Source organism: Lemur catta, chromosome 14 (assembly GCF_020740605.2).
Source record: "Lemur catta isolate mLemCat1 chromosome 14, mLemCat1.pri, whole genome shotgun sequence".
Taxonomy (NCBI): Eukaryota; Metazoa; Chordata; class Mammalia; order Primates; family Lemuridae; genus Lemur; species Lemur catta.
The window spans coordinates 29600524-29857438 of NC_059141.1; the positions used below are offsets into that span (position 1 = coordinate 29600524).

General features: G+C 38.3%; 2 protein-coding genes and 2 pseudogenes across 3 annotated transcripts; 2 read left to right on the forward strand and 2 right to left on the reverse strand.

Moving 5' to 3' along the window:
- Nucleotides 1–13463: 13463 nt before the first annotated feature.
- On the reverse strand, nucleotides 13464–57268 carry MARCHF5 (membrane associated ring-CH-type finger 5). The gene is made up of 6 exons (XM_045567811.1): nucleotides 56941–57268; nucleotides 43825–44027; nucleotides 19123–19253; nucleotides 15309–15492; nucleotides 15003–15169; nucleotides 13464–14228 (listed from the first exon to the last, which is right to left on the reverse strand). Exons 1-6 carry the CDS (start codon nucleotides 56973–56975, stop codon nucleotides 14112–14114), a joined length of 837 nt encoding a protein of 278 aa, XP_045423767.1. The 5' UTR covers nucleotides 56976–57268; the 3' UTR covers nucleotides 13464–14111.
- Nucleotides 39255–39870, forward strand: LOC123649651 (annotated as a pseudogene). Its single transcript, XR_006739095.1, has one exon. The product of XR_006739095.1 is annotated as a 60S ribosomal protein L17-like (transcript).
- A 57-nt stretch (nucleotides 57269–57325) lies between the features above and the next one.
- On the forward strand, nucleotides 57326–243093 carry CPEB3 (cytoplasmic polyadenylation element binding protein 3). Its single transcript, XM_045567810.1, has 10 exons — nucleotides 57326–57546; nucleotides 95707–96731; nucleotides 126751–126841; nucleotides 137458–137514; nucleotides 167895–168062; nucleotides 170058–170147; nucleotides 189762–189880; nucleotides 205137–205251; nucleotides 215154–215335; nucleotides 237380–243093. The coding sequence occupies exons 2-10, from the start codon at nucleotides 95718–95720 to the stop codon at nucleotides 237605–237607; spliced, it is 2064 nt and encodes a 687-aa protein (XP_045423766.1). The 5' UTR covers nucleotides 57326–57546; nucleotides 95707–95717; the 3' UTR covers nucleotides 237608–243093.
- Nucleotides 68270–70185, reverse strand: LOC123649733 (annotated as a pseudogene).
- Nucleotides 243094–256915: the final 13822 nt, after the last annotated feature.

The window sequence follows — 256915 nt, forward strand, 5'->3', positions numbered from 1 at the left end:
CCAAACTGTGACATGTACAGATCTGGTAAAATCCAGCTCCTGATTCAGAATGTCCAAGGTGGGACCTGAGACTCTGCATTTCTAATAAGCTCCCAGGTGATGCCAATGCTGCTGGCCTGTGTGTCCTCTCTTGGCAGTTGGATGCCTCCTGCCTAGAGTTGGAATCTAAGTAGAGTGTTGAAAAACCTGGCAGAGCCCAGGCCAGATGTTCCTGCCCTTAGACAGGGTTCCTGCCCTTGCCCCCCGTGCACCTGCGGGATCCTGCCCGTTTGGGGCCCAAGCTCTCCAGCTGCCCCTCCCACCCTGGGAGCTCCCTGCCCACCCCCACTCCCCAAGCTTCTCTTCATTCAGCCTGTCTTGCTTTCTGAGGATGCAAGCCAGAAACCCTAAATGACATGGTCTCTGAGCTTCAGTTTTCCAAGCTGGAAAAGAGAGACAGTAATCCCTAGTGGGGATTTATGATATTAAATGATATTCATGATGTTAAAGTGACCAACACAGGCCCTGCCCTGAGGTGCCACCAGTTGTCACAGGGTCCTACGTGGGCCTGCCAGGAACCCTCCCGACCCTTCCCTTCCTCCAGCCTCTGCTTAGGACCAGATAAAATGTTGGAATATAAGAGCAAGCGAAGCTATTAAAACTTTCTGCTAAGAGATTGATTCTTCTAATTACCAGTTAATGTCTCCCCTTCTGGGCCTCAGAAGGCCTATTCCCTGTTATTTAAAATGCAAATTGTTTGGACTTTCTCATGTAACTAGCTTAATGTGAAATTCTTCACTTACTAAAATAAATTTTCATTAACCTGTCTGATGGAGTAATTGGCTTTAAGTGGTAATAATATCATTTCTCTTAACTGATTACTACACTCTTAATTTATCCCGTTTTTACTTTCTTGAGAAATGATCATTATTATAATAAGGACTATTTATTAATCTTATTGATACTAATAAATATTAAGAGCCAATACTTAATGAGTACTTAGGTGTTCCAGGCAATGAGCTAAGCATTTTATGTAGTCTATATCATTTAATTCTTATAATACATCGTGTAATGTAAGACCTGCTTGGCCTGGCACGGTGGCTCACACCTATAATCCTAGCACTCTGGGAAGCCAGGGCAGGAGGATTGCTTGAGGTCAGGAGTTCAAGACCAGCCTGAGCAAGAGCGAGACCCTGGTCTCTACAAAAAATAGACAAATTAGCCAAGTGTGCTGGTGCATGCCTGTAGTCTCAGCTACTCGGGAGACTGAGGCAGGAGGATCGCTTGAACCCAGGAGTTTGAGGTTGCTGTGAGCTAGGCTGATGCCACCACACTTTAGCCCGGGCAACAGAGGGAGACTCTGTCACTCCCTCCCCCCCACAAAAAGTAAGGCCTGCTTATGATTCCCATTTTATTGAAGGGGAAGGTGAGGCACAAAGGAGTTTGGTAACTTGCCCAAGATTAAAAAGTGGTGAAGTTGGAGCTGGTCCAGAGTCCATTCTGATGACCACTAGACATGAGGAATGCTTGCACAAGTGCATAAGGCACTATAGGAGAGTGATCATTATAATGTTATTTGTAAGATCAAAAACCAAAAAGGAAACAACCAGAATGAATTGGTTAATAGGACCTGGTATATCCTGTGGAATACTAAGCAGCTATAAAATAGCCAAGACAGAGCTACATGAACAGATATGGAAAGAAGCCCAAGATAGATTGCTGGTGAAAACAGTATATTTACAGGATAAAGTATAGACCCATTTGCATTTTACCGCCCCCCCCAACAACCAAAAAGCCATATAGATGTCATTGTTTCCATGTAGAAAAAGGTCTGGAAAGCAAGGTACATACCAAATTAACTGTGAGAATAGAATGTGGAAAAGGAAGATTTTCACTTTAAATTTTGATATGCTTCTGTGATATTATGAAATATATATTCAATCACAACTCCTAAAATCCTTGGAATCTTCAAAATGATAAGTATCTTTTTGTATGCTAATGCATTGACTGATGGCTGGCGGCCCTTAGGTAGCCTCAGGAGGGGCCTGGTCCCCAGAAAGACCGTGTGATTAGCGGGTTGGAACTTACAGTCTCACCTCCCCAATCTCCAGGCATGGGAGAAAGGCTGAAGGTCAAGTTAATCACCAATGGCCAATGATTTAATCAGCGTAGCTGTGTAATGAAGCCTCCATAAAAACCCAAAAGGACAGGATTTGGAGAGCTTCGGGATAGTGCAACGTGGAGGTTCCTGGAGGGTACCATGCCCGGAGATCACAGGGAAGGTCCTTGCCCCTTTACCATCCTTCACCCTATGCATCTGTTCATCTATGTCCTTTGTAATATCCTTTATAATAAACCAGTAAATGTAAGTAAGTGTTTCCCTGTGTTCTGTGAGCTGCTCAAGCAAATTAATGGAACACAAAGAGGGGGCTGGTGGGTCAGAAGCACAGGGCTTGCAATCGGCATCAGAAGTGAGGCTCAGTCTCGAGGGACTCAGTCTCGTGGGACTGAGTCCTTGACGTATGATAATGTTCTGTGATCCTAAATGTTTTGAAATGGAGTCATGACAAGTGACTCAGCTTACAGTGAAATTGCTGACTCCTCAGAGTGAGAAGCACATGTATGGTGCACGGAGGTGATAAGATGACACCTGCTGTGGCCAGGCGTCCCTAGATCTGGCAAGAAAGTGAAGCCAAAAGGCAACTGAGATAATCGCTATGGACACTCCTGTGGAGGGTGTGGCAGCTGCCTGAAGCCCTGCTGGGAAAAGAGCAGGGATCTCTGCCCAGTTGGAGTTAGCAAAACTAGGCTGATTGGAACCTGTGTGATCGGATGCTACCTCCAGGCAGATAACGTCAGAATTGACTTGAATTAGAGGACACCCAGCTGTTTTCATTGAGAGTTGATGGCTTGGTTGCTGGTGGGGAGCAATGCCCACACATCTGGTCACAGAAGTCTTCTGTGTTGATCGTTGAGTGAGAGAATAGAAAAAAATACTTTGATTTTTTTTCCCTTATATTTTCAAAACCTCCAAATCAGTTGAAGTTTTTGCAATAAGTACATAATATTTAGGAAATTAATAAAAACAAAACAATTGGTTTTCCTCTATAGAAAAAAATGCAAGAATATTATTCAAGCTATTAACTGTTGTCATTTCTGGAGGTCTAGGGAGTAGGTGGAATAAGAATATTAATTGCATCAGGAGAGAAGCACAATAAATATACATTTTTACAAAAGTTATTTTGCCTTGGTAAGGAGAGTTGATGAGAAATCCATAGAATCTTGTCTTGAGACTCCCAATGGCACTTCCCCTGCAACATTGCTCCTTATTCCCAGTCCCACTGTTATTCAAATGAGTGTGATATTTCACTGCTAAAAACCCCCCTACAGATGGGGTGAATTGTGTTGGGGTTGCAGGGACTGCTCATTTCTTCCACTGGAATCCTTTACTGAGACCTCGACTCCAGAGCACAACAGTCAAACCACAACAAAACAAAATCCCCCGAGGCTGAAGGGAAGCATAGCCTTTCGGGGCTCACACGCAGCTAGTAGTACCCGCAGAACGCTCAACAAAAACCTAGTTATTAATCCTGGCAAAAGACAAAATTATAACAAATTAGTTATAGATCTAATTGGCTTTTATTTGTGATTCATGACTCAGGGCAGCCTCCATTCTACAACAAAAAACAGGAGCTCCCACTGAGCAATAGCAGAACAATGGGTTTTGTAAGGTGGGAACAAGGAAATGGAAAAATAGAAAAAAAAGAAACCTGGTTGGTTAATGTCAGGTTTTTTTAGGTTACTTTTTTGTAAGGGTTAAAGCAGAGGGGGCTTCCTTATTATGCTGACTCAGGTAGACTGCAATTTCCTGTTTTTAGAAAAACTGGTCTGTTTGGGTTTCTGCTTCCTTAAAGTTTCAGTTTGGTTATGTGGCATTTAGCATGAGTGACTCCATTTTGGTTTGGTCGGGTCTGCTGGGGCCTAGTGCAGAAGCTAAGTCTAAAACAATGGCCTCCCATCATTTTTGTTTAACAATCCCAAAGACTTCTGTGAGTCATTTTTTTTTTTAAAAGATGGGGTCTTGCTATGATGCCCAGGCTGGAGTGCAGTAGCTAGTCATAGGTGCGATCCTAGTGCACACTACAACCTTGAACTCCTTGGCTCAAGAGATCCTTTTGCCTAAGCCTCTCGAGTAGCTGGAATTATAGACGCATGCCACAGTGCCCATCTGTGAGTCATTTTTATATGAGATGAGGAAATATCAAAAACTAATAGAGGCTAGTTACGTGTGGGAAATGGTATGGAGGATATGCTTCTATATCAATTGAACTTTTTACAGCAAGCCCATAATATTTAAGAAATTAAGGAGAGAATGGGTCAGGGCAGACTTTAACTTTTTATTTTGTGCTGTTCTGTTTGAATTTTTGAAATCATAGCATATAATGCAGTTATAATTATTTTTATAAAAAAGGGATGATATATTGTACGTGTGGTGTTTTTTGAATCCATGGTATATTTTTTTTTCTTTTGAGACAAGAGTCTCACTCTGTTCCAGGGCTAGAGTGCTGTGGTGTCAGCCTAGCTCACAGCAACCTCAAACTCCTGGGCTCAAGTGATCCTCCTGCCTCAGCCTCCCGAGTTGCTGGGACTACAGGCATGCACCACCATGCCCGGCTAACATTTTCTATATATTTTTAGTTGTCCCACTAATTTTTCTTTTTTTTTTTTTTTTAGTAGAGATGGGGGTCTCGCTCTTGCTCAGGGTGGTCTCAAACTCCTGAGCTCAAGCGATCCTCTCACTTCAGCTTCCCAGAGTGCTAGGATTACAGGCGTGAGCCACCAAGCCCGGCCTGAATCCATGGTATTCTGGGGATTTTCTTAGACTGTGTCTAAGTTGGCAAAGTGAAAAACTACATGGAATTTGGCCATTTCTACAATCTTCCACATTTTTAGACAAGATTATTGTAAGGTTTAAGACTGGAGTCCAGGGGAGGGGCGGTGCAGCCGAAAGTCAAATCACCCTCCCGGGTTTCGGCACCAAATGTAAGGTTTTTTGGATTGGCTGGCGCCAGAGAAAGAAAGACGAGCAGAGTTGAAAGGGATAAGTAAAGAGGCTTTATTGGGGTGCTCCCAGGTGAGGGTAACGGGTCCCAAGAGAGGGGCCCGGGCAAGATTCTCAGGTCCCGGGAGAGAGAGAGAGAGACTCAGACCCGAGAAGTCGCATCGCCCAGAAATCTGAGTGGGCTTATATATGATTTTAGGGCTGGGGGTAGGGGTTTCTTTGGCAGGAAGATTTACGGAGGGGAGAGCAAGGAATTTTCCCTTGCAGTTTTAGGACGAGTATTGAGAAATAGGAGGGGCCGGTGGTATGTGTGGACTCTAGGAACTAAGACCCTTATCAGGGTAACCATCCAGGTGTGGTCATCCTTTAACTTAGCTGGGCCTTGCAGGCGTTGTCCTTGGCAGGTCTCGTGGGCTTCTTCTTTTTCCATTAGGGAGGGGAGGGGTGCCTGCCACCAGCCTTACAATTATGTTCTGCAGTTAGGGTTGGGTTTGTCAATGTCCAAAGAAAGTCAAATACTAGGAGGAAAGAGTAGGATACAGAAGTCTTATCCTCTCAGTACCAATATGTTCAGAACATAGAAAATCAATAATGAGGCCTGGTAAACATGGCATGTTAAGGAGTCCATTCTCCAAATGACACTTCTGCTAGGATCTGTAACAACCTAAAGAAAAAGAGAACTACTTTTAGCTGGAACCCAAAAAACAGTCAGCTCTCTGGGAGCAGGGGACACCTATATTCCTCTGTGCATCCCCAGCCACCAAGCACAGAGCCTGGCCCAGAGCTGGAAGAAGGATGAAGGAGGATTGAGCAGCAGGTATAAAACCTAACCATGGTATAGACTCCCCGACACACGTGGGCGCTGATCTTGATGCCACCGTTTACTAGTTTGTTGGCCTTGGCTGAGTTGTTTCACTTCACATAACCCATAATTCCACATTCATAAAATGGACATAATTATACCTAGTTTTCAGGGCTTTGGTGAGATTTAATGGGGTGATACATATAAATTGTTTTCTGTTTTTTTTTTTTTTTGAGACAGTGTCTCACTCTGTTACCCAGGCTAGAGTGCCGTGGCGTCAGCCTAGCTCACAGCAACCTCAAACTCCTGGGCTTAAGCGATCCTCCTGCCTCAGCCTCCCAGGTAGCTGGGACTACAGGCATGCGTCACCATGCCTGGCTAATTTTTTCTATGTATATATTTTTAGCTGTTCATATAATTTCTTTCTATTTTTAGTAGAGATGGGGTCTCGCTGTTGCTCAGGCTGGTCTCGAACTCCTGCGCTCAAACAAACAATCCGCCCACCTCAGCCTCCCAGAGTGCTAGGATTACAGGTGTGAGCCACCACGCCTGGCCGATACATGTAAATTGTTTAGTGAAGTGCCTGGGTACATGGTTAGCAATTAACAAATGATAGCTCTAAAAATTTTATTTCTCCATTGAATTCCAAGTTTTGAGATGGAGAACAAAAGATTCTTATATCCCCTCCACTTCTTGGAAATCACTCCAAAACAAAACAAAAGCAATGAGGAATAGGGAGGGGTGGCTTGTCTCTGTAATCCCAGCAGTTTGGGAGGTGGAGGCGACAGAATTGCTTGGGCCCAGGAGTTCAAGACCAGCCTGGGCAGTATGGCAAAGCCTTGTCTCTACAAAAAATAAAATAACATTTAAAAGGGAAAAAAATAAATAAAACCAGAAAAGAGTCAGCTGTGCAGGCCTGGTGTGAGGACGTGAGTCTGTAGGGTTCCACAACATGCCTGGGTTTGTTCTTTTCCAGTGTCATTTACAATGCCATTTCCAATGGCTTTTTCATTTTAAAATGTGTACTTTCTTTAAAATGATAACTTTTTTAATCCTCTCCTAAAAAATTAAATAAATATAAACAATGAGAAATAAAGCCACAGACTCCATCTTTGATGAAATTATAAACCCAAACTTCTCCACGTGAGGACAGAAAGCAGATGCTGGAGTGGTGCCCAATTTAGCAGAGTAGAAGACAGGTAAAAATGCAAACATCTAGGGAGGATAAAACTAATGGGAAGGTCTAGAAGACATGGACACCTCAGAAGGCAGGGGTGAAACGAGGTTAGTTGGAGTCTTTACAGAGAGGATTTAGACGAATCCTCCAGCAATCAGACAAGACTCCCTCCCCTACCCCAGCAGGATGCCAGAGCTGTGTTTTTGGAAAAACTGAACCTGAGAAGTTCAGGATTTAAGAACACTAAGCTCATGGAGGACAGCAGTGAGGGCATTTGTGACAGCCAGACTGAAAATAGGAGGAGGAGAGGGAAGACTACTGTCATCAGTCCAGGAGAGCCCTAATCCCCTCCCCTATGTCGTTCAAGGACACCTGTGGCTTGGTGTGTCCACCCCTGACAGTAGACTGGAGGATTGTTTTAGAGAAACACTGGGTGACTTGAGATAAAAGACTTAGAATGTTATATTGGATTATTGGTCCCAATTCTTAACTCCTCTGTAATAGAAATTCACATCCTCACTCCTGCCACAGCCTCATGGCAGGTAGAGTTACTGCTTGACTTTAGGTTCAGCCTTGCTAGCAGACATGAAATAGCAGAGACTTGAAATGAGCTTGTGTGGTTGGTTTGGTCTCTTTCTCTCCCGATTTCCACCAGAAGAAGAATATACCATGAGTAGACACTGGTCTAAGGAGGAGAGATATGTGGAGCAGAACTGTACCCAACCTGAGGCCTAGAATGAAGCCCAAAGCTCAGCCCACAGATGGGGGAAGTGAGAAATAAATGCTTGCATTATATGCCATTGAAATGTGGTGGTGGTTTGAAAAAAGCTGACTTAATACAGATACTGACTTATGGAGGTCTTCTTCAAAAGTTGGCTCCCTACCCTTTTATCATACAGAGAAGCCCACCAATTGACAAACAGCTCACACCCCCACAGAGCTGACAGTCAGGTTTTTAGTGCATTACTTTTTTTGTCTTTCTTAAGAGACGAGGTCTTGCTATGTTGCCCAAGCTGGAGTGCAGTGGTGCAATGGCTATTCACAGGTGTAATCACAGCACACTGCAACCTTGAACTCTTGGCCTTAAGCGATCCTCCCGCCTCAGCCTCCTAAGTAGCTGGGATTACAGATGCATACCACCATGCCCAGCCTTTTTAGTGCATTACTCTTAAATATGAAAGGACAGCCAAGGATCATCAGGCACTCAAGGGTAGAATGGTAAGCCAAGGATGAGGACAGGAGGCTATTGCTATATGAAAAAAAAAAAAAAAAAAAAAAAGATGGAAAATTTGGAGAATAATGAAGAAAAAGCTCTTAGAAATTTATAATGAACGGCCAAGATGAAAACTGCAATAGAAGGGTGGGAAGTAAAAGCCAAATAGTTCTTGATAAAAGAGTTGGATCATAGGAAGGAGAAGATAAGAAGATCAGAGTATCAGTTCAGGAAATTCAACATCTGACTAAGGAATTGCAGAAAAAGAGAAGAGGTAAAACAAAGGGAAGGAATTATCAGGGCATATAATTCAGGAAAGTTTCCTAGAAACAAAAGGCATGAGTTGGCACGGTGGCTCACGCCTGTAATCCTAGCACTCTGGGAGACTGAAGTGAGAGGATCGCTTGAGCTCAGGAGTTCCAGACCAGCCTGAGCAAGAGCGAGACCCCGTCTCTACTAAAAATAAAGAAATTAGCTGGACAATGAAAAATATATGTAGAAAAAATTAGCTGGGCATGGTGGCGCATGCCTGTAGTCCCAGCTACTCGGGAGGCTGAGGCAGAAGGATTGCTTGAGCCTAGGAGTTTGAGGTTGCTGTGAGCGAGGCTGACGCCATGGCACTCTAGCCCAGGCAACAGAGTGAGACTCTGTCTCAAAAAAAAAAAAAAAAAAAAATCATCTTAGAGATTCTATAGAGGAACAAGTTGTTAAATTGTATTTGGTAAAAATGATAGATGTAGCTCTATTAAGTAATGAATGAAAATTACTTAGTAATGTGTATTTAAAAAGATAAGTCATTTTAGGACATTAAGAACTCATGCTTAAGTTAAGATGGTATATTTTATGTTATGTGTGTGTGAATGTGTGTTTTAAAAAAGAATCCATTTTGGATTTTTTTTTTTTTCCTGAGAAAGAGCCTTACTCTGTCCCGACTATAGTGCAGTGGTGTCATCACAGCTCATTGCAACCTCCAACTCTTGGGCTCAAGTGATGCTCCTGTCTTAGCCTCCTTAGGTATCTGGAACTACAGGCATGGACCACCACGCCTGGCTAATTTTTTGTATTTTTTGTAGAGAATGGGGTGGAGGTGGGGGGGGGTCTCATGCTTGCTCAGGCTGGTCTCGAACTCCTGGGCTCAAGTGATCCTCCTATCTCGGCTGCCCAGAGTGGTAGGATTACAGGCGTGAGCCACTGTGCCCAGCCAAGATAAATATCTTGATCTTTTTTTTTTTTTTTTTTTGAGACAGAGTCTCACTTTGTTGCCCGGGCTAGAGTGAGTGCCGTGGCATCAGCCTAGCTCACAGCAACCTCAGACTCCTGGGCTTAAGCGATCCTACTGCCTCAGCCTCCCGAGTAGCTGGGACTACAGGCATGAGCCACCATGCCCGGCTAATTTTTTTTTGTATATATATTTTTAGTTGGCCAGATAATTTCTTTCTATTTTTTTTTAGTAGAGACGGGGTCTCACTCTTGCTCAGGCTGGTCTCGAACTCCTGACCTCGAGCGATCCACCCGCCTCGGCCTCCCAGAGCTAGGATTACAGGCGTGAGCCACCGCGCCCGGCCAAATATCTTGATCTTAAAAGGAATGCTTTTTTACCTACGTCATAAAATGTTTATCATACCTCTAGCATATGCTGGTGCTGTTCTTGTGTGGGGATAAAGTAGTAAACAAAAGTAAAAAATTGCCACCCCTATGGATCTTACATTCTTGTGCTGACAATAACATCATATGGTGAAGTAAGATCAGTTGTGCACTTTTAAGACTCTAAACATCTCAAAGTGGGTTTTGTCACTTTATCCCAGGGCTTAACACAGCACGTGGTGCATATTTAGGTCAATAAACACTAGAGTTGTGTATGTTGTTGACGTACAGTGAACTGTTTTCAGTAAAATGTTTAAATCCACACAGACTTGGCCAGAATGATGGTCTGCCTCTGTTGTTTGCCCACAAGGCTTCTACAGGTATTCAGCTGCAACCCTTTTCCCTGCCCCTTGCTTAGGATCGTTGCTCCAGGAAGGCAATTAAGACATTCCACCATTCTTACCATTTCTAATGGGCATGTAGGGTGACAGGTAGCAAAGAAGAAGCAACTTCAAGATTCTAGTGGACAGAAGAAAGGTTATGGGCAAATAAACCCCTACTATGCATTTAAATTGATACAGATTTACTTAGTTTCCCTGTATATCCCACTCTGTCCTAGAATGTTACCGAACTTAATCCTCACAATAAACCAGGAAATACGTTTTATAATCTTCATTTCACTGATGAGGAAACTGAGGGTCTGAGGTAATATTTACTTGTCCTACAAGTAAGTGTCAGCTAGAATATGTATCCAGGACTGTTCGACTCTGTGCCGTTTCTCCTCTCTGTCTCTCAACTGGGGTAAAGAAATGATCTAGAACAAACACAATCCCCATGGATGGAAGGGCTTTTGATTTACTCATTCTAGTTTTTTGCTTTTTTTGTTTTTTTTTGAGACAGAGTCTTGCTCTGTCACCCAGGCTAGAGTGCAGTGGCATCATCATAGCTCACTGCAACCTCAAACTCCTGGGCTCAAGCATTCTCCTGCCTCAGCCTTCTGAGTAGTTGGGACTACAGGAGTGCACCACTATGCCCAGCTAATTTTCTATTTTTTGTAGAGACGGGTCTCACTCTTTCTCAGGCTGGTCTCGAACTCCTGAGTGCAAGCAAACCTCTTACCTCTGCCTTCCAGAGTGCTAGGATTTATAGGCGTGAGCCACTGGGCATGGCCCATTCTAGAAGATTCTAATCTTCTGAGAGTTGTTAGTATCTCAGAAGCAGCAATTTGTGTTCTTAACCCGCTGGAATGTACTTTATTCAAGTTGTATAAGATCACTCACAGATCTTGTCTAATTGGTTGTCTAACCATACTCAGTCCAAGAGACTCTGAGCATGGGGAAGGGGGAATACATTTTAAAATTATTTTTTAAAGTCTTATCAATATCTTGTTAACTTTGATTTAAAAAGAATCATGTCCCATTCCAAGAGGACATGAGGCTAAAAAAATTAAAAATTATGTAGGTACAGAATTAATGAATTATGTTTTAGGATTTTTTCAACAGACAAAGTACACCTAGAGAACATAAAAATTATTTATTCAACCTAATCCAGCCAGTATTGAGATAGTCTGCTATATTAAAAACAAGACGTTTAAAAAAAAAAAAAATCACAGCAGAGTTAGCAAGGCAGTGACTAATTAAGTCACTAGTTTAATTTTATATTCTTCACAGTCATTTGATAATCATGTAATGATAAACAATATTTTCAGCCACTTTGAATGGAGATAAGTTAACTTCTGCAAAGAACAGAATTCTACTAGTCATCATTGAATTTTATAAAAGAGGCTTAAAACATTAACGTTTCTAGAAATAAACAGTAGAGCAATATGAAAATAAACTGGAAAACAAAATATACCCACCCACCCCAAAAGTCTACATCATCTCATTAATTTGTCCCCTAATTCCTTTCTTTTACCTCTTCATTCACTTTTCCCAGAGTGCAAACAGACTATTTAGTGATTAAGAAACAACTACTGCTCTGTAGAGGCCATTTTGGGCCTAAAGTGCCTCTGTTCCTTTAATTTCTCAGTTAATCCTAGAAATAGTCTTCTATGTTAAGTATTATTTGCATTTCAGAGATGAAGAAAATTGTAGCTGAGAGAAAGTTAAGTCACTTGGCCAAGGTCATATGTAGTTATTATTAAAAGCTGAATTACAATTTGAACCCAGGTCCATCCAAATTTAAGTCTGCCTGTGCTCTTTTGTTGCTTCACTGTTAGGCAGGCCGCCTTCCTGGAAAGACTGGCACGTGGTGTGTCTTGAGCTAAGGCTCTTTAGATTTAAAAGTGTTCAATTCCAGGGCTAGAGGCCACTCTGGTCCCCAGGCACTTGCAGTTCCCTCCCCCACAGCCCTAGAAATCCCTCCCTCTCCCCAGCCCTCATGAGACCTGATGCCAGTAAACCCAAGCAGCTACTCCCCACCTTGGGCATTTAAAGTAGTAAATAGGGAACTGTGTGCTTGCATAACTTTAGGAACGGCTGCCTAAAAGCTGTTCTATATGACAAAATGATGCAGGAAATGTCTATTTAATAGATCTTTTCACATTAAACATTAAAGAAAAGCCAATATATTTTATAATTATAGCTATATAATCTAAGTTATTTTTATATATAATCATACTTTATATTTCCCCTTCAGAACTGTAGCCGTGTTCTTAAAAAGGCTGTCAGTTAAATCTTCCCTTTCTCCCCGAATAACACAACTTTGAATGTTCAACAGCCATTCACATAAACATGTTATAACTCAAAATGAAGACATTCATAATATAGTAATAGAAAGGTACCAGTCTTTAATTACTGAAGTTAACATACATTATTGCAATCTAACATTAGCTCAATCTGTATTTGCTACAATCCTAAAGTGGCCTCTTATCAGTAGGGGGAAACATTTACTATTGTCATGCATTAGATAGTGTGAACAAGAAAATAAATAGGGTTTTTGGAAATACCTTTTTAAAATTTTAACTTTAAATAACTGCAAGACCATTTGGATTGCTCAATATTAAAATGGCCACTCTATTGATAATGGCTTAAAATAAATAATTGCTTTTGAAAAATGTATACAAAACTAGTTAAACAGTGATTATTAAGGTGCTAGCCTCATCAATATGACAAGCAATTAAAATCTAAAAATATTAGTATTGGTTTTCTATAATAAACTGACTTAAGCTAAAAACAATGACTTCAATATTTACTCAAAACTTCTTGTATTCGTAATTTTCTCCTCATTGACTGATATAAAAACAAAGAGCTCAAGGCCTCACCTTGGTTTATTCACTGCTGGTTTTCTACCTGCTGAAACTAGACTGTAAACTCTGTAAGAGCTGGGACCAAGTCTGTCTTGCTCACCACTGTCTCCCCCAGCACTCTGCTTGGTGCCTGGGCAGATAGGAAGTGATCAACAAATATCTGAACAACTGAATCAGTGTAAGAAGAGAGTAAAATTATTATTTTTTTTTTTGCAAATTGTTCTCTGCTCAAACTACTATAAACTGGCAGCTCTAATTTCTAGAAATATGGATTTAAAAACCCTACTCCAGAGATGGACGGACCTGATGAGACTGAGACACACACACCACCCACACACGCACCACAGTAATCAAGACTGCATGGGCCAAAACTATGTTATGAACTATGAGATGTCAACATTATATAAATAAAATTTAATAGTGAAAAAGTGATCTGGAAGCCCTGTGAATTTTCACCCTACACATTTTGGAGGACATCACACGGTTTGGTTTAAGGAAAACACAACAAAATCTCATTTGTTCAGGTATTCACTTGAATGTTTACACACATTTTTGGTTTGTTATTCATTTATAACCAATTAGCTTACATTTCCTCATTAACACATGCTCCTGTTTAGTATGTAATCAAATTATGCCAGTGAGAAAAATCCTCATAGTACCTTGAGTTGCTGATGCTAAGAAAACACTGAACATGAACAAAAGAGGCATTTGAATAAAACAGCATGTGCATTTTTTAATATTTGCACAGTTTGACCTTTACATTTCTGTCTGGAGGAAATATGAACAAAACCCAGGTTTACCATGCTAAGATAATGGTTCAGATGGCTGCCATAAAAGAAGTACATACAAAACAATGAAAACAAATCACATCCTTAGGTTCCGTGATTACTGAAACAATTTCCCCTGCCCTAAGTGCTTTATTACATTTCTTAAAAAATATAGGAGCAGCAGCTTATCACAAGTCTCCACAAGTGCATTAATGATGGAATCAAAACAAGACAAGAGATTCATAAGGATGAGAAGACTGAAGAACTAGAAGTCACAGTTTTATGCTTCTTCTTGCTCTGGATAATTTAGAATTTTGCGGTGTGCCTGACGTAAATATTGCTGCTGTTTGAAGTAAACTTTAAATGCTCCTTTTATGGCAACAAAAGCAATTCCACCCTAAAATAAAAAGGAAAATTAGCTTTTTTATAATGCAGGTTAGAGAAACATAATAATAAAAAGAATTTTACTTAGATCACAAAAGACAGGCTTTGGTAGTAAACTAATTCAGATGACGGCAAATGAAACAGTTTTCTTTTCCTACTAAGAGGTGAGATAGGGACAGAGGTAGATACAACAGGTAACAGAGGACAGAGATGGCTTCCCTGTTAGTCTATCTGAGTAATCTTCCTTCTACTTAGCTCTACATCCATTCTGATACAGAAAGGAGAATGTTAGGGCACTATGTGCAGACTGCCACCACAGGAGAAAAGTGGGAATAATCACAGCAAACAACTTGAGTACTTACTAGATGCTACTATGTATTTCATTTAATCCTCACAATAATCCTGAGGTAGCTACCATTACCATCTCCATACTAGAGGCACAGAAAAGTCCAGAAATGTTATTTAACTGGTTGAATTTGAACCAGCCAGTCCGACCCTAGAGCAGAAGCTCTTCATCAAAATCCCACTGGCAAGACAGATGGTGTGACAATTCATGCATGTTCCAGAAGAGAAATCACCCACAGCTTTGTTCTAGAAGACCAGAACTGTTGTGCTGGTCCCTCCTCTTTTTATTTTCACTCAAGCTATGACAGTGGGGATCAAATACAGGCTTAAGGCACAGACCTCACAGACTGAATAGTTATACAGTCCTCCACCTTTTTAAAACAAATGCAGTTCATTCTCTTTTGCATGTCACTTGAAAAAAATAATATTAAAACCATCTTACCAAGATTGTCCTTTGTAAATTAGAGTTAACACTACTGAACATCAATTTACCAACTATTGTTGCAATAGTAGGAAAGACAAGGGCTCCACACAAAATTCGGGTAGCAGAGACATGATCTGCTAAAGGATTAGCCTCAGCTGGAATTCGAGGAACAGGACAACCAATCCCTAAAGAAAAAATGAAGTGCATTAGTGCTAATAAATAAGAAGAGCTAGAATATCTTCAAACATTTCTTAAAAAGCATGTTATGGTTTTTCTACAAGATCAATTTGGCATGCACTTTACAACCACAATTCAGGGCCTTACCTGGAAATATACTATTCAAAATTTGTAGTTTATTTGAGTATTTGCGCCATAGTCTAAGCACATAGTCCTCCCAGCGAATCATCTTGCCTAATATCAGCATGACAGGAATAGTAGGAAGTCCAATTAAAAGAAATAAAGGATCAGCTCTCTCCATAACATCCAGACCTTCTTTATGGCCTACAACCTGTGAAACAGATAGCATTTGCTAGAATCATTTCCTTAGCTAATGAAATGTTGCATGTTTGAGCTCAGTTCATTTTTAAAAAATGCTTTCAAAAGAATATAGAAATTAAAAGTTTTAAAAATAAGCTGGAAAGCTATCAGTCCTGATTTATTCTTAAGAAATGTCACTCATTCAAGGAAAAAGCAAAGTTCCCAAGCTATTTCTTTTCTTTTTTTTTTTTTTTGAGACAGAGTCTTGCTCTGTTGCCTGGGCTAGACTGCCGTGGCATCAGCCTATCCCACAGCAACCTCAAACTCCTGGGCTCAAGCAATCCTCCTGCCTCAGCCTCCTGAGTAGCTGGGACTACAAGCCTGTGTCATCATCCCTGGCTCGTTTTCTATTTTTTGTAGAGATGGAGTCATACTCTTGCTCAGGCTGGTCTTGAACTCCTGGTCTCAAGTGACCATCCCTCCTCATCCTCCCGAAGTGCTAGGGTTACAGATGTGAGCCACTGCACCCGGATCTAATACTCTAAAATCACAGGCTGGGTGCGGTGGCTCACGCCTGTAATCCTAGCACTCTGGGAGGCCGAGGCGGGTGGATCGCTTGAGGTCAGGAGTTCGAGACCAGCCTGAGCAAGAGTGAGACCCCGTCTCTACTAAAAATAGAAAGAAATTATCTGGCCAACTAAAAATATATATACAAAAAATTAGCCGGGCATGGTGGCGCATGCCTGTAGTCCCAGCTACTGGGGAGGCTGAGGCAGTAGGATCGCTTAAGCCCAGGAGTCTGAGGTTGCTGTGAGCTAGGCTGATGCCACGGCACTCACTCTAGCCCGGGCAACAGAGCAAGACTCTGTCTCAAAAAAAATAAAATAAAATAAAATAAAAAAAATAAAATCACAAACACTACGCACCTACTATCACAGTTAGTCTCTCTCATTTCTTGACTAAAAAAAGAAACCTTCAAGTGAGACAGTACATGTGAAGGTGATTTCTAAATGGTAACAATTATATATGTATTATAATTTTTGTTTCGTTGCTATATTATTTATTCCACTCTACCAATCCAAACTATTTCTTTCAAGGGTCAGGTCAAGACTTAGTTTTCTCAATTTCAAATGATCTTTCATTTTTACTGAATTAAAATACTATGTAGTCTTCTGCACTCTCTTCATATTTATTTATATAACCTTGTAACTGTTCTCCAGTTGTTTCAATAAATCCCTTGAAGCTGGGGATCAGGGTTTTCAATTTATTTGTGTTTTACAAGACCACAGCTCAGTGTTAACTTTTTAAACAAATCACACCCATATGTTTCAAAAAGCCAAAATATAGCTGGTAGCCTTTTTTAGAGGATACAATCTATATTTCTTAATGGGCTCCTGTTTTTAAAATGCCCATTATTAAAAAAAAAAATTTTTTTTTAAACATTGTGGCCAGCCTTAAAACTTTTCCTCCAAAAGAGTCACCCCACTTCTTATGATCAATAAGGTCTTAAAAGAAAAAGAAATCACTCAATCTTGGGGGGGCTTAAATTTCTTCATTTGCAAAAAATATGTATCTGTATAATATCTTTGTATATTAAATAATGTATAATCTGCTCTAAGTTTCTATGTCTTTGTCAGTCCTGGTAAATTGTCCTGAAGCTCTCTGATCTGATGATGTACTGATAACTCATTATTAGTTCACATAAAAAAAGTCAATTTATGAAAGCCTTTTAGGTGTTCATTTCTGTGTAGATGCTATAACAGGGAATATAGAAGTATAAAACAGACTTTACTTTCAAGGAAATTACCTTCTAATAGGAAAAGTAAGGCCTTTATAGGAAATATAGGAAAAGTTAAATACGTAATCTATATACAATAAGAAGTGTCACTTGGTCAGCATAAGATTGGCTGCCATTTGAGGAGTAAAAATGCCACCAATATAGAGGAAGAAGAAATCAGAGCAGGTAGGCAGTTGCCTTTTGAGTTTTATGGAGAAAAACTAGCTAAGCCTGGAAGAGGGTTTAGATCTGGATAAGTAAATAGAAGACTGGAAGAGCAGTTATTAGGCAGGGAAGATGACATAAGCCAAAGGACAAGGAAAAAACTAAACAACATAAGGATGAGTTGAGGGAGACAGTCCAATAGGCCTTAAAGTAGAATGAAGTATGATTGCGGAATACCTTGCAAATCAAATCAGGCTAAGGAAATGGAATCTTTTCTAAGTCAGTGGTTCTCAACCTTTATTCACTATACTCATAACAAATGATGTTTTACTATCTGGGACTCATTCCAGCAACTATATCCAGGTTTTTGGGTGTCATTAACATTTTATAAAGTTGTCTCACAATACTTTGTCTCATCGTGACTATTAATAAAGCAAACCATTAAGGTACCCACTATGGAGTCTGGCATTGATAGATTATATATAATTTCTAGAATATTAGATGTAACTCCCTCCAAGCCCTTCTCTTCCAGGCATACTCTAATTTACATTAAAGAAAAGTAAATGATTTACAAACCTAAGTGTGTTAATTACTACTGAGTTATTTAGGAAACACTTAGCCAATCTAGATGCTGTTCTTGGTAATGGAGATGTTAAGTTTGGGAGTAAGATGTTGAAGGTATTATTTAGGAGGATTCATTTGGAAGGACAGATTGAAAGAAGAAAATAAAGTCAGAGAAACCAATCAAGAGCTTCCTCTAGCCATCCAGGTATGAAGAAGTGACAAGAAGTCAGGTAGTAAAGATTATGTAAAGGAAGCCAGAGATGCAAGACATACCAAAATGGAAAAATTGCCTGGACTTGGTCAGTGGACTGGACATAGGGCTATAAAATAGAAAGAGTCAGTGTAGTTCTAAAAATGTAGAATATAAATTCAGTAGATGGGAAAATAGTAGGAATCAAAGATACAGAGAAATTATGATGGGGAATAAATTTAGGTTTCAAATGGAAGAAAAGCCAAGTTTGATTTCAATAATGTTGAGTATAAAGTCACAAGAGGTCATTCAAGGAGAAGGGTCAAGCTGCAATTAATTACAGGACTGGATTTGAGAAAAGAGCAGGGTGACAGACAGGTCTGAGCACAAAAAGAACAGAGATGATAGCTGGAAATCTTTAAGAGGTACAAAAAGAGAAGAGTCAAGGGGTGGGACTAAATCTTGAAATTTAAGTCTTTCTAATCTTCATCAACAGTTACTGATTGTAACACTGTCCATCTAACAAAAGACTGGTTAGTAAACTGCTGTAATTTTATACATAGAATGCTATGCAGATTTCTACATACTTATATGAAACAATCTAAGATTCTCTATGAAAAAAGAGCTATGCAGCTATAATATGCTTCTTTTTGGGTAAATTAAAAACGTCAGGTAGGGGAGAACATATTTATTCTTTCTAGCATATATATAGAGTAAGTCTGGAAGAATATACTATATAAAACTAACAATAGTGTCTATCTGGGAAGGTGAGGGGGAACTTGGACCAATGAAGGAGAGGAGTAGGGAGAACTTTCAAGAGATAACTTTTTATATAATTTCTTATTTTTAAGCCATGAGAATGTTGTTTCCTATTCAAAATAATACATTTTAAAACTCTTAACAAAAATTTATTTAATACATCTTTACACCAAAAGTAATATCATTGAATAAGTAAAATAGTGAACCTGCATCACTGTCACTGCTCCATAAGTCACAGCTGTCCAATAGATAGAGCCAACCATTATTCCCGCTGCAGCAAATGGACAGGCTTTTGAGATCAGTCTATCTGCAAGATCCAAGACGTAAACAACTGGACCTATAATACAAAAGAAAACAAGTAGAAGTTCAACACAAGGTGGATTTTTAAAATGACTTGTCCAATATCTTCTATAGATCTAAAATATTTTTATGAAGTTGAATGTTCTGATGCTTTAGAAAAATAATTGTTATAAATTTGACGGGAACTCAGATTTATATAAATAGAATTTCTCAGTCATTTACATGAAGCGGTAAATATTATTATACTTCCTAAATTCTAGAAAACAGCCTCCTCAATTTTTTATCTTTATTACTGAACCTAAAATTAGAGTCTCAAATACAGCTGCTGCTTATAAAAGAAATAGTCTTCTCACTTCCATCTCTTAATCTCAATGGCTATTGCAGAGTGAAATGACCATTTCAGCTTGCTCTTTTCAAACAGTTCCTGGCAACAATTTGATTCTCTAATAGTTGGTAAGAATATCACTTCTCTGACTTCACTCATTTGTACCTTGGTACACTGTGCAAAGGTAACCAAGGACATTTTCTTATAGTTATAGCATATTGAAAATCAAAGTAAGATAAATTGACTTTGTATATTTACCCCACATGGTCTAGCGGTTAAAAATAATGAAAATATAAATTCTAAGATTAAATTACAAAAATTAAAAATTAAAACATATGCTATATTTAATTGAATATTATTTTCTAACAAATTCCTTTTTATGATTATGATGCCGGTTTTTATGGCATTCCAACAGCTGTTTCTCCCAATTTGTGCTTACTGTGAAATGTGGCTACTACTTGTGTCTGGAAGTTATTTGTAATAGCTACATTTGGAGGTATTCTACTGACTGCCACTAAGTCCAACATAATTTAGCTCCAGAATTTTCCACAAGTGTGGAGGGGTTTTAAGCCTGATTTAAAGCAAGGCTGAAGAACTGAACATTTAAGTTTAACCAAAGGAATAAGAAGACTCTGATTTAGTAATCATCATATTTTTTGAATGCTCTCCACACACAAACTATTACATGAGGTATTTTCTTAGAAATGTGTAAGAGTTTTTACCTACCTTTTGAGGGCTTACAATCTAAAGGAGGATGCTGTACACAAAAACAGTCTATTTTCATTGTACAAAGAAATTAACACAGCAATCTGATAAAATAATTAAACATAAAAGAACAAAGCATCCATCTATGCAGCCCCTGATCAAGATGCCCTGCTGATCACTAGTTACTGTATAAAGAGAGACTACGTTGTGAAGTAGAGAGAACATCAGGGGAGATGTCAAAGGACCTGAGATTTAATTGTGGCCTATTTACTTATTATCATCAAGCTCTAACTTACATGACATTTAATACTCTGATAAGGTATTTTTTGGGGTCAGAGATAAAGTAGCCTAATTGAGTACACACTGACTCTACATCCTCTAATAATAGTTAGCATTTCTTAAGTATCTACACGATAGCAAGTGCTATGCCACAGGCACTACATGCATCATTATTTAATCTCAGAATATGGGGTTTAATTCTCAAAACACATAAATTTGCTGGATTAAGTTTATAACTCCCTCAGAAAGCACAATAAAAGTCATCTTAGTGAGTCACCAAAGATCCCTCAAATGCTGGTACTACAAGGTAAAGACCACAGGTATATATAACCGCAGTACTTCAACTTTCATATTCTCTATTGATAATTCTTTAATCAGAAAATTGATGCCATAAGAGAACATCTATAGATTCTCTCCAGCACATGTACCCATCCACGACTATTCCACCTATCTGAAGTCAATCCCTTCAGCTATACACTAGATCCTATCTCCTTACCAACTCAGGACCACAGCTCTAATAATTCTCTCCCCTTCTCCTGCCTCATTTTTTCCCTACTCTTTTTACATCCAACCAACAAACATGCTATTATTTCTTCTATCTTAAAACAAACTCTTTTCCTGATCCTTCTTGGCCCACTACATTTATTTATTTATTTTGAGTCAGGTCTCATTCTGTAACAGTGGTATGATCATAGCTTACTGTAACCTTGAACTCCTGGGCTCAAGTGATCCTCCTGCCTCAGCCTCCCGAGTAGCTGAAAGTACAGACACATGCTACCATGTCTGGCTAATTTTAAAAATTAAGACTCTCTAAAAACAGAGTCTTGCTATGTTGCCCAGGCTGATCTTGAACTCCCGGGGTACATGATCACTCCTGGGAGTGATCCTCCCGCCTTGGCTTCCCAAAGTGCTAGGATTACAGGCATGAGCCATTGTGCCCAGCCCCACTACTTCACTTCTTTGTTCCCTTTGCAACAAAATTCCTCAGAAGAATTGGTTTTTCTCTCTCTCCTTTAATTCTCTCTTGAACTCACTCCACCAAAACTGCTTATCAAGGTCACTACCAACTTCCATATATCTAAGTCCTATGGTCTAATCTCAGTCTTCCTCTTATTTGGCCTGTCAGCAACAACTGACACAGATGATCCCATTTTCTTCCCAATATACAGTTCTCCATTGCATCTCCAGAATATCTCTTGGTTTTCTATCTTACGACTCATTTTTCAGTCTCCTTTGCTGGTTCTTCCTCTTCTTCTCGACCTCAATGAGGCCCACACTGCCAGCCTCTACCTCTATCATGTTCCCTATTTGATTACTTTGTGCTATTTTTCTTTTCCCAAAGCACTTATCACCTAATATACTCTAATTTACTTATTAGTTCTGTTTCCACTTACTAGAATATGGGTTGGGAAACTATTGCCTGTAGTCCAAATTCAGCCAGCCCCCTATTTTTGTAAATAAAGTTTTATTGGAACATGGCCACATGCAAAGTCTAAGACATTTACTACCTGGTTCTGTACAGAAAAGGTTTGCTGATTCCTGTATTAGAACACAAGGTCTAAAGGGACAATGATCTTTTTGTTTTGATCACTGATGTATCCCAAGTTCCTATGACTCTCAAGCAAGTATTTGCTGAACTGAATTCTCTAGTACTTGGAACTATCTACCAAAGGAGTGATGTGATACAATTCCTAACAACAACAAAAAAAAACAACAAATATTTGGATGAAAACATAATTCCTAAAATGTAACCCATTACTACTATTTTTATTTATCATGAATATTGATAATTTACAGATGTTTGAATTATTTTTCCTTGGAAGATCTCAGAAGGTTCTAACATAATGAGCTCTCAATTTTCTTCCTGAATTATTGGGTGTGAATTCTTTTGTATAAGAAAAAAAACTTCATACCTCCTCTTTTGGAAATTTTCTACTCATCCCTTGTGTTATATCTAAAAGATGTGCCAGATAAAATGAAGACACATGCTGCATTTTCTAGCACCTAATCCCAGTTTTTCTGACAAAATGCTATCTTGGTTTTTGTCTTAAGTTTACTTTGCCTAAATCTCTCAAGGCTCTTCCAGATAGACTAGTCCAACATTAGCTTAATATTCAAAAGGAAAGATAAATGCCTAGTTTTAAGCATATGATTAGAATAATAAACTGCCATCCAGGTGAGGTATTTCTGACAGCTAATGGATTATCTAGGCAGGCTATTTGGTAAGTAAGACCAATCCCCGAAATCTTCTGGATGACAGTCCCTAATCATACTCTTCCTATTAGAAAGCTTAAGTGCTACTATCTTATGACTTGGGGTCATAATCTTAGGAAAACAGTCACTAGATTCTTCTTAATGTCAGATTACAGCAGAAAGAGTTACGGGAAGTGGGAAAAGGTAAAACCTTAGCCTTTGAAAACTTCAATTCTGATGGAGAAGTAGAAGTATGAATAAATGTAATTCATAAGTTAAATATGTAAGGGCATAAAAAAGTTTTGATTTTTAAAAACGTATTACTAAATTTTTAAGGCCTCAGTGGACCTAACCACTTATGTTTTCAACAGTAGTGTATTTCTACAATGGATGGCAATTGAAGAACCTTTGTATAAATTTAAGTTTTAAAAACCTATTAACTTAAAGGGCACTAGGGAAACTTACAATTAACAGGAAGTCTATTGTGAATTCTTTTGTATAATAAAGAGGCTTTTAAAAAGAGAACAACTATACCCTAATATTTTGGGTAAAGTTTTCACATTTCCAATTTGGGTGACATCAAAAAGTGAGTTGAGAAGTACTAGGGAAACACATAAGTCTGTGTCTACCGAAAAAGAAGTAATCAGTTTTATCAGGCAGGCTCTGCAAAAGTAGATTTTTGCTGCTGCTGTGATTCAAATTCAAGTCTATGTGTGCATGGTTGTTAAAGGTACACCTTGGAAGTAAAGAAATCAATGACTGAAAAGCAGATAGGTTATACTTAATGTTCAACATCTGCTGGCACTGTTTATAATAATAATACCCAGAACTCCCAGGACCTTTCTCTGGGATAGAATGGTATCCTCAAAACACCTATGACCAATTCTTAAGAAACATAATTTCTTTTTTCTTTCTTTTTCTTTTATAGGGACGGGGTCTCACTGTGCTCAGACTGGTGTCTAAACCCTGAGCTGCAGCTATCCGCCCACCTCGGCCTTCCAGAAAGCTAGGATTACAGGCGTGAGCCACTGCACCCAGCCCGAGAAACCTAATTTCTATATTTTGCCAGAATGCTAAAGTTTCTAACATGATTTAATGAGCATATATAGGTGCTTCACAAGACAACCTGGAATAAGTTCCTGAGAAGATAATAATTCCCCTGAACTCCAAGGTTTTTGTTATGTGGCCAGTGGTTTATAAAGGAGATTTAACAAGCAAAATAGATTGCTTGCAGAAGCCACTCAAGTTTCAGGATTTTTTTGTTTGTTTTTTGCTTTGCATCAAACTGGTTTTGATCTAGACCCAACTCAAATGCCAACTTCCTAAAGTTAAAACACCAATTTCACTTTCAGAGCCATCAAGAAGTGCAGATTTTTGAGGCCACTGAGAGTCCAACAATATAGTTTCAAACTTCTCTCCTTGCTCCAAGTCTTTTTGTTGTACTCTATGTCCCTACTTTGATTAAGTCTGTATACAAAACCGACTTTCCAGCATAAACTAGCCTAACTTGATAGAGGTTGACTAATTTTTCTACCCCACCCTGTCCATGTCCCATGAGGCTTCCTTTACATACTACCCCACAAAATGCACTTACCCCTTTGCTTGTGCATAATGTTAGTACTTTATGTTCTTGTTCAATGTTTGTTCAGTTGTCTCAATATCCTTTATGTCTGTCCATGTCAGCATCATCTTAGACTGAAAACTCCCAGGGGGCAGGGACCATGTCTGTTTAACTCGTTTTGTACAGTGCCTAGGATAGAACCATGTACAGATAGGTGCTTTAAAAAAATGCTTTTTAATGATGATTGGCATCACTCTCAAGGACCCTCTAGGCCACAGCTATCTCAGCACATGGTACTTGGCAGAATTGGGGCACTTTGGCTTGTTCTACAGGGCACTGGAATATAATAGTATAGGACCTAGCCCGCAGCACTCTGTGGCAAGTATTTGACTCAATCTCTGGTTAAAATGGACTTTTTAAAAAAGAAGAAAATATTAATTATATGGTCCCAAGTCAATAAATGTGAATTTTATTGAAGATGTGAAATAATACCATGACAACCAAATCAATTAAAAGTTAAAAGCATGTGGGAATTCCAATGGGATAGTAAAGAGTTTTTTTAACTCTTTCTCTAGCATTCGTCACTGTTTTAAACACTACACTTTGGAGGCTAGGTCTAAGAGCCTCAGACAAGCTTATGTAAGTTTCATTTTTGACTACTCTGCTTATAGGTTGGGATTTTACTATTGTTATGTAAAAACAAACATCCTGCAAACTCAGGCTGTAAGCTACTTTGTTTAATAACAAAAAGATAATCATTAGATTATAAAGAGAAAGCAAGAGATAAGTTCCAATTTTTAGATAACTAAACTAATAATATATGGGGGGGGGAAGCCCACAAAAAACACAAAAAACCCCCAAACAACCCTGAAGAATAAAAGATCCAGGGTCAAAGCAGATGAGTGTCATATCTATTTACCTATATACCACATTACCATGATTAATAATTAAAGCTTACCATAGTAGTTCTTTATGATTACACAGTTTGTGTGAAGGGAAAGATTTCATTTATCCTCAGAAGAATAGCCTATAGCATACTTGTGAGCTATAAAGGTCAACTACTAAGTATGTACCAAGTACCTATTGTACACATGGCATTTTACTATGTATTAAAATAAATGTAAATAATATTTAACATACTAGCTGCTGCCTCCAAGGAGTCTATAATCTAGTTAGTGACACATATATTAAACAACTGAAAAACTTTAAGGCAAAATTAACAGATATATGATAATATGGTATAAACCATACAGATAAATAGTACGAAAGTTTTAGGTAAAGATTATAGAGGGGTTGGCCGGGCGCGGTGGCTCACGCCTGTAATCCTAGCTCTGGGAGGCCGAGGCGGGTGGTTTGCTCAAGGTCAGGAGTTCGAGACCAGCCTGAGCAAGAGTGAGACCCCGTCTCTACTAAAAATAGAAAGAAATTATCTGGCCAACTAAAAATATATATACAAAAAAAATTAGCCGGGCATGGTGGCTCATGCCTGTAGTCCCAGCTACCCGGGAGGCTGAGGCAGTAGGATCGCTTAAGCCCAGGAGTCTGAGGTTGCTGTGAGCCAGGCTGATGCCACGGCACTCACTCTAGCCCGGGCAACAGAGCGAGACTCTGTCTCAAAAAAAAAAAAAAAAAAAGATTATAGAGGGGTTAAGGATACAAAGCATTTTTTAAAATTGCTATTTGTTTTGGTTTTTTGTTTTTTTAAATAAATGAATCTTGACCTAAACTTGAAGTATCCGATGTGAAAAGGAAGGCCAATTCTAAGTGGAGAGCAAAAAGTACCAGTGAATCAAGGCAAAACCAAACAAGGAATGTCTTCTAACTGGAAGTGAAAGACTGTTTGAAAAAAAAAAAAAAAAAAAAATTCTTGGTGTGATAAAATAACCAGGATTAATCATCATTAATTTGTAATTAAAAACAGCTAACAGCATAGTGCACATACTACATATATGCCAGGTAACTATGACATGTTGTCTTTTTCCCTCTTTAAACATACCTGTATTTTTCAAATTTTCTATGATCAGAATTATTTTTATTAAGAAAAACTATATTTTAAATAATAACAAAAGAGTTATAAATTCAGGTAACTCTAACCCTGAGGAAGTCAACCTGATATTACTATTTAATTTTCTTTTTCCCCTTATATGAGAAGCTTGTATATTAGGCTCCTTAGTAGGAAACATTAATAGGTAGGTAAGGATTAAGTAGGGTCTGCTGTGTGAATTTGGACAAAGTACCATCTCTAGGCCTCAATTTCTGCATCTGTACAATGAGGGTATTATCTATATCAGACTTTCTGTGAAAATAAGATAATGCTTATGAAGCTCTTAGTCCAATAGTTATGTAGTAACAATCTATGTCAGCTATTCTTTCTTCTCTGGGGTAGAAGGTATAATCAAAGGCAGGAGATGTCTGAGGAAAAAACTTATGGCATATGGTGGCTCTGAAATAAAAACAAGACTATTTCAGGAAATCTTCAGTAAGAAATAAAGATGCTCTTTTCCTTAAAGATCTGAGACAAGGAACAGAGGGAAGAGTTCATGGAGGCAAGAAATTTGGGAATGAAGAGGGAGAATGAAGACACCAGACTTAGAGAATGGAGATTCTGTAAATAGAAATTATATCCTCTCACCCTTTAAAAAAGAAAAGATTCTGTAGTTATGTTTTGAACCTACAATTTAGCTACTTGTATTCATATATAGTGTACACCCAGAAAGCCTCACACTGCTGAAAGATACTTCTTAAAACTAATCTACTTTTAAATCTTAGAGAGCAAGACCAAGATATGATTCAGCAGTAAACATGAGAAACTCTTATTTTGAAGGTATCCTAGTCATTTGCCTCATAAGAAGGTATACAAATGAGGGCTAAAGAAGATCTAATGAGTCCTCTAGTTACAAACTTTGACAACAAAGAGTATTCAAAGACTAAATCACTACAGAACAGGATTTAAATTTTCAGATTTTCTTCTTTATTTTGCTCACATATAGGAACTTAGATACAAAGTGAACTATAAAGAAACATTTTTCTAAAGGCTAAGTGTAAGTATTACTAGAAACTCTTAATATGAAGAGAGTACTTGAATTCTTAAGTCTATATTTGGTTTTTAGGTAGTGAAATAAGCCAACAATATATTTTATGAGAGCAGGCAGAAAAGAAACAAACTGAATTCCTGTGAGTAACAAAAGGCCATGTGGGTAGAGGGCAAACAACACAGAATATTTTTATGGCGTAACTGATAGCTTAGAATGTATCAGTCAAAAATGTAAAATCCCCATGAAATTGAAGGCTTGAAAAAATTTCTTTTAACTTTGGGGAAAATGTATTTAATACTTACTTTATAGTACCCCTTTTCAATCTACAGTATTCTTCCTTTAAAATGGTTTAACCACCTCATTCATAAAGAAATGTATATTAAAGCTACAATGAGGTATCTTTTCTTACCTAACAGACTGGCTAAAATCTTAGTTTGTGAACACATTCTATTGACAAAGCATGAGGAAATAGGCATGCTCATACAGTGCAGGTGGATACACAAATTTTACAGCACCTGTAGAGGGAAATTTGGCAATATTTAGCAAAATCCTATGTGTAATGCCCCCTTTGACTCAGCAATCTCTTCTGGATTCATCTTTACACAAATATTCTAAGCCAAAAATGCAGAAAGAGTTAGAATATCATTGTTTTCTATTACCCAATGAAATAATGGCTCTATAGGCAATGAATGATAAATTATCAATCTCTGCTAAAACCATTAGGTGGAAGCAGATATGAAACTTTATGGCCAGGTGCGGTGGTTCACACCTGTAATCCTAGCACTCTGGGAGGCCAAGGTGGGAGGATCATTTGAGCTTAGGAGTTCGAGACCAGCCTGAGTAAAAATGAGACCCTGTCTCTACTAAAAATGGAAAAATTAGCCAGGTATGGTGGTACATGCTGGTAGTCCCAGCTACTCGGGGAGGCTGAGGCAGGAGGATGGCTTGAGCCCAGGAGTTTGAGGTTGCTGTGAGCGATGATGACACCACTGCATTCTACTCAGGGCAACAAGCGACTCTGTCTCAAAAAACAAAACAAAAACAAAAACAACAAAAAAACAAAGAAACTGCTTCCCCCCGGTGGGGTGGGGTCTGGTGGGGTGGGCTGGGGGGCGGTGAGGCTTTCTGCGTTAAAAAAAAAAAAAACAAAAAACTTTATTGGATGTACCAGGCTGATAACACCTGTACTCACTGATCAGTCTTATCATGATTAAAAAGACAACTGCACATTAAGTACCTCACGTTATGACACAATAAGAAGCACACAGAACCATTTATGAAATAGTCTTGCAAAAAAATATCATACAGTAACCTCACTGACAAGGTCTAAACATGAGTTTACAGGAAATGCAGGGGACAGAGCAACATATTAAACAGGCAAGTACTCATGGGGTCTGAGCAATAACAAAACCCAGAAAATGGGAAATTCTATAATGAAAAAAAACAGTCTAATATAACTCTAGTCAGAGTTCTAGAAGATGAGAATGAAAAGAATGGGGCAGAAGCAATATTTGAAGAGATAGAAAAGCTAAGGCTTTTCAAGGATAACCACTTAGGTAAAGAAACAGCATAAAACTTAAAAACTAGTATAAGGGAAAATATAGTATCAGAGGAGAAAACACTTCAATACAAAAGATGGTAATGAAAAGGAAAAAAAAAGGGAAAAAGTAGGATAAATAGAATGTACAAAATTTTGTGGTAAAAACTGAACTATATCAGCATCACAATAAACGTAAGAAACAACTCAAAAGAATTAAAAATAAAAAGAAGAGATAAATAGGACACATGCAATATCATCAAAAAAGCTGGTATAAAATGGCAAAATAAAGTAACATTACAGTGGAGAAACCTGGCAAATACTAAGTCAGCTAAATGATCAAGATCAACATCAGCAGTGATGAGTCATGTAGATAGTATGTACCTCTGATATGATGTGATGAAAATGGCACTTTACCTCTGTGGTCTTCCTCATCAAAACTCATAACCCCAACAGATAATGAGAAAAACATCAGACTAATCCCAATTGAGAGACATTCTACAAAACACCTGACCAATACTCCTCAAAATTGTCAAGGTCAGCAAAAGCAAGGAAAGTCTGAGAAACAAGAGGAATGTAAGCAGATATGACTAAATGTAATGTGGTATCTTGGATGGTATCCTGGAACAGAAAAAAGACATTAGGTAAAAACTAAGAAAATTTGAACGAAGTATGGACTTTAGTTAATAATGTATTGATACTGGTTCATTAATTTTAACAAATGCACCATACTAATATAAGATGTTAATAACAGAGGAAATTGGATGTAGGATATAGGGGCACTCTCTGTACTAATTTTTCTATAAATCAAAAATTGTTCTAAAATAAACAGTTGATTAAAAAAAAAAAGCTGGAGGTGGTACATGGCACGTGCCTGTAGTCCCAGCTACTCAGGAGGCTGAGGTGGGAGGATTGTTTGAGCCCAGGAGTTTGAGGCCAACATAGGCAACATAGTGAGAACCCACCTCAAAATAAAATAAAATAATAAAAAAATAAAATAAAGCTGGTGTTGCCACATTATCATGTCTATTCTTTATTATCATGTCTATATTAGTACACATGAGTTTCAGACAAAAACACATTAATATGGATAAAATAGTCACTACTTAATGATAAAGGGTTCAACTCACCAGGATATTTTATTTCTAAATGTGAGTAGAAGGTAAATGAGTGATGGCTTATTAGTCTTTATTCCTTATATGTAGTTATGATATATGCCTTTTCCACAAATGAAATATTTCATAATAAAAGAGAAAAAAAATACCTGAGTGAGCATTCTGCTGTGCTTTGATCAATGCTAAGGCAGCAGATATAATTAGTTCTGTATATTGATAGCAGCATGTTGGCAAAGGCAATGGGAAAGCAGGCACTCCAATACGCTGTTGGGAGATTAAATAGGTATAATCTCTACAGAAGCCAATTTTATGATATCTATTATGTTATAAATGCATATACCTTTAACCCAGCAATTCCATTTCTAGTCATTTATCTTGCAGATATATTTGTATATGTGCATAAAAATATTTCACACAAAGTTGTTTATGAGAGCACTGTTTGTAATAGTTAAAAATTGGAAAGAGTCTATATGCCCATCAACAGGGGACCGGTTATTTAAATAACCATGCATCTATGTAATGGAATACTACATAGCTGTTCAAAAAAGCTCTTTATATAATAGGAAATGGTATCTACAATATATTGCTAAGAAAAAAAAATATAGAATAGGGTCTATGGTATGCTAGTCTAGAATATATCAACATATAACCTAATTGCACCATGCATTCTGTTTGCTTCTCCAGGTCTACTCCGTATCCTTCCCCATCCTGCTTTGTGCACTGGGTGGCTAACCAAACAAATTGCATCTTCTAGGCAGCCTTGCCCTCTAGTTTCTGATGTGTGTTCAAATGAGAGGACAGGCCAGAAAATCAGAGGGTAGTAAAAATGTTAAGGGAGATTTTTCCCTGTTTCCCTCACTGCAGGAAGTTTGCATTTCTCTGTGTAAGACCACTGGTTCTGTTAAGCAGCCCCTCTCCCTCTGCTACGGTTCTTGTTAACAGCTCTCTTCCCTTGTACTTCAGGCCTAGGAGTGGTAATGGTTTTCCAGGTTGCCAATCCCTAGGTATTTTGCTATCCCTTGTTTGTTCCCTTAGCTCTGTTTGTAGATTTTGTGTATGTGCAGGGAAGGAGGGAGGGGAGAAGAGAGAAAGAGACATAGAGATAGAGAGATAGAGAGAGAGAGAGAGAGAGAGAGAGGGAGGGAGAGAGAGAGAAAAGAAAAAGAGGAATATCCTGGAATGAAATATTAGAAATTTATAACAGTGGTTATAATTTATAACCAAGTAAGGAAATAAATAAAGCTCATGTAGCTACATTATGTCTATTCTTTATTATCATGTTTATATTATTATACATGATTTTACTTGGCACTGTGGCTGGTGGACATGGTAGAAAGAATTTTCACTGAATAGGCCGGGCGTGGTGGCTCATGCCTGTAATCCTAGCACTCTGGGAGGCCGAGGCTGGCAGATCGTTTGAGCTCAGGAGTTCGACACCAGCCTGAGCAAGAGCAAGACCCCGTCTCTACTAAAAAATAGAAAGAAATTAGCTGGACAACTAAAAATATATAGAAAAAATTAGCCAGGCATGGTGGTGCGTGCCTGTAGTCCCAGCTACTTGGGAGGCTGAGGCAGAAGGATTGCTTGAGCCCAGGAGTTAGAGGTTGCTGTGAGCTAGGCTGATGCCACGGCACTGTAGCCAGGGTGACAGAATGGGACTCTGGCTCAAAAAAAAAAAAAAAAAAAAAAAAAAAAATTTCATTGAATAGCCTACTGAATCCAGTGTCTTTGAATTTTTGAACATGTGAATGTATTACTACCGGGGGGGGGGGGGGGGGGAAATATATAAAGTAAACTTAAACATTACAAGAGTTGGAAAAAAAATTGCTTATGAGATATTGTAGTTGTATCTTTTCTTTCACATATTTGCTTTTCTTTTCCATTTCTAGCAGAGCAAATATCAAGAGAAAGGAAAGAGAATAAGCCATTTGTTAATATAAGCACCTAGTAATCATTTTGCTTCTTGGCTATACTTCTCTTTTAATTCTAGTAGCACCAACTCATAGAAAAATCTTTGTCACTTATTCATCATATTGTGTAATTTACTGACACTATTTCAAATTATTAATAGTTCAAATTCACATTATCCCTATTAGTTCTTAAAGTACTTGAAACTAGTTTTTATTCATATGTGGCCTGATAGCTGACTCACTGAGTGATAGTAACAAATTCAGCAATTTAAAATTCTGGCTCCTTCACTTACTTGCTGGAAGCCCATGGACTTCCATTAAATAAATTTGCTAAGTCTGTTTCCTATCTGTAAAATGAGGACAATATCTACTATGTAGAGTTTTGAGAGGTTTAAATAAAACATAGGCAAAGTGACCAACATAGTGTTTGGCATATAGTAGGGACCTATTAGCAAATGCTAGCTATTGATATCACTGTTAATATTATTAATAATATTGTAAAACAAAATAAAATAAAATTATAACTATTAATTTCCTAGATTCTCTAGAAAGGTTTCTCCTAGGAATTGGTCCAATTATTCATCCCTATGAGTATCTTTCCCTTCTAAGCTTTACAGTCTACTTAACATTGGACAACCACTTTTTGAGGATCGTTATTAGTAAACTCCTACACAAGAAGTTTTAATTAATGTTTAGTTATGAGAACAACAATACAATAAAGAAATAAGAACAAAACTGTAGTAAAATTTTAACTTAGGCCAGCTGTGGTGGCTCACGCCTGTAATTCCAGCACTTTGGGAGGCCAAGGCGAGAGGATCACTTGAGACCAGGAGTTCAAGAGCAGCCTGGTCAATACAATGAGACCCCATCTCTACAAAAAATAAAAATAATAAATGATAAATAAACAAACAAACAAGCCAGGTGTGGTGGCACATGCCCATAACTACTCGGGAGGCTAACATGGGAAGATCACTTGAGCCCTGGCGTCTGAGGCTGCAGTGAGCTGCCACTGCACTCCAGCCTGGGTAACACAGTGAGACCCTGTCTCTGGAAAAAAAATATATTAAGTTGAAAGCAATCTAAGAATTTACTACAAATCTATTAAGATATAAAAGAGCTGAAGTGGCTCTACTGACATCAGTCAAAATAGACTTTAAGATAAAAATTACTACTAGAAACAAATGATATTTTATCACGGTAAAAGGAATAATCATTAGGAAGACTTAACAATTATAAACATATATGCACCTAGCAGCCCTCAGAATAAATGAAGCAAAAAAACAAACAAACAAACAAAATACAAAAAGAACTAGAGAAATAAGCAATTCAACAATAGTTGGAGACTTCCATATCTCACCTTCAGTAATGGATAGGTAAAAGATCAACAAAGAAATAGCACCCTTGAAAATACTAGAGCAAACTAGATATTTATAGAATGTTCCACTCAACAACAGCAGAATACATATTCTTCACAGGATAAACCATATGTTAAGGCTATAAAACAAATCTTAATATATTTAAAAAATCAGACAAACTATGTTCTCTGGTCACGATGACATGAAATTAGAAATCATCAACAGAAGGACATTTGAGAAATTCACAAATATGTGAAAATTAACACCATACTCCTAAATAATCAATAGGTCAAAGAAGTCACAAGAGAAATTAGAAAAATATTTTAAGATAAATGAAAACACACTGAAACTTATTAGACGCAGCTAAAGCAATGCTTAGAGGAAAAATTTATAGTTGTAAATGACTACATTAAAAAAGAAGAAAGACCCAGAGAATGAGAAGACAAGCTATAGATTAGAAGAAAAAATTTGCAAAAGACATATCTGATAATGGATTGTTACCTAAAATATCCAAAGAACTATTAAAAGTCAAAAATAAGAAAACAAGCAAGTTGATTTAAAAAATGAGCAAAACACTTGGACACTTCACCAAAGAAGATATATAGATGGGAAATAAAAAGATACTCAACATCATATGTCATTAGGAAATCATAAAACAACAATGATGTGCTACTACACATCTATGAGAATGGCCAAAATCCAAAACACTGGCAACACCAAAACTGCCAAAGATGTGAAGCAATAGTAACTCTCATTCATTGTTGGTGGGAATGCAAAATGGTACATGGCACAGCCACTTTGGAAGATAGTTTTGAGGTTTCTTACAAAACTGAACATACTCTTAGCATATAATCCAGCAATCATGCTCCTTGGTATGTACCCAATGAGGTGAAAACTTATGCTCACACAAAACCCTACATGTGGATGTTTACAGCAGCTTTATTCATAATAGCCAAAACTTGGAAGCAACTAATCAGTAGGTAAATGGATAAACTGTGGTACACCTAGACAATGGAGTATTATTTATTCACAGTGCTAAAATGAGCTATGAAACCATGAAAAAACATGGATAACTTAAATGCATATTACTAAGTGAAAGAAGCCAAACTGAAAACACTACATACTGTGTGATTCCAACCATATGACATTCTGGAAAAGGAAAAACTATGGTGACAGAAAAAGAAGAGTAGAAGGGCTGGGGGAGGGAGGAATAAACAGATGGAGAACAGAGAATTTTTAGGGCAGTGAAACTATTCTGCATTACACAATAATGGTGGACACATGTCATTATACATTTGTCAAAATTCATAGAATGTACCACACCAAGATTAAATCCTAATGTAAGCTATGGACATGATGGGTGGTGATATTGTGTCAATGTAAGTTCACTAATTGTAACAAATGTATCACTCTGGTGCAAGATGTTGACAGTAGCGAAAGCTGTGCCTGTGTGTAGACAGGGTGGTATGTGAAAACTGTGCTTTTTATTCAATTTTGTTAAGAACCCAAAAATTCTCTAAAAAGTAAAGTCTATTTAAAAATAACAAAAAAGGAAAGATCTCAAATTGATAACCTAAGCTTCTACCTTAAGAAATTAGAAAAAGAAGAGCAAACTAAACTCAAACCAAGCAGAAGGAAGGAAATAATAAAGACTAGAGTGGAAAAAAATGAGATAAAGAATGGAAAAATAGAAAAAAAACAAAAACAAAAATCAGTGAAACCAAAAGTTCACTGATTCATTCTTGGGGTTGGGAGGAGCAGAAAGTCAACAGAAGTGATATTTAACTAAAGTGACCAAGAAAAAAAAGAGAGAAGATTTAAATGACTAAAATCACAAAAGAAAGAAGGGATATGACTATCAGTCTTACAGAAATAAAAATGATTATAAAAAATACTATGAATGTATGCCAATAGATTAGATAATACAGACGAAAGGGACAAATTCCTAGAAAGACACAAATTCCCAAAACCAACTCAAGAAGAAATAGACAATATGAATAGACCTATATCAAGTAATGAGATAGAATTAGTTATCACAAAACTTCCCATATAGAAAAGCCCAGGACCAAATGGTTTCACTGCTCCCAAACATCTAAAGAATTAACACTATCCTGTTGTATACTGGTTTTGGGGGGGGAAAAAAAAAAAAGAAGAGGAAAAAAAGAAAAAAAATTAAGAATTAACACTAATTCTTCACAAACTCTTTAAAAAACATGAGATCACTTCCCAATTTATCCTATGAGCCAGTATTACTCCAGTACCAAAACCAAAGATATCACAAAAAACTACAAACATCCATGGATATAGACATAAAAGTCTAATCTTTTTTAGATGCTGCCAGACACAAATGTCCTCAACGTGCAAAGAAAATCTAAAAGAGATTATATATCATGAGCAAGTGGAATTTATCCCAGGAATGCAAGGTTGGTCTAACATATGAAAATCAAACAATGTAATATTCCACATTAATAGCATAAAGAACAAAAACCCCGTGATCATATCAACAGACACAGAAAAAGCATTTGACAAAATCCAACACCTTTTCATGATAAAAGTATTTAACAAACCAGGACTAGATGGGAACATGCTCAACTTGATAAAGGCTGTTTCTGAAAAACTCAGGTAACATACACTCATGTGGATTGCTTGAGGCCAGGAGTTCAAGACCAGACTGGGTGGATATAGAGAACCCCATCTCAAAACAAACAAACAAAAAAACCCATATATTCATGCATTGCTCAATGATGGGGATCCATTCTGAGAAATGCATCATTAGGTGATTTTGTAGTTGTAGAATCATCATAGAGTATACTTACACAAACCTAGACAGCCTACTACATTAGGCTATATGGTATAGCCTATTGCTCCTAGCCAACAAACCTATACAGTATACTGTACTAAATACTGTAGGTAATGATAACATCATGGTAAGTATTAATATTTGTATATCTAAACTTAGGAAAGTTACAGTAAAAATATAGTATAAAAGATAAAAAATGGTATACTTGTATAGGGCACTTACCATGGAGCTTGCAGGACTGGAAGTTGCTCTGGGTAAGTCAGTGAGTGAATGTGAAGGACCGGGACGTTACTGTACACTACTGTAGACTTTAAAAACACTGTGTACTTAGGTTACACTAAATTTGTATTTTTTCCTTTTTTCAATAATAAATTAAACTTAGCTTGCTGTAACTTTTTTACTTTATAAACTTTTACATTTAACTTTGACTCTTTTGTAATAACATTTAGTTTTAAACACAAAGACATTATACAGCTGTCCAAAAATATTTTTCTTTATATCATTACTCTATAAACTTTTTTCTATTAAAAAAAATTTTTTTTTTCATTTCTTAAACTTTTTGGTTAAAAACTAAGACACACACACATTAGCCTAGGCCTACACAGGGTCAGTATCATCAATATCACTGTCCTTCACCTCCTCATCTTGTACCACTGGAAGGCCTTCAGGGGCATTAACACACATGGAGCTGTCATCTCCTATGGTAAAAATGTCTTCTGCTGGAACACCTCCTGAAGGACCTACCTGAGGGGGTTTTATAGTAAAAAAAAATTTTTATATAAGTATACTCTAAGATAATGATAAAATGTATAGTATAGTAAATATATAAACAAGTTAACAGTCTTTTATTATCAAGTGTTATGTACTGTACATAATTGTTTGTGCTACACTTTTATATGACTGGCAGCACAGTAAGTCTGTTTACACTAGCATCACCACAAATGTGAATAATGCATTACAGTACGATGTTATCACAGCTACAATATCACTAGGCAATAGGAAATTTTCAGCTCTATTATAATCTTAGGGGGCCACCATCTTATATGCAGTCCATCATTGACTAAAACATGATTATATAGTGCATGTACTTAGTGGTGAAAAGACTGGATGATTTTCCCCTAAAATCAAGTCATGGATGTCTGTTTTCATCACTTCTATTTAACACTGTACTAGAGGTTATAGCCAGGGCAATTAGGCAAGAAAATGAAATAAAAGCATTCAGATTGGAAACTACCTCTATTCAAACATGACATGATCTTGTATACAGAAAATTCTAAGGAAGCCAGTAAAAAACTATCAGAATTATTAAACAAGTTCAGCAAGGTCTCAGGATACAAGGTGAAGATACAAAAATCACCAGGCACAGTGGCTCATGCCTGTAATCCTAGCACTCTGGGAGGCTGAGGTGGGAGGACTGCTTGAGCTCAGGACTTAGAGACCAGCCTGAGCAAGAATGAGACCCTGGCTCTACTAAAAACAGAAAAATTAGCCAGCTGTGGTGGCCCATGCCTGTAGTCCCAGCTACACAAGAGGCTGAGGCAGGACGATAGCCTGAGCCAGGAGGATAGCCCCAGCCCAGGAATTTGAGGTTGCAGTGAACTACGATGACACCACTACAGTCTACCCAGGCCGACAGAGTGACACTCTGTCTCCACAAACAAACAAACAAATAACCCCCCCAAAAAACCCCACCTGAATTCAATATACTTACAATAAATAATTTGAAAATAAAATTAAGAAAACAATGCCACTTATAATAGCATCAAAATAATGGAATATTTAGGAATAAATTTAACAAAAGTATAAGGTCTATACTCTGAAAACTACAAAACATTACTGAAATTAAAGAAAGAAATGTAATGTGAATTAGTCTCTTCTATCCTTGTGAGCCAAGATCTCTACTTTGAGATACTCTTCTCTGAATTCTATTGCTTAGCTGAACACAGTTACTATCAGGTCTCAAACTTTACGGATGTGATTTATTTTTAATGGAAGACAAAATCTTTTCAGGTGGTATTCCCTTCATTTTTTTTTTTTTGAAACAGAGTCTTATTTTGTTGCCCATTCTGGAGTGCAGTGGTGTCATCATAGCTCACTGCAACCTCAAACTCCTGGGCTCAAGGGATCTCCTGCCTCAGCCTCCCTAGTAGCTGGGACAAGCTCACGCCACTATGCCTGGCTAATTTTTCTATTTTTAGTAGAGATGGGATCTCCCTCTTGCTCAGGCTTGTCTCGAACTCTTGCCCTCAATTGATCCTCCAGCCTTGGCTTCCCACAATGCTAGGATTACAGGCACCAGCCACTGTACCTATCTCCTTCATGTTTTAAAGCAATGCTTCTTAAATTTAATGTGCATAGAAATTATCTGATGATCTTGTTAAAAAGGAAGATTTCAATTCAGTAAAAGGGGGAGTGAGGGGTGAGGGCATGGTGTTCTTCATTCCTAATAGCTCCCAGATGATGCCAATGTTGCTGCTCCTCAAATCACACTTTGAGCAGCATGACTTTTAAGTAGGTGCATACCTACAACTGGCCTAACTCACTAGAAAAAAAAAAGAAAAAGCAAATCCTAAGATGGGTGGCAATAAGCAGGATGAATGTCTGATGAATCCTCTAAGTTTTTCATAATGGAGTACAATAAGTTCCTTATTAACAATGAAGAACATACACTTAACACCATCTCTCCATTCCTGCCATGACCAAGTACCAGAAAAGATGCAGAATTGGCCAGCAGGCCAGACAAACTGAGGGTAAATCCACATGGAAACTTAAAAACAAAACACAAACCTTGCTGCACAAAGATCACTCCACAGAATATTAACCATCATCTTTTCCTTTCTGCATCTTGTGTCTTTTATGTCTTCTAGCCAGTGTTTATCAAGTGTCACATGGGGACCAATGGTGGTTCCTGGCAATCTATTAATTGGTCTACAGAGTTTGAGGAAAATGTGACAAAAGTTTTGATCACAAACATTTCACAAATTTGATAATATTATGATTTCAATAGAAATTATTTTAGGTTCTTAGTTGCTGTAACATTCCAAGGGTCACCCAAGCTCTACAAGGACAGTTAAGAGAAGATGGTTTCAGCTTACATACTTTCACATCATGAGCTGTTTACATTGGGTAAATACATACTTTGTCACCATCATATTGTGTTACATCCCAAATTTAGAAACTGGATCAATGGCTCAAAAGTGTTCAGTGAAGAGTAAATGTGGCTCTTCCCCTCAAGCGGCCTGAGATGATCTGTGAAAATGGTTTGCTATTCACTTGACCCAGAAAACCCCACAAAATCATGCAAGTCAAGAGGTTCAAATCTTTGTGTTCACTTCAAGAACACTCGTGAAACTGCCCAGGCCATTAAGGGTATGCATATACGAAAAGCCACCAAGTATCTGAAGGATGTCACTTTAAAGAAACAATGTGTACCATTCCGACGTTACAATGGTGGAGTTGGTAGGTGTGCCCAGGCCAAACAGTGGGGCTGGACACAGGGTCGGTGGCCCAAAAAGAGTGCTGAATTTTTGCTGCACATGCTTAAAAATGCAGAGAGTAATGCTGAACTTAAGGGTTTGGATGTAGATTCTCTGGTCATTGAGCATATCCAGGTGAACAAAGCACCCAAGATGTGTCGCTGAACTTACAGATCTCATGGTCGGATTAATCCATACATGAGCTCCCCCTGCCACATCGAGATGATCCTCACTGAAAAGGAACAAATTGTTCCAAAACCAGAAGAGCAGGTTGCACAGAAGAAGAAGATATCCCAGAAGAAACTGAAGAAACAAAAACTTATGGCACGGGAATAGATGCAACATAAAATAAATGCAAATAATAGTAAAAAAAAAATAAAAAAAAAGAGTAAATGTGAAAAATACATTTAACTCAGAATGCAGTAAATAATAATAGTCTGATCTTATAGTAAGATCGTCTCATCTTAGAATGGGCTGTGACCAGTGAATTAGGAGTAGTCTGTACTAGGAGACACCCTTATTAGGGACAAGAAGCCACTGAAGTTTGTATCATTTTCAACCACTACAGTAAATCAATCAAAGCCTTCATTATGAATTCTGTCATTAAAAGATCAAAACTGGAGTCAAAGGTATTTCAACCTCTTTAACAAAACAGGTGTAACTACTGTCACTGCAAAATTAATGACAAATATGCTCAGACAGAAAACAATCTACTGGCAAAATTATATCAGATGACAATACTGGACATTATATGTGATGCGTGCTACCCAGCGTTCCTCAACCTTTTTGGCACTGGCAATGGGCTTCATGGAAGACGATCCTTCCACAGACCACGGACTGGAGGTGGGGAGGGGAGGATGGTCCCGGGATGACCCAACTGCACCACATTCATTGTGCAGTCAGACCTCTCTGCCATTAACAACCTGAACTTGCAGCCGCTCCCCAGCACCAGCACCACCGCCCCAGCTCCACCCTAGATCACCAGGCACCAGATTCTGCCAAGGAGCATACAACCTAGATCCCTCACATAGGCAACCTACATCCCCTGCATATGCACGCACAGTCCACAGTAAGGTTCCTGCTCCTATGAGAATCCAATGCCACCACTGATCTGACAGGAGGCAGATCCCATACGGTGATGCAAGCAATAGGGAGCAGCTGCAAACACAGATGAAACCTCACTCGCTTCCTGCCTACCGCCTAGTGGCCTGGTCCCCAATAGGCCACAGACCAGTCTGCCTCCTGGGGGTTGGGGATCGCAGTGTTACAGTGAGGAAGAACAATTACTGTCACAGATGTACACCCTTCAGTATTAGTTTTATGGCTGCATGAAACCACTAGTATACACAGCATGAACCAACTCTCAGCATACACATGTGTAATATACAAATCAAGAAATACAGGCAACTTTTAATTCTGATCATCAATGGAAACATGCTAAGGAGAAGGGATTCTCTTTTAAGCAATAATTATTTTTGAACCATGACTTGAAAAGGTGTACTATGATCAGTATGGCCAGAGCACTAGCTATGTGTGCGGCAAGGGAGAGTCCACCACCTGAAAGCCAATTAACACGTCTTTATTTACAGACAACAGTTGGCATTTGACGACACACCCTTAATTCTTGAGTCACTGTTAAAGAGTGCAAGGAACATTGTGAATATAATGCAAACTGTGGCCCTTGAGCAGGTATCTTCAGTATGTTATGTCAAGAAAAAAAGCTACAAATACAGATTTACCTTCTTCTCTATCTTGTCAAGAGGAAAGATTGCAACAAAGACTACTTCAAATGAAGGATGTAAATTTTTTTCATGACTGATAATATCAGGAAACAACTTCTATGATTTTAAGTGTCTAATTCAATGACATATCTCTATGACATACAGTATAGTGAATAGCCTGAAACTATCATTTGAGGATGAAATAAAATCATGATACAAATGGCTTAACCAAATAATATGACTTTTCCCCAACAATTAGGCATTTTCTTTGTTATGGAAAGAAATCAATGTCCTACTATTAGATATACTCAAAACGACATTCAATTACTGCACTAAACCTGAAAACGTATCTCCTGCAACTGAATTCAATCAAAAGGACAGATCTAAAAATTGCGATCTCCCAAACTGAAATATTCAACTTTCCTGTTGAGTGCCATACATTTGTCAACTTGCATGTAGTTTTCAGTGATAATTCTTGCAATAAATCTGTTTTCTATCCATCTGAATATCTAAAATGTCTACCAGAATCACCATATACTTGCTGCTCGTACCAATAATCTATAATTGAAAGGTGGGATTATCTAATTTAGTAAAACTAAATTAGATAAGATTAGAAAAGAAACCAGTTAAATAAGAAACCATGGAGGGGAGTGGGAAGGAGGGGGGGGAGGAAAAAAGGAAACCTTAACTTTGACTCTAGTGAGCCACATGTCAAGGTATCGAAAGACTGCAGCAGTAATGGCTTTTCCTGATGGTTAAAGTTATTTAAAAATACTGCTTTGATCTCACTATAAAAACATTTTGGGCCGGGTATGGTGGCTCATGCCTATAATCCTAGCACTCTGGGAGGCCAAGGCACATGAATTGTTTGAGCTCAGAGAGTTCGAGACCAGCCTGAGCAAGAGCAAGACCCTGTCTCTACTAAAAATAGAAGGAAATTAGCTGGACAACTAAAAATATATAGAAAAAATTAGCCGGGCATGGTGGCGGCATGCCTGTAGTCCCAGCTACTCAGGTGGCTGAGGCAGGAGGATTCCTTAAGCCCAGGAGTTTGAGATTGCTGTGAGCTAGGCTGACGCCATGGCACTCTAGCCCAGGCAACAGAGCCAGACTCTGTCTCAAAAAAAAAAAAAAAAAAAAAAAAAGATTATTCCATGTTTACTTTATCTAAAATCAGTGGTGTGCATGAAGACCCATCCTGTGGTCCACAAATTTCAAATATTTGAGAAAAAACTACTTCCTCTACTATACTACTTTCCTTTCATAGGAAGTTATCATTTCTTCCTATGCATCATGATAGAGAAAAACGGACAACCATGGAAATTGTCTTTATTATCAATCTTCTTCCATTAGAAAAACACTTTATTATCTGCATTTATGTTGCCTCATTTGAAAAAATGTGGGTCTGATTTCAGTATGTATAGCACCTATAAAAATATATATATAATAATTATTCCAATTTATTTTCAATTTTCCCCTGAATCCCACTCCACCCAAAGTTATTCTTTCCTCTGAACTTCCCAGAACCCAAACTGCTTTCCTCTTGGTTACAGCCATGGGTGATATTAAAAATGTTTAACAACTGGCATGGCACAAACACCAAAGAGAATGACACTGGTTCATAAATGTGTGGCTATGAACCAGATTATCAATGTGATGAAAGACATAATGGGGCCGGGCGCGGTGGCTCACGCCTGTAATCCTAGCTCTGGGAGGCCGAGGCGGGTGGATCGCTCGAGGTCAGGAGTTCGAGACCAGCCTGAGCAAGAGTGAGACCCCGTCTCTACTAAAAATAGAAAGAAATTATCTGGCCAACTAAAAATATATATATAAAAAAAAATTAGCCGGGCATGGTGGCTCATGCCTGTAGTCCCAGCTACTCGGGAGGCTGAGGCAGTAGGATCGCTTAAGCCCAGGAGTCTGAGGTTGCTGTGAGCTAGGCTGACGCCACGGCACTCACTCTAGCCCGGGCAACAAAGTGAGACTCTGTCTCAAAAAAAAAAAAAAAAAAAAAAAAAGACATAATGGAATAGCCTTAGTTATAGCTTCTTTTAAGTAATCTGCTATACCCCATTTTCAAAGACCTTTGGTTATACTTTGCTTGCCAATTCCCAGAAAAGAAATGGCGGTTTTCATGAAAGACAACCAGATAAATTGGATTCCAAAGACAAATTTAACTGTGTATCTTATTAAATCTTTAATTTCCCTTTTATTCTTTAACAGAAGAATTAAGAAATATTAGAAAGAACACACTACTGCTTTCTTTCTCGTACATTAACTGTCTCTAGAGAATTAAGCTCAAGTCAGCTTTTCATTATAGCTTTGTTATTTGATTATATACAGTTAGATATGCAAGTTCTTTCTTCTCTCAAATGGAAAATTAATACACAGACAAATGGATAAATTTGGAGATATATTAAGGATATCATAAACTGTTAGCAAAACAAATACGTCTCTGACATTTAGAAAGGAAACAGAAAGGGAATATAGAAATTCACAAAAAAGCAAAGAGATGGATCATCTAAAATAAACTTGAGATCACAGAGTTATGTGTAGTAACATCAAATATATCTGTTGTTTTTAAAGATATTCTTACCCAACTTTGGAAAAACTATTAAGTATTCAGCATTGCATTGAGGACATGCCACTCTGGCTGTACTGTTTCCTCTTTGTTTTTCATCCACCCAGCGTTGTAGACAAGCCTGGTGAACCCATTTTGTAGATCCTCTGCATCTGCATGGTCTCACCCATTCAGCTGTTCTATCATCTTCATCAGTGGCAAAACACACCCAGCAACTTCTGTAAATTAAACAAGAAAATGATGACATTTATCTTTAGGACCCCAGCCGCCTCTACATTGCAACTGTCACTGCATGGGATGAGCCTACTATGTTACATTGCAGAACTTCTGTCCTACATTAAAAAACTAAGAGAAAACAACCAGTATGTTCCCAGCAGAGGAGTTTCTTCTTTTTTTGTTTGTCCTTGTCTTTCTCTATATAATCTTGTGTTTTCTGAGTTTTGTTTGTATGCAATTTCCTCCATCTTTCTAGTAATTCTTCACCTTCTGTAATGAAACCAGAATGCAAAGACACAATCCTCAAGCTGTTTTTGGTTTACAAAATCTAATAATTCTTTGAGAAGTAGTAAGCACGGGAATATGTGAAATTCAGTGTTCTCCCCATTTCAATACTGCGAATTTTTTTTTTTTTGAAACAGAGTCTATGTCGCTCAGGGTAGAGTGCAGTGGTGTCATCACAGCTCACCACAATCTCTTGGGCTCAAGCGATCCTCCTGCCTCAGCCTCCGTAGTATCTGGGACAGGCACACGCCACCACATCCAGCTAATTTTTTCTCTTTTTTTGGTGGAGATGGGGTCTTGTTCTTGCTCAGGCTGGTCTCAAACTCCTGGCCCCAAGCAATCCTCCTACCTAAGCCTCCAAGAGTGCTAAGATTATAGGCATGAGCCACCATGCCCAGGCAATACTACCAATCTCTTAAACTTGGAAAAATAGTATATTACACAAGTGATTTTGCATATAATCTCATTCAATTTTCAACTGAGAAAAAAACCCCACCCATTTCTCTTACTGGTAAAGTATGACTGTAAAATGACAGAATATTAAAATTTTTTAAAAAAGGAAAAAGGAGATGAAGATATTAGGACAAACTGTTTTAGGATAGTAATGTTTCCATTATAGGTATGACTGGTTTTCCTTATTTTAGAATTAAATTATATTTATTATATTTGAAATCTAGAAGTCTCAAGTCTGGGATGTTTACATTAATAAAAATAAAATTTGACTGATATGGTTAATTTTAAAACATTTTTCTACTTTTTTTTTTTTTTTTGAATAATTGTATGGTGGCACCCACGTTGCTTTTAAGGGTACTTCGTGAAGTCTAATCTTTTCTTATGGAATTAGGTTGCAATTCCTTATTTTTTCTCCCAATTAACACAAGTTTTGACACAGATTTCCAGTAGGGCAAATACAGTTTAATTCAATGAGACTATTCTTCTTCCCCCCCATTAAAGTTTATACAAATGGAAACAACTGCTAATTAATGCTTGTTACCTACTGTGCACTTTTCACTTAATTGGATAAGTGGCCTCTGTCACAACAAGAAGCTTAACTATGCTCAGTGGGAAAGACTATATAGTCACGCACTATAGATGGGTGAGATCTCTAGTCCTTGTGGATCAACAGGAATTTCAATTGTGTTCCAATTAAAACATTTCAATTAGAACAGGAAAAAAAATTGAACTGAATCCATGGCAATAATGTCCAAAATTGTGATTTTTATTCAGCTTTCAAATCGGTCAGGTTTCATAGGATCTAGGTAGAATCAGGAGCATTTGTTTAGCATTCTGACTCTCTGACTCACTTCAGCTAAGCTGTCTGGGCCCTTATTGCTGTCTCATGGTTTCTCAAGATCTTGGGGGGGGGCAGCAGAAATTTGGGGTTTAAGGTACAACACGATTCCTCCTCTTTTCCAGGAACAAACAGTATCCCATATTTCCTATGAAAAATTACTCTTCCCTCCAACATCAGCCATATATGAGGTTTAGGCAGTTAGTACTGGCCCCATTCCCAGCTCCTGGGAAGAGTGACCCTTAGATTGGCCATTGTATCTCATCCCCCAGATCACAGTGATTGGAAGGCTGGGCCCATAAAGCTGGTCTTCCAGAGTCAACCTCAGAATGTTTGCTGGGAAGGTCAGTAAACAGACTTTTTCTCTTTTGCTGGGCTTAGAGGCAGAAGAATGTGAAACTATTGCTGCTAAGAAAGCCACCAAGCAGAGCCTTAAGAATCAAGAGGAAGCAAAGGTGAAAGATGGAAACTGATGGCATTGCTTGAGACATGGATCAAGTTGTGCTGTGCCTAAAGCTAAATATACTCTTATACTGTTCACTTACATAAACCAATAGATTATTCTTCTTTTTGGGAGGTTTAACCAACTTGGGTTGCATCATGTGCAACCAAAACAATCTGGACACAGAATGGCGGGTACTAAGAGATGGCCCCAACACAATCATATAATGTAAACTCAAATAGTTTTTATAAGTAAACTCAGTATTTTTTGTCAATAGCTTTATTTCCTACTGACCAGAACCTGAATAGAAGACTTAACCTAATTCCCAATGCAAGTACTTTGAGTCTTGCAAGCTTTCCTATTTCTTACACTGGGTAAAACATGCTCTTGATTTTGCTATTGGGTCAGGCTATTTCTTAGATAAAAAGTGCTAACAAAGATAAAACCAAACATTTTGAAATTTAAACTTTCTACTCATAATGCCATAACATTTATATTCCAGGGTTACTAAAACACAATTTAATTCAAGTTATTAAATATTTTCATTTTATAATTTATGGAATGGCAATTTGAATACTCTACAAAGGTACAAATAATTAATTGGCTATTTTCCATTTCAAAAGACAAAACCAAAAGCCTTTTGAAGTCCATACCCAAGGAAGGAGGAGGTTATAATTTCTGACCAAACTCTGAGAGTTTACGTCTATTTCCCCTGTACTCTCCAAACCTCTGACTCTCTCAGAATTCAGAGCTCAGTGTGATGCATAAGCATCACTTGGGAACTTGTCAGAAATGCAAATTCTCAGGCCACACCCCAGACCTATAGAATGAGAAACTCTGGGGGTGCCCAGGTTGTTTTAATAAGCCCTTCAGGTCATCAGGATATCAAAAGTTAGAAAACGTCTGCTCTAGCCATTCTTTCCTTTTTCCTTATTTCCTCTCTTTGTAAGTCTCCTTAACTCATCATAAAATAGAAATGAAATTCTGTTTTGCACTCACTGTAAACATTTTAAAAAATTATTTGGTTTTAAAGTTTAAACAGTAGGCTCCCTCCCTCTCCCCACCCCTTAATAAAAAAAAAAAAAATTAAACAGTAGGTAAAATGCTTAGGATTTTTCCTAAGGAGAAAAAGTTAAAATAATTTGGGAAAAATATTCTTTGAGTTCAGGATATTCCAGCTGGTTAAAGAACCTGGGGCTTTGGAACCAGACTGTGTGGGTTCAAATCTCTGCTAACCTTATAGGTTTAATGACAGAATCTCTTTCACAGAGTTGTTGTAAATCAGGTGTTCTTACTGGGGTCTATGAAAAATTTAGGGGCTGAGAGTTGGTAAATTTGGATGGGGAAAAAACATTACATGTTTATTTTTGCTAAGCTCTAAAAAAAATTTAGCTTTTTCTTCAATGATGAATGCAAACAAACCATAGCAATATCAGCAGTATAGCAAATTAGAAATTAGTACAGAAACCAAAAATTTTCATATTACTTTACAGCTGTCCAGATCCCAAAATAACATTTAGCTCATCATAATTTGAAATTAAGCTAACTGATAAATCTTGTATTTTAATGTGTTAAAGCTCATATGAGTATATTAGATAGCTGTATTTAATATAATTGGTTTTGTTTCTAATCTTATTTTGTTTTATTCTTTCCAAAAAATTCTGAGAAGGAATCCATAGGCTTAATCAGACTGCCAAAAGTATTTTTTAGCACAAATAAGATTTTATTTTAAGGTTATCTATTGCACAGGATTAAACACGTGATCCATAAACTTCTCAAGAACCGCCTGGCACACATATAACCTCCAAATGAACTAGCAATAACACTGATAATGATGGTGTCAACTTTACATCTATGCCTAGAATTTATGGATGCACTTTTCTTACCATTAGCATATAAAGCAATTCTGCTTGGCACCCTGGTATTCAGTGGAAAATGTTCTGGATTCCTAGTCATCCCCATATTTTTCAATAGGCCACACTACTACTTAAGATTCATTTAAACCCTCTCAATTCATTTTCTCCCACCCTTCTTTTTCCTTCTACTAGCTTTTCTAAATACCTCTTGCTTGCTGATGTATATACTCCTTATTTACTCCCACATCATCCCATTGATCAACTTAGGACACCTTAGTTCAGAGATCAAAGAACAAATTATTATCATATGAAGACAAGAAAGGAGGACTAAACTAGACAAATCTAAAGAATATTATTTATTCTTCAAAATAAATAGTCTTACTGGTATTAGTACTATCATTAATCTGTATAATAATGTGCCACACTTTATAAAAGGTCATTTAATTAATTCCATGGGATTTTAAAATATGATGGTTTTTGCTGGTTATAAAGGCTTGATAGTAAAATTTATAAACAGTTTAAGGAATATACATGACTAGGCTGCCTTAAATCTAAGATTATTCAAGATCTCCTCCTAAATCAACCAGAGTATCTATTAAGTACATTCATTATCTGATGCCAAAAGGAACTACATTTAAGGAACTTACAGTCTAGTTAAGGAACAAACATGCATACAAAGGTCACATAAAAACCACCACACCAAACATTAAGTGCCAATAAAAGGTGTTAGAAACCATAAGTAATACAGAAGAAATGTGATGAGAGTAAGAAACAGGATGAAACAGCTGAGGTTTCAAGAAAAGAACTACAGATGAGGATTCAAGTTAGATGCAAAGAATAGGGGTATGTGAAGAAAAACAGCATAAGCAAGTTTAGAGATGGAAATGAGCATGTATGTTCATGGATCAATGTGGTTGGAGCAGAAAGGTTTTACCAAGATAAAGCTGGGTATTACAAACCAGTTGGGAATGGATAAACAACAAAGACAACCTCACTTTATAAGGTTCATTTGTGACTCACTTATAGTTTATGTAGAAAAAAGTGAGGGGGGACTTTATCAATAAAATGGTTTTTCACTGCTACATAAATTAACTAAGATAGAGACGGTTATCTTAAAAAAACAGCTGGTAGTAAAGTCTATCTTTGCAGACTCAAAGTGCAGGTGTTCATTTTGGATTATTAGGAAGATCTTGGAAGTCATAGGTTCCTGCCCTAGAAATCACTGTGATGAAAATCGGAGTGCGGTGGAACAGAATTCTAGAATACGGAGAGTGAGTATGGAATAAGCTTTGTATTATATATGGTGCCATAATAGTGTTATTTACATGACTTTTAAGGAAAGAAAACAAGCACTCCTTAATTCAGAACAAGCTTAGAGATCCACACTTCAGTTATTGCAAGTAAGCCCTCATTCAACAATGGAAAAAAACTGCACATTGCTTGTTTTGTCTCAGGATTAAAAGTGTCACACCCAATGTATCTGGAACATGAAATACACCATCAAGGAGACTAAAAGTCCCTCTATATATCTGCTTACTCAAGTGGAACGGAAGTATCTGGATCTATCAAAGACATATAACCACAATCATGACACATTACTAAAGGACAATGCTGAAGAGAAATACAGCCAGCCTTCTGTATCTGAGGGTTCCTCATCTGCTGATGCAAACCACCTTGGGTCAAAAATATTCAGGAAAAAAATCATGTTCTGTATTGAACCTGTATGGACTTTTTCTTGTAATTATTTCCCAAACAAACAACTATTTATATAGTATTTACACTCTATTAGGTATTATAAATAATCTAGAGAGAAGTATACAGGGGGATGTGCATAGGTTATATGCAAATAACACAGCATTTTATATCAGGGACTTGAGCATCAGTGGGATTTTGGTATCTGAGGAAAGTCCCAGAACCAAACTGCCACAGATACCGAGGGCCAACTGTACATCACATTTATTGGGTGCATATTCATGTTATGCCCTTTGTCTCTGATCTTCATAAACCCCAAAAGCACAATTATTTCCACTTAAATAAGGAACCAAAAGCTCAGAAAGGTTAAGTGATCTGTCCAAGGCCACACAGTAAGCAGAGAGGCATGGATGCAACCTAGGCCTTGACTCTAAAATATCAGCTTTTTTCACTGTATCATGCTGCCATATGTATAGCATACTCTGAGACAAACTTATATTTCCCATTTCATAGGAAATTATAGCCAGTACAAGAAATGTGTTTCATTTTTGTTATGGTACATTTAAGCAGCCATAAGGAGCTTCCTCTGGAGATCCAAATCCTGTCCAGTGTACTCCAATGTACCATATAAATACTATCATCATCTATGTGAACTATCATCACAAAGAATTAGGAGATACTGGAGATGAACTGCTGTATGAATTTGGAGAAGAGGGGAAAAGTATTTCTGGCTGACATAATCGGAAGAACTCTAAACAAGGCAGAACCTAAGTTAGGTCTTAAAGAATGAGTAGAACTTTGAAAGACAAGATGCCAAAAAAATAAATAAATAAAAAATCCACCTTGTGTTTGGAGGAAAGTGAGCAAACCAGCTTGGCTTGGGCAAAAAAATTATGTACTTATTTATAAAAAGAAAAAAGGCTTTAAAAAAGCCGTTGGTGCCAACTATGTACTCAATATCTCAAACATAACAGGGAGCACGATAAAGATCTATCTGAATAATGATGAGACTATGGAGGGTCCTGAAGGCCAGAATTTGAATTTAATCTTAATAATAAGAAAAGGCCGGGCGCGGTGGCTCACGCCTGTAATCCTAGCACTCTGGGAGGCCGAGGCGGGTGGATTGCTCAAGGTCAGGAGTTCGAGACCAGCCTGAGCGAGACCCTGTCTCTACTAAAAATAGAAAGAAATTATCTGGCCAACTAAAAATATATATACAAAAAATTAGCCGGGCATGGTGGCACATGCCTGTAGTCCCAGCTACTCGGGAGGCTGAGGCAGTAGGATTGCTTACGCCCAGGAGTTTGAGGTTGCTGTGAGCTAGGCTAACGCCACGGCACTCACTCTAGCCCGGGCAACAAAGTGAGACTCTGACTCAAAAAAAAAAAAATAAATAAATAAAATAAAATAAAAAATAATAGAAAATACAGATCTTAAGCAAATGAGGCAATTTAAAAAACAGTGCGCCTGCAAGATTATTCTAAGCACTCATATATCATAAAGAATGAAAAGATAGACACTGTGATTCAACAGAGGGTCTCCTATGGAGTAGGCTCTTGGTGGGAAATAGGATAGGGAATACAGGTAGTTTCTATTCTCAATGAACTTCCAATTGAATATTAAGTGTGGTAGTAAGGGTATGTGTCTGTGTAAAGCTCTGAGATATAGGATAAGTGCATTAAAAATTTACAGTACAATGTGATTATACTATAATTAATTCATAAGGTTCTGTGGAAACATAGGAAGGAGTCACTAACTCTGCATGGGGGAGCTATGCAAGGCTTCAATGTGATATTTGAGCTGAATTCAATCAAATATTCAGATGGATAAAGGCTGGCCAGGTACCTAGAAGGGAGTAAGGCATATAAAGCAAAAATAAGGAGATGAAAGAGCAGGGCCAGTGCTATGGCTCACGCCTGTAACCCTAACACTCTCGAAGGCCGAGGTGGGAGCATCGCTTGAGGTCAGGAGTTGGAGACCAGCCTGAGCAAAAATAAAAAAAATTAGCCTGGTGTGGCGGTGTGTGACTGTAGTCCCAGCTACTCAAGAGGATGAGAAAGGAAGATCACTTGAGCCTAGGAGTTTGAGGTTCTAGTGAGCTATGATATAACATACTCTAGCCAGGTGACAGAGTGAGACTCTGTCTCAACAAAACAAAAGAGCAGGACATATTCAGGGGACAATGAAGTGAAGTGTAGGAGAGGATGGTTAAGGTAGGCTGGGGCTGGATTACAGTAATAGATCAAAGCATATTAAGCTCTTGAAAGTTTAGATTTTTAACCTTATAAATGATATAGAGGCTAGCAGGTTTCCAAGTATGGGAATGGCATGATTATAATTGTGCCTTGGCCAATTTCAGTGCCACTCTAAGGGCCAAAATGGACCAGGAGAAAAACCGGAGCCAAAATGAGAAAAAAGAATCTACAGTATTTGATGAACAAGTAGATTTGGAAGGAAAGAAGCAAGCAAAAAAACCAAAACAACAACAAAGAAGACTTAGGTTTTATAGCTGATGGACTAGAAGACCAAATATCATATCAAAGACCAAATATTGAGAGGTCAAGACAAGTAAAAGTTAGGGAAGTATCAGTAGCTTAGTTTTAGGTAAGTTGGTAATACTGTATACATACAAATGGAAATGTCCACTGGGCAGCTAGAAATGAGCTGCTGAAGGAAATGAGGGAAAGAGGTCAGGAATAAAAACACAGATCTGGGAGTTGCTCAAATAGAGGTGAAAATGCAATAGTAAATGAGTATACTTTTTCAGAATAATAAATGCTGAGAAGTGGACCATACTTAAGGATTGAAGGAAGAAAAGGTAAGGTGATACATAAGGAAGGAGGAAGAAAAGCTAACAGTGGAAAAAGAAATATAATGGTATAATATCATTTCAAGAAGTTAGGGAGTGGTACTAACAGTTTTATCTCTAGTACACATGTCAGAAACGTGAAGACCAAGAAAATGTCATTACATTTGCTGATTAAGAAATTATTGGTGACCTTTAATATACTTGTAGTAGAGCTAAGGACAAGAAAGGGGAATGAAAGTCAAATTATAAGGAGTGATAATAAAGAGAAAATAAGAAGCTAAATGTTTTAAACAGGAACTAGATTAAGAAAAGAGAGTGGTATGTTAATATGCTTTTGTATATAAAAACATTAAACAAAGCTGGAAGAATATAAACCCATTTAGGGCAGTATTGTGGGGATGAGAAGATGTGGGACTGGAGATAGTGGTTAAAGGGGATTTTTATCTATAATGTTTCCACTTTTCACACATACATATAAAAGCAAATATAACTAATTGTTAATGGTTTTTAATTCCAGATATTCATATGTAATTGTGAAAATGGGATAGTGATGTGACTGAGAAAAAGATGTCAACTGACAGAGAATATGAAATTGCTTTAATGGGAACTAAGAGATGGTAATATAAATCAGAAGATAATGCAGCATGCTCCTATTAGAGTATAGGTTCCCTGGTCTTCAAAGGGGATATACATCTGTGAAAATTCTAATTCAATTTGCCATTGCAAGAAAGAGTAAGGAGACAAGATCACTCTCTCTGCTCTTTCTCCCATCTGACTGTTCTGGGGAAACTGGCTACATTTCTTGCCTTCTCATTAGATACAAGTGATGCAAAACAACCTCAACAAATTCCTGAGTTTTTACTGTGAGATGGGAGAAGCAAAAGTTTCCAGAAACATCTCTCAAAGGACCAGGCTTCAAATCTGAGGTTCATTCCTTCAGTTTGTTACAATATTCTTTGTATTGTTCTCTGTACATTTAATCCTAACTTTGAGGAGTTTAAGAGAAAATGAAAAAGTAGGTGGTGACAGAGAAAGTAATATTTAACAAACTTATTAAAGAGTTTGATATATAAAGGGTTTGGGGTTTATCACTCGTTAGAATTTCAGGAAATGGTATTTGTGATCCCAAATCATTTGTAACACTAGAAAAATCACCCCTCTTCCCACTATTCTTAATTGTTTACCCACAGTAACTTAAAAGGTTCAAATAATAAATTTACATAAAATAGTTGATTAGCTGATGAAAATGAAAGGCAATCAAAATATATATATACCCACATATATACACTCTTCCCAACTACAATTACCGCAATAATCAAATTTAACAAGATAAACAAATGATAGCTAAAGTGAGTTATTTGCAAAGGATAAGGTAACTCAACTTCAGCTGGTACTAAGTTGCCACTAGTTTAAAAATCCTGAAAGATTAAGTGGTATAAATTGAGCATACCATTCATGTTATGATTAAAATAGTTCGACAGATAATGGAACACAAACATCACTGGAATTTAAGCTCCATAAAGGCATTTTCATTATGTTCACTACAATATACTAAGGGCCCTGAATGGCACTGGGCATATATAGGCACTCGGTATTTGTTAAATAAATTCAAAAATGCAAATGTTTAATAACTGATTCACTATAAAATACATAACTTTTAACCTAAAAGCAGTAGAGTATGTTATACACATATCCTTAGTCTTCACAATGATAAAACCCGAACTGAAGAAATAAACATATGGGCTGTTTTCTGAGCTAAATTCTGTCCCTCAAAAATTGCCACCAAAGATCAGGCTGGGTAGAAGCCAAATTCATGAAAAGAATTTTGGGACCTAATAGGTTGACATATTTTAGTCTTGTTGGGCCTGTATTTCCCAAACGAACCATGTTGAGTATCTTAGTGTTCAACTTGCATGTAAGGCCAGTTCAAATTAAGATGATAGTAAATATGAAGGAGATAGAGGGGAAAATTGCCACTCTCGTAATACTGGTACCTTCTGTTTGCCCAACATAGTGTTTTATCGTTTTATAAAGATGCATGTGAAGTACGATATTTCCATTTTATAAATAAGAATATATAGCCTCAGAATCCAAAGTCACAGAGCTAGTAAGTGGCAAATTAAAACTTCCAAGATTTCCACCTCTGAAGCCCAAGCTTTTCTCGCTAAACGATACTACCTCTTATCACGAAATAAACCCCTAGGGTTTAGGGCAGTGGTTTTCAGCCATATCAGAAACATCTAGAAGGACTTTGAAAACATAAATGCCCAGGCTCTACCCTCCAGCAATTTGCGATCTAACTGGCCTTTGGCAAGGTCCAAGCATCCATCCACAGTTTAATATGCTCCCCAGGGCCAGGTGTGGTGGCTCACACCTGTAATCCTAGCACTCCGGGAGGCCGAGGCGGGTGGAAGCGGGTGGATGGTTTGAGCTCAGGAGTTCCAGACCAACCTGAGCAAGAGCGAGACCCTGTCTCTACTAAAAATAGAAAGAAATTAGCTGAACAACTAAAAATATACAGAAAAAATTAGCCGGGCATGGTGGCGCATGCCTGTAGTCCCAGCTACTCGGGGAGGCTGAGGCAGGAGGATCGCTTGAGCCCAGGAGTTTGAGGTTGCTGTGAGCTAGGCTGATGCCACGGCACTCTAGCCTGGGCAACAGAGTGAGACTCTGTCTCAAAAAAAAAAAAAAAAAAAAAAAAAAAAATGCTCCCTAGGTGATTCTAACATGAAGCCAGGTTGCAAACTATACTGACCTAGACAATAAAAGTCTTTGAAAGTCATGTTAAGAATCTACCTTGAAGTATGCCCAAAAGGTACGAAGACGAGCACCGCCAGTGTTGTAGTCACCTGCTTCAGTAAATGGCAGCCAGAATCTCCAAGTTTCTGTTGAGTTTTAAGTTTTAAATGGCTCACTAGCACTACTTGGCTTCTTACTGTTATGGAAATCTCCAAAGAGCATATGAAAAGCCAGGTCAGCCTTTAGACATAAGAACTTTTATAAGTCACTAAGTAAAAGTGAAAGCAGGAGGCCTTAATTAAGAGGAAGGAACAATTAAGTACAAAATACCCCGCACCAGAACAAGGTTTCATCTTATTGGAATTGGCAGTGGCAGGAGTTGGTCCCCTCTGGGCATATTCCCATATGCCACAATTTGCCAGTATGCTAAATTATAGTGAATGGAAAACCTGGTAAAGTATCAGACCCCCTAGACAACTAAGGAAACTGACAAGCAAGTTCATGCATTAGTTCACACAACAAATATTTACTGATTACCTCCTGAGTACCAAACTCTGTTCTAGGATTCAAGATAAACAATGATTAGCTTCTGCCCTAAAGGAGCTAGAAAACTAAATATATTAAAAAAGGGTTAGTCAATACAAGTGTCAGGACACTGACCTGAAACAAGGACCAGATTAATCACCAGTCATCCCAACTGAAAAAAGTCAGTGACATATTTCTATCAATTTAGATGTCTCAAAATTCTAAGCTCCAAAGGAAATGCCTGCCAATCTGGGAGGAGGTGTATGCCTAGGTGATTTGTGTTCTGGGTATGGCAGACCCAAACAGCATTTAACTGGGTATAATCCTAATTAAAGAAAGCCCTTCACTTAACACCTTACAGTTGGACCTGTATTTAGTACAAAGAGCTGTACCACCTGCTGAACAGGGTGGCAGGTGATGTCTGTTGAGAGTTGTAAGCCACCACAAACATTATGAATTAGCTTGTACAACTGGATATGTCAGGAAGTTAAGACCCGGCTAGGGGGAAAAGTGGTTTCAGAGTTTCCAAAAACTCCTGGTAGAACTCATGGACTATAATTTGAACAGCAGAGGGCGGTGCAGCTGACTACACAAATAGCTTTAACGACTGGAGCCCCCCAGGAATGGACAACTGACCCAATATAAGCTGAAACTTTCTCAATGAACTCAACGATCATAAAGTATGCTGAGTGTTCAGTTTTGGACTTGTGTGGCTGTTTTCCATAACCTCTACTCTGGTCTGACCGTTAAAGCTCCCTTGCGGATACTCTGACCTTACAATTTGGGGTTGGGGAGGGGACGGGGTGAGGGAGGGCGCAGGAACGAAATCAGCCAATCAGGTTTTCCAAAAGAATGTTTATCCTTGTTTCTCGTAAAGAGACGTAAAACTGTAATTCACCTGAAAGATAATGTGGTTCTTTTTGCCAGTGACATCGATGACACACGCGTTACCACATGGTTCGGGGGGGGAGGGGAAGAGAGTAAGAAAAAGAAACTAAATCTATAGGTTAACACAAGCCCCTCTCACTTCAAAACGGTGTTCAAGCAAAACAAGACACAGCTCCTTAACTAAGTTGCGCTCTCAGTTTACGACCCAGGCCGCCCGTTCTGTCCTCCCCCAAGTAGACTCCAAACTTTCTGTCCCTCTCACGGCCCCCCTGGCCGTGGAACTCCTCCCGGCACGCCGGGCTCGGCTCGGGAAGAGCCTCGAAGGCTGGCGCGGGCAGGGCCAGAGCGAGGGTCGGCGGCTCCCGTCCTCCCCCAAAGCTGCCCGTACCTGTCCAGCATCTGCTGTAGGGCTTGGTCCGGCATCTTCCTTGAAGCCGGCGCACTCGGCCCTCCCCAGCGGACCCAGTCGGGGCCAGGCCAGGGACAATAGCACTGAGAGGCGGCGGAGTAGGCCTCAGTCCGGCGGTAGCCGCGAACCCGCCACCCAGCTTCCCGGGGCAGCTCCGCGAGCCCGGCGGCTGGGGTGCGGGGCCTGCGGGCGTCCGGAGGAGGCGGTGGGGAGCGAGGAGGAGGAGCCTGGGGCGGGGAGGCGGCGATCGCGGCCGGGGTTCCTGCCCGTCGGCCCGAGGTTCCGGTCCATGGACCGCGGGCGCCGAGTTGCTGCCGGCGGAGGAGCTACCTCTGTGAGGTAAGAGTCGCCGCCTCCGTGCGCGCCGGGGTCACGACGCAGGACGGCCCAGAGCAGCCTGGGAGATGTAGTCCTCGGACCATCCCCGCCAGAGGCTGCACAGCCCGCCCCGACCACCGCCGCCGCCGAGCCCGCTGCCGCCCGGCCGGCGCCCTCCCTTTTCCTTCCTCCAGGGGGAAAAAATGTCCTTCGGGCCGCTTTCCAGGAAGCAGCAGGATGTGCCGCTCTACTGTCAGTAGCAACAAGGTCAGCCCTCCTTGCCCGTTTCTTTCCTCCTCAGTTCTTGCCCTCAGGTAGAACCGAGCCAGGTGAGGGGAGGGGGCTGAAGGGCCATTTTTCGTGAAGGTCCCCAGCCCCGGCCGTGGCCGTGGCGTCGCGTCGGGGCTGTTCGTGGCGGCGGTGGGGGTGGCAGAAACTCCTTCTGGAGCCCCTGGCGCTGGGGCCAGCCTCCCCCGCGTCAGAGCCCATTTCAGGGGAATTACACAACCCCCGCAAGGGGTCGGGTGCTTTTGGTGCCTGAGGCTATACTTGAGGTGGCGCGTGGGTAGGGGCTGTCTTGACCTGACGGTTGCCACCCGAGTCTCTTAGTATGTGTTTGGGGGTGGCGGAAGAAAAGGTGATTCCTTCCCTAGGAACCTTCCGAAATGTGCCTGGGCTATCAAGGGCTCGCCGACAGTCTCCAAATGGAACGTGTTCGTGAATAAACAGCCCCTGCTTACTCAGCTGTGGGTTGTCAGGGATGTTTGTTTCTCTCTCTGCTGTTGGTCACTGTTAACCATTTCTGGTCGCCTTGACACCTCCAAGCAGGTGGATTGCGGGTGGGGGAATGAAAAAAAGAGAAATAAATCACTCGAATTATCCTCTGACGCCTTATGGGTAGCTTTGGCGGGAGGGAGCTGTTGGCTTAAACGCGTATTTTGGACGACCTGTGGCACTCTCTAGTGCTGTAATTGGTAGGACGTCTGGTATTTTTCCCTTCATTATGTCTAATTTCTGGGAAAAGGTGTTTGATTTTTCTTTAAATGAAAATGTGGTTTTTTGAGCTCTTTTTTTAAATGTAGAATTTTACAATCAGCTTTTAAATTTCTGTTCAAAGTTTGCTCTCTGAATGTGTTTAAACAAGCATGTACATTGCCAGGAAAAAAAAATAACATGTGACCAGATGTTTATGTGGCCGCCAATTTCTGAAATTTGCTTTTATGAAAGGCTTTGAGGAATTAATACTTAACCTTTTTCTCATGAAATGAGAAACGCCCCCACCACAAGGAAAATGAGTGTTTAGTTTAATCAAGGTGTCTAATATTTTAAATTCTCACTTCTTGCTCCTTGTACTATGTAATTCTTCCCTTAGTGTGTATTTATCTCTTAAGCAATTGTCAGCCATAGGAGTTGGATATGTGATTCCTGCTTAAAAACAGAATTTCACCCTAGCATATTGATTAAATAGATGAGTGCAAAGTCCATTAAGCTTTATGATTTATGCTACTAAAAGAAGTTCTTATCTCATCTTAGAATTTCTATTTGAACCTAAATTGGAAAATATGACATAATTTTGCTGATAGCAAAGCCTTGTGGAGATTGACCTTATTATACCAAAATATGGCTTTTATATTTGTAGTTTTATGAGAAGTCAGTTTCCTGGCTGTACCAAAACCCTTTGAAGTAGAAAAAAATATTCCGTTGTTCATTTTAAGAATGAATGGCACCTGACCCAGTAATTCTACTTCCAGGTATCTCCCAAAGAAATGAAACATTTGTCTACACAAAGTCTTGTTTGTGAATATTCATAGCAGCATTATTCTTAATAGCCAAAAAGGAGAAACAGGCTGGGTGCAGTGGCTCACACCTGTAATCCCAGTGTTTTGGGAGGCCGAGGCAGGAGGATCTCTTGAGGCCAGAAGTTCGAGACTAGCCTGGGCAATATAGTGAGACCCCATCTCTACAAAAAATGAAAATATTAGCCTGAGCGTGGCGGCATGCACCTGTAGTCCTAGCTATTGGGGAGGCTGAGGTGGGTGGATTGTTCAAGTCCTGGAGGAGTTTGAGGTTACAGTGAGCTATGATCATGCCACTGCACTGTGGCCTGGGCAACAGAGTGAGAATCTGTCTCTTAAATAAAGAAAAGAAAAGAAAAGTGGAAACAACCCAAATATTCACCTACTGATGAATGGATAAACCACATGTGGTATACCCACACAGTAGAATAGTATTAAGTAATAATAAGGAATGAAGTTCTGATACATGCTATAACATGGAAGATACCCTGAAAACATCATGCTAAGTGAAAGGAACCAGTCACAAATACAGAGATCACATATTGTATGATTCCATTTATATGAATGGTCCAGAATGGGCAAATCCACAGAGACAGAAAGTAGATTAGTGATTGCATAGTGCTGGATGGGTTAGGGAAGAATAGGAAATAACTGCTAATGAGTATGAGCTTCCTTTTTAGGGTGATGAAAATGTTCTAGAATTAGATAGTGGTGATGGTTACACAAATTTGTGAGTTATATCAATATTAAAAATATGATAAAACAAAATTAGATTATGGTGATGGTGGCACAGCTCTGTAAATATACTCAAAAAACCCATTCAATTGTGCATTTAAAATGGGTGAATTTTATGTTATGTAAATTACATCTCACTAAAGCTGTTAAAAGAGTAATTAGCTCCATATAAAACGTTCATAAGGACTTCTAAAGAGAAATATATAAACAGATAACTGAGGCCGGGTGCAGTGGCTCACGCCTGTAATCCTAGCACTCTGGGAGGCTGAAGTGGGTGGATCATTCGAGGTCAGGAGTTCGAGACCAGCCTGAGCAAGAGCGAGACCTCGTCTCTACTAAAAATAGAAAGAAATGATCTGGCCAACTAAAAATATATATAGAAAAAATTAGGTGGGCATGGTGGCACATGCCTGTAGTCCCAGCTACTCGGGAGGCTGAGGCAGTAGGATTGCTTAAGCACAGGAATTTGAGGTTGCTGTGAGCTAGGCTGACGCCATGGCACTCTAGCCCAGGCAACAAAGCGAGACTCTGTCAAAAAAAAAAAGAAAAAAAAAGCAGATAACTGATAATTCTTTATTATCAACTTTGGTTTTTTTATTACTATGGGCAAAAATCATGATTGATAATAACTCATGAAATAATCCTTACATTTGAAATGGGTGACACATACAGTTTGAATATCGTCTGTCACCTTTGTTTTCTATGTCTCTTGTACTTTCCAATAATACTCAGAATAGCTGGAATTATAATTTTTTCTCTGATTTTGAAGGAAAAAAGTCTTAATTACTTAGAGTTTTGTCTGAGCAAAAAGAAAAAAAAAGTTGAAATACATGCCATTAATATAGGGTTAAAATTTCTGGTAAATGATATTCAGCCAAGGGAATAACCAACGTGACTATAGCCAAAAGGAATTTTTTTACTTAGAGATATTTTGAAAAAGAAATTAAGCTACTGAAAATATTAAAGATTCTTCCAGCTTCAGAGGACAAGAACAAAGATTGACAAGGTAGAGTTATCCAAAAGAGTTATGGAATATTTTATTCATTCTATAATGGATTTAGAGATATCTGAGTATGAATTGCTCTAAATATGTCAGGAAATTTAAAATATTATAGTATATCACTTTAATGTTTCTCCATCACACTTGTTTTGAACTGTCTACCAAAAGTGGCCTTGGAGGTGTTCCTTAGAAAAATGGTATAAAATATTCAGGTGTCCACCAAGGAGAACTGTCAATTGCCAAATTTGGCAATAAACTGCAGGCTGAGTCCTCGCTGCAGGCTACGTAAAGTTCTTCATTAATTCTTTCAGCATACGTTTTCAGAGAACATATGATGTGCGTGGGTACTCTAGCAGCAATTAAACTATAACTACCCTTTAAGAGCATGTAAACTATGTACCTAACAATGTTGTATTTAGAAAAATAAATAAAACAAGGTATAATAATGAAATATTATATAATGATAACACATGAGGAAGCGCCAAATAAATGGCATGGAAATATAAAGTGATATAGAAGTTCATAGGAGATTGTTTTGGGCTGTTAAAGCTTTGTGAAACAGTGATTTAGGATCTACCTTGTAGCAAGAGGAGTAATTATGTAGGTGAAGGGGTAGAGAGGATCTTAGGTCTGGATAAGGGTGAAAAGATGTAAAGAGAGGAGTTATCCTTTATAACTCAAACTGTAGGTCTCTGTTGTATAATTGGAAAATACGGCTAGCTGGTACTATGGTTTGAACCTGTCCCCTAATGTTCATCTGTTGGAAACTTAATCCCCAATGCAACAGTCTTGAGAGTTGGGATCTTTAAGAGGTGATTAGGTCATGAGGGCTCTGCCCTCATTAATGGATTTATATAGTTATTGAGGGAGTGGGTTCATTATTTTGAGAGTGGTTTTGTCATAAAGGTGAGTTTGGCCTTTTTTTGCTATCTCACACTCTCTCACCATGTGATGCCTTCTGCCATGTTATGATGCAGCAAGAAGGCCTTCACCAGTTGCAGCCCCTTGATCTTGGACTTCTCAGCCTCCAGAACTGTGAGCCAAATAAATTTATTTTCTTTTTAAATTACCCATTCTCAGGTATTCTGTTTTAGCAACACAAAACAGACTAAGACAGCTGGTGAAGTAGGGAATAATTAAAAGGCCTTGAATCCATTAATTCGTTAAAGATTTCTTAAATATATGTGACAGTCACTAAACTAGGCATTGAGGATACAATGATGAATGAAAACAAGCATAATCTTTGCCTTTGTGGAGTTTATAGTGGGAGAAATAATCACACAAATAAAGTTTTTAAATTGCAAATGTGGTACATAATGTTATAAGAGATTATAACTAGGGAAAGTTTCTCTGAGGAAGTGTCTGTTATGTTGAGGGCTGAAGAAGAGCAGGTGTTAACTATTCATAGATAAAGGGAGGAGGGAAAAACATTCCAGGCCAAAGAACAGCATGTGCAAATGCCCTGGGAAGGAAAGCCCTGTAATGACTAGGAGAAAATGAAACAAAGAGGGGATCTTGGAGCAAGACGAAATAAAAAGTATTAAAGAGTGAAAGACTATGAAGAAAAGAGATTTAAAGGCCAACTTAAGGAATTTTGCCCTTATACTAGGAGAGAAGGAAGCTGCTTGGGAGGAAGGTTTAGGCATAAGAAATAGACCCCATTTTTTAGGAAATGGGAAGTTAACTTGTAGTAGTTCCTAAACCTACTGTGACTGAGAGCATTTTCCTGGATATTCTAATCTGTGTGCCCTGTAGTGGTGCCTAATTAGCTGTCTTTTTAACAAGTTCTCTAAGTGATAATTAGACTGTTAGAGAATCTCTGCAAAGATAACTGCAATGGTTAAGAGCTTCAACTCAAACACAGGTTTGTGTCTTAGCATTGCCACTCAGAAGCCCACAACTTTGGGCAAGTTACAGAATCTGTTTAAGTCAGATTCCTCACCTCCAGGGAAGAATTATAGAACCTACCTTTTTGGGTTCCTGGGAGGATTAAATGAGAAAATTCATTTAAATTGTTCAGTACAAGGCTGCACATATGGTTAAGAGCTCAATTGGTGTTAGCTCTTAATTATTACTACTGAAAGTTCTTCAGTAAAGGTGAGAGTGATTTAGGGGATTAATCTTGCAGTGGTATGTAGGGTGGGGTTGGAACAGAGATGAGTTAGGCCTGGGCTAGGTCTCAGTAACTTGGCTGTAGTCTGTAAACATTTTCTTTTTTTTTTTTTTTGTCTTCTTTTTAAATGTATTTTTCCATGCCCCATTGATCTTGGAGTGTAAGCATTTTCATAAGTTTGCTTTAACATGGCTATTAGTTCTTGAAGATCCTTAGATAGACTTAAAAGTTCTCAAGTAGATAATGTCCCTGGTACTCTTTAAAGGACATTCATGGGAAGACTTTGGTCCCCAGAATATATTTTACTGGTTAAGCATCTACAGGATTTCTTTGAATTGACTTTGTTCATTTGCTACTTATAGAGAGGAGTCTAACATCTGTCTATTTATATTCCTTTGCTATCCAGAGAGTGTGTTGGCATATACACACTGTAATGGGGTAGATATTTACAAAAGATAAATAATTTTATAAATAATCATCATCTACCTATTTGCCTTCTCAAAAATATGGTAGAAGACCCATTACTTTACTTTACTTTTTTTTTTTTTTTTTGACAGAGTCTCACTCTGTTGCCCAGGCTACAGTGCCGTGGCATCAGCTTAGCTCACAGCAACCTCAAACTCCTGGGCTCAAGCAATCCTCCTGCCTCAGCCTCCCCAATAGCTGGGACTACAGGGTGTGCCATCACGTGTGGCTAATTTTTTCTATTTTTAGTCTATTTTTAGTTGAGATGGGATCTCACTCTTGCTAAGGCTGGTCTTGAGCCTTAAGCAATCTTCCCACCTCAGCCTCCCAGAGTACTAGGATTATAGGTGTGAGTCACCACACCCAGCCTCCCATTACTTTTCATTATCCTTGCTTAAATTCTTTTTTTCTTGGTTATGTGTCCCTGGGCCATGCAGTGCTGTGTCAATGGTAGGAAAAAAAAAAATCACAGGATAATATGTCACATCTTCCTTTCTGTAGCTTGTTCCTGGAGTATCCATTTTATGAGAAAATGTATATATAAATAATTGTTTTCCTTTTTAAACAAAAATAGATTTCATAGAGCAGCAATTCTCAAAGTGTTGTCTTGCAGACCCCAGACCTCCTTGATACCCTTTCCAGAGAGCATATAAGGTCAAGACTATTTCCATAATAATAGTAAAACATTATTTGGGTTTTTCACTGCATTAGCATTTACACTGATGGTGCCAGCAATAAAAAATCACTGTCACTTAATGTCCAGGATTAAGCAGTAGAAGATATTCATTTTATTAAGTCTTGACTCTTGGATACACATATTTTTAATATTCTGTATGATGAAATGGGAAGTATGTACACTTCTGCATCCAAAGTATGATAGTTGCCTCAGAAAAGTACTTATGCGATTAAGTTGTAAGCTGACCTGGCTGGCTGCTTTTTCATGGCACATTGTTTTTAACTGAAAGACTGACAGTTAAAATTTAAAACATTTGTACTGCAAAGGATACTGTCAAAGTGAAACAACAACCCACAGAATGGGAGAAAATTTTTAGAAATCCTATATCTGAAAAGGGACTTGTATTTAGAATATGTAAAGATTTATTACAACTCAATAATAAAAAATACCCCAATTTAAAAATGTACAAAGGATTTAAATAGACATTTCTCCAAAAATATATAAATAGTAAGCACATGAAAAGATGCTCACTATTATTAGCCTACATATCTATAGATGAGGGATTCTTTTTAACCTAAAATTCTTGGACCCCTTAGGGATCTAATATTTGTTTTTATGTGTACATTTCCTTGTTGGTTTTCTTTTTTCTTTTTTTTTTTCTTCCCTCCTGAGGATGTTATTAATCCCAAATTGATTAATACCTGTTGCTTTTAAAACTTGACTTTCAAAGTTTGCTATTACCCCAAAGCTCTGTTGCTCTCAAGCCTTCACAGAAATTAACAGTGGCCCCTGCTCATAATGGCAGATAGAACTTCTCTTGGAAAGAATAAAGACAGCAATGAACCTAAAATGTGAAGTACTGTAAATAGACATGCACTATAGTACTGTGAAAGAAAAATGAAGGTGGGTTATCAAAAGGGGAAGATAGAACTTCGGAAAAACACAGACTGCAGCCATCGTGAGTTACCCAGAACTCAAACAAATGGGAAAATAATTTGGCCTGGGTATGGTGGCATATGCCTGTAGTCCCAGCTACTGGGGAGACTGAGGTAGGAGGATTGCTTGAGCCCAGGAGTTTGAGGTTACTGTGAGCTAAGTTGATGCCACAGCACTCTAGCCTGGGCAACAGAGCAAGACTCTGTCAAAAAAAAAAAAAGAAAAGAAAAGAAAAGAAAAGAATTTGCTGAAAAATAAGAAAAATCAACATTTTGGGAATATTTCAGAAAACAGTGTTAAACATTTTGGGCTCTGTGGATCAAAAGCCAGATGTTCACTGATCTGTTATTTCCAATTTCAGCTTGCCTATAAGAGGAAGAAAAAAGATTCAACTAGGAATAGAAGGGAACTTCCTCAACCTGATAAAGTACATCTACAAAAAATTCATAGCCAAAATCATGCCTAATGGTGAAAGACTGAATGCTTTCCCTCTAGAGTCAGGAATAAGACATGGATGTGTGCTCTTGAAACCTCTATTCAACATTATACTGGAGGTTCTAGCCAGGGAAATTAGGCAAGAAAAAGAAATAAAAGGCATCCAGATTGGAAAGGAAGAAGTAAAACTATCTATTTTTCCAGATGAAATGCTCTCATATTTAGAAAATTCCAAGGAATCAGAAACCAAAACAACTATTAGAACTAATAAATGAGTTCAGCAAGGTTGCAGGATACAAGATCCATGTGCAAAAATCTGTTGTATTTCTGTAAATTAGCAATGAGCAATCCAGAAATGAAAGAAAATAATTTCACCTATAAAGGCATCAAAAGGAATAAAATATAGGAGTAAATTTAATAAAAAGTGTATAATATATCTGAAAGCTAAAAAACATTGTTATAAGAAATTAAAGATATAAATAATTGGAAAGAATGTCATGTTCATCAGAAGATTTAAAATTTTTAAGAAGGTAGTACTCCCCTAACTGATCTATAGATTCAATGCAGTTCCTATCAAAATTCCATCTGGCATCTTTGTAGAAAATGACAAGCTGATCCTAAAATTTGTATGGAAATTCTGGTGGTCCAGAATAACCAAAAGAACTTGAAAAAGAAGAACAAAGTTTGAGGATTCACACTTCCTGGTTTTAAAACTTACCACAAAGTTACAGTAATCTAGACAGTGTGGTAGTGGCAGAAAGACATATAGGTCAATGCAACAGGACTGAGTGCCCAAAAATAAGCCCTTACATTAACAGTCTAATGGAGGAAAGAATACAACTGGCACAGCTGGATATCTGCATGCAAAAGAATGATTTGGATCCCTATTTTGAAAATTAATTTAAATAGATTAGGCCAGGTGCAGTGGATAATCCCAGCACTTTGGGAGGCTGAGGCAGGAGGATTGCTTGATGTCAATAGTTAGAGGCTGCAGTGAGCTATGATTGTGTCACTGCACTCCAGCCCGGGCAACAGAGCAAGACTCTGGGGGGAAAAGAAAATCAAAGACTAAAATGTAAGAGCTGAAACTATAAAACTCTTAGAAGAAAACATAGGTGTAAATCTACATGACATGGGATTAGACTGTGTTTTCTTAAATATGATAACAAAAGCACAACCAACAAAAGAAAGAATAGATAAATCAGACTTCATCAAAATTAATAACTTTTGTGTTGGAAAGGATTCTATCAAGAAAGTGAAAAGACCTCTTACAGAATGAGAGAAAATTTTTGGAAATCATATATCTGAAAAGGGAATCTATAAAGAATCTCTACAACTCAATAATAAAAAGATAACTCAATTAAAAAACAAAGGATCTGAATATCTGAATACACATTTCTCCAAAGAAGATATACAAATGGCCAATAACTATATGAAAAGATGTTCACTGTTATTAGTTATCAGGGAAATGCAAATCAAAACCACAATGAGGGCCGGGCACGGTGGCTCACGCCTGTAATCCTAGCCCTCTGGGAGGCCGAAGCGGGTAGATTGTTTGAGCACAGGAGTTCGAGACCAGCCTGAGCAAGAGCGAGACCCCGTCTCTACTAAAAATAGAAAGAAATTATATGGACAGCTAAAAATATATATAGAAAAAATTAGCCGGGCATGGTGGCGCATGCCTGTAGTCCCAGCTACTCGGGATGCTGAGGCAGTAAGATCGCTTAAGCCCAGGAATTTGAGGTTGCTGTGAGCTAGGCTGAGGCCACGGCACTCACTCTAGCCCGGGCAACAGAGCGAGACTCTGTCTCAAAAAAAAAAAAAAAAAAACCACAATGAGATACCACTTTACCCTCACTAGCATTGCTAGCCATCCTAGGTGGATGATAATAAATATTGGCAAGGATGTGAAGAAATTGGAAACCCTCATGCACTACTGGTGGGAAGGTAAAATGGTGTAGCTGTTTTGGAAAAGAGACTGGCAGTTTCTCAAAAGGTTAAACATAGAGTTAACCATATAGCCCAGTAGTTCCATCTCCAGGTATAAACACAAAAGAAATGAAAACACAGGCCTACATAAACACTTGTATATGAATGTTCATAACAGCATTATTGGTAATAGCCAAAAAGTGGAAAGAACCCATGTCCATCAACTGATGAATGGATAAATAAAATGTGGTATGTCCATACAATCGACTGTCATTTGACAATAAAAAGGAATGAAGACTGATACATGCTATAACATGTATGAACCTGGAAAACATTTTGCTGTGTGACAGGAGCCAGTCCCAAAAGAACACATATTCTATAATTTCTAGGCAAATCTACAGAGACAGAAAGTAGATTAGTGGTTGACTAGGGCTGGAGGAGATGGAGGTTTGGGGGTGACAATTAAGGTGTGTGGAGTTTCTTTATGGGGTGATGAAAATGTTCTAAAATTGATTGTAGTGATAATTGCATAACTCTGAATAATATACTAAAAACCATTGAATTGTATACTTTAAACGGGTGAATTATATGGTTTGTGAATCATATCTCGATAAATCTGTTATTTAAAAATAACACCAGATGCAACCTAAAAATCCACTATTAGTAGAGTGACCCAATAACTTATGACATATCCATATAACATTATATAGCTGAGCTATTAAAACAAATGAGGTATTTCTATATTGGCCAGTAATGAAATGTTGCCTAAGATGTAGAATCTATCAGTTAGGATTTTTTCTTTCCCAGAAATCAACTGTAGCTAATTGAGTCCCCTAGGGGACATTTGGTAATGGCTGGAAACATTTTTTTTTTTTTTACTGTGAATATACTTTAGTCATTTTTGTTTACAACTGAAACTCTGGGAATTCAAAGTTAACATTCTTATTAGCTTCTTACAGACAACAGAAAAAGTTTCAACCTTGTGTTTTACATTGTTCTGCTGTGCTTTGTCCAAATGAACCTTTATGAGCCAGCCAGTTTTATATAGATTCTCTTGCCCACAATTTCTTTTTTTTTAATTTTTTAAATTTAGTTTTTGTTTTTTATTTCAGCATATTACAGAGGTTCAAATGTTTAGGTTGTATATATTGCCTTTGCCCTACCCGAGTCAGAGCTTCAAGCGAGTACATTCCCCAGATGGTGCACACCGTACCCATTAGGTGTGAATATGCCCATACCCTCCTCCCCACTCATCTGCCCGACACCCGATGAATGTTGCTACTATGTATGCACATAAGTGTTGATCAATTAATACCAATTTGATGGTGAGTACATGTGGTGCTTGTTTTTCCATTCTTGGGATACTTCACTTAGTAGAATGGGCTCCAGCTCTATCCAGGATAATATAAGAGGTGCTAGATTACCATTGTTTTTTGTGACTAAGTAGAACTCCATGGTATACATATACCACATTTTATTAATCCACTCATGTATTGATGGGCACTTGGGTTGTTTCCACATCTTTGCAATTGTGAATTGTGCTGCTATAAACATTCTAGTGCAGATGTCTTTTTTATAGAATGTCTTTTTTTCCTTTGGGTAGATGCCCAGTAATGGGATTGCTGGATCAAATGGTAGTTCTACTTTTAGCTCTTTGAGGTATCTCCATATTACTTTCCATAGAGATTGCACTAGTTTGCAGTCCCACCAGCAGTGTATCCTATCACTCTGCACCCACGCCAACGTTTATTATTTTGGGACTTTTTGATAAAAGCCATTCTCACTGGAGTTAAGTGATATCTGATTATGGTTTTGATTTGCATTTCCCTGACGATTAATGATGTTGAGCATTTTCTCATATGTTTGTTGGCCATTAGTCTGTCTTCTTTTGAAAAGTTCCTGTTCATGTCCTTTGCCAACTTTTTAATGGGGTTGTTTGATTTTTTCTTGCAGATTTTCCTTGGTTTTACATAGATTCTAATTATCAGCTCTTTATCAGATATGTAGCATGCGAATATTTTCTCCGATTCTGTAGGTTGTCTGTTCTCATGATGGTTTCCTTTGCTGTGCAGAAGCCTTTTAATTTGATCAGGTCCCATTTATTTTTGTTGTTGGCTGTGATTGCCTTTGGGGTCTTCTTCATAAATTCTTTGCCTAGGCCAATATCTATAAGAGTTTTTCCAACGTTTTCTTCTAGAATTCTTATAGTTTCATGCCTTAGGTTTAAATCTGTAATCCACCGTGAGTTGATTTTTGTGAGAGGTGAGAGGTATGGATCCTGTTTTAGTCTTCTACATTTGGCTATCCAATTTTCCCAGCACCATTTATTGAATAAGGATTCTTTTCCCCAGTTCTTGCCCACAATTTCACTTGGGAACACGCTACATCCTCAAGGATTGCATCATGCACAGTTGTCAGGGTGTGGTTCCTGGGATGCTTTCACTCATTTTTTGTATGGCATTTTTGAGTTGGCTTAGGCAGAACTCTCTGAATAAAGACCGCATACTTCCCACTGAACGTTTTCTCCACTTTACGTACTAGCTGGACTTGGATTTTCTGGAAAGATTTCAGTTGAGTAACGGGAACAAAGATTAGGATAGCTTTCTGGGCACCACCAACTTCAATTTCCTTGGTTGCTATTATATTCAGCCCTCTGAGCTGAGCCTTTAGGTCCGAGTTCATCTGCAGCTCCAGAAGAGCTTGGGAAATGAATGCCAAACTTAAACTTATCCAGCTTCTCACTACTGGGCCTCATGATTTTGGTGCTCAAACTGAATATAGCCTTCTTGCTGCATACCAGCTTAGGAAGAGCTGAAGACATTTTTGATTGTTGCACTAAGGGATGCTACTAGCATCTGCTGGGTAGGGACCAGTGATACTGCTAAACATACTATAGTATGTTTAGCACAGGATAGCCCCTCACAACAAAGAATCATATAGCCCAAATTATCAATAGTGCTGAGGTTGAGAAACCCGGAGCTAAATTAAACAAAAAGGAAGTTCATTAGGAGGACATGGGTGAGCTCACAGGATTGAATGTAAGGCAGGAGATCCATGCTGTAAACAGTCAAGAAGCAGCCACCCCTGAGAATCTTGGTAGCAGGAACATTCCATGCTCTCATGGGTTCAGCACTGTAATGAACAAACTCCAACTGTTTATATTCTGCCCACAGTTCTAAGGAGGGAGCATCTAATCAATCTTCCTTGCCATTTGGCTAAGGGAGGGCAGTATACCTTAAATGAAGGCAATTCCTTAAAAGTACATTTATTAGCAAATACTTATCGAGCATAGACTTATGTTCTAGGTACTATTTAGGTGGTAAGGATAGCATAGAGCAAAAGACAAAAATACCCTTATAGCACTTATATTCATATGATGCTAACTTGGGGCAAATCTTTAATATCCTGAAGAAGGTAGGATAGTTGCCAAGCACCAAAATCAATAAATGCTACCTACAGGTTGTTTAATGGAAAAAGCATGGAGTGGATAGAAATATGTATAGTATTATCCCATTTACTTTTTTTTTTTAAGCTTAGCATGTATATGTAAGGAAGAGTTCTAGAAGGATACATAGGATGTTAAAATTATTGCCTCTGGATAGTGAGTATGAATATGGAGAGAGGAGCCTACTTTTCTTTTCTTTTTTTTTTTTTTCTACTTTTCATTTTAGTCCCTTATGTTTTCATTTTTCACCATGAGCATGTATTTCATAGTTTAAATTTTTTCTTTTTTTTCTTTTTTTTTTTTTTGAGACAGAGTCTCACTCTGTTGCCCGGGCTAGAGTGCCGTGGCGTCAGCCTAGCTCACAGCAACCTCAAACTCCTGGGCTTAAGTGATCCTACTGCCTTAGCCTCCCAAGTAGCTGGGACTACAGGCATGCACCACCATGCCCGGCTAATTTTTTCTATATATATTTTTAGTTGGCCAGATCATTTCTTGCTATTTTTAGTAGAGATGGGGGTCTCACTCTTGCTCAGGCTGGTCTCGAACTCCTGACCTCGAGCGATCCACCCGCCTCGGCCTCCCAGAGTGCTAGGATTACAGGCGTGAGCCACCGCGCCCGGCCTCATAGTTTAAAATTTTTTTAATTAAACTTTAAAAAGAAAACAATCCAAGTGAAGGATGATTTAAAAACTTTTAAAAAGTCAGAATATCATGGTGTTTTACTTACAGAAAAGCAGAAAGAAAGGATGTCTGACTGGAAAGTGTGTCGTATGATCATTAAGTAAATATTTGTTGAACACTTAGGCTTAGATCCTTTTTGGAAAGCTGAAGTATAAATAAATAAAATATCAAGAGCAGCCATGCATGAGGCACTTTGTGAGATGCTTTAACTGGGAGGAGATTGAAATTTGAAAAAGATGACAACTGCTCTCAGTGGGTACTTGTTGGCATCTACTTATTGAACATCTACTATGGGTATGTTCTGGGCCCTTTATATGCATAATCTCAAATCTTAACAACAACCCTATCAGGTTGGTGGATGTGTCTCCCATTTCATGGATAAGAAAATTGAAAATTAGAAAAATGAAATCATAGTAAGTGGCATAGCTGACATTTAAATCCAAGTATGTCTGACTTCATGGGAGAAAGTGTATGAGTATTTGAATAGTTAAATAACAGTAAAAAAAAAAAGGTGATTTATTATGAGAACAGTCACAGAACTCCCAATGATTAATTTCCAAAGAATTTTACAGATAGGTATCCCAGGAGCTCAGAGAAAGGAAAAGAAGTTGCTGCATGTTGGAATTGTTTGGGTAGACTTCTTAGTGGAGGAATAGTTTGAATTAGACCTTGAAGGAGGAGTTTATGGATATGTAAAGAGAAAGGCAGAATTTTAACCTTTCCTGAATGCCTGCTTGGGACTAGAAACATCTCACCTAAGCCCCATAGCTCCATTTGAAAGGTAAGGAAACAGAGGCCTCCCCTTACCCTCATCCCCTGCCAGGGATAAGCAATTAATTAGTATTAATTTTTGGCAATTTAATAAGTGTGAAGTGAAATTTCATTGTTATGATCAAATGTTTACCTCTATTTTATAACATCTGAGTTTAAGTCTTGGGCAACATGAATGAATTGATAATTGATAGAAGAGAAAGGACACGTAATAAACTGACAGATCAGGATACATCTTTTTGGGAGAGTAGGTATTCAGCACAAGTAGTTTTCCTTTACTTAGGGAGTTTTAGGCTTTTGTGAGGGTATCATATCTAATTGGGGACTCTACAACTGAAATCTTGGTAAGTCTGAAGACCATCACCCATTCAATTAGTCATTTAATCAAGATCATTTCTTGAGCTCCAACTATGTGCCAGGTAATGTAGGAGATATTGGGGAAACAAAGATGTGAATAATATACTGTTCTTATTATGAGGTTGTTTACAATTTAATGGTAAAGACAATTATGTAGTCACATGTTTATATAATATGTGGAAATCTAAGCCAGTATATTTACACACTCTCAGAATCCTAGGAGTCCTCCTTAAGTCATCCTCCCGTGTCTCACACCTCTACCCACCAGTCACTCTCTCAAATCTGTTCTCATTCCCTCCTGCCTTCACGTAGCCCAGGTGACTGTCATCTCTTGCTTTGGACTACTTACCAGTCTCATAAATGGTCTCCCCACATTCATTTTCACCCCACCTTCAGTTGATTTGGTAATCGGCTTCTCCAGTCCACTTCTTTTCCATTGACCTCCCAGTAGAATGACCTTCTAAGAAATTAGACCTAATCACGTTGCTCACCTGCTTAAAATCCTTCTGTGACGTATTTAAATCCTGGTGAGCCAGTAGAAAGCATAAACTTAACAATTTTGGACAAAAGAGAAATAATCGATAAATTGACATCTTCTAGAATCTAAGCTTCACAAAGGCAGGGAGGAGACCATACCTGTTTTGTTTGCTACTGTATCCCCAGTGCCTAGCAAAGAGCCTGGCTCATGGAGGGTATTCACTAAATATTTGGAGACATTGCTAAGGTTAGAATGAACCCTGTGGTGTTGGATTTGAATTGAATTTTTCAATACACACTCTTGAGTTTATAGATATATAGATACCCACACAGAGACGAGTGCATACATATACTTTCTAGCTTTGTCTGATGAGAGGACATTAGGCAATGACACTCCAGAACCAATGCTATCTCCAATAAAGGGAAACAAGGCTCTCCGGAGAAATTGTTGATTCTAGACAACAGCAGGAAAAGTACATGAGCCTGGAACATGTGTGGTGGCAGAAAGGCAAGTGCTCAAAAAATGATGGGAGGCTGATCTGAAGGTAGCGAGTTATCTCAATTGATAGTCCACAGTCAGTTGTAGATCAAACTCCTTATTTTCCTCTTCTCCCCCCCTTCTCACTGCTACACTTGTCTTTAAAAAAAAATGGGGCCATGTCAGAAGGACCCAGGAGTCAATTTTAAGGGACTCCAATGGCCAAATCAGGGACATTTTGAGCAACAAAATAAATAATAATAGTAAAGAACTATAACCCATAGAATAAACATGAATCTATGAATCTATACAGATAAAAATAAATGAATAAATCAGAGAAGGAAAAACTCTTTATAGTAGAATAGTTAATGAAAATAGAAAATCACCATTTGCAAACACCACAAGAATAATTAATGCAAGTAAGAATCTTTAATTGATGCTAAAATTAGTAAGTGAATGTTAAGAAAAAGGATATTCACATAGTCAGAAACTATCTCCCCAAAGATATTTAAGTAAAAAGGAAAAAATAGCAGCTGTTTTGCAGGCACTACCTTAACCAAGTAATCAAAGTTAACTTACCACAATGAGACAAATCCACCTCATGTTCCTTCTAATATGATGCACTGAGAAGGACACATCATCACTTCTGTGGTATTATTGCCAAAAATGTATGACCTGAATTTGATCATTAGGAAACATCAGATAAACCAAAATTAAGGGACATTCTACCAAATAACTGGCCAGTGCTCTTCAAAAGTGTCAAGGTTATGAAAGACTAGGACTGAGGAACTGGCCCAGATTCAAAGAGACTACAGAGACTTGACAAGTAAATGCAATGTGTGATCCTGGATTGGATTCTTGGGTGGGACATTAGTGGGTCAATTGGTAAAATAAGGTCTGTAAATTAGATATTAGTATTTAATCAGTGTTAATTTCCTGATTTTTATAATTATACTGTGATCATGTAAGGTGTTAACATTTAGGGAATATGGATGAAAAGTGTAGGAGAATTTCTTTTTCTAACATTTTTGTAATTCTGAAATTATTTTGAAATGAAAAGTTTTTTTCAAAAGCAGAATTCCCATTTCTAATAGCCTTGCATTGCCTTTGTTTACTAGCTTGCCTTCCTCTTTAAACTCCCCCCTCCCCCACCCCCCTTTCCCAGCTGAACTCTGGCACCTGGCTACTTTCTTCTTTAGTTCCATGAATGTACCACCTCCTCCTCCTCCAGAGCCTAAAGGGAGGAAGAAGCATAGTATTCCCTTTGCATGGAACATACTTCCTTTGCACTTTATCCTTTTGTTCTTTAAGGCTCATTGTACTCCAGAAAACCCCTCCCTGACTCCCTAAACCAGGTCCCACCATCATATGATTCATATGTCTGGTACTTTTTCATAGTATCTTTATCACGACTGCCATGAAATTATTCATCATGGAATTGATTATTTAAAGTCTTTCTCATTCACTCAAAATTAATGTTCACAAGAGATAAAGGGGTTGTATCTTCTTGCGTAGTGTTATTTTCCTAGTACCTTGCATAGGCTCTCAATGACTTTGAGAAATTCATGCAAGGCATGCTATGAGCATCCTCCTACCCCTCCATAACAATTTGGATAAAACTGGGGACAGGAGACATTTTAAGTTTGAGGAGATGAAGGTGGGGACTGGAATTGGTGGCAGTGACAGAAAAGGATAGATGGATCCTTTCCTATCACAGAAGGAGCCATAAGATTTGATAAGGGAGAAGGAAGAGTGAAAAATGACCCAGGTTTAATCATTAGCTGGTTAAAGGGTACACAGTTGAAATAGCACTTGAGTCACTTTTCTAGCAGTATTTTTAAAAAAGTTCTCAAATACTTGAACATGAAGAGTCTATTTACTTTTAATAAAATATATTCTATACCCTTAGTAAAATATTACATTCTATGGTAAAAATTAGTATTTTAATGAAAATACTAATTAGCATGCTAATTAGTATATTTGGTATGCTAAAACTTACTATAGTATTTTAATTAAAATACCATATGCTCATGGTAAAACACTATGTGTCATGATTAACATTGTTATAAAAATGACTCTATGAGAACACCTGAGTGTGGTGGATACTATGGTGCTTCATGCATGATGTACTCATCCTTCAACTGCTGGGAATTTTAGCTGTTGGTATCTTGAAGCTTTTTTTTTTTTTCCATGGGCATGGCCTTAGCATATAGAGAACTGTCTTACCCAAGGTATGCTCCCAGGAGCCCACAGCCAGGAACTGGCTGATGCAAGGTACAAAGACCCAGCTTCCTTGCATCATTTGAGGATTTGACTGAGAGACCATTCCAGCTCCAGAGCTCATCACAGGATCAACTGAGGACTCAACTGTAACCACATTAGGGGTCAGTGTCTCCCTCTGACTGATCTTGACATCCTTATTTCATTGCAGGTGTATTTGTCAATTGTGCCCTTCCCCAATAAATCATTTGCATGTAAATCTTGGTCTCAGAGTGTTTTCAAGGAACCCAACCTATGAAACTCCCCATCTAAGCTCCCCACTCCTAACAGTTGCCATTATTGAAACCTCTTTGTGTATTATTTCCCCCCCAATCTTAAAAAGTCTTAACAAATATACAAAACTGTGCCCAAATTAAATGTATACTCAATTTTTCCAAAACTTTCAGCAGTATTTTTATCAAAGAAAGAACAAGAAAATGAGTTTGGATAGTGTGAGACCCACCTATGTTTACAACAACTTCCTCATGCTGAAAACTTTGAGAGAGAAGGGTGTGTTGCCAAGGCAAGTTGGAAGTTTCTTAGATTTTCAAAGAGCAAGCAGTTATCTTTTGGTTGACTGTAATGTGCTCTGAAATTAGAGGAACATTTTGAGTACCCTTCATCAAGTATTTAGGTGAAAGAGGGAAAATAATATTAGGAACCATTAAAAATACTGTGAATCATTTCATGAGGAAGACAGGAAAAAGTGATCATCCTGAAATTCAAATGTCTATGAATCAAACGTCAAAATATTGCTAAAAATTAGACTAACCAAGATTTTCCTATGCATCAAATTTAATACTATTTATAGCTCAACCCAAGTTCTTTATACTATTCATTTGATTTTAAAGTAAAATTTCAGGAATCTTTCCATAATTTTGTTCATCAATGATAAATAGCTTTCACGAAGATGTTCAGTTCACTTTCTTTTCTTTTCTTTTCTTTTCTTTTCTTTTCTTTTCTTTTCTTTTCTTTTCTTTTCTTTTCTTTTCTTTTCTTTTTTGAGACAGAGTCTCACGCTGTTGCCTGGGTTACAGTGCCGTGGCGTCAGCCTAGCTCACAGCAACCTCAAACTCCTGGGCTCATGCAATCCTCCGGCCTCAGACTCCCAAGTAGGTGGGACTACAGGCATGCGCCACCATGCCCAGCTAATTTTTTATATATATATTTTTAGTTGTCCAGCTAATTTCTTTCTATTTTTAGTAGAAACAGGGTCTCGCTCTTGCTCAGGCTGGTCTCGAACTCCTGAGCTCAAACGATCTGCCTGCCTCGGCCTCCCAGAGTGCTAGGATTACAGGCGTGAGCCACTGGGCCCGGCGCCAGACCTTATCTTGTATTGCTTTCCCCCTTGTTTTCTTGCTCTCTAGCTGCAATAGATTGTATGTTCTTCTACAGCAGGGGTCAGAAAACTAAGGCAGGGAACAAATTTTGCTGGAGGACTATTTTTATACTGCCAGGAAACTAAGAATGGTTTTTACATTTTTAAAAGGTTGTAAAAGAACAAGAACAAAAAGGAAGAATATGCAACAAGATACTGTCTATGACTTACAAAGCCTAAAGTGTTTACTGTATGGCCCTGCAGAAAGAGTTTGCCAATAGGCAGCTCTAATGCCTTATTCCTGCATTAGGATTTTCACATTAGCTGTTCCCTCTGCATCCTCCACCACCAGTCTTCCCATGGTTCCTTTTTTTTTTTTTTTTTTTTTTGAGATAAGGTGTCATTCTGTTGTCCAGGCTAGAGTATAGTGGTGCAATCATAGCTCCCTACAGACTCAAACTCCTAAGTTCAAGTGAGTCTCCCACCTCAGCCTCCCGACCAGCTGGGATTACAGACATGCATCATCATTCCTGGCTAATTTTTCTTATTTTTATTTTTTGTAAAGATGGGGGTCTGGCTGTATTGCCCAGGCTGGTATTGAACTCCTAGCCCCAAGTGATCCTCCTGCCTCAGCCTCCCAAAACACTGGGATTATAGGCATGAGCCACTGACTATACCTGACCCATCTGATATTTTCTTATTTTTATGCTTTTAACAACCATCCATTTCCTTTCTCCTCTACTGCCAATACCCCTTGTAGGAAGATCTTGTCTTTTTTGTTTACTGCTTTTGAATATTCTTGATCATGCATATAAACGGGAGGCAGGAAGAATAGTGAGTCTTGGGAGCCTTCCATATAATAGGTGCTCAGTAAATATGTTGAATGAATGAATTTGTGGATTATTTCTGCATATGAAGTTTAGAGCTTGTGCTTTCCTTTTTTATTCTCTGGGAGGGGACAAACATCCAGCAGTGCAAATTGCAATGATTTTTAGAGAGGATCCACTTTAACAAAGAGCAGCAAAACAATACCTTTCCCTTAAGAGAACAGATAAACTTCTCTTTTCCTCCTCCTCCCTCTTCCTAGGAGAGGCCAGGGTTGTTTAGCATGAGCTATTTTAAAGGGATGCCTTAAGGCTGCCAGTACCAGTGCCAGTGAAGAAGCTTTTTAAGTTATGGAGGCTGAGAAGTCCAAGGTCAAGGGGCTGTGTCTGGTTTGACCTTCCTGTTAGTGGGGACTCTGCAGAGTCCTGAGGCAGTGCAGGCATCACATGTTGAGGGAGCTGAGTATGCTAGCTCAGGTCTCTTACTCTTCTTGTAAAGCCACCAGTCCCACTCCTGTGATAACCCATTAATCCATTAACCCATTAATCCATTAATGGATTCATCCATTCCTGAAGGCAGAGCCCTCATGATCCAATCACCTCTTACAGTTGCCACCTCTCAATACTGCCACATTAGGGATTAAATTTCTTTTTCTTTTTCTTTTTGTTTGAGACAGAGTCTCACTCCATTGCCCTGAGTAGGGTGCCATGCCATCAGCCTAGCTCACAGCAACCTCAAACTCCTGGGCTTAAGCAATCCTTCTGCCTCAGCCTCCCAAGTAGCTGGGACTACAGGCATGCACTACCATGCCCAGCTAATTTTTTTCTATATATTTTTAGTTGTCCAGCTAATTTCTTTCTATTTTTCAGTAGAGATGGTGTCTTGCTTTTGTTCAGGCTGGTTTCGAACTCCTTAGGTCAAACGATCCGCCTGCCTCAGCCTCTCAGAGTGTTAGGATTACAGGTGTGCGACACCGCGCCTGGCCAACAGTTAAGCTTTGGAGCTTGAGTTTTGGAGACAAAAATAAACCTGAGCTTATTCATCCACTAGTTATGTTACCTTAGGGCAAATTATTTATCATTTCTAAGTTTCCTTATCTGAAAAATGAGAAGAATGATAGCTTCTATCTCTTAGGATTATTATAAGGATTAACTGATAAGGCCTGTAAAATTCTTATCTAGATGACTACATAGATTAAGTGATCACAGAATGCTAGTTAGTATAAACATCATTATCACCAGATGATGAAGAAATTCTTTCAATAGAGATTTTTAAAACTAATTTAAAAACTGCATCCTGTGATAGTTTAATGATATGTTCCACTGTATATTTTGCTTCCACAAGTAGGAAATAGGATATAAAAAGAGGTAGGATAAGAAATCTCTGGATAGCAAGATCATTGTTCTTCTAGAAGAATTATGGGCTTAACACAACTCATTTGACTCTTCATATTAAGTGAAAAAGAGACAAGGAAAGAGACCAGCCCATCTGCGTGTCAATATTAGCTTTGGATTTCATACACTGATATTTACTGCTTTACAGTTTATTGTAAATGCTTTCATACACACTAATATGGTTCTGCTTATTTAGGTAAGGCAGCTGTTACCTATTGTATTCATTTTCTTCTGGAGGAAACAAGACTAAGAAATTGAGAACATGGGTTTTAGAGCCAGATTGCCTGAGTTTGAATTCTGGCTCCTCCACTTCCCAACTTTATAAACTAGGCAAGTTACTTTAGCCTCAGTGTCTTCATCTGTTAAATGGGGATAATGAAGGTACTTAACTGTTAGAGTTGCATGAAAGTATTCATCATGTAAATAAAGTACATATTATTGCAAGTAGTATGAGTTCAATAATTCTTTGTTATTGTTATCACCCAGGGCCAGGCAGCTAATAAGTGGTAGTGATAGTATCTACGTTTAGTTAATTGGATATCCCATGTTCTTTCTACACATCACCTCCGATAATATAAATAATGTTGACCCCCTGCTACTGTGATGATGTCATGACCCATTAACATTAGGGCAGCTGGTCTAATTTATTTTTCAAAAGTGGTAGGAGATCCATGTAAAGTATCTCTCTTGGGACAGTTGACACACATATCTATTTCTCAGCTTCCTCAAGAAGAGAACAGCTATGACTTCAGAACAGAGCTGTGCTGAAAATCTCTGGGTTTTGTTTCAGCTGATTAGAGCAAGGGACTGAGGATGTGAGTCTGCAACATGAGAAGACAGAGCACATTGAACCATTGGGAGACTTGTAGTATAGTTGAAAAAATGTGATAACCAATGAGCTGGAAGAAATTGAATTCTAATCATGGATCCACCACTTATTAACTATGTCTTGTAATATGTCTGAACTTGAGTTTCCTCATCTTAAGGTGGGAATCCCAACAGGCATCCTAAGTGTTGTCACCTGTTCATTTAGTCCCTTTGTGGAAACTTGGAAAAGGTGCCTTTGCTTCCAGGCAGATGCAACTCTATACTAAGTTTTATGAGCTTGGTGAGAAGAGCACGGGCTAGATTTCAGTCTCCATTAGTCTCTTTGCCTAGTCTTCTGTTGCATTGCACAATCTACAAAAGGGAATGTAAGGGCCCTGTCTATACCGTCATTCACTGAAGAAGGCTGTTAACATCAAGTGAGATAATAAAGGTGCAGGGGGTTGGTAAAGTCTAATCCCCTTTGTGAATTAGGCACTGATATTACACAAACACTACTTGGTTTCAAATACTAGGATCCAAGAGCTACCTGGGTAGACACACTGACCATTGCCCTTTCCTTTCTTCTGATGATCCTTATGACTCATCAGCCTGTACAAAACTTATTAACTACTGGCTGTTAAAGCAGGGATTGTGGCAAAGAGAGGTTTTCCCCGTTACCTGAGGCCTGGACCAGCCTTGTTCTCTGGATCCCTGAAGACTAAAATTAGTTCTTTTGATGAGTCATCCTCTTGAAGATAGTCAAGAAGTCAACTTGAAGACAGACGATTTAGGACACTCTGGAATGAGACTGGGTCTTGCCCATATGCAGAATTTGGAATTCTTTGGTTAGAGCTTATCTCTGGTTTTCAGGCAAAGGTCATTACATAAAAGCTTTGTGTCAATGGAAGAAAGAAAAGTTGCTGAACCACAATTTGCCCTCTTCTCACACCTTTTAAGCCCAAGTTGTCTCCTGGGCTGTATGGATCAAGTAGGACAAGAGAACCTGCTTGTATGAATAACCAAAAAACAGCTTCAGAGTCAAACAAACCTGAAATTATTAATAGATCCAAGTTCTGCCACTAGTTTTGTGACCATTTACTTAGGTAAATCCCCCAAGTTTACATTTTGTCATCTGCAATTAGGAACAATAACAGTATTTACCCCATAAATTTATTGCATGGATTAAATGAATTAATATGTGGAAAGCGCCTAGTATTTTACCTAGTATACAGTATATGCTGCATAAGTGTTAGCTGCTATTATTACTAAGCTTTATGCAGATATTCTACCTGACTCTAAGAAAGATAAAAAGATGAGTTGCAGTGACGGCCCTCAAGAAGTTCAGAGTTCTAGTTGGGGAGTTAACATGTAAGAGAAAAGGTAGATAGAAATGCAAAGCAATAAATGTATGGTATAAATAGATGCTATTTTTAGGAGCCAGAGTTTAAACTGGGTTCTGAAGAAAGGAGAGATTAGGATAGACAAAGAGGATTTGGAGGGTATTCCATTTAGGGTCGGTAACATCAGCAAGGTTCAGGACCATGAGTAGACCAATTTGCCTGGAGAAATGAAGATAATGCTATCTGGAAACACAGGTTGGGATTAGATCAGGAGAGCACTAAATACTAGGATAAATATTTGAATCTTGTCCCATAGATAATGATGAATGATACAATGAAACTTGTACATGGAAATTTCCAGCAGACAGTTAGACAGCTCTTAGAAAAATGCTCAAAGCCACAGCTAAAACTTTGGGGATGAGAGTTGAAACTGTAAAAGCTGATGATACTTCTAAGGCCTGCTCCTTGAGAGGCGCCTCTTAGTTCCAATTTTGTGAAGGGAACTTTTGAACAGCATTTAAAGTGAAATGGTGAAACTTTTAGGAGATTTAAAGAATAACTTAAAGTATTAACTGGGTAGGATTTGCTTCTCTGAAGTCTTGCAAAAGAACACATGGTCTCTTGGAATAATTTTTTAAAATTATAATAACTTAAAATATAAAGTGACATTTATTATAGGGGGAGAAGAAATAACCTATGTAAAGTTTAACTATATTTTCTAAAATCATTCTGCAGTTTTTGCAGTCTCCAGAGGGTTCTTATAACTGAGTTACCCTAACAAGAGAAGGAACATGAACAAGCCATAGTTGACTAAAGGGAGATATGCTGTTTTAAAGGCAATCTGTAAAGGAGAGGACATTGTGGTAAGGGGGACTCAACTTGCATTGGATAAAATTTAAAAATAGCAAAGGGCACTTTTTTTAAGAGTACAAATTTAGATTCTGGTATAAATTCACAAAGTTTTGATGCCTAAAAACTTTTTGTATAAAAATATCTGCTCTACTGAGCATTTTTCAGATCCAAGATGAACAGAAATACATGAAATATATAAATATTAGTTTTTAAAATAAAAGTTACAATTGAAGTCTGTAGAGAGAACATAGATGAAAGCTTTTCATCTTTTTCTTCTATTCGTATGGAATACATACACATATACACATATATGTGGTAATTTGAAAAGGAATCTCCAGCTAATAAACATAAGCTGTAAGTATATGAATTTATCTTCATTGTTTCATTATCACATGAAGTATGATGAAATAAATGACAAAGTATTAAATATATTAGGGTGCTGAAATCGTATTTGGCATATCAAAAGAGTAAAGACTCTTTTTTATGTTATCACATCATCAGAACAGGAACTTTTTTATGCTATTCATACATTGTTTTCATATTAGAAGCTCATTTCTGGTGTAAGTATAAACTGCAACCTTTCTAAAGCAATTTGTTAATGTGTATCAAAAACCTTAATGTTATACCTTTCAGTTGAGCAATTTCTTTAGAAATATGGCTCAAGGAAACAATCAGTTTGGAAAATAGTGAAAACAAATATTTTGCAACAGAAGAAAGGATAAATTATATGGAATTTTAGTATGGAATATCTTCATTAAACTTTAATGGTATCATTAAGCATAAGATTTTTGAAATAACTTAATGGCAATAGAATTTCTCTTCATCTCAACTTAAAAAAGTGCTCTCAGCTTCTATAAACTGGGTAAAAGATACCTTGTTTTTTGATTTGGTCAACAAACTTTTATTCAGCATCTCTATGTTTTGGGCCCAGTGCCTGGGTCATAAAAATGAATATAGTCCCAACCCTGGAGCTATTCTAGAAAAGGCAGACAGTAAACAAGTCATTACACTAAAGTATGAAGAATACTGTAATAGAGATATGTGTATATTACAGAGGAAAGAATCAGTAATTCTACTCACATGGTCAGGGAAACCTTCAAATAGCTGACATTTGAACTAGTTCTAATGGATGAGTAGAAATAGGTTATCAAGAGGTAGAAAGGTATTTCAAGCAGAAGGAACTATAGGTACAGAGGCATGATGGTAGAATAGCATGGTCCTTCCAGGGACCTGTAGGAGTTAGGTATGGGTGGGAAGAAGAGAAGGATTAGAAGAATTAAGTTTGTATTCCCTCTCTGCAAACAAAATGTCATTAAAGAGTTTTAGGAAGGAGCATAACATGGTAAAACTATGTTTGAATGATTACTCAGGATTTAGTATGGAGACCATGTTTGGAAGGATACTAGAAGAGAACCATTAGATTATTGCCATAATTTGGGTGCAGTATATACTGGCTGTGGAAGAAGAGGTGGGGATGTCAACCAGAAATTTAGGAAGGCAGAATTAACAAGTTTTAGTGACCTATTAGACTTGTCCTTCAGTGAGTGGGAAGGGGAAAGACAGAATCATGTCCAGATTCTTAACTGAGTGATTGGAACACTAGATCAATGGTGGTGCCATTAAATAGGTAAGTCAACCAAGAATAAAGGCACAAACGCATTTGTGGGAGAAGAGGTGCTATAGGATCCTCAGATATAGAAGTTGTTAAATAGTGGTTTGTAGCTTAGCAAAAAGATGTGGAAACCTAGATAGTGGTGAACTTTAGGAACATAACATTGCCTAGGAAGAGTGTATAGAATTAGGAGAGCCCTGGGAGAAACCATATTTAGGGTACACGAGTCTGAGAAAAAACATGAGATAAGTGAAGACCCAGAAGAGTAATATCTTAAAAGAAAATGGGATAGTTTTGTATTAGTTTTCTATTGCTTTACCACAAGCTTTAACAACACTCATTTATTAACTCACAGTTTTGTAGGTCAGAATTCTGGTGCAGCATGGCTGGATTCTTTATTCAAGGTGTTATAGGCTGAAATCAAGGTGGTGGCCAGACTGAGTTCTCATCTGGGAGCTCTTGGGGAAAAATTCACCTTTAAGCTCATCGTTGGAAGAATTGAAGTTGTAGGACTGCAGTTCCTGTTTAGCTTCTCGCTGGAAATATTGGGATGGGGGACATCTTATAATTCCTCTCACAAATGTTTTATGAAGACTGGATGAATAAGAATTGAAAGGTGTGAGTTGGTCATTGGTGATCTTATTAAGATCAGTAGCAAGAGCAATTTTAGTGGAATGGTAGAGACAGAAGCTGGACTGCAGTAAGTTGGGAAGTGAACTGAAGTGAGGAAGTAGAGCTAGGATTTAGAGGTATCTTTCATACAGCCTATCTGGAATGAGAATGAGAGAGTTGGAAATAATTAAACTAATGAAGTAGGTAAAAAGGAAACTTAGAAGGAATGGGTTTTAGACCATTGGTGGAGGGATTAATTGTAGGCCTGTAGGGAGACTCAGCTTCCTCTGAAACAGGAGGAAAGGAAGTATGGAAGGGGGAATATGGAGAAATTTGTAAGGGAGGGCTTGTTGGTAGGCAATAGGGAAGTTGAAAATACTAATATTACTGCCTAGTAGCCTCAGTTTTCTCTTAGATGTTACAGACAAGGTCAGTAAAAAGGGAGGTAAAATTGGAATTGCTACTTTATAAAATTATTGAATGAATGAAGGAACCCAAGACTAATAAAGAGATGAGAAACATAAAGAACCTCAGGTGCTCTGCAGATTGCCCACCAAACCACATCTGTCTCACTTTGCTTGCTTTCTTGCTCCCTTTTCTCTTTGCTCTGTTCTCAAATCTAGTCTAATCTAGAATTGCTTAACAGGTCCTCACTCAGAGGATGTGGACTTCCTGCTTATAAATTGCCTTAGGTTTTAACAATCTTAAAAGCTTTCTAAGTTACCTAAGGGATATCTAATAATTGACCAAAGTTATTTGAGTTTTTCCCTTGTTAGACTGTAGCTCTCTGAAGTCAAGGAATTTTGAGTTTTTTCAAATATCTTTACATTTAGTGCCTGGAATACAGGCCTGGTATGTAGGGAGTCCCCAGTTTATTTCTCTAGCTTAGGTGACCCAGACTTGAGGCTCCCCTTCCTATTTGGCCAGATTGTGCTGTTTTTTTTTTTTTCTCTTTACTTTACAGAAGATAATCTTCACAGGTAGGAGGGAGGAGGGAGGGAAAAAAAATCTTTGCAAACACATTATGTGTTTTTGTAAACTTTATGGAAGTACTATATACCTTATGTACAGAAAAGTGCACAAATAATAAGTGTCCAGTTTTCTGAATTTTCAAAGTGAGCACATCTGTGTAATGGCATCCAGTTCAAGAAACAATATTACCAGCATCCCTAAAGTCCCCTTTTTCCCTGCAAAGTTAATCACCATGCTGACTTTTAATACCATAAAATTAGTTTTATTAGAAGTTTATATAAATGGAATCGCATAGTATATACTCTCATTTATTTATCTATCACCTGTCTATTTATTTACTTACTTATTTTAGAGACAAGGGTCTCACTCTGTTGCCCAGGCTGGAGTGCAGTGGTGTATTGATAGCTCACTGCAGCCTTGAACTCCTGGGCTCAAGCTATCCTCCTGCCTCAGCCTCCTGAGTAGCTGGGATTATAGGCGCTAGCCACCTGTAGTTACTCTTTTTATGTGAGGCTTCTTTCACTCAGCATTGTATTCATGCAATTTATGTATGTTTTATAAGAGTTGGAGTCTATTCATTATCTTTGCCTTTTGATGTTCCATTATCTGAATCTATCACAAATTTGCTTATGCATTCAATTGTAGATGGATATTTGGATTGTTGCCAGGTTTTGTCTATTATGAATAATACTACTTTCAACATATCTTTTGGTGAACATATGTTTGCATTTCTTTTGGGTGTATAGCTTAGAGGCTGAATTGCTGGGTCATAATGTTTGTGAATGTTTAGCTTTAATAGATACTGCTAAATGATTTTGCAACATGGTTGTATAATTATACTAAATTATGCTCCCATCAGCAGTGTTTGAAGGGTGAATTCTTCCACATCCTTGTTAATGCTTGGTATTGTCTACCTTTTCCAATTTTAGCCATTCTGGTTTTACTTTGCCTTTTTTTTGTGGATTAGTGAGGTAGAGAACCTTTCCGTATGTTTTGTTGAAGTCTTATGCTTGTTTTTCTTTGAGATGTCTACCCTTTACTTATTGATTTTTAAGAGTCCTTTATATATTCTGATTACAAGTCTTTTTTTTTTTTTGAAAAAAACAACCAAACCCATATATTGCATAAGTTTTCTCTCATTCTGTAAATTTTTAATCTTGTCTTTTGGTAAACAGATTCTTAATTTAATGAGTCCAGTTCATTACATTTTTCCTTATGGTTATTGTTTTTGTGACTTGTCTAAGAAATTGTTACTTACCCTAATGTTATGAAGATATTTCCTACGTTTTCTTTTCTGGGCTTTATTATTTACCTTTTACATTTAGATCTACAATCCGTCTGGAATTGATTTTTGTGTATGATATTGTAAGGGTAAAGATCTCTTTTTTGCCATATGGATATTTAGTTGACTCCAATACCCTTTATTGAAAAGACCATCTTCTCACTACCGTAGTGTTACTGTTTTCATAATTCTGGTGATCATACACATATGGATCTATTTCTAGACTTTTTATTTTGTTCCATTTGTCTATTTGCTTAACCTTGTGCCAATAACCATGCAGGCTACTATAGCTTCATAATAGGTCTTGATATCTGGTAGTATAAATCCTCTAGGTTTGTTGGTTTGTTTGTTGCCATGTAGATTACCTTAGCACTTTTAGTGCTTTGCATATAAATGTAATTTGAATTCAGTAAATACTTACTAATTCCTATTTATTGTGTGCTAGGCACAGAGATAGTTATTGGGAATATAGCTATCAATAAGATAGGCTTGGTCCTTTCCTTACATCATGGTTGTATAATTATACTAAATTGTGCTCCCATCAGCAGTGTTTGAAAGGTGAATTCTTCCACATACTTGTTAATGCTTGGTATTGTCTACCTTTTCCAATTTTAGCCATTCTGGTTTTACTTTGCCTTTTTTTTGTGGATTAGTGAGGTAGAGAAGCTTTTCGTATGTTTTGTTGAAGTCTTATGCTTCAACATAAGAAAGTCACTGACCTCACATAGGGTGAGGTGAGAAGAGGGCCTAAGATGAAGCTCTGAGGTACTCAGTATTTAAAGTCAGTTAGCAAAGAAGACTGAGAGAGACAGCACAACCCTAAATGTAAAAAGCCAAGAAAAGACATGAAGGAAGGAAGAAATAGGAAGAAGATACAGTGATGTGTTGCTTAATGACAACAGGGATATGCTGTGAAAAATACATCATTAGGTGATCTCATTGTTATGCAACCATCACAGAGTACTTATACAAACCTAGATGGTATAGCCTACTATACACCTAGGCTGTATAGTATAGCATATTGCTCCTGGGCCACAAACCTGTACAGAATATTACTATACTGAATACTGTAGGCAATTGTAACACAGTGGTAAGTGTTTGTGTATCTAAACATAGGAAAGGTACAGTAAGAATACAGAATAAAAGATAAAAAACTGTATACCTGTATAGGGTACTTAACCATGAATAGAGCTTGCAGGACTGGAAGTTGGTTTGAGTGAGTCAGTGAGTGAGTGGTGAGTGAATGTGAAGGCCTAGGATATTACTGTATATTACTGTAGACTTTATAAACACTGTACACTCAGGCTACACCAAATTTATCTTAAAATATTTTCATCCTTCAATAATATGTTAGCCTTAGTTTGCTGTAACATTTTTAATTTATAAACTTTTTAATTTTTTAAAACTTTTTGACTCTTTTGTAATAGCTGAAAACCCAAATATATTGTATAGCTATACAAAAATATCCTTATTCTATAAGCTTTCCTCTATTTTTAAAATCTTTAATATTTAAAAAAAATTTAAACCTTTTTTGTTAAAAACTAAGACACAAATACACACATTAGCCTAGGCCTACACAAGGTGAGTATCATATCACTATCTTCCACTGCCACATCTTGTCCCACTGGAAGTTCTCCTGGGGCAATAAGATGTGTAGAGCTGTTACCTCTTATGATAACAATGACTTCTGGAATATGTCCTGAAGAACCTGCCTGAGCCTGTTTTACAGTTAACATTTTTATTTAGTAAATAGAGTACATTTTAAAATAATGATAAAAATATCGCATAGTAAAACTAGTATAGCATAGTAAATAAACCAGGAACAAACATGTTGTTTATTATCATTATCAAGTATTAGTACTGTACATAATTGTATGTGCTATAATTTTATATAACTGGCAGTACAGTAGGTTTGTTTACACAAGCATCACCACAACCACGTGAGTAATGTCTTACACTATGACATTAGGAAAGCTGTGACCTCACCACAGCTACTATGTCAGGAAGTGATAGGAATTTTTCAGCTCCATTATAATCTTCTGGGACCACTATCATGTATGTGGTCCATTGTTGACTGAAACGTTCTTATGCGATGCATGACTGTAAATCCTGAAAGTGTGGTCAGTTAAGTCAATGCTGCTGCAAGGTCAAGCAAGATGAAGACTGACAAAACATCCACTGGACTTAACTCAGAGTGGTTACTGTGACCTTGGAGAATCAATTTCTGTGGAGGGGTGAGGTGTGTGTCTATTATTTCATGATGATAATCAAGTCATCTGTATACTACTGAACATCATAAGGGCCAAACTGGTTTTCTATTTTATACCATGCCCTTTCCTATCCATTCTTCCAGCTGACAGAAAAGTAATTGCTCTTTTTTTTTTTTTTTTTTTTTTTTGAGACAGAGTCTCACTCTGTTGCCCAGGCTAGAGTGCCGTGGCATCAACCTAGCTCACAGCAACCTCAAACTCCTGGGCTCAAGTGATCCTCCTGCCTCAGCCTCCCGAGTAGCTAGGACTACAGGCATGTGCCACCATGCCTGGCTAATTTTTTATATATATTTTTAATTGTCCATATAATTTCTTTCTATTTTTTTTAGTAGAGACGGGGTCTCACTCTTGCTCAGGCTGGTCTCGAACTCCTGACTTTGAGTGATCCACCCACCTCAGCCTCCCAGAGTGCTTAAGATTACAGGCTTGAGCCACCACGCTCGGCTATAATTGCTCTTCCAAATGAATTTAATATTTACTGACACCTAAGCTGTTTCAGATAATCAAAAACTGCTCTATCCATCCATACATTTATCCATTTATTCTGCAAGCATATATGAAGCAACTACCTGAGCCACTGCTCCCAGCCCAGAATTTTCTATAGTTAGAAGATGTATAAGCACTGTGCTAGAGAGGTAAGTAGGGAAGGAAGCTCAGAATGATGTATTTGACCCATGTACAGTCAGTCCTCCTTATCTGTGGGTTCCACATTCATTGATTCAACCAACTGCAGATCAAAAATATTTTTAAAAATTGGATGCATCTGTATTGAACATGTACAGACTTTTTTCTTGTTGTTATTCCCTAAACAATACAATATAACAACTATTTGGGCTGGGCGTGGTGGCTCATGCCTGTAATCCTAACACTCTGGAAGGACTGCTTTAGCTCAGGAGTTCGAGACCAGCCTGAGCAAGAGTGAGACCCCGTCTCTGCTGAAAAATAGAAAGAAATTTGGCCAGGCAACTAAAAAATATATATATAAAAAAATTAGGGTGTAGTGGTGCACGCCTGTAGTCCTAGCTACTTGGGAGGCTGAGGCAGGAGGATTGCTTGAGCTCAGGAGTTGGAGGTTGCTGTGAGCTAAGCTTATGCCATGGCACTCTACCGGGCAACAGAGCAAGACTCTGTCTCAAAAAAAAAAAAACAACAAACAAAAAAACCCCACAAAAAACCCACAACTATTTGCATAACATTTACATGCCATTAGGTATTACAAGTAATCTAGAGATGATTTAAAGTATACTGGAGGATGTGCATAGGTTATATGCAAATACTATGTCATTTTATATAAGGGACTTGAGCATTGGTAGATTTTGGTGTCTGTGGAGGATCCTGGAACCAATCCCCCAAGGTACCAAAAGATGACTGTATATCTCAGTCAGTAAACTCTGCAAACTCTCTTTTTACAGCCTTTAATGACTGCTCAAAAGGGTTTATGGTTAAGCTCTGTGACCTGAAGACAAAATTTCAGAAAAGTGCTTCCTTTATGGTTAAATGAAAAACAGGATTTCAGTAGAGGAGGGCTTTGTCCTTATTAAGGGTTCTCTTATAATTCCTTTGGCTGGTATGTATTTATACCTTGGTATTTATGTTTGAGTCATTTTCCTTTCCTTTTTCTTTTATTATTAATTTTTTGAGATGGGGCCTTGCTCTGTTGCCCAGGTTGGAGTGCAGTGGCATGATCATAGCACATTGCAGCCTCAAACCCCCAGGCTCAAGTGATCCTCCTCCCTCAGACTCCTGAGTAGCTGGGACTTACAAGTACGCACCACAACGCCTGGCTAACTTTTGTATTTTTTGTAGAGACAGGGTCTCACTTGGGCTAATCTTGAAATCCTGGCCTCAAGCAATCCTCTCACTCCTGCCTCCCAAACTATTAGGATTACAGGCATGAGCTACTGCAGTCAGCCCTAGTTTATTTTCAAATATAATACAATTCCATGAAATATGGGCAGTGCTAATAATTTATTATGATTTATCAAGGGTTAGGGCCAAAGTTTATCTTTCTCCATTGTGCCAGTTCTTAGTAGACCTGCACTTGAAGTCAAGTGGATTAATAAATGCCCCAGTAAACAATTTCAAGCACACCTGAATAACTTAAAGATTTCTATTTTAGTGATAAAATCTTGCTAATATCAAATAATTTAAAAAAATATGTTTCTTAAAGCTGTAAGAAGTTTATGTTTTTTTGTTTGTTTGTTTTTTTAAACTTAGAGTACTTGAAAATGTATAAGATTAACCTTGAGTTGATCCTTGCAAACTCTGGAATGCAAATGATGAGGATAGCACCTTGGCATAAGTGAAGCTTTCTTTAGGAGGATAGAGGAAGAGAAAAAATGGAGAATATAAGCTAAGGTCACAGTAGGAATAAGTATTTAGTTATTTTACACAGAATTTTTGGCAGATTCATTAAAAATGATTCTTAAATTGTTAGTTTTGTTTTTTTCCTTAGAAATAAATAGGAACAAAGACAAAAAAAAACAAAAACAAAACAAAGACTACTAAATGCTGCAAGTTAGTGGCCTCTGGTAATACTTTAGTTGTAATTGGTAAAGAAGAGAAATAGGAAATTAAGACAGTTTTAAATGAAGCTTAACATTTTCAGTTCCAAGTTCAATCAGCATAGTCATCAACTGACATTTACTCTGAACCCCTTGGGTGAATGATACTGAACCAAATCCCACAAGAAATATTATCTTCTGCCTATGTGAACAAACCGGTTCTTGAACTATGGCTCTCAGAAACTATAGATAATAACAGGTGATGTTAATATGTTGTGAGATTCCAGCCTTGGAATCATGAGGTTAAATAGGAAAAACCATACAAAAAAAATTTTTTTAATAGAAATCACATCCACCTTTTGTCTTGAATAAAGAAATCACTGTCCTATGTAGTGAAACACTAAACATATCAAAATATTTTTAAATGTTTCACCAAATAGTATTTTAGCATAAGAGAGCTTAATTTTATTTGATTAATCATTATATGAATAATGGAAGGTACATTTTCATTTTGACAGGAAAAAATAAGGAGGTGAGTTGATTCAGAACATACCAAGTACAATCTTAAAATAAGTGATCTGTGCCTCTGTTGAAAACTCAAATACAATGAAATCTGGGTGGGTAACATGTCAGAAATTTATGACTAAAACCTATTTTTACCTGACCTCCAGGATTAATATTACATTTAATATTAAGGTATTTTTCATTCTATATTAAAAGTGTTTCTTTTAACTATGGTCAGATTTTAAGTATCTTACATTCTTCAGTAGTTCCCCCTCCCTTGCCTATTCTTTTCTGTCTCAATCTCTTTTTCTCTAGTTGGGTTCCTCTTGCTGGCTACCCAGTCATTATCATTCTAATACCATTTAAGGTAGCTCTGCTGGGTTTATCTATTCTGAGTTCTACAATCCAGTTTCTCTTTTAACTTGGCTTCCTAAATCAAGTTGACAAACCAGTTTATTTCCCCCTCCCCCTTCGTTCCAACAACTGGTGGTTTACATTGGTTAGGAGGATATAATGCAATCTGGCACAACCTCTTCCTCTCGGAATCTGTATTTTCGAGCCTTCCTGCTTTCCTGGCTGAATGTGCTGAAGTCAGACAGAGTACCTTGCGAAGGACTTCAGCCCCCACAGTTCCGTGTGTGCGCATGCCCTCTCTTCTTACAGTTGTCAAAGTGCTTTTGCCAGAGCGGTCACATAATCAACCTGAAAGAAGAAAATAAATACTGTACACTTTTAAATTTTATCGATCCTTAAAAACTGGACACTCAAAGGTAACTGTTACTAAGAATTTGTTACTTGAAATCGGGTTATTGCATGTAAAAGAATATCTATTGTGTGTGTGGTGGGGGAGGGGAAGAAGATATCTATTTCTCAGACTTTGCTGTAAATAAGCAAAAAAACGCAACAAAAACCAAACTATACAGGCAGCTACTGAGAGACATTGCATATTGCCTTTGTAAATTTTATCTTAATCTACCGCTTACCTTTTGTTTAAAAGGGTCTTATTTATTAAAGGTGGGTCTTGACCTTGACAGAGTGAATTTATGCAGAAAGTGAAATTTATATTTTTAAGGAGTGTTGAGAAGAGAAATGGATGTTCCTGGTATAACATTTTAAAAATTTAATGAATGTGTTAATATTAATTACAGCAATTTAAAGTGTTCTGAGCCCAGCTTACTTTTTGGCTTTTTTTCCTGTAGTACAGCATTAATTTTTCCATGTAGTTTAAACTGAAGGCATTAACCAAAAACACTGATACAAGCAACCACAAAAGTAGAGTGCTATTAAAATTATAACCAAACAGCTATTCCAGCCATGATGATATGGCTATTGTAAAGATAATTCTAGCTCACTGAAAGTTACTCAAATTCCAGATTATAATGGTTTACTGCAGCACTGTTTAAACCAAGTATGAAAATGTCTCTTTCTATGACCATCTTCTTTGGCAGCAATAGAACCTTGTGCTGTCTGAATCCAAGCTTTGCTTGCCTCTTTGTGTTGTATTTTGTAATACTGATCAAAGCCATTGTTTTACACCAGGGGAACTGAGGAACATAAAAGCAATCTTAAGTAGCTTTTATTAGTAGTAGCTGGCAATCTGTGATTTATATATATTATATTGGGTTGGGTTTTTTCCCTGGGGTGGGGGACAAGGCAGGGCAGTGAGGAATAGAAAGGAGAGTAAGGTGTCTGTGAAGCATTTCCTTGATCCCACTATTTTGTTTGTGTATGAAACTCTGAAATGAAAGATATCAATGAACCATTTTAATGATAGTCTTTAATAAAATAGAACTACTTTAAATTGCATTTCTTGATCTAACATCTTTTGCTTAATACTTAAGAGCAGTAGTATCTCCATTTTCCAATACATTTATTTTATAATAGTTATTATCATAAGAATAATAGGTAGAGCTTCTGTATTTGAATGCCCTTTTACCAGTGTCCTGAGAAAGATGCTTCTCCAAGTATCTGAGTTAATTAACTGCATTAAATATCTTAATAACTTTGTTGCAATTATACTGAATCATCACCTAAAAATAATTATATGTTCAGTCATATGCTCCTTTAGCATTTCAAAATATTTGTTTTCAGCTTCTCAGCACTGTGATATTCATATTTAAAGCAATTAACATATTCTAAGGACAAGCTAACTCAATAACTACATGTATGGAAATCTCCAGGTTCTGAGTGACTACTAATTTTCATCCTTGAATAAGAAAACAGGCTGTATGGCAGAGGTGAATATAGCCCTTCTATGCGAAATGGAAAATACCATACGCTCCTTATATGGTTAAATGAAGCAGTGATGGCAATGCACTATAATTACAATGTATGAGAATTTGGGACTTTGTACTCCTCTATTTTTAACACTTTTGCTAGCATATGGTAATTCAGGGTCTTCAAACCATAGTCTTTCACTGCTAATACTAGTGATAAGAGAATGGATTCTAAATTTGCTAGTCTTGTGACCCAGGCAGCAGCAGGAGGATTCAAAAAACGAAAACCTGGCAACCCCAGAATTACCTTTACTGTCTACTTAAGTCTCCAAGGGATTTTTTAAAAGCCCCACCCCCACCCCATCTCACAGTAAGTCTCTCTCTCTCTCTCTCTCTCTCTCTCTCTCTCTCTCTCTCTCTCTCTCTCTCTCTCTCACACACACACACACACACACACCTTAAATCCAACCAGAAGCATTTTTCCACTCTGCAGAGAAATTCTCAGGCTCCTGTGGAGACCTGAAGCACTGAAATGCCAAGAAATCTCTTGTGCGGCAGAATTGGAGACAGGAAAATTAGAGAATAAACATAAAAACCATAATCTTTAGAGTAACAAGAAGCAAGCACTTTCAAGCGTTTCAGTAGGTTTTTACCCCTTTAAAAACGGTGTTTTTTTTTTTTTTTTTTTTAAATACTGCCTCCTAACAAAATGGAGTAGCTGCAGCTACTGGGAGGCCAGAGAATGATCGTGCAGCTGAGTCCTTCTAACAAATGCCAAGGATTTCCTCCCTCGTGGTTCGCTGCTGCTAAATGAAACAATTATCAACGCAAGAAGGCAGTTTGCTAATCAAGAGGGCTAAGACTACTGTTTTTTTAAAGAGCTCGAGCTCGGGAAGGAGGGAAGAAAGGGTCGTGTGTGCGGTGTCTTTTTAACCTTGCTGAAGGACGCAGCAGTATTTATTGACGTATGCAAATAACTGGGGGAGGGTGGTGCTTGGGAAAAAACAGGAACCAGAATCAGTTTCTTATTGCAGGGTGAACGCTCTGAGTTCCGGTGAAGGGAAAAGAGACGTGGCGAAATTGCTGTCTTTCTGTCTTATAAGCACATCTCTCACTAATACAGAAAAGGAACCAAGACATCAGAAAGGGTGAAGACGCTCTCACAGTATTTTTAGAGACCTTGCTAGAGGCTCCCCCCACCCCCAGCCCGACCTGTTCTTCTAAATGGGAGATTATGGATTTGCATTGCAATTGGCTAGTGGCAGTGGCACTGGATTTTCGCAAGTAAAACACCCGCCCGCCTCTGCGAGGGGCATTAACGATCATCACATTGACAATAACGCGTCTCTCTTTTTTCCCGTTTCAGCTGCGCAAACCATGCAGGATGATTTACTGATGGACAAAAGCAAAACCCAGCTCCAGCCCCAGCAGCAGCGGCAGCAGCAGCAGCCCCAACCCGAGCCCAGCGCAGCCGAAGCCCCGTCCACGCCCCTCTCCTCAGAGACCCCCAAGCCAGAGGACAGCAGCGCAGTGCCGGCCCTCAGCCCCGCCGCGGCCCCGCCGGCCCCCAACGGCCCGGACAAGATGCAGATGGAATCGCCGCTCCTGCCGGGCTTGAGTTTCCATCAGCCACCTCAGCAGCCGCCGCCGCCTCAGGAGCCCGCGGCGCCGGGGGCATCGCTGTCGCCGTCCTTCGGCAGCACCTGGTCTACGGGCACCACGAACGCGGTGGAGGACAGCTTCTTCCAGGGGATCACCCCAGTCAACGGGACCATGCTCTTCCAGAACTTCCCGCACCATGTCAACCCAGTCTTCGGAGGCACCTTCTCCCCGCAGATCGGCCTGGCGCAGACCCAGCACCACCAGCAGCCGCCGGCGCCGCAGCCGGCACAGCCCCCGCCGCCGCCGGCGCCGCAGCCGGCACAGCCCCCGCAGGCGCAGCCCCCGCAGCAGCGCCGGTCACCCGCCAGCCCTAGCCAGGCACCCTATGCGCAGAGGAGCGCCGCCGCGGCCTACGGCCACCAGCCCATCATGACCAGCAAGCCGTCCTCGTCTTCGGCCGCTGCAGCCGCTGCTGCCGCGGCCGCCGCCTCGTCGGCCTCGTCCAGCTGGAACACGCACCAAAGCGTGAACGCCGCCTGGAGCGCACCGTCCAACCCTTGGGGTGGCCTGCAGGCTGGACGGGACCCTCGCCGGGCGGTCGGCGTGGGCGTGGGCGTGGGCGTCGGGGTGCCTTCCCCGCTCAACCCCATCTCGCCGCTCAAAAAGCCCTTCTCCAGCAACGTGATCGCGCCACCCAAGTTCCCTCGCGCGGCCCCGCTCACCTCCAAGTCCTGGATGGAGGATAACGCTTTCCGGACCGATAATGGTAACAATCTGTTGCCATTTCAGGTAATGATCGGGTGCACCTGCACACGCCTTCCTCCCGCTCCTTTTGCCCTTTCTGCTTTTTAATCGCCCACCCATTTTTGTTCTGTAAAAAGGGCAGCAATGCCCAACCCCTCTGGCCCCCTTCCAAAGCCTCCAGTTCACTGAAGTGGGGCTGTTCCACTCTCAGAGGGATGAGGTTGGGGGGCGGGGTGGGAATTGTGACTGCTTGAGGAATCATATTGATGGTCCTGGTCAGGGTGGAAAAGAGGCTTTTTCTTGTAGTTTATTTTCTCCTCTTATATTGACCTCCGTTGACAAGTAAAGTTGCAGGTGTATGGCAAGGTGCTGGCATAGTCCCAGAAAGAGTTGACTGAGTTTCCTATCATTTTAAGTAGTTACACATTTCAGGTTATGCAATCCCGGGCTCAGGGTGCCGCCTGAAAACCATCCACACCCAAACTACCCTGGCTTTACTCTTAAAGAGGTTAACAACCCTCGAGTGGTGCTATTTCAGACAGTTGCATATGCTCAATTAAACTAATGGGAACACATGTGTTTATGTCTCGCTAAGGTACTAGAATCATTAATAACAATCAGCATATTGGCCCTGCCGGGAAAATTACGCGTGTGAGATTCCAATAAACACCCGGAACTCTGTAAAGGAAGGAGGTGGAAGAGTGGAAATTCTGGGGGCAACCCTTTCCGTGTTACCTAGAAGAAGGATTTAGAAATTGGGTTTTTTTTGCAGAGAAAACAGACAATAGGACACGACCTTCAGAGCCATATTGCAATGGAGTCTATTTGCTAGCTAGCACTGAAATATTTAAAGCTGCAGTGTCCTTCACCAGTGGGGTTATTTAAGAAGACAATACAGATCAATTACACCACTTGAAACTGGGCAAAGTGAAAGTCTTGCAAGTTTAATGAAAAATGAGTCTTGTGTCTTCGTGTTAAATGCCAATGAAAAATCCAGGAAGTGCCCTAGACAAAAAGGTTGAATGGAGAGTGTCCTTATTTCTGTTCTTGCTTTCTCATCCAGTCCACAGCCATAGATAGCAGTTGGTGGTGTGCTAGACATCTTGGGTGGGAAAGGGGTAGTGAGGGTGTGCAGTTCACTAGGGAAGATGATGGGGGAGACTCTTGCTCTCAGGCAAACACTTATCCTTCACTTGAAATTGATTTGGCTGTAAGCTTCTAGGCTCAGATAAAAAAAGAAAGAAAAAAAGGAAGGGGCGGAGGAGAGGGGAGGGTTTTTTTGAACAAGACCCAATTTGGGTGGTCAAGAAAATGAAGTAGAAATCCTTTGAGCAATGCTGAAAGATGACAGAACTGACAATTTGACCGAGGTAGTTTAACATGTCTGGTGCAGTTGGAGCCTTCATTTTGTGACTCTTTGCATTCCAGATGTTTGGGGTGACTCCCATCCAGGAAGGAGGAGATGGGGTTATTGAGAAAGAACATGACTCTCTAGGCTAGAACAAGGATTTTTAACCTTGAAAGTTCAGGGGAGTCCATGAAACCTCTAAATTGTGTATATGAGAGTTTTTAATGAGAGGCTCTTACTGAATTTTCACAGGAGTCCTTAAGGAATGGAAGATTTTAATATTAAGGTATATTTCTTCTGATTTTAAAGTTTGCTTATTTTAATAAAATGAAGTGGTACTGCAAAGTGGGATTAGTTTGGTAGATAGAGAAAAGGAGGAATTTGCTTTCTGGAACTTATCTGTGTGCTTTTGGAGGAGGTAGGGCAGGGAGGCTGCATTTGGTAGGAGAGGCCCTCTTTTTATTCTGGCATTCTCTGTCCAAATCTAGTTTTAGAGGATCTTATAGGGAGGTTTGGGAATTGATAGGGCAGACAGATCTAGTTATCTTTTTCTAGGAGCTAAATCTGAATATAACCAGCTTTTGATTAATTATCTCCTGAAATGGGGATTGGAGAGAGATTAAATCCACAAAATTTTCCCTAACCTGATATTGACTAGCATCCATTCACCTGTGATGCTAATAGGAGCCAAGTGGACTGGATTTAGTTTGGTCTCTTGTCTTTTCATCTCTGCTGATGCTGTTGAGTATGCAAAAATTTGCCAAAAGATATGTAAGAGAAGAGATTTGATTGAAAATTGAGGGTTATTTATCTGGCCTTAGGAAGAATTACATGTACTTTATGTCTCATTTCTTTTTCTTGAAAATGGAGCTTTCTGGTTTAGAAGCAATATTAAAACCAGAAGAGTAACTTGGTTGTGCTTTGGCATGTAATATTATCAGATTTGGTTTATGTTGATAACTATATCAGGTATGTTTAAAAAACAAAAACAGAAAACCTTAAGTCTTGTGTGCAGAATTTTGTAGTTGTGCATTTATTTAAATATGTTTTCTAAAAAAGGGAGAAAATAAGTAGTTCTGATGACTTTTTTAAAAATTCATTTACTTTGGCAAATAGTGTTTTATTCTTTAAATTGAAGACTTTATTTCATAGACTACCAACTTTATTTTTTATTTGACAGCCCTCTTTGAGATAAAAGGGCTGTCAACAGTGATTTGTTCTAATATATCTTAATATTTAAAAAGAAAAATCCATGCTCCCTACAGTGCTTCTCTTCTGCCAGTTCCTAACAACCCAATAGATTTTTTGGAGCTTTACTCATATGGTTTATATTGTAAAAGCAAAAACTGTATTTGAATGTGGTTTTACAAACTATACATACTTCCTTATTCTAATAAACTTGATTGGTTTTTCTGGTTGGGGTGCCTGCTTTCTTAGGGATTACTTGTATCTAAAAGCCACTTCATTTGTATAAGGAAACTGAGGGTCCTGAAAGGTAGAGTGACTTAGGTCCTACAGCTCTGGCTAATTTTGTTGTTAGGTGTCCTTAACTTCCCTATAGCTAGCGCTGTCAAAAAGAGTTCAGTCAGGTTTTCTTTGTACTCCATTGAAAGGGACTTAGTGGTGAACTATCTAGTGAGGTTTTCTATCAGGCTGAAGCATCTTGGTGATGTACCTCTCACCAGCACAGCTCAAGAATGGTGAGGCACTCTACTGGGGGAATTATACGTATGACTCATTCTGTATTTCTATAAGACAGGGAAACCTAGGTACATAAGAGGACTGGAGCTATTTTCTCTGTGTTGTGAATTTGGATTTTTTTTGGAGACAGAGTCTTGCCCATGGTAGAGTGTAGTGGTGTCATCATAGCTCACTGCAACCTCAAACTCCTGAGCTCATGCAATCCTCCTGCTTCAGCCTTCCAAGTAGCTGGGACTACAGGCATGTACCACTGCACTCAGCTTATGCTTGCTTTTGAATAAAGATAGTATGACCTATATTTAAAACTGAAGACTCTTCGTAGTTGGTTTTTTAACTACTGCTCTAATGCAAAACCACTTAAGGTCCACCTAAGCCCACAAATTGTTCAGAACCTATTATGACGTTGATGTATTAGTAAATGCCAGTAAAGCCACATTATCTATATTCTGTTTTAAACAGGGGTTGTTTAGGAAATATTAGGGCTTTTTAAAAATGCTACTAGAGGCCAGGCGCGGTGACTCACGCCTGTAATCCTAGGCCTCTGGGAGGCCGAGGCAGGTGGATTGCTTGAGCTCAGGAGTTCGAGACCAGCCTGAGCAAGAGCGAGACCCCGTCTCTACTAAAAATAGAAAGAAATTATCTGGCCAACTAAAATATATGTATAGAAAAAAAATTAGCTGGGCATGGTGGCGCATGCCTGTAGTCCCAGCTACTCGGGAGGCTGAGGCAGTAGGATCGCTTAAGCCCAGGAGTTTGAGGTTGCTGTGAGCTAGGCTGACGCCACGGCACTCACACTAGCCCGGGCAACAAAGCGAGACTTTGTCTCAAAAAAAAAAAAAAAATGCTACTAGAAACATTAATAATATAAGCTGTATACTTCAAAACTGCATGTGGAAAAAGTTGTTAGCAAACTCTTCACAACCTTGCCATGAGTTAATACAAAAATACATTCTCAAAAATGTAATGTTTTCAGTTATCCTCTGACAAAGACATAGTTTTCTACTTATGTAACTTTCTCCATTGGTTAGCCTATTTTGCTGTCTTTCAAGGGCTGCATGAGGTATCATGCTTGTCCAGTTGGAACTGGTTGTCATTGCTCAGATGATATTTTTAGTGTTTTTATCTGCAATATCAAAAGATTATGCTTTGTTTACTACAGTATGAAAAGTTTGATTAAACCATTTGGATTTTACTGAGGAAAGATAATTAGATGGAGGGGAGCATACAACCCATGAATCTTGAAATGAGGAAGACACTGGTCATTAGGGTCAAGTGATTGTGATTCTTTTTCCCAGTCTTCAAAAATAGAGGGGGTGGAGGGGGAAGCATGCAGGCAGGCAAGGAAGCAGAGGCCTAGCTTCTGGGTTTGCTTTAGGAGAGAATGTGTACAAAGTGTTCTGAAAACTAGATACTGTTATAGGAGTACTGTTGCAGCTCTTGGATGCCTGCCTAACTACTAATTGTAGTCAGAATTAGAGTTTAATAGAGGAAATATTGTTGATGTTCAGCGGTACAGAGTTAAACACCAGCTGATGGCATCTAATGGAGAGGGGCTAGAAAGATGTGTCCAGCAGGATGGAAGAGCATCAAAACGTACTTTGTATATTATGGTGACTGTATATTCTAGAAAGCTAGTCATGCTGCTCTGAGGACTAGGGAATATAGAGTTATGTCACAGGAATGGTGGCAATTTGTGGCTGTTTCTGCTATGGCTGACTCATTAATGTAAGTTTAAGAGTTTTCCTTGCTCTGTGAACATTTTAATTGCTGATGGAAGAAATGCTTAAATTCTTAATTTCCTCACTGCTGCAAGTGTTGATTTTGGTGGTTCTGGAGATATCAGGGGTCTAATTGAAGCTCCTTACTTCCACTTCCCTGGAGGTCATGCCTGACTCTGTAGGGCCAGTGTGCTTGTCAGAGATAGAATTCAGGATAGAGTCCCAAGTTTGAATCTTGAGAGTTGAGGTAATACAGCCATAGCTTCAAGGGGGCTTTCCTGGGGAGGTTGCTATGCTTGCAATAGGAGCCAGCTTCAGGAGGAATTTTCCACAGCTGGTCCTTATACATTGTGGGTAGCTTGTTCTGAAGAAATTCACATGTCCCATCTCACCTGTTATGCTTCGGTTCTGCTTTAACGTTCTTTACAGGTGCTGTACATGTAAACTCTTAATGGGAAACGCTTTGACTATTTGCATTTTGACTTAACTTGAAATAAAATAATACTAGTGAATTAAAATGTGGTGGTAACTTAGCATTGTGGAATAAAGCCTACTTTTCTCTCAGAAGCACTATTATTTAATTCTCAGAAATAATAAATATTATGATATAATCCCTTGTCAAATCTCAGTGGAGAGAAACAGAAAGGGGCACCAAATGGCCCCTTTCTATCATATGAAGTGATCACAGAACTAATATACACAAAGGGAAGGAAACATTCAGTGTTGATTATACATGCACAAGACTATTATGCGGCCAAATAGCTTTATTCCTCAAGCATTCAAACTCATTTTGAGGTCAAGATCAAATACCAGTAATTCCCTATCTTCAGTAACTCAGTGCAACTAATTAAATGGTCAATGCTACCAAGTAAACCAGTGCCTAGAAGTGCCTGACACTTAGTAGGTGTTCCTTGAATGAATGAATGAAAATTTAAACCCAAGTTGTTATAGTTTTGTCCTTTGTCTCTACAGGATAGTATATTTAACATTTTTGAGACAGAGTCTCCATTCTAGTGTTTCTCTACAAGGTATCTATGGAATATGGAAACATAGGTGAATGTATATAATGTAATAAAGGACATCTTCAATTTGTAAAAATATAAAATATTATGTTTTCCCAGACTGTATGGACACCTCATAGTTTTGGGCTATGACTCCGTAGGCTTGGTATGGCAAGAAGTAAGCACAGTTGTTACTTTGACATAAAAGGTTTATGACAGTTAGTAGATGGGACCACTAGCTTATATCCTATGAATTAAATTTTTCTTTTTTATCCCTTCATTGTTGATCAACTTATTCTTTTGGACTTTACCCTGTCATGATGATCTTGTTTGTTCCTGACTTCCCAAGTCAAGTTATTAATAATAGAAAAGACCAGAATGAGATTCAGGATAACCGTGACAATAACACTTACCAACATGAAGGAGAGAATTCTCTGGTTTCAAAGTCTGACGAAGAGCAGATTATAATAGCCCATTCAGCCAGTCATTTATTCCAGACATGTGAGATTGGAAAACAGGGATGTAAAGGGCAAAAGATTTTCTATCTTTAGGATGTAGTAGAGTTTGAGGACTGATTAGGGATGGGAATATTTCAGAGGAAACATTTCAGTGATCTGACAATCTAACCCCCTACTTAAACTCCAGGAGTCCTAGTTCTTAAGTTTCAGATAAGCAGCAATTAAAGGAGGCAAGAAGTAAATGTACCCAGAAGCACCCCTCTTATGCAATCTGGAGTGGAAAATTTCCTTTCCTCTTTTGAACCAGAGAAATAGAACCTAGATATGCAGAGGATTAAAAATAGTGTAGACCACTAAAGTTTTTGAGTTTATGGGGAAGGCTGAGAGATAATTTTTGGATCCTTTATTATAAATCTGTTTTTGTATTTGCATTTGATTTTATGGAGAGACTATTCAACTCTTTGCCACATCATTGTTTAAAGCAGTTGTAACCAATAGTAGAATCCTGAGGTCAGATGAGTAGTTAAGAAGGATAACATAGGTAGTATTTTTGTTAACCACATAACTATTACAGAATTCCCTGATCAAAGGGATGGGATTTATATTGTTGTTTCTTTTGGCATCTTTATTCAAAATCATAATCCATGTACTCCAGCTTTTGGGTGTTGTATTATTTTGATGTCCTCCAAATAGGTACAATTTTACACAAATACAGGGGACCAAAATGCCAAGCACTGGCCTCACCCTTTTCACATAAATTATCTTACTAATCCTTACACATCCTAGTGAATTAGGAATTATTATCCTAACAGAGACTCCGAGAATATTACCTAACTAGTAAGGTAATAGAGCAGGAATGGAAACTCAGGTCTTTTGATTCCATGCCCAGTTGTTCCATTCTGCTACACCTGCTTGCCTCTGTTCTTGTCACTAACCATCTTTCAATATGCCTTTGATGTTATACTCTTTCCCCAGATCTTCCCTGATTCCCCTCATCCCACATTGTCTTTATGGTATTTATCACTCTCTGAAATGAGCTGATATATTTTGTTTTGTTCCTCTACACTAGAATGTAGGTTCCACAAGGACAAAGACCTTTTCACTGAAGTGTTTCCAGGGGCTGTGACAGTACTTGGAATATTTTAGGCACATGGTTAAATATGTGTGGAGTGTGTTAATAATTTGCATTTATAAGTGATTGATTAGGCATTTATCATTTGCATGTAGCTAGCAATGTAAGAGTAATTTAATTTTATAAACATTTAACTGGTCTCTGCCAGGGGTAGGGTGCTTGGGATTAAAGTTGAACCATATCCCATCCTCAGATAACTCCCTGACAAACGCGTATTCAAATACAGAATAAGAATATGATATGCAAAATGAAGAGAGTTTGTACTTGAATCAGAGGAAGAAGTGATTAAATTTGTGTGTCTTCATAGTTTAAGATGTTTTGAAAAGTTTTCTGATTTTGAAAGTAATACATGTTTACATTTAAAACTTCAGGGAAAAAAATTGCCCATAATTCCATTATTGAGATACAAGCACTCTTAATGTTTTGGTGTATTTTCTGCTAATTATCTCTTTTTTTTATGTGTATGTATAATGTATTTTACATAGTGGAGATCATTCTCTGTATGCAATTTCATAGCTATATTTGTAGCATTTCATATCATTAAATTTATAAACACTTTTAATGATTGCATAATATTCCATCACAGGAATCCATTATTATTTATCATAATGTTTTCATATTTGGTGGATTTGGATTGTTTTCAACTTTTTTTTTAAGAGATGTGGGTCTCATCATGTTGCCCAGGCTGGGCACAAGGTCCTGAGCTCAAATGATCGTCTTGCGTTAGCCTCCCGAGTAGCTGGGATTATAGGCATGTGCCACTGCACCTGGCTGTTTTCAATTTTTAGCTATTGAACGTAATGCTGTCATAAACATCTTTGGGCGTCTGAATGCTTTCTTTAGAACTGAATTGGCAAGGTTCCATAGGCAGAGAATGGGGTAGGGGTTGATTTTTTTTTTTTTTTTAAAGCAGAAGGAGCAGCTTATGCACAGGCAAGAAACAATGTGGTGTGCTGAGAGAGCAGACAGTTCTGGGTAAGGGTGAGGAAAATGGGGCTGGAGAGGTAAGGTAGGTGCCAGATGACAAAGGGCATTCTAGCATTCTTTGCCTTCAGCTTTCTCAAGTAGAGACATTGAAGGATTTCTAAGCTGAGAAATAGCCATTGTAAGACATTTAAGTTGGTGAGTGAAGTGATCACTTTTTTTCAGAATGATTATTCTGGGTGGGATAATCTTTACCAGAAACCAAACACAGGCAGGAAACCAGTTAATATGTGAGGACCTAAAGTCATTGCACTGAAGGGACAGGTTCAAGAAATAATTAGGAGGTTGACTGGAAGGACTTGGTGATTACTTGGATTAGGAAATAAAGGAGAGGGGAGGAGTCTAGAATGAGTCCTAGGTTTTTAGTTTAGGCAGCTGGGGAGAATTATTTAGAGGTGAAAATGCCTAATAGTGGCAGATTAGAATTTTCATGAATCATAAACCTGGTGGGTTTTAGAGTGGAGGAATTTCAGAAGGGAAAGCTGTGTGTTGGGAATATTTGAACAAGTAATTTGACATCTCTTAACCACCCATGCTTTTGTGTGATTCTTAATGTGTGGGAAGGAAAACCTTATTAGGATAGATTACTTCGTGGACTACTTATTAGAACATTGCTTCTGAGAGAAGAGATAACAACCATTATAAGTTAAGCGCCTTTTCTGATTTTTTTTTTATTGTACCCTGAGAATTAGAGTATACGCTAGCTGATTAGTCATCTTGTTTGTGGGGTATAGCCTGGCATTGCAAAGGATAATAAAGAATTCCTAACCAGTCAGTCATAAGGGAGGATCACAGGCAATAAAAGAAATGAAACCTGGCATCCTTTATTATTTAAGTTGAATAAACTCAGAGGTCAGTGGATGTTGTTAGCCAGTCTGAGATATCATTAATAAGGTCTTTGCAAAGTTGAGATTAGACCTAAGGAATTTAGTTCTGCTGCACTAATGTAAAGTTTAGTTTTTAAAATAGATAAAAAAAGATAATAAAATGTTTTGAAACTTGGGGAGCCATAGGTTGATGAGCTTTGTGGGGGCTTGAGGGGTGGGGTACAGGAGCTACCAGAACTTCATTTTGTGTGTTCATTTGTATTTCCAGGGAGAGAGGAGAGCTGTAACATTTATTAAATTTCCAAAGGGGTTCATAATTTAAAAATGGTTAAGAGTTACAGATATAGAATAAAAACATAGCTACATGACACCCAACAAACCTTTAAAAGGGTTTTAAAACTTATATATCTCATAAAATTTCTTTCTCCCTTTCCATAGCTGAGAGAATTGCTACCTAACTTTGAGAACTTTTTATAAATGGGACTTGATTCCTCTTTTATCTAGCTTTTTAAAGCATTCAAATTACTTTTCATCAAATAATTTTTTGGCATTCATTTCTTTGGTTTACATATATTTAACTAAATCACATAATTGCAATAATACTAGCATTAAAAACCTCCACCATATTTAGGTAATCTTGCAGTTCATCTGGTGAACAGAAATTTATGGGCTCACTGGGTCACAGGTGTTGAATGTGTTATGGCAGAGGTCCCTGACCTTTTTGGCACCAGGGACAGGTTTCATGTAAGACAGTTTTTCCATAGACAGGGGAATTGGGTTGGGGGGATGGTTTTGGGATGATTCAAGCACATTGCATTTATTGTGCAGTCAAACCTCTCTGCTAATGATAATCTGTATTTGCAACTGCTCTCTAGTGCTAGCATCACTGCCTCAGCTCCATCTTAGATCATCAGGCATTAGATTCTCATAAGGAGTGTGCCAACCTAGATCCTTCACTTGCGCAATTTACAGGTTTGAGCTTCTATGAGAATCCAGTGCCACCACTGATCTGACAGGAGGCGGAGCTTATGCAGTGATGTGAGTGGGGAGTGGCTGTAAATACAGGTGAAGCCTGGCTAGCCCACTGCTCACCCCCTGCTGTGTGGCCGGTTCCTAACTGGCCAGTCCATGGCCCAGGGGTTAGGGACTGCAGTGTTATGGACATTTTTTATAGGGAAGATAGAATTCATAGGTTAATCTGGAAAGTCAATTGAGTGAATATCTTAGTCCCTTCAGGCTGCTGTAACAAAAATACCTCAGATTGTAATTTATAAATAACAGAAATTTATTTTTCACGGTTCTGGAGACTGGAAAGTCCAAGATAAAGGCTCCAGCAGATTCGCTGTGTGGTGAGGGCTTGTTCTCGGCTTCTTAGATGGTGCGTCTTGCTGTGTTCTCAATTGGTGGAGGGGCAAATACACCACTTTCAGTCTCTTCAATCTCTTTTATAAGGGCACTAATCCCATTCATACGGGCAAGTCCTTTATGACTTAATCATTTCCCCAAAAGCCCCACCGCTTAATATTATCACACTGGGCATCAAATTTCAACATGTGAACTTTCGGGATACAACCAACATTCAGACCATAGAAGCAAAGCTTCAGCTGTAGTAGATGCTTACGTATTTGAATAAATAAATATACTAGAAAGTTTTGATTCAGAGAGGGACGTCACTTCATTTTTGATACAGGGGATATAACTTAGAAATATTGATTTTTTTTTTTTTGAGGTATTGCTAATACACAAGTGACCTCCTGTATTCAGAGGAACATTTCCACTCTCCCCATTCACTTGTTTGGTTGTTGCTATGACTTCAGAAGGTCTATTCCTATTATTGTAACCTAATAAAAGGAATAGAGAGTACAGCTGGGGGAGGGAGCGGGAGGGAGGTTTGTGGGGTAAAAGGTGAGGGACAGTTGTGAGGGCCCTAGATCCTGCATCTCAATGACAGACTCACAGTTCAGAGAGAAGTGTGCTAGACCTTGAGGTTTTCACATAGAAACAATGTTGGCTAGATGATGTGGCTTTTTTTGTTTAGCTTTGTAACCAGTTAACCACTGGTTAGTGTGGAAACCTAACCATCACCTTTTAGTTTGTTTCCATTGGTAAAAAGCCAGCTTAACAAAAGGGCATTTTGGAATGCAGTTTAAGATGTCTGACATCAAGATCTGGTAAGAACAATTGACCAGACTTTTGCCAGTTCTGAACTCTTTCAGCATCATGGTCTGTGTATACCTAAGTGAAAATAGAAGGATCCTATTTTGCTCGTTTATTTGTTTTGAAAGGAGGTTTTTTGCTTTTTTTTAAACATGACAGTTTAAGGTCAAGCTTTACCTGATATTCCATTGCCACAGTGCTCATTCAAAGGTAATCTGGGGGGTGGGGGTGAGGCTTGATTATTTAAATCTGTGTAATGGCATTATCAAAATAGTTGAATCTAGTTAAAAAAATAGTGGGCCCTTATGCTGCAAAAACACAATCTAAATACTTTGAACCATTTTACAATGCTGATGAAACATTATTTTGCAATATTTGTCAAATTAAACTTTGTTGATCTTAAGCAGAATAAAGACAGACTAATTGTACTAATATTTCAGGCTGTTGCAAAGTAAAATGTAGTGAATGGAAAGTTTTAAACTCTACTTCCAAAGGCATTATAAGTTTAGCATTTTAGAAGTTTTAGGGCTGGGTGGGGAGATTGATTTTTTCATATTTTTACCTCAAATTCCCCAACATTCCAAAAACATAAGCTCCTCAGAAGGTAACGAAACTATTTAGTTAACACTTTAGTTAACTAAATGTTAACTAAACTTTCTACTTTCTGGTTTCTACTTATTTGCCAGTATAGATGACTCTATTTTACCTATCAACTCTGGTGTGATCCAGAGCATGAAATGTTGGCTGGGCATGGTGGCTCACACCTGTAATCCTAGCACTCTGGGAGGCCGAGGTGGGAGGATCGCTTGAGCTCAGGAGTTTGAGACCAGCCTGAGCCCTGAGCATGAGCGAGACCCCATCTCTACTGAAAATAGAAAAAATTAGCTGGGCGTGGTGGTACACGCCTGTAGTCCCAGCTACTCGGGAGGCTGAGGCAGGAGGATAGCTTGAGCCCAGGAGTTTGAGGTTGCTGTGAGCTAGGCTGATGCCACGGCACTCTAGCCTGGGCAACAGAGTGAGACTCTGCCTCAAAACAAAACAAAACAAAATAAAACAAAACCCCAGAATATGAAATGTTATTCCAGAGTAGCTATTTTAAGGTAGGTGAATCATGCAGGTGTAATGCAAGGTTTTCATTTTAAAATATGATATTCGATATTCTAATTTAGGCTGAGATTCTATTAAATGTGAAACAGAAAAAGGACTTATAGGAAATTATAGCTTAATTTTAAAAATTAAAGGGCTGGGGTGAGGAGGAAAGGTAGAAAAATCTCTTGATAGTGAATATATTACTTTACATTGTAGAGTATAATGGAGGATTGAAGCAGACAAGAGAGTTGAGGTAACATTCTGTTAGAGGGACATAAATAATGGAGAATGTATTGAATACTGAAATGTCAAAGGACATTGAAAGACAGTGAAGAAGATTTCAGCAAAGAGGACAAAGCTAGGTAAAAGGATGCTTCAGCTTTTGTTATAATAATTAAATATTCAAAAAGGCAGCCACTTTTTACTGTCCAGGATTTAAACAATTGCCCATTTTATATTCGAGGTTTATGCAAGCAAGCTGTAGGCAAACAAGCTGACATCAGGGAATTATAGTAAGAAATTGCTTCTAGGGAGTGTCATAAGCAAGTTCAAAACGCAATCTTTTAATCTTCTGTGGCATGATCATAATATTCATGGTGCCCTTAAGACACTTTATGTTTGTTCTAAACCATCAAAGAAAGCATGTTCAGCATAATTTGCATTGCATATATTATTAATGGTCTAGTCTAATGCCTTCTCACAATAGCCAGTATTATAAAAAGGCATACTATATAGAAAAGATATGCAGTAAAGATCTGTGCTCTATAGAGACAGTTGTAGAAACCATCCTTGCTGTGCAAAATTCTTATATACTCATGTATTATTTCACTTTATTATAGATTTGTAGAGATTCACATATGTGTTATATGTTTCAATGCTGTTAACTAGAGTTTGAATTCAGTAAGTATTTACAAGGTACATACTATTCTTGGACTTTTATTATTAGGTATCGTGGATAACACATTTTCTGAGTCCTGTCCTCAGAAACTAACACACATGACACAGAGCAGCTTATGAAAACTAGTATCACATTATGTGATGTGTTAGTTGCCATGAATAGTCCAGGAGGGGTAAGAATAATTCGGCCTATAATGTAAATAAAACAAAACAGAAGTGATAGAGAGGATCCTTGTGGCTCCATTGTGAATGATAGACAGAATTTGGCTAGATGAAATGGAAATCTGAAATGAAGAAAGAAACATGAACAATAAGTGGAATTATTAAGCAGACCTCAGACTCCTGGGCTCAAGCGATCCTCCTGCCTTAGCCTCCCTGGTAGCTGGGACTACAGGCATGTACCACCATGCCCGACTAAATTTTTCTATTTTTAGTTGTTTGGCTAATTTATTTCTATGTTTATTATAGATGGGGTCTCACTCTTTCTCAGGCTGGTCTCGAACTCCTGAGCTCAGCCAATCTTCCCACCTCGGCCTCCTGGAGTGCTAGGATTACAGGTGTGAGCCACCATGCTGGCTGTGATAGAGTTTTGAATGTCTGATTTAGGAATGTGAATTCTCTTGCAGGGAGTAGAGATCCCTGAGGGGGCTGAGTCAGGGTAGTGGCACAATAAAAATATTTGTTTAGAAAGACCAGGCTGGTGGGTTGGAGAAGTGTTTGTGCCAGTCACAGTGCAGCCTGAGGGCAGGGAAGCTGATAAGAGAGCTATAATAGTTACCTTGGGCTTAGCACAAATCCAGGAAGGTATAACCTGAGAAATCTTACAGAGGAAAATACTGTCAGTATTGCTGACTGATGGCATTGAGTGTGTGAAGGAGTGTAAGATGAGCTCTGTTGTGCTTAAAACAGTATCTACATTTAGGCTATTTTTTCCCTCCTTTGTCCCTTCCTACATGGCTTTGATCCAGCTAAAACTTGGTGACGCTATGTTTCCCACACCATTCCCTATGCAGGTCTCTATCCATTAAAACCATTGAGAGGGAAGAAGAAGAGAGGATGGTCTTTCCCCTTTATCTCTTTGACACTTTCAGTACACCAAACTGCTGCCTTCTCTCCGGATTTTGTCATTTGAAGCCCAAGAAGTCAAAACTGCTGTTGCCTATTCTCGTTCTTAAACTACTGATAAGAATATTTGTGCTGCTTGAATCCTCTTCCTTAGAATAGGTTGAGTATCATGGTACTGAGAGGCTAGTCAAGTAAAAATGAGCAAGGCGCATGCCATTGAAAGTGAGGAAGTAGAACTGCTGTGGGGTTAGGCCCTGGAGTGAATGAGAGGATCTCTTTATGCTATAGTATGCCCTATGACAACCTATATTGCTCTTAATCCATAGATTTCACAAAGGGTTTCTTCTCTGTTCAACTATTTATATTGGCCCACTATGGGTAGTACACTTGCAGGTAGGCTGGAGAACAGGATCTGTGCTTGTAATGGATTATGTTAAAACATATGCCCATGTCTCTTTTATATACTTATGCATACACATATACACACATGTCCATGCACCCTGTAAAGACTTAGTAGGAGACATTTTGTGTAGACCATGTGATGTTGAAGTAGTACCAATGGTATAAAAGTCAAAATTTCTCTTTGATTTTGGAATACTGCTTTGTCAATGGTCATTCATAATCATGTTAATAAGAATTTAGTTTGATTTCTTGAGCACTCATTGATGGTTGAGAGAGACAGACTTAAGAAGCATGCTGAGAATCAAAGGAAAGCCACCAAAGTTGCAAAATTGATTGTGGATCATTATATTAATAAATAAATGTGTTAATATTTTGATGTCACCAAAGTGGCTTTTGTCATCCATATATGGGTCTTAAGTTGGGAAAATTTTTATTCTGATGTTCTGTAGTTAGGGTTTTCTGGGATTTGGAGAGTATCTAATGTCTTTGTTAAAAAAAAGATCTTTTAACTTACTGATGTTGAGAACACTGGGAAAGTTGAAGTGAAATGATTAAAATAAGTTGAGTAGTGACTTAGTCCATTTGTGCTGCTACAACAATAACCACAGACTAGGTAATTTATAAATAACAGAAATTTATTTCCTCACAGTGCTAGAGGCTTGAAAGTCCAAGATCAAGGCTCTGGTAGGTTTGGTGTCTGGTGAGGGCTGCTCTCTGCTTCTAAGATGACACCTTGTTGGTGCATCTTAAGGAGGGGATGTTGTGTCCTCATGTCACTGAAGGAACAGAAGGGCAAAAATGTCCTAAGCTGTTAATAGTTTCCCTCTAGCCCTTTTATAAGGCAATAATCCATTCATGAGGGCAGAACCTTCATGACTTAATCCTTTCCCAAAAGGCTCCCCACCTCTTACTACCACCACAATGGGGATTAAATTTCAACATGTGAATTTTGGGGGCATTCAGACCATAGCAGGTGGAATGGGTGACTATTTGGGGATAAATGAAAATGTTTGTGTGTTGCTTGAGATTAGTATGTGTACAATGGTAAAAAGTTGAAAATTGAGTAACGTATGGTTTCCTGTTGAGTGATTAGGGGGATATATTTGCCTTTTCATAAATATGGCTTATATTTCTGTGATTCTGGAGTTTAAATTTGGCCATTAATTGAAGTCGGAATGGCAGGATTTAAATCACTCTGTACTTGGGAGAATTGGTGGATTTCAGCTATTAATAATTTGCCAGCTGAGCATGGTGGCTCATGCCTGTAATCCTAGCATTCTGGGAGGCTGAGGTGGGAGGATCACTTGAGCTCAGGAGTTTGAGACCAGCCTGAGCAAGAGTGAGACCTCATCTCTATTTAAAATAATAATAATTTGCCATATTATAATCTGCTCTAGACTAGGCAATTTACCCTAGCTGTTGGGCTTTAAAATAGTGTTACACTGAATCCTGAGACTGAAGGAAAAAGTAGTGGAGATGTCCATGTTTGTTTTGTGTCTCACCTAAAATCTCACCCACCTCTGCTTTAAAGACCCAGTCAGGAGTTGGGTGTCCAATCATAAAAATAATAAGAGTTCTACAAAGTCTAAAAATTTAGATCATGTTCCTAGCCGTTCATATGACAAGCTTCAGTCAAGTTGATGTATTGTACCTGTTGTTCCTAAATTAATCTTTCATTCTACTCTGTCATAGCAGGAACCTTAGTGCCTATATGATTTACTCTTTTGAAATAAGGTAGTTTGTACAAGCGTGGATTTTAATTTAGGTGATTTAAATTACTAGACAGAACAAATAATTTATAAATTACCTTTTTCTAACTGAACTTCATTGGTTTTTTTTTGTTAAACTTAATACAACCTCAACACAACTTATTTCATTTTATAACTCTTCTTCATTGACTTTTGTTGAAGCCCCATATAAAGACCCCTAGGGAAACCTGTTGGTCATACAAAGCTCAGATTCCTAAACTTACTGGGCAAGCACCATCTCTTGACAGAATGTCAGGAGTGTCTTAGAAATGGGGAATTTAGGGTACTTAAGTAAGGTTTTGGGGCCTGGGGCTGCTCATAGGATGGTCTTAGAGCAGAAGTTAGTAAGCAAGATTTGGGCAGGGATTGGTTAAATTTGTAAACTGGCCTAGTTGCTGGAATAGTCAGTGATCTTAACTCTGTAACAGAGGAATTTAAGGAGAATTACCATGAAATTTGTCTATAGCAGTGCTGCCCAAAGAAATAGACTGCAAGCCACATAGATAATTTTAAATTTTCTAGTAGCACACTTAAAAGTAAAAAGAAACAGGTGAAATTCATTTTAATATATTTTCTTTAACGCCCTGCATATAAAATATTATTTCAACATGTGATCAATATAAAATTTTTTTATTTTCCTGTAAATACCTAGTGTAACTATAAAAATTATTAGATATTTTACTTTTTTTTTGTACTAAGTCATGGATATCCATTGTGTATTTTATAACTATAACATATCTTAATTTGTTCTAGCAACACTTTAAGTGCTCAATAGCTACATGTGAATAGTGGCTACCATATTAAACAGTGAAGGTATATAGTCTTAGAACATATGGTTTTGAATGAGCTATTATTTAAAACAATTTGAGCTTAGATATTTTGTGTTCTGTGTCATGATTTGGCACAGTTTATCTGTATTACAAGTCATAGTATAATTCTGCAGCTTGTGGTTTCTGTTTCATTTCTCAGTTTCATGCATAAATCTGTGATCTTCCATTAGCATGCCATTATTAATAAACATATTATGTAGAGAGGTATAATCTGTAATTTACAAATAGAATGTAAGAGTTTTCTTGAATACTTGATAGACTGTTTACCAGACTAAACCATTGCTTCCACTAGGTAGACTGTTTCATCAAATTTTTTAAAGCTGTAGAGTATTTTGCACACCAACAATAAAGTTGTTTAAAAATGACTAAATGCATATATTGTACTGCCACTGTTTTTATTAATTTTTCATGGTGTTTTCTTTACAGTTCACAGAAGCATCGTACATATATTCTCATTTGTTATTACCAAAGATAATTCTTGGTATTGTCATTGAGCTTTTATGTTTATACTTTAAATGAAATTGTTGGCCGGGCGCGGTGGCTCACGCCTGTAATCCTAGCACTCTGGGAGGCCGAGGCGGGTGGATCGCTCGAGGTCAGGAGTTCGAGACCAGCCTGAGCAAGAGCGAGACCCCCGTCTCTACTAAAAATAGAAATAAATTATATGGACAACTAAAAATATATATAGAAAAAATTAGCCGGGCATGGTGGCGCATGCCTGTAGTCCCAGCTACTTGGGAGGCTGAGGCAGAAGGATCGCTTAAGCCCAGGAGTTTGAGGTTTCTGTGAGCTAGGCTGACGCCACGGCACTCACTCTAGCCAGGGCAACAGAGCGAGACTCTGTCTCAAAAAAATAAAAAAATAAAATAAAAGAAAAGAAATTGTTTTGGCTGGGTGCGGTGGCTCACGCCTATAATTCTAGCACTCTGGGAGGCTGAGGCAGGAGATTGCTTGAGATCAGGAGTTTGAGACCTGCCTGAGCAAATCTCTACTAAAAAGAAAAAAGGAAGAAAAAGAAAAAAAACAAGAAATTGTTTTTATATAGTGTAGATGAGTTGTCAGTAAAATTGTAACATTATTCAAATGAAGAGTATTTTTAAAAGCACTATATATCCATTGAAATTTTGCTTATACCTTTAATTTTTCCAAGGGACTACAGATTGTTCAGTAGTTTATGTGTTACCCCTTAAAGTGTGTGTGTATGTAATATTTTCTGTCCTTTTGGTCTCCAACAACTTTTCTATTCTCCATTATTTCAAAATAATTGCTGCCAATTTTTCATATACATTTAGTTCCACTTAGTTGAATGCGGTTTATTTGCCACTTTCCTTTTTCACAGTTCCATAGTTGGCTGCCTATACATCATGCCTAACTTTTACCTTGGTTCATTATTACTTCTTCATGAAAACAGAATTGATGTTTATTCTGAACTTCCATACTGTGGTTTGTGACCATCTTCATATGTATCTTCATAACATCTATGTAAGGTAGACATTATTGTTAATCTACATTTTTCATATGAGGAAACTCATTTTCAGGAAGGTTAAGTAACTCATCCAATTCTACCGAAATGAGTCCTTACAGTATGCTGTGACTTACTTTTTTACTTTTACTTAACTACAAAGCAGCAGAGCATTATAATTCTGGCTAACACTGGTCATCCCAGTGAACAGACTGATTATCTTGTGTATACAGTTGTATAAATAGTGAATTCTGTCTTCTTTCTCCCTTTCATTTCTTCTTGGCTTCTCTCTCCTTTTTTCTTCCTCAAATTGTGCCTTGAAGTTCTTCTTTTGAGTCCTTGCTTTTGGAGTATTGTATATACCCGGTAGTCTCACTGAAGGAAGATAATGATAACACTCACTAGCAGTCATCTTCCTTATTTTTTTCCTGCCTCCAGAAAGGCTTAATGTATTCTGGTGATAGTAGGGTCCAGAAAGAGGAATATATATATACATATTTTTTATTCTTAAACATGTATTTATGTTTACATATTTATGTTCTTATATATATTTTTATGTTGGCATCTCACTTTTTAGGCAATAAATGTTTTCACAACATTTTGAGAATATAATTTTTGTAAACAAATCAGTTTAATAACCTTCAGATAGCTGTACCTTAAAAGAAGGTCATACTTTAATTACTTTTCTAAATCAAATTATTACTTCATTTTTTTTTTCACTTAAGCAAACTATTTTCCCCAAATAGACTTTGACACATAAATTGAAGTAAAACATCAGATTTTTTGAGCCCTTTAGTAGGTCTGGGAGAGAGATTTAAAATTATAGACTGAAAAAAATGCTTTGGAATTATTCATGCTTTTGCTTTCCTTTGTTCCTTTGATATTCAGCTTAACAAATAAGGAACAACATGAGAAGCTACATTTCTCTTTCGCATACACAAACCCAACACCAGCATGAGTAGAAAGATAATGATTAGACAATAGCAGAAATGAGAATTGTTAGCTAGTAATAATTCTCAACCTAGAGGCAGAAGCACTGAAGGGTTTTAAGGCTCTGAATTGCCTGGGTTTGAATCCTGGCTCAGACACTTTTTATGTGATGTCTTTGTGCCTCGGTTTTCTTATTTGTAAAATGGGAATAATAATAATAGTATTTACTACTTAGGCTTTTGTGAGGAAGAAATGAGATAAAACATGTAAAGTGCTTAAAACAGTACTGGGCGCATAACCAGTATTGATCAGTTCTGATATGATTTAATTTCAAGAGTTTTTTATAGCCCTGTTGTTGGCTTACTAAGAGGAGAAAGGTTCTGGGATATGTTGAAGTGTGACGGGATATGCTAAGTAAGGCTCAAAAGAAAACCTTAATGAGGTTCAGATGAACAAAGATGTGTGTGAAAATGCCTAATGAGCTGTAAGTACTCTATAAATAAAGGTAATAGGAGGAAATGAGATTATTTGTAGCCTGAATATGCTGGAGAGTGAATATTTGCTTGTCTAGTTCAACAGATAATAGTAATATTCCCCTATTAATCCCCAGAGTTAAATACCAGGGAAAAGATTTAAGGCCACACAGAAGGCTGGGCACAGTGGCTCATGCCTGTAATCCCAGCACTCTGGGAGGCTGAGGTGGGAGGATTGCTTGAGATCAGGAGTTTGAGGTTGCAGTGAGCTATGATGACACTACTGCACTTTAGCCAGGGCAACAGAGCAAGACTCTGTCTCAAAAAAAAAAAAAAAGACCACACAGAAAAAGTCATTAAAATAAAGTCAGACTTCTCTGTGGTGAATATTATTCTGAAACTGCATATTTACACACAAATTAACCTGATGCTCTCCTGGAGAAGGGATTTGGTAAGCTACATCTTTCATGTTAATAGTTTTCAAGGATTTAATACCTATGTATTTGCATAGAAACGACTTGCTGTTTACAAACAAGTCTTATGTATTTACAGCCTGTAGCCCATATATCCTTTGGAGGATCTCTTCTTGGGTCTTTCTAAATTTCTTGAGGAAGGTGGGCAAACGCCTCTGGCCTCCCTTTCCTGGAAGCATTTTTTTTTTTTTTTTTTTGACTCCTTTGTTTGTACTCCCATAATTCCTAGCACATAGCTCTGTCATTGAATTTACCTCATTATATAATTATCTGTTAACAAAATCACAGGCTTCTTGTGGTCAGAGACTATGTGTAGACAGAGACTGTGCCTCACTTAATCTTTTTATCTTTACTCTGCTTGGCATATTAAAGTTCCCAATAAACATATGGAATAAATGAAGAAAGTAAAACAACCCTCAGCACACTTGGCAAAATTTTGTTTTACTAACATTTGAAAGTAATAAAGCTGTTCTTTTGAAAAATATTTTGTGATGTAGAGATTTTGGAAATTCTGACTGAACCTCCTTTAATCTAATTTTTTCATTTTACTTTATGATCTCTAAAGTGCCTTAAAGTATCATTACTAGAATGATACAGGCTGTATTTTAAGGTAAACTTTTTTGGCTTTCCAAATACAAAATATCTTGATAAATTTAGATGCTTTGCATTTCAGATGCTTTAACATATTCATCTTTTAAATGTGGTAACATTTAAATGGAAGATTAGGTTAAAGACTTATAAATGTTCTTTTCTTCCTGGGATGCTTAATAACAAATAATTTGTATGTGGTTAGTCATCTTCAAGGATACCTGATTTGTATTAAGACTAAATTTATTATTTAGTTTCCTCATTATAAGAGAGATTGTAATATCTACTTCATAGGACAGTTGTAAAAATTAAATGAGGTAATACAAGTAAGTACTCAGCACAGGGTCTGGCACATACTAATTACTCATTATAGGGTTGCTATGACTTAATTAGTTTTACACATCTTGTTATGAAAACCTAAATATCTACATCTATTTAGTTGTATATAGAGGCAGATTGGTAGCTTTTTTAAATAACCAGCATTATTTATGTTGGGATAGGTTCAGCATGAAGGCAGTTAGGGAGTAAGCCTGTTCAAATTTAAAAACAATAAAGCTTTAAAAATGGTTAAGACCATTTTGGCTTTTGAATATACTATCTGATATTGGTTGCTTAATCCATTTTTATTTATCTCATTTTAATTTAAGTCTCTTTTTGTCTGGGATCAGAGTTTACAATAAACAAAGTTTGATTTGTTAATTTTTTTGGTTTTTTACCCCTTTCCTTCCACTAGAAGAAAGGGATTTAGAAACTAAGAAATAGGTAATGTGCTTCTGTTTCTCTGGTCCCATCCCATCAACTTGGAGTGAATTTCTTTGGAACTTACCAGGTTCTCTGCTTTAAAATATACATACATGTACATTGGTGACCTCTCCAGTGGTGTCCAGGGAGTGACAGTGAAGAGTTAAAGCCCATAGCTCTTAATCTGTGTGTATACTGGGCAGGGCATCATCTGTTGGTTTCTGAAAGAGGGAAGAACACTAGAAGGCTGCTAGCCCAAATTGGCACAGTTGTTGCTTTATTGCTTTCATTGCCAAAGGAATGTTTGCATAAAAGCTGCTGCTTGGTTCCTAAATCCAAGGGTCAAGAGGATAACAGGGGGCCACAGCAGAAGCGTTCACGTCGCGGCCCCTGTCAGATTCAGGTGAATCTGCGAATTCTGCTGCATATCTCCTCACCCAACCACTGAAGTCGAACAACAGCGGAAATGAACAGCAGCAGGGCAGACTGACAGATATCTTTTATGGCCCAGTGATGCTTTTAGGGAGATGCTGTAGATGCTGGAGCACATCATTCTTACAATGTGCCCTGGTCACAACTGGAATGAGCTGGATCTCTGAAGGACACAGTACGTCACAATAGGACAGGAATCTCTGGGGTAAACAAAACAAAACAAAAAAAAGAACACACAACAGAAACATGAGAAGATGCTGTTTGTGGGTAATATGGTTAATATGGTTAATAACTACTAACAGGTTCCTAGAGGAATATTAGAGACATTCTGAGAAATGTAAATGACGCGTGTTGTGATGATGGATGGCATTAGTTATTTGACTGGCAGTAGGGTTGCCTTTTGAGTTTTACTGCTGTCTAGTTTAGATTTAAGTACCTGGGTCCTTTAGTGGCTCCTGAGCGGAGCAGCTGGAGTCAAGTCTTTGCCTTCCTTGAGTCATAGTTCAAAAAAGTTCTCCAGAGGCTGAGGCAGGAGGATCGTTTGAGTCCAGGAGTTGCAATTCAGCCTGGGCAGCATAATGAGACCCTATCTCTTAAAAAAAAAAAAAAGTTACTAGGGCTTATGTATTCTATACCTAAAGTAGATGATTTGCAGGTAGTGTCATAGTTCCTTTTAACACCTTAGAAAAGCTCTTGTAGTCTATGGCCATATCACCCTGAATGCACCTGATCTTGCCTGATCTCAGAAGCTAAATAGGGTTGGGCCTGGTTATAGTACTTGGATGGAAGAAAAGCTTTTGTAAAATAATGGCTTTACTGAGATATAATTCACATATTATGGAGTTCACTCTTTTAAATTGTACAATGCAGTAGTTTTTAGTATATTTACAAAATTGTGTGTCAATCGTCACTTTCTAATTCTAGAACATTTTTAGAAAGAAACAACTCTATACCCATTAACAGTCAATCCTCATTTGCCCCTGATTTTCCCAGCCCTAGGCAATAACCAGTCTACTTTCCATCTCTATGGAGATAATTTGCCTGTTCTGGACATTTTGTATGAATGGAATCATATAATTTGTAATCTTTTGTGATTGGCTTCTTTCACTCATAATGTTTTTAAGGTTCATTCATGTTACAGCATGTATTAATACTTCGTTTATTTTTAGTGCTGAATAATAATTCCATTATATGGATGTACCACAATTTGTTTATCTTTTCACCAGTTGATGGGCATTTGGGTGGCTTCCAGTTTTAGGAAATTATGAATAAAGTTTTTACAAAGTTGTTGTAAACATTCATGTACAGGTTTTTACAAGAAATAGCCAAACTGTTTTTCCAAAGTGGCTGTACCGTTTTGCATTCTCACCGGCAATTTATGAGACTTCTGATTGTTCTACATCCTAATCAACATTTGGAATTGTTGGGGGTTGGGGGGTGGTTGTTGATGTTTCTGGCCATTCTAATAAGTATGTAGTTCTTTCTTAGTTTTAACTGAAAATCTTGCAAGATTAATTCATCAGAAGGACGATTTAAATGTGAAGCAAGCATTTACTGTATGTCTGTTATGTGCCAGGCCTTCTGATAGGTGATGGGAAATAAGAGAAATAAGACACATTTCTGTTCCATTAAACTTTCAGTTTATTGACAGGCATGTAAAGAAGTAACTGCAGTATACTAAGTTAGTGCTGATTACCTGGAGTCAGTCTGGAGTGGGGAAGAAGTGTCTCTCAGCCTGAAAGTGGTCAGTGTTGTGGAAGGATTTTGACATTTATGATCAATAAAAAGAAAAGATGCACTTTTGCATAATGTTCTAAGATAGGTTTTGGCAGCAAAGGTCAAACTCAACCTACATTATTATGCCTAATAAATCAATGTCTTATAAGCTGCTCGAGATAATATTCTGCTGGCCAACAACCCACTGATTTGGGGTGACATCAGCTAATCACTTTCAAAAGTCACATATACACAATAACCAGGGAAAGGGGTAATTTTAATTTTTGTAGTTCTTTGAAGCCTATCTTTTGACTATCACACTTACTGCTTTCCCTTTTTGTATCCTTCCTAGATCTGTCCCATTTCTGGCTTTTTCCTAGCACACTGCTAACCTGTATAATCACTCCTTTTTGAAGTGCATATGTACTTAGCTATGAACTGTTTACCACAGTCAGCAGTGGCCACAGCAGGTGTTTGTATGTTTTGTACGGGTGACCCCTCTAACATTTACCCTGCTGGATCCATCCTCAATATGTAGGGTCATTTTAGTTGAATTAGGTGATTGATTCCAAGTGCCATGTTCCCCTGTGTCTAATATGTTGAGCCTCTTATCTGATCTGCCTGGTTAAGACCAATAAGAAGAGCTGTGATGGAAGATTGGGGGTTGGAGGGCATGAAGAGTCTAGGCAGAAATGTGCTTTAAGTTGAGTCTTGCTCTTCTAATTTTTGAGCATCCTTCAGAGCATGCGAAACTATTCTCTTGGTTTTTTTCCTGTTCAGAACCTTAGCTCAGTTTGCTGTTATACAGCAAGGAAAAAATATAATTTGATAAAAAGAAGTTAGTCATCCTCAAAAAGAAAAAGATGGAGAACTCATAATTTCTGTGTATTCCCTAATCTTATTCTAGGCTACATTGAGAATTCTTGAGAGTTTTTTGCATAGAAACCTGCATTTAACAACAATTTCAAGTAATATTAAAATTCACAGCAGGTGCTGAGTAATTATTTTCTCCCCTAGGACAGGAAAGGGAGAAAAGTTTCAACTTTATCAGGACTTTAGGTTAGCTATAAGGAGCATTTGCTTGCCATTGAGTGATTGAAGGAGAGTATATAATCACATTTTCCAGAGGGCTACAAATAGTCTCATTTGGGATGGTTAAAGTATACAGCTGACTAAAGAGAGTAACAGAAGGCAGGATTGGATACTGGCTTTTTTGGTAATACTCTATTTGTGTGTGTTTTGAGAAGAAATAGGTTCATATATTATATAATAAATACCTATTTTAAAAATAAGGCATATTCACTACTCTGAAACAGAATTTATGGTGTAGACAGGGAGCCGAGATATTCTCAAATACTAAATAGGAAATAAGAACAGTAGGGTGGAAATTCAGAAGTGGCTAGTTTCATGGGTTAGTCCTCTCATGTGTTAGGTGCATTTAACTTTGAAATGTTTTATCCATATGTATGTTGAAGTCATACGATAATTCCTCAGGAATTTCTTTTCATGTCTTTCTGTATTATTTTACAACCACATTTGTCCTTTCCTAGCCCTTTTAGACATCTACCCACTTTCCGATTTTTGGTCCTGTCTTTGTCTCTTTCTTTCCAACAAAGCTGTCATTGTTCATGGGGCACACTGCAACTGGTCAGTGTAGAAGCATTGGAACATTACTGGCATGGACTTGAGAGTCACAGACCTGGGTTCACGTCCTGATTTCTGACCAGCTCTGTGACTGTGAGCAGTTATATAACCTTTGTGAGCCTCAGGGTTTTTTTCTCTCAGTGAAATGGAAATAATGCCTGCCCTGCAGGGTTGTGATGAGGATTGAGATCATGGCTGTAAAACACTTAGCCCAGGCTGGGCGCGGTGGCTCATGCCTGTAATCCTAGCACTCTGGGAGGCTTACGCGGGCTGAGGGTTTGAGCTCCGAAGTTCGAAACCAGCCTGAGCAAGAGCCAGACCCCGTCTCAATTAAAAAAAAAAATAAAAATAAAAAAGAAAGAAAAAAAAAAAAAAACACTTAGCCCAGTACCTAGCACATAGAAGGCATCATGGCTAATTTTATTGCTTAGTTTCAGAGCTACTTTTTTTCTTAGATGCTGTTAGCTCTTGGAGCCTTCTACTTTGTATCTCTAGGAGAGGAAATGTCTGGGTATAAGCCAAAAAGATTAGAGAAAGGTCCTGGATTCCTCTCCCAAGAAAAGGGCAGGTGAATGGGATAGGGCTGGTTGAGGCTGACCCAGGGCTGTGCTGTGGAGGGTAGATCAAACTCCATCTTGAGGTTAATTAGTTGTCATTTGAACAAAGGTAATTGACCAAGGGCAAGTAAAGGTCAGGTTGCCTGTATTGCAGGGTAGGATCAAAGAGGCTTCTCTCTGGATTGTGTCAGGATTAGGTAAAAGGGATGTGTTTGCAAAAAGGATTTAAGGCTAGACGGAATAGGAGAAAGTCAGGGAGGCAATGCAGTGAGAGTCCTTAAGAGCAGGGTCCGTATTTAACTGGGTTTGAGCCTTGGCTCTGCCACTTAATAGCCCTGTAACCTTGAGCCAGTTACTTAATCTCTCCAAGACTTAATTGTTTAATTTATAAAATGGGGACAAAATTTACCTACTACGGAGGGTTGTGAAGTGCAATAACATGCTTAGAACAGTACCGGGCACATATTAAATACTTGATAAATTTATTAAGTCAAGCTGGGGGAAGAGAGTAGGGTTAATGCAGTTGGGGGGTGGGCTGCTCCTGTATACAACTAACTGATAACATCTTCCTTGATTATCTTCTAAGAAAAAGAGTCAATAATGGGATGCATCATTTATAGATGTTCTAATACTTCCTGGTGTGTTTGTTTGTTAAAAACAAACAAGAAAGATGTCTTCCTTTTTTTCCCTATACTGGGAAACAAAACTTATGAAAAAAGACTTAACATGTTGGTTGCCACCTGTAACTTTTCTTGTTGAATAATAAATTGTGGCCTAGTTTTCTCTATGCATGATTTCCATTGATGCATTTAACTGAATTTTTCAGTTTTTCCATCCTTTTTGTTCTGTTTTTTGCAGGCTTCCTGGTTAATCAGTTATTTCAGCAATGTTTACTACTTGTAAAACAAATAGGATGAATGGTATGCAGCAAATATAAATTGATCAGGCATGGATAGAATTAATTTTATGAGAAATGTCAGAGAACTGAATTTCAATTAAGAAGCCTGTGCAAAGTCTGTCAAATTCTGTCATGCCTTTCACATATGTTTCCATCCATTGAGCATTAGTGAACCCTGTTGGGTTAGCACCTTTGAACTGCTATGTTTTTAAATCTATGTTTGAGTACTCTCAGGTGGCATCACAGAAGTCTTTTTGTGTTCTCTGTAATATTACAATAGCCACCATGGTACAGGTGGCTTGTACATTCTGTCATTTAGTACTGAAAACAACTGTAATGAAGAATTATCATCCCCATTTTATAGGTGAAGATAAACAAGGCTTAGAAATTTGTTCCAAGTGACATGCCAGTAAGTGGGAGTGCCAGAATTTGAAAATTGGATTTTGATTTCAAAGTTTGTACTTTTAGATTAAAAACTAGGCTACCAAGTGCCTCTTTACCCCACAATCAATTGGAAGGCTGTAAAGCTGACCCTCTGCAAAGTGGCCAGGCTTATTTATTGCCTGCTGCTAGCCTTCTAGCCTCTGCCCTCACTTAAGTGTCCAATTTTACTGAAAAGAATCATAAGTGGAAAGGCTTAACTTGAAGAATCACCTAGTCTGGTGGCTTTCCGCCAATCATAAGAATCACCTAGGACATTTATTTCTTTTAAAATTATGAATAAGTGGGTTTGAGCTAGAGCCCAGGAACCTGTGTTTTAACCCTTTTGCTACACATGACTTTGACAATCTGACAAATTTGGGAACCACTTCAGTTTAGGTGTGTGAATCGCCCCTCCCACACCCTCTTTATTTCCTCACAGGTAGTCATCTAATGCTCTGATATCTTCTTGTAATCGGAACTCACTACCACATTTCCAGAAAAGTTATTTTCATCAGCAATTAGATGTAATGCTATGTTTCTATAGAATTTTGCACAGATTGGATTAACTTCTTTGGACAGATTTTGATACTATTGGGCTTTGGCATTGAAATCAGATTTGGGTTCTAATCCTCCTTGAACCTTTTCTTCTTCATATATAAAATGGATATGTTGTTATCTATCTTAGAGGATTATATCAAGAATAAAATGGAAAAATAAACTGTCCTGGTGAAAAGATTCTTGAATGCCTTCAAATAGGTTTTTTTTTTTTCTTTCTTTCTTTTGAGAAAAGGTTTCTGTCACTCGGGCATCATCATAGCTCACTGCAACCTCAAACTCCTGGGCTCAAGCGTTCCTCCTCTCTTAGCCTCCTGAGTAGCTGGGACTACAGGCATAAGCCAGCACGCCCGGCTAATTATTCTATTAATATTTCTTATAGAGAGGGCTCTCACTGTTGCTTAGGCTGGTCTCCAACTCCTGAGCTAAAGTGATCCTCCCACCTCTGCCTCCCAGAGTGCTGGTATTACAGGTGTGAGCCACCATGCCCGACCCAAATAGCTTTTTCTTTATAGTTCCCTGCCCCGGTCTCCTTGTTCTGAAACAGTCCCATGTCTGTAGAGCTCTAGTTAGAAGTATGGATGTGAGTGAGGGCTCCTAGATATTCATTCTAGGATTGAGAGTGCCAGAAATAGGTTGTCACTTGGTTTCATCATCAGCACACTTCTTTACCTCTGGCTTTCACTTTGGACAAATAATATGATAACCTCTTATGGAGACAGATAAGCCTGCATTTCTGGAAATTCAGCTTTAATCCATAGAGTTTCCACTGATAACCTGAACATAAAGCAAAAAAGACCTTAAAGATAAAAGGCCTTCTTGAATTATATAGAGACCAAAATGGAGAACCAAAGAAAATATTCCATGTCTCTTTCCTATCCAAGGGCAGAGGCAAGTAACTGAAGATTGCTGTCCTTAGGAGAGGGTAAGTCATCAAGTGCAAGGCTAGATAGACAGCTCAGGACCCTGAAAATAATTGCTTATCACTGTAGTTTGATTTGATTTGGCTATTGAGCTGTAGATTTGTCCTGCTTTTCTCAAACAAAGCAAACTGGATCAGTTCTATAATATTAATTTACTCCATGATCTGCACTTCCCTTTAGGCTAAGAATCAATCCTAGGAAGAATTTGTAGGTGATATTCTCCTGCAGGCTTGTGTAAATATGGTGAAACAGTTATTTTTTCTTCATTTAGTTTGTGTTAGCTCTCTATTTTCAAAATGTTTTTAAATCTAACATCATGAAAACACTCTTTTGGGTTAAAGTTTCTTTTCATGTGAGCGCTTTTCAAACGGTATTAATAATTTTAGTACTTTGGACACATTTTTATTTTTAAAATGTGTATCTAATGTTTGTAATTTACTGGTCATAAATATTAAAAATAGCCAGTAGAATTAAATTGAAATTACTTTTTGATTTTTCAGAAAAGTGATTCAGTTTATAGACTGAGTTCTTAATTGTGGTCTTCCTTTGGGGGGTGGGAAGTGTCTTCATTTGACAGTAGAGGTGGGGTGGAAGACAGAGAGCAAAAACTCACTGATTCTTCCTTTTGAATTTACTTTTTTAGTTTATTTGAGAGAGAGTCAATCTGAAGTAGTGGGGCATACACATAGAATACTAGGGAAAAGGATATACTTTAATTAATCATGGAAACTTGTATTAAACTTAATGTTGCCAAGTCATTATTTTTGTCTGTTATTAAGAACTATTTAGAATTTTAATTCATGTCACCAATCCACAGCAGAAAGCAAATAATATGGTGCTAATTTTATGAAGTAATTTTATGTGTCATCTTGTCCTGTGTTTTTATTTTTAGGACCGGAGTAGGCCCTATGACACTTTTAACTTGCACTCGTTGGAGAACTCCTTAATGGATATGATAAGGACTGATCATGAGCCTCTGAAAGGTAAACACTACCCTCCCAGTGGCCCACCAATGAGTTTCGCTGATATAATGTGGAGGAATCATTTTGCAGGTTAGGAATATTCATATGTCCATTCCTTGCTTGGTGTCTTAAGCAAAAATCAGCTTTTTAAAAATTGTGATTTTGTTTGGTTTTTTGTTTGTTTGTTTGTTTTTTTGCTTCTCTAAAGCATTGTGGAATGTATTTAAAGTTGATTTTTTTTTTTTTTAGTCTGTGTTTGGCTACCTGCAATTATTAAGGTTGATCGCTTTAATCAGTAATGTCTGGCAGAAGCATGCTTTGGGTAGCTGAGGTCATGGTTATGGCATGAGACCAGAAGTCATGTTTTCTGGGCTTTGTGCATTTTGGAATCCTCAGCTGAACCTGGATAATTCATTTAAGTCCAGTTATACTACAAGAAACTATGAGGTTTAATAAGCCAACCTCCAAAGACTACTTTAGAAAACTTCATTCATATAAAGGGTTCCATTTTATTAAGGTATAATCACTTTCCTAGTATAGAAAGTATCACTACACAGACTTAAGAGCAGCCTGTGACCCATTGCATTCTCTGAGACTAAAACACAGGAAAATGTCTTAAAGTGTATAGATGTTTTGGGTGAAATATAAGGCAGAAAGTCCCAATATCAGCAATATTGGGGCTTCCTATTTTTAGAGCCTCTGTAAATTCAGGATAGATGTTGCTATTTCATTCTTAATTACAGATAGTTCTTTTTATGGGTTATAGGTCGTTTTAGGAACCCTATGATATTTTAAAATGCTGTAATACAAATTAACTATGAAAATACCCAGTATACTCGGGTTAGGACTTAAATATCTGAGAATTGTGAAGAGTTAGTCACAGGGATGCCCATCTTGTTTGGACCTTTATGTCTTTCAGGGTTGTGAGGAATTTGTTCCCCTCTCATTCTTTCTAGGCCCTTTTACAGAGTGTGACTGTGAACACCTGATCCTCATTTCCTCAAGCCACACCAGAAATCTCTTTCATCATTTTCTCCTCACACTCATGATTTTCTACTGCTTTCCTCATTTTCCAGTGAAAAGACAGTAGTTAATAGGCTATGAAGAAAAGATAGGATTTTGAGAAAGCTAGATTTTAAGGCCTTCAGAAGTAGGGGAAAAAAGTCTTATTTATTCATTGTTATATTTAGTACTGTTACCACATCTTCTTTTGGTTAAAAGATTAGGTACATGATAATTTAAAGCATATTTCACTTAGAAGTGAGAATGGTGTTTTAAAAAAACCCAACACTATTCGCAGACTGTTAGGTGTTTTTAGTATCTTCTAAGGCTGTATTTGTCTTCCTTCTCTATCACAAATAGCTATAAGCCTCTCCTAATTATTCTAAAATATTCAGCTCCTGTTCTTTATGTATACCTGTTTTATCTTGGTCTGTATTCTTTTCTTCTTGCAATAAAAGATTATGAAAAGGTCTTGGGATTATAACCTATAGTTAAATAATTGATTTTATTTTTATAATATTATAAAATAAAATTATAAAATAATTTTCTACAATTTTGTGAATATTGGTTAAACATGAGCAATTGTGCCCTGTTGAGAGTAGTACTGGCAAAGTATAAGGAGGGTACCTCACTGTGGAGTAATGTAAATATCCTATTTATTGTGATTTTTTTTATTGCATGTCCTACTATCTCTGCATAGATTTCTCCACTATACTTGCAAATATGAGATTTTATCTGTAAAAGCCTGTTGCACTATACTTATTATTAATATAATACATCCTAATAAATTGGAAGGCACTTAGTATATACTTTTTTATAGCTTCAACATGGTTGCAACTTTGTAGTTCATCATACTACCCACATTCATTTCCTATGAATGGACTGCTTTTCAGTGGTCAGTGATATTACTATGTCATTGTCCTCTGGTTAGCATATTTGAACTTCCTGCTTTCCCTTTCTAGTTGGGAGACTTTTAGCTCCATCTGGTTTATGACACCATGTGTTTGATCCTTATTACCTCTACTAACAATTATGATACTTGCATTTTTTTTGGTACTTGCATTTTATTTTTTTTTTTTATTTTTTTTTTTTTTGAGACAGAGTCTTGCTCTGTTGCCCGGGCTAGAGTGAGTGCCGTGGCGTCAGCCTAGCTCACAGCAACCTCAGACTCCTGGGCTTAAGCAATCCTACTGCCTCAGCCTCCCGAGTAGCTGGGACTACAGGCATGAGCCACCATGCCCGGCTAATTTTTTTGTATATATATTTTTAGTTGGCCAGATAATTTCTTTCTATTTTTAGTAGAGACGGGGTCTCACTCTTGCTCAGGCTGGTCTCGAACTCCTGACCTCGAGCGATCCACCCGCCTCGGCCTCCCAGAGCTAGGATTACAGGCGTGAGCCACCGCGCCCGGCCGGTACTTGCATTTTAAAGAAATTATTTTAAGTAATTTTTGACTTTAAAAAGTGGAGAAAATTATAAGAACAAAAAGATAACTAAAAAAAAATTGTGATGGTATGTTTTTAATTTTTTTATTTCCCATATAATAAACATTATCCTTTATCCATGTTTCTATCTGATCTTTATAATTTATTGATAGGCCTTGGACTTAGACCCTTAGGTTGTTTCCAGTTTTTCCTCCATTACAGGTAATGTTGCCATAAATAAGTTCTTGCACATAGCTTTTCTTTAAGGTAAATTCATGGCGAGGGTCTTTGGGCCAAAAGATGTAAACATTTGGTGGATTGAGTTGGGATTTTTTTGTTGTTTTTTGAGACAGAGTCTTGCTCTGTTGCCCAGGTAAGAGTGTCGTGGCAGAGCTCACTGCAGTCTAAAACTCCTGGGCTCAAGCAATCCTCCTGCTTCTGTCTCCCGAGTAGCCAGGACTACAGGCACATGCCACCATGCCTGGCTAATTTTCCTGTTTTTTGTAGAGACAGGGTCTCGCTGTGTTGCTTAGCCTGGTCTGAGTAGGCTAGGGGACCTACCGTGTAGCTTCTGTATGAGTCTGTCCAGAAACACTTCTCCATTTTATCCTGTTTTTCCTCTTACTTTCACTATCCTCTCCTCCTCCTTGAACATGGGAACCCTATTTTGAGGGTCTCAAAACTCAGGTTCAGAGTAATTGGTTTTTTGTTTGTGTTGGTGTTTTGTTTCCTAGAGCTCAATTTTTTTTCAGAAAAAACACTTCCTTAGTCATTGCAAGAAATCTAAATAGTACATAAAAGGACTGAAAGGAAAGTAAAAAAAATCACCCGAGACTCACAATTTAGTGATAACAAAGTTATTATTTTTACTAACATCCTTTTAGATATTTCACATACTCTATATAAGAGATAAGTGTCAACTCAATCTTTCTGACTTTGCTGTCAGTCATACCTGGGTTTGAATTCTGGCTCTGCCTCTGGTTGGCTATTGATCTGGATAAATTAGCGTCTTCAAAGCCTCAGTGTCCTTATAATTAAAATAAAATCACCTACTTCCTATGGTGGGTGTGAAGGTCAAATAAAGTCCCTGGCACTAGAAACTCCTCAAATTTTATCTACGATTTTTTTTTGCTGGAGGTGGTCATGGTATGCCTGTTGGCTAGCCTCAGTAGTAAATTAAACCTTCATATCTATATAACATTTACTTCCTCCCAACTAGACTACAGCTAATTGTTGAAAACTTTCAGATGCAAGTGGTCAAAATTTTTTTATTTTCCATAGATAAGTAGTGACTGTTGAAGGGTAAATGTCCTATCATTTTTCAAAAACCACCTAAAGGAGGAAAGAAAATAATCTTCCTAAGTTATTTTGATTTCCAAAATTATATGTATGAATGATGTAAAGAAGATACAATAAAATAGGATATCAAGTTGATGAAGAATAAAGCACTTTAAAATGTACTTAAAGTGAACATAGTGAAAATATATTCATAATGATATTTTATCTTAGAAATGTATTCAGTAAGAAATCCCTTTATTCATCTGTTCTCTTGATTCAGGGGGAAAAAAGGGTTAGTGGGAGAGATGAAAGAATAGGAAGTTTGGGAAATAATGAGACTTCTGTGTTAGTAAAGAAAATAAGCTTTAACAGTTTTCCAATCGTGTCTATACTTACACTATTAATTTATCAGCCTTGAAGACATTTGTAGGAAATTTTAAAAGATTGCCTATCTCCTCCCCTATGTAAAATAATATAGACGAAAAACTGAATTGAGCTTTCTTCACAGCACACTGAGGAATGTTTTCCACAGTGTTGATAAGATCATAGAACTCTTATTTAAATAAAAATTGGACTAATTTATTTTGCCTTTTAAAGATCTCAAGCTACAATTCTTGGCTGTAACAGAATAACATTTAATAGTTTCCTGTTGTCTCTTACCATATCTTATGTGTACTTTTCCTTTTGTTTGTTTGAGAGAATGCCTCGGCGAGATGAGAAAGCAGGATTTTTAGGAGGGCGATACACTAATGAAAACTGTTCATTTCTTTGCTAAGTACAGAAATCCTTGGGTTGGTAGAGATAGGAGTTAGGCCTGGATGACAGGAATTGTTGTCTACTCTTCATTTCTAGTGGATTGAAGGAAAATCCAACTTCCCTCCTAACTTTGAGGATTAAGGGGATTTCTGGTGTTGGGAGAGGTAGGATAAGAGGGAAAAAGATTCATCTCTGTACCCTCCTTACAGCTGTCCCCTGACTTTCTACTAATGATGAGGGTTCCACCTAGCTACTAGGGAATCCCTGCGAAAACCCATGGCCATTAGGTTTGATTAAACAAACTCTCTCTACTCTGGAAGAATAATAAAGAAATACCAACTAGAGTGCATTAGGCAAAGTAGGTAATTTTGGGAAGCAAGATCTTATCCCCTGACTGGGGAAGCATCTTGACAAAAACAGGGAGGAGTCACCTTTCCTTCGTCCTGTGTAGTCTCCCTCTTACAGCAGAAGAGTAGGCCTGGCTGACTGCTTGTGGTAATGCCTGATGAAACATCTTTATATATTTAAATTTTCTCTTCCCCATTCATGGAACTGAGATTTGAAAAATGAAAGGAGCAGGTGTCAATTGAGTACTGTTATTGAATGCTGTGCGTTTCAAAGGTATACTGAAAGACTCTGGGAAAAAAATAGTTTATCTTCTGGTAATAGTGCTTTAAAACATATAAATTGACAGAAACTTGGAAGGGATAAATGCCACCCCTTTGGTGTTATAAAGGGATAAATGCTACCCGTTTGGTATTGTAGTGGCATTTTTCTTTATTCATCACAATTTAAATTTAACATTGTAGAGCCTTTCACAAAATTGGCTCCCTTTTATGGAATTTTGAGGTCCTTTGTCTTAGAAAAATGCACCTTCACTACATTTTGTTTACTTGTTTGTTCCAGAAAGCCATATTGTCTTACTTAACTCCTATAGCTTGAATTATTGCTCAGTTCTATTTTTGTTACTTCCCCTCAGTCCTTATCAGTTTGTCTTGTATAAAAGTTAGCAAATTCCACAAATTGTTAATGGCAGGTTCTCAGTCAGCAAGAAGTGATTAGTCTTGTTCAATACATTCTTAGGGGATGGAGACAGTAAGTAGAAATTGAGTAATTCGTATGGGTGCCTCCCATTTGCCCAATAATGCTATAAATATAGGATTTTAATCACCTGCGAGTTTTAAAAAACAAAGATTATGCCTGGTTTCTACCTTCATAAATTTTGATTTAATTTTTCTTGAGTACAGCTTTAAATGAGGAAACAGAGGGACAAAGGATTTAATAACTTGCTCATAATTATCTACTACTAGTATGTGAAGAAACTACCATTTGACCTAGATTTAAGTTCCTAGCTTTTGCTTATTGCTTATTTGGAACATATTAAGAATATTGTAGTACCAAAATTTTATTATTTCCTTAAAAGAGATTTAAAAAAACATTTTACTATATCTTTACATATCATATTATTACATATTTTAAAACCTTTTTTTAAAAGAATGTATCTCCAACTTTATAGAGAAAGTTGGTAGGAAATAAAATCCAATAGAATATGCATTTTATAAGTAAAAATTCTTTCTGAACACAGAACTAACATTTTGTTATGTGAAGCTCTCTGAAGTATTTTTTAGAGCAAAGGGAGTGATTAGAGGAAGCTACAGCAGTTGTGCCCTATCTCATTACATTGCAGAAGTGAAGAGATGACTTTCATAATTGATTATGGATTAATAAAAATTCCACTTTATATTTTGGACACATAAAAGTATGAATTTAGTTGGATTTTGAAACTTTGAATCACAACAGGTAGTTTTTTTATAATTAGCCTTTTAAATATGAATGGGAATTGAGCTTATGAGACTATGATTTTTACAGTCCAAATAACCATATGTAACCCCATTATTCTCCAACCTCTCCCTCCATCCCCTCTTACCCCCATTTTTCAGGCCCTGTGCAGTGGGGAAAGTGGAACAGTCTCAGATTTCCACTGCATCATTTAACCTAGTGAAACCAAGTTTGCCTTCCAGTTTTTGAAACCTTATATTTTACACTATACTTATAAGATAGCTAGCTGACAAGAACAATTTAAAAATAGCAGACCATAGACAGGTGACAAAATGTCACACTGGCAGCACCAGACTGCATTAACAGAAATCACCAGATGTTACACACTTGATCCTATTTTCACAGCTGATTAAACAGTAGTAGTAGTATTTGTTGGACAAAAGGAGAAAAACATAAATGGCCTTATCTGAATTTGGAATCAGCTTTTCTTTTGCTGTTACATATTTTCTCTCTCTCCCAAATTCCTTAAAAACTGTAAAACTTAAGACATACAATATAGTAAATAAAAAAGTATAATTTCAATTTTAGAAAAGAAACTTTTATACATTCATACTCCCTAAACTGGAAGACTAGATCAAAGTCCCTAAATCAGAATGTTAATAGTGCTTATCTTTGATGATCTTTTTTTTTTTTTCTTTTTTGAGACAGAGTCTCACTTTGTTGCCCGGGCTAGAGTGAGTGCCGTGGCATCAGCCTAGCTCACAGCAACCTCAGACTCCTGGGCTTAAGCGATCCTACTGCCTCAGCCTCCCGAGTAGCTGGGACTACAGGCATGCGCCACCATGCCCGGCTAATTTTTTCTATATATATTTTTAGTTGTCCAGATAATTTCTTTCTATTTTTAGTAGAGACGGGGTCTCGCTCAGGCTGGTCTCGAACTCCTGACCTCGAGTGATCCACCCACCTCGGCCTCCCAGAGGGCTAGAATTACAGGCATGAGCCACCGCGCCCGGCCTTGATGATCTTATTTTCATCATTTTTCTGTATTGTCTAATTTTTCTCCAGTGAAAATATATTGTATTTTATAATCTAAACATTAATTTTTTTTTTTTTTATTTCAGCTCATCATGGGGCTACATAAGTTTAGGTCATATACATTGTCCATGTCCCGCCCATCCCCCCGAGTCAGAGTCCCAAGCGCGTCCGTTCTCATTCTCCAGACAGTGCGCCTGGCACTCATCATGTAGTCATACCTCCATCCCCTCCCCCCCCAAACATTAATTTTTGAAGAGACAAACTAGCTTTAAAAAGCCGTAACTGATTTTACTTAAGAAAAAAAAAAAAATTACATTTAGTTGGGGGAAAATTAGATTATATTTAGATAATTGATTTTGATGGTTATAGTGATGACCCAGAGTTTCATAAAAATCTTTTGTTGCTGACTTCCATCCAGAGATCTGTTGGAGTCAAAGAGGCCAAAAGAATTAGGGAGAATGCCAGGAAAGGTAAAGTTTTCTTCTTCTCAGCAATTAGTGATGTCTTCAATTTGCAAAACACTGCCTAAGGCACTTGTTTTGCTGCATCTTAAGAAAAATTAGAAGTAATCACTGTAGGACAGAGACTGATAATTAGAAAACTACCAAGTTTCCTTTCAGTTTCATCTTTCTAAGCTGAAAAGTTCTAAGACCTCATGGAAAGGGTCAAAAAGGATCCATGTAGGCATGTTTAACTTGTGGAGGAGGAAAGGACTACCTCCCTTTACATTTGGGAAGATAAGTAGTTCCACAAACATACAAAAACTATTATTTGATATAGTGATTGTAAACTACGTTAATTCTTTACCATAAATTATTGTAGATATAGGAAATAAAAGAAGTTGAATGAGAATCAGCTAAATTTGGGCTTGCTTGATTTCCTTAATAGCCCTTTATTATTCTAGGAATGTTTACAGAATATCATTAGTTTTTTAAGCACCACATCCTTCTGAATATTCCTTGGTCAAGGATTGAAGAGATCCTCTGTATATGCCATTTCCTAAAGTTCTGATGGGCAGTGATTTGGAAATCTTGATGGGCTTTTAGGTTGACTTCCAGTGGCCTGCTATTTACTGTTAAATCTGAATATCCCAGAATATGATGAAAGTTGGTTTAGGGTAAATCACATCTAGTTTTCATGGATGTTAGTATTTGGTGGTAATGAATCTAAGTAAGGTCTTGATTATCTGTAAATAATGGAAGCAAGAACATTGATATAGCTAACTAAAACCAGAATGTAAATTCTCCCTACTGAGTCAAAGCCTTGTTTTGGTGACAAATTTTCCTATAATAGGTTCTGATCAAGCTGGTGGTAGGAGATAACACTTGTTGCATATGGTGTAGTATACTATAATTTTCAGGGACCCTAGAATGACTTAGGAACTAGAAAAATATAAGGCACATAGAGCAATTACATATATAGATACATTAAATGTGCCTTTAAACAATGGAGTAGTTTTTGAAATTCCTAAAATTAGCTTCTAGTAAATATGAAAAGGTCTATGAAATACATAAAAAATAAAATAGACAATTCTATTATTTAGATGATTCTTTACTAATATGGTTTTTCTATAGAAAACAATATATTCTGAAAGAGAATTTTACTATATTATAAATGCTAGCAAAATAGTCTCCATAAAACTAGAGAGAGATGCAATATCTTTCTCCAAATAAGGAGGTTTGAAACAATAAAAATTAAAAATTTTTATTGAAAGCCCTATAATGCTTCATGATAAAATCAGAACAGTTTTATCAGAATTCATCAATTGTTGATGATTTTCCTATTCTTAAATACAGACACTCACACCCTGATACAAGTGACATTACACTTTTGAGGGTTTTGTTTTTTCCCTACCTCTTAATATAAAATGACCTTTCATGAATTATTGTGACCTCAGGGTCTTTAGGAAATTAGGATGGCCTTGTGTAGGCAAGAACTTGATTTTTCTAGGAATTCATGATTCCCCCTTTTTATTTGAGGCAAATGCTCTGTTTTGCCCCTATGATGGCTTTTCTTCTGGTCCAAAAGAGCTTGATGATGCTGTTTGCCTGAAGTCCCCCATAGCAGTTCAGTACCAAATGATGACTGACTATTTTGCAATGGTATATAAAACTGTATTTGTTGTAAAAGTCAATCACTTTTACCTTATCTCCAGCTTTCTCTGTATCATTCTCCCCTCAAAGTAGCTTCTAGTAAATATGAAAGGTCAACAATAAGTGTTGACATTTAAACAATGGAAGTGAAATAAAATCAAATTTTTTCAGAGAATTTCCTGATAACCCTTGACATAATTGGGCATGAAAACTTTGCAGAGCCAAGTTCATAGATAATAGCTTTACAGAAAAGCATTGTTTCAAAAATTATTTTGCTGAAGAATTGGTTAGGAAAGCTAAGTACAACTTTTTTTCATATAAGATTCTCTCTGTCTAATTTTTCTTCTGCTACATCCACCTCCTATCCGAAATAATTAATGAAAAAACATACCAAATGTCTGCATCTTCCACTCTTACCCTAGAGGCCAGTAGTTGAAGCATCTGATTCTGACTTGTCATCCTACAGACCAAGGGTTGGCAAATTTTGTGAAGGACTAAAGAATATTTTAGGCTTTACAGGCCACGGGGTCTCTGTTGCGTATTAGTCTTTGTTTTATTTTTGGTTTGGTTTGGTTTACAACCCTTCAAAAATGTAAAAATGATTCTTAGCTCAGAGGCGTATGAAAACAGGAAGGCAACCAGTGTGGGCCAAAATTTGCAACTCCTGTTATATAGACTTAAGGATGAAGGTCTGGAGGTGCCCAAGGTCATGTAAATAGTTAGTGGTAGGGGCAGCCACAAGAACCCTAGATTTTTAGGGCAGTCATTTTTTTCCTACTATGTTTGTTATACAGATTTTACCATCTTCTTTCTGATAATTATGTTGCATTTTTGAGCCACTATGAAACCGCTATCTTTTTATTCTCTTTAAGCTTCAAGTTTATGTACTTCTTTGAATTTATTTTTTTGCTGCTTGAATTAGAAGGGGCAGTATGAATGGTTGTTTAAATAAAATGCTTAATCCAGGGAGTTGGCATGTTTAAATTGGAATGTGGGAGATGTGTTAAATGATTTCAGGCTATTATAATGGAAGCTTCTTTTTTGTTTTGTTTTATTTATTTGTTGTTGAGACTGTGGCTTTGTTTTAAGACTTTTCATGTGTATGTTTTGTGACTTGATTTAAATACTGTTATAACTGCTTTGGCCTTTGAAAGCATTGTTATAGATTAATCTGTTGTCGCTTTTTGTAATGTTCATATTTTAAGATATATTTGAAATGATTACATTTAGCATTCTTTATGCTTAAAATAAAATTATTTTATTTTTTTAGGACGCATGGGAATAAATTTCCATCATCCAGGAACAGATAATATTATGGCACTTAACAGTAAGTTTCATATGAAATATTCTATAAAATTAGCAGTCAAGTTTGCAGCATGTGGTTTCTACTTTCTTAATTGTTCATTCATTTCATTCTTCCGCTGAACTTAGTAAAGTCTGTTATTCTATACCAGTGCTTCTCAGAATGTGGTCCCTGAACCAGCAGCATCAGCATCATTTGGGAACTTATTAAAAATGCAAAATCTCAGGCACCACTGTAGGCCTACTGAATCAGAAGCTTTAAGGATGGAGCCCAGAAGTCTGTAGTAACAAGTCCTATATGTCTGCAGTCCCCAACTGCTAGTCTGTGGCCTGTTAGGAACCAGGCCGTACAGTAGGAGGTGAGCGGCAGGGTGACCCAGCTCTGCAGGCTACATCTGGCCTACCAACTGTTTTTGTAAATAAAGTTTTATTGGAACATAGCCACACCTATTCATTTATGGATTGTCTAAGGCTACTTTTTTGCTACAAAGGCAGAGCCCACAAAATTTAAACTATTTGCTGTCTGGCTCTTTCCAGAAAATGTTTGCCAGCCCCTGCTCTATACTGTTGGGATGGGGGAACATAGGAGGGAGGTGAAGAGAGAGGTGGAATGGGGTAGAGAATGTAATGAATAAATCAGCTTATTTATACATAACTCAGAATTTTCTCATTGTGGCCGATGGCTAACAGGTGTTTCAAGCTGGACATACAGGGGTCTCCCATTAGTGGAATTTGCATGATATAGGTGTCAACAGCTTTGCAGGTTAGAAACAGTTTTGTCACTATCATTGTTGGATCAAGTTTTTAAGCATCAGAAACTTATTAACCAAAAAGTCATTGTATTAATTAACACTGGAAGAAATACCTGGCTGGTATCAACTCTCCCTCCTAGTGTCTATGGATCGAATAGCTTTGCAGAATAAGTCTCTAAATGGAAATTGTCTGTTTTCAGAAGGACCTATTGAATCTCTCCAGATTTAAGTTTTCTCCTCTAGCAAATGAGTGATATCAGATTGTGTCCTCTCATACTGCTAGATAATACAAACTAACTGTTGATACACATAGGAGACATGCTGGGTCAATCTAGGGTTGTGCACCATGTTATATTAATTTCCCTCTTGCTTGAGTAAGTATGTTAAAATGCCATTGGAGTGCCTTAGGATAGATTTTAGGTTATCTCTAAAATATATGTTCCATATTTCCTTGGTTCCAACTTGCAGCCTATCTACCAAAGAGCACTGCTGAGAACCACTGGCAGTGCTTGATGATGCTAAGCCACTCCGTGCATATTTTTTCCAGATAGCTAGTATCCCTCCTTTGACCGTCTTGGAGATAATAAAAATTTCCAAGTATCTACCTCTAATTTCTAAAAGAAAGATCACTATACATTTAGATTATGCTACCTCTGATTTTTTTTCTAGTGGGATGGGAATTAATAAACACGTGGCTGGGTGTGGTGGTTCACACCTGTAATCCTAGCACGTTGGGAGGCCAAGTCAGAAGGATCACTTGAGCCCAGGAGTTCAAGACCAGCCTGGGCAACAATGAGACCCTGTCTCTATGAAAAATAAAAGAATTAGCCAGGTATGATGGCACATGGCTGTAGTCCCAGCTTCTTGGGAGGCTGGGGCAGGAGGATGACTTGAGCCCAGGAGTTGGAGGTTGCAATAAGCTGTGATGACACCACTGCACTTTAACCCAGGCAATCAGAGCGAGACTCTGTCTCAATAAAGATAAAATAAACATGCTTAACTTGCTGATCTTCAGCAACAATTAATTTTGAAAAGACTTCAGTTAAATGATGGGATTTCAAGTTGAAGGTAAAAGAACAGAATGGTGTGGTAGTGTGTCTGATTGAAGGAACGAGTGTGTATTTGAGAAGACCTAATTTGACACGATGTGAATCCTTTCTGCAAGAGGGAGGAGATATAATTTGTGATTTTCTGTGCAAAAAGGAAGCTAATAAGATATTTTTCTTTTTAAAAAGTTTTGATTCTGTTTAATTCTCTGCTTTTAAATAAGATATATCCTTATGTTCTTTCCACTTTGTGCATGTTGCTTAAATTCCCCTTTTAGCCTCAATTTCTTTATCTGTGAGACAAGGGGACTGATTAGGTAATCTTAATGATTGCTTTCAACGTGAAGATTCTCTGATTTCCGTAATATTTTTAAAAGTACCGAAAGGGTCATTGTGCTGATCTATATCAAGTGTTAATGAGCTATACATAGTTTGCAACATGATGGCAGATTATCAGAGTATCAGTCTTCAAATGGCTATGTGGGTGCTGCCCAGGGTTGAAGAACCCTATTGACTCCTCAAAATAAACCATACAAACAACCAGAGTTTGACATTTACATTACTTACCATCAGTTTTCTTTCAAAGTTGACTCTAATTTGGGACCACCAGAACACAGATATCCTCTTTGATAGGTACTTGTGGGACCTGCAGGCTTTGACACACTTGCTAATATGAGCCTTTTTTTCCATTTTGTGTAGTTGAGCCCAATCCATCTGGTGACTTATATGTGTAGTACATGCACAGATATACCTATGTATTTTTTGTCTTCCTTTTTATGCCTGCCATTTGTTGGCTCAACAGTTATTGTCCTGTGACTGGTCTGCCCTTCCTTTCTCTCTGCTTTCATATAGGAATAATTTAGATGCAGTAACAAATCACTGAAACTTTATTTAGAATTTGTAATTATTGGAATGGACTAAGGGGCCATACCACCCTGAACACGCCCGATCTCGTCTGGAATGGACTAGGTTAAAGTTGAGCTATATTTTCAGAAGAGGAAGGATTAGCTAAGAAAATTAAAGTGAATTGAGATAGTAATTTTTTTAAAAAAGGAAATATGAGTCAGTTGTAGTTCCTTCTTTCTTACCCTTTTTTGCTATGTAAAATCCATGCTTCCTAACTCTCTACATAAAGCTGCCATTTGCTGTATCTTTGAAAAAATTTTCCATCCTTCTCTTACTTCTTTGACCTCACCAAAACCTGATTCTCTCCTGAAGTTACTATGTTCTCAGCTCTTCTAACTTGGTGGGAAAGACGGAGGTGTCATGGTAAGCTTTCTCACTTCTCAGTATTTCTTTCCAGCTTTGAATGGGCCAATTTCCCTTTTTTTTTTTTTTTTTTGGTGTTCCTAGTATATGCTTTCCAGTTATACTTTCCTCTGAGAATCACCACTGCATTGTCATTTAGAAGACAGAAAATGGCTTGGAAGAGGGGAATAGGATACCAACTACAGAAAACAAATAGGAGTTACCAGTAAACCAAAAGACATTGAGGGTGTGGAAAGACTGGTGAGGTTTGTGTAAAGCCAAAGTGTTTGCTGATTTTTCCTGTTCAAAACAATGGATCCAGTAAGAATTAGTAGGCCACCTTTTGGGGAGGAACCTAAGAGACAATCTAAGTTTTGATTGAAGTTTTGGCATCTCCCAAAAATATTAGGTCCTCAAGTATTGTAGAATATAGAAGAGGAGGTGGGGGGAAGAAACTCTAATTCACAAGTAAGACCTACCACTTGTACGGTGTCTCCAAAATAAAGTTCTGAAACAATGTTCCCCTTACACTTAAACAGGTAATATATTTTTCTTCACTTTTAAATAATTCTGCTCACTATACTTCATCTTTTTTTTTACCTTTAAACCAAAAACACTAGTAATATATTTTTATTTTTCCTGTTTTCTGGCAGTTTGGTGAGAGTGTTTCTAGCTACATATGGTGGTAGTAGTTCTATTAGCTAGATTTTTCTTTTTTAAAAAATTTTTCTTAAATTTTATTTTTAATTGACAGGTAATAATTGTATATATTTGTGGGGTACAATGTGATGTTTTGATATGTGTTCACATTTGGAATGATTAATTAAGCTAATGAATATATCTATTGCCTCACATACTTATTTTTTGCCAGCCAGATTTTTCTAACACTAATAGTAGCATGTGTTTTGTTTTGGGTTTGTTTTTTACATTCTAGATGTAGAGTTGGTTTAGCAGTTGTGAGCTTGTATAGGATTAATGCTTGACTTGGTGATTTTTTTCTCCATCATGTTGATCCTTAGAAAAGGATATTGGAGCCTCCATTGATGGGTCAAGTAAACCAAATTTGTGGTCAAATTAATGTTCAAAACCAGAATGCTTGGTGGTCTCAATTTACTCTGAAATATCACTGCCAAGTATATCCACTTTATTCCATTTGACTGCTCAACTCCTCTTTTTCCAAGTAGAAAATGGGCTTGGGAAAACAGATAAATATCAGAAAGTTTCTTGTTGAGTATCAAACTGAAAACACAGGCAGTAGTGTGGCTGAAGGGGTAGTATCATTCAGCTCCAGGGAAAGTATCTTTCAAGCAAGCTGGAAGGTCTGTAAAACCTGAAGATGCAGCAATGAATTAGCATAAGTATAAAAGCACTGTCTAGAGACAGGCAGATATGATTTCCATCCTTTACAAACTGTATGACCTTAGGGCCACATTCTTAACTCTTGTTTGCCTCTCATTTCTTCACCTGTAAAATGCAAATAATGATCACTAATGGGGCTATATATGAATCTTGTAAAGCTTAGCGTAGAGCCTGACTTGTAGATAATGCTAATGTGAGCTGCTGTTGTGATTGCATCAGGTTTATTGTTGCCTTTTTAAAATCTTCCTTTCTTTGCTTGTTACTTTCCAAAATAAGAGTTTCTCTTATACTGGTTCTATTTAGATAGGTGTTTTCCTAATGGACTTTAAGGCAGCATACCTATAAGTTATCTCATAGGCTAGAATAGTTTATTGGGGTACAGTCTCATCTGTTTTTATGTGAATCTTTTTCTCTGAATAAGTAAGATACTTCCTACCTATCACTTGACTTTGGAACATGCACCTTCTTTGGGGCCTACAGCCCTTTCTCAATTGTTATATATCTTGTGCTGTTCTCACTTTAAAAATTGCCTTACACTGCTGTTCAGAATGTAAAATGGTACAGCTGATATTGTACTTCCAGTTCTTGGTCCCTGAGTCAGTAGAAATTGGCACGAGACCAGAAAGATTTAGGCTGGCAAGGCTTTACTGGGGCTTCTTGTTTGAACAAAAAGGGAAGCAGTGCTGATTAAGAGGGCAACCAGACTGGCTCCCTGAACAAAGGGCTGGGGAACTTTTCTGGGGTTATAAAGAGAGAAGTAGGTGTCAGCTTTGAAGTCCTCACATGTAGAGGTGGGTTTCTGTTGGCAGTTGCGTACTTGGTGGTCATGGTAATCATGCTTCTTCATGTATCACCTGTATCATTAACATCTTAAATCTCCACTCCTGGGGGTGATTTTTGGCATTAAAATGAGATTACAATGAGGGAAAAGTCAGGGTCAGTATGGGGTCTTTTCTGGCTTGAGGTGGTTAGGTTCAGATAGGCCTGGTTTCTTTGCAGCCGGCTTCCTTATCAGCTGGTGTCAGCATCTTGCTTCAGTGATCCTGGAAGACATTACTCAAGAAACAATTTGTGGGTTTTTTTGTTTGTTTGTTTTTTTGAAACAGGGTCTCACTCTTGCTCAGGCTGCCCTCGGACACCTGAGCTCAAGCAATCCTCCTTCCTCGGCCTCCCAGAGTGCCAGGATTATAGGAGTGAGCCACCTCACCCAGCCTCAGAAACAGACAGTTTTGGCCCCCTCCATATATGGGTATGGGCTGAATTCCAGCGGCTAGGAGGTCATTTGTTTTTTTTCTCTTCTATAGTTAATTAGGCTGGGTCATGCCTGCCCCATGTTGCCTTCCTTGGTCAGAAGTGAGGCCCAAGTCCTGTCACTATACTGTCTCACAACCACTTTGGAAAACAGTTTGTCAGTTTCTTAAAAAGTTAAACATGTACCTACCATATGATTCAGGAGTTCTCCTAGGAATCTGCCCATGAGAAAAAATGAAAACATGTGTCTATATAAAGACATGTATGTGAATATTCAAAGCAGCCTTATTCATAGTAGCTCAAAACTGTAAATAATCAAATGTCCCTCAAGTGGAGAATGGATAAACAAATTGTGATATATCTATGCAATGGGAATACTACTCAGCAATAATAAGGAACGAACTGTTAATACATGCAACAGCGTAAGTGACTCTTTCAAAATTATGCTAAGTTAAAAAGCTAGACGAAAAGTACATATTAGAAATTTCCATTAATATGAAATTCTAGAGAATGTAAACTAATTTATAGTGACAGATAATACAACAGCTTTAAGAAGGGAATGTAATATTGTCTTTTTTCAGAGGACAAAAGAGAGGGCTTAGATCTTGGAAGAGTCATGTGATAAGGATAGCATTTGGTGAAGCAAGTTTCTAAATCCTTAAACCTCAGTTTATGTTATTTTTTTTATTTTTTAAAGTGGGGGAAGTGAGATTCAATTTACCTTTTTTTTTTTTTTGAATCAGAGTCTTAACTCTGTCACCTTGGGTAGAATGCAATGGCATCATCGTAGCTCACCGCAACCTCAAACTCACAGGCTAAAGGGATTCTCCTGCTCCAAGTAGCTGGGACTACAGGCATGTACCACCATGCCTGGCTAATTTTTTCTATTTTCAGTAGAGACAGGGTCTCACTCTTGCTCAGGCTGGTCTTGAACTCCTTATCTCAGGCAATCCTCCTGCCTCAGCCTCCCAGAGTACTAGGATTACAGGCGTGAGCCACCACACCCAGCTTAAACCTTAGTTTAAAAACCTACAAGTAGGCAGTTATTATACTCTGACTACCTAGTTGTTTTTGTGAGGTTCAGTTGAAGTAAGGTACCTGTACAAATCAGGTATTATTACTGCCACATTTGGGAAATGGGGGCAAAATCTTACTCAGAGAAGATACTGCCAGTGAGTGACTTTTTTTATTTTTTAGATAGTAGCTTTGTCATGAAACAGAGGTTCAATATTATTTAAAATGCTAGGGCATTTGTTGAATCAAAAGAGGAAATGTGAAAGGGTACTGGTATGAACATTTGTGTTCTGTGTGGCTGCAGAGTCTCCTCTTCCCCCTCCCTTTCATGCTCTGCTGGGAGTGAACTCCCTGGGGAGAAGCTCTGCTAAGAGGAAGTGGCAGAGAGGGAGCTGAGCACATGATGCCAGAATGGAAATAGTGCCAGCTTTGCTAGAATTCCAAATGGAATTTTCCAGAATTTGAAGAACACATTGTTCTTTCTGCACTGTGAGTGGATATAACTAAATAATTTCTTAGCAATGTAATAAGGTAGTGAAGGAATTATTTTCAGATTCTTAGATTAAAGATATTTTTTTTGAGAATTTTGAACTTTCTGAAGACAAGATTCAGTGTTTCTGGGTTTTTTTGTTTGTTTGTTTGTTCTTTTAATTTTTTGAGACAAGGCCTCGTTCTGTTGCTCAGGGTAGAGTGCAGAGGCCTCATCATAGTTCCCTGGAACCTCAAACTCCTAAACTCAAGCAATCCTTTTGCCTCAGCCACTCCAGTAGCCAGGACTAAAGGCGTGTGCCACCACGCCCAGCTTATTTTTAAATCTTTTTGTAGAGATGGGGGTCTTGCTGTGTTGCCCAGGCTGGTCTTGAACTCCTGGCCTCAAGCGATCCTCCTACCTTAGCCTGCCAAAGTACTGGGATTATAAGTGTGAGTCACCACAGCGAGCTAGTGCTTCTGTTTTATCTAAACAGATTTAGAAGTAAACTAGCATACACTTATGATCTGAATACATTGTAAATGATGGCTAATTTAAAAGTGAAAAATGGTAATTTGGGGGGTATATAGTATTCTATGATTTTAAAGTACTGGTTTCAAACCATTATACCTGGATGTTGTGCACATGAATGTGGTGATGGACCTAAGATGCTGTTGTTTTGTTTTGACCTTGTCATTTTACAGATGAGAAAGCTGAGGTTCAAAAGGCTATATGAATCGGACAGGGTGATGTGATGGAGCCAGGAGCAGAACCTCCTGCCTCCGAGTTGAGGGTGGTATCTTTTGCTTTAAATACTTAAATTTTGTTAAGAGTGGTTATATTATTTTTGAACTACTCTAACACAAGCACACAAATTCATTGTCTTTGGGAAACAGTTTTTCTATTATCACTTGTCACCTTGTTTTAATTTAAATAATATTGACTATTAAGCTCTGAATGCTTACTATATTTTCTTTTCCTGAAAAATAGAATAGTAAACCTGGTCTGTATGGCCTGATATTGAACATTGTAAATAAGTGAAGTCTGAAATATTCTTGACTAACTTTATTCTGTACAAGTTCCTTGTTTGTGAATATATCTAAAATGACGATATTGGGTGGTTCCAACGCAATAATAAAGATGCAGAAAACTGATAAGTTACTTATTTTTCCCTGTGGACTTCCGTGTTTTTGTCATTTCCACTTGTGTAGACAGTAGCAACTGGACTTCCCATTTATAGCACTCACTACACTTATAATTATCTAATGTTGGTGTTTCTCTTTAATATGTATGTTTCAACAGCCTAGCCTTTATTCACAGCTTGTCCCCAGCTTCAAATGTGATGCCTGGCCCATGGAGTAGGCACTCAGTGTGAGAGACCAAAAGAAGGGAGAGAGATATCTCAGTGAGACTGTGAAAAGCACTGTGTAACAGTCTTAGAGAATATCCAATCCACCTTAATTTTTTCCTCCAAGATTTGCTTCAACTGTTTCTCATGGAAGATGGTAATAACATGTATAAATCTAGCAAGTAACAGTTTACAAAGTGCTTTCACAGACCTCTGTACTTTTGTAGTGTTTAGTACGGTTTGCCAGGACATGATCAAAACCCACTTTTCTTGAGCACCAATTTTGCCCGAGGATTATTCTCTTATCTAAAAAAAACAGGGCCAAGTGATGGAGCAGTGTGTGAAACTAAAATGCAGTTTTTAAGGTAAAGCTGGAGACTTCACAGGGCTTTCCAGATTTCTACAAGTTTTAAGAATGCTCCATGGTTCATTTTCTTCTGCCATTGTGATACTTTGGAAAAAAAAATTGAGAATGATGTTTCTTCATTTCATTTTTACTACAACCCTGTTTAAAACATGGCAGTATTTTCATTTTCTAACAAAGGTAAAGCAACTTGCTGGTGTCAAACAGCCAGCAAATAGCCATACAAAGTTTAGGCACACAAATTATTCTGCCAACCAGTGTGATTTTTATGCTTTTGCTTATTCTGAAAAGATCACTCAGGTTTCTTTTAACTCTTTTATAACAATTAAATAAATAAAACTTTATTGATAGTGGGGAATCAGTGTACTTCCAAAAGTGATCAGCTTTTGTTTTAGAACAGAGTCCCTCTTGTTAGCAGCCGGAATTTTAACCACACTTTCACTCAGGCCTCTAGTACATGCAGAATGGGAGTTTGAAACTTGAATGTAGAAGGTGCAAAGGGTCCCTAGGTAAACTTAAGTAGGCAAAACTTTGCCTTCTGTTACCCTCCACACACATACACGTTTGTGATCTGACTAAAGTTTGGGTTTTTTCCCCCAGCCTAATATAGTAGAAATAATGGAACTTTGGGGTGGGGAGGCAGACAGATCTGAGTTTAAATCCTGAGTCCATCACTTCCTTGCCAGGTGACCTTGGGGCCAGTTACGTGTCTTTTACTTTAAATGAACACTTCAGCCCCTCTTTACAAATGATAAGGTTAAGTGTGTAGTGTTCCTATCACCATATTTGGAGAAGTACCCACCAAGCAAATATTAGTCCTTCTTCCTTCCCTATTCTATCCCCTTCCCCCCGTTCTTCCTTTTGGATTATCAGTAATTCTCAATCCCAGCTATATAAGCAACATGGGAACCAAAATAGAAAGTACCCATGCCTGGACCCCACCCAGAGACTGTAATTTCATTGGTCTGGGATGAAACCTGCTTGTGGAGGGTGGGTGAAGTGTGAATGGAAAGGACCAGAATTGGAAATACGTTTGTCTTTATCTGAGGATGAAAGAGTCAAGTAGTATAGGGACTGTGCTGTGCTTTCCCTTGTATTCTTTCTTTCCCCTCAAGGCAATATGGTATATGTAGTTTAGAAAGTAACTTAATACTAGGTGTGGGTGGACGATGCAAGGTGATATGGTGAAGTCTTGAACTTATATTTTGGACAAGATGGGAAGAATAATAGTGGATGGAAATGGGCAATGAACTACAGAGAGTAGTTTCCTGAGATGGAATCTATTCCCTGTAAAGATGCTGAGAACATTGCTGAAATGACAACAAAGGATTTAGACTGTTACATAAGCTTAGTTGATAAAACAGCTGCAGGGTTTGAGAGAATGGACTCTAATTTTGAAAGAAGTCTTGTGGGTAAAATGCTATCAAGCAGCATCACATGGCACAGGGAAATCGTTCATGAAAGGAAGAGTCAATCAATGTGGCAAACTTCATTGTTGTCTCATTTTAAGAAGTCACAGCCACCCCAACCTTCAGCAACCATCACCCCAATAATAAGTCAGCAGCCATGAACATCGAGATAAGACCCTCCACCAGCAAAAAATTAGAACTCATTGAAGGTTCAGATGATCATTAGCTTTTTTTTAGAAATAAAGTATTATTTAATTAAGGTATGTACATTGTTTTTTAGATAATGCTGCTACACACTTAATAGACTTCAGTATAATGTAAATATAACTTTTGTATGTGCTGGGAAACCAAAATATTTGTGTGACTCACTTTATTGTGACACTTGCTTTATTACAGTGTTTTAGAACCCAAACCTGAAATATCTCTGAGGTATCCCTGTATTTTAATTCATAAAATAACAATTGTAAGCGAATGATTGATGGAAAACAATAGTGTTGTAGTAGTAATAATGAAGTAAAACAAAAAGAAAATTTGGGTGAGAGGTTTCTTTTTTTTAAATTGCTTTTTTTAAACCAACCTTGGATTGTGCTGCTAAAAAATGGGATGATGAAATTTGTGGAGATTCTGAAGAGAGTTGCTGGATATTTTCAAGGTCTTTATAGGTTTGCAGTACTGATTCTTCAATCTTAGTGGTTAAGAGTAAGGGTTTTTCAAATGTTCACCAACTGGTGAATGGATAAAATGTAGTGTATCCATACTATGAAATACTGCTCAGCAATAAAAAGAAACAAAATATTTATCCATGTAATAACATGGATAAATCTCAAAAACATTCTGGTAAGTGAAGGAAGTCAAACACATTGATTGCATTAATTTGAAACTGTAGATTTGTAGAAAAGGCACACAAAACTGGTGGTACAAGAGGGAGATTAATGGTTGCCAGGAGCCATGGGTTAAGGGAGGGAATCAACTGCAAAAGGGCACAAGGAAATTTTTTAAGGTTTTATAATTGATTATAATGGTGGTGGTTATATGACTGTATAAAATTACCGAAATTGAGCTATGTGCTTAAAGTAGATGAATTTTATTGAATGTAAATAGTATCTCAACTTAAAAAAAAAAGAGTAAGTGCTTTAGAGCCAGACTAAATCTGGATTCAGTCCCAGTTCTGCAGCTTAGTAGCTGATAATCTTGGGCCAATCATTTTGTCTTGACCTTGGTTTGCCCCTCTGGAAATGTATAAAATGATAGTTGCTTTGGGAGTTAGATGAGACATGATAAGCACTTAGCATATTGTGTCTGGAGCATGATAAATTATCAGGTTACATTATTTTACTTTATGATGGTATTCCTTCTCATTTATATAAAGTCTCTAAGTAATGCTAGTATTATGCTTGTTAGTCATTAGTGTTTTCTAGCTTTGAAATGCAATGGAAAGAAGATTTTCCTGAGAAAAATGGATAAGAGTCAAAGAGAAAAGGGAAGAAAGAGGGAGTTTAAAAACATCCAGATACCTAATGTGAATGCAGCAGGATGAAAATGTATCCCACCCCTTCAAGCATCATTTTTACCTGCTACGTTCATATTGTTTATGGAGAAATTGATCTTCCCTGGTTTGAGAATCATTGGGCTAAAATTATCTTACCTGTACAAACCCCATCATTCTTGCTGTTTGGGAATTTACAATATAATGAAGAAAAAGAGGACTTGGTCCCAACTTTAAGATCTTAACCCATGTTAGATGGAATTGTTTCCATGACTAATGCCTAGATGGAAGCTGAAAGGAAACATTAGATGTCTGAATATAACCACTACTGAAATGGTGATTCAACAAGTCTGTGAGGTGTTTTTTAAAAACTGATTTTATTACAGGGAAAGTAATTAAGTAACAATTTGTCCATACAGTGACTTTTAATAGTCTTGATAAATATTTTCATGCCAGTTAATAAAATGTTGTACTGAGGTCTTTGGATCTTCATTTTTTTCATCAGGCACAACATCCCAGGGGTTCTACCTAGGTTTTAAAAATGGTGCATGCTTACCCTATAAGTATACACAACTATTATGTACCCATAATAATTAAAAATAAAAAATTTAAAAGGGGAAAAATGATGCAGCTTTGATCCACAATAGAGTGAATGTTGATCTCTACCTACCTACCTACACCATTCTCTCCCTTCCTCACTTTATTCCTTTTTCATCAGACACAGCATTCCAGAGGCTCTGCCTAAGTTTTTAAAATGGTGTGTGCTGCTTTGATTAACAGTAGAGAAAATATCTGTCTCTATCTACCTACCTACCCCTCTCTCTCCCTTTTTTACTTCTTTTCTCTTCCTTTCTTTTTTTTCTCTCTCATTTTTTCAGCCTCTATGGTGGAATCTGTATATGATATTACTTTGCTTAGAGAGACTTCCTCAAATTCAGATGAATCCATGTAGCAGAAGAAATAGTTTAGATTTAAACATCAGATCAGCAGTTTGGCAATTTCTTACGAAATTAAACATACTTTTACCATATGATTCAGTAGTTGCACTCTTTGGTATTTACACAAAGGAGTTAAAAACATATGTCCGCACAAAAACCTGCACATGGATGCTCATAGTAGCTTTATTAATAATTGCCAAAACTTGGAAGCAACCAAAATGTTCTTCATAGGTGAATGGGTAAACGCTGGTATATCCAAATAATGGAATATTATTCAGCACTAAAAATAAATGAGCTATCAAGCCATGAAAAGACATGAAGGAACCTTAAATGCATAGTACTAAGTAAAAGAAGCCAGTTTGAAAAGGTTCCATACTGTATGATTCGAACTATATGGCATCTGGAAAAGGCGAAACTGGAGACAGTATCAAGATCAGGGTTTAAGGGAGAGGGAGGGAGGGATAAAAGGTGGAGCACAGAGGACTTTTTAGTGAAACTACTCTATATGATACTATAATAGTGGATACATGTCATTACACATTTGTGGAAACCCATAGAATGTACAACACCAACAGTAGACTATGGACTTTGTGTGATTATGATGTATTGATGTAGGTTCATCAGTTGTAACAAATATACCACTCCCGAAGGGGATGTTGATAACTGAGGAGGCTATGCATGTGTAGGTTTAGGGGATATATAAGAAATCTCTGGCCTGTAGTCTTAGCTACTCAGGAGGCTGAGGTGGGAGGATCACTTGAGCCCTGGAATTCAAATCTAGCCTGGGCGACTCATAGTGTCTCTTAAAAAAAAAAAAAAGAAAGAAAGAAATCTCTGTACCTTCAATTGTCTGTGAACGTAAAAGTGCTCTAAAAATATAAAGTCTTAAAAAAAAATGAATGAGATCATAACATTCCCTTCCCTTGGGGAATCACATGTGTAAGAGTACAGTCATTTAAAACCTATTGTGGACCAAACCATAACGGGTAGCAGATGATCCATTTCAGTGTTGCCTCATATGCCCAACAAAGCCCCATACCATTAACTTGAGAGTGCTTACTAGTCACTGACCATGCAAGTTTATTTTGGCATAACTCTCCTTCCCTAGAAAATACATGTACCTTTTAATATTTATTCTGATAGATCTAAAACAAGTCTAATTTTTTAAAAATTTTGTATTATTCAAGTTTATGATTTAAAAGCTACAAATCTGAGCTATGCTTTGGATTTTCTGCATTAATTTTATAACCAGTGAACCAAACTAAAGTATTTGTAGTGTTTTATTTTTATTTAACTAATCAAGTATAACATACATACTAAACAGTGCACAAATCATAAATATATGTTTAATAAATATATAGCTCAATGTAGTATCACAAATTGAGCACACCCATGGAACCAGTTGTTGGATCAAGACCAAAACGTTACCAGTACCCCAGAAGCCCTCCTTAGGCTCCCCTCTGTTTAGTATCCCTAGCCAAGGGTAACACTCCCCTGACTTCTAATAATTAGATGTAATTTTTATGAGATCTAAATTCTCTAATATATACATAACAGTAAAGGAATTCTATTTTTAAGGATGGTAATCATTAATTGAAAATTAAAGTTTTTGTAGGAAGTGGATAGAACTTTGAAAGAATATTATATTTCGTTATATCTGGTATAAATCCATCTTAGCATAGTATGTTATAAAGACGAATTAGTCACATTACTCTTAAAAATGTGGGATCATTTTGTTCTGGCTTATGTGAATTTATATACTCAGTATTCTTTCTTGTTCAAAAGTCATATTTGTTCCCAGGGGAAAGCACCACTACTGTACACCCAAATATGTCTCCTTGGTGTTTATTTTATTACCTTTCTGTAAGGGAAGAATTTCACTCTAATTAAACTATTTGCATGCAGCCCTCGTGAACAATTTGATCAAATTTTAAACCACTAACAGAGTTGGCCTACATTCTAAAGGCTATCAAGGCATATAGTCCTCCTTCCTTTGATTGTGCACTCAGCTAACAAGCCATATTTGTGCGTACCAGCTTGGTCTAAAGCATTCTGCGAAGTGCATTAAAGAGTATTAGAGTACAGGATATAGACCTTGCCCCTTAGGAATTTAAGAGTATATACTCCCTAGCTATGTGATTTTGGACGAGATACTTAACCTGTGTCCCATTTTCCTCATCTGCAAAAAGAGGCTAATAATAATACTTATGTCATAATGTTGTGGGGTATATGAAATGATATTAATACCTGTGTAAAGCATTTTGAACTGTTCCTGGCACTTAGTAAACACTCACTAAGTTTTAGCTCTATAATAATAATCACCATAGGGATCATAGATAAAATCCTGAAATCAGGGCCAAGGTAATACATAATAAATTCCACAATGAATGATGAAAACAAATTTAAGCATCTCAGATCACTACTTTGTATTGGCTGCCTATTCCATATGCCGTCCTGTGTCCCTAATATCAGAGTCCTCAGGCTGTCATGAATCAATTTACAGTCTTTGTTCAGAAATGGAAAAAGAGAACAATCTATAAAACTCATGAACTGTTTAAGGAAACTTTGATAAAAACTCCCAGATAGATCTTTTGCAACTTTTCTCCCCTTCCCTCTCCCCAATTTAACATATTCCTCTCCACTTCCAAGCCTGTCTAGATCTACTCACTTAATATTCTATATTACCTGAATGTTTAGCAGTTGAAGACTTGAGTGAACAGCATTCTCATTTATCCTTTAGGGGTGTTAAGGTCCAGTGAGTCATTTGTACCTTAGTATCACAATCAGATTCTTTTTCATTGAGTATCTGGGTAGAAATCAGATTTAATGGAAAAAATGGAATTTGTTGTTTGGGAGAGAAATGAGTAATTTTGAAATACAAAGTGTTTTATTTTCTTTCTCAGTAGATATTTTTCAGTGGGGTATCAGGCAGCATGACATTATTGGGGTTGAGAAGAAGGAACAAAGACAAGTGATAGCATGTCAAAACTTATTTCATCTCTTTTAAAGTGTTGTCTGTTAGTATTAATTCGTCCATATTATTATGGATGAAGCAAATTGTTTTGAGCCCAAGCTAGGAAACTAACTACCATTATTATACTTTATGTGAGGAGATGAATTCCAGGGTTCCAAATAATGAAAAACATAGAAGTCCCTTAAATTGTTTTTTGGAATGCATCTCCATTTGTTAATGATGTAAACAGTAATAGCTATGTAAATTCAGAAGAGATTTCTTTTTCATTGAGGGTTGTAGGTACAGGAGGGGTCCGAGGAAAACTGGAGCTTGAGCTGGATAATCCTTTTTAATATTTGAGTAATGGGAAAGGGAAGAGGTTAAAGGTGTGGAGGAAAGGGCAAGTTTGATGTCTAAGGAAAAGTGGAAAATAATAGATGAGATTGGCCAAGTGATATTTCAACTATCTGGCTGAAAAGTCTGAACTCTTTTCCAAGGGGAGAAATATTATAGTTTTCTTTGATGCTTACTATCTTATACTGTAAATATAACCACAAATTATCCTCCTTTTTCAGTATAAGCTAGTTGTATGACATTTCATGCTTTAAAAATGGATTAGAGTTCTCATTTATTTTTATAGAACCTGAGGTTTCAAATTTGAGAAACTTTTCACTCTGAAAATCATTTTAGATGACAGGATCTCCCAGAGATACATGGTACCACAGTCTAGTTCTCTTAAACATTGTAACAATGCGTTCTTAGGCCTTGAGTTTTGAAAAGGAAGAAAACCTTCAAAGCACTCTATTACTAAATATGGCTTGAGATGGATCCAGTACCTTAATCTTATTCTATTTTTTCAGTTCATTTTATAGACGGAAAAGATACTGTTTTTTCCCATCTGCAATATTGAATGGAAAGTAAATGGAGAGAATAAGAGAAACTTCACTGAAAATTATACTGAAACACATTCTGTAAAGCAAGAGCTAATTGTATTAACATAAAATTTCTGTACATTTTTTCAGGGGAATCTATTTATGAAGTGTGTGTGTGTATGTGTGTGTGTAGTAAGAAATTCAGAATGACCACCACATGCTACAATTTTTAGTTACTTAGGATGAATGGTTTTTTCTTTGAGTAATGTCTGGTGGTAAGATAAAGTATACATGTTTATAAATCAGAACTTTAAAAAACGCTATTTATCTGATAGAGATAATAGGCCTCAGTATAAATCCTTATAAGACTTATGAAACTTAAGCACCCATCGTATCTGTTCCAGTGGCTGCCATATCCAGTTGAATTTTCCTTTAAGATTGTGATTTAGCTTGTACTTCATAAAGGTTTTTTTAAAAAAAATGTTTTCAGTCAAGTTGGACAGTATCTCCAGATTAATTAAATAATTCTGAGAATACTTAGAAAAGGTTTGTGTGAATATTTTTTTATTTATAAATTCACCACTTTGATACAAATACCCATGGTTTTCTTCTGTGTTTACATGCAGCCAGGAGCTATGGGCGGAGACGAGGTAAATTTTTTTTTTTTTTTTAATGAGCTCTTTTGCTTGCCAGATTGTGAGTCAATATGAGTGTGTGTGTATGTTTATTCCTGTGTGTGTATAAAACAATAATTATTGTATGGTATAATGTTCTAGCTTAATTATTTTAGCAAAATAATTCTATCACTTTCATTTTAATTACTTTTTGTTATAGTTTGTAATTTGTTCTTTTAATCCTAAAAAAGATATGGCAAAGACTATTTCTACCTGGACGTTTTTGTTGTATGGCTTATTGTCAATGAAAGTAAGGAAATTAAGATCAAGTATATGTATTTTTCTGCCCTGTATCCACTGTATTTTTTTCATACTACTTAGAAAGCAGAGGTTAGGTTTTGAAGGGCAAGCCTTGATCTTATTAGGTTGGCTGGTGAATTTTTTTCTGTTATATCCAGTGGCAGATTTACCCTGAAGCTAAATGAAGCTTAAGTTTCAGGGCCCCTCACTTGCATGGGCCCCTTCCAAAGTCTTTACCTAATTTTTGTGTTCTTTTTCTAAGACACCTCCCTTTCCCCAAACAGGCTTTGGTTCCCATAAAACCTGCATTCTCTCTTGGTCACACCCAAACAAAATAATTTAACTTTCATTTGTGTAATGCTGTAACCTTCCTACAGCATTTCCCATATCTGTAATTTTTTCAAGTAATTTATGAAGTAACTAGGAGAAGCCTGATACAGTGGAAAGAGTATGGGATTTAGGGTCAAACACCTAGTTTGTAATTACTACCTTATTACTTAGATATCCTCATCTGTAAATTAAGAAGTAATAAAACCAATCTTGTTCAACTTCAGAGTTTTAGTGCAGTTCTAGTTAAAAAAAAAAAAAAAAGAGGAGACAGTAAAACCTATCCATGTAAATTAAAAGCATTCCACAAAGCTACTTTGGTGCTCATTTATAGAAGCTGGGGGAGATGAAGTAATTTACTTGCTGTGTGATCTCAAGTTTAAGCCAGAGTCAAGATCAGAATCTGTATCTTTTGGTTTCTTATTTTCTTATGTTTACCGTTCATTATTAGGCTGTCTGTGACTTTGTAGTTGAGTCATGAAGAGAAGATGATGATATTAAATTTATAGTATTTTATTCACTCCACAGTAAATATTTGTTGAATGAATGAATATTGGCAGAACCTAAATTATGTATGGTGAAATCATATAGTCTTTTTTTGCTTTTCAACATTATGTGGAAAGCATTTGTGTAGTTGATTATTTTTCAACCATGGTAATAAATACCATTAAATTTTTTTGCCTTTCATATTTTCAAATTTTAAAAAGTGGAAGTCTAGAAATGTTATTAAAAATCACTTTGTACCATACTTTTTTTTCATATTGCTAGAAAAAATGATCACTATCAGGAAAGAGTAAGGAATGGACCATTTTACATTAAAAATAGTCACCATCTGGAGAATAGTCAGCAGAGACTGGCCTTTTCTCTTCTCTTGTACTAGTCCATCACCAGATTTTATCAATATTTCGCCTCTCATTTCTCAGGCCTCGTCCCTCTCATTTCTACTGCTTGCATTTCTAGTGTTCCATTTCTACAGCTTCATCTTTTTTTTTTTTTTTTTTACTTTTTGACTCTTTTGTAACAACAGTGCTTAAAACAAACACATTGTACAGTTGTAGAGAAATATTCTTTCTTTATATCCTTATTCTATAAGCTTTTTCTAGTTAAAAATTTTTTTAACATTTTTTTACGTTTTTAAACTTTTTTTTTTTATCAACAACTAAGATACAGACAGACATGTTAGCCTAGTCCTACATGGGATCAGGATTATCAATATCACAGTCTTCCAACTCAACATTTTGTCCCACTGGAAGATCTTCAGGGGCAATAACACACCTGGAGCTGTCATCTCCTATGATAGCAATGCTGCTTTCTTTAATACCTCCTGAAGGACCTGCCTGAGGCTCTGTTAGAGGAGGGAGGTGTCACTCTTTTCAGAAATATGTCCATGGTAGTTTGCTCGCTTTTTTCCTATTTTCTACATAAATTTTCTTGTGAGCAGATAATACACCATGGACATTCCTTTCTATTAATGAATGTGTTTCAGTATTGGGGTCCATGTTTTCAAACTTTTTAAGGAGCTTATTCAGGTCTGCAAAAGCTTCTCCTTAACTCCCTACGAATTTTCTTGGGGTTCTTCTCCAGTTTCTTTTTCTCTTGACTCTTCTTCAGCTATGCCTTCCTATATCAGTTCCACAACCCGTTAGTCAATTCCTCATAAACCACCTCTGGGACCTTCTCAATGTCATCTGCATCCACACCCAGGTTGAAGTTGTTTGGTAGCCCAGTAGGTTTGTTTATATCAGCATCGCCAAAACCACATGAGTAACACATTGTGCTATATCATTATGATGGCTACAATGTAGCTAGGCAATAGCAGTTTTTCAGCTCTGGTATATTCTTATGGGACCACGTCATACATGTTGTTTGGCACTGTCTGAAATGTCATGATGCAGCATATGGCAGTGCTATGCAATTTGTTATAAGGAACTTGAAGATCAGCCAATTTTGGTATTCTCATGGGGGAAGGGGAGTGGTCCCAGCAGCAATCTCTCTGATGCTGAAGGACGACTATACGATGTGGATGTACTGGACAAAGATATGATTCGAGTCCTGGGTAAAAGCATGGGACAGTGCTATATGCCACTCAGAATGGTGAGGAATTTAAACTTGTGAATTCTTAATTTCTGGAACTTTCCGTGTAATATTTTCAGACCATGGTTGACCGTAAGTCCATCTGAGTATGTTAACCAAAATAAGTCCCTTGAAGTAAATATTACTGACACTGTGGTGGAAAGATGTCATACCATCCTGAGACTGTGAGTGGGGCTGGAAAGTGGCATACAGTCTCAGGGCCAACAACAGCCAGGAGCAGGGACAGACCATTCCCAGTCTCTACTGAGTAGAGAACATGGGCCCTGAGGCAGGTGGGTGGGCTGGTTGGAGAACATGTCTTCCCTTTAGGGCCACAGTATTGCCTTCTCTCCACACCATCTGCTTCTGGCCAGCTTCGTCTTTCTGAAACACCACTTTGTCTGTGTCACCCTTATTCTCAATTCAGTGTCCGCATGATCTCATGATCTGGCCTTTCCCTGTTTCACAAGCCTCATTATCTTCATTTCTGCCACCTCATCTTCTCCTGAGCATCATGTGCTTTCCCACTCTCTGGCCATTGCAAGTACTGGCCACCTTTCCTTCTTCTCATCTACTTATCTAAGGCCTGTCCTTATTTCATTAGTTCAAACCTTAACCCTTTCCGGAAAGCCTGTCCAGTGGCCTTGTAGACAGTGTTTTCCTCTGCTTTTCCTGTCTTACGTTCTGTCTTTTCTGTATGTTCTGATTCAAGTGGAGATAAGTTCTTTGAAGCCAGTTGTTTCTTGTGCCTAATGCTGTGCCCTAAGTACAGTGAGCCCCTGTTAAATGCTTGATTAGAATTATTTTGAAACAACACCCCACATCTATTCAAAGCAGAGTTTTGCATCATATTTTTAAACATTATTTTATTTTTATAAGTAGTAGTATGTTAAATAGTAGACATCAAGAATAAAATCACCTATAGTTTCTAAGCTCCTGAAAAAAAAAATTCTTTTTCCAAGTTACCTTCTCTGTATCTATTTGTAAGGTTTGACTTTATTTATGTATTTTTAGAGACAGTGTCTTGCTGTCACCCACGTTGGAGGCACAGTCTTGGCTCAGTGTAACCTCAAACTCTTGGGCTCAAGTGATCCACCTTAGCTACCTGAGTAGGTAGGGCTTATAGGCACCACATCCAGCTAATTTTTTTTTCTTATTTTTTGTAGAAATGAGGTCTTGCTATGTTGCCCAGCCTGGTCTCAAACTCCTGGGAACTCCTGGGCTCAAGTGATCCTCCTGCCTTGGCCTTTCAAAGCACTGGGATTACAGGCATGAGCCACACTGCCCAGCCTGACTTTGTTTTCAAAAGCCATGATCTTCTTTGTATCAAGTGTTATGCTAAATACTGACTACAGTGACTTGGTCCGAGCTGTCTATAAGTCTGCAGTTTGATAGTTGTAGACAAAGAAGAGAATGACAAAACAGAGTATGTGTGAGTGTGTGAGAAAGCAAGCACACTAAAAGACTGAATGCTGGCTTTCTGTAATGAAGGAAGAACAGACAGAAAATGTTTGGTCCATGCTTTTATTTAGTCTTCCATTCCCAGTGCTAAAAAAGAAGAAAAATCATCTTCCTTAAATGTAGTGACATAGCCATATGGGATTGGGGGGTGGTGTGTGCCTCATATCCAGAACACTCATTCCTTGAGATATATTCATCTGGACCAACGCTGCATAGTATAATTTGGTGAACTGGCAGATTTCCTCATGCTCATTTATTCATGTGATCAGGGATTAAATTGATGCTTGATCTCTTTCTTCCAGTTAACATTAGACTTTACCAAAAAGCATAAAAAATAAACTTGCTAATGTAACTTTACCTATGATTAAGAATAGAAGTTTAGCTATGACTTATTCTTTGTACTATGTAAATATGTTGGTATAGAAATAAAGAGAATATATGTGAAAGTTGCAAGTTCTATCGGCAAGAATTTGGCCAGTAGAACCTTACACTCCTCCTCATAAACCTGGAAAAGGTTCCTGAAATAGGTAGAATTTCAGGACCTATTTGGATCATGGACAAGGAGTGGGAAGCGAGGCATTCTAGTATGTGTTTCAACTTGGAAGAAAGCTTAGAAGTGAGATTGGCATGACCAGATGCTTGGAGCATATGTCCCTGATGTATGCAGTGGGGCCAGCTGGAGAGGAGAAGCTGGCAGTGAGGTGGTCTGTGCTGCCTTAGTGAATGGTTTTTGAAGCAAAAGGTGAGACTCCTGAACACAGATATGTCAGGACTTAGAAAAGAGGGTTTTATGATACAAGTAATGAAAGCAGGAGAGAACTTGGGCATCAGCTGAAGGCTTGGATGGGAGTATTAGAAGTGCTTATCATACTGTAGCAGCAGTAGTAGGGAAGGAGAAGAGTTAGATGTGAAAGGTAAAGTTTCAAAATATCCAATTATATTTCCGATTAATATCTATTTTTATTTTGTTCCTGTAGAGACAAATCTTGGTTTGACTTGTGGGTTAATAATCATACTAAAGAATCTTAACCTTTTCCTTCAGGAGTAGTTTGCCTTTGACAAGCTTTAACATGTGTTCTCCTATACGGCTGCAATCCCTGTTATAAAGTAGTCTACCAGGTAGTGTCATACAAGATTTCTGCCTATACATTTCCTGTGTGTTGTGTTTTTCATTTCACATGAGTATGAGTTTTTATGTGAGACTCTTGTCCATAAGTAGATATGTTTGCTATGCCAGTATTCTTGATGTTTAACAAAATTTCCTAGCTATAGAGGAATAAGGAGAATATAAAAGATCCTTTTAAACAATGCAAATAAGCAAACACAAAGAATGATTGGAGTTACTTTTATAAATGTATTGGTATTAATGGATAAAAAAATCTGTTGGTATTAATGGATAACTTAATTGATAAATAAAAGTTCCAAAGTCAAATAAAACACACCTGTGGGCTGGGCGTGGTGGCTCACACCTGTAATCCTAGCACTCTGGGAGGCCGAGGCGGGTGGATTGCTCGAGGTAAGGAGTTCGAGACCAGCCTGAGCAAGAGCGAGACCCCATCTCTACTAAAAATAGAAAGAAATTATCTGGCCAACTAAAAATACATATACAAAAAATTAGCCAGGCATGGTGGCACATGCCTGTAGTCCCAGCTACTCAGGAGGCTGAGGCAGTAGGATTGCTTAAGCCCAGGAGTTTGAGGTTGCTGTGAGCTAGGCTGACGCCACGGCACTCAATTTAGCCCGGACAACAAAGCGAGACTCTGTCTCACAAAAAAACAAACAAACAAACAAAAAAAACACACTTGTGTACTGAGATGAGGTTGAATCTTTCTGTCAAAAAGCCTACTCAAGGGAAGAGAGATCAGCTATTCCAGTGAGACCATGATACATACATGTCATCTTGCTAAGTCAAACCCAGTTGTATGAGCTTGCATGTGTAAAGGCATGGATGGTTCTGGAGTAAAACATGGACATGAGTTGGAGAATTTTCTTAGTGTTCATGGTTATAATATCTGAAAATGTTACTGTTTATAGTAATAGGAAAATTTGAGCACAGAAAATAGAGGAATAAGATCACTTGTGGGAAATAGGGACCAAAAGAAAGAATGAAGGAAGGATTCTGGGCCTTTCACTCAAATTTCATTAAGTGTTTGCATGCCTACACTGTGCTAGCCTCCAGACATCATCTCTGATTTTGCTTGGTGTTCACACTAGTGGGAGAGAGAAACAGTAGATAAATGAAACTTAAAAGTTGTCATAAATACTAGGCAGAAAGAATAGGGGACCCCCTCTAAGGTAGGGAGGTCACCTCTGAAGAGGTGATATTTAAACTGAAATTGAAAGGATGGAGAGACTATCTTTAAAACATTTTTTTTATTAAGGAAAGTTTTAAACACACAAATATAGAATAGTTTAACAAATCCTGATATACCCATCACTCAATTTCAATGATTATCAGCATTTTTGCCAATCTTTTTTTGTTTTGTTTTGTTTTTTTTGAGACAGAGCCTCGCTCTGTCACTGGGCCTACAGTGCCGTGACGTCAGCCTAGCTCACGGCAACCTCAAACTCCTGGGCTCAAGTGATCCTCCTGCCTCAGCCTCCTGAGTAGCTGGGATTACAGGCATGCACCACCACGCCTGACTAAGTTTTTCTATTTTTAGTGGCCTGGCTAATTTCTTTCTATCTTTAGTGGAGACGGGATCTTGCTCTTGCTGAGGCTGGTCTCGAACACCTGAGCTCAAGCAATCCTCCTGCTCGGCCTCCCAGAGTGCTAGGATCACAGGCATGAGCCATCAGGCCAGCCACCAATCTTGTTTCATATATTCCCTCCCCCCTTTTCCCTTGGAATATTTTAAAGGAAATTTCAGACATCATGAGACAGCTATTTTAAAAGGGGAATGTGGAAGAAGCTACATGTGTAAAAGGCTGGAGGCATAGTACTGTTGCATGCTACGACATAGATAAACCTTGAAAACATTATACTAAGTGAAAGCAGCCAGTCACAAAAGTCATATATTATATGATACCATTTATATAAAATGTCCAGAATAGGCAAATCTGTTGAGACAGAAAGAAGATTAACGGTTGCCTAGGGCACAGAAGTTGGGGGAAAATGGAGAGTGACTGCTAATGGGTGAAATGGGTGAAATGTATGATATGTGAATTATATTTCAATAAAATTGTTATATGTATTTTAAAAGACTTGAAGCAAGAAAGGGCTTACTTTGAGGAAGTAAGTGGAGCCTAGAATGGCTGAAGCTTGGTGGGTGAGGGGGGAGGGTATCTTAAGATGAGTTTGGAGGAAGGAAAGGGTATCTGATCTTGCCGGACTTTGACTCCTGGCAGAGATTTTGAATTTGGTCCAAGTACAAGAGGAAATCTTTGAAGTTTTAAAGCAGAGTCAAGTGATCAGATTTATGTTTTTAAAAGAGTACTTTGGCTGCTGTTCGAGTAGAGTGAGTAGAGAAGTAGGTTGTCGCTTAGGAGGTGATGTCAGTAGTCTAGGTAAGAGATGATAATGATTAGGATAGGTTTAGAATAGATATCAAGAGTTCACTTGTAAACACATTGAGTTTGTGATGCCTAAGATATACCACATATTAATATGAAGCAAGATCTATTTTTATTTATTTTTTATTTATTTATTTATTTTTTGAGACAGAGTCTCGCTCTGTTGCCCGGGCAAGAGTGCCGTGGCGTCAGCCTAGCTCACAGCAACCTCAAACTCCTGGGCTTAAGCGATCCTCCTGCCTTAGCCTCCCGAGTAGCTGGGACTACAGGCATGTGCCACCATGCCCAGCTAACTTTTTCTATATATATTTTTAGTTGTCCAGACAATTTTTTTCTATTTTTAGTAGAGACGGGGTCTCGCTCTTGCTCAGGCTGGTCTTGAACACCTGACCTTGACCGATCCTCCCGCCTCGGCCTCCCAGAGTGCTAGGATTACAGGCGCGATCTATTTTTATTATGTAAGATTTCTGCATAATAAAAGGGTTTCTGCTGTCCGAGAGATCTGAAAGCCTTTCATCTAGTCCAGCTCTCTCATTATGAAAATGAGATACAGATAAGTGAAATATCTTGTCCAAAATCAGACTGGAGCCTAGGTTGGAACCTATCTTGACTTCTAGAGAATTTTTTTTTGAGGAAGTCATGCCTTATAATCCATTTTTCTTAAACCCCCAAAGTGACTGATTGCTGAGCTACTTGCAAGACTAAAATGAAAAAGGTCAGGTTTAGAATGGAAGTGTTGGACCAGAAATGCCCCAGAGCTGCTAGAGTGATGGCAGAGGCTCAGGTGGAAGCTCAGAGGTGAGGTTTGAGTAGCTTTGGCAGCGCAGCATAGCCAGCAGTCTTTTGGTTTTCCATCATTTATTATATAGGAAAGGGAAATTACTGGGGAGGAATTATCTTCGATAAGCTTTCCTTGCTTAGCTAATAATGCTTTGCAAGTCTCCTGTTTGGCACTTTTCTTACAAGGCTTGTTTAGTTTTGAGTCATCTCCACATTCCGAGATTATTTGCCCAGTTACTGGACAAAAACCTACATTCTGAATAGTGATTGAAACTATACAGATACCAGAGAACCAGACCATTGGTGGAAAGCCAAATGACCAAGTAGCAGCAGTTGAAAAGCCTGTCTCTTGCTTCTGTTGAAATGTTGACTGTAAATATTTTATGTGGAAGTATTGATATCATGAGGTTCTAAAGCAGATTTATGTTTTCTGCCCATAAGAATATAATTTTTGGTAACTAACATGGCTTGCTTAAAACATTTAAGGGAATGTTTCCCTTAAAGAAAAGAAATATGCCAGAGAGATGCTAGTTACTAAAGCAAACTTTTCATGGGGCACAATTTAGGAGCAGCCTCTTAAAAGTTTCAGTTTCTATTAACAATAATACATGTCCAGGAACTAAAATTTTACGTCTTCACAGGGATGATTTGTCTTTGGGATAGATTTATGCCAACCAAATGAATGCATGATTACCAATCTCACAAGGGATCACTGGAGAAATCAGAATACCAATGCTTTGACTTATCATGCAGATGGATGTGTATAGAGATAAAATGGGTGATTATTTGTTAGTTCAAGTGTTATCCCTTCACAATGGTAAAGTGAAAAATTCATTAATAGAATAGTAATTCAGGAGCTTATAATTAGAGCAGAGAGAAACAAAAAAAAATGGTTTTCAGGCTATGGCAACATTAGATGAACCATTCTGTCCCACAGAGGACTATGCTACCTAATATGATAAAGTCTTCCTATTTCCTGTTGGTCTACACTTGGTAAACACCGAAGGTTCTTACTCAATAATTCTGTCTTTCAAATGCTTCCTGCAGATTAACTTTTTGTTCCTCTAGTACTTCAAGCAATCATGTTATATTAAAGTTGATTAGATTATAGATTTTACATCCTAGTCCTAAGGATATACTTTACTTCACTTGATTGAACTTGGCTATTTCCCAAGGCTCCACCCATTTCCCACTAAATATCTCTTTCAGTGGCTGCCTGCTGCAGACAGATAATGTCCATTTAAGTGGTTCTTAAACTTGAATGTAGAAACCAATGGGGAAATTTGTGAAAAGTGCAGATTTTCAAGCCTGACCTCCACAGATTCAGATTAGTAGATCTGGGGATTGGGCTATGAGGCCAATATTCTTAAGTCTTACCCACAGTAAGATAGACATCATTTATGTGTTAATTCTTAGCAGTTTCATTTCCAAGGATAACTTTATTGATAAAGTCTGTAGTACTCTAAATACTAAGACAGAGGTTTGGTTTTAAAACCTTGGGAAATTTCTTAAGTACTCATAACCAATTTGTAAAACTTTCCAAATTTTTACAACTCTTGCTTTTATATTCTTTGCCAAAATACTCTGAGGAAGCTGTGGTTATGTTGGCTGTGCAGAAAGTTCTTTTTGTTCCAGAATGTCTTGAACATGTGCTGCTTCTCCTCCTTCACTGCTCTGGTTTAAGACTTCCTCATCTCTCATCTGGATGGGCACGGATTTCTTCAGATGCTCACCCCATCCCCCCTCTCCTTGGATTCAAATTGCTGGTGGAAGTAATAGAAGTTATTGTAGAATTCTGGGCAAGAAAATAACATGGTCAGAGGTATCTTAGAGAAGTCTTTCTAACAGGACAGAAGATGGATTAGATGGGAATATCATAGCTCTATGAAGTGAGTATAATTCCCAAATATCCAGTATTAGAATCTTAAATTTGAAATGTGGGAAAATTTTCTATTGCTTTTGTAATATAGAGTATAGAACATAATCCTTGAGCAAATAAAAGCAGTAGGAAAGGTCTCAATTTCTTAGGACATGGTCATGTCTCTTACCATTCTCATATCTGTGTATTGTGTTCCAGCTTATATTTTTAGCAGCATGGGGAGAAATGATGTTGGCCTGGACCAGGATCTTAGAGCTAGAGATGGAGAGAACTGAATGAAAGATTTATTTTGGAGCTTGAATTGGCAGGACTTAGTGAGAGATATATTGACATGGAGTATAAGAGAAAGGGAAATGTCAAGGATGAGTCCTAGATTTCTAGATTGAATCCAGTGTGAATAATAGTCATTTTTATTTTAGGGAATGCTAGAGAAGGAGCAGGTTTAGAGGGAGATAGCAAAAGTTGTTTTGAGTGTACTTTCTCTGTGAATTCTTGTTCTTTACCTCGGAAACTTTCACACGATTCTGCTCAAAATCACCCTTTTGTTGAAATCATTCTAAAGGTCTCCACCCCACCCCCACCCCACCCCCATCTCCTGAAAGGCAGTAAGTTGTGCTGTTGTATCATTTAGTCTAGTATTCTTAGTACTTATCTTTCTGTTTTATAATTATTTATGTCCTTCCTGTCTCCCCCACCAAACTATGATTGCTTTGGCAGGAAGTATCTTGTTTGTTTGGTGTTCCTGAAACATGCATAAATATTTCCTCAAGTGTTTTCCACTGACTTTTGTATGTAAAGTATTCCTTTAACATCTGGCTAGTGCTGGAATAAGTTAATGTTTCTTTACTGCAAGATTTTGTTGCCTTTCATTTTCTAATGTAAATTGGAATCTCTGGGAAGGGTATAAAGTATGCAGTATTTCCCAAATTATTTCGTTTCCCCATCCCCATACTTGTTTTCTGGATATCTAATGTTATAAGTATTGAAGTTAAGAGGTAGGGATAGGAACATTCTGTGGGAAATGCTGATTTATGCATGTGCCTGACACCTAGTAGGCATGTAGTTCACTGAGTGTGGACTACACAAAAAGCTAACCTGTCAGCTGTGGAGAATGTCTCTTGATGTCTCTGGGAAGCTCCTTTTGCCTATAGTTGCTGCAGATCTATTTCTTTTACCCCTAGTGATCAAAACAAACATCAAGAATGAGAATTAACTTCCTGCCAGGCTAAAAAAGATAGGTGGCATGAGGTGACAAATTTTGTTCTATTTCTTTGTAGCTAAGCTGGGAATAGCTGGACAAAAAATTCTTTGGTTCTTTTATTTATTAACTCCCAACATCAAAACAATGCCTTTCTTATACCACCTGGGTTGTTCATAAAATAAACAGTTATATTAGTAACTTTTTTTTTTTTTTTGTAAAAGAAATGCTCAGTATTTTTTTCCTAAGGCTATTTATATTCTGTTTTAGAGAGTAGGTCATTGTGACATAGAACCTAGGTTTCAGGGAAATATAGACAGGATAGACTAAATGGTGAAGATACCGTTCTCTTTTTTGTGAAGAGTATATGAATTTATTTTAGAAGGGAAAGTTTTATTTTTTTCAAAAGTTAGAGTGTTCAAGACGGTTAAGTTTTAGAGTGGAACCTAGTGGAAAGTTTTACCAGGAACTCACTCAAACAGGAAATAAATTTGATTGTATATTTAGATTTTATTTTGTAATGCCAAATGGCATTATTTTGTTATATTTATTAACAGACTCCGACTGCTGGTATCTTTCTTGATAGTCATGTAGAGTTGGTAGGCACGTGTGTTCTACAAACTTTATTTGGCCATAGAGTTAAAATGAAAATAATTTTTTTTGTTTCTATTTATATGTTTCTGAGTGATATAAAAATACAGCCTAGATTAGTAGGGTTAAGATATCATAACCGCATCTACATTTATACTCCTGTATGTCAATTTATGTTTTCATTTACTGACTGAGTGCGGTGGCTCACACCTGTAATCCTACCACTCTGGGAAGCCAAGGTGGGAGGATCACTTGAGGTTTGGAGTTAGAAACCAGCCTGAGCAAGAGCGAGACCCTGTCTCTACTAAAAATAGAAAAAATTAGTCAGGCAACTAAAAATAGAAACAAAAAAATTAGCCAGGCGTTGTGGCGAGCGTCTGTAGTCACAGTTACTCAGGAGGCTGAGGCAGGAGGATTGCTTGAGCCCAGGAGTTTGGGGTTGCTGTGAGCTAGGCTGATGCCATGGCACTGTAGCCCGGCAACATAGTGAGACTCTGTCTCAAAGACAAAAACTACCCCCAACCAGTTTTCATTTACTGGCTTTGCCCTTTACTATTGCAGATGTTTATTTCCAAATTAGAATAGCTTGGGATGACAAGGAAAATCGATGATTTTTAGCTCTGCTATCAGAAGAGAAGTTATCAGCCTCTGACATCAGTTTAATATTCTCTTAGCTATCAGGACCAGTCTTCAGAACTGAACCTCTAAGGTCACCATAAAGAACAGATAAAAATCTGTGAATAGAGATTACTTTTTCTCCATGTGTGAATTGGACTCTGGAAAAAGAAAAGAGATTACTTTTTCCATTTATTTTAAGAAATGACTGAAGAAAGGGAAAATAACTGCTGAATATACTCCTAGCAGCTGTGATAGGGACTATATGAGTAAAATGTAGTGACTTTTAGCAAGGAAAACAGCTGCAGTTTTGATGCTTCTTCCTTAGATATCAATCTAATCATCTCAGTGCTGTACGTACCCTTACATGAAAATGATGGTATAAACTTGTCTAGACCTGGTAATCTTCAGTTGCTTATCCTATTGGAAAAAGTCATAGCTCGTATCTTTTTCTGTATGCTTCACTCTGTACTTTGACCTTCTAATAAAGTATCTATTATGTAGGAAAGTGATTTTAATTATGGAAACTCCCACATTTGTTTCAGGTCGATCTTCTCTCTTTCCCTTTGAAGATGCCTTCCTGGACGACAGCCACAGTGATCAGGCCTTGTCATCTGGCTTAAGTTCTCCCACTCGCTGTCAAAATGGGGAACGAGTGGAACGCTACTCTAGAAAGGTGTTTGTTGGAGGCCTTCCTCCTGATATCGATGAAGGTAGTATGCATTCATTAATGACTTTACAAAGGCTGTATTTGTTCTTTGTGTGGTCTGACCCTGCCACATCTCTCCAAGTCAGCTTTAGGACATTTGTATCTTAGTATGTAGGAGGTGAGGCTATTTGATAGATGAGCAAGTAATAGATGACACACCTCAGGTCTGTTGTTCGTATGTGGCAACCTAGCAGTCTCCCAACAGCTTCCCATTTCCTAGTTAATAATTTGGGGGTAAATTTTAAAATAATGAGAGCTAATACTTAAACTCTTACTATGTCTTCATTATTGTGCTAAGCACTTCATACTGCATTATCTCATTTAATCCTCATAGCTGTTTTATAAGGTATATCCTACCGTCTCTATTTTGTAGAGAAGGAAACTGAGGATCAGAGAGAAATAATTTCTCCAGGGTTGTAGAGCCATCGGTGTAGTTAGAACTTAAAGTAGATCTGATTCCAGAGCTTTTGCTTATGTCCATTATACCATACCATCTCACATTTTAATATAAATACCTATTAATGAAAAATATAATCTCCCTCTTACCTTTAAAAGAATGAAGATAAATTAGAATTTTTCTTAATAATATATTTGAGATACTACCAGTCTAAAAATGAATTTTCACTTATGCCTAAAGCCAGTGAAAATATTCATTTTGGGCTGGGCACCATGGCTAACGCCCATAATCCCAGCATTTTGGGAGGCCAAAGTGGGAGGATCATTTGGGACCAGAGTTTAAGACTGGCCTAGGCAGCCACATAGCAAGACCTTATCTCTACAAAGTAAATTTCAAAAATTAGCTAAGTGTGGTGGTGCACACCTATAGTCCAAGCACTCAGGAGGATGAGGCAGAAAGATCACTTGAACCCAGGAGTTTGAGGCTGCAATGAGCTATGATCTTGCCACTGTACTCCAGCCTAGGCGACAGAACAAGACCCTGTCTAAAAAAAATTAGAAAGAAAGAATTCATTTTAGTACATAGTAGGTCTATAGTTCGTTGAATGGATGAATGAAATGAAATTGTGACAAAGGTAACTTAAGGGAAAGAAGAAATCTAGTTTCAGTATGCTTTGTGTGTGCTATAAAAATACTCTATTACAAACAGACCTATTTTGCCAGTGTCATTCTCACTATGACATTTCTGTAATTTACCATGATTTTCATTGTTTTCATGGTGAGAGAAGAAAAGTCTCTAAAAGTAGTTTTATTTTAGACGTACTACCTTAAAGTTGTACATAGCTAGAGACTCATTTTCCTCCAGACGTTTTCATATTTGTGTTAATCTCATCTCTTGATGAGATTTTTTCTTTAAGATAAATTATGTATTCTTAGATTCGGGAGAGCCTCGATAAGATAAATTTTTGATCATGGCTGAGAGAGTGGTAACCTAAACCTAGGAACCAGGTTATAACCTTCTATTTTGAGTCAAAAGTCAGAAAGAGAAGATAACTCTACTGAGCTATAATTTTTGATTCATTTTCTACATAAAGTGTGTAGTACATAGGTTTGGGAGAAAGAGACCATTGGCTCTTAACATTACATTTCCTTATCACTTTTTGTTGCCCCTATTACTTACTAAGAGAATCATATCTATTTCTAAAATAATCTTAGACATTCCATATAAGTGAACCATATTTTAAATATTTTCTGTACCTTGCTTTTTTTCTAAAATCGGAGAACATTCCTATTTTTAAAATTTTCGTTTTCTTTGACATAGAGGTCACCTTAGCTAATATCAGATTTTTTTCTTCCAAATTCTTTATGTTAGGTTTATTGGCAGTAAAAGGAAATGAATTATAGTTAGAAATACACTTTGTACGGTTAAAAGTGAATAACCAAATATATACCCAAGCAATGGTATTTCACTTAGTAGGTTTGACTTCTGTAAAAATGCTTTAGAAAATAGGCCTCTGTTTTTTTTCAATAAAAAGACATGTTTTGTGCTATTCTGATTGCAATATTTTTTCTCTTTTGCTAAGATTCCTTCTTTGTTTTGTAGATGAGATCACTGCCAGCTTTCGCAGGTTTGGACCTCTCGTGGTAGACTGGCCTCACAAAGCTGAAAGCAAGTCGTATTTTCCTCCTAAAGGTAATGCACTTTAAATGTCTCCACTGTCTGCCTATTAGAGAGGTAGGATGACAGTTCAATAAAAGGCAGCCTCTTAACTCTTGAAATAGCTGTTGACTTCCTCCTCCTCTACCTCAAATTAGGAAAATTTCAACATTGATCATCCTTTTATGTGTTATGTTTCTACTTGGACACTTCCACCAGGAGCACAATGATTGTTTTATGGCACCTATTTTATTGACAGTGAGACAGTGATATTCTGACAGTTGTGGATGAGCCTTCTGCTAACTTTTCATTATGTTGAGAAAAAAGATCTAGAGTTTTGAAGAATGTCAGCAATGGTAAAGGAAAAGATTATTTAGGGTCAAATTTTATTTATATTCCATAGCCCTGTGGTTTTATAGATTTATAAACCCGAGACTTGGAAAACCTAGTGGCTGAAGAATGATGTCAGACGAAATTACCTTTATACACTTCTGTATCTTCAGTGAGTTGGCCTGTTTGGGAGTGAAGGGCAAACTAGCAAAAACTCTCCACATAACCTTGCTTCCGTTATTTTGGGGAGGGTCTTTTGGTATAATTTATAAGGGCATGAAAACGTAGGCAGTCCCCGGGTTACGGATGACCAGACTTATAGCATTCTGTACTTATGAACAGGCTCCCAAGGTTCCCCATGAGGATAATTTATAGTAATAATTAAATTAATAATTCGGGAACTAGTTTCTTCCACGCATGTAAACAAACCCACATGACGTAAGTGGTTTGTTGACACAGCATCTCTACGCTAGCGGCTAGTCTCATTGTTTATACGGTCACTTGCTCACAGGATCATTTTTGTCTTAACTTTTTTATTTGATTTTATGAGTGTGTGTTCACACTTACCATGCCTCCAAAGCAAAAGTTCACTGCAAGTCCAGGTGAGCTTGCAGCAAAGAAGGTTATTACAATGGAAATGGAAGTAGAAATAATTAAACGTTCAGAGAAAGCCAGAAGCCATCATTGATTGAGAAAGCATTAGGCTTCAGTTGCTTGACTGTTGGAACAATTATAAAGTGAGAATAGTGGAACATGTGAAAGGCAGTGTTCCAATGAAAGCATCAGTTATTACTAAGCAACATAGTAGGTTAATTATTGAAATGAAAATGTTATTGATTTGGTTAGAAGATCAAAATAAGCATAATATTCTTATTAGCCTAGCATTGATGCAACATTAAGTGAGTGTGAACTTTTAATATTCTTTTTGAAATTTCTCCTGCTTCCTTTCTAAACTTTTTGTATGAGTTTGTTTTTATGTTCTGTTTGTTTGAATTTAAAAAATTAATAATTTCTTGTAATAATTTCTGTAACTTACTATCAAAGTATTTATTGTTATTACCACATATGAGCCATTATAGTATTGTTACTATTATTATTATTGTTAGCATATATGTTCATCAGGGATCCAAGATACAAACAAATCCAACATAAAGACATTCTCAGGAATGTATCTTGTCTGTAACCAGGGGACCACCTATATATTGCTTTGTCCATGATTTGTTGTTTTTGCAGAATGTAGGGAACTTTTCTGGTGATAGTCACTCTGAGTGTGTTCCTAGATTTATATAAAACATAGAGTGTTTGAGGTTAAAGAAAAAGTATCCTTTTGTGTTATGTTCTTTTTTTTTCCTGAATTTTATGGGGTACATATGTTTTGGTTACATAATTTGCTTTGTACAGTTTGAGTTGAAGTTACAAGTGTGCCCTTCAGTTAGTTAGAGTGCATTGTACCCGTTAGGTGCGAATTCACCCATCGCCTCCTCCCTGCTCCCGCCTACTTCATTTCCCTTGAATTTTACTTCCATATGTGCACATAAGTGTTGATTGATTAGTTCCAATTTCTGTGTTATGTTCTGTAGATATGTTTCAGGGATACCTTGCGTCTCTGAAAAATGGCTTTTTGATATATATTATTGTGTAACACTACTCACCATAAGAAGGAGTCAAAATACTTGCCCTTCCTGTGCCTTGTACAGGAATCAAATTATAGCTTACTCTGGCAAAGGCAAGTGGTTTCCTTTTATATCTGGTTTATTAGGTTTCTTTGTCACTTGTACTTCACTCTCTTTATAACCCATGAAACTAAGTTACTCACTATAGAGAGCTGTTGTTTGTTTTTAACATCTTGTGTTACTTCTCTCCAGAAAATTTTTAAGTTAAAATTTAGTTTATATTAATCAGAAAAGGTAATCATCATGCTGATTATTTCAGTGAAAGAATATATTTAGCACCCTGTGGTGCGTGAACTACACGTATAAAAGATGTTTCTAATGATGCTAGTCATTCAATGCATCAGGGTAGTTTTCTTCAGTGACTGAATGTTTTTACCATATTGTGGTGCATGTAACATACTCTGTAAAAATGACATATATAAAAAATGTTTCTAGGAGTGATAAAAAAGACCATGCTGAGAAGGTTATGAGGCCAGGCACAGTGGCTTATGCCTGTAATCCTAGCACTCTGGGAGGCTAAAGTGGGAGGATTGCTTGAGCTGAGGAGTTTGAGACCAGCCTGAGCAAGAGCAAGACCCGGTCTCTACTAAAAATAGAAAAAATTAGCCAGGCGTGGTGGCACGTGCCTGTAGTCCCAGCTGCTCAGGAGCTGAGGCAGGAGGATCACTTGAGCCCAGGAGTTTGAGGTTGTTGTGAGCTAGACTGACACCACAGCACTTTAGCCCGGGCAACAGAGCAAGACTCTGTCTCAAAAAAAAAAAAAGGGTTATAAAAATGATACTGAGATAGGCCAGGCACGGTGGCTCACGCATGTAATCCTAGCACTCTGGGAGGCTGAGGCGGGAGGATAGCTCTGAGGTCCGGAGTTCGAGACCAGCCTGAGCAAGAGCGAGACCCCGTCTCTACTAAAAATAGAAAGAAATGATCTGGACAGCTAAAAATATATATAGAAAAAAATTAGCCAGGCATGGTGACACATACCTGTAGTCCCAACTACTCGGGAGGCTGAGGCAGAAGGATTGCTTAAGCCTAGGAGTTTGAGATTGCTGTGATCCAGGCTGACACCACAGCACTCTAGCCCGGGCAACAGAGTGAGACTCTGGCTCAAAAAAAGAAAAAAAAATGATACTGTCAGGTGTCAGGTGATCATTGTAAAAATTAAAAAAGATAAATATATATGTGATCATGTTTTAAAAATTATCCCAAATCTACCTCTACTAGAGATAATCATTTTGCGCAATATCCTTCTATCTCTTTATGAATATATATATTTATATGAAATTTTAAATTTCACATAAATGGGATCACATTCTACTTGCTATTTTATAACCTACATTTTCCTCCCAGAAATGTTAACATCTTTCTATAACAAACCTACATTATCCTTAATAACCTTAGTTTTTTTTAATTAAGCCTGTTGATGGCATTTAAGTTGCTTCCAGTTGTTTTCTCTCATAAATCATACCTCAGTGAACATTCTTGTGCCTTCATCTTTTTTCCCTTTTTGTAATTACCTCTTAGGGTGAATTTCAATAAGAGAGATTACATATTTATACAAATTGCCAAGCTGCCCCTAAGAAGGTTCTTACATGTTTATGTTGCCATTAATAGTACCTACTTTGCAAAACTAAGTTCTTTTAAGAGTCTGGGGAAAGGCTCTTTTTCAGTCTGTGCCAATCTAATGTTTAATATAAAACCTTTTTTTTTTTTTTTTTTTTTTACATTTTTCTCTTTACGCGCCATTTGATTTTCTTATCTTGCTGACTCTATACTGTGTCGATTTTTATTTTGGGGTTTTTGTAAAGGTTCCTTTTAAAGGTTTTTTTCTTAAAATACTTTCACGTATGTTTAAAATCTTTCCTCTGTACTTGTCATTTAATTTTCAACCTTATTTAATGTATTTTTGCAGTACCAAAATTAAAAGTTTTATGTAAGGATTAATTTACTGATCTTTTTCTTTATGATTTCTGGATTTTTGTGACATGCTTTGAAAAGTTTTTCCCACTGCAAGACAATAAGAGAATACTACTCATGTTTTTTTTCTAATGTTTTTATTACTTTACTTTTTACATTGACATCTTGATTAGTCTGGAACTTATATTGGAGTAAAGATACAAGAAAGGATTTGGTTTAATTTTTTCCAGGTAGGTTGCCAATCATTCCAGTACCAGTTATAGGCGAGTTCATTTTTTCCTCATTGATTTGAATTGTTAAAATTAAGTGTTAGTTGGAAGGTCATCTCTTCTGTTTCTCAAGGAATGCACAGTTTCTCTGGACCTGCTTGGTCTAGTCTTATAGACAGTAGCCATAGGTAGCTAATGTGAGTAGTTCAGACTGACACATGGTGTAAAGTATACACTGGATTTCAAAGACTTAGTTTTTTTTAAAAAATGTAGATCCCATTAGTAATTTTGTTTACATGTTAAAATAACTTTTTGGATATATTTGATTAAATAAAATATATTAAAATTAATGTTAGGTTTTTTTTACATTTTTAAATATAGATACTGGAAAATGTTTAATTACATATGTGATTCATATTATATTTCTATTAGACATAACTTCTCTGGAACAGGGGCCAGCAAACTACCTGTTTTTGTATGGCTTGTGAGCTAAGGATGGTTTTTTACATTTTTAAGAAATTATATGTGGCCCACAAATCTCTTTACTGAAAGTTTGTTGACGACTCCTCTAAAATAGCCCACAGAATTGCTCATTTAGTTTCTGGACATCCAGTGACAAGGGAGGCAGTTTATTTCAGAGGACGTCTATACATCTGCAGACCTAGTTAGTTAGTAAATATTTTCTTCTGTTGTGTCAAATGCTTCCCTGTAGTCTTTACCCATTGGTCAATGGCATCCTATAAAGAAAAACAGAATAAGTCATCGTTGTGACATCTATTTCTTTGTACTTAAAGGATTATTAATTTCTCTTTACAAGCTAGATATTTTCATTCTCTCAGTTATATGTTATGTCTTATGGTTTCTGGATCACCATTCTTCTCGTCTGCCTTCTCTGTGTATATATCACATTTGAGAACATCCTACTTAAATTGGTTACCGAGTGAGAATTGAAGAGAGAATGTTCAGGTTAGTCTGAGCAGTACAACCTCATGTCTTTTGGTACCACTCACATCTAACAACATAATAATATAGAACTATAGTACGTTAGTGCTGGTGCCCTCGTTTATAGCTGATGTTAAGTGTTGAGATGGACCAGTGAGAGCTAGGCCAAGAAGAGAATCTGATCTCCTGATTCTGATCCTCAGGCTTGCATCCTCAGAGAGCAGATTGCCTTTCTGGTGATTGAGGTCAGGGAGGAGAAACAATTATTAGACTATTGGTTCCTGTTGTGTTTTGCTCTCAGCTAAAGTCTGAAGGTTGTCCTATTTTGGGAGAACCTAAAGAAATTTGGTATTATTCCAAGACTGAAGTAACTTTGAGAATCATGCTCATTGCTTAGAATGTTGGGAATATTTAAGTTGTTCACCTCAAACTGTTCAGTGCCTCCTTAATAATACCCTCTCTTGCTGAAATTTTATTTTCCTTAGGACACCTCACATTGGCCGTTAGGTACAGTTTGGCCATGCGTTTCAGGCTTATGTGTAAGTAGAAAGGAAAACATGCACCTTCCACTGTTAAGCCCTTCAGCCTTTCTGTCAGAAAGTGTATCCCTAATGAAATAGGCAGAATCATCCATTAATCCGGCAGGTTTACCTGTGCAGATTTGAAGTGGGGTTTTTAAAACCATAACCATTTTCAGTGGGTTGTGGAGATCTTAAAATCCATGTAGAGAAACAGTGTTAAGGCACATCAACTGTCCTCTTAAATGTTTTGGGGCCAGCAGAGGGAGAGATGATGTGGACTGGGGCTCTCTCCAGCACAAGGGCCACTGAGACATTTAATCAACCATTTGAGGATAGGCAGAACCCTCTGGATCAGGTTGTCTGTGAACCACAAGCAAGGAAATGCTTGGTGCTCTCCAGAGCACTATTGAAAACATGGAAGGTTAAGGAAGACATGGAAGTCACAATATTTGTCTTCATGAGTGGGTCCCAGACCTCACAAACTGATTGATAGTCCTATTGAGGAGATAAGAAATTAATCAAGTAGTCACAAAAGTAAACATGATTACAAACTGTGATGAGTTCCCTGAAGGAAAAATAGTGCAGTAGAGATTCTAAAAAGGGGGCATAGACTGGGGACATAGATTAATGTGGCCCTCTTGTCAGATACCTGATACCAATAATTTCTATTGTTATTATAATTCTAGGCCTTGATATTATAATGAAGTAGCAGAACCAGAACAAAGCAATCTAGTTTTCACTGAACAAGTGTTATTTTATAAGCAATAAGAATAACCCTCCTCTCCAGCAGAACCAGCTGTCATCATTTGTCTGTTCCCTTCCAGTGTTTCATATATATCTTTTTTTAATGGAGTTGTAATTATTAACAGAATACAGTTTTGTATTCACTTTTCCTACACCTCTTCCTGCAAGTTTCTACATAATTGTCATATTTTCAAAGAGGCTGCCTAACCTATTGCTGTGCCATAATTTACCTGCTTGTTGGGTTATTAGAAATAGTGCTTCTGTTAATATATTTTTGTATATGCCCCTTTCTTTCAGATTATTTTCTTCAGGATAAATTTGGAGAAGCTTACTTAACCAGAGTTAAAAGAAATGAGAATTTTAATGACTCCAGATTTGATATCACATGGCTTCCCAAAGCAATTTTCTTTATGAAGTTTATGCTAATTTTGACATCTGCATCAAGTTTTTTACTTAGTTCCAAATCAGACAAATGGTACATTGCAGTTATGAACTTACCTTTTTGCTTCTGTGACTGGCATATAATGAACCCCTGCAGAAGTGAGGGACCACATTGTTACGAATCTTATATATGAAGTGTTTAAATCTTTTTCTCTCAGGTCTCGTCTGTTGAATCTTGGGTGTTTTCTAACATCATTTCCTGTCATTTTCTCCCTTACCCACTCTGGCCACACACTACTTTGCTATTCTTTGAATAACTAAGTAAGGCCTTCCGAGGGCCTTAATGTACTTCATTTTTTATCTGAATGCAGCCCTTCCTTACTTCCCTTAGACCTCTGCTCAAATGTCACCTTACACCTTAACAGAGAAATCTTTCCTGACCTCCTCATCTAAAATAGCAGCCCCTCTACCCTCTTTTTCTTTATTATTCTTGCTCTCATTTTATTTCCTTATACCCTCATTTTATTTTTCTTTAAAGTGCTTATCACAGCCTGAAAAAATATGTTTTTCTATCTGTTTTTCAGACTGGGATATAAGTTTTATGAGAGCAAGGTGTTTTTTTTGTTTCATTCACTACTCTATACTAAGTACCTTGCATACCTGGCTCAGTGGCCTTCAGGTATTTATTTTATTAAATGAATGAATTGTATCTTTACTGAATTTGTTACTTGCTCAGAGTAGAACCCACCAAATTTTAGAGCTGGAAAGTTCTTTAAAGATCATCTCATTCATTCTAGTGTAACCTGTATTTTAAACAGACTCAAAGAGGTGTGAGCTCTGTGCTTTTCATAAGAGCACACAGCTTTTATTAGACCAACTTGAACCTGGCAGACCAATAGTTTATACTGTTTTACCTGGTGAATAATAAAGAAAGTCATTTTTATTTGTTCCGTTAGTGTTTATCATTTGTGGGAAAGGAAGACAGGTTTAATGTATGTAATCTGATAAATTACGGTGTTATTTATAAAGCTGGATTTTATATAAAAATTAGCAACTTAAGCTGTATGACCCAGGATATATTTTCACAGCTGTTTGATAATGAAAATGGCCTTGACTTTTTTTTCTGAGTCCTTGTATTCTGTTTGTCATATTCACATAGCTGGAGTATTTCCAAAGAGGTGGTTTAGGCGTAGGCTGTAGGTCTGAGCTGCCCTTTAGCTGTAACTTAACCATGGAATTCTGCCTCCTGGGTGATGCCATACCATTTCCGGACATGGGCAAACTGCTTCGTAGTTCTTTGACTACAAGGATCAGAGGTTCTTTTGTACTACCTCAACCAGAGGTGTGGTTATGAGTGACAAAGGGAGCTCAAGAACTGGAGCTGTGATAAAACCAGGTGTCACTGGAGGCTATACTAGGTGTGGCAGGCTGCAGGGATTTGAATAGTGGGAGTTACTAATTCTCCATTGTAATGTTCCTCTATTATCATGACTCAGCTCAAGTTGTTTTCATATTTCTAGTTGAATTCCAGAGAGAGGGAATCTGATTGGCCCAGTTCATCTTTTAACACCTAGCTGTGACAGGAGTCATCCTAATGATAGGTCCCTAGAATCCTTGACTACTTAATAGAAGAACAGCTTAGTTCTGCATCCTTGAGCATGAGACTATGAATGTGGCAACTAGGAAGATAAGTGGGACATGACAAGCTTGATGGTAACTAGCATAACCTCCCTCATTGCCTCCTGGGAGAATGTCCCATGTCCAAAGTTGCTGTTACTGGAGGTACCAAAAGATTTCTACCCACACTGAGCCTTCTACCCTTGGTCTCCATTAAGCAACTGCTCCTGCTACTGTAATAGTCTCACCTCTCATGCTGGGACAGATGATGTGGGCTCAGGGAAAGAGCTGGCATCTTCTAGGCAGTGAGCACAGCTGTGCTACCACTGTTGGCAGAGGCCTCTTGGGCAAAGTCAAGACAGCAACTGGCTGCAGATGTTGGACAGGAGATTGGCCATGTGGCTGTGAAATTGTTTTCAGAAGTCGGTGATGCTGACAGTGGAATGGAGGAGGCTATTATTCTCAGCTTACTTGGGCAGCTAGTGTTAGCTTTGGCAGTCCAGGGGCATAGGGTCCAGGTGAATAGAAATAGTAATAGGCATGCAGCTTTATGCAAGCACGACCCAAGCCTGTGTGCTGATGATTCCCAACCACTTTCAGAAAAGTGTGTACTCCTGGGTGCCTTTTTCTGCTGGTGATCATGTATTTCCTCTGCACTGGCCAGGCTGGCTTGCCTGCTGGTCCTTTTGACCAAGGTCATGCAGTTGTGGAAGTTTATACAATACCAGCATGGTTTGTGACCCTGGCATAAGCCAGGCCACATGTGATTCAGATTGACTTTTAGCCAGCCAGCTAAGGGGATACTGTTTAAGGAACAAGGAAGAGGACTCTGCTTTAAATGGGCAAAAACAGGTCATTGTGTAGCTGCAGTGGCCTGGAGTGTAGTGTCTATTTCTTTTTCCTTCAGCTTGTCTAAATCTGGCTTTGGAAAGGAAATTTTTCAAACTTCACATTTTTCCCTTGTAGCATAACATGAATGGAAATAAGTCAGTGTTGTTTTAGGCCCAGATTCCCAAGTTTTTCTACCTTCTGAGTTATGTAAACTGATCAAGTTGGGAAGCCAAGGGATTTTAGCCTGTATTTAACCTTTTGCAGTTTGTAATCTTTTTAGTAATATTCTGCCTTTTTTTTTTAAACAAGTGTTCTGGTTTATATGGTGCATTATGAATCCTATATTTTAATATTTTACTTGATTGTAGTTTTCATTCCTAGGAAGGATTTTCTTGTAAAAACATGGAAACTGTACTGCATAGTAGCAAGGATAGGCTTCTTGTTTTGTTTTGTTCTGTTTTAACAGATGGAGCTGCATTTATTTTTGCTTTTAAAAGCTTAGCATGGCCGGGCACAGTGGCTCACGCCTGTAATCCCAGCACTTTGAAAGGCCAAGATGAGAGGATTGCTTGAGGCCAGGAGTTCAAGACTAGCCTGAGCAACATAGCAAGGCCCTTTCTCTAAAAAAAAAAAAAAAAAGAGAGAGAGAGAGAAAATTAGCCGAGCATAATGGTGCCCGCCTGTAGTCCTGGCTACTTGGGAGGCCGAAGCAGGAGGATCGCTTAAGCCCAGGGGTTTGAGGTTGCAGTAATCTATGATGACACCACTGTACTCTAGCCCAGGCCCAGTGAAACCCTGTCTCAAAAAAAAAAAAAAAAAAAAAGCTTAGTGCACTCTTAGTTTACATTGTCTCTTCAGCACTGTATTAAAGATGAACTGTAAAGTAAGCCTTGACTTTCAAGGCATTTATATTAATAGTTTGACGGACTGTACAGAAAGGAGAAAGAGAAATCATTAGGAATATACAGGCCACAGGACAAAGCTTGAGCAGCCACATAAATAACAGAAATATCTTGTACAGGGTCACACCAGTACATATTGTGCTGTGCCCAGGCAGAGGGAAGGGGGAAATGCTTGTTTAGTGCAGAGAAGCCGTAACTACTCCTGAAGAGGATTTTCTTTGGAAGAAAATAGATTTCAGGAACTGAAATGGAAGGTGCAAATTTGGCAGGTTGAAGCAGAGAGGATGTTTTAGGAGAGGATATAGCTTGGGTTAGGCCTTGCTGACAGGAATTGGATAGGGCTAAAGCTAAAGAGCAGGTAAAACCAAGAAAGGATATGTTAATTGAAAGAGTTAGGAATGGGAAGCCAGCTAGGAGGATCTGGTGAAAATTTTTGAAAGCTGAAAGCAAAAACCAGGGTTGTCTTTCAAAATAGAATGGATCACCTTAGAGAAGGAGACACAGTGGCACAGACAAAACACATTGGCAGCAGCATTAAGAACTGATCACGGGAGTGTTAAAAGTCAAGGAAGGACAATAAATTAGACGGTCGGAGCTCAGGCAGTATGTGAGCAGGGCCGAACTAAAGCTTCCTTTATCTGTAGGAAAGCGTCTACAGGGTTAAAACAGAGTTTACCAGTTCTTTGATGGTGAGTAAGGGAGAGCAACAAGCAATAGGGCAAGAGCTAGGTTCGCAGACTCAGATCTGGGCGCCAGCAGTTACTAGCTATATGATATTGAGCAAGTAATTTAATCTTTAAGCCTCAGTTTACTCATCAGAATTAATACTATTCATTGGGTTGTTAAGAAATAGTGCACATAAGCATCAACACAGTACTTAGGCTTATTAGGTGTTAAATAATGTTAATGCCCTTCCCCCTGATGGTAATGTAATGCTCAGTAATAATAAAATTGCCTAACTAGTTTGACCAGTTCCCTCCCACACTCCCAGTCTAGTCTCAGTTTCCTTGGTCAGGTGCTTGTTAGAACTGACTGTGACTAGAACTGACAGGTTGGCAGATTTCACAAGGACCTCTTTATGTAGGGAATGTGTGGTTATGTAAACAGAGCAGATTTTAAGCCCAAATGCCCCAGGTCACTGCCCTGGACTGCAGGACTTTGCTAAGAACACAGGAAGGAGACTGCCGCTTTCAACTCTGAGGTGGTTCTAGTCTGCCAACTTTTTTCTTGTCTATTCCCAATTACCCCCACCTGCCTCCCAAGCAACAAACCCACAAAGAAACAGTTACTCATGTGATAGAAGATAACAAAACAGGCCAGAACCAAAATGTGTAAGTCACTGTCCCATGTAGTCAAAGAAATATGTTTGATTCTGAATCCAAGGGGAATGTTTAGGAATCCATGAACTTGGACAGTATCTATCTAAAGTGCTACCTCTACATTTTAACTTAGTTTCTTTTCTTTTTTTTTTTTTTTTGAGACAGAGTCTCGCTCTGTTGCCCTGGCTAGAGTGAGTGCCGTGGCGTCTGCCTAGCTCACAGCAACCTCAAACTCCTGGGCTTAAGCGATCCTCCTGCCTCAGCCTCCTGAGTAGCTGGGACTACAGGCATGCGCCACCATGCCCGGCTAATTTTTTCTATATATATATTTTTTTAGTTGGCCAGATAATTTCTTTCCATTTTTAGTAGAGACAGGGTCTCACTCTTGCTCAGGCTGGTCTCAAACTCCTGACCTCGAGCGATCCACCCGCCTCGGCCTTCCAGAGTGCTAGGATTACAGGCGTGAGCCACTGCGCCTGGCTTACATTTTAACTTAGACTAGTTGCTTTCCTTGGAATGTCATGTCCATGTTTTTGCCAATGTCATACCATTAAGGTATGGCCCCTGTGCCACCACCTGCAGAAAGTCTTTCCTAATTTCTTTATTTATGTCTTCTTTACTGAAAGTGATCTTCTTTCTATGAAATCTGACTTTTTAAAATATGCTCTGGCTCATGCCTATAATCCCAGCACTTTGAGAGGCCAACATGGGAGGATCACTTGAGCCCAGGAGTTCAAGACCAGCTTGGGCAATGTAGTGAGACTCCATCTCTGCAAAATATAAAAAATAATATAAAATAAAAAATTAACCGGGCATGGTAGCTTTCACTTGTAGTTCCAGCTACTTGAGAGGTTGAGGCAGGAGGATTGCTTGAACCCAGGAGTTCAAGGCTGCAGTGAGCAATGATGGCACCACTGTACTCCAGCCTGGGTGACAGAGTAAGACAGTGTCTCTTAAAAAAGAAAAGAAACCACCAAAAAAAAAAAAAAAAAAAAAAATTAAAGAATACTTCTTAGGCTCTTTAATGCAATGTTCCTTGATTAGAGCTCTCTATGTACTTATTGTTTATGACCTTCTTGTCCTAGCATATCAATTCCTTGAGAACAAGGATTTGCTGTCAGTATTCCCCTGCAGTGCCTCTGGCATGTAATAAGTGATAAGTAAATATTGGAGATCAGGTGTTCTTATCCAAGGGGGAAATGAATAAGTTCAGAGACTTACAGTGCTCTTCATGTGGCAGGCAGGGGATTCATGAGCTGCATCATCTCTTTCCACCCACTGCTCCCAATCTTATACTTTAATTAACTCTACTCATTGTTCTCCAAGTGAGCTGACCGTTTGGCCTTTCCATGCCTTGTCCTGTGCACTTTGCTGAACTTGGAATGCCCTTACTGTCTGGAAAAACAATCATCCTCCAGCTCAGATATGGCCTTTGCTCTATGGCTTTCCCTGATGTTTGAATAAATCTGCACCATCTGTTTCTCACCAGTGTTCTGTAGGACATATAGCACTTTTCATGTTGTTTATTAGTTATTTATTTACAGGTTGACTTTTTTCAGGGCAGGGTTCTTCTTTGGCTTATTCATCTTTGTAGCTTCTGTGCCTGGCATCATGCCTTGCACAACCGAAATATTTTTGGTACTATTGAGCTGAATCCAAAACCAAGTCTCCTGAGGCAAACCAGGTAAGTCCTCTGACCTGAAAGCCAAGGTCAGAGAAAATGTTTTAGAACAGAATGCCTCTGCCAAAAAAAAAAGGAGCTGAACTCAGGCAGCTCTTGCTGGAAAAATGCCCTTTAGATCTCTCTAGGAAGGTCATTGGTAATCAGGGAGCTTGGATTTTTTTTTTTTTTTTTTAGAGTCCAGTGATCTAAGATGGAGCTTGAATTTTGTGAGAGGAGAGAGCTCTCTATCTGTCCAGGCTGTGGACCCTTCCTTCTGGGGTTGGTCTCATTTACTTAGAAACCAGCCATTCCTTGGTCTGTCACCGTTTTATGAATGCTGCAGTGGTTCAGGGCACAGCTCCACAAGCTGGAATTGCTTTCCCATTTGTAGTTGGTACTTGAAACATATAAATCACTCATGGCATTAGTTGATTTTAAGAACTGTTGGGTCTTTTAGAAGACCACATACTTCTTTATAGAATGGGAGAGTATATTATACTCCTCTCTAGAAAACCTTGTAGTTTTAAATTTTTTTTCACAAATCTTTATTTTGAAAAATTTCAAACCTACAAAAAAGTTGTAAGTGTAGTGCAATGAACACCTAAATAACCTTCTAGATTCACCAATTGTTAGCATTTTGCCATACTTGCTTTCTCTCTCTCTCTTTATACATATATATTTTTTTCAATGACCCTTATGTCTCCTGAGAACAAATATCCAGATTGTTCCAGTAATGTCCTTTACAGCAGTTTGGGTTTTTTTGTTTGTTTTTTCATTTATTTGTTTTGAGACAGGGCTGTCCCTCGGGCTAGAGTGCAGTGGCGTCATGATACCTCACTGCAACCTCAAACACCTGAGCTCAAGCGATCCTGCCTCAGCCTTCCCAGGAACTGAGACTACAGGCATGCACCACCATGCCCGGCTAATTTTTTTTATGTGGGGGATAGAGGTATAGAGGTGGAGTCTTGCTGTGTTGCTCAGGCTGGTCTCAAACTCCTGGCCTCAAGTGATCCTCCTGCCTCAGCCTCCCAAAGTACGTGGATTACAGGCATGAGGCAACACACCAGGCCCAGTTTGGTTTCTTTAAAACCCAACATCCAGTCGAAGTCTAGGATTGTCTTTAATCTCCTTTACCTTAGACAGTTCCCTAGGCTTTTTGTCTTTCATATCATTTGATGACTCCGTGCGAATTTTATAGAGTATCCCTTAACATAGATTTTGTGGACTTTGGAGCAATTATATCTACATTGGCCTTAAATTATAGGACCATTCACTGCTACTAAAACACTGTCAAATGGTCACTGTCACAAGGATATTTTAAAGGCAAGTCCTTATTTATTAGTGATACTGAAAATTTTATATTGCCATTTTTAGGTGAGATAGTATAAATTAATGGATGTGAGGGCTCTGGAAACTGACCTAGGTTTTATTCCCAAATTTAATCCCTAGGTTGTTTTTATTTTTGTTTGTTTGTTTTAAGAGACAGAGTCTCACTCTGTCCAGGATGGAGTGAGTGGCACGACCACAGCTCACTGCAGCCTTGAACTCCTGGGCTCAAGGAATCCTCCCGTCTTTGCCTCCCAAGTAGCTGGTACTACAGGTGTGTGCCACCATGCTGGGTTGAAAATCCCTAGGTTTTAATCTGAGAATTCCCTTAACCTCTTGGAGCTTCAACTTCCTTATCTGTAAAATGATAGTGATAACAAACATATTTACCTCATAGAGTTACTGTGAGGATAAAATGAGCTAACAGATGGAAAATGTTCATTAGCAAAGTGCCTAGAACATTGTGAGCATTTAGTACTTGGTAGTTGTGGTAGTAGAGTTGGTGGTGATTGTTATTTGTACTAGGGATCAAGTATAAAAAATTATAATGTCCTCTTTTCCACAAAAAAAAACCACCTCTTTTCCACAGAAAAACCTTTTTAACACAAAAAATTATAACATGAAAAATTATGTGTTTAAGAGATCATGGCTGCGCACAGTGGCTCACACCTATAATCCTAGCACTCTGGGAGGCGGGGGTGGTGGGGGCAGGGGGGATCGCTTGAGCTCAGGAGTTCAAGATCAGCCTCAGCAAGAGTGAGACCCAGTCTCTACTAAAAATAGAAAAATTAGCTAGGCGCGGTGGTGTGCACCTGTAGTTCCAGCTACCTGGGACTGAGGCAGGAGGATCGCTTGAGCCCAGGAGTTTGAGGTTGCTGTGAGCTTGGCTGATGCCACAGCACTCTAGCCTAGGTAACACAGTGGGACTCTGTCTCAAAAAAAAAAAAAGAAAGAAAAGAAAAGAGATCAGGAAGCTTTGTTTTTGAACGGTAGCTGAGAACATTTTGAAGATTGTTATACTTAATGTGTCCTTAGGTGATTAAAAGAAAAAAATCTTTTAATTAAATTTACCCTTCACAAACCTGGCCAAATAAAATGGAATATTCTAATTAAGCCCCTCCCCCCACCTTCCTTTTCCCCCCAGAAAATTGCATTGGTCAGTCTAGGCTTATCCAAAAATCCCTCATTTTTCTATCCTCCTTCCCTTAACTTGCTTGGCAGTAATGAGAAAGTGAGGAATTTCCTGCTATCCATTCTGCCCGAAACCCAGGGTCACGATGGTAACAGTGACCAGAGCCCGAATCTCCTCCCACAGACTGGCTTGCAGTCGAGGGCCTCCCATGGCTCACTACATCACTGAAGCCTCCACACACTCCTCACCATTTCTGAGACTGGCGGAGGCTTATAATCCTGTTATGTTACTGGGGTCAGAAGGCAAGGGAGAACAGAGGAAGTTGATAATTTTTTGGCCAATTATTTATTTATTGTTATATATACACACACATACACACACTTTTGAAACTAGTAGAAGAACCTGGCATCAAAGTGATGATTAGAGAAGCTCTTTTTTCTTTTTCTTTTTCTTTTTTTTTGAGACAGAGTCTTACCCTTTGGCCCAGGCTGCAGTGTAGTGGCATCACCATAGCTCACTGCAACCTTAAACTCCTGGGCTTAAGCAATCTTCCTGCCTCAACTTCCCAAGTAGCTAGGACTACCGGTGTACACTATCATGCCTGGTTAATTTTTCTATTTTTTTGTAGAGACAAGGTCTGGCTCTTACTCCAGATGGTCTAGAACTAGCCTCAAGCAATCCTCCCACCTTGGTCTCCCAGAGTGCTAGGATTACAGGCATGAGCCGCCACGCCCAGCTATGACCTTATTCTTGAAAGGATCTTTTTCTACTTTGTTTATCTTGACCTTAAGTTTCTCAAAATCAAAAGGGAAATGTGTCTGAAGGATTCTTCCTTGCTTATGTTTTTAAATCCTCTAATTTCTGGCTGGGTGCGGTGGTTCACACCTGTAATCCTAGCACTCTGGGATGCCGAGGCGGGTGGATCTCTTGAGATCAGGAGCTTGAGACCAGCCTGAGCAAGAGTGAGACCCTATCTCTACTAAAAAATAGAAAGAAATTAACCGGACAACTAAAAATATATGGAAAAAGTTAGCCGGGCATGGTGGCGCATGCCTGTAGTCCCAGCTATTCGGGAGGCTGAGGCAGGAGGATTGCTTGAGCTCAGGAGTTTGAGGTTGCTGTGAGCTAGGCTGATGCCACGGCACTCTAGCCTGGGCAACAGAGTGAGACTCTGTCTCAAAAAAAAAAAAAAAAGTCCTGTAATTTCTGTTGTCATCTGTGTTTGCTTCACCTTGAGGTATCAGAAGGTATTTTAGTAGGTGAAGATATTGTAAAGTTACTTTCATGGGTGATTGTGGGTGTTTCTGGTAAATTCTGTTTTGGTTGGAAGGCCTAAGGTGGGAGGTAAAGTTGAAGGCAGTTGTGGGACTACAGCCCACAGGGGGGTTCAATCACACCTCTTATCTGTAGTGCTATTGTCATTACAGAGAGTGGCAGCTTGCTGACCTCTGAGTAAAGATAATTGTTTTGACACAGGATTATTTGTTGTAAAAGAGCCATCCTGAAGAAATTGGTAAACTATTATGGGACATTCCATGGGAAAGGAGAGGAAGTTGTTTGTAGACTTTTCTCTTGGTAATAACATTTGTAGCAGGCTTTTGTGACTCAATTGTTTTTACTTTGTCTACTGCCAATGTAGACATTTATGGCTGTGAGATAGGCCTAAGTGAAAATCTTCATGTTTTTATGGTAACCACTCAGTTGCTATGGGGAGACAATCACTCTTTCCTCTGACGTCCAAGGTCAACTCAAAACCAGATTTTTTTTTTTTTTTTTTAATTTCAGCTCTTCATGGGGGTACAAAACCTCAGGTTACATACATTGTCCGTGTCCCGCCAATCCCCCTGAGTCAGAGCCCCGGGCGCGTCCACTCTCCAGACAGTGCGCCTGGCATACACCATGCAATCATACCTCCATCCCCTCCCCCCCCCACCTCCCCGAGTTAGCACCTTCAAGCATGACCATCGGTGATTTGATGAGAAGATTCCAGAGGGTGGGGCAGTGATGTGGAAGAAAGGCGCAGTCAGCCTGGAGGCCTTCAGAGGCAAGGGGCTGGAGAAAGCCCCAGCTCACTGAGCATGCCCATCGCCAGGCCTTTTTGATGTGCGTGTACATAGTTGGGTATATGCACAGATGGAGTTCTTTCCAAGGGCAAGATGTCCAATATGCTTCTTATGACCTTTGTGGAAGATTTGTACCAGTATTTAATCTGGTAAGGCAAGAGGTTTGAGAGAATCTACTGAGGCCTCCTCTTTATGATATTTACATTTTTAACCCACTCATCTTTAATATTCTCATTGGCAAGTAGAATTAATGTTCTCCCATTAAATGGAAAACACTGAATTTTTAATAGATTCTCTGGGACTTAGTGATAGTTTGAAATTATTTGCAAAAAAGGAGAGGATATGAAGAAATGATGTATTATCTTTTCTACTGAATCCTGTTAGGTTTTATTTTTCCTGCCTGGTCACCAGCTGAATCCTCTGACCCCTCTAGCCTGGGGCTAAAGCCCAGAAAACAGCTCCGAGTCCTAACACCTAGGCAGCTTCTCTTGCAGCTACATGCCCACCCATTTAGCTTGGAGCCTTCTCCTGTGTGTTGGCTTCTGCCTGTTGCATTGGCCGCTCTCTGCTATGCTGCAGAGTGGCTGGTCTTTTTCCTGCTGTGTTTCCTTGGGTGCTCTGTATAATGGATGAGGAGTTGGAGAAAAGGCTAAAAAAAGAATAGTCATTATCCATTGCCACTGACATTATGTGCTGCCCAGGACTCCAGAGAGCTTTACTTTTTAGCCAGTTGATTATGAATTAAACATCTTTGATGTGGAGAATCTTCTGTATATGGGAGTTCTTATCCTTCTCCACCATTTACATCTTTCTGGCATGCAGTGTACCAAAGAACAGTATTGGTGATGTTTTTATTTGAGGTCAGTAGAGGACTAGGAGTCAAAGTGTGAGAGCTGAGAGATTTAGCGAAGCTAGCAGGGCTGTAGAGAGGTTGAATAGTGGAGTACTCAAGCTTAGACTAATTCATGATAGGCCTTTGCTCAACTGTCATTCATTAATGCCAATGTGGCAGCAAGTGTCAGAGTTGGCCCTTGAACATCTGTCGTCCTCTTTGAAGTCATTGCTGATTCTCCCAAGTTAGGGTCCTTGCTTCTCAGGACTTCTGTGGCACTTTTTGTCCCCACTTATCTCCCTCAGCTTTGTAGTGAGTAGTTAATTGTCTAAATATTTGTTTCATCTACTTCATAAATTTCTTGACAACAGGAACCTAGTCTTGCTCATTGTAGTGTTCTTATTATATAGATTGTGTCCTACTTACAACAGTTGCTCAATAAATCTTACTGAACAGAATTGTCTGTGTCCATGGAAATCCTGCAGTTAGTGTCCATGTTTCTAGGTTGTATACTCTGCCCAGAAGAGAAACAGAGCACCATCACCAGAAGCAACATGTAAAAACATACCAGCCTATTGTTGGACTTTTTTAAAAACAGCTTTGTGGAGATACAATTCACATACCGTACAATTGACCAATTTAAAATGTATAGTTCAATAGCTTTCAGTATGTTTACAGAGTTGTACAACCATCACCATGGTCAATTTTAGAAAATTTTTTATCATCCCCAAAAGAAACCCTGTACCTATTCCTTCTAGCCCCCCAGTCCTAGGCAACCACTAATCTATTTTTTGTGTCTTGATAGATTTGCCTTTTCCAGACATATTTATTTTGTCTGGCTTCTTTCACTTAGCATTGTATTTTCAAGTCTCATCCCTGTTGTAGCATGTGGCAAGCCTAGGGTTTAGTGAAAATTGGAGGGCAGGTGATGTTTGTTTCCCTTCTACTAGTTAGCTGTGGCTAAGGCCAATGGTGAGTCTGCCTGCTCTCACTAGGGGTAACCAGACCTATTTAGCGGAAGTTCCTTAGAGGTGTTCTGAACTTGCTCCCCTGAGTAATTATGAAAATTAAACAAGGAAATGTCTGTGAGCACCTAACATAGTGCCTGGCACATGAGGGTCTCAAGTTCCTTTGTCCCACTTGAACTTCTTAGATTTAAGTAAAAAATCTGCCAAAATGAAACATAATTTTTAAATTAGTACTTTAATTTATTAATTCCTCCCCCACCCTTTTGTTTTTGTTCTTCCCAAGGTTATGCCTTTCTGCTGTTCCAGGAGGAGAGCTCAGTACAAGCTTTGATAGACGCCTGCCTAGAAGAAGATGGGAAACTGTACCTGTGTGTGTCAAGCCCCACCATCAAGGATAAACCGGTAAGTAATATGCAGCCAGTTGTTGCTTTTCCAGAGCACATGTGCAATTGGTATAGCTGATCTCCTCCTCCTAATAATGGAAATGCTAGTAACTAGGGTCCTCTTGCCTGGCTTGATCTAGCTATGCAGTCGAGTTGCACTGTTGCTGGTGAGGGGAAGCTAATAACAAATTATTCAGCATTTCATTTTATACCTTTGGGACCGTGTATAAACAAATGTGCTCTTGTTTTCCACTTTACAGCTCTCTTTTAAGCTAATTCCTATTCGGAAACTCTGAATTGAGGTAAATAATGCTCTTAGTGGTTTTGGCAGCTGGTTTCTGTCATTATTTCAGGTCAAGGACAGGAGTAATTTATTTTAAAAAAAGATCATAATTGTTGATGTTTATGTGCCTTTGAATGCAAGGCATTGTGCTGGGTGGTACCCGTAGCTAGCTGAATAGAGCCTTCTGGGCCAGAAGCTTACACTCTAAAATGGATAGTTTTAATAGATTAGGAGAGGGGGAAGACAGAACGTGGAGCTGAAACCCTAAGTCAGAGTTTGTGGCTTCTGAGCCAGGATGCGAGTGAGTAAGTCCTTGGGTAAGGGAGGAATACTGCTTCCTTTCTCTGAGCAGAGTAGGTATCAGTGGAGAAGGCGGCAAGACCATATTCCGAGCAGAAGGAAAGAAGTTGGTTAATGTGGCTGAAGCAGGGATCCGGGGAAAGTTGGCAAGAGTGGGGGTGGGGTGAGTTTGTGTGTCAAGACTTGGACATAGCATGGGAAACAGAGTAAAAACAGTGATGTGGAGTGGGCAAAAAACCGAAGCTACATACCACAGGGTCTGCAGCAGCCCCTGTAAGACTTGGACCAGAAGTGTGAGGCTTTCTTGGCAACCAGGTTTATTCTCAGAAATGTGCATGGGAAAAGAATTGGGGTTGGATATAGAAGTTCCCATTTTGAGGCTTGACTCCAGCATTTAAATATCTGCTTGGCTTTGACTAAGTCACCAAATCCTTTCTGAATTGTGGTTTCCTCAACTGGAAAATGGAAGAGAAATCATTCTTCTCTGGGTTGTTGAGAGGCTCAGGTAAGAAAAAATTGAATGTGAAAGCGTTTGGTAGAGTCAGGTACTTGTACAAATGTAACTGGCTGATGTTATCAGTCCTACATAGTGCTGTGGAATTCAGGAGAGCAAGGTTAGAGCTCAGCTACCTGGTAACATCTGTTGAGAAGGATGATGACATCTTGAACAGGGTTTACAGTTGGTTGTGAAAGAGTGATGTTGGGACTTGGCCACCCATAAGGGGGAAACTGCAGCATTTAAAGCAGAAGAGGGAACTATTAATACTAAAGAATGGGTATATTGAGTCATAGCAGAATAATTAAATGACATAAATAAGCAAGGATTATAGCCAATGTGAAAAGTGCCACTATAATTTTCAAATTTGGGGACCATTGCCAAATTTTGATAACCGTGACAATGTTGGATAGGGTAGCTATGCAAGTGGAGAAAACAGGAGGAAGCAGTAGGGGAGGAAAGAGTAGGGGCCTTTGTTAACTTTGAGCTTTATTTAAACACTGTAGAGAGACTGTGTATGATGTGGGAAGCGTGGGGACTAACTACAGTGGGAGTGTACAGAGTACAGTGTTTCATCTGAGTAAATAATAAGAAAGCTGAAATAACTTCTCTAAGTCCCTTTGGAATAGTGTGAGGTTAGAAAATCTGTACCCAATTTGGCAGGATCAGATGTCTGAGAGGTAAATGGCCAACCTCCAGGGAGCCTTGGTCACATACTATAGAGAAATGTATTTTTATATGTAAAAAGGCATAGGGATAGAAGTACACATTGAAGTAGTTATGTCCATAGTAGGTTAGGAAGCTATTGAATTGAGGTGAGGAAGCAGGAGATGAGCACACAGGGCTTATGTACCTTCGAAGGGTCATGTCATTGGCTCTGAGGGAAGGAGGATAATATCTTATCAGGCAAGCCCTCAGCTTGACAGGATGTCTCTTGAGAGGGAAGCGAGCAGCAGGAGTTGCAGATGGAGGTGGTGTGGAGGCAACACCATCACTGTTGAGTGTTTTCACTCTAAACACATGTATTACCCTTGGTTTGAAGGACTTTTGAAAATAATTAGTGTAATTATCAGTTTTGGAAATGTTAATGGGGAAACTAACTTTCATTGTTTGTGTTTCCGCGAATTTCTGCCGTATTGCAGTTTTCATTTTCTGAGCTCGAGTGCAGCAGTTTTATTGGAGCATGGTGAATTCTGAACAGTGGCTGCCAATCACACGTTTTTTTGACCCAGGCACACTCAGAATTTCCAGCATAAACGGTTTGAGTAGAACTTAGAATGGAAAACATTAAAGTCCCCAAACACCTATAATTTTAATGAACTGGATCCCATTTTGGGTTCTAGCCCTTTCGGCTCCATTTTTGAAACCTTTTCTTTCTTGGTTTTAGCCCCACATCCACCACTCCCAGCCTCATTTGATCATACTTCCCTACCCAGGTTCATATTCCACCTCATTGTGGATGCTCCCACAAGAAAAAAAAGTGAGAGCTGGGTTGAACCTTGGAAGTAAATGAGAATCTTGGCAGTAGCTCAAGGCAAAGTCAACCTTTGGAGCTCATTGACCAAAAGTTTTTTGAGCCATGGCTCTTCCTTACTCTACCTCTTGGCTCGACTAGCCTTTATTCCCTACCTCTCAGGATTCCCAATGCCCTCATTCTGTTGTTTAGTTCTCTCTGACCCTCCTTGGAAATTACACCATGTTCCAAAATGACCTTGCACATTTTCTACCTTTGTCCTTCTTTCTCATCCCTTTCCCTCAAACTCCCATTCCCTTTGGGTGTATCAGGTTAATCAGATTGTTTTTCTAATGCAGAGCCTGATGGCAAGGCCCCCTTTCACCTGTCTTGTCCAGGATCATGTTTGTTTTTTAACTCAAATGAATTCCAAATTAGTGGATTTCACATTATATTAGGGAGATATTTTTAGTCAGTGATTACCTTTCTTTAAATGACTCTACTCAGACTATTCTATGTGTAGGTCTGGTCCTGAAAGATAGCAGAAGGAACTGTATTTATGGCATGATTAATTGACACCTCAGTCCCAAAGAGTGGGGAGACAAATTGGCAAGAGCAGGAGCTACTGCAGAGCTGCTAGATCTGTGATTTTTTTTTCCCTCCTCCAGTGAGAGGAGTCCATAGCTCTGGTGTCCCAGGCACATCAGAAGACAGCTGTGTCCATCTGCAGGCTTCCAGTAAGATAGGCAGACATTGTAGACTGTGGTCCCTCTCATCAAGGTGACTCTACTTTTTGAATGTATAAATAGACTGAACCTGAAGGTTCAAACAGCAAGCTGATAGAACAGGAGGCCTAGAACATCTAGCAGAGATGGAGGCTCAAAAAGAGTAACCTTGAAAAGATGAGGAAGGAGATGTTTATAGTTCTAGAACACATTAACCAGAGATGTGAGATATAGCAAACACCTTGAAAGGAAGTATCAGAAGTTTTCTGCTTCCTCCTCCTCACAGTTTATAGCACAATTCCAACTTCTATATATCCTGAAATATGAGAGATTGATTTTGCTGTATATTTAAGCACTGTATTACCAAACTAAAGTATGCTTATGTAGGGTCTGTTCTTTATGTTATCGCTCAGGTAACATGGTCATCCACTTAAAACTTGAAAACAAAAAATGAAAAGAATGGTGGAAATAAGGAACTTGGAAATAAAGGCTGATTTAATTCTGTCCAATATGTCTATCATTCTAGTCTCTCCTACTCCCATTCATATATCAATGGGATCTTTAGCACTTTTAATCACTCCTCTTTAGTTACAAATGTATTCCCAGATCCTTTGCCCATGACTTAAGACCTTCCCAGTCTGGCTTCAAATTTTTTCCAACCATACCTTTTTCTGCTTTCCTTCTGAACCCCATGGTCTAATCAAACTGAATTATTTCTGTTCCCATCTCAATTTCTAATTCCTCCCCTTATTTCAAGACCCCTTTCAAATGCCATCTTTTTCATGAATGCTTCCCTGATCACTACACCATCTGTAGGGAATCATACCTATTATTATAGCTATCTCCAGCCCCATAGAGCCATCTTTTAAAAATGGTGTGCCTTCCTTCAAGCCATGTTTGAGTTCCTACTGTGGTCAAGGCACAGTACTGGTTACTATACATTTACTATGAATTGACATAAAATCCTGTGTTCAAAAAGTTAATAGTATAATGGGTAGATAAAACAAGTATATAAATACTCAGAGTGTCTACAGAGCCTGGCACATAAAAGGTTCTCAAATATTTGTGAAATTAAGAAAAATAAAACAATGAAAGTATGATTTAGATTATGTAATTTGGAGAGTTCATATGTACCTAGAATGATGAAAGGAACTTTCTGGATGAAGTATCATTTTGAAGTAGGCCTTGAAGGATGAGGAGAAGGCAGAGTTGGCCAAGAGAGGGCTTGAAGGTATGGAGAATAGACATTTCAGGGAAAGGCAGAAACATGAACACAGAAATGGGAAATTGTGTGACATAAATGGAGAACAGTTAGGTTGGTTAGACGGAGCACAAATGTATGAAAATGGAATGGAGAGGTATTAAATTGGGAAAAACAAGTAGCAGCTAAGTTATAGGACACCTTGATTGATTTCCTCAGTCCTTTGTGGTATTTTTACTAAGGTTATTTCATTATCCACCTACTACTTCCTAAAACATAACTCTAATTTTATCTTGGCCCAATCAAATCTGATTTTGTGTGTCCATCTTAGAATTCACGGCTATCTCAGTATGTGTGTCATATCCCACCTAGGAAATCTTTAGCATTTCTGATCATCTTGATTTATTTGTTTCTTGAATTCTTGGTCTAAATTTGTGGTTTTGGGCACCGTTCATCATAGGAATTTCTCCAAAGAAGGAGTTCCTTTTCTAAAATGAGAGAAGGCTCTCCTATTCATAATAAATCCTATTTTTTGCCCTGAGTCTCTGAATTTGCAGAGTTTTTTAGTGCTTAAGTCTTTGGGAGCTATATTCCTTTTCCAGGGAGGTCTAAAAGATGTTGCATTTCCAATATACTAAACGGTAGCTGTAGACAAAATAGCCAATGCTGTCCCTTAAAGGATCATATTCAGTGTTTTCCAAAGTGTGTTCTGAAGAACTCTTGTCCAAAGACTAGTCTTTTGAGGGACCATAGAAAAAAGGTTTGTTCATAACAATAGTAAGTGTCCTTTTTTTGAGCACTTCCTTTGTTCATTTTATATCCATTTTCTCCTTTAATTATAGGTTCCATAGCCAAAAATGTGGGAAACATTGATATATTAGGTTCTGAGAAATCTTACAATATGTAAGTTTGTGTAAAATTGTTTAATCCAGCATTTTACATACCTGCTTTGTGGATGATATTTGTGCAGATTCCTGTGGAATTAGTATTCTGTGAAGCTCACTCAAAGAATAGGCTTCTTACCAGGAAAAACTTAGGTAACCTGAAATTTTATGTGTGCATTCCCCTTAAGAGTTTTAGTAATCAGCATGCCAGTAACAACATCCTTGTCCTAGTACCATGGAACTGAAAATACACATTTATGTAGCCATTGGACAAAATTTTCTGGCTGGAGTGCAAGATTGCCTGATGCTGTGAACCTGGAAGTTAAAATAGCTGACTATAGTGCTAGCTTCATTGCTAAATCATTTTTCTTGAGCTTTTCTAATTGCTAGTTTTGTTAGTAGATCTAAGAAGTATCTGTTGGTCATTTCTTAATGTATTGAAAATGGGCAGAATGAGTTTGGGGAGAAGAGAGGGATTAATCACTCATTAGTAAAAATTAATTTTGACTTGTCCAGGAGCCTATCTGGAAGCTATGATTAGTGGCCACCAGCCAAGAGAACAGGTTGCTTTGCAGGCACACAACATGATTGTAGAGAAAAGGCTGTATTAGACTTTGGGTCAGATAAACCTGGAATTCAATGCTGAGGTGACTTCATTGTTCTGATCCTTAGCTTCCTTATATCTAAAGTGGAGATAATTTTTAGAGCATATGGTGTGGTGACATTTAAGTGTGGCTGTGTAAAATGCCTAGCTCATTCTGAAGCCAGTGTGGCCAAAAGAAAAACAAATGCCTAGCACAGTGGTGAACTAATGTAAGTACTCATGAGTGGTCGTAGTTTCTTTTTTTTTTCAAAAGGGAATCAGCTATCATGCTTATGTTTTCTAAGTGATATGGAAGCATCAGCAATAATGATGAACATTAGGTAATTCCCATCCCTAAGTGGGTCACCTGGTGGTATCAGAAATTTGTGCTGATTAAATCCAAGCCCTTGGTCACCCACTGATGACCAAACATACTGTATTTCCATGCCCCTAGAAGGTGGCTCTCAGTGGAATGAGGAGAGTGATCTGAGCTGTAGAAAGGTAGCTGCTGGACATCTTCTTGTGGCACCAGTGCCTGCCCCTCAGGAACACCTTTGTTTACTCACCAAACCTACACAAGGGTAAGGGTTAGGCACTATGCTGGGCAGTTGGGATCCACACAGATATATTGTCTCAGCCTTAGAGGATCCTAGAGTCCAATGGAGGGAAATAGACATGTGACCAGTAAGTGAACTAAGGAGCCACAGGTGCTCCGATAGAAGTATTATAGGGAGTAGTTGCAGTGAGGGGAAGTGCTCAAAGGCCAGAGTGGTCATGTGTTCTGGAGGCAGTCAGAAAAGCTTTTTGAGAGAAGGTGTTGACTTGAGTCATCTGACTATAACATTTAATTGATAATGGCTTTATTAAATCAATCACAGTACAAGGATATACATAACCATTTTCACAGTGCAGTTTATGCATGCTTTATTTCTCCACTGAGTGCCCTTATAAAACTGTATACTGAGTGCTATGTTTGAATCGTTCATCACTAACTGAAGGTCCCAAAGGGGCTATGAAAGCCTATGGTTTCTTTGCATCAGGTAGGCTCTGTAGCTAGGTGAAGGTGACAGGGATTTCCTTTTTGTGGCTGGATTGTTTCCTAAACCTGATGATGGACTTGGAACATCCTGGGAGAGCATGAAAGAATTTCCCAGGGTAACTTTTGGTTCTCTGTCTAAGAAAAAACCTGGCTATTTTGATGAAGTTCTCTGGGGCCTACTTATATCTAAGGAATTGGAGGAATAGTCTGTGTGTGAGAGTTACAGCTTTTCCCTTGAGGCCTAATGGAGTTCTGACTGGAATCCCCAGAGATACCCAGGATACAGAATTCTTATTGAGGCTAAAGACTCTGATCAGGTGTTAGGTTCCTTTCTCTCCAGTTCCCTCAGAAGATACAGGAAGGGCATCTCCTTTTCCTCACCATTGGGTGCAGAGCAGCACTTGAGAATAATAGATAGCATCTAAACTAGAAATTGGCTGACCTGTTTGTTAAGGAACTGTGTGGTTAAAATTACATCAAAATGAGATACCAAATATGAATGTGCTTTGAAGAGTCTAAACCACAATTATTGTGTGGCTGTTAGTTTTGATGGTTAGTAATAAACCAACTCCTATACCATTGAAGAGATAAAGATGCCTCACAAACCACAAACTAGTTTATTTCTGATACTGCTGGGGGCACTCCAGTAATTCTGGGATGCTTAAAATAGAATTGCTGACAGCTAGGGTGGGTCTGAGTTCATTACCACCGCAACTGCGCTGTTGCAGCTGTATGTCAGCGGACCAAGGTTTAGCTGACTCATCCTGGTTATTGCGATGAGCTGGGATGCTGCTGCTTGTTGGGGAGAGCAGTCCTGATGGTTCTGCAGTATTGTTTTTCTGATTCATGTAGACTAAAAGGATTGTAGGATTAGGGTGAGAAAAATGGAGACTTTTTCCTAAAGAGCTAGAGTTTGAAGGGTATTAAAAAGAGGAAAAACGAAACCAGAAGAGGGGGATGGGGTGGGAGAGGAGAGAAGAGCTGAGCTCTGAAGCAAGTTCTTTATGGGAAAGAGAACAAATGACTGAGAGGGAATCTGGTCAGGTAGTTTCCTGAGCTGGCCACCTGATTGCACTGTTGACACTGAACAGTTTGCTTACTTTTTGGAGCTGCTTTGAGATGAACATATGAAAACAAAGGCACTATGCAGATGGATGTTTATGTGATGGTGTCGTAACCTAAGTGACCAGACAGGGATGAAATATAGGGTGAGATGTTCAAAATGAGCTCAAGACAATATTATTTATAGGTAGATGAATATCTAAGTTGGGGCCGGGCGCGATGGCTCACGCCTTGTAATCCTAGCACTCTGAGAGGCCGAGGCGGCAGGATCTCTTCAAGTCAGGAGTTCGAGACCAGCCTGAGGAAGAACGAGACCCCCGTCTCTACTAAAAATAGAAAGAAATTAGCCAGACAACTAAAAATCTATATAGAAAAAACTAGCCAGGCATGGTGGCGCGTGCCTGTAGTCCCAGCTACTCAGGAGGCTAAAGCAGTAGGATTGCCTGAGCCCAGGAGTTTGAGGTTGCTGTGAGATAGGCTGATGCCACAGCACTCTAGCCCAGGCAACAGAGCGAGACTCTGTCTTAAAAAAAAAAAAAAATCTAAGTTAAATTGTGGTCTAAACTGAGAGAATTCTAGAGGGGTAGACTTGGTCATGTTTAGAAATTTGAAGCCCTGAGGTTTATGTTAAAAAATTGCCATTAAAACTGTGTTTTCCCTTGTCCTATAATTAAAGACACAACAAAAATGCCTTTTATGTTTAATTATAATTGAGAGGTTTTTATAAATTTTCAGTGAAATTTTCTTTTTAGGAAATGATGTTATCATACAGCCTTTTTTTTTTTTTTTTTTGACAAGGTCTTATTCTGTTGCCTGGGCTAGTGTGCGGTGGTGTCACCATAGTTCACTATAACCTGAAACTCCTGGGCTTAAGCAATCTTCCCACCTCAGCTTCCTGAGTAGCTGGGGCTATAGGGGCACACCACTGTGCCTGGCTTTTTTTTTTAGAGACAGAGTCTCCCTATGTTGCTCAGGCTGGCCCTAAGTCTGGCCTCAAGTGATCCTCCCACCTGGGCTTCCCAAAGTGCTGGGATTACAGGCACAAGGCACTGCGCCCAGCCATATAGCTTTCTGTCTAAAGAAGTGACCCATATTGCATTTCTTAAATTTTTTTCCTAGCGCTCGGCCTAATCTTATCTTTATTAATGACCTTTAGTTTTAAATAGGATGAAACTCTAATTTTTATATAGAACTATAATTATTTTATCCTTTATTAATGGCAAAATAGTCAAACTGGTCTGATAACATATCTTTTATGAAGTTTAGTTAGAAAACTTTCAGTTCTTTGAATAGCTATTTAATATTTGAATTTACTGTACTCTTACCCATTTAAAGTTAATTTCTATGAAAGCAGCAATAGCAGGAAATAAGTGAGGAAAAGATGGGCTGGAGTGAAGTTTCTGAAACATTTTATTCAATTAGTCATTATCTTATGCCAAAGTTTTGTTTTTATTTGTTTATATTTTTTTTTTTAGAGATGGAGTCTTTCTCTGTTGCCCAGGCTGGAGTGCAGTGGTGCAATTATAGTCCACTACAGCCTCAAACTCCTGGGTTCAAGCAATCCTCCCACCTCACCCGCCTGGGAGCTACACCTGTAGCTGGGACTACAGGTGTATTCCACTACATCTGGCTATTTTTCTTAGTTTTTTTAGAGATGGGGTCTTTGCTACATTGCCCAGGCTGATCTTGAACTCCCGGCCTCAAGCGAGCCTCCTGCCTAGTCACTGGGATTATAGGCATGAGCCACGGTGTCCAGCTATTATGCCAAATTTTTATACATCCTAAGAGTAAGATATAATAGGGCAGTATTATCCAAAGTGTGGATATTAATAAATGTCATACAGGCCGGGCGCGGTGGCTCACGCCTATAATCCTAGCACTCTGGGAGGCTGAGGCGGGTGGATCATTTGAGCTCAGGAGTTCGAGACCAGCCTGAGCAAGAGTGAGACCCTGTCTCTACTAAAAAAATAGAAAGAAATTATATGGACAACTAAAAATATATATAAAAAATTAGCCGGGCCTGGTGGCGCATGCCTGTAGTCCCAGCTACTTGGGAGGCTGAGGCAGGAGTATTGCATGAGCCCAGGAGTTTGAGATTGCTATGAGCTAGGCTGACGCCACAGCACTCTAGCCTGGGCAACAGAGTGAGACTCTGCCTCAGAGAAAAGAAAAATGAATAAATGTCATATAAAAAAATAGGTTCTTTGGAAATAATTTTGCAAATGCTGGGTTAAACAATATTAAATAGATTTCTGTAGAATTTCTTGGAGACTTTAATTAAATACACTGATGGGTGCCATGAAAATCCAAGAAGGAGAAGAAAATCTAATACTGCTTATCTGGCAGACCAACCTAATGGACCTGCATTCCACAGAACATACTTTGGGAAACCTTGAAAAGGAAAATCAGTGTTTTCACTACTTACTGTTGATATTATCAATATCATATTCTTTTAGATATCTTGAAGACTGATGTTAAAGTCACTATGTGGTATATTTATAGTATTTAAGTGTATTTATACCAGGAAGCTTTATGTTTGGTTTTTGCCTTTATCCTAAAAAGATTTTGCCTTTGAGGATAAGCAGTTATACAAAACATATTACTGATTTAGAAGATAAGAATTTAGAAGACAAATAATTCATCCAAAAGTAGGTTTCGTGGTCCTCATGATAGCTTCCAAAGGAATACACGCTTTAAAAAGAAACTAAAGAAAAACTGTTTTTGTATTTTCTCTCATAAGTGCTAATGGAACAAAACATTCCATTGTGAGCTGTGTGGTTAACTAAACCCTTCAAGTCAAAGATCATAGACTGGGGTCCATGGGATAGATTAGGTCTACAGATAGTTTTATTTAGCCTATATAGTGATTTTTTTTTTTGGTAGAGATAGGGTCTCGCTATGTTGCCCAGGCTGGTCTTAAACTCTTGGCCTCAAGCGGTCCTCCTGCTTCAACCTCCCAAGTAGCTGGGCCTGAACCATCTCACCCAGCCGGTAGTGATTTTTAACACTGAATTAGTTCCCAACATTTTAGCATCTTGAAGTTCCACATAAAAATCTGAATTTCTACAGCCGGGCATGGTGGCTCACTCCTGTAATCCCAGCATTTTGGGAGGCCTGGGCAGGAGGATCTTTTCAGGCCAGGAGTTCCAGACCTGCTGTGACAACATAGTGAGACGCCATCCCTACAAAAAATTAAAAAAATTAGCCAGGTGTGGCATCATGTGCCTGTAGTCTTAGCTACTCAGTAGGCTGAGCAGAAGGATCACTTGAGCAAAGGAGTTTGAGCCTGCAGTGAGCCATGATTGTGCCACCACACTCCAGACTGGGCAGCAAAGCAAGACCCTATCTCTTAAAAAAGAAAAACAAAAATCTGAATTTCTAGCTGCTCCTGAAAAATAGAAAAAGTCTGACAACACATTTGCAAATGGTAACTACTTGCTGGAGCTGAGAAGTACCTGCTTTCTTTAGCAGAGTTTTACTCTAGTGTGTTACTGCCTGCCTACTAACAGTTGTCCTGGTAGCTTGACACATTTGTGCTACCTGTTCAGCCCTATAGGCATTTGAGTTTGTGTGACTCCTGCTGTAAGGATATGACATGGCCAAAGGACTGATGCATACCACAGCACTTCTTTTTAGAGTCACCTTTATAAGCAAATGTGGTCAGGTTGCTTCAAGAAGGAGTGCTGTTATCCTGTCAGGCTAACTTAAGGGAAACTTCACTATTTCTGGGTGATGTTCAAATGTTTGTACTCAGGATGCTGAGGCTTTTACTGCCCAGAATATAGGCTACTTGACAACATACTGGAAGAGTTGTTTCACTTTCTGACACACACACAGTCATTTCTATACAGTCTTCCCTTGTATGCATGGGGGATTGATTCCAGGACCCCTGAGGGTACCAAAGTCCAGGGATGCTCACCTCCTTTATATAAAATGGTGTAGTATTTGTGTATAACCTACATGCATCTTCTTGTATACTTTAAATTGTCTCTAGATTACCTAATACCTAATACAGTGTAAATGCTATGTAAGGGGTTATTACACTGTCATTTTTTAAATTTGTATTATTTTTATTGTATTATTAATTTTTTAAATATTTTCTATCCAATGTTGATTGAATCTGTGAATGAGGAACCCTCAGATTTAGAGGCTCAACTGTATATGTAAAAGTTGTATATTGCCTGGGGACATTTATGTTGAATTAGGACAGAGTTCTAATTTCATCCATTCTCCAAAATAAGTAATAAAGAAACAAAGATAATTAAAAAGCAGTTCTTTCATTTATACTCCTTTCCATAAAATATTTGTGTCCATAAAGTATGCTATTACAACGAAGTAGAGAAACATATATATAAAAAATCAGGAACAGAAAATATATCCAAAGTGTAAATCCACATATATCAGGCCCTGAGGTTATAGAAGTTGGAAAAACAGGCCTTGTATGAGAGTGGGCTTGTATTTCAGAGAGAAACCAGAGTGTGAGTGGAACTTATCAGTTCAAACAGTACCATAATATTGTTAGTGAGTAGAGTGTGCTGATGTTGGCCTATGTTGATGTTTCTCTAATTCTGCAGCGGGGCCAGCTCTGAACAGCTATTTTCTGGTGGCAGCTGGGAAATGTAGATTTTGTGACTAGGGTTGATCAGTACTGTGTCCTGAGCCCTCTTCCTGTATTTTTACCTAATCTGTAATGCCAAGAATATCGTAAAGGAATGGGTTGTGTGTGATGTGATGAAATGAGGATGTTGGGGGGATGGGGACAGAAGAGAAAAGGCAATAATGAAAGCTCTCAGAAGGAAGGTGTGAGATCTTTTGCAGAGTTCTTTTGTGCAGTGGTAACCTACAACTATTATAGAAGGCTGTATTTCTGGTTAAATGAAAGCAGACCACCATGGATATTACACAGGAATTGTTTTCATTTTAAAACAAAGTGATCCATGACCAAACTCAATTAACATAAAGTTATTGGAATTACCTTACCAGGTCCCGAAGCTGCCTTAACTTCTTTATTAAGAATGAAATTAGTCTAGCATTCTGGGAGGCTAAGGCGAGAGGATCCCTTGAGCTTAGGAGTTCAAGACCAGTCTGAGCAACAGTGAGACGCCATCTCTACTAAAAATAGAAAAAATTTACGGGTATGGTGGTGAACGTCTATAGTCCCAGTTACTCGGGAGGCTGAGGCAGGAGGATCGCTGAAGCCCAGGAGTTTGAAGTTTCAGTGAGCTGTGATAACACCACTGTACTCTAGCCTGGGTGACAGAGTGAGATTGTCTTAAAAAAAAAATGAGATTAGAAGAAGAGAGAGTTCTATACAGAAAAAGATACACCTTTTTGTGTGTGTGACGTTAGAAATCTTGTTTTTACAGTGGCAGAAAATTATTGTATCTTAAGTTAAAAATTAGCAATGGGCCTTCATTAAGGCATTTAAAAGTGGTGCTTTGGGGTATTAGTGAATCTGCCTTTGTGATGAATGTCAAGGTAATGATAATTTAGTCAAACAGACCAAATTTTACAAGGAAAGAGCTGGATTTTTTTTAATGTAGTAAAGGTGGAACAAATACCTGAATGTTAACAGAATTGTAAACAGGTCCAAGTTTTCAAAGTGTAGGGAAGAAATGGAGTTCTTTGTGGCTTCTGGCTAACTATTGAGGGCAACAGTGTCATAAAAGGCAAAAGGTGAATTTCGTAGCAATCTTAAGGAATGAGTAGACTGTTTCCAACTGAGCAATGCCAGTTTTAGAGTCCATTCAAGGTGTTTTGAAAGTGTACTTGGCAGAAGTGCTGCCTTTCAATTGGGACTATTCCTAGGTATAAGGCAAGCCAAGAAATCATCTAATGTGGTTTTTTGCATTAAGTGTTAATACTTGAGCAATGCTGAAATATCAGAAAATGAATAATTCTGTTGATATTAAGGAAAAGAAAAATCAACTGTTTTGTTTTGTATCTTTATTGGTGTGGGGAAGGAGAGGCATGTTCCTCAAGGACAGATACCAGGTTCCCCTTTTGTGCCCAGCCCACTTCCCAGAGCATATGGCTGCCTGCCTAACGGATCGGTTTCAGGCAGTACAAAACTCAACCTTTAGGTATGGCAGGTTTTTTTGTGTTTTTGTTTTTTTTTTTGCTATTCTTTGATAATTCAGCTATGATTAAAAGGAATATGTTTCAAGGTTAAGATTCTAATGAAATACCTTATTTTTTACTGTGTGATAAAACAGTACAAACTATGGGCACTGAGTCAGAGTCCCAGTGAAGAGAAATTACCAAATGGAAAGAAATATGCCATAGAGGTTTCTTTTTCTACTCCTTGAAAATTTACTTCAGGCTGGGTGCAGCACTTCATGCCTGTAATCCTATCACTGTGGGAGGCCAAAGTGGGAGGATCGCTTGAGCTCAGGAGTTTGAGGCCAGCCTGAGCAAGAGCGAGACCCTGAGATCCCATCTCTACTAAAAATAGAAAAATTAGCTGGGCCTCGTAGTGCACTTGTAGTCCCAGCTACTCAAGAGGCTGAGGCAGGAGGATCACTTGAGCCCAGGAGTTGGAGGTTGCAGTGAACTGTGATGATGCCATTGCACTCTACCCAGGGTGACAGAGCAAGACTCTGTCTCAAAAAAAAAAAAAAAAAAAAATTCAATTTCTGGGCTTGCCTTTATTTAACCAGCCTTGTCTAGGGGAAATTAGATAAATCAAAAGGAAATAACTCTCTTCGGGCTTCAGTGTTTGTTGGTAATTCTGTGCTAACTTGTTGAGTGTTAATCTGTATTAAACCATATTGCTGAAAGATAAATGTTTTAATTTTGGAGGGAGAATGAGAGATAAAAAGCCAGACATATAGATAATTTTCAGAAAATACTCCTAATGTTTCTGTTCCCTTCCTTTAGATGTATTCTTAAAAAGCTAAGTGGTATGCTGTAACAGGTCGTAAACACTCTATCCTATCATATGGTAAGATGAATCTGATTCAAAACTCAGAATCTGCCTCTAAAAGACTGCCTTTAATAAACAAACAAACAAGTGGTTTCTGAAGGTTTCATGGTATATATCTAGAGTGTTGAGTATCGTCCCTTAAGTAGATTCCCCAAATTCTATTGAAAGGCACTTAATGCAGATTACATTAACTAATTAACTGGATTTTATTTGGGTCATGTATTTTATAAAATGCACAAATCAACGGGTTTGTCTTTAGTCATCTTATTCTCATTTGGGGTTGATGGAAATGAAGTAAGGACCAAGTAAACGACTTTTTTTCAGGTGCAAATTCGACCATGGAACCTAAGTGACAGTGACTTTGTAATGGATGGTTCTCAGCCCTTGGACCCCAGAAAAACTATCTTTGTTGGGGGAGTTCCACGACCCCTCCGAGCTGGTGAGTGGAAATAGTAATACCACAACAACAACCAAAAACAACAAAATCCCCGATGTATTTAGTGTTAAACATTTTCTAGGTTTCCAATCAGCTATATACAATCCCCAAAAGAAGGCTTTCATGTCATTTTCACTGAGCTGAAATAAGGATTAAATGTTTTCTCCCAAAATGCTCTCTTTTCTTATGGTGCAAGAGTGAATTTCATCAAACAGTTATGTTGAAAGGATGAGTTCTATTTAGTGCTGTCCTATTTAACTACATATTTAAAAATAATAATACATTTGGCAGTATGTATTATTATGCCAGCTAGACTTGTTTCTATGACAGAAAAAGAAGTAACCCCACCAGAAATCTGTCCGGTGCAGCTGTGTGCCCACTCAGTGATGAACCAAACCACTGCTGGAAATTGTGCCTCTGGGAATCAAATTGAACTCTTCCCAAGTGAAATGGGTTCCTGTTTTTTCTTATGGACTTTGAGAAATGAATTATATATTTGAGCATCTTTATTATGACTTATGAAAAGCTTCCCTGTTATTTTTTTAAAGTTCCTTTCCAGTGAAGTAATTGTGCTGCTGGGTTTGAGCAGAACCAAAATCGACTGGAGAGTTTGAAGTGATGCTGACCTGACAACTTCAATATGTATTTAAATCCAAAGACAAATCCTATCAGCTGTGCGTCAGCCTCCCACTGATCAGTGTTATTGCCAGTGGAATATAATAAAATTATTTCTAGGGCCTATGTTTTTAAAGCACTTAGAATAATTGAATTTATTTTTTTAAAGGAAGACAAAAAAACCAAGGTTACTGTTGCCATTGTAGTTGTGAAAGTACATTACTTCTGTGTTATTTATAAGTAAGTAGACTTAGTTCTACCTAAAAATTAAAACAAAAAACAGAGACCATTAAAATCAAGTTGTGAAAACAGAATTATAAAATGTAACTTAAAGCTATTTGGCTGTATGGCTTTAGTGGCTTCTTAATTCTGAAAGCTCCTCAACATTTCTAACATATTTATTCAAATCCCAACTCCAATCTACATTTGAAAGATAACTTTGGACCTATGTAAAGATATATTCATAATTCCATTTTGAAGGACTTTTAAACATACTAATGATGACTATGGTGTTTATAATTTTACACTATTTCAGAAATAGTGTATTTTCATTCTAGTGGAAAACTGCCAAACGAAAACTGGAAAGCAAAGCAGCAGAGATGTCTCCCCTTTATCTGCTGTCAGAAAATAAAGTCTAAGAAGGGCTAACTCAAACGTGAACAGCATTATAAGATAAGGGCAAATGTAGCCCTTTGTTTCTAAACTGCTTGTGCTTTTTAAAGAAAAAATTGTTGGTGGGAGTGTTGTGGTATTTCCGACTTTTCTAACTGGTATTATGTTTAGGATTGGAGAGGGACAAAAATCCTCTTTGATCTCTTATAAATAGGCAGTGATTGCTAGTATTCTAGCTATTCCTTTTTGCAACTAGCTACAAGCACAAATTCATTGTAATACTCTAGCCGCTCGCCTTTTTTGCTAGACAGGAATCTAAAAAAATATTCTGCAAGAAAAAGTCCTACAGTCATGAAATAACAGAACTGGCTTTAACTTCTTATGTCTATTTCTAAGTCACAGACATACCATTTCATAAACTAAATTCCCTTTTGTATTATTTACTCTTTATTCTTACTGTTTTAATGACTTGGAAGGGTAGGTAAGGGCCTCTGTATCGTTTTTCTTCTATCCTGTGAAGATCCACTTTTCACACTTTATGACCACACTGACACCACAAGAAGGAAACTGCAAGACATGAAATTGTATTCCTCAATATTCTATGTCTGCAAGATGCTGCAAGTTCTAGGATTAGACAAGAATTATATTTAGTTATCTAGTCAGAAATGGGATTTTGTGTTCCCTGCCTAGATAGTATACCGTTCATAATTCTTGAAGTTCTTGTTTTCTAAACTAAACTGAATTTTTTTGTTTTAAAATTTTGTTTTTGTGGTTATCTAGGTAGTAATCTAAAATCATTTGGTCTGATGGAAATGTTCCCCTGCCCATGTCAACACTTCCATAAGTGTAGCTAGTTTCTAAGTGGCTAAATAATCTATATTAGTGTCTTAGAATTTTATTATCTATCTCAAGACTTCCAGATTAGAGGCCATGTAATCTCGACATAAAGAGTTAACATCTGCAGCTTTTATCCAGGTGTATAGAATTGGGTTTCTTTGGAACACACTGAGCTTTGTGGAATGGTGTGTATCTTGGAATAGAAGACCTTTTTTTTTTTCCTTCCTATTCCTTTGCTGGTAATAGAAGACAGTTTTTAAGGGAATTCATTTTGGCTTTGCTAGAGAATCTTAAATTGAATACAGTGTAGTTCACTTGAGCAATAAGCATTTATTGAGCATCTACTTTGTTACTGGCATCATGCCAAACTGAATGAGCATCCCACCATCATGTTAAACTGGTCATCACATACAGAAAGTCAAAGAGTTTAGAAGAGAAGGAAACAAGAAATGTGTTCACAGAATGTTAACTCAGAGGCCGGGTATAATAGCTCATACCTGTAATCTCAGCACTTTGGGAGGCTGAGGCAGGAGAATTACTAGACTAGAGGTCAGGAGTTTGAGACTGGCTTGAACAACATGGTGAGACCCTGTCTCTACAAAAAAAAAAAAAAAATAGAAAAATTAGCCAGGTATGGTGGCACGTGCCTGTAGTCCCAGCTACTTGGGAGGCTGAGACAGGAGAATCACTTAAGCCCAGGAGTTTGAGGTTGCAGTGAGCTATGATGACGCGGCTGTACTCTAGCCCAGGCAGTAGAGCAAGACCCCATCTCAAAAAAAAAAAAAAAAAAAAGAATACCAACTCAGAATTAATTGGAGGCTAAATTATATTCTATAACGTGATTCTCAGATTTGATTTTAAAATACTTGAGGGCATTTTTTAAAAAAAATTGTTTACAAGGGGTATTATAGTTACAGACTTTCGGAGAGTCTTAAAACTATTTTAAGCACTATTACAGAGTGATCCTGGACTAGATGTGGGTGGCTCTAATCAATAGGTGAAATTTTAGGTGCCAAGTGGATTTTTACCTTATGCTGGGCCAAAAATTGTCCTTTACCATGTCACAATGACTAAAATGTCTGAGAGGAATCTTGTGAAGTTTTTTATCTGTGATATTTCCTCATTGTAAGACAGGGACCATTATCACTAATAGTTATGCTAAATACAGTCTTTATCCCTCTAAACAGAAATAAACTAACACCTCTAAAGAAAAAAGGCAACCTGTTTGAGGCAGTATTGTCTTGACTGAGTTCAGGTTGTTCCTTCTGCTCCTTTGACAAGCTTTCCTTTTAAAACCTCATGTTGGAAAAAAAATCACAGTCCTAGAAAAATAAACCTGAAAATGGGAAAATATCAAGGCAAAATTTAGATGAGTTTACTCATCACCTGATTGTGGGTTCCTCTAGATCAAATAATACACATTCCTACTATGTCTTGTCGTTTCCTTCCATCAACTCCCCTCAGTGACAATTGCAAGCCAAGGATGGCTTGCCTGAAGTCTTCTGGTGTTTTTCAGGTCTTGTTTTCTTTCTATTCCCCAGCCCCTCATCTCATCCTACCCCCATGGCTAGGAAAGGCTAGAGGTAGACTTACCATGCCACCATGTGGCTGAAAGTCAGCATATTCTTTGGAGAGTCAGTTCAGGGAAATGGAGTTTGTTTGGTTCTCCTCACCTGCTACCTCCTTGGAAGAACATGTTACCACTGTACATTCTTGTAATACAAGGAACATGTCTTTCTGAATCTCCATACAGAAATAGCCTTGTTGTATATCCCTATGGTATTAGGACCTCTCTAGAATGCACATCTCTTCACTCTGGCACGAGTAAGTGCCAGGCTTGGGGGTTATGAGACCACCAGACAAAAGTGGAAAATGAAGTATCTGTACTCTCCCCCAGTTTATCAACAATGAGTATTTCTCTTACCCCAACTTCTTGGCTTAGGCTTTGGATTTGAGGACTGCCTCAATGACCAAGCTTTGGGATGTATCCACTCCCAACCTTGATCAGGCTTGAAAAACCCTTAGTTTGTCTCTCTGATTAGAGGCATGTGAGCTGTTCTTCTGTCTCATGACTTCCTTCTGGCAGTTCATCAGAGCAGGCCCTGCAGAACAGACCAATCTTGAGAGATGGCTCATCTAAGCCCCTGAAGCCGCCTACCATTTGCTCACTCATCTTTGGGGCTCCTGTCTTTGCTAACTATTGCTCTGATAATTCTTTCTTTTTCTCCCCTACTAATATTCTGTGACAGAGCCTAAAATTTCCTTCTCTGCCTTCCCCTCCCTGCTCTGATTGTTAGGAGGATGGATTTTCTGGGGGCGGGAGGGGGGTTAAAACTTTTAAGGTAAATATTCAGTGATATATGGCATACATCTAGAAAACATACATCCTGCATCTTTGTAAGATCGTTTATTTCAAACATTCTGTATAAACATTTGGGAAGTTCACATGTATTAGGAATCATATCCTGATTTGTGACTTAGAAAATAGAAGTATTGTGACTGTATCCTTTTTTTGTCCTGTGAAGTAGTAGCAGACAGAAATCCTATATCAAGCTTTTTAGCAGTAGAAGCTGTTTCACCAGGTCCTATAAGTTCAGTATGAGTTGTCTCAGATAAACTCCAGATTTGGCATACTGACTCCATTAACTGCATTGCCTTTAGGACTAAGGATTTTCTAATATTAGTGTGTGTTTGTGTTCTCCCTACCCCCCAAAAGCAAACTCTGACCCATAGCTGATGTCAAACTTCAAACTTTGCCATATCAGTGACAGATTGAGTGGCCTTAGCATAAAGCCAAACTAAGACTGGGATGAACTGGTGCTTATAGGGCAGAAACCAGGCCAACTTAATGCTAAACAAAGATTTATAAGTAGGGGAAAAAACAACCACTTGACAAAACTAGACACGGGAATACCGCTCTATCCACAGCAGTGTGCTCAGAGCTCTCATGTATATTCGATTCTCATGATTACCTTGTGAGATTGTAAGAGGTAGATTTTGCATTTTAGAGATGAGGAAGCAGAAATAATTGGTGTAAGGCCACAATAAGTAAAAAAGCCAAGATTTGTGTTTAGATCTCCAAACTTCAAGTTTGGGGCTCTTTGTCCAAAAGGAAGATGCTTTATCAAGCTGAGATCTGAGATGTTGTCTCAGTAACAGTAATAACAGTCAACTTGGTACCAATCCTATTTAATCAAATTAAGCACTTTGATTTAGTTGGTTGTTCATACCATCTATTTGAAAATATTCCTAACTTCCCAACATCTGATGCAGAGCAGAAGCTTATGAGCACATTTCCTCCACTCAAAATGTGTAAACTGCCCTTGTGAACCAACTTGAGAATTATGATAAACCTAGCAAGTCCACCATCAAACTCAATCTTCCTTTCTTTCAGAAGTCCAGATCCCTTTGTCATCCTGAAGTGCCCTGTGGCTCTTTCCTGTCTATTTTGTCCTTATTTTCAAAGAGAAGAAATGTGGATTCTAGATTCCCAGTTTAGAATCTGTTAAGGTGAATGTGTTCGTATTTCCTTCAGGAATCCTCATTCCTGCTTCACCCCATTTGGCTCTCACAGTAGCTCAGACTTGGACATTGCCTTAGGGTTGGCTTTGAAATGTAATTAAATGATAAGAATAGGACCATGGGGTGAAACAGGGTTGGGGAGTCATCATGGTTTCCTCTCTGATAAACTGAATACCCTTTCAAATCTCTGTGAAGAATCAAGAGCAAATCCAAGGAACCATAATTGGGGTTTAGATTCAACTTCAGAGGCTTAGTCACCACAATGCAGAGGAATTTGTGAGGATGTTATATGCACCACATAGCTGCAGTGTTCTTGTTGCCCTTTCCAGTCTATGGCACAGTGAAGCTCATCACAAAAGCCAGTTTGTGGATTAGACCATAGTAGTGTTGCTGCCACCATGGAAGTTCCTGAGATGACTTGAGTTGTCTAGGAGCACAGAACATCTTGTCCAAAGTACTACAGTATGCCCTTGGATATAGCTACCAGATTTTCTACCCCTGTGGTGACCACATAGACCCTATGAATACTGTCTGGATGGGAAGGAAAAAAATAAAAAGTGGTTTGAAGAGTCCTAACTTCCTCATGGACTCTAAGCCTGCTATCACCTTTGTGTGAACTCCAGACTCCTTCACCAGTATGCCCTGCTCTGATACCCTCATCTTTCTCAGGTTAAATGTTAAGAACATGCTCCTGGGAGCTACCATGTCTCTGCCCTCTGCAGAGTATGGTTTGGAATAAGGATTCCACTGTCATAGGCTTAGTAAGTGGTTTTACTACATTCTCTGGATAAGATACATCCTTGATAAATTGATCTCAGATTTCATGAGATCAAGATATAGATGATAAGACTGGGCGCGGTGGCTCACGCCTATAATCCTAGCACTCTGTGTGGCCGAGGCAGGTGGAGGCGGGTGGATGGTTTGAGCTGAGGAGTTCCAGACCAACCTGAGCAAGAGCGAGACCCCGTCTCTACTAAAAATAGAAAGAAATTATCTGGCCAACTAAAAATATATATATAGAAAAAACAATTAGCCGGGCATGGTGGCGCATGCCTGTAGTCCCAGCTACTCAGGAGGCTGAGGCAGGAGGATCGCTTAAGCCCAGGAGTTTGAGGTTGCTGTGAGCTAGGCTGACGCCACGGCACTCACTCTGGCCAGGGCAACAGAGCAAGACTCTGTCTCAAAAAAAAAAAAAAAAGATGATATATAGATATCTGTCTCTATATAGATATAGATGATATAGATGAATCCATGAAGTTTTTAGTTGACTCTTGCCAGACCTTTACTGCTTTTCTTCTGTTTTTCTCTCCTTTCAAATAGTCAAAATGCTAGCCCCTCTTCTCATCTCCAGTTCCCTCCCGTCACAGGAAGGAAATTTATGTGGGACTTTTCCTGTATTAACTGATGATATTCATTCTAAAGAATCCTTTAAAACCTAGTCTCTGAAAGGAGTTTTATGTTCTGACATCTCTAGATAAATTTATCTTCTAGATAAAAAAAGAAAAATTTCAGTTTGGAAATTTATAGAACTCAAAGAAGACTTGCCCTGGTGTTTCTTTTAGTTATGTCTACAGAAGTGTGTGAATTAGTTATTTTTAATGCTGTTTTATAGCATTAAAATTATTGAAAAAAGTGGTTACTTTTCTCAATAATTAGAAACACTTTAATACTTAAATGACATCCCTCTGGTGTTTGAGCCTAGTATGAGTTCAGCCTCCAGGAAGTATGCTGAGTGAACACTTACTGGTTGAGTAAAAAACCAAATACAAACAGCAGTTGTTTAACTATTATTTACTTCTCTTCAAGGGTCATCATAGTAGTGGATTTTCTGTAGTTAAAATGCAGATTAGGGTAGAGAGATAGGAAATTTTCACATTCTCCTCCCCCAAAATGCTTCCTTAAGTCTAGCTTCTCAACAAATTGTCCTTCACTTGAGTGAGGCTTACTTGGCTTAAATATCTGCAGCCTTTTTGGTGGTCAAGAAAATGACTGTATATAAGCTCAAATGGAAATGATTTATTTATAATTAGTTTTCATAAAAGCATAAGTGGGTGAGGGTTTCTGCTTCCTATCAAAAGTGCTTAATTTAACTGCCAGCAACATCAGTCATGATCTCATCTTTGGCACATGAAGGTGATTTTCCAACAGATAAATTCACAAAAAATAGAATGCTTGTGCTTGTGGAAGGTGCCTTTTCTGGCATCAAAGGATCCTAAAGATTCATTTAGAGACCACTATGGTGTAGAAGAACCTATGGTTACGATGACTCTCCTCTTAGCTGGAGCTTTAATCTTATAGCTCATGTGCCTTCTTTTTAAATCAGATGCTTTATTGAGTTCTTCCTACGGTGGAAGACAAGTGCTATTGAGTCCCTTGCCAGCATTCTTTTCCTGGCCACTCACCAGGCTTAGAATGTATTCCCTCTCTTACTCCATTAGAGGGAGACTAGTCTTTAGAAAATTAGTATTTAATTTACGGGGTCCTGAGGTTGCTTATTTTACTAAGCCCATTTGACCAATAAGGGAAATTCTTTAATGACTGCAATTAACAATTAATTCTACCTTCAGTTTCTTGGTCGCTGTTACTGCAGTAACATTAGCCATATGAGGAGATCCTCAAGCCATCAAGCGTTGTTGGGCTGAAGTGTAAGGGACCACTGAGCTCTGATATTCAGGGTATGTGCACGATTCTTGTTGCATTGTTCAAATGAATGTGATCCTGGATCCTGCCCCAAGACTGCAGTCAATCTACTTGGCTGTAATAGACAGTGCTTCCTTGGCTGATATGACTCAGTCATTCTGACCATAATGGCTTTCTGCTGCTCTATATTTAGTAGCACTTACTCTTGGGCTTAGTTATTGCTATCTTATTTTCTCACCTTCTGAGAATTACCTGTTGGTTGCAGGTCATTCTTCCTATTAAAAATAGACACTTAGAAAACTATCACCAATATTAGTCAGTCTGGTATGGAAAGACATTTTGAAGTAGCAGAAAGATAGCCTTTCTGACATGCCAATACGGTTTTTCTTACTGCCTCAGCAGTTTCACATTACAGGAACTAGTAAAACTTGAAGTAGCTTTACTTCTGTTCATAGAAATCTGTTCAGCCCCTGGGCCCTTGTATCTGCTGCAAAATTCTTCCCCCACCCCACCAGGTTGTGCTGCTTTCCTTTTCCTCAGATACTGATTCCTGTGGCACTCTACTGTGTGATGGTCTTTTCACATTGGCTGTGGCCTGGGTCATCATCTATCTGCCCTGTGTTCTCCTTTCCAAATACCATATGTAGATGTTTGAAAGACACAGGTTCTTGGGTTGCTCTCCTGGGGTAGAGCTGACTCTTTTGGACCTATACTATGTAAGTGGCCTGAAAGAAATGGTCATCCCTGGAGGAGATGCTGTCCAATATCAAGTAAACAATTATCTTCAGGCAGTCTGGGATGCAGGTAAGTGCTACGTGTCTCTCCATGGTACCTTTGCGGTAGGGATAATTTTAGAATATTAGACCTTTGGAATGGTCCAATTTCCAAATGCCTTTTCTACAGTTGTTTTGTTAATAGACCAGTATAAAGGCATATTTAGAAGAAACGTGGCAAGAAGTACAAACCAGACCCCTGGGGCTGGTGGCAAGGTATGGGTATGTTGTACTGCATGTATAGCAGCTTAGTGCTTTGTGGCACATTGTAAGTGCTCAGTAAATGTCCATTGCTGCTATTATCATTACTAGTATTATTATTTAGAATTCAATGGGAGAAGTTAGTGTGGAGATTTCCCAGTTATGATACAATATACTCTTTAAAATCTGTAATTTTTTTTAAATTGTAGAGATTTACTTTAAGGCTATAAACAAACTGTCTCTAGTTAAAACAAGGAGTTAATTCTTTCTGTAGCTTAGTCCTAATACAGTAGTGTGACATTAGTAATTGCCTTCAGTCTTAGAGGTCAGTAAGTAGGACTGTTTCTTATTAACTTGTTAGGGCATCATGAAATGCTTTGCCTATCCAGGACCCCATTCCATTGGACTAAGCAGTTAGTATAGGAGGATTACTAATAGATCATTCCTTCTATGTTGTTGCTAAAGTTATATCAATTCTTGTGTGTATGTTTGTAAACTGCTAAATATTTTTTTCATTTTATTTTAAAACATCCTACGAGGAGCTCCCCTACTTGAATTGTAAGACTGGTTTGGACATTCTTCATAATATTCAACATGGGTTCTCCATTTCTTAATTATACTGCATGATCTCTAAATAATTCTTCCTTCTCCTGGGCAAGAGTACCTCCCAAATATTTATACATATCTGTGTTTATTTTCTTGCAGTTGAATTGGCAATGATCATGGACCGTTTGTATGGTGGTGTCTGCTATGCTGGCATTGATACAGACCCAGAGCTGAAGTATCCCAAAGGTGCTGGCCGTGTGGCATTCTCCAATCAGCAGAGTTACATTGCGGCCATCAGTGCTCGCTTTGTGCAACTCCAGCATAATGACATTGACAAACGGGTAAGCAACTACTTAGGGTGGAATTGCTATGCGAGAGAAATGAAGTTTGTTTTCGGGCCCCTGGGAAGAAAAACACCTTGTGATCATAAAGGAGCAGCTCAACCTTGCATGGCATTGGTCCTTCAGTCCATCTAGGCTGCCTGAAAAAGAGAACAGCCTTGGTATTTAAGGTGTTAATGAATCTTCTGCCTCACCCATCCCCAGAGTGATGTTACACTTATGAAAATAACCCTGCAGAATTTAGCGTACCACGCTAGTGCTGTTTAAAAGATGACGCTAACAGTGCATTAACAGAGGTTGAGAGCTGGTGACCTGCTTGACCTACATAGTGCTCTTTTTCTTTTTTTTTTTTTTTCTTTTGAGACAGTCTCACTCTGTTGCCCACGCTAGAGTGCCGTGGCGTCAGCCTAGCTCACAGCAACCTCAAACTCCTGGGCTCAAGGGATCCTTCTGCCTCAGCCTCCCAAGTAGCTGGGACTACAGGCATACCCCACCATGCCCGGCTAATTTTTTTCTATATATATTTTTAGTTGTCCATATAATTTATTTCTATTTTTAGTAGAGACCGGGTCTTGCTCTTGCTCAGGCTGGTCTCGAACTCCTGAGCTCAAGCCATCCTCCCGCCTCGGCCTCCCAGAGTGCTAGGATTACAGGCGTGAGCCACCACCCCCAGCCTACATAGTGCTCTTAAAACAAACAAACTTGGAATAACATTTAAATGTTTAGGAGTATACAAAAATCATTGAACTGGTTTCTTTTAAAATCGCAAGATCACACATGGTTACAATCATTGGACCCAACTAGCTGCTTCAGTCTCTACTTCAACTCCCTCTAGTTCTCCTATTCATGCCATATATGCATATGTATTACATGTCACTTTTTTCATTGGTGTTACCTGCCTGGCCTCTAAAGACATTGAATGTGCTACCTCTGATCTAAAGCGAGGGCATGAGGCCAGGTGCCGTGACTCACACCTGTAATCCTAGCACTCTGGGAGGCCGAGGTGGGAGGATCACTTGAGGCCGGGAGTTTGAGACTGAGTAATATATCAAGACCTTGTCTCTAGAAAAAATAAATTAGCCAGGTGTGGTGGTGCATGCCTGTAGTCCTGGCTACTCAGGAGGCTGAGATGGGAGGATCATGTGAGTCAGGAGTTTGAGGTTGCAGTGAGCTATGATGATACCACTGCCCTCTAGCTCAGGCAACAGAGCAAGACCCTTTCAAAATAAATAAATAAAAATAAAGAGAGCGGCCGGGCATGGTGGCTCACGCCTGTAATCCTAGCACTCTGGGAGGCCAAGGCAGGAGGATTCCTTGTGCTCTGGAGTTCAAGACCAGCCTGAGCAAGAGCAAGACCCCGTCTCTACTAAAAATGGAAAGAAATTAGCCAAACAACTGAAAATAGAAATTAGCTGGACAATGAAAAATATATAGAAAAAATTAGCCAGGCATGGTGGCACATGTCTGTAGTCCCAGCTACTCAGGAGGCTGAGGCAGGAGGATCGCTTGAGCCCAGGAGTTTGAGGTTGCTGTGAGCTAGGCTGATGCCACGGCACTCTAGCCCAGGCAACAGAGCAAGACTCTGTCTCAAAAAAAAAAAAGACCAGAAAATAAAGAGAGTGCATGAGGTGGAGTTGTAGGGAGCTGGTGTGCACAGTTGGTTTTGTAGGTAGACATGGGTTTAAATCCCTAAGTCCCAGCTCTGCCACTATTTGGAAGCTTGGGGAAATGGAAGGTGGTAGGAGCTAATCTGGGACCTGTGCTAATATACATGAAAAGAACAAGAAGGACACTAGCATCATGTCTTGAACAACTGCCTATACAATTGTACAGTGACTATTAATGCCTCCCTTAAAGGATGTTCTTGGGGCATACACTGAATTGGAATTAATAAAGTAGTAAATATATTCTATTGTGACGTTTCACCTATACTCTCTATAGTCAACTTTGACTAATTTTGTGTAGCAGACAAATTTCTTAGGAGATGAAAATTTCAATTGGTGATGAAGTTTTCATATTCGAGAAGATTATATTCTCATTAAGACATATATCTGATCAAATTACAAAAGCCAGTGGTTAGAATAAATATTCTGTTTGCTACATCACTGGACTCCTTAAGAGTAAGTGGTAGTGGTTTCTTTGTATTTTTAATTAAAATGAATAAAATAATTTTTTTTAGAATTTTGAAACACTCTTTAAATTAATGGAGACTCAAAGAGGTAATGAAGATTCAACTCCATTCCTGGTTTCCAAGTACCCGTAACTTGCCTTTTCGTAGCAGTAATCTCCCTAAAAGACTACAAACTCCACGAAGAGAGGCATGGTGTCTGTCTCATTCTCTGCCTGATCCCCAGTACTTACCCATCAGTTGACTCAGTCATAGATGCTTGAGAAACCTTTGTTGAATTAACACATGGTGGTACTTGGAGGTTTCTTTTACCTACTGCTGCTGTTGCTGGTAGAGTTTCTTGTTCCTGTATGTTTGGGAGTCTGCTATACCAGATTCCATTACATGAGACTGCTGTTGCACCCATCACTGGTGAACTCAGGCAATAAACTTAACCTGAAGAGCCTTAGGTTCTCATCTGTATGGAAATAGCTTTCTTTGTTCCTCTCTGAAGCCATAACTGGTGACTGTACAGGAAGTAAATCCTGGAGATGATAAAAGAGAATCTAGGGGTGGCTCCATTTCCTCATGCTTCTACCTTTCCTTTGCCCTCATCCTACAACCCTCTAGCCTGACCCGTAATAGAGGGAGGTACACTTGCCCCGGGGATTATAGTTGTCTTTGAGGCCCTTTAAGAATCACACTATATTCAGATACTGTTTGTTTTGTTGCCTATCCCTACTGCTAGGTTCAAGCCCTCAGTATTTCTTCCCATAAGATTTAAAACTAGGTAATAAAAGAGAGAAATGGCTTTGCGTTTGCTAACGTGATGGTAGGCCATGCTATGAAAATGGGTTTGGAACATCAAACCTCTCAGGAAAGCCAGTGACTATTTTCTGTTCACTATATTTAGGTTAACCATACGTTCCATGTCATAGAGTAGACCTCAATAAACATTTAGGGTAGCAGCCAGCTATTGGAAAGAGCATGAGTTTGGAGCTAGAACAGATTCCAATACATGTAAACCTTTGCTGCACCAGTCACTGGTGACCCCAAGCAAGTTACTTAATGCCAGGAGCCTCAGGTCCTCATCTCTAACTCCTTCCTGAGGATGGTCTGAAGATTAAATGAGATTTGAGGACTGAAAAGCCCTACAGCAGTTGGACAGATATTTAAGACAGCACTTTCTGGTTAGCAGTATTCATCTTGCTACAAATGCACAAAATGTGTATATTTTTTAGTCACCTCTGTGAGTGACCATGCACTTAATATTGATGTTAATATTACATAGCTCAAATTGCTCTGCAAAAGATGTATTGAAAAGGCATGCTGGTTAGTGAAGTGCACCGGCCCAGAGTCAGATGGACTGGGTCTAGATCTGGTCCTATTCCCCATGGGGTTATATGACCTTGGGCAGGTCACTTAAATTCTGAACTTCAGTGTACAATGAAGGCAATAGTAATAGCCTGCGTAACACTTGAGATTGTTGAGAAGCCCAGCAGAGATACTGTACGAGAAAGTAGTATGTACAGTGTAACACACGGTACACCTGTGTGGTGGGACTGTGGGCACAAGCATGCTTCCTCCTTCCACATGGTATAAAAAAGGACCCATCAGTTCCTTCAGGGCCCTGGGGTGAGAGTCATCTGAGTGGGAGCACTGGAAATCATTTCAAGTGATAGAGTCCCTTCCCTCCTTTTTTCCTCTCAGGGCCAAGCTCCATCTTCATGTTCTTTGTTTGCCCTGACCAGTATGGAGACCATTTTTTACTATATTATGGGAGATGGAAGCAAGCTGGGACATCTTTTTCTCTGTCTCCTTCTTGTTTTCTTCTTGCTTTGAATATAGCCAGCAATACCTTATTATTTTGCTTCTTGTATTTTGAGCCTCTATTAACTACACCCTTCATAGATGCATTTTTAGGTTCACTCATAGTTTTATTTTTATTCATCTTTCTCCCAAAGCTTAAATTTGAGCTTTCCAGAGAGCTTCTGTTATTTATAAGCACATTAGTATTTCCTTAAGTTATGCACTTTTTTCCCTCAGAAAAAATGACTGTTCATGATTGTCTACAGAGAATTTCTATCATTAGTCATACCTTCTTTCCTCTAGTTGTTTAGCAATAATCTTGTAGCAAAGGTTCTGAAACTTGCTGTGCTAAAAGTCAGGAGCACATGTCCATCTGAACTCACAATCCCTTTTCCTTGCTATTGAAAATTCCAAGGTGCTACAGTCATTCTCTCCTTCCTTCTTTTTATTTTTAAACATTTTTTTAAGTTAATTAAGTGAGGCAGTGGGAGTAGAGAAGGAACAAAGAAATCTGTAACTGGTTGTGATCAATTAGTTGTAAATACCACTGCACTCAGACCAGCACTTTAAAAAACTTTTTTTGAGACATTTATTTACTTTCCTACATCAACAATCTTGGATTATTATGCCATGATTATAAATGGCTATGTCTTATATTTAATATCTCCTCAGGAAAAAACATAGCACTATTAAGTGCTATGGCATCCTATAGGGAACTTCAATCTTTTTTTTTTTTTTTTTTTTGAGACAGAGCCTTGCTCTGTTGCCCGGGCTAGAGTGAGTGCCATGGCGTCAGCCTAGCTCACAGCAACCTCAAACTCCTGGGCTTAAGCGATCCTACTGCCTCAGCCTCCTGAGTAGCTGGGACTACAGACATGAGCCACCATGCCTGGCCTGGAACTTCAATCTTTGGTGGTAGCTTTAATCTCTTTCCTTCTGATGTGAACCTACAGTTGCCTTTAAACCAATTCCTTGACTATTTTAGATAGCATCAAGTTTTTATTACCTCTGTACTTGAAGGAGCCTTCTTCGCTGTCTGCATCATTACAAATGTAAATTCAGGGGAATCAGTGAATTTTTTAAACTATACATGGGATTTTAAGGGCCACTTGCTTCCTGTTTGCATTCGTTATCCCTTAAGGAGAGTGGGGGGGGGGCCACCTGCAGAGCAGCAATACCTGGCCATCAGGTCAGACAGTTCTTTAAGTGTGGAAGTCCTAGTACCATATGAGGTGTGTGTGCATACATTGCACCTTCCCTGTCTACATTGTGGGGAGGTACACAAAGAAGAAATTGACTGGTATATTTCTTTACCTCTTTTGTATCCAACCAACTTTTTTCAAAAAAGACATCTCTTTTGAGGGTTTATGTTTATTTTTATTGCTGCTCTTGGCTAAGCTTTTAGGTGGAGTGGTTTATAGAGGAAATACAGCCTTTATAGATTTGATTTCTTCTTACTATCTTAGAGACTTTTTGACTTCCTATGAATATCAAATAAGATGTCAATATGCAACATTTATGGGAACAGTTGATCCTATAGATTTGGCACTTTTATTTCTGCTATCATTTTGCTCATCCATAATATCTTTAAAGAAGAGGTGTTTTGTTTTGTTTGTAACATCTTTATTGAGCTGTTTTATGGTATTCACATACCATAAAATTCACCTTGTTAAAATGCACAATTATATTTACATAATCATGCAACCATCACCACAATCAATTTTAGAATATAGAAGTATTTTTGTTCTTTTTTTTTCTTTTTCCCTTCTCCTCCCCTCATTATAGAGGTATTTTATGCATAGCCTTCAAGTCCACAATAAGAGGATCAATTGCACAATAACAACAGTGGGGTGGTGGTGAGAGACACACTACATTTATCCTCTGTAATCACTCAGCTCATCAGAGAGAGATGATCCTACTTATTTAACTTGCACTCTTCAAAGACACAGGAACAAAGTAGCCCGAGCTGTTGGGGCAAACTTCTGAACCCTGCTACAACTGTGATTAGGGTCCCCTTTGTTGGAGCAGGTTGATAAGTCTTCACATCAGCAACTTTTTGCTGTGGCATGTCTAGCCGCAGGAGGACTAAGAGAGGTGGAGGGGGCTTCTACTAGTAGTTCCTTCTTTTGTTTTTTTCTTTTCTTTTTTTTTTTTTTTTTTTCCGAGACAGAGTCTCACTCTCTTGCCCAGGCTAGAGTGCCGTGGTGTCAGCCTAGCTCACAGCAACCTCAAACTCCTGGGCTCAGACGATTCTCTGCCTTAGCCTCTGGAGTAGCTGGGACCACAGGCACAGGCCACCACGCCCAGCTAATTTTTCTATTTTTTGTGGAGACGATATGTTGTTCTTGCCCAGGCTGGTCTCGAACTCCTGACCTTGAGCGATCCTCCCGCCCGCCCAGAGTGCTAGAATTATAGGTGTGAGCCACCGCACCCAGCCCCCAATTCAACTTTATCCCATCTCCAATTCATTTTTACATAGCAACCAGGGTGATCTTTTTGTAATCATAAGTTGAATCATGTCTTTCCCCTCCTTTAAACATTTTGATTATGTTCTGCTCCCTTTAGGATAAAGGTCAAAGTCTTTAAAATTGCCTAAATGACCCTTCATGTACTATGTACTCCTGCTTTGGCACTTCCCTTCCTTATCTTGAGCCAGCCGTAGCTGGCCGTTTTTCTCTATTTCTCAGGGTCATTATACATACTGTTGCCTGACTAATACCTACTGTTCCTTCAGGTCTAGGCTTAATCGTGATGTTTTTAGGAATCCTTTCTTCATTGGAGCTTACACCTCCCCCATAGATTGTGTCATAATACACATCTACCATTCGTTTGTGGCATTAAATACCACTGTACTGAAATAATGCTTTGTTTAATGTCCATCTGCTCTGTTAGACTATATAATCCATGAAGACAATAACTGTGTCTGTCACTGTTTAGCCACTGTATACTTAATACCTGACACATAGTGGACACACAGTAATTAATTATTTCCGAATGATGGATGAGTGAGTTATTGAATCAATGCTGTTTGAGAGCTGGCCCAGATGAGAAGCCCTTCTATACCATCCTTTGGCATATCCAACTGTCCACCAGAGGGCACTTTGCACAGCTTTCCTTTCCTACTTAATTAAGAATACTCACTTGAATAATAAATTTAAGTTTGGCTATTTAGAATATCAAAAAGTGTTCTTTGGCACTTATAGTATACAAAAGTTGGACTTAATCTTAGGCGTGACCAGATCCAACCCCCTTTGTTTTGCAACAAGGGAGAATCTAGGAGAGTTTTGGAGACTTTCTCAAGACGCCTGTCAATTTAGGGCAGAGCTTCTCTGCTCGCTGGACTCCCTTCCTGAGCTTTGCTGCTCATCCAGAGACTAAGGTTTCTTCAAACTCACTTCTTCCATGAACTCCTTTTTCCATTGACCTAGATTAGGAACCTCTGAGATTATAGTTCCCTTATTGAATGTTATATATGTTTCAATATTTCAGATAACTTTTCAGGAACATGTATTGCATGGAACAGGGCACACCTGGAGTTTGTCAGGATTTTCTAATATGTCTAAGTCATTATGAATGTTAACAAAATTAGTTTGAATTTCTTCTGCGCTTTTTGCAGTTTTTTTTTGCTCTTTTCATTTTCATGTTAAGTCTTCATGTAAAATCTTTTTCAAGTCAGTGTGAGCCAATGCAACTTCACTGGATTATAACATGTAGTGAAATGTTTGGCATTTTTAGTGTCATAGTGACCCTTGTTATGAAACATTACTTTTATAAATGACATAGATGCAATTCACACCTCAGTTTTTACTTCCAAGGAATCAATTAAGGTTTACATTATGCATATTTTATGGCTTATGTTCACTAGTTTTTGGCCAATCGGTAATTTGTTCCTGTGTTGACAATGTCAAGGTTGTATGATATATTCAGCACACAGTTCTCAGCATTTCCTCTACTTCAGCATACAAGAGGCAATGACACACTCTTGTGGGCAATAGGGGCTCCCCAGAACTCTAATAGGGTGGGACACTTATGGATGTGCCCATTATTATGTAAGGGGGGAGAGGATATACCCCACACCCACCCTTATCCCCAACCTGCCAGAGAACCATTGTTATAGTAAAAAGGAATATTGGCTTACAAATTGGGAGATCTGGGTCTATTCCTAGATCTTTTCCCAATCACGGTGTGACCTTGGGCAAGCTACTTAACCTTTTAGAGGCTTGATTTCATGTCCTGTGGTAGTAAGAACACCCGCCTACCTCCTAGTTTATTGCACAGATAAACAATGACAGATGAAGAAGTGCTTTCAGAAGTTATTAGCTATGTGGATGTTGATTTGTATTATTGCTGAACCTGGCCTATTTAAATTGTGCTGTTGCCTAATCATATATCCAAGGCTAATTGTTGGGTTTTTTTTTTTCCTGTTAAAGTAAATTCTCAGTTTTACTAAGAATCCTTAATATAAGGAAAATGAAATAGTTGAGGTTGACATTAAAAAAAAAATGTAACATAGGTGCCAATCTACCAGTATACATACTGGTTGGATGTTAGTCAAGACACAAATGTAGGGACTTTTAAGTTCCTTTTATAGATGTAAACACTTGGGTACATTTTCCATTTAAAGTACTGAAGGTTTAATTCTCTTTAATCTAGAAAGAGGTGGTTTTACCAGTATCTTTTCTCTGATAATGGAAAGATTTTGGACCTGAAATGGAATATAGGTTAGGGTTAAATTTTGCTTGTATTCCTTTGAACAGTATTTCTGTACAAAACTGGAAGAGTTTAAAGTATTTAAACACAATAAAGGCAAAAAAATGGTACATGTACTAATTCTTTCTGTTTTAATAGTATTTTTAGAAGTGATGCCAAATGAACACTTAAGATACGAAAGCTTTGCTAAATCCAGTTTTCTTTGTTACTGAAGTCTAGGTCACTTACCTATGAAAGATTTTTATAGTGAAAAATGAGATTGTTTAAAATGGGAGATCTTTTTACATGACTAGTTTTCTATTCCTTTGTCTACTCTGTGTGGTCATGAGCAAAATCGTAAAGGGTAGAACCAATTGAATCTCCCTTAGCTGAGCAAAAACATGTGATTTGATTCATATGATTAATTTGTTTACAAAAATCTGAAGCACCCCCCCACCCCTCTATTGTTTAGCGCAATTTGGTCATGTTTTCTCTTAGAAATTTAATTAAGTCAGGTGTTTATAACTTTAAATGCATCATGCAGTTGACATTGATTATAGTCTCCCAATTGAGCCCATAGAAACCCTTATACTAGTAGAAAGATACTAGACTAGAATCGGCCAATCTGGGGTGTTAGTCTTGATTGTACCATTTGTTGTATAGCTTGAAGGAAGAATGTGTATGTGTGTTTGTGGTGTGTGGGGGTAAATGAGGGTGCTTTTGAAAACTGTAAAGTACTCTGTCAACATACAGTAGCACTGATAACATTAATTTATGTGAAGCCGTAGATAATTGATATTTGAGCTCTTCTGAAGGATGCTTATTAAAAACAATCTAATTGGAATTCTAAGTGATAAAGGGAGTTAAATATTACAGGCAAGGTAGGAATAAAGTTGGTTGGTTATTTGAGTTTTTTAAACAGGAGGAAGAGCTCTCAGGCAGGTCTGCCTTACCCAGGAATCTGTCCCTAGAATTAGTTCTCCTACATTTCCTAAAGTGTTCTCCATAAAACATGAGTCTCTTAGGATTTTAATATCTACTATATTTAAGAAAATATTTTTCTGAGTCAGATGAGTTTGGAAATGCTTTCTTAAAGAAAGGCTGCTTTATTCTAGGACATATTGGAATCTTTTACATACTAATCTTCATTGTGAAGATCCAAGAAAGAGACAATATGTAATTTTTAACAATTTTTTTTGTCATGGAAAAATGTACCATCTCTCTTGGAAATAATGTTATAGGGAACTCAGTTGAGAAAACATTGTGCTTTCAGCATCTTTCCTTCTTTCATGCTCAAATTCAGAAGCTTAATAAGCAGTTAATTGTTTTTCTTTTTCTCAGTCCCTTTTTTCTAGGTATGTCCCACCCACCATATTTTTTCTATCTTCAGAGGGTGTGGAGTAGGGCAAGGAAATAGCAGCTGCATATCCATGATGGGGGTGTGGCATTGAAGTTGTGGTTGATATTTATAATTCTTTGTCTTTTTATTGAGATTATCTGTTGCATCTTTCTAAAATATCATCTAAAATAACTCTGTATAAGAAGGAAAAATAGTCTTGAAATCAGTATACCATTGATAAATAATGTTCCCTTGACTCTATTTTATTTAGGTTAATGTTGAGGACCAGAGAGATTGATTTTCAGTTAGCCAATTTGAGGCTTTCTAATACTATCTATTTAAAGAACATTGTGATAGCTAAGCCATAGCACATAATATTTGCTTTGAATAGCACCCATTTTTTATTTAATGATATGTTATTCATTGTATCTTTCTTTGCAGGCACCTTAAGTACTTCATATATTTAACCTGTTTCTCTCTCTTTACTGGAAACACGTTGGGCCTGACTTTGCTCGACTACCAAGGGCTTTATATTTTTAGCCTGCATAAAGATTAATATGACTTAGGAACCATACTGATACAAGTGCTGTTAATACTATACTTTGTCCCTGGCCACAGCTGGAATATATAAAATGACTCCATAGCAAAAGAAGTGAGGGTGGTGATGACCTGTTCCCAGACTGTTTCTGCTCCACACCTTAGTCTGGGACTCCTACAACTCAGACTTTATCTTGCTGCTCTTACTGGCCCTTACCTGATCTGGCTTGAAAGCCTCCTAGCTATACCTATGCCTTACTTGACCCTTTGAGAGCAAGCACTACTCAGAAGTGAGTTCAAATATTGTCTGAACTAATCCTACCTGGGCTTATTTTGAAACACTGGGAGTCTCAGAGCCCTTGACTAGAAATAGTTTTTTAAAGGAGGTTTGGGTCGTCTAAAGAACGATAAAGATCTTCTTTGAATGGAGTGGAACCTTTTTCGTCCAGGCTCTCCTTCAGTCTTGACCCCTGATCTCTCCTGTTCGGTTCTATCTTTTCATGTCTCCTGTGATCATTTTTAATATGAAAATTCATTAGAGTGATTAAAATCTTCTCATATTTGAGTGTAAAGGTTGTTTATGGATAAGTAATCAGAAAAAGGCCACCGCCTTTTTCCTAAGTAGTTATCTCAGTTGAACATTGAGGTTCCCTAACCCTAGCAGTCAGGTGATATCAGTCAGCTAGCAGTTTCTTAGTGAGTGCTTGTTCTTACTTGTAAGAGCTGGTCCCAACCCCTTTGTAGGGTAGGGGAAACAGAGGCCAGTAAGGATGTGAAACAGCCAGGGTGCTCTGTACCTCCATACTCTGTGGGAGTGGTGCCATGACAGTTACACATTTCACAGACTTATAATGATTTTTTTGGCCTTTGTTCTCCACCTAATACACTCTTCTGCTCTGAGCCCTTGGTCTTGGGCTGATTTATACCCATACCTCCAGTCCCATTCCCAAATAGCCTGGCGGGAAACCAACTAGAGAGTGAATCTGTGGACTGTGCAGGGTACTGTCAGCAGGCACTCCTGCGTTCCGTTAGAAAGTAAGCTTAAGGCTAAACGGAGCACTCTCAGATCTCTTTACATGCCGTAAACATATGGCAGAGGCGCTGATACAGAAACCCTGCTGTATAACAATAAGCAGATTTTGAACTGTTGGGAAGGCACAGGGGCAATTTTAAAACTGTTTGTCCCCTAGCACTTGAAAATATGAAACATGATAAGTCTCATCCTTTGTAAAGTAAAAAGAAAATAAAATCCAAACTGTGTTTCCCCTGTGATTTTTTTTAATCTACCCCCAGATTGCTTCTAAAATTAATAACTATAAATTTGCTATATTTGGGATAACTTTGTTGCTAGGGAAAAGTTCTTTTCCTATTGCTACTTTAATTCCCTAGGCATCTGGCATCTGCTTTCTAAACAGCAGGATCCCAGCTCATAGTCAATTGAAAAACTAAAAATTTATGTTTAGACATTCTTAGTATTGTCTGCCATTGGACCTACTTTAGACACTGTGTTTAGTGGGGATGTTAATGAGTTTACTGTGTTTTTTTTAGGCCTGGACAGATATACTCTGTGACACCTGCCAAGAAAATTATGAGCACATTATGTTTAAAAGTTTTAGCATACCAAATAGAATGGGCTTCCCCAGAAGCTATGTTGCTCTAGATGATAGGAAATGACCATCTAAGTGAGCCAGGGCCCTTTCATGGGATGCCCAGGCTTACACACTAAGGCCAAATCTAGAAACAGAGACACTTGTACCCAACCCATCATTATTTTTTTAACTTTTTATTTATATTTATTTATTTTTTTGAGAGATGGAGTCTTGCTATGTTGCCCAGGCTGATCTTGAACTTCTGGGCTCAAGAGATCCTCCCACCTCAGCCTTCCAAGTAGCTGGGATTACAGGCACAAACCACCGTGCTGGGCCTAACCCTTAATTTTTTAAACACATTTCCCTTACGTAGTTTTAAAACTTGAAGTTTTCAATGCTGTTCTTTTCCTAGCCATTGCATAGTGTGTTAAAAAAAAAACACACTTAGATGCATTATTAGTGATCTTTTATTTGACTCTAAAGATTCATAGTTTATGGCTTTGACTGAGCTGACTTTTGACAGACAAAACCCAGATGAGATTTCAAACTATGACTTGAACTGATTCTAAATGGATTCATGATAAAGCACTGAGGGTCCCAAATGTACAGTTTAAGTGAAGCCATTGTAGTTTAAATGTAATTTATCATTCTTATTTGAGGTGATATGTTCCCTTAGATTTTCTCAGATCTCAGGAATTTATTTTCAAATATAGTGAACTGCGTTGGAATTTCCCCCTATTGGTCAGAAAGAGTATTCTAACCTTCATTTTAGAAATGCTCTGTCTTGACTGAGTCATATATTTGCAACTCTCTTAGCTAATTCCTTGATTACCCAATATGGAGGACATTCTCTGTCATGGCATGTGAGCTCTGGTTAGCTTGTGTCCAGATTAGCCCTTTTGTGTTCCTTTAGCTATTGAAGATTTTGTGTCAATAGCTTGCTTATGTTGTCATTAGCTGATTTCTTAATCTCTTTATCATTGATAGCTACGATCTGATCTGTCCAAGTAGCCTAGTGAGTTAAAAAATTCAAAGAAATTAAATTCCCCAAAGTATACCTCTTTAACCAGTATAACTCATTGCTAAGAGCTGTCAGAATATTTCTGAAACAAACACATGGTATATTGAGCTCACACTGAACAGTGACTATTGGGCAGTGTTCGAATTTCTGCTTCCGATGCTGGAAATGCTGTGGATATCTAGGGCCATATTGTAGAATGTCTCTATTGAGAATTATGACCAGTATTATATAGGATCTCCAAGTGAGTCAGGTCCTTCTGATGGTGTCACATCCTTCTAAAGTATGGTGCTCAGGGGTCAGGTATGGTGGCTCATAGTACTTTGGGAGGCCTAGGTAGGAGGATCTCTTGAGGCCAGGAGTTCAAGACCAGCCTGAGCAATATAGGAAGATCCTATCTCTACAAAAAATAAAAATAAAATAGCCTGGCATGGTGGTGTGCACCTATACTCCTAGCTACTTGGGAGGCTGAGACAAGAGGATTGCTTGAGACTGGGAGTTTGAGGTTTCAGTGACCTATGACCATGCCACTGCACTCTAACCCAGGCAACAGAGCAAGACTCTGTCTCAAAAAATAAAGTGTGGTGCTGAGAATAGAAAACCACACTTGAGGTTTCTTACCCAGCATACAGCTAGCTGTCCTTTCCGCTGGTGATAAAGCCTGATGTTGCCATAGCCCATCGTAGCATTTGGCCTGGATCTCTGGGTATCCTGGAGGAGAAAAAAAGAGTACTCACTCAAACCCCAGTGTCCAGCAGTTCATACACACTCCAGTGTGATTATGAGAGCCCTCCCCTTAAAGCCAAGAGATGGACCCAACCCCAGAGCTGATGTTTTCCATTCAGGTAGCCCCCATGCTACTTCTCACCTGCTCTTCTCTCTGAGAGTTCTCTGACATCACCACCTGGAGCAAGTATTCTCCTGTTTGACCTCTGTTTGATGGATTTCTTTTAAACACAGAGGTTCCCATGTCTTTGTCTCTTTCTTCAGATATGGTATGGCAACCTGTACATCTTCTCTTCTGCCCCTTACACCCATGATCTCTAGTTTATTGTTTCCCTTACAACCTGCAACAAATCCTTAGATTAGGTTTGTTCTTATGTCAGCCTCACATTCCTAATTCTTTGAGTTAAAACCTTGCTTGCATGTGCTTTTGTTTGACTACATCTTCCTTACACCTTGTCTTTGTGCTGCCAATTTTTGTGACCAGATGCAAGCCTTATATTTATCCCTGTTAAATTACGTCTCTTCACTTGCCCTCTTTTGCCAGCTTATCTACTCTGACTCCATTATCTGAAATCCTTGCTTCTACTTGGCTTCCAGCCACCTGTAAGCATGCCTTACTTGCCTTGGGATGGCTAGTATCTGACTGACTGATTTGGTTGTTCCTGCCACCAAAGGGCAGACTGCAACAGGGGCCAGTCTTTGGCTGTCCTTAATACAACCTTTAGCAGATATTTCAGACTGAGCCTGACCTTGGCCAATGCCTCCCCTCTCATTACTACAATCTTTCAGGTCCAAGGAGAGGGAATTCTGCACCTGTAAATAGTTGATGCTCTCCCTAGTATCTCCTCCCTGCCACTAAGAGTTGTGTAGCTTTTGCTTTATGTGTACTTCAGGAGGTCAGTTTGTTGCTTGATAGCAAAATGACTGCAGACAGAAATATTTTCTCAAGAAACAAAACAATTAAGCATTGATATCAGTTTGTTAAGGTATGGCTTTCTCTTTGTCTGTATCATTCTAAATATATTATTCCCTTTTTGTATCTTCTCTAGCCACTTGTCCAAGTGTCCACATCAGTCCTTATCCTTAGTGGTTACCAGCTCATCAATAAATTACACACATTCTTTGGCATCCCTGAGTGTGGTCATCTCCATTAGTTATGAATCCAAGTGTCTCTATGCAGGTAGTGCTCATCTCTTCTGCCTGCAAGGCTCTTTGAAGCAGAGGGTCAGCTTGGCAATGTGATCAGTTCTGCATGGGACTCTAGTACTTGATCTTTGATCGTAGTATAGATCAGTAATGTGATCCTACCAGATCGGTGTCTCCAAAATGTCATAGCTTAAAGATACTCCATGTGAATTAGATGGTTACTAGAGAAACCAGTTTTCACTTTGTTATACATTTGTTTATTGGGAAAGATAAAATTGATTTGGATAGTCTATTGAAATATTAGGTAATAATATAAATGGGGTTGGGATATGGCAAAAACTACAAATGATTTGGGAATGCCTTTCAGAAACTGTATTATAGACCCTAAATTATTTTAGGGAAGAACTGTGTCTTGTCTTCCATTGTATTTCTGTTTTAATATGGTGGCTGGCAAGGAATATGCACTATGTAAATATTAAGCCACCTGAGTGAATCCACCTGAGCCAAAATCATCACCCTTCTTCAGTATGGGACAATGTAAGCACCAATATCCTTCACACAGCTACTTCTCTTTTGTAGATTTAAATGGTCAGAGATACTGTTTGTTGTTCTTTGAGAGGTTATAGCAGCTAACTGGCACATCTATGTTTTCATGGTGTGTGTCTTATCTCTGGGCAAGCCTCTACTCTTTAGACACCTTATATACAAGTGTGGGAATAGCTTTGCAGTCGTAGTGCCACTCACCCATCTGGAAGACAGCCCTCTGGAAGTTGTCAGGAAAGGCCCCTGAGAGCACAGTAGCAATACAAAAACCTTAATTTGTTTGGCTTTATTTAGAGTCATATTGACTGACATTTAATTTGCAACTCTTAGCAAACTTGATTTTCTAGCTTTCTAGTCAAAATGAAAATGTTTGGAAATTGCAGACTTACAAAGGGTGATTGGAAGGTGTTGTGAGAAATGATAGCAGACAGCCAGATTTTGAAGGGGGTGACAGAAAAAGTGAAAACTGCCCGCTGTACTGTGTTACCTGACACTACCCTGAAGGACGTTCATAATGTTTCCGGCTTAAGTGGGGGCCGGATGAATAGTAGATTTTAGTAAGGTTTTCATTAAAAAACATCAAAATTCAAGATATTTTGGCACCAAAAAGGAAAAGCACTGTCAAGTCTCTGGAAAAGTAACTCATAAGGAATCTGTTATTCTCTAAGGAAACTGATAAACAAGGCATCACTGTGTGCCTCTGGCCTAGAGGTAGTCATGACAGTCTTCATGACATACCTTCTGCAGTACTGTGTTGGCTGGATCCTGCACAACCCCTGAGCCAGTGGGGAGCATTGTTACCAAGTTCAGCTGGAAGCCTAAACAGAAGGTGCCATTTTATTCCTATTGCATTTTCAAATGTCAGCACAAATGTGTCACTGACCTTACATTTGTTCAGCATTTTACAGTTTGTATCTATCATTCCACTTTTTCTTAACATCCCTTTGTGGTGGAAATCTTTTCAAGTAAACTAGTGGTGCACATTAAGTCTTCTTCGTGGCTGCCCGGTATTTCCTGGTAGATATACCACATTTTTTCAACCATTTCCTTGTAGGTGGACATTAGTTTGTTTTTAATTTTTGGCCACTGTGGGAAATTCCGTAATAGATACAGTTTACATGTGTCCTCACACCTGGTGTCTGTGTTTCCAAGCATTGGGATCACAGTAGTAACAACAAAAAACAGTGGGATTATTGGGTTGAAGGGTATATGTATTTTTAATTTTAAGAATTTGCTAGTTTGCTTTTCAAAAATATAACAATTCATATTTCTATCAGCAGATGATAAGAAATAATGACACTGTTTTAAATATTCTCCAGTCTGATGAGAATAAAGTGATACTAATTTTCTTTTCCCTGACTGCTAGTAAATGTGAACATCTTTTTATGTGACTTGCCCATGAATTCTTATGTAAATTATCCTCTACCCATTTTCCTATTGTATGTCTTTTTCTTGCCAGTTAAGAGTTCTTTGCATGGCAAAAATAATAATCTGTAATTATTTTTCCAAGTCCATCATTTGCCCATCAACTTTTCTCATGGTATTGTTGCCATTTAAATGTGTTTTATTTTTACATAGTCTAGTGTGTTTTCTTCTGAGGCTTCTAGGTTTCTAGTCCTTAAGAATTAGGTCTTGGCCAGGTGTGGTGGCTCACGCCTATAATCCTAGCACTCTGGGAGGCCGAGGCAGGAGGATTGCTTGAGGTCAGGAGTTCGAGACCAGCCTGAGCAAGAGCGAGACCCTGTCTCTACTAAAAATAGAAAAATTAGCCGGGCATGGTGGCGGATGCCTGTAGTCCCAGCTACTCAGGAGGCTGAGGCAGGAGGATCGCTTGAGCCCAGGAGTTTGAGGTTGCAGTGAGCTCAGGAGTTTGAGGTTGCAGTGAGCTATGATGATGCCATTACACTCCACCCAGGGCAACAACTGAGACTCTGTCTCAAAAAAAAGTAAAAACAGAAAATAATATTTAAAAAAACAACCACCACATACTAGGTCTGCATGTCCAAATTAACAGGAGGGGATATCTAATTATTTTTTTTCTTTTATTTATTTTTTTTGAAACATAGTCTTGCTCTGTTGCCCAGGCTAGAGTGCAGTGGCATCATCGTAGTTCACTGCAGCCTCAAACTCCTGGGCTCAAGTGATCCTCCTGCCTCAGCCTCCTGAGTAGCTGGGACTACAGGTGCATCCCATGACACCCTGCTAATTTTTCTGTTTTTAGTAGAAATGGGGTCTCACTGTTGCTCAGGCTGGTCTCCAACTTCTGGCCTAAAGCAATCCTCCTGCCTCAGCCTGCCAGAGTGCTAGGATTATAGGCGTGAACCACCGCACCTGGCCTAACTTTTTAATAATAAAAAGGTTTGAATACATACAAAATTACAGAGAATAGGATAATGAGTCCCATCATCCAGTTATAATAATTATCAAATACAGTGTTCTTATCATCCAATTTCAATAATCATCAGGTCATAACCAATCTTGTTTCCCTTCACCTTTACCTACTTTCCCACCCTTACCCCATATTATTTTAAAGCAGATCCCAGACATCATACAATCTCATCCTGAAATAATTCATTTAAATAATTCAGTATGTATCTCTAACAAAGAGTTCTTTAAAAAGCACAACTTGGGGGTACAGGGGTTCTTTTGAGGATGGTGACACGTTTTGGAAGTAGATAGAGGTGGTGGTTACACAACATTGTGAATGTATTAAATGGCTCTGGATTGTTCACTTTAAACTGGTTAATTTTTTATATGACTTTAACCTCAATTAAAAATAAGTGCTTAAAAAAACCTGAAGGTAGGCCAGGCGCGGTGGCTCACGCCTGTAATCCTAGCACTCTGGGAGGCCGAGGCGGGCGGATTGTTTGAGCTCAGGAGTTCGAGATCAGCCTGACCAAGAGCGAGACCCCATCTCTACTAAAAATAGAAAGAAATTATATGGACAGCTAAAAAAATGTATATAGAAAAAATTAGCCGGGCATGGTGGCACATGCCTGTAGTCCCAGCTACTCAGGAGGCTGAGGCAGGAGGATCGCTTAAGCCCAGGAGTTTGAGGTTGCTGTGAGCTAGGCTGATGCCACGGCACTCTAGCCTGGGCAACAGAGCAAGACTCCGTCTCAAAAAAAAAAAAAAAAAGGTCCTGGGACAACTGGATATCTACCTGCAAAAGAATGAAGTTGGCCCCTTGCCTCACACTATATGCAAAAATTAACTCAAAATAGATCAGCAACATAAATATAGGAGCTAAAAGTATAATACTCTTAGGAAAAAAACAGAGGCAAATCTTCATGACCTTGAATTTGGCAATGGATTCTTAGATATGACATCAAAAGGAGGAGTAAGAAAAGAAAAAATAAATTGGGCTTCACCAAAATTAAAAACTTTTGTGTATCAAAGGACATTCATTATCAAGAAAATGAAAAGGCAGCCTACAAAATAGGAAATATTTGTAAATCGTATATCTGATGAAGGTCTAGTATCCAGAACACATAAAGAATTCTCACAACTCAACAAAAAGGCAAACAACCCAATTAAAAAATGAGTAAAAGATTTAAATAGACCTTTCTTCAAAAAAGATATACAAATAGCCAACAAGCACACAAAAAGATGCTAAACACTATCAGTCATTAGACCTGAAAGCACTTGAAAAGATGTCAGACATCATTAGTTATTAGAGAAATGCAAACCAAAACCACAATAAGGTACTATTTCATACCTACCAAGATAGCTATAATCACAAAAATGGGTAACAAGTATTGGTAAATATGTAGAAATTGGAACCCTGGTACCTGGCTCTTGGGAATAAAATGGTACATCCAGTGTGGGAAACAATTTAGTAATTCCTCAAAAAGTTAAACATAGAATTGCCATTTGTTCAAGCAATCCTAGGTATAAAGGCAAAATAATTGAAAACAGGTACTTAAACAACTGTAAGTACATGTATGTTCATAGCAGCCCCATTCATGAAAGCCAAAATGTGGAAACAACCCAAATATTCATCAACAGATAAGTGGATAAACGGAATGTAGTGTGTGTGTGTGTGTGTGTGTGTGTGCGCGTGTGTGTGTGTGTGTGTGTGTGTGCGCGCGCGCGCACAATGAAGTACTATTTAGGCATAAATAGTAACAAACTACTGCTGCATACTGCAATGTGGATGAACCTCAAAACATTGTAATAAGCGACAGAAGCTGAACTAGAAGGTCTCATATTATGTGATTCCATTTATATGAAATATCCAGAATAGGCAAATCCACAGAGACAGAAAGCAGGTTGTTTGTTGCCAGGGGCTGGGAAGTTGGGGGGATGGGGTAACTGTTTAGCGGGTACAGGATCTCCTTTTGAGGTGATGAAAGTGTTTTGAAATTAGAGACGGTGGTTGCACATATTGTGAATATATTAAATGCCACTGAATTGTTCACTTTAAAATTATTAATTTTATGTGAGGAAAGAAAAAGAAAAGAAAGACTGGGCCTCCTCGGGTATGTGAAATGTTTGAGTGGGCTGAGGGAAGGGGTCGGGAGGGCATTTGAAGTGGGAGGGAAGTGCAAGTAAAAATAGAGACCTGTTAGAGCTTGAGTAGGCGGGATGTGGGGAGGGAGACAGGGCAAATCATGAAGGCTGTGGCTTGTAATTGAGTCATAGGAGAGAGGGAAATCCCTGTTTTACTATGGCAGATGGACTCAGTCCTATAGGCAGTGGAGGATCAGTGACCTTTGACCACTGAACATTGTGGAAGATTACTGAAATATCAACAGGTAGGGGAATTGAACCAGGGGAGGCCTGGAGCTTGGTGGCCAGCGTAGAGGCCGGTGGTACTGAATGCAACTAGGTATGACTCGTGATGGCCTGGACTAGAGAGGAAGCAAGAGGAATAAGTGCTCTGCTCAGTGCTTATGAAATGCCAGGCACTGATTTATATGATCTGACTCACTCACTCTACACAGGAACCCTATAAAATAGGAACTCTTCTTTCCCCCATTGTGCAGATAAGGAAACAGAGGCTCAGAGAGGCTGAGAAGCTTGCCTAAGTTTGCACAGCTACTCATGTGGCCTAGATTTGAATCCAAGCAGATTGACTCCAGAGCCAGTGCAATTCTAATTATGATGCAGAGATGAATGTAAGAGAAGTTTTTTTCTGAAGCCCACGCACTAACCTGTCAGATCGAGGAGGGAGAAGTAGGAGGAAGGGGTAGGAAAGCTGGAGTAAGACATTTTCCCCCTGGGGAACTGGGAGCTGGTACGAGCCTTGTCGGGTGGGTCTTCCAAGCAGAAATATCTGGTTGGCAGATGGGCCTGTGGACTGGAGCTCCTGGCTGGAGGCAAAGCTCTAGAGACCAGCAAAGGAGCCTTCAGAAAGGAAGAACCAGGAAAGCATAGAGTCCAGTCCCGTCCTTTCCGCCCACCCCGTGCTTTCCACCCTGCTGCCTCCTCTCGTGTACCCTGACTTACACCCTACTGGACCCTCTCAAAAAGCCACACGTCCTTGTCTCCACAGCCTCAGGGGTGGCTCTTCCCAGCTGGCCCTGGAGGTCAGGGAAGGCGTGGGCAGGCTCCTCATCACAGACTTTTCACCTTCACGCTAGTTCCTAATATTTGGGATGAAAACATTAAGATTAATGATGTTTCTTTACTGAGGTTCTAGGAAAGGGATGTGGGGGAAAACTGTGGTATGTTTTTTTCTTCTCTACTTTTGATTTCTGTATCATACAGCTTTGCTTCATCTCATTGTAAAATGCTCCCTAAAGGGGCACGATGAAAAGTTCTCTATGGAAACTTCCAGTCTTGGGGGGAGATTAAGGCAATAGAGAAAGTTCACAAAATAAAAAAGCCTCAATTATTATAATAGCTTCTTGACATCTCAGTCGTCTGCCCCCTTCCCCGCCAGGCCGTGGTACCCAGCACCGGGGTGTGAGTCATTTAAACACTGAAGCCCAGAGCCTCGCAGGAGCATCTCCCTTCAGCCCCTCTTTCCAGCCTCAGCCTGTCTCTTCCCTCAGGCCCGGCTCCAGCCAAACATGCCCCAAGTGTGTGCCCTGCCTTTTCCTGCTCACAGGCCATTGTCCTTGCTGGTTCCTCTCCCCGAAATGCTCTTGTTTGTCCTGCATTATCAGATAGTGCCCGACCTTCAGCATTAGGCTCATGGGCTCGCTCATGCCCCACCTCTCTTACCTCTCACCCAGCACTCTTTGATGGAGACGCTGTTCTACCCATTTACAGATTATACAGCTGTGTGTGTGTGTGTGTGTGTGTGTGTGTGTGAGTGTGTGATGTGTAAACGTATGTGTGTGAATGTTATACCCATTTTACAGATGGAGCAAACAGAGGCACAGAGAGAGGTTAAGAATTTGCCTGATATCACACAACTAGTGAATCAAGGGGCTTGTTCCAAAGCCCATACTCTCAACTACCAATATTAGCAGCGTTCAGATCAGTGTCTGACTGAGGCATGTCATTAAGCCAAGCTGTAATCTCTCAGAAGCAGGAAATATGAGGAAGCTTTGCTAAACCTTTTTTCCCTGTCTTTCCTCCCCGGGTCCAGGTTGAAGTGAAGCCATATGTGCTGGATGATCAGATGTGTGACGAATGCCAGGGCACACGCTGTGGTGGGAAGTTTGCCCCGTTCTTCTGTGCCAACGTCACCTGTCTGCAGTATTACTGCGAATACTGCTGGGCAAGCATACATTCCCGTGCTGGGCGGGAGTTTCACAAACCGCTGGTGAAGGAGGGAGGCGACCGCCCTCGTCACGTCCCGTTCCGCTGGAGCTGAGCCCAGGGCCGACCCAGCCACAAGTACTGGAGTAGATAACAAGGAGGGAAAAGAGAGGGCACTGCCTCAGGGCTTACAGTGTTCTGGAAATCTGTGCATTCGTTCTCGATTTTTAAAGAAGAAATGGGTCTTTTTATTATTATTATTATTTACAGTCATATTACTGAACTCAGTGTCCAGTATAATGCAGAATTGCAGAGTGTATAACGGTACTGATTTGCACTTTGATTCACACCTTTGTCTGCTTGGTACCTTAATTTTTTACAACTGATTTGTCACTCGTGACAGTACGTAGACTGCCATTCTCATCAGCGGCCATCAGGTTGATGTCTGTGATTCTTTTGTTTGTTGTTGTGTTGTTGTTGTTCTGATTGTGTTTGAACTGGAGCATGCACTTATTTTCAGAAACTTAGAGAGTTGCCCCTAGGACAAGACTTACCAAAGGTAATACTCGTGAGTAGGTGGCAGATGTAGCAAAAACTTCACAACAATTCAGCAATCATTAGTTGGGGTCATTTAGAGTAAGGATACCCTTAATGAAAATAAGCCTTTAGTTGCTCTCTATTTTGACTTGTAAGGATACCTCATAAGCTGGATCTTTATTTTTCTTTCATGTTTGATTTTTGTTTTGCTGAGGATTTTGGTTAGATCTCTTAGTGTTATGTAAATTTATGCTGCAATAGCTTTTGCTGCTATTAAAATGGTATTATTAATACCATAATACTCTATTCAGGCTAAGGTATCAATTTAAAAAAACACAGAAACCCAACAACACACTTTTGTGATTTAGGGATAGAGTCAGCTGCCGAAAGGAGATCAGAAAAGACTTCAGAAAGCTTCAACGGAAGGTCACTATTTCTGACTGCATGTTTACTTAATCAGGTTGCTGCATGCAATAAATTTTATATCCAATGTCTAGTATAAAACCTTCCCACAATGCACAAATTAAGAATCTATATAAGCTATAAAATACTCATTTTAAAAAAAAATTTTTTTTCATTCAAAGAGTTGGTAATTGACAGGAGGAAGGCATGCCTCAATAAATGGAATGCTTCTGAATAGGAAGAGCCCATAACAGAATGACCTATATTACAACAATAGAAAACCTAGGTGTAGGATATTCTTAAAGCAAATTTGTGGATGGTAGATGAAGTACTTTGCGGTGCTCTGTTATATATTGTGCAATTTATTTTATATAGTAAAGTGATTATGTCTAACTGTGATCAAATTTAACTGTTTAAAGCCTCTGTGTCAGACATTAACGAACTTGACAGTTCATAACTGGTATATTATTAACTAACACATGAGCTCTTAGTTAAAATCTCCTAGTGCTTGCACCATTTTACATAGCTTCAGACCTTGTCCAGAAAACCAAAGAGCTCATCTTAGCTTACAAACACTAAGAATATATACAGTATATAGAGATAAGTTGTCAGATTGACAAACTAGGCACATTTTTAAGAAAGTTGTGTAATGGTGATGCTAAAGAAATGTCTGTACAAAATAAGATGGCCTGGGCAGAGTTGGTTGTCTGGGTGAGAAATTTACTACTTAATTCCCTGGATTTATCCTGTAAAGCTTGAATAGAATTAAGACCTGCTAGTACTACCATGGACATTTTTTTAGCATTCACTCTTGGGCTGCAGATAGTAATATATAAACACACACAATGATTGTGAGACTATGTAAATCTTTTTTTAATCTTCTTCCTATATTTTGGAATTCTGGGGACAATCTGACTGGATATGACACTGCAGAATAGATTTAAGTCGCTGCGTTTTATGTGCTGTGATGTCCTTGTACTGTCTTAAGTTAGTATTGCTTGTTTTTGTTTTTTTGTTTTTTTTCTCCCATGTTTAGTTGCAATTACTGGCTCTCAAACTATAGTTTGTTTTCATAAAGGAAAATAGTTTTTTACTGGATTAAAAATGCTTATTAGAATCCTCCCCTTTTGAGGTTACCTCTGGGCTTTTTGGTAATAATTGCTTTTTCCAGCCCAGGTGTGGTTTTGTTTGTTTTTTTCTATGTTTGTGGGTTTTTTTCATCTGTACAAGAAATTTTGTTATGCACTACTACTTTTTGTATTCTAGACAGTTTTCAAAAGTTGGCTGAAGATTTTTTTGTTTTGTTTTTAAGGAAAAAGGCATGCTTTCTGACTGACATGATCTTTTGCAATACCTCAATTTTGAAATATAGGAAAGAAAATGATATTTTCTAAGTAAGTTTATTCAGAAAAATATATATTAATTTAATTCTGCAAGAAAATGATTTAACAGATGGGTAACTTTATTTTTTTCATGCTTATTTGTGTTTTTTGAAAATGAAGAAGTTAGAGCTTTATAACTATAATATTAAAGATCATATCTAACCTACAGAAATCTACCTAATTATGTGAAAGAAGCAAAACTTTTTGAAGAAGCACCCCTCTTTCATGTACTAAAATAACACTGAGATTTTTTTAAAAAGCTGGAAGGTTGTACAGCATAAAGCTAGAGTGAAGGCAAAAAAAAAAACATTGTCATGAAGAATAGGTTACAAAAAATAAACTCCATTTGGTGCTGAAAGTTGTGAATAGATGGTGGAAACTACTTTCCCTTAATTTGTATATTTATAATCAAGCGTTGATTGTGCACGACTGACCAGGATTGTGAAAGAGTTCTTCTGTTTGTATTTTTTTAAAGAGAACTTTTTTAGTTTATTAAATTATAACATGTTCCCTTTTGTTTTGTAAATAAATGTGCCCCCAAGTTGTTAATGTTATATTAAAAGAGAGGGTCCTTCAAAAGAAATTATTTTTTAAAACACAGATGTGTTCTGACCTGCAACTTGACTGGGAAGCCCCTGGGTAACACAGGTCCTGTTGTGGCCTTTCCTTGATGTGACACTTGAACTAGTCGATTTTTTGAAGGCTATAACCTAACCTCGACTATTTGTTGTTATGTGCAATACTGTTTGTACTGTTTGTATAAAAAATAGAAAAAAAAAGAAAAGAAAAAAGGCATAAATCTTTATTGCAGATTTATTTTCATTGCAAACTTTAGACATTGTGATTCACTGAAATCATTTTTCTACTGTCAAATATGTACCTTTTCTTCATGCTGGTATTTTTTCAATAGTAATGTAGCCTTTGTACTGAGACAAATTTTCATTGTTATTTTTAGAAAGATTTTTTGCTAAGAAAAAAATTAAACATATTTACATATTTTTCATTTTATTTCGTATTTTCTTTAAGGAGTGCTTTCTCAATCATTAATAGAGTTGTTTCTGGGAGGGACTTTCATATCTGGTCAATGTCATAATATTATTTTGTATTTTTATTGGAATAAATTAATTTTATGATGCTAATTCTTTAAAAGTTTATTTTTTTCATTTCAGTTATTTTTGAAGCTAAAACCTTTGTAATATTGTTACTAAAGTGTCTAGTTTTTTGAAATGCAAAGCTTTATGTATTAACTTGCTGATGTGGTTTACAATAGTGTGACAACGATGAAAATGGTTGGTTATGTAAAATGATTGGAAATGTAATGGATAATTGGGTAATAAAATGACAGAATGAGCAGAACATGTGAGATTTTGACAAGCCTTTTCCTTTATTACAGTGGTTTAGTGTAAGACTAGGGATGTCACAGTACAGTTCTCTAGGGATGTCACAGTGGATTTATACAACACCAGGTGCAGCCAAATCTGTGGCCCTGATGATGAAGTCAACTCCTACTGAAATACCCCCGGGTTTAAAACCTGGCCAGGTCAACAGAATGTTTCATTGCTTTCCCCTCTAACTCTTCATTATGTCCTGTGTGTGTGTGTGCGTGTGTGTGAGAATCTGCCACCAACTGCTGTCCGTGTGTGAGACGATGCCTTTCTCCCAGGCTGAATCTTAACGTGCATTTACAGTGGTGACGTCCCTGAGTCAAAGGAAGTTGCTAAGAGGACACCACCTTCTGTGTCGTGGAGACGTCGACCACAGTGTCTCGCCTGTGTTACCTCCCCGTGAGGCTCGGTTGGCAGCACCGAGGAAGCACCCGGGGATGTCACCACTGTATATGGACACTGTATACGTGTCGGGCTGCATCTTCCTCCACACCCCTGCCTGCTCCCTGTTATGGTGCCCTCGTTTGCCTTTTATTGTGGCAACTCCGTGCATGATCTGTCTGCCCTCCTTTTTTTCCAACACCCTCCTCACCTGGAAGCTGTGCTGTTAAGGCAGCGTGTCATTGCAATGGCACCTAAAATTAAAACAAAAAAAATCATACAACTGCAAAACTGGTGTTGCGTAAACAGAACAGCCAATGACTTGCTCTAGACAGATGATGTGTTTCTGCTGGTCGTTGATGGCCTCTTCCGGTTCCGTTGCCACGGCGGTGAGGCTAATCAATAACTCGGAGAAACGTGTGTCCAGATTCGGCTCTTGGGTACGCTCTATGTATTCAGTTTTGTAAATAATATATAGATTAGATCAAGTTTGTGATGTAAAATTTTAACTCAAATTGGGTACTACTGGTTGGAATTTTACATTAACTACAAATAAATGATTAGGAACAGAAGAAAAGAAATTGGAAAATTCTTGCTTAGTGGTATAAAGATTATGCTTAGATTTCTGCCTATATCTTGTGTTTTATAGCTTGTTAGTGAGGCATGGGCTAATGCAGAACGTACTGCATTTATGCAATTAGCAAATAACTGCTAGTTTTCATTTTATCTATTATATTAGCAACAAAATGGCATTTAACTGGGTAAAGCTCCTACCTAAATATTTGAGTATTGTGACATCTCTACTTTGCAAGGTTTGAGTGAAAGATTAGTCACAGATTAGTGAAAAAAAGTACCTTTTGTTAAAACTGATTTATTTGAATGGACTGTTGCCTTTTCACTAGTTTGTATGGTATGTCAGCTAACATTTCTTTGGTTTTTTTCCTTTATAATAACCAAACTTCTCTATCTCAGCTGCAATAGTGTTCCATCTTACCACAGAGTATTTTATAATTAAATGCTGTTGACTTACTCTATACCCCAAAATGGGTCAAGAAGTGGATATATGATTCGGGGACGTTTAAATTTGTATGACAACAAAGTTAATTGCAACAAGTAGAAAACTTGGGTGCTAATACAGGACAACTTCTCTTTTTCTTTCCTGGATATAGTTCTGTTGGGGTATAAAGTATTAGGTATTTGTATTTTTGCTGTCTAAGTAATGGACATAACTTTTAGAGTGTTCACAGCTAAGATCTCTGTATTTGTTTTTCAACTAACAACTAATTTTAAATGTATTGTATCTTTTATTACCTGTTCTCTTAGATTGTTTTTTGCTAGTAACCCTTACTCAGCTTCTGCCTCTGGGGCTTGGACTAATATTGCTTGTATGGAACTACAGTACTGTGACTAAACATGGAGCTCAATGCAGCTACTGCTTACAACTGCTTAAACTTTGTAGTTTGGACTTCATTTTTTTTTCTGTAATAACTTATTAAATCTAGTTGTATGAAGTACTGACACTTGTCATCCTTTGCATCTGCTAAGTAAGGAACAGCTTCGAGTATCTGGTTTGCATGTGGGAACGTTGGCACATTCTGATTTGTGTGATTAGCTGGTTTTGTTTCTTGGACACATCCCTTTACAGCAAATTAACTACAGCAAAATTCACCTTTTCTCTGTCACAAATAATTCTCATTTAAGACACACAAGTATTTTATTGTTGACACACGTGAATGTGTTTTCAAGGGTTTTAGAGGTGGAATTGGGTTTTTTAATCCCAGCACTTGCCACATGAAACCAATTCTCGTAACCAATCATAACCAAGAATGTCGATGGAAAGGTGAGTATACCACCTTCGTTTTATCTTTTCCACTTGGCTCTCCGATTAATTCGGAAAATGGGTCTTTTTAGTACACAATCCCAAATCGATTTTGGACGTGCTGGAAGCGCCCTCCTGGGTACTTACTGATCCGTTTCGGAAACTGATCACGAGGGGCTGCACGAATCCCCTGGAGAGCTTTCCAGAAGAAGCGGGTGCCAGCCGTCCCCACCCCGCGCCCCGCAGACTGAATGGGTTCCAGGTGGGGTCGGGGACAGGTGTTCTTTCCTAAACTCCGGCCATCACGCCCAAGACACAGAACAAACGCGCCGGCGCCCCGGCCGCCAGCACCTTCCCTGGGCGGCCGAGGGGGCCCGGGCCATGGGGCGGCCCCCGAGCCGGAAGTCGGGCCCTCCGGGTCGCTCCACGGCGTGGCGATCCGGGCAGGGCCACCCGCCAGGCGGTGGGAGGGCAGGGGGCGTCCGCGGGCGCCGGGGGTCCGGCGGGGAGAGCGAAGCAGGGGTTGCTCCCTCCCAGACCTCCCTCCCCCAGTCTCCCACACTGCACCCCGTCCTGCAGCTGGGACCCAAATCCGGGTCCCAAGTTCTGTCCCCCCACCCGGCCTGGCCTGTCGTGGTGGCCCGTCTCCTCCTCGTCGCAGCCCTGCAGGTAAGTAAGCTCCCCCGCGGGCCACCGCGCCCACCGCGCCCTCCGCCTGCGGCCGGCAGAGCGTCCCAGACCCCCAAGGCCAATCGGGAGTGAGTCTGAGCTCACTGTGCCGCTGGGATATTATTTAACAGGTGGAGCTCTGGATCCCTTTTGGTGTCTCCACCGCAAGTGGGGAGAGAAATATGTTTCAAGCCCCTCTTAATAGTCTGATTTTATATATTCAAAAATAATAACATACATTAAGCTACAAATGGAATCCTATTTTCAGAGGTCTGACTCGGAACCCACATTTATCCCCTGATAAAAAGGTTCTTTTTAAAAAAAAATTTATTTCAGAATATTAACGGGGATAGATAAAAAGGTTCCAATGTCCTAACTCTTGGCATGAAGGGGGAGTAGGTGAGTGAGCGGTGCCCTGTGACCAGCAGCTTATTTCTAGGAGTGAAGACTGGTAGTCTTGGCATTCCTGTGCCTGAGGTTTGAAGCTGTCCCCTTGCTAGATACCAAACACCTGCTAATTGAGTGGCTGTGCAGGACAGGCCCTGACTGTTGGGAAGACCAGAGGTTGTCTAAGGTACTTTCCAGAAAGGAAAATTCATCCCCAGCAAACGCTGATGGACATTCACCTTTTAAAACTGGGACTTGGGGACATTTCACCTTGGCACATGCATTTGCAGCGAAACGATATTCACATAAGCACGCCCAAATTAGTCCTATGTTTTAAATCAAATATGATTCTAGAACTATGCAGTCCTACTAAGCAGGTTATTGATTAATGGGAGGGAAGGGGAGCACAGATTGATGGGTCCTAATGCTATTTGAAGGATTGTTGGTAGGAAAAACTCTTTCCTTTACCAACTTAGGTTTAGTGATGGGGGTTCTGCAAATTAACCAAAAAAAAAATAACAGTAGAAAAGACAAAGTTTATCCAAACGCATATGGAGTGCACAAAAGAAGCGGTTCCCTCGGTAACTAGAGATCGGGGTTTATAGACCTAACCTGATAAGGGAAAAGGACGGGAGAAACAGGCTTCTAGGGGCAGGTCAAGTGGTTTCTTTAGGAAAGACAAATGAGTTTTAGGAGACACATTTGTGATGATGCCTGTTCGTGCAGGTGCCAGTGGGCTCCATCTTTCTGCCAGTAAAGCTCCCACAGAGGGGATTTATAGCAGCCTCACTCTCAGCAGTTTCTGCCTTTAGTCAGATAAAGGAAGCTCTGAAAAAGCTTATTATTGCATCTATTGAATCTCAAATGTCTTCAGTTTAAAATCTTCATATCAACTCTGGGGCGTCCAAGTGGGTCCCCACCGATAAATGACTGAAGTGTTGCTATTCGCTGAAACAGGCAAGTGAAAGCTCTCTTTATTCTATCCCATTACATATTAGTGTGGAAGTACAGTACAAAGGAATAAGATCGAGTGTCGGCATTGTCTGTATTTAGATGAAGAAGGCTCTGCTGTCACTGCCTGTGCACCCATCTCAACCTTTCATTCTGGCTCCCGAGGGTCAGCCCGGGGCCTGTCGTTGTCCTCTTTGCTGTTACTGGTCAGACCTTTGGTTAAGATGGTTTGGGCTCAGCTATTAAATTTAAGGGAAACATTCCAACTTGTCACCCTCAGTGCAGGCCTAAACATAATAAATTTTGTTGTAAATGTAGGAAAAACTCCCTTGGCAAGTCTTGGTCCTTAAAGTAAGGAGTTGTTTTGTGCACCTGGTCACTTTTCAAAAGACAAGGGCCTTTTGCTCAATTTTGTTGTTTTGTTTTGTTTTTGAGACAGAGTCTCACTCTGTTGCCTGGGCTAGAGTGCCGTGGCGTCAGCCTAGCTCACAGCAACCTCAAACTCCTGGGCTCAAGCGATCCTCCTGCCTCAGCCTCCCGAGTAGCTGGGACAACAGGCATGCGCCACCATGCCTGGCTAATTTTTTCTATATATTTTTAGTTGTCCAGCTAATTGCTTTCTATTTTTTCAGTAGAGATGGAGTCTTGCTCTTGCTCAGGCTGGTCTTGAACTCCTGAGCTCAAACTGTCTGCCCACCTCGGCCTCCCAGAGTGCTAGGATTACAGGCCACTGTGCCCGGCCTGCTCAATTTTGTTATTCATCATTAAAAATGAAAATGCAATTCCAAAACATACCCACTAGAGTGACTAAAATTTAAAAGACTGAAAATACTACGTTAGGAAAGATCTAGATAAGTACTGGAAGAAGCATAAGTGGTATGTCTTAGTCTGTTTTCGGTTGCTATAACGGAATACCTGAGAATGGATAATTTATAAAGAAATTTATTTCTTAAAGTTCTAGAGGTTGAAAAGTCCAAGAGATGCGCTGGCATCTGGCGAGGGCGTCTTGTTGTGTCATAACATGGCAGAGGGGCCAGCAAGCATGTGAGACAGAAACCAGAGGCCAAACTCGATTTATAGCAACCCAGTGTTGAGATAACTAACCCACTGCAGTGATGACAACATTAATCCATTCTTGAAGGCTCTGCCCTCCTGACCTGATCGCCTCTTATCAGGCTCCACCTCCCAACACTGTTGCATTGGAGATTAAGTTTCCAACACATGAACTTTTGGGGGACACACTCTAACCATAGCATGGTACAGCTATTTTGGAAAGTTCTTACGAAAGTTGAATGTGTATGTATCCTGTAATGCAGGCTTATTGGTTACAGGTATATGCCCACCAGAAATATGGAGTATGTCCAAAAGACATGTCCAAGAATGATCACAGCAGCACTATTCATACAGCCCCAAAATGGAAGCTATCCAAATGCCCGGCAGTATTAGGACGGATAAATTACAGTATATCCACAAATGCAATACTATGTAGCAGTGAGACATCGATAAAGTCAAGATGCAGAACATTCCCAGCACCGCAAGGAACAACATGTTGTCCTTTACATAGTCACAGCCACTTCCCTCCCATTCCCACCGCCTTTAACCCACAGTGACCATAATCTGTTCCTCAGTTCCATAACTTCATTATTTCAAGGATATTATGTAAATGGAAACATGTTAATATATAACCTTTTGGGACTGGCTTTGTTCAGCATAATTCTCTGTAGCTTGATCTCAGTATTTGTATCAATAGTTTAAACTTTTTTATTGCCCAGTAGTATTCCATGGTATGGATACACCAGTTTGTTTAACCATTTATTTGCTGAAGGACATCGAGATTGTTTCTAGTTTTGGGCTAACAACAAATAAAGCTGCTATCAACCTTCATGTACAGGTTGTTGCGTGAACGTGTCTTCATTTTCTCTGGGATAAATGCCCAGGGAGGTAATTTCAGAATCATATAGTAGTTCCATGTTTAGTTTTTTAAGAAACTACAAAACGTTTCTAGAGCAGGTGTACTATTGTATATATCCACCAAAATATGAGTGATTCAGTTTCTCCGAATCCTTTCTAGCATTTTATGTTGTCACTACTTTTTATTTTTGCCATTCTGATAGGTGTGTAGTAATACTCCATCATTGTTTTAATTTGGTTTTTTAATGGCCAATAACGTTGAACATTTTTTTCATGGGTATATTTGCCATTGCATATCCTCTTCAGTGAAATGTCTCTATTTTTGTTCATTTTCTAAATTGACTTTATCATGTGGCTATTTTTCAATCACCTTATTTTAGAAAATAATTTTAAATTGCACAGATAGTTAGAAAACTGATCAGACACAGAGCATTCCCATATAGCCTTTCAACATTCCTCTCCCAGTTTCCCTTGTTTTTAATACCTTCTTGCCTTAGTGTGGTACATTTGTAACAATTGAGCGATTGTATCATATTAATGATACATTATTACTAAAGTCCATAGTTTACATTAGGGTCCACTATGCATGCTGTACATTTTTATGAGTTTTTACAAATGGATAATTTCATGGAACTGCCATTATACTATGTCGTGATAGCAAAGAAAGGCAAGCTTCAAGACGATTTCTCTTCGGACGCTCATTTAATTCATGCGGAACCCATGTAGCCAGCTTCTGTACCTTGCCCATTTGTTTCAGTGGTCTAATGTTGGAATAGTAACGTCAATAAATGCAGAAGAAGAATTTAACTGCCCTACAAATCCCATGTGCTCCCACTATTCATCCCTTCTCTCTCTCCCTGAACCCTTAGCAACCACCGATCTTTTTAGCTTCTATAGTTTGAGTTTTTTCCAAAGTGTCATATAGTCAGAATCATACAATATGTAGCCTTTTAAAACGGCTCTTTCACTCAGCACTATGCACTTAGGGTTTATCCATGTCCTTTCCTGGCTTCATAGCTCATTTCTTTCTATCGCTGAAAAATATCCCATTGTATAGATGTACCAGTTGTTTTTTTTAAAAATCCATTTACCTACTGAAGGGCATCTTGGTTGCTTCCTGTTTGGGGCAATTATTAATAAAGCTGCTTTGAATATCCATGTGCAGGTTTTTGTGTGGACATAGCTTTCAGTTCATTGGAGTTGTAAGCATCTATGAGCCTGATGGCTGGGTTGTATGGTAAGACTACATATAAGTTTGTAGGAAACTGCCAAACTGTCTTCCAAAGTAGCTGTACCATTTTACATTTCTATCAGCAATGGGTTTCTGTTCTATATCCTTTACAGCATTTGGTATTATCAGTGTTTTGCATTTTCACCATTCTAAGAGGGGTGAACTTACTACTTACCACTCTTACTACTGGCAACTGGTTGTTCTAATTTGCCATTCCCTAATGAGACATGATGTAGAACATCTTTTCATATGCTGACTTGCCACCTGCCTCGTATTTGGTGAGGTGTCTTGTTCAGATCTTTTGCTCATTTTTTAATTGTGTTAATAGTTTTCTTATTGTTGGATTTTAAGAGTTTTTTGGTAAATTTTGGATACATGTCCTTTATGTGTCTTGCAGATATTTTTTCCCAGTTTGTGGCTTGTCTTATTCTTGTGACAGTATCTTTCACACATGTTTTTAATTTTAATGAAGTTCAACCCATCAGTTTTTTCATGGATGGTGCTTTTGATGTTGTATCTAAAAGTCATCACCAAATCCTAGGTCATCTAGATGTTTTCCTATTTTATCTTCTAGAAGTTTATAGTTTTGTGTTCTACATTTAGGTCTGTGTCCAATAGACTTTGAGTTAGTTTTTGTGAAAGGTGTAAGGTATGTGTCTGTGTCTAGATCCTTTTTTTTTTTTTTTCTTTTGCATGTGGATGTCTGGCACCATTTGTTGAAAAGGCCATCTTTTCTCCACTGAATTGTCTTTGCTCCTTATATTCATTGATTTTAGAAGGTTGAAAGAGCCTTGTATATCTGGATAAAGCCCACCTGGTCATGGTGTATATATTTTTGGATTTGATTTGCTATTTTGCTGAGGATTTTTGCATTTATATTCATAAGAGATAATTGTCCATAGTTTTTTTTCTTCTTGTAATGTCTTTATCTGGCTTGGTATTAGAATGTAGTAGGCCCCCCTTATCAGTGGAGAATACGTTCCAAGGCCCCCAGAGGATGCCTGAAATCGTAGATACTACTGAACCCTACCTATGCTATGTTTTTCGTATACATACATGACTATGATAAAGTTTAATTTACAAATTAGGCACAAGAAGAGATTAATAACAAAATAGAACAATTACAACAATATACTGTAATAAAAGTTATGTGAATGTGGTCTCTCATTCTCTCTCTCTCAAAATACCTTATTGTCCTGTACTCACCCTTCTTGTGATGACATAATGAAATGCCTATGTGATTAGATGAAGTGAGGTGAATGACGTAGGCACTGTGACATAGTGTTAGGCTACTGTTGACCTTATGATGATACATCAGAAGAAGGCTCATCTGCTTCGGGTGAGCCTGGATCATCAAGCCAGGCTGATGTCGATGGTTGGATGTCAGGAGCAGACAGTGTCGAGGGCTGATGGGTGGGAAGTGGGTACGGGGTGGATACACTGGACAAAGGGATGATTTATGCCCCAGGTGGACTGGAGCGGGATAGCATGAGATTTCCTCACGCTACTCAGAATGTAATTGAAAGCTTACAAATTGTTAATTTCTGGAATTTTCCATTTAATATTTTCAGACCAGAGTTGCCCGTTGGTAACTGAAACAGAGGAAAGTGAAACCATGGCTTAGGGGAGGGGACTGCTGTCCTCACACAATGAGTAGAGGAAGTGTTCCTCCTGCTTCTGTATTCTGGAAGAGATTGTGGAGAATTGGTGTCCTTTTTCTGTAGGTGTTTCATCAGTGAAAACATCTGGGGCTGGAGCTTTCTGTTTTGGAAAGTTATTATTGATTCAATCTCCCTATTCAGATTACCTATTTCTCCTTTGTGAGTTTTAATAGATGGTGCCTTTCAAAGAATTGATCTGTTTCATACAAGTTATCAAATTTGTGGGCATAATTAATAATATTCCTTTATTATCTTTTTAATGCCCCCGGGATCAGTAGTGATACCCTGAGTAATTAGCATCTTCTCTCTCTCTCTCTCTCTCTTTTCTTTTTGGTTAACCTGGTTAGAAGTTTATCAATTTTACTGATCTTTTCAAAGAATCTACTTTTGGTTTCATTGATACTGTCTATCATTTTCCTGTTTTCAGTGTCATTGATTTTTGCTCCGATTTTTATTATTTTTCTCCTGTTTGCATTAGTTTTATGTTACTTTTTATCTAGCTTCCTAAAGTGGAAGTTTAGGCTTTTGATTTTTATATCTTCATTAGTAATATTTGCATTCAATACTATAAATTTGGCTGGGCATGATGGCTCACATCTGTAATCTTAGCACTCTTGGAAGCCAAGGTGGGAGGATGGCTTCACCTCAGGAGTTTGAGACCAGCCTGAGCAACAGTGAGACCCTGTCTCTATGAAAAATAGAATAATTAGCTGGGTGTGGTGGCACGTGCCTGTAGTTCCAGCTACTAGGGAGGCTGAGGCAGGAGTATCACTTGAGCCCAGGAGTTGGAGGTTGCAGTGAGCTATGATGATGCCACTATACTCTAGCCAGTGTGAAGAGTAAAATCCTGTCTCAAAAAATAAACTTCCCCTGCAAAAAACAAAAAAACAACTATAAATTTCTCTGAGGCGCTGCTTTTACTACATCCCACAAGTTGTTGTATTTTCACTTCCTTAAAATATTTTAAAATTTCTCTTGAGATTTCTTCTTTGACCCATGTGTTATTTATAAATGTGTTTAATTTCCAAATATCTTAGAATTTTCCAGCTATCTTCCCATTAATTGATTTCTAGTTTAATCCTATTGTGGTCTGAGAACATACTTTATATGATTTCTATTGTTTTAAGTTTGTTGAGATATGTATTATGGCCCAGAATATGGTCTATCTTGGTCAATGTTCCATGTCACCTTGAGAAGTATGTTTATTCTGTTGGGTGTTGTTCAGTTCAGCTAAATTCTTATGGACTTTCTGCCTGCTAGATCTGTTAATTACTGATAGATATGTGTTGAAGCCTCTCACTACAGTTTAGCTTTGTCTGTCAGTTTTTGCCTCACATATTGAGATGATCTGTCATTGTTAGGTGCATACACATTAAGAATTGTTGTCTTCATGGAGAATTGGCCTCATTAATATTATGTAATGCCCCTTATTATCCCTAATAATTTTCGTGTTACGAATTCTGCCTTGTCTGAAATTAATACAGCTACTCCAGCTTTCTTCTGCTTTATGTTAACATGGCATATCTTTCTCCATCTCTTTATTTTTTAATTTTTATTTTTAATTGAAGTAAAAAACATTAAATTTACTATCCTAACCATTTCTCAGCATACAGTTCAGGAATGTTAAGTATATTCACATTGTCCTGCAATGGATCTATAAAACTTTTTCATCTTGCAAAATTGAAACTCTGTATCCATTGAGCAATAACTCTCTGTTTACCCTCCCCTCTATACCCTGGCAACCACCATATTATTATGCATTCTATGAATTTGACTACTCCAGAAACCTCATATAGGTGGAATCATACAGTATTTGTTTTTTATGACTGGCCTATTTTAATATTCATATTATTAGCATAATGTCCTAAAGATTCATCCATGTTGTAGCATGTGTCAGAATTTCCTTTTTAAAAAGCTGAATCATATTCCATTGTACGTATATATGGTTTTTTTATTCATTCATCTGTTGGACATTTGGGTTGTTTCCGCCTGTTGATTATTGTGAATAACGCTATAAACAGGGTGTGCAAGTATCTTTGAGACCTTGTTTTGAATTCTTTTGGATACATACCCAGAAGTGGAATTGCTGGATTATATGGTAATTCTATTTTTATTTTTTAGAGGAACTGCCATACTGTTTTCCACAATGGCTACATGATTTTACATTCCCAAGAGCAGTGCCAAAGGATTCCAATTTCTCCACATCTTTGCCAACACTTGGTATTTTTTTTTTTTTTTAAATAGTAGCCATCCTAAAGGCTAATGTGTGTGAGGTGATTCTATCCCTTTCATCCTATCTGTGTCTTTATATTTAAAGTTGGTTTCTTGTAGTTAACATATAAGTGGATTTTATTTTTTTCTTATCTACTGTCTCCGTTTCTGTCTTTTAATTAGTATATTTAGACCATTCAAATTTAAAGTGATTGATATGGTTGGATTAATATCTACCATATTTATAGCTAATTTCTATTTGTTATTTTCATTCTTTCCTTTTAAATCTTCCCTTCTTTTTCTGCCTTCTCTGGATTTAGTTGAGCATATTATACAATTCTGTTTTCACTCCACTCTTAGACTATCAATTATACTTGTTTTTAAAATGTTTTTAGTGGTATCTCTAGGGTTGGGAGTTTACATTTATACTAATCTAAGTTCACTTTCAAATAACACTTCATGCATAGTGCTGGTACCTACAACAGACATCTGTGGTTTGGTGTCTGATGTTAATTTTGGAAAATTTTCAGTCGCCATTACTGAGTTCTTCTTCTTTATTCTCTTTCTGATATCCCCATTCTACATGTTATACCTTTTGTAATTGCCGCACAGTTCTTAGGTATAGTTGTGTCCTTTCCATTATGTTTTTCTCATTGTGTTTCAGTTTGGGAAGTTTCTATTGCTTTGTCTTCAAGCTCATGAATTCTGTCCTCAGCCATGTCCAGTCTACTGGTAAGCCCATCAAAGGTATTTCTCATTCAGTTACAATATTTTTGATTTTTAGCATTTCCTTTTGGTTCTTAGATTTTCTTTTTACATTACCCATCTGTTCTTGCATGCTGTCTACTTTTTCCAATAGAGCCCCTAGCATATTAATAATAGTTATATATCTGCTCTGATACTTCCAAAATCTTTGCCATATTTAAATGTTATTAATGCTTGTTTTTTTTTTTTTTTTTTTGAGACAGAGTCTCACTCTGTTGCCCGGGCTAGAGTGAGTGCCGTGGCGTCAGCCTAGCTCACAGCAACCTCAAACTCCTGGGCTCAAGCAATCTTTCTGCCTCAGCCTCCCGAGTAGCTGGGACTACAGGCATGCGCCACCATGCCTGGCTAATTTTTTCTCTATATATATTTTTTTAGCTGTCCATATAGTTTCTTTCTATTTTTTTTAGTAGAGATGGGGCCTCGCTCTTGCTCAGGCTGGTCTTGAACTCCTGAGCTCAAACAATCCGCCCGCCTCGGCCTCCCAAGTGCTAGGATTACAGGCTTGAGCCACCGCGCCTGGCCTAAATGTTATTAATGCTTGTTTTGTCTCTTCTGGTTGTCCTTTCTTGCCTTAGCATGTCTTGCAATTTTTTTGTTGTTGTTGTTGAAAACGAGACACGATATATTGAGAAGTAGGAACTGAAGTAAATAGGACTTTAGTGTGAGATTTTATGTTTGTATGGCTGCGCTTAAAGTCTGCTGTAGGTGTAGGTGTCAGAGGCTTCAATTTCCTCTGGAGTCCTTGTTTTTGTTTCCCCTCTTGTCTTTGGGTTTCCCTAAAATTTGTTTTAAAAAACAGCTTTATTGAGATATAATTCACATACCATTCACCCATTTAAAGTGTACAATTCAATGATATTTTTCATTCTTTTTTTAAAAAATTATTTTTAGTAGAGATGGGCTCTCACTATGTTGCCCAGGCTGGTCCTGAACTCTTGGCTTCAAACATTTCTCCCACCTCAGCTTCCCAGAGTGCTGCAGTTACAGGCGTGAGCCACTATACCCAGCCTCTTTTCATTCTTTTTAAAATGTCTTTCAAATAGTGAAAGTTCTTAAATTTTTTTTTAAAGTTCTATCATTTCTTTATGGATTGTGCTTTTGGTGTCACATCTAGGTAATCTTTGCCCAACCCAAGGTCACAAATTTTTTGATGTTTCCTTCTAGAAGTTTTATAGTTTTATAAAATATCCGTAATTAATTTTGAGTTAAATTTTGCTAAATGCAATTTGAGGTATGCATGTTCTTTTTGGCTTTTATGGTTTTTAGCATATTAGACACCCAGTTTTTTAAAAGATCATCCTTTCTTCATTGAATTGTCTTAACACCTTTGTAGAAAATCAATTGACTATATAAGTGTAGTTATATTTGCAGGCAATCAATTCTGTTCCACTGGTCTATGTTTATGCCAAACTACATTGTAGTAGTTTGCTTTCCATATAAATTTTAGAATTAGATCATTGATTTCTAAAAAAAAAAAAAAAGTTCTGCTGGGATTTTGACTGGAATTGCTTTCAGTCTATATATCAGAACTGAAATAGTAATATAGAGTTTTCAATCCATAAATATGGCATATCTCCCTATTTGCAAGGTCTTTTTGATTTCTTTCATCAGTGTTTTATAGTTTTCACCATGCAGACCTTTTAGATATTTTGTAAATATGAACTTAGTTCATGGATTTTGGTGCTATTATATACGATAGGTTAAAAATTTCAATTGCCAATTTCTTCTAGTACATAGAAATACAATTGATTTTTTAATGTATTGACTTTATATCCCACAAATTTGCTAAATCACTTAGTTCCAGAAGCTATTGTAGATTCTTTGGGATTTTCCACACATACTATCAAGTTGTTTGTGAGTGCAAAGTTTTATTTCTTACTTTCTAGTCTGTATTGTTTTTGGTTTTTATCTTGTTAATGTACTGGCTAGGGCCTCAAGTATATTGTTGAATTAGGAGTGGAGAAAGCAGACACTATGTATGATTTCAGTTTCTTGAAATTTGCTAGGATTTGTATTATGGCTCAGCATATGGTCAGTTTTGGTAAATATTTCACATGAACTGTCAAAGAATGTATTCTGGAGTTGTTGGGTATATCTATTTATATAACATAAATGCCAATTACATCACATTTGTTAATTATATTATTAAAATTGTCTATGTTCTATTGCATTTTTTCTTCTCATCCACTTGTTCTATTGAGAGAGGTGTGTTAAAATCCCACATGACCTTGAACTTCTGGGGTTTTTTTTTGTTTTGTCTATGTTTGCTTTATGTATTTTGAAGTATATGATCAACTTAGAGTTACCACTCCCTCCTAGTTCACTGAGTCTTTTACTAGGAGATATCCCTCCTTATTATAAGTAGTATTTTTTGTCTGAAGGCGACTTTTTCTGAAATTAATGTAAGTATGCCAACTGTTGGCTTTGGTGTCCTCTTTCCTCACTGGTCTTTGAGCTTTTCCTGTTGTGTCAGGTACATAGTAGGAAATGATCAATAAACATGCATATGACTGTCACTTAATTTTCTATTCTTAAAACATGAGATAACTGTATATGATTGTTTTTGTATATCCATAAACAATGTTTTGTGTTTGATCTTTACCTAAACAGACTCAAATCATACTTTTTCCCTTTTTGCATTCACTGCTGTTTTTGATTTTGAGATCTATCTATGTTTTATTACTGACTTCTCACTGCTCTATAGGGTTCCACTATATAAATAAACCCCAGGAGTTCTCATTCAGTACTATACCTTAAAATATTACCTTATAAATTTATATCCACTGGAAGATTTAGAAAGTAGGAAAATCAGTTAGATTACCGTGGTCCCCAAACTTTTTGGCAGCAGGGACCAGTTTCATGGAAGACAATTTTTCCATGGACGCAGGGAGCTTAGGCAGATGTGAGCAATGGGGAGCAGCTGTAAATACAAAGCTTTGCTCGCTTACCTACCAGGCTCCTCTCCTGCTGTGAGGCCCAGTTCCTGACAGGCCTTGGACCAGTACTGGCTCACGGCCTAGGGGTTGGGGACCACAGAGTTAGAAGATAGTAGTCTAGGAGAGGTAAGATGGTGGTGGGAACTACAATGGAAGCAGTGGAAATGGAGAAGGGTGAATAGATTTGGAAATGTATTTTGTGCTAGAGATGACAGAACTTGTTGACGGATGCAGGGGTGTGCAAAAAATAGATCTGACTCAAGGGTGACTCTTTGTCTATTTTCCTATTATTTCCCTTTCCTTTTGGACATCATAGTAAGTTTATATTAGATTCTCTAATTCTATCTTCCACGATTTTTGCCTTCTCTTTCTTACTTTCTCCCATCCAAGTACTAACCAGGCCTGACCCTGCTTAGCTTCCAAGATCAGACGAGATCATGCGCGTTCAGGGTGGTAAGGCTGTAGACTCTTTCTTACTATTAATTCCTCTCTCTCTATTGCATTATAGGTAATTTTAAGATTAACATTCCAGTTCACATGTTTTCTCTTCAACTGTGTCTAATATGCATTGATAACTATTTTATTTATTGGTTCTTTTTCAAATTTGTCTAATCTTTCATATTATTTCCTTATTTTTATATCTAATTATTTTAATCATATTATTTTATGGCACTTCAGATTACTTTATTTGTAATTCTTAAAGAACTAATTGTGTTCATAGCTGCTGACTCTTCCTCTTGTAGATGATGTTAATATATATGGTGTGTAAACTTAATCTTTCCCCTATGGTAATCC

Bases quoted from the DNA above. Each gene is read 5' to 3' on its own strand.
- MARCHF5 (XM_045567811.1), bottom strand. From the start codon at position 56,975: ATGCCGGACCAAGCCCTACAGCAGATGCTGGACAG. The intron at 15,493-19,122 runs GTTCACTATTTT...TCTGTTTCACAG, and splicing joins GAGCAGTGACAGTGATGCAG to GTTGTAGGCCATAAAGAAGG. The intron at 14,229-15,002 runs GTAAGATGGTTT...TTTTTATTTTAG, and splicing joins ATTTACAAAGGACAATCTTG to GGTGGAATTGCTTTTGTTGC.
- CPEB3 (XM_045567810.1), top strand. From the start codon at position 95,718: ATGCAGGATGATTTACTGATGGACAAAAGCAAAACCCAGCTCCAGCCC. The intron at 170,148-189,761 runs GTAATGCACTTT...GTTCTTCCCAAG, and splicing joins GTCGTATTTTCCTCCTAAAG to GTTATGCCTTTCTGCTGTTC. The intron at 189,881-205,136 runs GTAAGTAATATG...ACTTTTTTTCAG, and splicing joins CCACCATCAAGGATAAACCG to GTGCAAATTCGACCATGGAA.